The sequence below is a fragment of the Onychomys torridus genome, chromosome 17, assembly GCF_903995425.1.
Source record: "Onychomys torridus chromosome 17, mOncTor1.1, whole genome shotgun sequence".
Taxonomy (NCBI): Eukaryota; Metazoa; Chordata; class Mammalia; order Rodentia; family Cricetidae; genus Onychomys; species Onychomys torridus.
Genome location: NC_050459.1, coordinates 17,019,076 through 17,228,955, shown reverse-complemented (window position 1 = coordinate 17,228,955; position 209,880 = coordinate 17,019,076). Strand labels below are relative to the sequence as shown.

The following is a 209,880-nucleotide window of genomic DNA, read 5'->3' as shown; positions in this document are numbered from 1 at the left end:
TAATAATAATAATTAATAAAAGCATAACTTGGCACCTATACTTTCAGCACTTGGGAAGTGGGGAAAAGGGATCAAGAGTTCAAGTCAGTAATAATTTTTTGAGATTTTATGTTTAATTATGCACACACGGTGGGGGTGGGAATTGTGCATGTGAGTGTAGTACCTGAGGAGGTCAGAAGAGGGCGTAAGAGCCCACGCAGTTAGAGTTACAGGTGATAAGCTGCCTAATGGGGGTGTGGGTGTTCTTCATTACTTAGCCATCCTTCCAGGCTGCCCTCAAACTCCAGGCTGAAGCATCTCCCTGCCTCCACCTCTGAGTAGCAACCGCCAAAGCACTGCCTTGGGCTGGTAGAGCAGTGGAGGGAGTACCTGGGTGGCTGGTGTGCTTCTCAGGGTCTGGAATACTTTCAAGAGAAGACAGACCAGGTGTGGGAAGAAAAGGGCCTTTTAGTTCTCTTCCCACTTGTCATTCTTTCCCGTGGGGACTCAGCCCTGGACTGTCTAAAATTTAACAAAGCAGGGGCCTGGAGAGTTGCCATTAAGAGCAACTGGCCACTCTTGCAGAGGACCTGGGTTCTATTCCCAGCACCCACATGGAGGCTCACAACAGTCTGTAACCCCAGTACCAAGGAATTGGATGCCCTCTTCCGACCTCTTTAGGTAGCAAGCAGGCATATACGTGGTGCTCATACACAAACACAAGCAAAACATTTGTACATAAGATAATAAAATTTTTAAAAATGAAATAAAATCTAACAAGACCAATTTTCTGTTAGGTGGAGTGGGCCCCATGACTTCACTGGCTCTTCCTGCAGGACTCTGACACAGCCCAGGACTCTGGACATGCTATGTTAGTGAAGACATTCTCAGTTGGCACTTGCCCGGTGGGGCTCTGCTCTCAAGCTTCGGGATGGGTTGGGGGGCTCTCTCTGTACAACCCCCGTCCCGGCAGCTCAGTGATGCTCCTGGGAGCTCCTCCTCCATATTTTATACAAGTATCATTTGTACTGCTAATATCAAAACCCTCAGGTCGTTCAATAAGCGTGGGAGTAGGGGAGTTAGAGAATCCATTTTGAAGGTAGAAAATCAGGACCCAGGAAAGAACTCCAGCTGCCTCTGCATGCTGGTTCTGCTTCCTGCCCCCTGAAACTCCCACACACACACACACCTGAACTGCAGAGCATGTCAGGGAACCCAAGGCTTTAGGGTACACACAGATGAAAGATGGACAGATAGGCGATCCTGTGAGATGGACCGTCAAGTTCTTGTGACCAACTGTTGGAAATAAACTATATAACTGAGGATCTGGAGTCTAGAAGAGTCTAGGATGGACGGTGCATCCTTTTATTATGACAAGCACTGAAAAGTCTAATGCAGGCATAACTTCAGAGGGGGCACCATATACACCTTCTAGAGAAAAAGGTGTGTGGTCACAGGACAGCTAATATTTGAGCTGATTTTTGAGAGATGTAGGTTAAGAGGCAGGTGGCAACCAGGGAGTGGTGACATGTGCCTTTAATCTCGGCAAGCAGATCTCTGTGAGTTCAAGGCCAGCCAGGTCTATAGAGCAAGTTCCAGGACAGTCAGGGCTACACAGAGAAGCCCTTTCTCAAAAAAATCAAACAAGGCCGGGCGGTGGTGGTGCACACCTGTAATCCCAGCACTTGGGAGGCAGAGGCAGGCAGATCTCTGTGAGTTCGAGGCCAGCCTGGCCTACAGAGCTAGTCCAGGACAGGCTCCAAAGCTACAGAGAAACCCTGTCTCGGGGGGAAAAAAAAAATCATACAAACATACAAAGGCTCACAGTGGTGATGGTTGGTCAGGGTTCTTGTTCTGGATATAAGTATTCCAGGCTGGAAAGGAGATTCGAGGAGTCAGGAAAACAATTAGATTTGAGGAAAGCTCTCCAAATTATCACCTTGATTGGGTGTCTGATATCAAGATGTGAGATTAACCACTACGCTTTCCGTGATTAGCACTCTCCACTCTCCTGAGCTGAGTGGCTACAGTGCCAGAGCAGCATTGGAAAGTGCCTCTGTCTGTCTCTGTCTGTCTGTCTGTCTGTCTCTGTCTGTCTGTCTCTGTCTCTGTCTCTCTCTCTCTCTGTCTCTCTCTCTCTGTCTCTCTCTCTCTCTCTCTCACACACACACACACACACACACACACACACACACACACACACGTGCACACACACATTACTGAAGGAATGTGGACTTCAGAGTCCAGCAGATCCAGTTCGGTCACCAGCCTGGCTTCTTGGCTCTGCTTTCCGCTCCCCCGAACTCACATCACAGCACTCAGTAAACACTCCTCTGGTTGGCTCCTTACTTGGCAAGCTCTGGAACTTTTTAGGTGACAAGCAACTACAGAAATGAATTGGTTTGTGTGATCTTTCTGATGTGGGCAAGTTGCCAAGGCAACTGAGAGAAGAATGAGTTTATTCTGGTTTATGTCTCCTTGGAGTTCATATGGCAGGGACAGCAGGACAACAGGACAGCAGGATAGTAGGACAGCAGGACAGCGGGACAGCAGGACAGCAGGTATCAGACACAGCGGCAGGAGCAGGAAGCTTAGACCTCACATTTTCAGCCACAAGCATGACACACAGAGAGCAAACTGGAAGCAGGCCTTTGACTCTCCAAGCCTGCCCCGGTGACATCCTTCCTCCAGAAAGGCCACACAACTTACCTCCCGAAACAGCCACCCTGACTGAGAACCAAGAGTTCACATGTCTGGGGCCGTGGGGATATTTCTGACTCAAACCACCACACCCACACGCCTAAAGCTCTGAAATGTTTCTGACTTCTGTGGTTTGGATGTTGAATGTCTTCCATAGGCTTGTGTCTTTGAACACTTGGTCTCTAGTTGGTTGTGCTGTTCTGGAAGGTTGTGGAACCTGGAGGAGGTGGAGCCTTGCTGGAAGAAGTGAACCACTGGAGATGGATTTTTAGGATTGGTAACATGGCCGTTTCTTGCCCAGTCTCAGTTTCTTGGCTATGGACAGAATGTGACTAGCCACCTCACACTCTATCACTGGGCCTTCCCCACTGGGATGGACTCTATCTGTCCTTAAAGCACAAGCTAAGCAAACCCCCCTCCCTCTTTTAAGTTGCTTCTTGTTGAGTCAAGATTGGTCACAGAAGTAAGAAAAGCCCTGCTATCCGTCTCTCAGGCCAGTGCTTTATACCACCAAGTAAACACCAACAGCCAGCAATCATTACTTTGCTATGCTTAATGCAGTTCAGCAGAGCAAACTCTCCCCCAACCTCAGGCCTCATTTTACAACAAGGATACTGTCTCTGGCTCTGAAAAGTCAGGGTCGTTTTAAGGAGACCCTGGAAATATGAGGGCAGGGTCATTTGGAAAAAGGCTGGTGTATCTTCGAATCTGCCAAGGCCACTTGCCCATTAGTAACCAAGGTCTTCCTCATCTTGGAGACCATCTCCACTCAGGATTAGGGATAACGGAGCAGTGGGGGGGGGAAATCAATGGAGGGGGAGTGAGAGAACCTTTAAAAGGCGTCTGCTCTGTTATAGTTCAGATCTGAAATAACCTCCACAAGCTCATGTCTTTGGACACTTGATCAACAGATGGTGACGGCTGTGGGGCCTCCGCAGGGGGGACACTGTCACCAGCCAAGGGCTCCACACCGCACTAGTAGTGCATAAGGAGTTCATCTAGAGACCTCCACCCAAGCCAAGATTCACGGCTACAACAAAGAAATGGATCTCAGGGAGATCCAAATAGCAAGCAAGTTGGGTTTTTTTTTTTTTTTTTTTAGTTGTTGTTTGAGATATGGTCTCTCTATGTAGTCCTGGTTGTCCTGGAACTCTCCCTATAGACCAGGCTAGCCTCTAAATCACAGAGATCCTTCTGCTTCTGCCTTCCAAGTGTTAGAATTAAAGGTATGTGCCAACATATCTGAGCTTTTCAAAAAATTTTAAGTTATATTTGTGTGTGTGTTATATGTGTGTGGTGTGTGGTGTGTGTGTGTGTGTGTGTGTGTGTGTGTGGTATATGTGTGCTGTGTATGTGTGGTATATGTGTGTGTGATGTATGTGTGCTATGTATGTGTGGTGTATGTATGTATGTGTATGTGTGGGGGGCATGTGTGGTGTGGTGTGCATGTGTGTGTATGTGTGTGGAGGAGAGCATATGGTGCCACATACCAATAGCTGTATACAGAGGTCAGAGGACAACTTTCAGTGGGTGGGTTCTCTTCTTCCATGATGTAGCTCCCAAGTGCTGAGCTCAGGTCATCAGGCTTTGCAGTAAACCTTTTACCCTCTAAGCCACCTCAGCAGCCCAGAGGTTGAGTTCCTTTACAGTGGGTATTTCTGGCTCCCAGGTTGCATCTCTAACCGTTTCTGAGGAACACTCCTAGTCTTTGTTTTCTGACATTGGCCCATAGAATATAACTTGTAGTGATGTTGAAAGTTACAGAACTTTTCTGAGGAAACAAAATTGTAAGGTGGATTTAGGAGGGAACACTGTGTTTTAGGGGAAAGACTCAAATCCTAAAAACTCAAGGTTATACTTCATTTTGGCCATAAGTATGTGCAATCCAGTCACTGTCCTTGACAATCTAGGCTGAGGTGTCCTTGAGAATGAATCATCTGGCCCTAAGTGAGCATCATGTATTAATTATCTTTGGCAAGATGTCTTTGGAAAATGCATTGTCCTCGTGGGCCGTTCGGTGCTTTTATATATAGAGAGAGACTTACTTACATTTAGTTATTTATTGCGGTGGGGGCATGCATGTTGTGGAAGTCAGAGGACAACATGTAGGAATCAGTTTTCTCCTTCCACCTTTGTGGGTCCCGGGAAGTGTGGGTTCCAGGTTCACCAAGTGCCTGTGCCTGCAGAGCCATCTCAACAAGCTGTTCTTAGGCCCTTATCTGTGTAGTCCAAGGTCTCCTGACTATGTCAGCAGTGAACATACACCAGGTCTGGGGTATAGACTCCCTTCCTCTCCCAGCCTTTTCTCCCTCTGCCGATATCATTCCCCGTCTTTCCATTTGCCTTAACGTGACTTGCAAAGGCAGGTCACTTGGGGGCAGATCTTTGAGGGTTATAGCCCACCTCACTTGAAGTTTGAAGCACAATGTGACCAGGCAGTGTGAACTTCCAATGTCACAAACCACAGTGCACCATGGTGCCATCCTCCTGCCAAGATGTATTATGACCCCTGAAGCTGCAGGTGAAAATAAATCTTCCCCTTAAGTGGTTTTTTTTTGGCCTGGTGTTTTGTTGCAAGAACAAGAAAAAAATAACTAATGCGTGTTCAAAGGAGCCTTCCTGTCCTTGGTCAGTCCACTGAAGTTCACAGGAGGCCTACAGCAGTCAGATCCTTGTAGAACCCAGCTGGAACCCCTCGAACAGCAAGCAGCTCCCTAACGTAGCTGTCTTTTGAAGAGTCACCACATAGTTCCCACCAGCAGCAGAACAAAGCAAGCCTCTTGCGCAGCTGGGCCGAGATGCTGTCATTGAAACGCCCCAAGGCAAGGATTAGGGCTTAATTGAAAAGATCAAGCTATTCCTCTTATTTTGTAGTAAACACCTGGGCCCAAAGAACTCTACTGTTAAATGCTGTTGAATAAGATGAGGTGAGATGAAAATTCCCCAGAGAAACTTCCAAAGGTTCCTATCTTGGCATTTCAGATGACCCAGGTGAGAACTGCCAGTTTATGCTGACACCTGCATTCTCCCAAATTAGGGCCTCGGAAGTTCAAACCCATGGCAGCATGCAGATGGATGATTTATGTTCAGTTAGGAAAGAAGAGTTTTGTTATGGTTCCTGTGTCAAAGCCGGTTTGACTTCCATAAATTTTGCTTTTCTTTAAAAGAAAATCAAAGGAACCGAAGTGGGAAGTCTTTGGCAGACGCTCACAGGAAATGCTTGGTAAAATCAGAGATGAGAAAAGGCATGTGTGTGTGTGGGGGGGGGGGCGCGACAAGCAAGATTGATGTCAAAACATGAGTGGGTTCTAGTATCCCTGGTCTGCCGGCTGAGGAGAGAGGAAACCTGGCTCCAGAGCATGCTGAGGAGGAGGAGCTGGCTAGCCAGCGGCAGTGGCATGTGGGTGCAGCAGTCCAGATAGTGTGGACAGGGAGGCCCTGAATCCAAGGACAGCTCCTCCCTCCCGTTAAGTGGGAATAGGCAAGTCTTGCTACCTCTGAACCTCAGTTCCTCTCACACCGTCTTTGGTGGTATTATGGTATGTTTGCCCTGGCTCTCCAGTGGCCAGCTCCAGCAGTCACAGCTCAGTCCATGTTCTTGGTAAACAATGGTTTTGGACTTAGGAAGTAAAGGGGTGCTGACAAGGGCCCTCCTCTTCCAGAAGACAGTGCCAAGCTCTCTGCTCTCCACACAGAGGTCCATGGCCAGTAGCACCAGGTTCCCTGGACCTTCCTTCCTGTTGTCTTTTGCTCTGAAATAAAAGGTCTGATGTTTTTTCTTACCATTTCTAGATCCGCCCTCCCCCTGCACCCCCCCCCACCATGCCTCACCTGTTCTCCCTCACCATGGGTACTCTCCTTTCTTGCTCTTCTGGGCCACAACTGACACACACTGTACAAAATACCTTCACGGGCGACAGCAGAGCCTCTGAAAAGGCAAGAAAAGAGAAAAGTGAAACCGACCATATCTCAACAACTCTCTTTTGGTTGGCGAAGGACCCGACTTGAGATAGGGATCTCATGACTTGGAATGGATTGTTACCCGACTCCCACTGTAGTGGCCTGTGATCAATGCCACTTGCGTCCCAGGAAAAAATGATTATAGTTACGTCGCAAGAGTGAGCCATGATGACTTCTTTTTCTCGTCTGTCATCATCATCATCATCATTTTGAGGCAGCACCTCACAGTCTGGCCTTGAAGTCCAGGATGTCTCTAAGCTTGCATGTCACTGTCTCTGCCCCCACAAGTACTGGGGTTAGAGGCCTGTGCACCCCCCCCCCAACCCCGTGTGCTGCCTCATGCTTGGTTCCTTGAAGACCTCCCAGTCTTTTGAGATAGTCCTATGAGACATCTTCATGGTGTTCCCTTTGATTTCAGTTTAGGCTAGAGGCCAGTTAGGCCTCACCAGCCTGCAGTAGCCCCCTACACCTCCGTCACTGGCGAGACGAGACACTGAGCGCCTCTAACAGGCTCCCTGATCCTGGGAGTTCAGTAGGGGCCTGATAAATCCTGAGCAGACAGGTGCTCGGGTTACACCCATAGGCACCCCTCACCATGTCTGTCCTCATAGCTGACTCAGAGACCCCTGTTGCTTACAAAGAGAGAAAGACACACCACCAAGGGCCTGTCCAAGAGCCTGTAACTCTGACAGGCTCCGCAGGTGCCTGGATTCCGGGGGAGTGACCTAATTCCTCTGCAAAGGACATCGGAGGGACCTTAGATTACTAGACCCATGGACATGAGAGGGCCAAGGCACATTGTCCACCTGCAGAATGAATTCACTTTTAACTAAATGTGCCCCTCCTCCACAGCTCCCCTCTCATCCTCTAAGTCACACACACACAAGTTCCCTCCTCTCTACCATGCCAGAAGATGCCTCCTTCCCTTCCCCAAAGCCTCACAGTAGACTTCTTGGCTCATTTGGATGATCTGAAATCCCTTCCTTTCTCTTCAGTCCTGACTCTCTGGGGTCAAGTAAATCTGTGGCCTCAATGTGCCTTCCTTATACCCCTTCCCTCCTGTATGTTAAGAGCAAACACCATGCAGGAAGGGGAGGGGACTGGATGGACAGAAGTACACACAACCAAGAGTTCCTGCCCATTCTCAACCATTGTTTTCTGCTCATACCTTCATCCCAATATTCTTTTCATCATTTCAGCCTTTCTCTCTTATTTCTCTTTATTCTCTTATTTTTCTTCTTATATTCTCTTGAAATACATGTGTATGTATGTATTTATTTATTAAATTTATTTTGAGACAAGGTCTTATTTATGTAGCCCTGGCTAGCCTGTAACGTACTATGTAGATCAGGCTGGCCTCAAACTCACAGGTCTGCTCGCCTCTGCCTTCTGCGTGCTGGGACTCAAGGTGTGCTCCACCACGCCCAGCTTGCTCTCTAGAATGTGATGGTGCTCTTATTGAGGACAAAGAGACAGTGGTTTGGGGAAGGAGCTAAGAAGGAGTTAGCTGTTGTCGAAGGAGCTTTGTTAGGAGAGAGCAGGCATGTTTCACAAGCAGGAGAGCATGAGTGGTGTAGCCATCAGGCTGTGCCCTACCCTAAGTTACTTCGCATTGTATCAAGCAATAGTTTTTCAGACTGTCCCTTGCCCTAGGAGTCTCCGTTTTACAAGCAGCTTTTGACTCCATTTTGAGCGAGGTAGATGAGGACAGCTCTGGAGTGGACTCTTAAACTAGTACTCTCAAGTCTGTTGGGCATAGACCAGTAAAGGATTTATTCCTGGGAGTAGAGTGGGAGCCACCATATAGATCTACTGTATACTGAGACGGTAGGAGCACATGGGTGTGTTGAAAGGGAAATCGGGCCTCAGAACTTACCAGTGTGAACAAGAACCTGAAAAGAAGCTGATTCAAACATCAGTGACTGTGCAGAACTTGGAATGCCACAGTAGGTCTGGGAGTCTGATTACAATTTCTCTTGGGCTATCTTTGGCTCTGCAAAGAGCCATGGGCCAGATCTAACAACTTGATATACAGATAAAAACCTTTGGCATGTATTAACTTAACAAAACCTTGTCTTCCACCAATTGGAAGGGCTAAAAATACTATGAGGTAACATCTGAGGCCTATAGCTGAGTCCCCCCCACCTGCAGAACCCACCTCTCTGATGTTCCCACCAGAGTATTTTCAGAATGCCTTGACTACTACTTTTTGTTGTTGTTGTTGTTCTGTTATCATAAAAATTCCACCAAACTGCTCCATGTTGGAACATTGTATTCGGGTGAGACCTAATTCTGTTTCTGGGCCATGGTCACTCCATTTTTTTGGCTTCAGAATAAACTATTTCTTTTTTTTGTTTTTGTTTTTGTTTTCGAGACAGGGTTTCTCTGTGTAGTTTTGAGCCTTTTCTAGAACTCACTCTGTTGCCCAGGCTGGCCTTGAACTCACAGAGATCCGCCTGGCTCTGCCTCCCGAGTGCTGGGGTTAAAGGCGTGTGCCACCACCGCCCGTCGACCAGAATAAACTATTTCTTTATTCCCTTTGAGTTGGGAGCAGTGATTATGCATTGACACAGGACACACTGGACCAAGGGAAGCCTTACAGACCCTTGTATGGTCCCCTTAAAGTGATGGAGACTCAACATTGGCATGGCACGACCTCACGCCAATCTACCATCGGACACTGGGTTTGGATGAGAAGCAGTGAACACCCCACAGTCCCTGGAGTTTCAGCTTTCTGTGGCTCCCTGCAGTTGATGCAGCCTAATTGACTGTCTTCTCATCCACCTGTTCACTCGCAGATCCAAATATGCTGTTTCCTGTTGTGAGCTTGAGTTCAGCCCTCTCCATCATCCTGGACTCTACAGCTTTGCTCTCAAAGCCTGACTCCAGCAGCTCCCTCCTGGACTGGTCTGGTTCATGATCTTATCAGTAGAGGTTCTCTCTCCATCTACTTTTGAACCCTGCTACAGCCTCTTTGACTTGTGTTCATTCTGAAAACCACATCTATGCATATAGATCTATGGACATATTTACTGTGTGATGTGTGATACAAAAGTTAGCATTAATAGTTGAGATTAGCTGGGTGGTGGTGGCGCACGCCTTTAATCCCAGCACTCAGCAGGGCAGAGATAGGCAGATCTCTGTGAGTTTGAGGCCAGCCTGGTCTACAAAGTGAGTTCGAGGACAGCAAGGGCTGTTACACAGACAAACTCTGTCTCAAAAACAAAAAATGAGATTAGACAGCTGGTGTGGGCTAACCACTCCTAACTTAACCTAACCCTAAGCCTGACTGGCCTGGACTCGCTCTGTAGACCAGGGTCTCCATGACCCCCCTAGCCAAGAGGACAGGTGACTTTTCAGAGTTCTAGGACCTTTTGAGAGATATCCTCTAGTATAGAGAAAAGGGGTGCTTGGAAAGAAAGTAAGACACACCCCAGAGCACGTGTGCAGGCTTCTCAAAGAGCTGTGGTTTATTTTTTGACTATATTCCACTTTGGTGGGTTTTGCAGCTATTATCATCAAAGGGTTACAAAGGTACCACACTTGACAGGATTACAAGCGAGAAGTAAGAGGTGGGATCACTGAGATGAAAGACAGAAAATCTCCACTGTACAAAAAAAAAGTGAATAATCTTGTTTGCGAGATTACCAGAGAAGTATCTGGGAGAGGAGTGGGGCCGTGCCCAACATCGTCATACACAGACAGGCCTTCAGCCTGGTCCATTGCTGTTTTAACATAAAATATTGGCAGTTCAGTGGAATTCTTGTTTCTCAGCTGGAGAGAGGTTTCATCTGGGGGAGGGGCTCCTTCCCCTGCTGACATTCCATAACTTGTTCTCTCTTCCTACTGGTAAGTCTGGTCTGATCCCACACACACAGGGTAGGAGGGTTAAATAACAGACATCATGTAGTTAATACCAATACAACCCCTTAGAACCAATTTAAAGCAGCTAAGAGGCATAGAAGTGAGGCACTTAGGCTAGTCGTACCTGGAATCCTTTTCGAATTTCCTGTCTGTTCTGTGGGTTATGTCCTAGCATCTCAAAAATTTGTCTAGATTCATTGTTGTTGGTTGTGGTGGTGGTGGTGGTGTGTGTGTGCATGATATCTGTGTAGGGACACGTTGCAGAATATCTGCTCACACTGTGTGAAGATGTGTCTCTGTTTTTTACCTCATCAGCCTAAGGCACCTTCTGATTGGTTTGATAAAGAGCGGAACAGCCAATAGCTAGGCAGGAGATGACTGGCAGGAATTCTGGGGAGAGATAGGAATTCTGGGAAAGAATCTGAGGGGGGAGATTCACCAGTCAGACAGGGAAGAAGTGTATGGAGGAGAGATAATGAGCCACACAGCAGAATGTAGATTAATATAAAGGGGTTGATTTAAGTTATAAGAGCTAGTTGGGAACAAGCCCAAGCTAAAACCAAGCTTCATACTTAATAAGTCTCCGTGTCATTATTTGGGAACTGGTGGTCCAAAGGAAGTCCAGCTATAAAGACACACACAGAGAGATGAGAGGACAACTTTGCGAAGTTAATTCTCACCTTCCATCTTTACAGGTATTCCAGTTTGATTTCCATTGATGTGATAAAACACTGACCAACTTGGGAAGGAAAGGGTTTATTTGGCTTGCACATTCACGTCACAGTCCATCATTGAGGATAAGCCATGGGAGGAACTCAAGCAGGAACCTGGAGGCAGGAACCGGAGCGTAGAGGAGCATTGCTTACTGCTTATAGCTCACTCAGTCCTCTTATAATTCCCGGGACCATCTGCCCAGGAGTGACACCATCACAGTGGGTTAGAACCTCTTCCATCAATCAACAATCAAGAAATAATACACAGGCGTGACCCCAGTCCAATGGGATGGAGGCAATTCTTCAGTCGATGTTTCTTCCTCCCTAGTGATCCTAATTTGTGTCAAGTTGGCACAAACTAACCAGCACATGTAGGTTTTGGGGGTCGAGGGTAGATCACTAAACTTGTACAGCAAGCTTTATCCACTTTCCATCTCACCCACACTTTTAAAAACATTTAAAAATCAAAAGAGCCGCTGGGGTGGGGGTGGGGGGGGGGGTGGCAGCGGCGGCGGCGCATGCCTTTAATCCCAGCACTCAGGAGGCAGCGGCAGGTGGATCTCTGTGAGTTCCAGGCCAGCCTGGTATCCAAAGCAAGTTCCAGGAAAGGCGCAAAGCTACACAGAGAAACCCTGTCTTGAAAAACAAAACAAAACAAAACAACAACAAAAAAACAAAAGAGTGGTGCTCAGGGAAAGAAAACCCCCACACCCAAGAGCAGGGGTATGGGCTCCTCCCAGCTGTAGGTAAGTGTCTTGTCTTAGCCATGTATTTTGGTGGATCTTAAATCATCGCTAGGGCTAAATGATTTTCTCTTGGTAAATGAGATTATGAATTGGCTCTGGAGTGGCTTTGGGTGTGATTATAGGATTGCACGAGGGGGTTAGAACATGACATTACTGTAAAGGGAGTTTCTGTGAGACTCTAGAAAACTGCATGTTTGTAGGAGAGGGAGAAAAACTTAACCAGATGCTATTACGCTGAGTTCTTCATTCTCTGCTGGCGAAAGTGTTGTGGGAATCTTTCTGGAATAAGTACTCGACATCACCAAGAGTGGAAGGGGAGAGATGTCAGCAGTGGCCGAGCCAGGACAGCTCCTGGCAGGCCTCAGTATCTGGTTCAGTTTGCATTTGCCTTTTTCTACACAAAAACCACAATGTGGAGTGAAGAACCAAGGGAGCTTTTCCAGAAGTGTCTGTGGCAGTCAGCGGGTTGTTAAGGGCAATGGCCCATGGTTTCATTGGTTTCCCCAGGTCGTGCTGAGCCAGGTAGCAAGGGAAGTCATGCTTGGCAAACAGGCAGTACAAGCAGTGCTTAGGTAATTCATTAAATAAACCAACAAATCGGTATCTAGTAATTGACCTTTTCTACCTTATTTTACCTCAAAAGGCTTCAAGGATATTCTGGATTAAAGAGCTCCTTCCTATGTCCCCATACTTCCCTGTCTTCTACCCTATTTGCATTTTCTTTTCTGAACTGTGATACCATAATTTAAAGGATTTATTTATTTATTTTCCTTTTTTTTTTTTTTTTTTTTTTTTGAGACAGGGTTTCTCTGTGTAGCCCTGCCTGGCTGTCCTGGATCTCTGTACACCAGACTGGTCTCGAACTCACAGAGATCTGCCTGCCTCTGCCTCCTGGGTGCTTGGATCAAAGGCCTGCGCTACTACCATCTGGCTAAAGGGTTTATGAAAGCTGAAGATTGGCTGTCTATAACTCCTTCGGGATTAGAAGCACAGATGTTTGCCTATTCAGGAATTGAAAGTCTAAATCTGCCTGGTTTAAGATGGACATATGAATGTATGAAAACAGAGGATCATCATTTGATGGCAATCTTGTAAAAAAAAAAAAAAAGATGTCATTACTTGGGACATCAAACCATAGAGACAGTATTTAATAATACAGCATGGTGCTGTGCTCAATGGTAAAATTAGTGCCAAAATGAAGGGCCTTTCCCCACAACCATGCTGCTATTAAATCATTAATACTTAAGGCAGAAGCTGATATACATTTGACTTCATAGATCTTGGAAGGCCGAGGACATATCAACTGAGTTGTCAGGTATACACACACAGCACTGTCCTTTAAGCATGGGACATTATGGTGCTGCTGCCAGGTCACCAAGGCTCATCAGGTCTTGTGAGATAACTGTCCTAGTCATCTTAGTTTTGGAGTTTAGGAGTGAGAGCCCTTATCGCCTAAGAAGAGCCTGCTGATAGGTACCTAGTGGTATCAAGGCAAATACACTCAAGAGCTGGAATTAATTTAAAGGAAAACAGTATGAGGCTACAATCACTGAGTATGTATTATACCAATAATGCCTGCCTAAAAGAAACAGTCAAACAAATAAATCACAAGTTTCCAACTTTAAGAAAGCATTATTTTTTATTTGTTTGAGTACTTTTTAAAAAAGATTTATTTATTTATTATGTATACAGAAGAAGGCTCCAGATCTCATTACAGATGGTTGTGGGCCACCATGTGGATGCTGGGAATTGAACTCAGGACCTCTGGAAGAACAGTCGGTACTCTTAACGTCTGAGCCATCTCTCCAGCCCTTGTTTGAGAACTTTTAACTTTTTTCTTTTCCTCTTTTTTTTTTTTTTTTAAACCAGTCACAAATTTAAACAACTTTATCTTCAGGACATTAAGATTCAAAAGGCTTGATTTTAATAGTCAGCTTCTAGAGTTCTAGTCTGGTGGGGTCGGCCCTTATCGGGCTGAGGAGGTGACAGCATACCTCAGAAGGTATTTACACCCTTAACGGGGGAAGAAGCTGAGTAACAGTTAATTACCAGTCTTCTCATTGGAATGTGACTGTCCTGTGTAGTAGGTTCTGGAAAGGCAGTGGAGTGTGAGGCCGACTCCTGGTCCAAGGCTTCTGCCCAGGATGTGCTAGTCCATGCCTCCCCAAGACTTCAGCCAAAGAAAGCTTCAGTCCTTGGCTGAAGTCTCCCTGGGGAGCCATCTCCTTTTGGCAGGAGTTTACTTCTGGGCATCTTCGTTTCAGGAAATGAAATCAATGAGGCTTGGGAACATCAAGTAATTTACCCAAGATCAAACAGCGTATTAACTAAGTAAGATCTGAACATTAGTTTTCTGTTTTCAAAGTTTATTCTCTTCTGTTCACCCCCAGTCTTACTGAAGACCACAGGGCCACTGTTTCAGCTTACTCCAACTGGAGGGATATGTCTCTCTGTCCTCTGTGTAAATGGAATTACAGCGCCTCGTTACAGAGTGCTTAAGATGAAATAGCTTATAGGTTTGTGTCATCCAGGCTGTACTCTAACCTACATGTGATATATTGAAAGGTATTTTTGCCATTAAAAAAAAAATACCCTGCAGGGCTGTATAGATGGTTCAGCAGTTAAGGCATGAACTGCTGTCCGAGAGGACTCAAGTTTGGTCCCCAGCAGGACAGCTGGCTCACAACTGCCTGCAACTCTGGCTGCAGTGGGATCCAACTCCGGCTTCTGTACACCTGCTCTATATGCGTGCACACACAAACACACACACACACACACACACACACACACACACACACACACACACACACACAGAGAGAGAGAGAGAGAGAGAGAGAGAGAGAGAGAGAGAGAGAGAACAATTTAAATAAAAATAAATCGTAAAAAAATACCTCGCAAACATTTGCAAACATTTGATGCCCCTTTGGACATTCAGAATGGACTCTTTTGGTAGGAATTCCCCAGACACAGTGTCCAACCCTGACTCATAATGTGTTCACAACTGTATAAGGTCCTGGATGAGCCTTTGGGGAGTAGAGGGCAGGGTCCTTGTCCTGTTCCGAAATAACGGGCTGGGAGCCAACCTGCAGGATTAGCTCAACTTTTACCCTGTCTGTCTGCTCCATCTTTGGTTAGTAGCGGAAGCTCAGAGCCCATGTGATCCAGAAGTATTTCCCAATTTCTGGTGGGAAATTACTCATGGACTGTCTCTCCCCTCCTCATGAATCCAGGTACTTCCCCATCTTATGAAAGTGAAATTCACTTTCCTAGTTATTAAAGCATGTATTTCCAAGTTTGGGAAACTTTACAAAAGAAAGTGTGAAGAAGAAAATGAAATCATGCTCCTGTCAACATGTGGTAAGAATTTTCCATTTTCCCCTATGCAGATACACAAACAAACTACGCGCTGACCTATTCTATTTTCATACCTACCCAATCTATTACCAGTCCACAAGTAGCCACAATTTATGCCTTTTTGTGTACATTCTCTGTGTGACCAGAGTCATACACTGATGTTTACATTACCTGCTTCTTCTGGTGTCTCTCCCCCCGCCCCCTGTGTAGCCCTGTGTCCTGTAACTCACTCTGTAGACTAGACTGTCTTTGGGCTCACAGAATCCACCCGCCTCTGCCTCCCGAGTGCTGGGATTAAAGGTGTGCACCACCATCACTCAGCTATTTCTGCTACTTTCATAAAGTAAAATTACAAAACATACACACACTCTCTCACATACACAATTGGGATTACATTTATATATACTTCTGTTTTATTTTTTCTAGTAAGCTTCTCTCCAAGAGCATCCGGTATTACCAGAACACATGGCTGAACCATGACCCCAAACAGGATGTATTTTACTTAATGACTCTTATAAATGTCGGCCATTTAATTTGAGGCAGAGTTTCATGTAACCTCAGCTGGCCTGGAACTCATTATGCAGTCAAGGATAATCTTGAACTTCTGAACCTCTTGCTGAGTGCTGGGCTTACGTTACACTTATTGTATCACCACGACTGGTTTACAGGACTCAGGGGGTCAAACACACGGCTTTTTTTTTTTTTTTTTTTTTAATTTTCATTTTTGCAAACACTCTACTAACTGGATTACATCTTCGGCCCTGTCTTAAGTTTTTTTTCTACCTTAAGTCATTCAAGATAAATCTTGTTTCAAATTTATGACTATTTCTTTTTTAATTTTAATTTTACGTGTATGGGTGTTTTACCTGCATATATGTATGTGTAGTGCCTGTGGAGCCCAGAAGTGTGTGCTAAGGCTCTTGGAACTGAGTCTCCACGTGAGTGCTGGGAATCAAAGCTGGATCCTCTGAAAGAGCAGCCGGTGTTCTGAACCACTGAGCCATCTCTTCAAGCCCCAATGACCATTTCTTGAGATGAGTCCTCTGGTATCAAGTTTTAGGTTAAGAAACCAATCTTGGGTCACACACACTATGCCTGTTCTCTGGAAGCCATGCTCTTCTTGCCCACTTAACCACCTGGGAAATCTCTACTCCTGCCAGGCTTAGCTAGATGCTGTCACCACTGTATCCTTGTGTTCACCTTATACAAGGCCACCGGCCTACACTTGCGCCTCTTTCTCCTCAAAGATGTCATTGGCTGCTCAGTAAGTAGGGCATCCTTGGTCCTCATCAGAACTTTAGAGTTTCACAAGCCACTGGATCCTTTTATTTAAAGAAGCAGAATGTAAGCAGGTGTAAACCTGGGTTCGTGGCATACACTCCAAACCCCAGCACTTGGGAAGTTAAGGCAGGGGGATCCCAAGTTTAAGGTGCATGGTATCCATGGGCTATATAGTGGCTTGGGTTTGCACAGAGGACACTGTCTCAAAAAGAAAAGAAAAAAAAAAAAGGAAGCTGGCCAGCTAGACAGTCAGAAGGAACTAAGCACCACTGTTCACTTCAGCTTTGGGTCAGTGGGCTCCCAAGTATTCACAGCAGAGCCTCTATCCTCAGCGGCTGCTTACGTCCCAGATGAACCTATGCTAACTTTTTGAGATTTTCCTCTTGAAAAGAGAGAAACAAGACAGGCAGACTAGTGGGTTGACCTAACCTGAGCGGGTGAACTATGCTCTGATACCATTTTCATGTGCCCCCTGATCCACACCACTGTTTTTAGGGTGCTCCTCATCTGTAATTGAGTAGAGTGCCCTAGATACAGCAAGCACTTGGAAAATCTGTCTCAAAGAAGAGATCTAAACTCCCTTTACTAGTTACTTTTCTGTGGCTGTGATAAAACACCACTACTAAGCCAGACGTGGTGGTGCATGCTTTTAATCCCAGCACACTCTGAGTTCAAGGCCGGCCTGGTCTATATAGCATGTTCTAGGCTGATCAGGGCTCCATAATAAACAATCTTTATTCAAAAAGAAACAAACACATAAAACAAAAAAATCACACCATGTCTAAAGGTAACTTAAGAGAAATTATTTTGGTTTATGGTTCCAAGGGGTAAGAGTTCACGAGAGCAGCGTGGAGCATGGCGGCAAGCCACAGTTGTGGTGACCAGAGCATGGAGCCGAGAGTCCACATCCTCAAGCACAGATGTGAGCAGAAAAGGCAAACTGGAAGTAGGTGAGGGTTCTTGATGTCGAAGCCTGCCCACGGTGGCGTACATCCTCCAGCAAGGCTACACCATCTAAACCTCCCCAAACAGCCACCAACTGGGGGCCAAGATGACCCGGGCATTTCTCATTCAAACACCACAGTCTCTTTCCTGCTCAAAACGGGTACAATTTTATTAGTTCTATCATGATTCTGGGATCTGTGCTGCTAAAGTCCTTGAATGTTTCTCAAGAGTTTAGATCCCAGTGTGGTGACGGAGGAGGAAGAGGTACAGTTCTGGAATGGTGAAGGCTAGAGCATGACAGGGACAGAAGTGTTAATCTTGGTCTAGTGAACTTGACTGGGCCAGAGGACAGGGAGCTGTTGGGAGAGAGCAGCTCTCTGCATAGATCAGGATGGTGTTGTTGTTAGGTCCTTTCAAAAGGAAGACTATTGGAAATGGAGGAATGTTGTCACATTTCCATTCAAAGGGCTCTTCTTCCCCCCCCCCCCCCCCCCCCCCCGAGACAGGGTCTCTCTGTAGCTTTGGAGCCTGACCTGGATCTCACTCTGTAGACCAGGCTGGCCTTGAACTCACAGAGAGCCACCACCTGCCTCTGCCTCCCGAGTGCCGGGATTAAAGGTGTGCGTCACCACTGCAAAGGGCTCTTTTTTTTGAACTGAGGATTGAACCCAGGGCCTTATGCTTGCTGGGCAAGCGCTCTACAACTGAGCTAAATCCCCAATGCAAAGGGCTCTTTTAATGGCCGGCTATATTTGACAAAGTAGAGGGGTGGCCAAGCCATGAGCTGAAACAGGCACATAAACAAATATGGACTTATTGTGTCCCTTAAACTCCTATTGTGCATTAGCTTTCTCAAGAAATTATTTATTTACTATATATGGGTGTTTTATCTGCATGGATGTCTGTGCATTACATGTGTGCCTTGTGCCTGCAGAGGCCAGAAAAGGGTGTCAGTTTCTCTGGGATTGGGAACTGAACCCAAGTTCAGTTGGAAAAGCAGCCACTGTTAACCACTCTCCAAACGTGCATATTAACTTTTGTCTGTTATGAATATTTCCATATGCCAAGTGCTCTGAATGCATTATTTAATACCCATTATAGTCCTCTGAGGTAGATATTATTGAGTTCTGTTTCACAGATGTGGAAACAGAGACCCAAGAGATTGTCTCAGACTACAAAATTGGTGGAGCTAAGAAACAAAGCCAGCCTCTTTTGACTCCAAAGCTCACTTTATTAGGCCAGTGGTTATTCTGATTTATGCTGATCGTTCTGCCTATTTGCTTATGACATTTGCCATGATCTGCTTCATTTAGCAGATGTGTCCAAGTCTTTTTAGAAGTCCCTCAGGGGCAGTTAGCATTCTTTTTACTATTTTGAAATGATTCACAAATAACAACATATTCCCTATTTTGTGCCGATCATCACAGCTTTGTGAATATATATATATTTTTTTCTCCTGTGGTGGTCTGAATAAGAACAGGTCCCGTAGGCTCATATATTTGATGCTTAGTCACCAGGAGTGGCACTGTTTGAAAGGATTAGAAGGATTAGGAGGTGTGGCCTTCTTGGAGTGGGTGTGGCCTTGTTGCATGAAGTGTGTCACTGGAGGTGGGCTTTGAGGTTTCAAAAGTCCAAACCAGGCCCGGGCTTACTCTCTCTCTGCCTGTGGATCAGGATGTAGCTCTCAGCTACTGCTCTAGCACCATATCTGCAAGCATGCCTCCATGTTCTCTGCCATGACAATAATAGACTAAGCCTCTGAAACTGTAAACAAGCCCCCAAGTAAATGCTTTCTTTTATAAGATTGACTTGGTCATGGTGTCTCTTCACAGCAATAGAACAGTGATTAAGACACCTTCCTTAAAAAAAAAAAAAGACACCTTCCTAACTTATTGGAACATTTCAAGAATGGTTAATTAACACATACATTATCTCTAACCTGATCCACCAATTATTAACATTTTGTCATATTTGCTTTTATTTCTATCCCTTTTTAATTATTTATTTTACCATTTAAGAGTTAGTGGTAAGAGGCAGGCAGATCTCTGTGAGTTCGAGGCTAGCCTGGAAAGGCGCAAAGCTACACAGAGAAACCTTGTCTCAAAAAACCAAAAAAAAAAAAAAAAAAAAAGGGTTAGTGGCAGGTTGTCTCACCCCCAGCCTGCTGTTGGATGGTCTTTCTGTAAGCTGTGAATATGTGTTGCTATGATTGGTTAATAAAGAAGCTGCTCTGGCCTATGGGGAGTCAGGTTATAGCCAGGCAGGAAATCCAAGAGAGAGACAGGAAGAAGAAAGGCAGAGGTAGGAGAGATGCCAGCCTACCACCCAACGAGCAACATGCCAGCAGACTGGTAACGCCACAGCCACGTGGCAAAACATGGATTAATAGAAATGGGTTAATTTAAGATGACAGAGCTAGCTAACCGGAAACTTAAGCCATTGGCCATACAGTTTGTAATTAATATAAGCCTTTGAGTGGTTATTTTATAAGCGGTTGCTGACTGTGGGGCTGGAGAAACTTCTGGCTACACCAGCCCTGTGGCAGTCTGCTTGCAGATGTTTCCCCTCCTGCCCTACCTCCATTCGCTGGAGCCTGAGCTGAACCTAGGTGCTGACCCTCCTTTCCTCCTTCTGTGGACCCTCTCAGCCCTCCCTTCTACCACATCCCCATTCCTTTGAGTCACACCCTGATACCTAGAAACACTCTCTACCTGAGACCCAGAGTGTCCACATTGGGTTGGGACTCAGGTAGGCAAATTTTACAAAAAAAAAAAAAAAAAAAGAAAAAGAAAAGAAAAAAAAAAATTCAATAGAATAAGGAGTTGATTCTGTGAGAAAATAAATAAGATTGATAAACCCTTAGATAAATTAACTAAAAGATGGAGGATAAGTCCTAAATTAATAAAATTAGAGGCAAAAGGGGATATCACAATAGACACTGAGGAAATCCAGAGAATTATAGGGACATACTTTAAAAATTGGTACTCCAGCTGGGTGAGGTGGTACACCTCTTAATCCTAGCACTCCGGAGGCAGAGGCAGGCAAATCTCTATTAGTACAAAGCCAGCCTGGTCTACAGAATGAGATCCAGGACAGCTAGGGCTGATACATATAGAAACCCCGTCTCAAAAAACAAAACAAAACAAAAAATCGGTACTCCACCAAAGTAGAAAACCTCAGAGAAATAGATATGCAAAAATAAAAAGAACTAAAAAAACTGGATATCAAGAAAACAAATAGCCCAATTTTTAAAAATGGAATACCAGACTAAATGAAACACAAGTAAATGAATAACGTTTTAAAAATGTTCAGCATCTTTCATCATCAAGAAAATGCAAATCAAAACTATTTTGAGATTTCATCTTCAACCAGTGAGAAATTGTGAAGATCAATAAAACAGCATGACAGCTCATGCTGGCGAGGATGCAGAGAAAGGGGCACACTCATCTAGTGCTGGTGGGAGTGCAAACTTGCAGCCACTATGGAATTCAGTGAGTGTGGCAGTTCCTCATAAGTTGGGAATAGAGGTACCTCAATATCTAGTTATACTACTCTTAGGCATACACCCAAGGAACTCTGCACCCTACACAGAGACATTTACTTATTCGTGTTCATTGTTTCTCTACTCATAACAGCCAGAAATTGGAAACTGCCTAGATGTTCATCAATAGGTAAATGGATAATGAAAACATAGAACATTTATGCAATGGAATGTCATTCAGTTGTTTAAAAAGTGAAATTTTCAGGTAAATGGATAGAGCTAGAAAAAAATCATCCTGAGTGAGGTAACCCAGACCCAAAGAGACAAATATTATATGTATTCTCTTATATGTGGATGTTAGCTTTTAAGCCTTCAACAGGCATGTTACTATCAGTATAACCTGAGTAAGGTAGCCCAGACCCAAAAAGACAAATATTATATGTATTCCCTTATGTGTGGATGTTAGCTTTTAAGCCTTCAATAGGCATGCTATTATCAGCATAACCACACAGACTAGGTAGAGAGTAAGGAACTAGTGGGGGAGGGGGAAATCTCCCAAGGAAGAGGAAATAGAATATATAGTTAGAGACGACAGGAATAATAATATTAGGCAGAGAAGGGGAGGGAAAAGAGAAGTAAGGGAAGGAATGCATGGAGGGCCAGCTAACACTAAGGGCCATTTGAAGGGGCATATGGAAACCTACTACAGTAGAAGCTTCTTCAAATATACACCTATGAAAGAAATCTAAACAGAGTCACCAAATACCAGAGGAGACAAAGCCCAATTAGACATCTCTTACCATCAAGTAAAACCTCCTGTGCCAGGAATGGGTTACAACTAATTGAATTGTTGGCCAAAGGGCCCCATAGAAATCCCCAAACAACTCAGGTTATTGCCAAGGCTATTGGTTGCTCTCCACCAACTGATGGTAAGGTTCTGTTGCCAAAGACAACACTTACACATCTCACTGAACACAGAGAAGTTGAGATGATGCCTAACTAGAGCCTTCATACCTACTGATTATTGTTCATGGTACTGTAAAGTACAGAAGTAACCACCAACCCTGTTACAAACACTGTGACCTACAACTGTGACCTGTCTGCAAGATGTGCTGCTGGTGGACAAAAAGTTATATAATGGCACAAAAATTATGAGGCCACTCATGATATGGAATCCACGCCTGATACAGCTTTGGTGGTCAATAACCTGAGACTAGACAGGCCATGGACCTAGGAGAAAACCAAACACTACTGTTCTGATAAAGGAACTTAGCTATAAAATAAGTCCTAACAATCCTCTGCTAGACTCATAGATCAGTGCCTACCTCAGCTATCATCAGAGAAGTTTCCTCCTACAGTAGATGGGAGCTAATACAGAGACACACAAGTAGACAATATTCAGAGAGTGAGAGACCTTGGAATGCTCAGCCCTAAATGGGATGTCTTCATCAAATCCTTCCCTTCTGGGCTCAGGGAACTTTCTGGAAGAGGAGGTGGAAAGATCCTAAGAGCCAGAGGGGATGGATGATACCAAGGAAACAGTGTCTTCCAGACACCCCAGGACTGACATGTGTAAGCGACCACAGAGAAACTACCAAACTACAGAGCCTGTAGTTTCAAGTCAGATGGGGCCCCAGTTTTAAGAGGGTAAGTAGACAGGAACTCCCATCACTAACCAAAAAGCTATCTCTAATTGACATCCACCTGCAAAGGAAAAACTAGTTTTCTTCAATGGAGTCTCACACTGACAGGTAGGCTCCATGCCCAAGAGTAGATATACACACGAAATGAATAATGGTATTTTTGTGGACTTTCTTTCTCTTATCATTGTTTGGGCATTAAAAAAAATCTTGTCTTTTACTTGTATATCATGGTTCCCATGTTTATGTTTTTATGGGTCCCCCCCCCCCATGTGTATATGTTTCTTGTACTTTCTCTTATTTTTCTTTTTTAAAATTCTGGTTTGTTTGACTGTTTTCTTAAGAGATAAAGAAGGCATGGAGTTGAGCAGTTGGGAGAACCTGGGAGGGGATGGGAAAACCATGACCAAAACGTATTGTATGAAAAAAATATTTTCAATAAAAGTTAGTGGCAGACATACTTCTACACATGTCAACAAATACCTCCCAGAAGGCCACTTCTACATAACTTCTACCCTCAGAAGATTTTATGTTGCTGCAGTACTAGGTAGTCTATACTCAATTCTCCCCAGTTGCTTTGGTAGTGCTCCTTAACAACTATTTCGTTTTATCCACAGTCCAACTTAGAATCACAAAAACGTTTAGCATTAAATCTTTTTTTTTTCCTTCTTGCATCTAGAACCGTTTTCATCTCTCATGACAGTGACCTTCCCGAAGAGACTAAATATTTGATTAGCAGAATGCCTCTCAATTTTGGAATTGCTTCCTCATTAATAGACAGATTACAGGCTTTCTCAAGAACATTGTCTTGTGTCCCTTTCTGTGCACCAGAGGGCACAAGAAGTCAATCCATCACTCGCAGTGATGTTAGTTTTAATCACTGGGTTAAGGACATTTTCTTGCTGCGCAGAAAGGTCTCTTCCACTTCAGTTAAGTAATCCTTGGAGTGATTCTTAGGAATCACAGGAACATCCTTAACCATTTTCTAAGGAATCAATCGTTCCTATGGTGTCTCTAAAGTAGTGGTTTTCTGCTTGCATCATTTCTCCTCCATTGATTTCTTGGGCTCTCTCCCTCCTCTTGGAATTAACTTGCACGCTCTTGAATCTCCAGTCCCTGGTCCCCTGGGGGGGGGGGGGCGGCTAAGGCGTTCTCAGCCTTACGCCCGAGAAGACGCGGAGTCACACTTTAAAATTAGAATCGACCGGGACTGGCGTTCCCAGAAAGATCTGCCAGTCACCCAGCAGAGGTCGGCAGGGCCCGGGAGTGACAATGGCAGCTGGCAGCTCGCGTCCGTCCGCGCAGTCCCCTTCGGTCCTCCGCTCGCGCACGGCCCGCGCCCCTTCCAGGCAACAGTAGCCACGGCCGCGGCACGTTCTCGCGAGAACCCACGCCTCCGGGCCAGCGCTCGGGTCCTCCCAGGCGCTTTGTGTCCCTTTCCTCAACCCCCGCCGGCCACCCGCCTGCCGGGAGGGAGGGGTGGGGGTGGGCACGACGACACACGGCGGCTTCCTGCGCACGCGCGCGCGAAGCCGGACAGTTGGCGGAGGCGTCCCCCGCCGCCCCCTGCGCGCCGGGTCTCAGGCGCGGCACCGCGCGCACGCACTCGCGCTCTGGGGCGACGGGCGCGCAGGCGCGGCGGGGAGCGAGGTCGCGCAGGCGCAGACGGCGTTGGTGCGAGAAGACCTTCAGCGTTGCCTTGGTGGAGCGGGCCGGGCCCACCCTCGGGTTGTAGGTGAGGCGGCCGCTGCCACGGGCCGGGTGGGCGGAGGGCCGGCGGGCCTGACGAGCCGAGGCCGCGGAGGAGAAGCTGAGGGACGCCGGCCTAGGGCGAGGCGAGCCGGGGAAGACTCCCGCTGCCCGAACCTTGCTGGCCGCCGGAGGGCGGGAGTCGCCTCCCTGGGCCGCGACCTTCCGCCGCGCCCGGCGTGCGCACTGGCGTTCTGCCCGGGGCCAGGCTGGAAAGGAGGGCGGTTTCTAGAGAGGACGAGTCCTGGAACCCCAAACCTACACCCCAACCTTGCCCTCGCCTCCCTCTCTGACGTGCCCAGCATCTGTCAGGCGTGCCTTGCACTCCCGACGGCCGAAGTGAGGATGCTCTTCATGCATCTTAAAAAGCAGAAACAAGGAACAAAAGAGAAGCTGTTGTGTCTAGTTCGTGCCTTTTGTTTTCCACTCGGGGTCGAATGCAGCCTTGGGGCATGGTGCATATCTGTTTTGTGGAGCTAATAGAAATGCGAGGTGGTAGCTTCACTCTTTCGAGTAATATGGAGGCTCTGTGTTTTCTCCATTTTTGCTTGATCATACTAGCAGTGCATTTCCCATCAGAATCATGGGCCCGAATAAAGGACGGTTTCGGCATCCACGAGTTCAGCTGGCCACTTGACTTTTGCAAAGGGATGATTTTGAGAAACAATCAATCAAAATGCCGAAAGCTTGTAATTAGCACGTAGACATTTTGACCATTTTAGTGTATTTTCTCTCTGACCAGTATGAAGACCTAAAACTTTAAACGTTTCTGTCTGAATAGGTGAGACCTGAATTTCTATACCTCCCTCCCAGAATTATGGCAAACAATTTACATCACTACCGGAATTGTCACATTACCCTCATAGTAGACTTTCAACCCTGTAGCATAGAGTAATTTTATTATAGATTGATGCAGAACACCATCACTATCATGTGCCTTGACTCTTTAACTTTTCCTTTTGCTTGTGCCTCAGATAGAAGAACCCGTGGCCTTATCTATGTAAGACAAGTGCCTTACTCATATGCCACCCCCTTTTCTCTTTATAATTTTTTTGGGTGCGTGTGGACTTGTTTATGTGGTGTATGTACATGTTTGTGTGCACATGTGTGCATGTGGAGTCCAGTAAATATTGGGTACTTTCTTTAATTGCTCTCTTTTTTGAGAAGAGGTCTTTTCCCTGAACTGAGAGCTCATTTGGCTAGGCTGGCTAACCAGTGGACTCCAGGGTTCCTCCTGTCTCTGCCTTGCCCCTACTCCAATGCTGTGTGCGTCCCTGGCGATTCATACTCAGTTCCTCATGCTTGTGTGACACTTTGCCAATAGAGACATCTTTCCTGCCCTGACTTTATATATGATTTTTTGGCATGTTCTTTCCTCTTAATTTTATGTCACAGTGTGTGTATTTGACAGGTACAATTTTTACGTGAATTCCCGGTAAGGAAATGAGTCATGCTAAATATGGTGGCACACGGCTATAATCCCAGCCTGTGCTATAAACTAAGGCTTTGTTAGTTAAAGTAACAGCCTAGCAGAAATTCAGATTAATAGTTGGACTTAGGGGACTGGAGAGATGGCTCAGTGATGGCTCAGCGGTTAAGAGCACTGGCTGCTCTTCCAGAGGTCTTGAGTTCAATTCCCAGCAACCACGTGGTGGCTCACAACCATCTGTAATGGGGTCTGGCGCCCCCTTCTGGCGTGTAGGCTAACACTGTATACATAATACATAATAGATAAATTTAAAAAAAAAAAAGACACGAACCAGTATCTGATGGTAAAGACCTTGATTCATGTTAATGTGCAGGAAGATGTGTATCTTTGGATTCATTGTTGGGAGTTCAGATGAAATTAAACACCGTATTCTTTAAAAACAACAACAAAACAAACAAGAGTTGGACTTAGTATAAATACACAGGTTATTTAGTTGAAGGATTTGTGAAGTGCCCATAGTTCAGGCATAGTGACTTAGTATAAATACACAAGTTATTTAGTTGAAGGATTTGTGAAGTGCCCATAGTTCAGGCATAGTGACTTAGTATAAATACACAAGTTATTTAGTTGAAGGATTTGTGAAGTGCCCATAGTTCAGGCATAGTGATGTAATTTGCAGATGTCTTCAACCTGCTGACATTGTTACACAGCTTCATCTACAAAATTCATGCCCAACAACTTTGTCATCTAGAAAAGTCATGCTCAAGAACCATGCAGGCAACTTACAAATAAAAAACAAACAAACAAAACCGCCCCTCCCTTTTTTTGATACAGTGTTTCACTGTGTAGCGCTCCCTGCCTTGCTTCAAACTTACAGATTGTGTCTGTCTCTGATTCCAAGTACTGGGGTTGAAGTTGTGTGTCACCATGCCCAGCCTATGTTTTATTTTATATATATATATATATATATATATATATATATATATATATATATATATATATATATATATATATATGTTTATATGTTTATATATTTATATTTATATAGTGTGTGTGTGTTTCTGCATGCTTTTGCTTCCATGTGTGATGGTCAGAGGATGACTTGGGGAGTTCATTCTATCCACCATGTGTGTTCCTGCCGTCAGAATGAGATTGTTAGGTTTGGTGGCAAAGACCTTTACTTGTTCAGGCATCTTACCAGTCCCAAATTAGAGAACTAGTGGATTTGTATGTGTAGATGTGTTCACACCACTGCCTGATTGTGGAGATTGGAGGACAACGTGTGGAGTTGGTTCTTTCCTTCCACCATGTAAGTGTGAGGGACAGAACTCAGGTCATGAGTCTTGGCAGTTAGTGCCTTAACTCTGTCTTACCAGCCCCAAATCTCTTGTTTTAGTGTTTACTTTTTGTAGGTAGTTGGCCACATCCATGGCTGTCTTTGGCTGCATGTGTCCCCCAGGTGGAACATGCCTGGAAACTGACTGGTACTCTGGAATTTTCTGGGATCATAAAGTCTTGCTAATGGGCTTTTTTGAGGTAGTTCCATGGTTGCTTAAGCTCAGCTTCTGAGTCTTTAACAGGGAGACAGCAGAAACTGCTTCAGGGGTTTGCTGTGAAGAGGCTAGGGAGGGTATATTCACTGAGATTTCAGTATGAGGGTCTTAGTGGCTTTTTACAAAAGCTGGATGAATAATGAGTAGGCAAGATACAAAGTCAAAGCACCTTGGATTTTCAAAGGTTTTAATTTCAAAATTCACACCTAATTTTGCTAAGCAGGTTACATAACTCTTTCTGGTTAATGGTAAAATTACAATATTTTTAAAAAAGCTTTGGAAAAGGCTATGTTCTGGAAGAGTATATTTAATTTAGTAGGTTTAAAAATATTTTTATTTATAGTGTGTGTTTGTATGTGTGTATGTCAAGTGTGTGCAGATGCTTGCAGGGGCTAAAAGAAGGTGTCAGATCCCCTAGGACTGGAGTTGTAGGTGGCGGGCTGCCTGACCTGTGCTCTTAACTGCTGAGCCACTCCAGCCTTACTAGGTGGGGTTTTTTTTTTGGAGATAGGGTTTCTCCATGTAGTTTTGGGGCCTGTCCTGGATCTCACTCTGTAGACCAGGCTGGCCTTGAACTCACAGAGATCCGCCTGCCTCTGCCTCCCGAGTGCTGGGATTAAAGTGCGCACCCCCCCACCCCTCACCCAGTTAGTAGGAGTTTTTTTGTTTTTTTTGTTTTTTGTTTTTTTGAGATAGGATCTTATAGCCCAGACTGACTTTGGATTTGAAGTCCTCCTGTTCTAGTCTGTTGAGGCACCTGGTTCAATCTCTTGAAGCCTTCTTATTTTATTTTTAAATTTTGTTTTGAGACAGGATTTCACTATGTGGCTCTTATTGGACTGGAATCCTCTGTAGATAAGGCTGGCCTTGATCTCACTGCTTTTCTCTACCTCCTGAGAGCTGAGATTAAAGGCATGTACCACCACACCCAGCTTCAAAGGCATTTAAGAAATTACTTTCATTTTTAAATTTTTTTATGGTTTTATGTGTATGAATGTTTTGCCTACATGCATGTCTGTGCACCACATGTGTGCAGTGCATGTAGAAGCCATAAAAGGGCACCATGTCCCCTGGAACTGGCGTTAAAGATGATGTGAGATGCCATGTGGATGCTGGGAATTGAACCTCTGGTCTTTGGAAAAACAGCTAGTGTTCTTAACTGGTGAGCTATTTCTCCAGTCCTGGTGAAGCTTTTTTTAGTGTGGTTGTAGTTCTGGGATTGAACCTGGGTGCCTCTGTGCTAGGCAGATGTTCTACTGTTACTGATGTTCCCAGGTCTCTTTTTAATTTTCCTTCTTATCTTTGACTAAGTTGCCTAGGCCAGCTTGAACTCATTTTGTGGTTCAGGATGGGCTAACCCTGTGATCCTTCTGCTTCACTCTCCTCAGTATCTGGGATTGCAGGCTTCAGCCATCAGGGCTCTTTTAGGAACTGAATTTCGGAGCAGCAAAATATGAAAACCTTGAACGTTTCTAAACCTTTCTCTCCCCCACCTTTTTTTTTTGAGACAGAGTTTCCATAAGTTTCTTAGACTGTCCTTGAACTTGTTCTATTCTGCTTTAACAGCTGGGCTGAGATGAGAGGTGTGTGCCAGTATACTTTTTTTTTATTCCTGTGGGGTGTGGAATTGGGATTAAACCTAGGCCCTCACAGCTCAACCCTGATATTTAATCTAATGTTTTTACATTTCCTTAAAAATTTCCCTTTGTGGTCTGGGGAATATAGTTCAGTTGGTAAAGTACACAGTCATGAGGATCTGAGTTTGATTTCCAAAACCCATGTGAAAAGGCCAAGCATAGTGGTGTGTATTTGTAATGGCAGCCTTGGGGAGGTGGAGACAAGCAGAAGGACCTTGGGGCTCTGCCTAGCTAGGTAGCTCAGTTACAGACCAGTGATAGACCCTGTCCCAAAAAATCATGAATGTAGCTTGGTGGCAGTGGTGCATGCCTTTAATCCCAGCACTTGGGAGGCAGAGGCAGGTGGATCTTTGTGTGTTCAAGGCCAGCTTAGTCTACAGAGCGAGATCTAGGACAGGCTCCAAAACTACACAGAAACCCTGTCTTGAGAAAACAAAACAAAACAAAAAAACCCAAAACCAAAAATCATGAATGGCACCTGAGGAACAAGACACATGCATGTGTGCCTGCACAAATGCGTACCCCCAGTCAAATACATACATAGAAAAGATAAACCTGTAAGAACTTTGTTTCCTTTGAAATACAATTAAAAAGAAACTCTGAATCTCTGAGGAAGCTCTTATTTTCTAGTCTGAGGAGCCGAATACCTTCTTTGAATTTTGGTTACATTAGAGTATTAGTGTTAGTGATGCAAAGGAAGAAAAATGTCTTTTCAGGATGAAAGAAGAGTTAGAAGTGAAGGTACTAAATGGTTACTCTCTTGTCTTTATTTTTAAGATATGTGTAACACACCAACTTACTGTGACCTAGGAAAGGCTGCCAAGGATGTCTTTAACAAAGGGTATGGTAAGTATGCAATGGTAAATTTTTATGTTGGGTTAGGATTAGTGATGAGTTCTGAGGATTTAGTTGCATGTTTTTACAGATCCTTAAATTTTTTGCTTTGTAGGCTGGGGAATAGCTCAGTTGATAAAGTGTGTAAGATACTATGTTAGTAAAATAAGATTAAGTGACCATTAATCTACATCACAAATATTAAGAGCTATTAATAACCTCTTATCTTTCATTCATTAGGCTCCTTTACAAACAATAAGAGCAGTTATTGCCGGGCGGTGGTGGCGCACACCTTTAATCCCAGCACTTGGGAGGCAGAGCCAAGCAGATCTCTGTGAGTTCGAGGCCAGCCTGGTCTACAAAGTGAGTTCCAGGAAAGGCGCAAAGCTACACAGAGAAACCCTGTCTTGAAAAACCAAAAAAAAAAGAGAGCAGTTATTATACATATACACACACATGCATAAACATATCTAATATTTGTAATATGAAGTAGCATCCACCTGTAATATTTATGCCCATTTCACTAGTTCTTTGTATGATTAAAGTGCTTATTGCCTCTCTATAATTTTTTTTTTCTTGAGACAGGGTCTCCCTTCATAGTCCTAGCTGGTTTGGAACATGCTGTGTAGACCAGGCTGGCCTGGAATGCACAGAGATCCGCCTGCCTCTGCCTCCTGAGTGCTGGGATTAAAGACATGAGCCACCATCGCCTGACCCATAGAATGCTTTGTAATATACCAATTTTTAATGAAAGTGCACAGGTCATGTTTTTATTTCTTTGGTAACAATATATTATATTTTTTACAAGTAGAAAATGTTTTAAGTTTTGAAATTTTAAGTTTTTAATTTTTTCTGTGCTATACACATTGATTTTTTTCTTTCTAATGTTTATTATATTTTTACCTTGCATACACACACACACACACACACACACACACACACACATGCATAAATATACATGTGCATATACATATATGCACACAACAGCATAGATTTTTGAGTAATTTTAGTATGTAAAATAGTGCATTTTAAAAAAGGTATGGGTTTATTCATTTTTATACATTTTATACATACTTATACATTTATATATTTTAAAAGTATGAGCTTATTCATTTTTAGGGCCTTCTAAATTTATACTTCTTTTGTTATAATTAAGTTTCTTTTCAAATTCTTTATCAAGATTTTTTTTTTTTTTTGGTTTTTTTTTTTTTTTTTTTTTTGGTTTTTTGAGACAGAGTTTCTTCTGTGTAGCTTTGTGCCTTTCCTGGAGCTCACTTGGTAGTCCAGGCTGGCCTCGAACTCACAGAGATCCACCTGGTTCTGCCTCCCGAGTGCTGGGATTAAAGGCGTGCGCCACCACCGCCTGGCTTCTTTTCAAATTCTTATCTGATGAGAATACCATGTGTTTTCCATATGGGATGTATAATGTATTACTTTCATATTTTTTAAGTTAAAAACTGGAGCGAGAGTTCAGTTTTGTATATTGCTTTGTTTTTTAATGTTTTTAGGGTTTGGCATGGTCAAAATAGATCTGAGAACCAAGTCTTGTAGCGGAGTGGTGAGTACCTACTATATTTCTAATAGATAAAGCGTGCTAATTTAAGGGAACTGATTTTAGAATAACTGTTTACTGTTGTGTAAAAACAGCATCCTCTTGACACAGTTGTATGCCGTACAGCTTTACCCTTCTCTGAGTTCTTTGAACCTGTGAAGCCTATAGACAATTAGGTTAACTTTGGCAGGGGATTCCTTGTGTATCTTCATTAGAGTATCAGGTATCCTACCCTTAGGTGAAACACAGTGTGTATTTTTGACTTCTATCATATTTATACTATCATATTTGTACTTTCATAAATATGTATGAGTACCGAAACCAATGGGTCATACAAGTTTTATTTATTTTCTCAAAATAAATTAATTTTAATCTGTGTTTTCATTATGGATTTATGCAAAATATAGAAATATAATTTATTTTTATATGTGTGCATATATGAGATTATTTTATGTTTCTAGAAGTGAATTAATTTATTTTATGTGTGTGGGCATTTTGCCTGCATGTATGTCTGTACCACATGTGTGCCTGGTGCCCAAGGAAGCCAGAAGAAGGAGTCAGATCCCTTGGGACTGGAGTTACAGACAGTTGTGAGTCACCTTGTGGGTGCTAGGAATCAAACCATAGTCCATTGGAAGAACAGCCAGTGCTCTTAGCCACCGAGCCATCTTTCCAGCTCCTATTTTTTGTTTTTTAACTGTTTCTCTTCCAGTCTTTTTTGTTGTTGTTTTAGAGATAGGATTTCTTTGTGTAGCTTTGGAGCCTGTCCTGGAACTCACTCTGTAGACCAGTTTGGCCTTGAACTCACAGAGATCTGCCTGGTTCTGTCTCCCAAGTGCTGGGATTAAAGGCGTGCGCTGCCGCCACCACCACCCAGCCCAATCTTTTTTATTGGAAGTCAAGATGTTGACATATTTTTCAAAACGTCATTAACCAGACATTCAATAAATCTCAGCAAATAGATTAACTTTTTTTCTTCTGGTACTGCATATTGAACCTAGGGTCTCGTGCATGCAAGGAAAGTGCTCTACCAGTGAGTGAGTTACATCCCTAGACCCCCCACCCCCCACCCCGTCTTTTTTTTTTTTTGAGCAGGGTTTTACCAAGTACCCGTATTGTCCTTGAACATACCTTGTATCCCAGACAGGCCTTGAACTTTCAACCCTCCTCCCTCAGCCTTCTAGGTGACAGATGGCAAGCCTATGCCACTGAACCTAGTGGGTTAGCTTTTTCTTTTCTTCCTTCCTTCCTTTCTTTTTTTTTTTTTTTTTGGTACTGGGTACCCAGGGCCTTGTGCATGCTAGCCAAGCTCTACAACATTGACTATCACCCAGGTGAACTTTTAATTCACCTTATTCTCTGATTTAGTGTTACAGGCCACATCTTTAATTGGTGCTTGCTTATTCAAACCCATGCAAGTTTTATTTATGAATATAATTGTTTAATTAGAAGGTGTGTGAACTTATGATATTCTGCATTGAACTCTGCACAGCTGTGGTTTGTCCTGTCACTTTCCCTGGGTTTCTCGGTCATGAATGAATGAACGTATGTATGACCTGCCTTGCTAAGGAGGCTAGTGTGCATATGGCTCTGTTGAAATAGAATTTTCAGAAGTTCAGATTGTATTGGAAAAGTTAACTATACCTTTCTCTCCCTTCCATGCTGCTGCGGTGGCGATGTGCATCAGATGGTGAGAAAGAACCTTGTGTGCTTGTTCTGTGGCTGCTTTTGTCTCATTTAGGATACATTTCATCCTCTGTTGTGCATTTCTCAGGTTCTGTTTTACAGTGACCTTTCTCTGTGTTGCTTACTAGCATTAAATACATAGCTTAAGATGCCATTTTCATGTTGTAAATGGATTTTATACTCACTTGACTGAACTGTCAAATTAGGCCCAAACTGAGGCAGTATCTGGACTTCAGCTTAGAATGGTTGTAGCTTCCCTTTGAATTTGTGTTTCTGGTCCTTTAGATTCTCGTAGAGAGAGCTTCAGACTAAGAGATGGAAGGAAGACGTGGAATGACGCCAAAATATTTACATTGGCTGTATTTGTCATTTTTGAAAAGTAAATGTAAAAATTACAGGATGAGACAGTTAGATTTATTATTAAAAGCAACAGTTTTACATTAAGGAATTAACCTGAGCTGTTAAACACGGCTTGTGCTGTATTGTTTTTAAGGCCTTGCCCTAAGTGGACATAGCTTTCATTTTGGAAGCTTTCTCTGTAGTGTTAATAAACATCATAGCCTCCCAGTGGTTTCTTCTGTCTAGATCTTGAGTTAGGGCTAGAGGGAGGATTCCTGGTGCCGACAGTGAAACAGAACTGTTTACGAAGGGTAACCTTTCATTGCTGCTGGCCAGATTTCAGAAATACTCCTTGAAACAGGATCAGGCAGTAAGTTTCTTTCTTGACAGTCACAGATTGTCAGTGACAGCTTTTGACCATTTGCTTACCCCTAGAAGAAGGTCTTTTCCTAATTGCTTGCTAATGTGGTGGAAAGGACATTTAAGTTGGAAGGAGATATACTTACGGCATTCATAGTGATTATTTTGTACTTTAGCGGGTAGGCCGGGTGGAGAAGGAGGAAAGGGTATTTTAAATTCTGTTTTACTGTGAAAATGAGTAGATAATTTTGATGTTGTTTGAAAGAGTTTATGGTGAAAGTTTTACAGATATAGTTTTGTGGCTGAAGTATTCATGTTTCACAACATGTAAATATACATAATGCTGTGTCAGTATATAGTTGAAAATGATCAAGTTTATTTTAAATGTATTTTTTCTTTTGCAGTGCTGGAATGGAACCCAGGGCCTTGAGCACACTAGGCAAGCACTTTACCATTAAGCTACTTCACAAGACCATGAAAATACATTTCTAAAAAACAGTAGCTGGGGCTGGAGAGATGGCTTGGCAGTTAAAAGTACTTGCTGTCCTTGCAAAGGACCCAGGTTTGGATCCTCGTACCCACATGCAGTATACAACTGCCTATAACTTTAGTTCCAGTGAATCCAATCCCCTTTCTGGTCTTGATGAGCAGTAGGCGTGCACATAGAACACATACATACATGTAGGCACTCATATATACACATAAAGTAAAAATAAGTCATAGATAAAACAATAGATTGAGGTTTAGCAATAGAGATGTGGGCAGGGCCTTGGGTTCCATTTCCAGCACCCCCTCCCTACCCCCACCACGTACCCCATTCCCAGCACCCCCTCCTTACCTCCATACCTCCACATCCCAGTCACAAAGTACTAAACTGTTCACTATAAACAGAGAATGTGGGAGGTATTGTTTATAGATTTTTAAGCATCTTTAAATTTACTGTTTGACAAGTTTTATAGAGAATTGATAGTAATCTTAGGCCATGAAAGTGAAATTCTTCAAAAATCAGTATTTTTGCCTTTTTAATAAAGACATTTATTTCTAGCAGAGATATTTTTCTTTTAAAGTTAAGAATTTAATATGACCATTAAAAAAGGATGTATGGAATAGTAAATATCAATAAGAAGGGAGGAATAATCGAAAGTTCTAAACCTGGTTAGAAACAGAAAGAAAGCAGGAGGTGGTAAAAAGGAAATTATATTGGTTTCTAATGCACTGAACACGGTTTTCTGAAATGAATGGTTTCTATTTGGTAAGATAATCTTAAAATAATTATTTTCTCTTGTTTACCAGGAATTTTCTACTTCAGGTCATGCTTATACTGATACAGGGAAAGCATCAGGCAACCTAGAGACCAAGTATAAGGTCTGTGACTACGGACTCACCTTCACCCAAAAGTGGAATACAGACAATACTCTCGGGACAGAAATCTCTTGGGAGAATAAGGTAAAAAAAAAAAAAAAGGCAGTAGATGTTATCTGTAGGTTTAATATCTCTTTCACATCCAATAATGAGCATGACTGGGATGATGGGCTGGAGAGATGGCTTAGCTGCTAAGAGCACCTACTGGTCTTACAGAGGACATGAGTTCAGTTCCCAGAGTCTTGTCAGGTGGCTCATAGTCACCTGTAACTCCAGCTTCAGGGGATCTAATAGCTCTGGCCCCACAAGCCCTGACCCGTGTGTGTGTGTGTGTGTGTGTGTGTGTGTGTGTGTGTGTGTGTGTGTGTGTGTTTGTGTGTGTTTGTGTGTGCGTATACACTCCTACACAAGCACACACAAATACACATGATTAAAAATAATAAAATCTTTAAAAAATTGGACAAACTCCAAATATAATCTGAGTGGGATTTTTACAATGTCTTCTACCATATTTTCTCTTTTTTTATTTCTTTTCTTGGCTTGTTTTAACATTTCTGGAAATGCACACTGCGTCTTTGTTCTGATTAGTGAATTGTGTCACACAGTAATCCTCTCCTAAGTAGGACAGACTCTCTTGGAAATTCAGTTTACTTTTGTAATCTTTACAAAATTAGCTGCACAGAAATGTTACTAAATTTTTTAAATGTTTTCAAGGAGAAAACCAATTAGCTGATTTTTGTTAGATACCCACTGTGTACAGGGCACTACATTTTTCTTTGTAATCTAAGCTGGCCTCAAAACTCCCTTTGTAGCTGAGGTTGACCTTGAACTCCTGATTTTTCTGCCTGTGCAGGAATTACAAGAGTGTGCCCCATTCCCAGCTGAGTTCTCAAGGTACATCTATGTGTATTGGCACATATAAAGAGGTACAGCTAAAGAAGTTGGTTTATTAAGTGTCAGGTTATCTTATAGTTATTTCAAGAGAATAGCAAGATTATTTTGTTACATTGTTGTAGTAATTCTTTTTTGACAATAATTTATGTTTTTTAATGTATCAGGATTTGTCCTATACATTTTAACCTTTAAAAAAATTTTTTTTAAAGATTTTCTTTATTTATTATGTATACAGTGTTCTGTCTACATGTATGCCTGCAGGCCAGAAGAGGGCACCAGATCTCATTACAGATGGCTGTGAGCCACCATGTGGTTGCTGGGAATTGAACTCAGGACCTTTGGAAGAACATTCAGTGTTCTTAACCTCTGAGCCATCTCTCCAGCCCTTTTTTTTTTTTTTAATTTAATTTAATTTAATTTTTTTTTTTTTTTTGAGATAGGGTTTCTCTGCATAGCACTGGCTGTCCTGGAACTCGCTTTGTAGACCAGGCTGGTCTCAAACTCACAGAGATCCATCTGCCTCTGTCTCCCATATGCCACAATGCCTGGCACTTTTTTAAAATGTTTGAGATGGGGTCCTCATTATGTCACTCAGGCTGGTTGTAAACTTTTGGGCTTAAGGTTTTCTGTCTTGTCCTCCTGAGTAGCTTAGATTATAGGGACATGCTACCATAACCAGCTTAATTTATATTTTAAGAAGAGAACCAGGGAGGAGGGGAGGGCTTGAAGGGAGGAGTTAAGGGGATGAAGAAAGATAGAACATAAAAGCCGGAGAGTGGTAGTGCATGCCTTTAATCCCAGCACTGTGGGTGGGGAGGGGCAGGTGGATCTCTGAGTTCAAGACTGACCTAGTCTAATAGAGGGAGATCCAGGACAGCCAGGGCTACACAGAGAAACCCTGTCTTGGAAAAAGAAAAAAAAGATGGGGGGTAATTTATTATATAATTTGCTATCTAGTGTTCTCTAATGACTTCATTATTAAAGAGAAAGTGGGAGGAAGCTTAGAATTGGCTTTTTTAGCTAAAGAATAGAAAATTGTTAATTGACAACAAATTTTTGTTTTACAGTTGGCGGAAGGGTTGAAACTGACTCTTGATACCATATTTGTACCAAACACAGGGTAATTATCCAAACTCTTTTTTTTTTCTGATTTCCTTTTGAAGGCCTAGAGCTTTAGCATTGGAAATGTGAAATGGGAACTGTGGGGCCAGGGCAGGGCGAAACCAGGCACTTGTTTTAGCAATGCTAGAATACTTTTGCATGTCTTTAAAGAAAGAGCTCCCCAAGGCAGTGCAACATTGTCAGTAAAGAAGTTTAAACAGGCATAACTAGCTTAGGAATTGGAAGGTCTGAGACCATAGTTCTGTCTATTGAAAGACTAATGGGTATGGCACGTGTAATCTACTGATTGTAAGGGACCAGGGTGAGAGGTTGTGCTGCTCTCTTAATTTCTAAGCCTTGAAAGTCCTCTAGGCTTAGTCTGCTTCCCATCATGTCACTTACCTGCTCAACCTAGTTTCTGCTATCTGAAGGCAGAAGTGCAGATAAATGCAGAGGAATTTGTTCTTAGACATACAATGGGTCTGTCCCTTCTTCACATGCTTTAAATATTTTTAGAACAAATATTCTCTTAAAAGCCTTGTGAGGACTATTTGGAACTAATAGACAAAGGTTATTTAGAACTAATTCTGAATATTCAGCATTGTTATTAAAAATATATTTCTGCTGGATATGTTGGTACACACTTTTAGTCCCAGCATTCTGGAGACAGGCAGGTGGATCTCCTCAAGTTCCAGGATAACCGGGGCTACTTATTGAGACGTCTACAACAAACAACAAATAAGTGTATTTTATTAGAAATACTACTAATAGGTTAGTAATGTGTTTTGGTGTTACTTTTATAACTTGAAAATATTTAAAGATACTTTATTTCTCATGTGTCTCTGTGTATATTTATATATATATATAAATATGTATATATATTTATATGTATCTTCAGATCATTGTTTGGGCAGTGAAATATTTTACTACTTATGGACTTTATTTTTTGATAAAATTGTATATATCTGTGGGATAATATGTAATGTTTGAATATGTGTATACATTAATCAACTAGGGTAAGTCTATCTCATTAAGCATTTATCATTTCTTTGAGTGGAAAGCAAATTTAAAACCTTTGCATTGTTTTTGAAACATATAGTACTTTATGCATAGTGACCCTGCTGTGTAGCAGAACATCAAAACAATGTTCATATCTGTTAACTCTAGTGATTTATTCATGCCTTTATGAGATTAATCATAAAATATTTTTATTATTTCAACTCATGGTGAGGAATACATAATGGCATAAACATTTCCTATATCTATATCTATATCTATATCTATATCTATATCTATATTTTTTTAAACAGAGTTTCTTTGTGTAGCCCTGGCTCTCCTGGAACTCACAGAGATCTACCTGCCTCTATTTCGCAGATGCCAGTATTAAAGGAGTGTACCATCATAACTGTTGACATATAGTTTAATCCTAACAGAGTTGTATTTGTAGAGTTAAGTCATTTGAAACATTTTCCCATATATTATGTCATCTACCAAAACAGTATTTACCTTTAGAGAGGGTCTTACATTATAAATCACTGGAAATAGTAGACTCACATTGTTTAATTGTATTGTTTGTTTTTACAGAAAGAAGAGCGGGAAATTAAAGGCCTCATTTAAACGTGATTGTTTTAGTATTGGCAGTAACATTGATATAGATTTTTCTGGACCGACCATCTATGGCTGGGCTGTGTTGGCCTTTGAAGGTTGGCTTGCTGGCTATCAGATGAGTTTTGACACAGCCAAATCCAAATTGTCTCAGAATAATTTTGCTCTTGGTTACAAGGCTGCAGACTTCCAACTGCATACTCATGTGTGAGTGTTTATAATTATCTTTAGTGCAAGTGCTGTTCCCCTGAGAGGTAGTAGCTGTTACATGATAAGAAGGTTAAAAGTGATTAAAAGTTAAAATTGCTTGGTGGATACCAGTCCTGCTGTACATTTTCATAGTTAGCAGTGCATTCATTGTTAGGAAGTTCATGAACTGAGTACATCATGATATGCTGCTCTTAGTCGTTGCTGTCAGCTTTGACCTCAAACTTTGGGATGTTTTTGAATCTGTAAAAGAACAACTTAATGAAGACAGCCCAATGCATATGTACACTTCACTGTTACTTTTTTTTTTTTTTTGGTTTTTTGGTTTTTTGAGACAGGGTTTCTCTGTGTAGCTTTGCACCTTTCCTGGGACTCACTTGGTAGCCCAGGCTGGCCTTGAACTCACAGAGATCCACCTGGCTCTGCCTCCCGAGTGCTGGGGTTAAAGGCATGTGCCACCACCGCCCGGCCACTGTTACTTTTTACCTATTTTGACTGTATCTGGAAGCAGATGTTTGGAACACTTAAGAACAATCACCAAATAATTTGAATGTCCTGAAACTCCTTTGGTAATTCTTTGTGGAGATTTTCATGCATTTTTGGTTAGAACCTAGTTACTCCCTCTACTGCATTCAGAAATAATAGGGATCTCAAAATAATTCTGGATTTCAGTGTTGGCTGAATCAGCCTGAACTTTGACTTACAATATATTTAGTTTTTTGGTGTTTTAAGACAGGATCTCATGTAGATCAGCCTAGCCTCAAACTCACTGTATAGCATTGGCTGACCTTCTGCTAGTACCTTCCAGTGCTGGGATTTCAGGCTGGAATGAGCTGTGTGTTTCTGAGGTGTTGCTTTTCATGGGATACTCGAATAGAGACAATGGTATCAGAACACTGTTGTTAGGAAACCATGGTATGCTTCAAAGAGCCATGGGTTTCTTCTATCTGGAGCAGTGCTCCTGGGTATTGTGTGGAAAGTGTTTTCTCATTCTGTGGGTGTACAGATTGTAAAAGCTAGTATGTCTTTATTCCTGTAGTTTAACCTCTTTCCACAGTCTTTATGGACCTAAAACCTATAAAAGAGAGGTTATAGGTTACAGTTTCTAAATTCCATAAAAGATACCTATAGACTATATACTTACCTGAGGTGTATGCCTTTGAACATAGGTGAATTGTGTCTTAAGAAATTTATATTATGTAGAAGAGTTAAGTAAACGAATCAGCTGCTACTGTGCTTTAATTAGGCTCTGAGATATTTCATAGGTTGGTTTTATTTCTTGTTTAATAGTCATTTGTATTGTAGAATTTTGCTAGACTCCAAAGTTGCACGGTTGAATTTATGTTTAGATAGTTGTAGAATTTGTTTCCATGTCTTAACAGTCAATGATTCAAACTTTATGATTTTTTTTTTACATCGTGAAAACAGGAATGATAGTACTGAATTTGGAGGCTCTATCTATCAGAAAGTTAATGAGAAGATTGAAACGTCAATAAACCTGGCATGGACAGCTGGCAGTAACAACACTCGTTTTGGCATCGCTGCTAAATATAAGCTGGATTGTAAAACTTCTCTATCTGTAAGAATGTGCTTTTGGATTGGCTCCCAGCTGTAAATGCATGCTGTAGTGCCGTTACAGTTTGCATGCTCTTTACTAACCTCATGACCTCACTCACGTACTGGGAAGGTCATTATGTCTAAGGCAGGAAATGGGGGTTCTAGTCCTGATTTCTCCCCTGTTGGCTGTTGTCAGACCTTTGGCCTCAATATATTCTTAGTTGAGCTCTGCATATGAGGCTTTACGTGTATTACCCCATGTAATTCTCATAACTGTTCTGTGTGGTGAAGAGAGAGAGCCTCATTCCTGTTTACAGACAACCCTGGAAACTAGGTCAGTGTCACAGTAGGCAGTAGTGTCAAAATATGAATTCAGATCTGGTTTTATGACAGCAGAGTTCATGCTGTAATCACTGGCAGAGGTTGGGAATTGGCATCTTAAAGAATTCAGTACAGGCCAGGCATGGTGCTGCACACCTTTATTCCCAGCACTTGGGAGGCAGAGGCTGGCAGACCTCTGTGAGTTCAAAGATATTCTGGTATACATAGTTCCAGGATAGTCAGGGCTACTTAGACTCTCAAAATAACAAAATTCAGTATGTAGAGGTGCTGGGTCACAATGTGCTTGAAAATCTGTTTTAAGTCCTTCAAAGCATACATTTTCATATTACCTACAATTCCTATCAGTCCTATTGATTTCTTAAAAAATTTATCTTTATTTTTTTTTCCAGCTTTAGTAATTCTAGTTTAAGCTCCAGTATGCTTTTACTTTTAGAAACCTTGTGCATGAAGCAGTTTTTGCATTGGAATGATGTGAAGTTATTTTATAACTGCTTTTACTTTCTTCTCTTAATTGTAGGCCAAAGTAAATAATGCCAGTTTAATTGGACTGGGTTATACGCAGACCCTCCGACCAGGTATGTAAAAAAGAATGAATTAGTGGAGGGTCAGAGTAGAAAGTAACAACAACAAAATGAATACAAAAGGGGAAACTTAGACAATCCCTGTGGTTGATCAGGCCTCTGTAGTAGCTAGTCATGCAGGTGAAGGGAAGTGGGGCAAGGCTCTAGTGTATATTTCTAACTGTGCTTTCGTCACAGCCCTTGAAGTTGGCTTGTCCCCCCCTCTTTTTTTTTTTTTTTTTTTAAATTGGTGTTTTGTCTGCATGTATGTCTGTGTGAGGGTGTCGAATCCTGGAGTTATGGACAGTTGTGAGCTGCCATGTGGGTGCTGGGAATCAAACCCAGGTCCTCTGAAAGAGTAGCCAGTGCTCTTAACCACCGAGCCATCTCTCCAGGTTCTCCACGCCCCCCCCCCCCAACTCCCCATTATTATTATTATTTTTTTGAGCTGGGGATTGAACCCAGGGCCTTGCGCTTGCTCTACCACTGAGCTAAATCCCCAACCCTCTCCATTATTCTTAATCTCGAACTCCAGACTCCAGATAGTTTTTCTTCCCTGTGCTCTGCTCAGCACAGGTCAGCAGACTAGACGACCTGTGCCAGTGTAGTATAGCTTAGGCCTACCCATACTCCATGCCGTTGATTCAGATCCATTATTTCTAGACTATTTACGTCTGAGTACCATTCTGACTGCAAATAATGTGGTAATTTCTTCTTCCTAGGAGTCAAACTGACCCTGTCAGCTTTAATAGATGGGAAGAACTTCAATGCAGGAGGTCACAAGGTTGGATTGGGATTTGAACTGGAAGCTTAATGTGGTTTTGAGTAGAACATCATTTGTCCCTGGAAGTGAAGAGAAGTGAACCCACTATGTTTTGGCCTTAAAATTCTGTGAAATTTCAAAAGTGTGAACTTTTTATTCTTCCAAAGAATTGTAATCCTTCCCACACTGAAGTCTAGAGATTACAAATCCATCCTAAGAGAGGTCCTTGAAGGCATGCCTGGAGATTGTCATGTTTGTGCCACATTTCAGTTGAGTTCTGCAGTGTTAATTTAAATATGTTCCTCAGCAACAACATAGTGTCATGTTAAAGCAAAGGATCTGACTCCCCAGTTTGTACATCACGTCCTGCATGTCCCACTTTTCCATGACCTTTGGTTCTAGCGGTCTCTGCTGTAGTGAAGTCTTTGGTTTTGCATCAGAGTGAAATAAACCCATCACATTTGGAACATAGTTGCTCATCTGATTTATTAGTACTGGCCAATTGGTTTTCGAAAGTGGACTTGAGGCTGAAGTGGTGTGTCTAAAACATACGTGCTTTTGCCCCTCCTTCTGACTCCAGTTCTCACTCCACCCCAGGGATGTGTAGGGGCTTTGTTCTGCTGTGGAGGCGCACAGCCATCAGGGAACACAGAGTTTCCTGGTGTATCATGTCAAAGTGTCCTGAAGCTGCTGAGGTGAAGAGATGGGCAGAGGGAAGGAAATGGAGAGGAGGAAGACTGCAGTGGGAAGGGGATACCTGGTGCCTCCAGGGCTTCAGGAAAAATGGTTTGTGCTTCTAGGTCTGGTATCACAACTGAAGGAGTTAGCGGTTTAGGAAGATACGGATGGACATAATACTCCAGAGCAGACCCCCTTTCCTCTAGTACACAAGTAACGTATGCTGGTTACAACAGTTGTAGACACGTAGAATTAGGTTAGAGGTGGAAACCCACCCCACAGACTTCCTCTCAGTCCTGCTAGCAGTTTGATGTCTGTTCCTGCAGATGTGGTTAGCATTTTAAGAGATCTGTTGGTGTCCATTTATAGAACAACTTCATAAAGAGCTTATCTCCTTTTAGAATACACTTTTTAAATAATGATTTCTTTCTTTTTAAAAATTAAAATTTATTTACTGTTCTAGTCTATTGCTTTGACCAAACACCTTGACCAAGGCAACTGAGTCCTAAAAGAAAGCTTAGGTCTCAGAGGGCCAGAGGCCATGATGGTAAGCAAAGGCATGGTGGCAGGAACAGCCTAGAGCACATCTTGCAAGTAGGAGGCGGAGAGAGACATTTGAGAATTTGAAATCTCAAAGCCTACTCCCAGTGACACTTAATCCTTCCCAAACAGTTCAGCAGCTGGGGACCGAGTATTCAAACAGGAGCCATGGGGCCGTTCCCATTCAAACCGCCACATTCAGTGTGTGTGTGTGCACAAGTGTGCCATGGTGTGTATTTTGAGATCAGAGGACAGCTGGTGAGAGTTAGTTTTCTCTCCACCAAGTGGGTCTTGGAGGTCAAGCTCTGGTCATCAGGCTTGGTGGCAGGCACCTGTACCTGCTGGCCTTGGAGTAGACATCTAAATTTAACATGCTGTCCCTTTTCCTGTTTATTTGTATTTCTGCCAGTGTTTGAATGCCCACTTCTCTGCATCCTCAGAGACACTCCAGATTGCAGGTCTTACTTACTGGTCTAATTTTTATGTCCATGAGTTACTATGACTATGACTATGACTTATTTAACCCTGTCTGTGTTGCATTTGCTTTTGCATTATGTCCAGTGCAACATCGGATGCCATTCCTTTTTTTCCTGGATATTTCCACAGTAGCGTTGCCATGTAGAACCTTCCAAAACGGTGAATGTGATTTCTTTGTATACTAGCTACATGTGGCTGTTAAGTACTTTTAGTATAAGGACAACTAAACAACTGAATTTGAAATTTAATTTTAATTAATTTGTTTAAATGATTACATGTAGTTAGTGGCTATTGAGTTGAACAGCATAGTTCTGTAAGGTTTCTAGAAGTGACATGAGCTGCAGGGCCTAGGCATTTAATAGGTAGCACAGCCAGGTGGTAGTGGTGCATGCCAGCACGCAGGAGGCAGAGGCAGGTAGATCTCTGAGTTCGAGGCCAGCCTGCTCTACAGAGCAAGTTCTAGGACATCCAAGGATATACAGAGAAAGCCTGTCTCGAAAAACCAAAAACAAACATACATACATACATACATACATTAATTAATTTTAAAAAAGGGTAACACAAATTAACCCTTCAAATATTTAGTATCAGTTTATATTTCTATCAGTAGTGCTTGTCCACCCCTCTTACATCCACATTAACACTGTTGCCACTCTTTCAAAATGTGCCCGTTAGGAGTCCTTGCTGTTTCTAATTGATGTATCTTAAAACTACTAGACATATTTTGTGTGGTAGATTATTATTTTAAGGTGTTATTTTTGTTTATGTTGCATTTCTTGAACTCTGTGAAGCTGTGGTACTGAGCCTGTCTAAAACACCTGATGGTCTAATACAGAGCTGAATGGTCAATAGCGAGGCAGGAGAGAGGACAAGAAAAATAAAGGAATGAGAGAGGAAGGAAGAGAACATCAGGGGCCAGCCACTCAGCTACACATCAAGCCACGGAGTAATGTTAGGATTTACAGAAGGAAGAGAACGGGAAAAGCCTAGAGTCAAAAGGTAGATGAGGTACGGAAAGCTGGCAAGAAAACAAGCCAAGCTAAGGCCATGCATTGATAATTAAGAATAAGCCTCTGTGAGTGATTTATTTGGGAGCTGGGTGGCGGGTCCCCCAAAGAGACAAAGATTGAAAACAAACAGCATTTTTAAAAGTCCCAGTGTACGATAGTACTAACACTAACAAAGCCTGTCCTAAAGCTGCCAGACTTTACCACAGTTACGGGTAATTCGGTCCATAAAGCCCAGAAAATACCCACAGTAGCTGTCGTATGATAACATTTTATCTTCTTGCATATTGTCTTTGTAGATTGAACCACCATTACAAGAGATAAAGTAAAACAGTAAGGGAGACAAACTGTAGATAGTGGATGCCAGGGTATCTGATCCTGTATTGGAAAGTGTGAGTGGAGGCTGCTTGGGCCCACTGTATCACGGTGTGAGTGGAGTAAGAAGCCGCACATGTCAGGAGCAATCACAGTGTGCCTGAGGACTGTTGTTCAAGACGATTCTTCAGTCTGGTGTGGATAAGGGTGTAAGGGGGTAGAAACACAGGGCTGGAGCAGCATTCAGCCTGGCAGGAAGAACCAATGAGCTACACCTGCTTATTTCTTAGTTATTTTATCTGTTCAAGTTGGTTGCATTCATGCCTTCAATTTAAGTAGAGAAGGCAATTTCTACATAATTGTGTTTTTCCTTTATGTTTTTTTTTTAAATTATTGATAGTGCAGAGCCAAGGAGCCAGATTTTAGATATTGATAAGGTAATCCAAATACAGATGTGGGAAGTTTAATTTCAGCCTTTATTCAGTGATTTTGTGGCATTGTGGTTGGCTGGACTGTATGCTGAGTAGCAAAACCCTCATCACAGGTTGTGTAGACAGGGAGGGAGCACATGGGTTCACATACTAGTACCTTGCTGGTCAGTCCATATGACCCATTTAAACCTCACAGTGATAACTGTAATCATGTCGGATTCCTGTAGTCAGAAGAGCCAGGAGAGGCATCCCAGGTAAAGCAGTTGGTATGGTTTCTGTCTTTCCTGCTCTGGTGCAGCATAGGCTCAGGCCCTTGGGCACTGCTTCCGGTGCCACGTGACACCTTCTGTCCATGCCGTCACGGCACAGCCATACAAGCCCTGGGACCACTATTTATTTGACTTTGTGTCTACAGAGATTCATTCAGGACATGGCTAGGGTTGGCAGGCTTTACTTTTGTGTCTTCCTCTCAAGATGACTTATTTCTCGATTTTACCACAGCCTGTGAGTCTGGCGCCTGGGAGCAGAAAGTCCCCCCAGTCTAGTGTGCATGTTTTTATCTGCAGTGCCTCTTTGAGTTAGTGTTTCTGCTTTGAGGAATCACCAAGGATGCACAAAACTTCCACGTGAGGTTTCTCACTGGTGTTACCATTTTCAAAATATTTCATGTGTATGGATGTGTCTACACTACATGTGTGCCTTGGTGCCCACAGAGGTTGGAAGAGGGATTAGATCCCCTGGAACTGGAGTTGCAGATGGTTGTGAAGTGCCTTGTGGCTGCTTGTCCTCACCTAAGAACTCTGCTTGAACTCTCCAGACCTTTGTTTCAAAGTGTCTGGCAGAACTCTCTCCTTGGATATTGAGCAGGCACTAACAGTTACCATTTCCCAAACTGAATCCTTGCCTTCGATATCCATGTAGTGCTTGGAGTTTGGGTCACATTTCTGCCTTTTTGCAAACTTTTGCACACACTGGTCAGCTTCCTCCCAGAGCTCCTGCTCGGATGAAAACAGCCTTGCATTTTCTTTCTAAAGCCTCTTGGTCTCTAGAGGGCTTTGTCTTTCTGCCTTCAGTGGCAAGTCATTGACATGGTACTTGGTAGTCCTGGAGTTAGCTTAAAGGTAAACTAAAGCCGCTCTTCGGTTTGGCTTCTCAGTAGAGGGTTTCTAAAAGCAACCATAGTCCTCTGTGATCATCAAAGACACAAAGATAATTCCTGCCATTGTGTGCAACTCTGAACTATGACAGAATTCACATTTTGTTAAGTGACTTCCCTGATGCAGCTTGAAGGGTCTGAAAAGATGTTATAATTACAATTAGACTTGACCCCGCTAGGTGTCGCTGTGGTACCAACCAGGATAAACACCTGGTTTCCTAGTCCTTTCTGCTCTAGGTCATTCAATCCATTTTCTTGGACTTCCTCACCCCTTCCTCTACTCCTTGTAGTTTGAAATTTCCGAGTTCAAGGTTTGGTTAAAACATGGCAAATTGGGAAAGACGAGGGAGTTCTCCATCCTACCTTAGGCAAAATTCTTTTTGCTGTTTAAGTAGGTTTCAGTCCCCAACAAGAACTCCTGGTCACCTTCATTGTGTCTGAAACATACTACTTAGACTCATTTAATCTCACATGCTTCCTTTGTAGAGACTTACAGAATCAATCACCTTTTCTTTTGGCTTTCATTTCCAAGTTTTTAAATATCTGTAGTTTTATTCCCAGGTCTCCTGTGTATTCCTTTACCTTTCTGAGTTTAAATTCTTTTTCTTTTAAACCATCTTCCTATGTACCTTTGGCTGGCCTGGAGTGTCTATGTAGACCTGCCTGGTCTGTTGCTGCCTCCCAAGCATTGGTTAAAGGTGTGTGCTACCATGGCACCACCATAACCAACCCAATTTTATTTTTTTGTAAACAAGGTCCCTGCAGTGCTGGCTGTCCTGGAATTTTCTATTGTACACTAGGCTGGCGGCCACTTTGCCTGGCTCCAGCTAAATTTTTGTCTTTATTTTGTTATAAAGATCTTAAAATAGACTTAAAAAAAAAGATTTAATTATATTCATGTGTGTGTGTGTATGTGTGTGTGTGTGTGCACACGCGTGTGTGTGTGTGTGTGTGTGTGTGTGTGTATGTGTGCGCGTGCGCATGCCTGTATATATATCTGTGAAGGTGTGGGATTCCCTAGAGGTAAGGTAGTTGCAGGCTGCCATGTGGGTGCTGGGAAATGAACCCAGGTCTTCTGGAAGAACACCCAGGGCTCCCAACCACTGAACCATCTCTCCATCCCTGTGCTGTTATTTTCTTACCAATAAATTTGATAGGAGACTGAGTTTCCTGAGACTATCAAAAGCAGGAAACAAGGTGCCACTTTAAAAGTAGAGGATTTTGGATCTGGTAGTGAGATGAAAGCGTCACACCTGGATGGTGGTGCTCATCTGGTATCCATCCAGCTCCTAGGTGTCGGCATTGCTGCCACAGCGTGGAACATGAAAGGTTTCACTCCGAGCTTCCCAGCTTGAGAAGAGACCCTTGGGAGCCTACAGAAATGAAGAGCCGAGCAGGTGAGCTCGGCATGGGAATGTGATCTCCCTGTTACCACTGTCCTGATCAGACACATCTCTGGCCAGACAGTTTCATCATGGTGGGTGGGGTGGATAGGATGTTCACAGTGGGAATGCCTACAGACGGGGGTGGGGTCATTCTTTCCCTTTCTAGTTTTGTGTATCGGTTCTATACAAACACGGAAGAAGATAAGATATAGAGGAAGGTTCAACAAGCATTTGAAAGCTGCAAGTGGCCAGATTGTATAGTTTTGATTTTTGTAGAAACTGTGAAAGAAAAAGACTTCAGAAATAAACTTTTGAGGGGCACTTTTTTATTATAAATTTAATATGGTTGATTAATGAAAAAATTACAATGAAGTACCGTGAAAATGTATGTCAATATAAAAATATTAGCAGCATTTCCATGGTTTCAGGCTCTTAACATCTTAGTCATACTGTCTCTCTCACCATCAGAAGACAATAGTGGCTCTGCAGGAGGACCTCAGATGCTCTACATAGGAAAGGCCTCAAAGATCCCCAAGCCCAGCGTCCTCTCTAATATTTCCCGCTCGGCCCCAAGTTTCACAGCATCCAGACGCATCAAAAGCCTCGTTGGCTTTCATATCTGCGACAAGAATTCCGCGTTTCAGGCTACAGGGCAGAACAGGGAGCGACACTGGAATTGGACTTGATATGTATGTAGTGTTTAATTATACATCCCCTTGCTGTATGCTCTCCACGCTGGTGACGGTGAAAGGCCACTGAACAAGCTTCCCAGGACCTGGGATGGCAGCGGTGTGGCTGCTGCTGGTGGGCGGCTGGTGCTTCCAGCCACACACACTGCTCTGGCTGAGTTAAGAGCTTGCCTGGCTGATGGACCAGGTTCACTGCAGTGGCCAGTGGAAAGGGAAACACACAACATGAAGATATAATACTGGCAATTTATCCCCTATTTCTTTGGTACTTTCTAAAATTCTCCAATCAGTAAAGTTTAAGGGAAGCAGAGCATTAAAATTACAGTTTAAGTATTTACAAAAGCAATAGTGATCCATTACACAGTAACTCATACACAGCTTCTGAACACATTCTTCAGGGAAAGCACTTGTGAACACCTGTCCCAGCATATGCAATCACACAAGGGCCTGAGAACTTGCCCACGTTTTGTATTAAGTATACTGTATCTCACTCATAGTACAGTATATTTAAAAAAGGATTTCATAACCTACACTTTTAATAAAAGTTTTTAACACTTGCCAGCACTGAAATCATTATATACAGTTAGCAGAATATTGCATTCTGGGCAATACTCTTTACTTTCATTCTGAGTTTGTTTGAAATAAATGCTACATATTCTAGGTACACAATATAATATAAGTAACTGCACCACATCATGTCATCACAATATCAGCTTGATATATACTACTATGTACAGTAGTTAGGTTAATTCTGGAAGATGAACTTCTGTGGCGGGGTAAGCAGTGTGTGGATGAAACCGTTATCTGGAAGGTATGTGGGAGGGGTGTGTATGTGTCGAAAAGAGCAGGGGTGGAGATGTGTGAACACACATGCCCATGTTAGACTATCCCGACAGCCATTCACCGGCCGGAAGACACAAAGTCACACCTATGATAGGAGGATTCCGTACATGAAGATGGCCATGATAGCAGCGCTGAATAACCCAGCCACGGGGACAGTCACAAACCAGGCCACGAAGATGTTCCGGAAGAGGTGCCAGTCCACAGCCTTCCGAGAACGTATCCAGCCCACAGCTACCACAGAGCCCACCTGCAGCGGCAGAAATATCATTCAAAGGTGAGACAGAGGAGAGACCTTCACCAACACTGACCTTTTATCATTATGTGTATCATGTACCCCGAACACTTCCTCATTAGTTTTCTATATTTTTATAATTTATGCTATGAAATTAGTCTCATTCCGTGAGGTCCCAAGAACATTTCTGCTGGGCAGCACTCAAGAATATCACTATACTTTTTTTTTTTAATTTTTTGGTTTTTCAAGACAGGGTTTCTCTGTAGCTTTGGAGGCTGTCCTGGAACTCACTTTGTAAACTAGGCTGGCCTCGAACTCACAGAGATCCACCTGCCTCTGCTTCCTGAGTGCTGGGATTACAGGCATGAGCCACCACCGCCCAGCATCACTATACTCTTTACCATCAACAGCATGCCCTAACTTTCTTTCTACCTTTCAGTATATGTTTGGGTCTTCTCCATGTATGCTGCTTACATTTCCTTACGATTTTAAAATTATATTTATTTGTATTACATTTATGTGGGTGTGCACATGCCATAGCACGTGGTGGGGATCAGAGGCCCACACTGGGGACTCACTTCTCTTCTTCCACCATGTGGGTCTTAGGGTTAGCGCTCAGGCTGTCAGGCTTGGTGGCAAGTACCTTTCTGCACTGAGCCATTGCGACAGCCCTGTTTCTCACTCGAATTAGTGTAAAAACATTCTGCTCCCTTTTAACTATGTAGTTTCTGTGTGTGCGTCCCTGGTTTGTTATACTTTCTAACTGGCTATTGTTGATAACCAAGCTTGAGATTTTTGTATTTTCTTTTTTTTTTTAAATGATTTTTTAAAAAAAAAAAAGATTTATTTATTTATTATGTATACAGAAGAGGGTGCCAGATCTCATTACAGATGGTTGTGAGCCACCATGTGGGTGCTGGGAATTGAACTCAGGACCTCTGGAAGAACAGTCGGTGCTCTTAACCTCTGGGCCATCTCTCTAGTCCCGACTTTTGTATTTTCATCTTGGATGTGAGCAGTTTTACTCTATGAGCTTCATCTGGTCTTTCTGCACAGAACATCCCACTGTGGTCCCATGTGAAGGACCTACTCATGTCAACAACTTATCCTTATACTTCTTATTATTCCAGGGAAACAAAACCGATTGTGTGACTACTCTAGACACTTGGGTAACAATAACATCCATGTGTTTTTGTTAAGGTCTTGTGCAAATCAGATATAAAATGTCCTTATGGTCTAAATATTGGGCAAATTATACTTCACGATGAAAATGAAAGTTTCATTTTTATTTTAATTCATTAAGTAATTAATTTTTTGGGGACAGGGTCTCACTGTGTGCCCTGGTTGGCCTGAAACTTGCTATATCGACCAGGCTGGCCTCACACTCAAGCGATTCTGCCCATCTCTGCCTCCTGAACACTGGGATTGAAGGTGTGCACCACCACGCCTGACCTAAGAGCTTAGCTTTAAAACCAGTGTCCGTATATATGTGCACACGATGGGTTTCACTGTGACATTTTCATACACATGTATGTAAGGCACTTGGATAACCATGTTCTCTGTTGCTCTTACTGTCCTCCAGATCTCTAATCAAGCCCCCTTTAGAGAGGTTAGAATTTCGAGGTAGTAGTTTTCCACTGTGGCTGTAAGTTACATTATAGAGTTTGATGTTATTAGCAAAATCATACTGTCTGGTGTAGCACTTTCCATTAGTACGGAGGAGACGGTTAAGAGGTGAGTCTGAGCAGCTGGAAAAGTCAGGCAGGTGTGACTGTGTCTGCCTATGACACGGTGGAAAGTGGGCAGCTGAGATGCTTTGGTAGGGAAAGGTGCTTGCCTCTAAGGCTAACAAATTGAGTTCAATCCCTTGGCCCTACATGATGGAAGGAGAGCGCGGATCCTGAGAGTTGTCCTTTGATCTCCACACGAGTGTTGTGTATGTACGTGTATACACACACACACACACACACACACACACACACACACACACTAAATAAATAAATAAATACAATAGAAAAGTGAAAAGCTAAATGCCTTTCCTTGGGAGAGCACATATTTTAGGGTGCTTCCTCAGTAGTAGTCCCGAACAGCACGGAGAGCTAAAATGAGGTGATAAATGGGGAGATGGTCACTTTTTATAGTCTACACAGCTTTGTGTTGTTTGAAAGTACTTCAGTGAGCCCATGCTTCTTTGATAATTTTTATTTTATTTTTTTGTCGTACTATGGATTGAATTCAGGGCCTCGGTTGTGCCAAGTTCGCAGTCTAGTGTTAAGCTGCGTCACGAGACCCTTTCATTGTTTTAAAAACAGTCTCAGATGAATGGGGGTGCTAATCTTTCTTTACCTTCCTCCCTTGTACTAGGGATGGTAGAGCACCATGCTAGCTCCATGGCGGGAAATGCTTCTTAACCCTTCTGTGATTCAGTTCCCACATCTGCAAGACTGGGGAAATGCCAGGATTCTCCTCAAAAGGTTCTTGCAATGAGTGAAGGAGTCAACATTCACACTGCACTTCAACAGTGCCCAGGGGGCACCTGCCTCGTACAGCGGAGTCAAGTTGGTTGTTATGGTGATGTATGCTACCTGACCACAGTTGGGTGGGATGGGACACTCGCTGAAGAGCTGACCCTGGTCCTATCGTATGTAAGCTGTATGACCTTTGGGCAGTGGCTCGAGCCTGAGAGCCTGAATTTCCTCAGCTGTCAGCTGTGAACGACAGGACGGAGCACACAGCAGCACCAGGAACTACCTCCTGCCCCTCATTTGGAATCGACTCTCAACACCATGTAAGGGGAAACCAGAAGTCGCCACATATTCTCATTGCTCTGAAGAAATTACTGTCTACTTCTGTTTCGTCCCACTGCTAAGGTCGGTTCTGCGCAGTGGCAGGAACTGAATGGTATATCTCTGGTGAACCTACAGACATGCTTGGTGTGCATGACTTCAGAAGGAGATCTAGGTGGAATAGTGAAGGGCACAGGGCAAACGGAAGCTCTCCCACTGGTGCCCAGAAAGCAAAGCCTCAGCAACAGGTGCCATGCCGGGGATGCGGAAGGATTAGGAGAGGGGCATTCTGGGGGAACAGCCACCCCTGCTTCCTCCTCCTCGCTATCCAACAATGTCCTGGCAGGCAGTCCCACAACAACCACGCAGAGTCTAGCAGCTTTTTTCAGATCACTTGGTGCCGCTGGACTGATCTGCCACCCCTCGGAATGGCAGTCTCTGGCTGGCAGAGGCCTACCTTGCAGTGTGTGGTGCTGACGGGAAGTCCGATGTTGGAGGCGATCACCACGGTGAAGGCAGAGGCCAGCTCAATAGTGAAGCCACTGTGGGGGCAACAGGAAGACAACGTCACAGGAGCTCTTTGTGTGGCCTTGCCGACACCCTGTGGCTGCAGAAGTCTTGCCAGAACATTCTGTAAGCTGGTTATGGACTGCTGCCTGAGCCAGATGACCATTAGGAGAACAAGACACTGTTGCTCACAGCAGGGCACTGGGCTGTGCAGCTGACATCCAATGACCTTGTTTTCCTAGCATGTTTTCCAATCTGAAGTGTGGAACTGGGTCAGAAATTCCTGCTGAGCGGTAAGATGATAAATTGCTCGTTCCTAAAGGGGCACGGGAACAACTAGGTTCTCATCTTGAAAGTGTGAACTTATTACAAAAAAGGAACCTTCAGGTGACCGATTTTTCTTCAATTCAGTCTTCTAAAACAATCTCTTGTTAAAATGGATTTTAAGGATGGGGAACTGAAAACCAGAAACAAAAGGAAAGGGAAAGCCCTAATATGTTTTAAAAAGAAACAGAGAAAAAAGATTTCCTACAACTGAGAGTTCTGGATTTTAGTTGTCCTCTGTGAGCCGAGATGTTATTTACTCACAGCATAGCCAAGACTACACCACAGAGTGACCGTGGTACTTCAGACCCACCGAGGACGGCAGGGGGGCATGCCCCCAAATCCTGGGGACGGCTGAGGTCTCAGCTTGAAAATTTGGGGGACAGGTGCATGCCATGTTTTGGAGTTTCTGTCCCCCAAAGGCCCATGCCAAAGGCCTGGTCCCTAGGCTGCTGCTATTGAGAGTGACATAAGGGGTGTCTCGGTCACTGGGGCATATCCTTGAGGGGTGTACAACTGGCCTTTCTGATGGTTGCTTTTGCTTCCTGGCTACGAGGTGGGATTTTTGTTGTTTTTTGTTTTTGTTTTTGTTTTTTGTTTTGAGACAGCGTTTCTCTGTGTAGCTTTGTGCCTTTCCTGGAACTTGCTTTGGAGACCAGGCTGGCCTGGAACTCAGAGATCCGCCTGCCTCTGCTTCCCGAGTGCTGGGATTAAGGGTGTGCGCCACCATCGCCCCGTGTTTTTTGTTTTTTTCCTGTGACACAGGCTCCCACCATGATATGCACTTTTCTGTCCATCTGAAGAATGAGGACAAGACTGGACCAAGACCTGTAAAAGTGTGAGCCATAGCGAACCTTTTCTCTTTCTACATTGCTTACCTCGGGTGTTTTGTATCTGCAACAGAAAAGGAGAGTGGGTGTGGCTAGAGAGTTCTGGAGAAAAGCAGGCCTTGGGCTCCAGCTGGCACCTGTGTTTTGCGCTTGCTGTCTGGACCTCACACGGCATTAGAACACCTGGATAGATCAGGAACTACAGCAGTCTCCTAGTTCTCCCTGCTGCTCTGCTTCAGGGTCTTCCTGCCTCCATCCTGGGGCCAGTTTAGACGGCAGCAGGGGGGTTTGGTGAGGAAGGGGCTGACTGGTGGAGAGTGAGGTATGGAGGGGTCCCTCTGCCCTTTCTCACTGTGACTATCACTACAGAAGAGCAGTGCAAGACATGTGATAATCTGAGTGTAACTGGCCTCCATAAGCTCCTGGGGAATGGCACTATCAGGAGGTGTGGCTTTGTTGGAGTACGAATGGTCTTGTTGGCGGAAGTGTGTCACAGTCCACTTCCTGTTGCCTTTGGATCAAGGTGTAGCCAGCACATGTGTGCCTGCACGCTGCCATAATGATAATGGGATTAAGCCTCTGAAACTATAAGCCCCCTCCTCAGTGAAATGTTTTCCTTTATAAGAGTTACCATGGTCATGGTGTCTCTAAACAGCAATAGAAATGCTAAATAAAACAAGAAAGCTCTGATATGTTGACTCACTCTTTGCAGTGGGCCCCACCTCAAAGCCCTGTCTGCAGACCTAACCTGTATAAGTGTAGTGGTATTTGCTCCACCCATGATCTTGGGCTATATGGCCCAAAGGAGGCGGTGCTTCCTGCCATTGTACGTGACCTCTTATAAGGAGTTGGAGAAGGGTCACATGCCCCTTCTCCCTGCTCCTGCCTGTGAGGTGGATTCGCTCCCGGTCAGATCAGAGGACAACTTCTGCTGTCTATTCCGTTCTGTAATCGTGAGTGTATTTCCTCAATTTATATCTTAATACATTCTGTTACCATTTTAATAGGCTCGCGTGGATTGATCGTAATATACAGGCCTCACCTGGACGGTGTGATTGGAGTGAGGTCCTTCCCCATTGTCTGGATTACTCTTCTCCCCCAAACCCAGAGACCTGTGCAAATCCCAACTCCTCCGTAAAACAGCAGCCAGACTGGGGTTGCGGCTTCTTGCATAACTCCACCTTGTTCGTAGATCAGCCACAAAGCCACGAGGGGACCGATTGCATTACTGGTTAAAAAAAGTGGGGGGTGGGGAGGGAGGTTAGTTATACACAGGCATGGCTCTATACACACTACATAGTGACTTCTCATTTTGAAAATTAGCTAAATCTCACTGTACTTGTAGCTTACTCACAGAATCTAGGGTGATAACATGACTTATTGATATAAACAACATATCAGAAAATTTGCCACCTTAACCATTTTAGGTAGAGTTAAACAGAGTAAGTGTAACTCCATGGTTGTGAAAAGGCACTTAAAAACCATGTGGAGTAAATACAACGACCAAGTTGTTATTATGATTTTGATTTTTCGAGACAGGTTTTCTTTGTGTAGCCGTAGTTGTCTTGGACCAGGCTGGCCTTGAACTCACAGAGAGCCGCCTGCCTCTGTCTCCTGAGTGCTGGGATTAAAGACGTGCGTCACTGCACCACCCAGCCAACAACCAAGCTCTTTTCCTCTTTCCTTTTTTCTCAGATGCCATCTCCACTGCTTCCGACTCTAGCCCCAGCTTGACTGGATGAGTCGGTCCTCACATGGTGGGCACGGACACCACTGTGAACACAGATTCTTACACCTGGCCTGGAAGCCAAGCACTGTCCCTCCGTCACACGACAATGCCATGGCTGCCGTGCTGCAGGTGGAGGCTGCTGAGACACGCTTGTCCTCTCCCCTGGACTCTACTGTCCCCAGGTCCATGTCCCCCATGGACACAGCATGGTCAGAGTTTTGACATACGGGTTTTTAGTGGTCTCTCCAGATCTAGTCCCACCCTGGTTGGCACAGCTGTGTAGACAGAGTGTGGCTTGACGGTCAACATGGATAGGCTGCCAAGTCAGCTTTGCTCCAGCTTTGTGATTCTGGGCTGTAACTTGACATTTCTTAGCTCTGGGCCCACCTTTAAAAACACCACTCACCTAGCTCAGAGGCTGTCTAACTAGCATTACGGTAAACTGCCAAGGGTTTCGTACCGAGTCCTGGCAGGTCCTTCATAAACCTTTCCCCAGCTGACTCTGTTGTCAGATTATTATTTCTAGAATCTGGCTTTTTATCAGATGACACAGTTTAAAAGCCCCAGACAGTCCCCGAGTTGTACGCAATTGCTCTGGACTCTGTCATCTTAAGCAGTTACTGTGTTGTGGGAACAGTGCTTTCCACGCCTATGTTTTCTGAGCTATCTAGCGAGAGTTTGACCTCCTAAAGGCTCACACTGTTTTTACACTGGACGCTGCATGTGAGCATTATCAGACAAGCGCCAGATGAAAGCTAACAGGGCCTAGCCCTAGCCCTTCTCACAAGATACCAGTGGAGGGAAGTAGTTCCTCATTCTGTCCCCCGCCACGTGGCCCTTCTGGAAAGACCCTCTTCACTAGAGGCCCTCCACAGCAGTGGTCTCCCAGGGCAGGCCTCCCAAAAAGCAGCAGTCCCACAATACTCTTGTCCATGTCACAGGACACTCTGATCAGTCGTTGCATTAATATGGCGTCACTGGTGTTTCTGGGGACAGTGACAAGTAACAGATGGGGACCATGTGTCACCAGGCCATATCGTCTTCTAAGGGAGGCACTGTCTCGCCTATCTTATAGGGGATAAAAGCACAGCAGCAGGGTTGTTGTTAAATGCAATGTGTTGCTATAGAATGTTGTATAGAATGGCTCCCCACATTCTAGACAAGCAAGGTTCACTGAACTCCAGCCCCATCCCAAAGAGGTTACATATACAACATTTCCTCTCGGCAATATGCCGAACCTCTTATTCATTCATCTTTCTGGGTGTGGAAACTTATACACAGGTATAAGGTATACAATAGCAGGTACTCAGTCTTTTGTTTGACATTTTGAAACATCTTTGAAGTCAAACTTTTAAAAAATGAACAGAGAAAAGACTTAAGAGGCGTGGATATGATCCAGTGACTGCTAAATATCCACGGAGAGCTGCTGTCTCCCATCTCCATGAAGCTACAGGTCTCAGGGTGTCCATGCTGCTTCTTTCCTTTGCTTCCTTCACTCCCAGGATTTCTACCCAGCACCTCTGCCTTTTGGGCATAGGCCCTTACCTGAACCCAGCCTGATCATTCCTGAGTGCAGACACACCCAGCTGACTGCTAACTTGGCTGTCATTTAGTTGTTACAGGTATCTTCAGGTTTATATCTAATCTAAACTCTTCACTGCTTAGCCCCAAAGCAACCTTTTCTAGGTCATACTTCCCAGCACGGTGACTCATCCTTAGATTTGTTAGAGCCAAAATCATTGGGCTAGGTTTCCTTCCTTCATACCTGTGTCTAATTTAGCAGTTCTCAACCCATGAGTCTTTCACAAGCCTAAGACCATCTGCACATCAAATATCTACATTACAATTCATAACAGTAGCAAAAGTACAGTGATGAAGTAGCAACAAAACTATATGTTTGGAGGTCACCACAACATGAGGAACTGTATTAAAGGGCCACAGCCTTAGAAAGGTTGAGAACCACTGGTCTTAACTGGTTATCAATTCTACTGGTCCCACATTCAAAATAATATATCCAGACCCTGGCTACGGTACCATCTCTCTGCTCCAGGGCTTGCTGTTTCTTCTTGGATTATTGTTAGTAACATCTTAACTGTCTCCCATGCCCTCAGCACAGTCACAGATAAGCCAGAGGGATCCTGTTAAATGCATAGTCCACTGGCCTGTCAGCCCTTCTGGTGGCTCCCTCTTCTCAGAGTGAAAACTTCCTTCTTCCAAAAACTTACTTCCTTAAAGATTTAAAAGTATTTATTTATTTTAAGTGCATATTTTTCTTGACACGTATGTCTGTGTACCCTGTGCATGCCTGGTGCCCATGTAGGCCAGAAGAGGGCATTGGATCCCTGCAACTGGAATTCAGGATGGTTGTGAGCCACTACATAGGTGCTGGGAATTGAACTCAGGTCCTCTGCAAGAGTGTCAATTGCTCTTAACTGCTGGGCGATCTCCCCAGCCCCTGAACAACTATTTTTAAGACAGGGTCTGGCTGCATTGTCCAGGCTAGTCCTGAATTCCTGGGATCAAACAAACACCCTGCCTCAGCCTGCAGAGCAGTCAGGGCTCCAGCTGTACACTACCTTGCCTAGCAGAACACAATTCCTTCACGTTTCTCCATGATCTACCATGACTTGATTCACAGTCTCCACTTTCCCCTGTCCAAGGTCTCCAGCTCTTTGCAGAGTAGTCTAGGCAGGCTCCACTGCACCCTCTGCATCTCTGTTTGCTCTTCCTGCAATGGGTCACATGGCCGGTTCCCTCCCCTTCTTCAGACCCTGCTCAGTGAGCCTCCCCACGCAGCTAGCTCATTTATCACGGTGACCCCCTTTCTACTCTCTAGTGCATCCTGGGTACTTATAGCTTGTTTACTGTCTGTGCTCCAGTTTGCCCAGTGGCAGGGACTTCTGTATCCCAGCATGGAATAGACCCTTACTGTGTATATCTGCTAAATGAATAAAGAGACGCACCTCACATCATTGCCACCATGAGCAAAGGACCCAAAGCAGGCAGTGAGGACTTGCAGGAAGTGGAACAGCAGGTGGACCTCTGCGGTGTCCTTCTCCTCCTTCTCTTCCTCCGTGGGGTCCTCGTGAGGCTGGTCAGGATCGCCCAGCTCAGAGGCCAGCCTCATTTCCACGCCGCCCTCCTCGGCCTCGATCTCTGCCTCGGCGACTGCATTGCAGTAGCTGGAGTAGCTGTCGTAGCGGACCCTCTTCTTGGAGTAGGACACCGTGTCGCCCACCAGCTTCTCGCTGTCCTCGGGCGCAGAGGAGGCGTCGGTGGCTCTGAAGGTGGTGTGCACCGGCAGGCCGCAGATGGCCGCCGTGTAGCAGGTGTAGCTGTTGTTCCGCCGAAGCAGCCTGTAGTTGTTTTCCTGAGCGGGCTTCTCCTCGGAGCCTTTGTCTCCGTGGATTCTGTGCAGCAGGTCTTTGTAGAGGCCCGAGTCTTTGTGTACAGTGTGATAAACATGACCGTCGTTTCTCATGTGGCCTTCGAAGCCGAACGTGCCGTTGGAGATGGGTGACTTTGCGGAGCCGTGAGTCATGGAAAGTGCCCGACCTGAAAATAATTTAGGAGATGCTTATTTACGGTGGTGGTGGGGGGATGGCACTCCATGGAAAATCACATGCTCAGCATGCACACGGCTCTGGGTTAGGGCTCTGTCCATCAAAACAGTACAACATGAAACTTGGGGACACTTGCTGGGCCTGGCTGGTTACCTCCTGAGGTCTTCCCGTGTTGTACCCAAGCTCTCCAAGTTAGCCTTACCATAGGCTGTCCGGGGGTGGTTCCCTGTTGATGTGCCTTCCGAGGGCCCCACAGCCTCCCCTGCCGGGCTGGTGAGGGGCACAGAACTGCCATCGCTGGCGTTGGCACCAGGGAGCTCCTTAAAGGGAGACTCCACCTCCTGGGCTTTGCTCAGGCTTTCTTCGGAAGTGCGCGACAAAGCCCTCTCCTTTTCTAATTTGCCTAGAGAAAATAAGGAAGTAAGTACAGATTTTGGAAATGAACTCTTTTAAAAATAAATATTAAAAAGTGAACATATCTCTTTACACTTTGGTATTTACCTCAGAAACAAAACTATACATATATAGTTTTGTTTTTCAAGACAGGGTTTCTCTGTGTAGCCCTGGCTGTCCTGGAACTCACTCTGTAGACCAGGCTGGCCTCAAACTCAGTGATCTGCCTGCCTCTGCCTCCTGAGTGCTGGGATTAAAGTTGTGCACCACCACCACCAGCTCAATCAATGCTCTTGAAGACAGCTATTAAGTAAATAATGGGTACTTACGCCTGATTTACTACTACATACAAAACCGACAAAAGACAGTTAATTTTGACTGCCCAGGCCTCTCCCAAGGCTGACATTCTATAAATGTATAACCCTTCTAGACAGACTAGCCTTAGAGTTACTGAAATGTTTATTATCAATAAATATATTAGTTATATAACATTAATATAATAATAAATATATTAATCTAATACATTTGTTCCTTTTTTTCGGGTCAATAAATTATTGGTCTCAGATTTCTTTTATCAAATCAGATTCTATAAAACAAATAAGCCTTTTTTCCTCAGAAGGAACAAGGATCCCATTTACTTGAAAAGAAATGAGAAGCTGAGGTCATATACTCTGGATCTGTTTATAGACAGTTGTGAGCTGCCTTGTGGGTGCTGGGAACCAAATCTTTGTCTTCTGCAACAACACCAGTACTCTTAGCCTCTGAGCTCTCTCTCCAGCTCCTCCACTAATATTATATTACATTACATTACATTACATTATATTATATTACAGGGGAATGCAGTGTCTGCAGAGGCCAGAGGCACTGGATTCCCCTGGAACTGGAGTTATAGGCACTTGTAAGCTGCTCAATGTGGGTGCTGGGCCTCAAATACAAATTGAACGTGGGTCCTCTGGAAGAGCAGTACATGCTCTTAACTGCTGAGCCATCTCTCCAGCCCCATAAAATTTCTTAGTCTTAAAATTCATACACAGGGGTTGGGGATTTAGCTCAGTGGTAGAACGCCTGCCTAACAAGGGCAAAGCCCTGGGTTCGGTCCTCAGCTCTGGCAAAAAAAAATAAATAAATAAAAATAAAATAAATAAATAAATAAATAAAAAGAAAATAAAAATTCACACGTAGTAGGCTGCCTTTGGGTGTGTGTACGATTCTGAGTTTACGAAGTCCCCACATGCCCATCTACTCCTCTGGCTCAGCCCTGCTTGAGATAACCACTGGTCTTATCTTCCGACCTCCAGTTTTGCATTTTGAGAAGGCTTCTTTCACTCAGCACACTGCCCTCGCCACTTGTCCATGCTGGCACACAAGTGGCTGTCAGTTCCCTGTCACTGCTGAGCACTACATGTGGAGCCACACTTCATTGATCCTGTCAATCATCTGTGGGGGGAGGGCTTCGTTGTGAGTGACAGCATAAAGGTGCTATAAACACCCATGGGCAGTTTTGTGCGAGTCTATTCTTTTTATTTCTCTGGGGAAATACCTGGGAGTGGTTACAAAAATGTTTATGGCCCGTGCATATGTAATCTAAGAACTCTGTATTGCCAGCGCTGGAGACAACTGGAAGGTTCTAGCTGTTGTTTTTGGTGTGTTTTTTGTTTGTTTTTTTTCCTTTTCCCGGTTAGCATGGTCATGTGTTAAAAAGTCATTCAAGAGCCGGGTGGTGGTGGTGGCTTTGGCGGCTGCGCACGCATGTAATCCCAGCACTTGGGAGGCAGAGGCAGGCGGACTCTCTGAGTTCGAGGCCAGCCTGGTCTACAAAGCGAGATCCAGGAAAGGCGCAAAGCTACACAGAGAAACCCTGTCTCGAAAAACCAAAAAGAAAAAAAAAAAAGTCATTCAAATGGTATGAAGTGATATCTCATGCTCACTGTATTTTGTATTCCAGAAGACCCAAGTTTGGTTCCCAACACCTACTTGGGTTGATCACAAACAGCCTCTGACTTTAGCTACAGGGGTAGCCGTAAGAATTCAGGTTATTTCACTTGTACTGGCTGGCCTTTTAATTTCAGCCACTCTTGCCACAACATGCTATCTTTTATGGTAATTGTTTGCATTTCCCCAAAGCCAGATGTTTCCTTCCAAGCTGGCAGGACCTGGCTGTATTGGTTCACTTAGAGTTACGCTTGGGAACAAATAATGATGCTCACGTGGGTCACAAATGGTCAAGAAACTATACAAGCCGAAACCATGGAGAGCCAGAGGCCCGAGTCTGCATCCCCTCGCGGTTCTGGGAACTGTACCTCTAACTCCTTCAGCCTTAAGGAGACTTGTTTGTTTACACAGAAAGCCCCAGGTTTGTAATTTGGAAGAATAAAGACCTCTTACCTGCTATTTTCCTCCTCATCCACGGACACACGAAGAGCCACACGAAGAAGGCAAACAGCAGAGCGACGCCCAGGGAGATGAGTGCTATGGCCCATATGGGGAGCGACAGACCCAGCACTGGAAAGGAAGTGAGCAGCAGAGTTGGTGCTGGTAAAGCCGCCCACAGCAACTTACCCTCTACTCCTCCACGACCAGGCAAGCCACCCGGATTTTGTACGGAACACAAATCTCAAGGGCATGAAACCAAACACGTGGCACACCTGGGGGGCGGACAGCAGGACTGTTTCAGACATGTTATATCTGTGCTTGTTAGGAGTTAATTATTAAAATGCTACCACTTTGGCAAGGTCAGCACAGGAAATTTGGTATACCACTATTTACTGTATATCTTGCAGCAGTATCTAAGCTGACTGGCTAAACATGGCGTCTGCAGTCTTCTGTCCTAAAGACGGCCCCTCTCAATGGTGGGAAATGGTGGCTCTGTGGACGACGTGGACTTGTGCCACCTCTCTGGTTCTTTGCTCACTTGTCAGTATTAAATGGATGTTGTTACACTCTGGTCACATGCATGCACCTCTTTAAAAGTCAGCTTAGGAAAAAATAAAATTCTGGGTATGGTAGTGCATGCCTATAATCCCACAACCGGGGTAGCAAAGGTTGGAGGATCAGTCTCATAAAACAAAACACCCCAAACCTAAAAAAGGAAAGACCTTACAGAAGTAAAAGCTTGTTTAAAGGACATCCTCCTTCAAATGTAACTCTTCCTCAAAAATGTCAATTTAAGAAAACACAACACAGCAAACCTTCCCAGTGACCGCCTCAATGCAGTGAGCAGCAGTAAGGGCTGGGAGTGCGTGTGGTTCAGTAACAGCATTCTTTTTTTTTGTTTTGGTTTTTCGAGACAGGGTTTCTCTGTAGCTTTGGAGCCTGTCCTGGAACTCGCTCTGTAGACCAGGCTGGCCTCGAACTCACAGAGATCCGCCTGCCTCTGCCTCCCGAGTGCTGGGATTACAGGCGTACGCCACCACTGCCCAGCAGTAATAGCATTCTTGCTTAGCACCTTTGTCCCTGTAGTTCCCTGGAACTGTATCTGTTTTCTGTCCCTGGGGACAATAGGTACCTTTCAGAAATATCTACAGGTATAGAACATAAACATCCATGCTCACACATGAACACCTATGCATATATAGACAGGAATGAATAGCTTACCTCAGCTCTAATTTCTCCTAAGTCATGAGTGCGCATGCATGTGCATGTATGTGAGTCTGGGTGCCTGTAAAGGCCGGTGATGTTGGGTCCTCCTGGAGCTGGAGTTACAGGGTTGTCCTGGCCAATTTTATGTCAAGTTGACATAAAGCTAGAGTCATCTTAGAGGAGGGAACCTCAGCTGAGGAAATGCCTCCATAAGATCCAGCTGGAGGGCATTTTCTTAATTAGTGATGGATGGGGGAGGGCCCTGCCCATTGTGGGTGGTGCTGTCCCTGGGCTGGTGGTCCTGGGTTCTATAAGAAAGCAAGCTGGGCCAGGTAGTGATGGCACACATCTTTAATCCCAGCACTCGGGAGACAGAGCCAGGGGGAATCTCTGTGAGTTTGAGGCCAGCCTGGTCTACAGAGCAGATCCAGGACAGGCACCAAAACTACACAGAGAAACCTTGCCTCAAAAAAACCTAGATAGATAGATAGATAGATAGATAGATAGATAGGTAGGTAGATAGATAGGTAGGTAGGTAGATAAAATAAAATAAAATAAAGTAAAATAAAATAAAATAAGAAAGCAGGCTGAGCAGGCCATGATGAATAAGGCAGTAAGCGGCACCCTCCATTGCCTCTGCATCGGCTCCTGCCTCCAGGTCCCTGCCCTGTTTGAGGTCCTGTCTTGACTTGCTCCAAAGAAGAACAATATAGTGGAAGTGTAAGCCAAACAAATCCTTCCCTCCACAATTTGCCTTTTGGAAATTTTATCACAACAGTAGAAATCCTAAACTAAGACAGGGAGGTTGTGAGACACCTGACATGGTTGCTGAGGATTGAACTCAGGTCCTCTGGAAGAACCGCACAGGTCTTAACCTCTGAGCCGTCTCTCCACCTCCTTCCCCAGCCCTCTCTAATAGTGAGAATCTTTAGACCAGCCAATACATGCATCGTTATGGAGATGCGAACTAGCTATAGCACACAGTCGTGCATAGGAGGCAGCCATACTTGGTTAGAACAAGTTCTGGAGAGAGGAGACCCAGTGCTTTCCAGCAAGCTGGCTGAACTGTTCACTTCCTTATGCTCAGAAAGAAACAGTAGTAATGTTCACCTGGTCACAAGCTTCCAAGAAAATGTGTGAACCAGAAACAGTAGTGGAAAGCCAGAGGCCTGGGCATGTGCTCCAGCAGGGTTTCATTTCATATGTATATATTATACATTAACACATACAATGTATAGTGTAATTATATAATAATATATAGCATACATAAGTTACTGGCTTTAAATATGTATGTTTATATTTGATATAACAATATAATAAATATATATAAAGTAACTTAAAAATATATAGTTAAGAATGCCATTTGGGGTTGGGGATTTAGCTCAGTGGTAGAGCGCTTGCCTAGCAAGCGCAAGGCCCTGGGTTCGGTCCTCAGCTCTGAAAAAAAAAAAAAAAGAATGCCATTTGTGTAAATTGGAAGCACTTTTAATTCTGAAAGATTAGTTTTGCTGATGTTGCCCTAACTGTTTTGTACAGACAAATCAGCTCAAAGTTACTCCAAGTATTATTATGCATTTTTATAACTGTAAGAGCAACACCCACAGGAGGTCAGCATGAATGTTCACAAGTATTAAAAACAAAGCACAGACCTCCCTGGCTTGCTTATGGTTAGCAGGTGGCTGCTGGGGTTTAGACATTTAGATGGATCCACTCCCACAGTCCAGGGACGGCAGGGAGTCATGGACTCCAAACCTCCTCAGGCTATGCTGTGCTAACTAGCAGCCCAGCCCAGGTCCTCTTTAGCTCTGCCCATGGACTTGATCCGAGAGCAGCTCAATAAACCATGCAAGGCAACCCTATCGCTGGGCTATGTGTGCCCATTGAGACCCTGTCTCAAGAAAAAGAAAAAACAAAATGAGGACCACGCTCAAAGCAATGTCCACATGCAGCAAAATATTTCTTCTAAATACAATGCTTTGGGCTGCTTCATACACAACACAATTTCTGAGAAAATACTTTGCATTGGATTGTCTTCCTGGTGAGGCTCTCAAATTGTTTCAAATAATTACAACTTCAGGGGGCAACCAGGCACCACGGTTGTTTCCCACTGTGGACAGACAAAGTAGGACACAGCATGAATGGCTTGTGCTCACTCAGCCAAAAGCGGCTGCCAGGAACCAGCAATGTGAGCCTGGAACTGTTTTCAGCTCACACCACTAAATGGCTTTTCAGCTCATGCTCCTCTCATTTTGGAAACAACAAAGATATGATAAACAGTGATTTAGTGTTGACCTCAAACATTTTGGTTCTAACTCAAACCCCCCAAAGAAGAAGAAATGACAGAACATTTAACAATTTCATTGTCATTATTTTGTATTGCATCTCATTTTGTTTTGCACAGGGTAATCATTAACATAATCTACAAAATATATTAAACATATTAGAATTAGTAAGGCATAGCCCGGACCAATCTACTTCTATCTGCCCCTGCTTACTCACCTATAAGCTTCCTTATCAGTGACTCAATGCAGGTTTCACATTTGGTTTTAATTTTGCACATGATACATGCTTTTAAAAATAATATTATCATGACCACAGTGAACTGTATGATATACAGATATGAAATGTTCTTATCCCCCTTTCTCCACTGAGCACTTTCCTGGAGGAGGAGGGGCAGATGGTTTGGTGTGTATCTTTCTGGGCACTTTGTAGGTATGTGTAGAGTGTTACTAAGAGTTGGAAGAGGGGGGTAAGGGAGAGGATAAAGGAAGGAACAACTAACACTAAGGGCCATTGGAGGGGTTATATGGAAACCTACTACAGTGGAAGCTTCTTTAAATACATACACATATGAAAGAAATCTAAATGGAGTCATCAAATAATGGGGGAGACTAAGCCTCAACTAGACATCTCTCACCACCAAGTAAAACCTCCAGTGCCAAGGATGGGTTAGATCTAATTCAGCTGTTGGCCAAAGGGGCTTCATAGAAGCACCCCAAAACGCAGGCTATTATTGACAAGGTTATTGGTTGCACAAACCAATGGTCAGGTCCTATTGCTGAAGACAATACCTACATATCTCACTGAACACAAAGAAGTCGAGCTGGTGCCAAACTAGAACCTTTACCCCCTTACTAACTCGAGTTCATGGTATTGGAAAGTACTCAGCACACTACCAGAGGAGAAATGTAAACACCAACCCGACTACAAAACTTGTGATCTACGATGGTGACCTACCTGTATGATACCCTGGTGCAATAGTGGTACAGAGCTTGTGGGGGTAACCAACCACTCTCTGATTGGATCTAAAGCCTCATGAGATAGAACCCAGGCCTGACACTGTTCAGCTGGCCAAGAACCTGAGACTAGATAGGCCATGGTCCTAGGAGAAAACCAGATACCATATCTTGCTAAAGGAACAGAGCAATAAAATGACTTTAAATGACACTCTGCTACACTCATAGATCAGTGCCTCTCTCAGCCATCTCAGCCATCACTAGAGAAGTTTCCTCCTGCAGTAGATGGGAAGTAATACAGAGACACACAACTGAACACTGTGCAGAGAGTGAGAGACCTTGGAACACTCAATCCTAAATGTCTCCATCAAACTGCTCACCTCGGGGCTCAGGGATCTCTCTGGAAGAGGAGCTGTTAAGAGTGTAGGAGCCAGAGGGCATGGATGACACCAAGGACACAGTGTCTTCCAGACACGGTAGGACAGCCACACCTATAAACTCGATGACCAGTGACAGCATGCACAGAGCCTGCACAGGTTCAAGCCAGATGGGGTTCCAGCCCTGAGCAGGGGGAGTGGACACAAGCTCCCACCCCTAAGGATCTATCTGTAATTGACAATGGCCGGCAAAGGAAAACTTAGTTTTCTCCAATGCACTCCTCCCCCATCCCCCCCACCCCCCGCATACAAACCACACTTACGGGGGTGGGGGTGGGTGGGGGTGGGGCTCCACAGCCAGCAGGAGATGCCCAACTCAAAATGAACTCCATGGTACTTTTGCAATGTTTTGGATCTCATTGCTTGGTTTGGGCAGTCTTTTATCTTACTGTTTTTTTGTTTGTATGTTACGATTTCCTATTTTGTGCATATGTGTGATTTTGTTTGTGTGTGCATGTCTGTGTTTCTTGTGCTTTTTTGTTTGTTTTGTTTTATTCTGGTTTGTTGTTTGTTCATTCGTTTGCTGGTTTGTTCTCTGAAGAGAGAGAAAGAAGGCTTGGGGTTGGATGGGTGGGGAAGCGGGGAAGGTTTGGGAGGACAGGAGGGAAGGGAAACTGTGATCAGAATTCATTGTTTACAAAAATTTTCAACTTAGAAAAAAAATGAGTTCACTCTCACTGGGAGTGGAGATCGAATCTTTAATTTTAGCACTCAGGAGGCAGAAGTGGGTGGATCTCTGTGCATTAGAGGCCAACCTGGTCTACATAGTGAGTTCCAGGCCAGTCAGGGCTACACTTAAGAACCTGTCTCAAAAAAAAGATGTTCATTTAACAGAATGGTAATTATACTACATATTCTAGTCTGTGCTCCCCTGTCATTTAACAATGTCTTGTGGACACCGTCCCACAGTAACACACACATGTGCACACACAGGCTTGCCTGCTCTTTGTCATCCTTCCACAAAGGGAAAACGACGCTACTGAGTTTTGTTTCATTTTAGACCAACACTTTAAAGCATTAGCAGAAGCATGTACATGAAAAGGATGCTGGGAAACTCAGGAAAATGAGTCACGCTTTTGAAATAAATATGGCACTCCTTAAATTTGCTCTATAGTTAGAATTTTAAAAATATAGAGCAGCTTTCTCAGACCAGGCTGCATCTGTAAATATTTTTTTGGGGGGTGGTGAGGATAAAAGAAAATTTAAAGAACTTCGTTTTGAATCTAGCCCTTGATGGGAACTGGAGACGTCTCACCTCAGGGCTAGCTCACCACAGCAGCGTCTGCTTCTCCACAGCCTGGATACTGCAGTCAGCCATGGGACCCAGAGATCCCGGAAGAGAACCCTGCCTCCCTACAGAGGCTGTGGAGGTCTGACAGTTTCTAGTGACTTTCTTGGGCTTGGATAAGAAGCAGCTAGAGCTGGAAGAGATGGAGGGAAAAGGGGAGTAGAGAAAGCAGAGAAGGAAGAGATGCAGAGGGAGAAGACAGAGGATGCGGAGGAGCATAAAACAAAGATGGAGGAGGAGGAAGTGCAGAGGAGAAAAAGGATGCTTAGGAGGAGGCTGCTGTAGCAGCCATGCCTCAAGAACAGGTTTTCTCTAGAAAAACCAGAAACCACGCTGTGTCTGATAGAAATGAGTGAGCAGTGCCAGAGCAGGGGTGGGGTGTACCTGGAGTCCCATATTGGAACCCACATTAATACCAACAATAAAGAAACGCAGGATGCAGGGACAAGCACGTGTAATCCCACAGTGCTATAGCAGAGAGGTGGGCGTGGAGACAGGACAGCCACCAGAAGCTCCCAGCCAGCTAGCCTGGAGGAGCCATGCATCAGCAGAAAGGAGAGGCTCTGGAAGGTGACCCCTGAAAGCTGTCCTCTGACCTCCACATGTGTGCTGTGCCATGTGTGTCCTTGCACACACACACACACACACACACACACACACACACACACACACTTTTCACATATGGAGTGAAGCTTGTAAGTCAGAACTTTTTAAGAGCACTCATTACGTGAGAACCATAATAAAGAAGTAATGTTCATGGCAAAAGCGGTTGTTAATCAGGTGTGGTTCACATCTGTGGTCCCGGCTACTCAGGAGCATCATTTAATCTCAGAAATTCTGGAACAGTCTGGGCAACACAGAAAGATCCTGTCTCAAGAAAGAAAAAAACAAAAAAGTACCTAGTGTTATGGACCCTGGACTGTGTTGTGAGGCCCCTGTGGAAACAAAGATGGCCGAGCACTAGGCCCAGCGACAGACCAGACAATCTGCATTTTTGCTGTTACCACATGGGATGCTGATGCGGCTACCCTGTGGCCCTCTCACTGACTTAGGAGTTGAATGTCACTGTACTACATTCTCTTTCCTCCTAGTCTTGCTTTAGTTTTTCCAGACGTCAGGAGACAACTGTGATTTTATCATAAAGCTTTCAGTTGATTTACATTTGCCTGCCTTCTTGGCACCGCGTCTTGGTCTTTTATCTATCTTTTAAGTACATATTTATTGCATATTTGCTAAGAGAACCACCTTGCTGGTAGAGTGGATTACTCTAGGGAAATGAAGCTATATGGTGATGAGATGTTGAGGGAGATGTGATACTTCACCGGTTTGTTCTAAGGAATAGATCATATAAATCCATGGAGCTGATCTTTAGATGGATCTATTAGAACCAATGCCACTTTGAAGATTGGAAATAGACCCTCAGTATTATTTAATGTGGCCAGCAAAGCTAAGGAGCAGAATTTACACCAGGCACTCAGTCTAGGACCCAGTGTCTCAGTCATGACATTTTACCGATGTGTAAGACAGCTTAAGCAACCTGGACATATGGAATACAGCACATTCTTTCTCTAAATTCTCTTAAAAATATCTCCCAATGTGTTTTGTAGCCCATCTCTGTATTTACCATATACGTAGTGTTCAGAGTCACCTTTCTCATTAGGAATATTAAAAATCTACACAAGGATGCTGCAGTTATTATTCATTCAACAGTCCCAGGGCCAGAGTTGGTATCTGGGCAACAAGATATCTAAAGGCCAGCTGTAGTGGTGTACACCTTTAATCCCAGCACTTGGGAGGCAGAGGTGGGTGGATCTCTGTGTTTGAGGCCAGCCTGGTCTACAGAGTGAGTTCCAGGACAGCCAGGGCTATGTAGAGAGACCTTGCCTCAAAAAACAAAACAAAACAAAACAAAAACTAAAACCAAACAAAGCATCCATAGATAAGTAAGGAGAATCACAGTCTATTTCTTAAAAGGACACACAGTGGAGGCAGGACACTTCCCATAGTGCCTGGCACATGATAAACTCAGTATGTGTCAGGGGCTGTTTTATTACCAACAGCCTTTTTTTTTTTTTTTTTCTATAGCTGCAATGTGTATGAAAATATTCTCACTTCAGGTTTCTGTAGGACTCAAACAGAAGAGTGGTCGTGACTCTTAATGACCAGCACACACACAGACATTTTTCTTTTCTTTTCTGGTGAGGTATTGTATTGCCAGGCTCTCCTGAAACTGGTAACTCAGTCCACCTTTTGGCCTTGGCCACCCAAGTGCTGGGACAACAGGTATGTGCCACCATGCTCCCCACCCCAACCCCAAATCAGAATAGGAAAAAAGGAATAATTCTGAAGAGAAAATCACTGGGGTCCAGGCCTAACAGTTTGAGAATGCCCTGGGAATTTCTGTTCTCGTGGCTGGAGACCACTGCTGACCCATCTTCCCTTCCTTGACACCTGGACCACATGTGTGATGCACTCTCCTCCTGGCCCTGCATGGCTATTAGAACATGTTCTAAGTCGTAGAGTTTCAGTCTGCTGCTAGGGTAACATATCCGGGTAGTGGCAGAATGGGATTTCACTGTTTAACTCGAAAGCCTGTTGGTTTTGTATTTCATGTATCTTCTTGGTTTTTAAAACAAGGAAATACACTTACTATTTTTTTTTAACTACTCCACAATGACTGTGAACAATGCTTTTTTTTCTATTAGTCAACTCCAATGCTAGCTACAAAGCAAGTGAATGACATTAAATTATAACACACTCCTTATTTAAGATTCCATGGGGGGGCGGGTCTTACCTGGTGCTCCTGTGTACATGATGGAAAAGACATTTATTGCTATAGTAGCAGCATAAAACAGAGGAAGTGCCTGGAGACCATTTGGAACAGGGTCCTCCTGTATGACAATGAGTAAAGTGGGATGTCAGGACCGAGAACATCTGGTAGCAACATGAACAAAAAGACAGAGTCCTGATTACAGGAGAGTACTACCGTGTGGTGCTGACGCGCTCTGCTGCCTCGGCTGAGGCCATCTCTTCTACACAGAGGCAGGTCCAGCAGGCCACATCTGTGGCCTGCACACATTAGAGAGTGCTAGAGTCCCCTGAGCTGACATGAGTCTTAGAAACGGGAAGGGGAGGTCCATGCCCAGGCTCCCAAGCCCAGAGTTTGCCTTCAACTTCTTCCAAACCTCTACGGCACTCTCCTCTGACTAAGATCATCTTTGCACCTAAAAGTCTACTTTCTTTTTTTGGTTTTTCAAGACAGGGTTTCTCTGTGTAGCTTTGCACCTTTCCTGGATCTCACTCTGTAGACCAGGCTGCCCTCGAACTCACAGAGATCCATCTGGCTCTGCCTCCTGAGTGCTGGGATCAAAGGTGTGTGCCACCACCACCCGGCTAAAAGTCTACTTTCAACAACTGTTTGTGGACTCTCTCTGCCCTTGGAAGATTCTAGCAGTCAAGTGATAGGCATCATAGCATTGATGGCAGGTTTTAAATTACTCCATGGCTAGGCACATTTTTGCTATATTAAAATATATATAGCAGGGTTGAAGAGATGGGTCAGTGGTTCAGAGCACTGGCTGTTCTTCCAGAGGACCTGGGTTGGATCCCCAGCCCTCATATGGCAGCTCTGACCCTGTCTCTACTCCAGTTCTAGGGAATCCAATACCCTGTGTGGGCACCAGGCACTCATGTGCTACACTGACATACTTGTAGGCAAAACACTCTATACATTAAATTAAAAAAGAAAAAATATATTTATTTCAGGAACAGCAAGATGGCTCAGAAGGTAACACACTTGCTCTTTGATAATGATGACCTGAGTTCACTCTCTGAATCTCCTGTGACCCCTGAAAGCTGTCCTCTGACCTCCACATGCATGCTGTGGCATGTGTGCCCCCACACACAATAATAATATGTCAATCTATGTAGCTTTGGAACCTGTCCTAGAACTCACTCTGTAGCCCAGGCTGGCCTCGAACTCAGAGATCCGCCTGCCTCAAACATTCTTACATGTGCTATGGTTTTCAAACTCTTTTAATAAGGTATAGCGCTTAACCTTCAGCTACTAAAAGTTACTAAGAATTGTGGGTTCTTTGGGTCATGGAATGTTTGTAATTCTGGGCGTTGGCATGACATCCTCTTAGTACACCCACAAGAATGGCACTGCATGTATTTGAGATGAACTCACAGCTGAGACACTATTAGAATGCCATTTAAAAAAGATTTCTTTATTTTTACTTTAGTGTATGGGTGGATGTTCGGCTTGCGTCTATCTATGGGCAGCACAAGCATGCAGTGCCCACAGAGGCCAGAAGGGGGCGTTGGAACCCTGAGCCTGGAGTTGCAAAAGGTTGTGGACTGTCGTGGATGCTGGGAACTGAACCTGGATCCTCTGCAAGAACAGCAGGTGCTCCTACCTGCTGAGCCATCTCTCCAGCCCCTAAAAATGCTATTTTAAGCAGACTTATACAAGATTTTTGGAGGAATAATGTAGGCTAGAAACACATCAAAGCAGTACTAGTTTACAGTTGCTGCGTAAATATTGCAACAAGTGATTGAGCTCCAAGGTATACCTTGGTACACTTATGTGGATATGCCATCTGTCACAACCAAAGGACACTGAGTTGTAATCACTGAAGTGCACTGTGGTGGTACGAAAAGGAGACGCCTACTTCAGAGATAGGACTGTGAAATGCGGACATAACACACACGTGAGGGATGCTTGCCGAGCAGTGCAGCTCGAATATTCTGGAGTGCCTCACGTCACTGCTGGCACTGGTCCAGAGGCTTATGGTGAAAGGCAGTGAAGGATAAAGAATGTAAAGAGGGACAGAAAAGGTCCCGCCTGGGTGTGGGTGCTACTGGGACCGGGGGAGGAGGTGTGGGAGGGGCAAACACTGAAACACAAGCCTGGGTGACACACAGAGCTGGCATGCCACCTGAGTTGTGCCCCCAGGAAGAGCCCTGACTGGACTGAAAAGGACAGGCCGCGTGCCGCCACTGGCTTCCAAAGCTCTCTTGGGAACCGTCTGTTGGAGGACTCCACCTATAACTCTCAGGTGGATGGTCACAAGAGAAAGGTCTGCCTGAGACCTTTCTCCTCCTGTCCCCATTTCTCTTCCTCCTTCCTGTCCATCTGTTTGTCATCTGTCACTCATCCAAAAACCCAGCACATTCTCCACCCCCTCCCCCATTGTGGTCTTCTTAGGAAACAGTCCAGAGTGTCCATGCAAGTGAACAGGAAGGTTGATTAGGAATGGGGGTTTTCCAACACTGCAGTGAGCAAGGCAAGGTAGTTGTGACAACAGGTAGCTCAGGTTGGAGCTCCCCCCCCCTTTTTTAAATTAAGAGATTTCCTATTCGTTTTACATATCAACCACAGATTCCCCTGTCCTCCCTCCTCCCACCCCCCAGCCTTCCTACCCAGCCCACCCCACCCCCCATTCCCACCTCCTCCAAGGCAAGGTCTCTCATCCAATCAAAGAGAAAGAGGAGGGGTTCTATGAGCAAGAGACATCAGACCATGACTGGAAAGAGTACAGAGACAACTAGCCAAACTAGTGGAAACACATGAACTGTGGACCGATAGCTGGGGAGCCCCCATGGAACGGGACCAGGCCCTCTGGATAAGCAAGACAGTTAGTTGTTTGGCTTGAATTGTTTGGGGGGGGCAGCCAGGCAGTGGGACTGGGACCTGTCCCTGGTGCATGAGCCAACTTTTTGGAGCCTGGGGCCTATGGTGAGACACTTTGTGCAGCCTTGGTGCATGGAGGATGGGCTTGGACCTGTTTCAATGGAGTGTACCAGGTTGGAGTTTTTTGTTTTGTTTTGTTTTTTTAAATGAGCACTTTGCATTGAAATTGAGTTTTGGGTCAATCTGGAGGGGGGCCAGGGTGAGGGGAGGCAGAGCTGTCTTGGGTAGGGTGCAGTGGGGTTAGTGGGTGGGTGCTGGCTTGGGTACAGTGGCCTGGGCTGGGGTGAGCTGAGGTGAGGTTGTTTGGGGTCGGGTGGTAGGCTAGGGTTTATAGGGTAGTAGTGGCTGGGGTGGGGTGCACTTGAGTGGTGGTTGGGGTACTGAGTAGTATTGAGTGGGGTGGGGTGGGGTGGTGGGTGGGGTGGGGTGTCTCACGAGCAGGGAAGTGGTGATTTCAGAGTTCTTTTGCTGCATTATCTGTGGAAATCCTAAAAGGCCCAAGAAGAGATGATCATCTAAAAAAGTAATCTTTTAAGAAAGAATTCATTTGAATCTTACCTCTCTTCAGAAATTTTCCTGTTCTTTTCTTTCCCCTACCTTTAGAAACACACTGTTCAGGGCCAAGAGATCTCTTTCTGGTTTCTTCAAATGAATCCTTTTAATAGTAAGAATTACAGAGAGAATGGGAGAGAGGGAAGAGGAAGAGGGGCAAGGAGGGAGGGAGGGAGAGAAGGAGGGAGGGAGAGAGAACCAGGAGAGACTTGCCTCTCACCCACCTGAGACGCCAACGGTCTCCAGTGGAATCAGAATCTGGCTCCCTAAGAGATGTGCAGTGGCGTTATTGACTCCTAACCGACTGGGAACAAGTATCTCTAAGGGTGGTAAGCACACAGGAGGCCCTGGAATTCAAAGTGACTAAGATACGGTCATAGGGCAAGCAGGCAGGACCCAAGAGGCAACACAGCTCACACTACCAAGTGCTGTAACGAGAGCAGAGTGTCCTGGACTGGGAAGGTCCTGGAGTGGGAAGGAGGAAGTTTCCAGCTTGGGGACGGGAGAGGTGCCCTGGGGAATGTCATCACGAAGCACAGAGGAGTATTCTGGTTGAGGATGGCGTCTAGGCAGAGAACCAGGACGGGTGAAGGGCAGTAGCCAAGATGTAAACTAACCTTAATGTGGCCAGTCCTAGCCCAGAGGAAGAATGCTGAGACACAGTGATGAGCAAGTCTGTGCTTATTCAAGAGAATGACTCCTTCAATGGCTGACAGTCAATACTAAGAAAACAGAGTTATGTTTTCAAGCAACGCACAGAGGAAGGAAGGTATGTCCGTAGTGTACTGAATGAGCAAAAGCAGCTCTTCTGTCTGACCCCTGTCGAAGGCATGCCAAGGCTTCCAGGAGACGCTGTGAAACCCAACCTAATTTACGCGCGCGCGCGCGCGCGCGCGCGCGCGCACACACACACACACACACACACACACACACACACCCATGGCAGGTTGATGGTGAGGCACAGGAAGAGAGTAATAGTGTCACAGTTACAGAACAATTGTGACTATATATGTGTATAGTTATGTGAGTATCTTTTCTCTCTCAAAATATCTTATTTACCACACTTCCCCTTCTTCCTCTGGTGACGAAGTGAGACGATACAGCCCCTGTGTGATGAGATGGAGTGAGGCAAAGGAGGCATCATTGGGCTTCCTCATAAAAGTTTCTACAACACCAGTATTACCGTAATGGAGACAGCTAACAGGAGATCAACAGTGGGTCCTAGGTACAACACGGATGTGCTAGACAAAGGGAAAGATCACATCCTGTGCTGGGTGGCATTGGACGGGATGAGATTTCGCAGTCCTCATGTGGCATGCAATGTAAAACTTACACATTTTTTATTTGTGGAATTTTCCATTTAATATTTTCAGACCACATCTGGCCACGTTTCTAACTGAAAACAGCAAAAAGCGGAACTGTGAATAGATAGGACAAATGTGTAACACAACTATTGAACGTAGGCTTTCAGGGCTGGTGGGATGGCTCAGTGGGTGTAAGTGCTTTGTGTACACGCCTGACAACCAGAGTTCAAATCCTGGAAAGAACATACACATAGAGAGGGCCGAGTCCACAAAGTTGTTCTGTAACTTCCACACATGCTGTGCACATGAGCCCCCAAATCACACACACACACACACACACACACACACACACACACAAACACACAATTATTATGTGTATACATAATAATAATAAATAGTTAAAAGTGGTAGGCTGTATAGCTTATCAAGTATTTCAACAAGTCAACCAAGTGTCCAAGGATGAATCAAAGAGCTAAAAAAATGTGATACATATTATATAATACGGAATATTATTCACCCATAAAAGGATGATATCCTGTCACTTGCCAGTAACATGGATAGAACTAGATGACACTATGTAACATGAAATAAGCTAGGCAGGGAAAGAAAAGTTCTGCACATATTTATCTTCAGAATAGACACCGATCCCATCCAAGGACAGAACAGAATGAAGGTCACCACAGGTAGGAAGGGGACCAAGGAGAGAACAAAGAAGGCATATGGCTACAGAAATAGCCTGACAGGAAAGCAGTGTGCTGTAACTCGGATCCTGTATGTCCTCTAAGGTCCTAAGAGGAGCTGGGAGAACTTTCCAGAGATGGGGTATAGTGGGAGGAAGCCAGGCTATGGGGGGAGGGCCCCAAAACCAGACAGAGTGGAGACCTAAGCCGAGGACCACAAGCGACATCATCTCCTCTGCATGATGAACGGGCTATCGCTGGCACAAGGCAAGCCAGACAAAGAACCCCGCGGGGGGCTGAAACCTTTGATAGCCTGGGCCGGAATAACCCACTTCCTCCCAAGTTGTTTATTTTAGTATTTTCTCACAGTGACAGGAAGCCACACAGTGTCACTTCTAATGTGACACACACCACAGGGTCACTGCAGCTTGTGACAATTCATTATCTATTCAAAGTAACTAGAGTTAAAAGCTGGAATGTTCTCCTCCATAGGTAGAATCATAATCTCAGAGCTGATGGAAATGCTGCTTTGATCAGTGTACATTGTGTACAAGCATCAAATATAACACTGTACGTCACAAAGCACACGTTATATAAAAATTAAAGAATAAATTATGGTTATAAAAGAAACAAAGAAACTGCCACAGCCCTTTGATAGTCAAATAAGAAACAACAATCAATTTTTTTTTTTTGCCAGAATACTGATCTTAATAATTTCTCCTATTTTAAAATTTCATTTCATTTTAGTTTCCTTCAGACAGGATCTCACCATGTATCCTTGGCTGGCCTGGAACTCTTAGAAACCTGCCGGCTTCTGCGTTTCCAAGTGCTGGGATTAAAGGCCACCATGCCCAGCACATTCTAATTTCAATCTTTTTGGGTTTTTTGTTTTGTTTTGACAAAACGGATCTCTGTGTTTCCTTTTTTATCCTCTTAAACTAAGCCAGTGTTTCTCCATTAAAAAAAAACAACTGAGAAGCATCTGTGCTAGCAACTTTTACATCAACCGGACAACGCAAGCAAGCTACCGTGATCTGAGAGGAGGGAACCTCAGCAGAGAAGCTGAGAAACTACCTCAGTAAGGTCAGGCTGAAGGCAGGCCTGTAAGGCACTTTCTTAACTGGTGATTGATCGGAGGGGCACGCCCACTGTGGGTGGGGCTAACGCTGAGAAGGTGGATCTGTAAGAAAGCAGGCTGAGCAAGCCAGGAGGAGGAAGCCGGTCAGCAGCTCCCCTCCATGGCCCCTGCATCAGCTCCTGCCTCCAGGTTCCTGCCCTTTTGAGTTCCTGTCCTGACGGCTCAGTGATGAACTATGACCCGGAAGTGTAAGTGTAAAGACCCCTTCCTCCTCATGAGGCTATGGTTATGGTGTCCATCAGTGTCCATCACAGCTGTAGACTAGGACAGCACTTGTGTACTGGGTACGGAGATTATTGTTCAGGTGTTTTTAATTAATGATTCAATTTCAGAATCTTAACACTTTTGTTATCGTCTGTTTAACAACCAGGAAATAATCACCTTCCATTTTCGAGGCCTGAGCCCATGCTCTGGGAGTGTCAGCTAACGAACTACGTTATAGAGCCACAAAGTGCCATTTGGGCGCTCGGCTCTGGCAAGGCTTGGCCCTTCACTGTGGCTTCCGACCACTCGTGATAACCCTCTTACTCAAACTCCAGCGCACCCTGGCAAGGACAAACCAGTTCTCCCACCAACCCACTGGGGCGAGTTTCTCTTGAGCAGTACCAAAACTAGTTCTAAAATTTAGTTTAAAAAAAAAAAAAAAAAAAACTTTTAAAAGCAGCCTCACTTACCTTTGTTAAGATGAACATCCTGATTAGAACGAACAGCACCCCAGACATGAAGCCAGAAAGAAGTGGCGATATAAACCAGGAAGCAACTGAATGATCAAAAAGGATATCCAGTGAATGTTAAGATTTACCCACAAGCATATTTAAACAACACACCGAGTATGTGTGTGTGTGGTAACAATGAAACAATTTTAGGGTTGGGGGAGTCACCATAACATGAGGACCTATGTGTATTAAAGGGTCCCAATGGTAGAAAGGCTGAGAACCACTGAACTAAGCCACTTGCTTGCTTTTATCAATACATGTGGAGTCTTGTCCCAACGGCAAGGGTTACATATGTGGTGGGTCATGTTTTATTTTCTTTAGCCACATCCAGCTTGGTGCTATCACCAATGACTACAAATCTGGTCTTAGCCTCTACCAGGTGCTTCTAAGTTCTGGGTATACCCAGAAACTGCCTGGGAGTTTTCAAACAGCAGTGATGCTCTGGCCCCACCCCCAGACTTCAGGAGGTACATAATAAGATCGGGGTGTGGATACTTCTTCATTGCTCCTTCAGGAAGTTCTAATAGGCAAGAGTTAAGAGCTGTTATTCCAGAAGCTTTGGGACATAAGGTGATTTTCATGGTGGCCGGTGCCCCGGATTGGCAGGCCAGGGGTCCATTATGACCTATAGCTCCTAAGGCGAGGATGGTTCTAGGAAACCATGAACAACGTGCAGGCCTGAGATGGTACTTTCCATTCGGAGTGGGCCCTGAGGGGATTCTCACTAGCGAAGTGTAGCTGGACCCCTATGAGGAACACCACAGTGCTTCCTTCAGGGGCAGACCTGGGCAGCTTGTGACTTAGTGGAGTAAACAACACTAGCTTCATTCGGAGGCTTCCCTAGGACTGTAAACATGTAAACATTGACTCCTGGATTTAAGGCTTTTCCTCACTGGGGCCTAGCCCTCGTCTTTCTCTGACTGCCATGCTGATTTCAGTGAAATAAATTTCTCTTCTGCTTGGCGAGGAAAAATGAGATACTGATTCCATAAGCTAGATGATGCTCTAACGTCTTAAGAATGGCGTGAAACCTGACACGTGACCGTGAATTGGCTCCATTAACAGAAATTGTGAAGGAAAATGCATTATCTACCTATACAGTCCATGTCTTCTAAACCTGAACATCTGAAGGAAGAGCATTATGAAAGTAACTTCTAATAACTTTCTCTAGAGAGGGCGAACTTTACTCGCTAAAGGTAAAAGAAGATGCCAATTACCAATCTTCACTAGCTCCATCCACTGCACTCCTTTCGTGCCGATGGCCACCAGTGAGAAGCCTATAGTAGAGCCGACTATGCAGTGGGTTCCTGAGATTGGAAGTCTCAGGAAGGATGCAATCAACTGCCAAACAGCAGAACCTATAGACGGAAAGATGAGTTAAAACCCCAGGTACTCAATGTAGCGTCTTAAATACCTGGCAGGGAGAGGGTAGCTATAACATTATGCCCCTGTATGGCAGTCTGAATGCAAATGGCCCCCATAAGCTCATAGGGAGTGGCACTATTAGGAGGTGTGGCTTTGTCGGAGTGGGCGTGGCCTTTGAGGTCTTATATGTGCTCAAGTCAAGCCCAGTGTCTGAGTCCACTTCCTGTTGCCTGTGCAAGAGGTACAACTCTCAGGTACCTCTCCAGCACTGTGTCAGCCTGTATACTGCCATGCTGATAATGGACTAAACCTCTGAGACTGTAAGCAAACCCCAATGTTTTCCTTCGTAAGAGTTGCCATGGTCATGGTGTCTCTTCACAGCGATAGAAACCTTAACTAAGACACCCTGAGTTTAATTTTCTATGGATTGTTTTCTTACAAAGCACCAGCATCCTGACAGAAATCCCTCAGAGTGATTACCAGATATCACATGAGGATGAGGGTGTCAGTGATGAGTCAATCTTTCTTCTGTGAAGTCTGGCTACAATAAGCAAGAAGTTAGGACATTACATGTAATAAGATTTCTAAAAAGACAACATATAGGGAGGAAATTCTGTTCTGCTTTGTAGTCCATAATGAGACAAGCGAGAGACAAACTAACATGCCAGATTAGTCCATGTGTGAGAGAGGAACACACACTGCCCCGTGACTTTTGCCACACATGTGAGAAATAACTGAGCTAGTTAACCTGAAGTTGGGCATAACCCCAAGTTGGGCATCTCTCTCAGATCTTGCTTGCAATGTTGGGAGCTCTGAGTCTGGCCCTTGTGTTCTAGGCTTGATGTTTCTCTAGGCTGCAGGTCACTGAAGATACTTTCATAAGCAGATCCTCTAAGGGAGGGAGCACCAGGAGCACCAGCGAGGAGACAGCCCTTTCTCTATGGGAGGCAGCACTGGGAGCACCAGCCAGGAGACAGCCCTTTCTCTATGGGAGGGAGCATTGGGAGCACCAGCCAGGAGACAGCCCTTTCTCTACGGGAGGGAGCACCAGGAGCACTAGCCAGGAGACAGCCCTTTCTCTACGGGAGGGAGCACCGGGAGCACCAGCCAGGAGACAGCCCTTTCTCTATGGGAGGGAGCACCGGGAGCACCAGCCAGGAGACAGCCCTTTCTCTATGGGAGGGAGCACCGGGAGCACCAGCCAGGAGACAGCCCTTTCTCTACGGGAGGGAGCACCAGGAGCACCAGCCAGGAGACAGCCCTTTCTCTACGGGAGGGAGCACCGGGAGCACCAGCCAGGAGACAGCCCTTTCTCTATAGGAGGCAGCACCGGGAGCACCAGCGAGGAGACAGCCCTTTCTCTATGGGAGGGAGCACTAGCCAGGAGACAGCCCTTTCTCTATGGGAGGGAGCACCAGGAGCACTAGCCAGGAGACAGCCCTTTCTCTACGGGAGGGAGCACTAGCCAGGAGACAGCCCTTTCTCTACGGGAGGGAGCACCAGGAGCACTAGCCAGGAGACAGCCCTTTCTCTACGGGAGGGAGCACCAGGAGCACCAGCGAGGAGACAGCCCTTTCTCTATGGGAGGGAGCACTGGGAGCACCAGCCAGGAGACAGCCCTTTCTCTACGGGAGGGAGCACCAGGAGCACCAGTGAGGAGACAGCCCTTTCTCTACGGGAGGGAGCACTGGGAGCACCAGCCAGGAGACAGCCCTTTCAGCAGCAGCTGCTAAGAAGGGCAAACAGAGTGTGAGACTACAAAAGGACTGGGCTGATAAAGTGGACTGTTACTAATCCAGCCAGGTTGCCTGGCAGCAGTGGTGTCCTTACGCAGCCCCCGGCCTTTCCTTCAAAGATATCTGAGTGGCGAAGGTTCATCGAGGGCCACGTAGGTCCTAGTGTATGAGGCAAAGTGGACAGCTGCTCCAGCGAGGGCCAGGCATGCTGACCTTTGAGTTGAGGCCGGGTGTGGTGCCATATACATCTCTGAAGTGTGTGTTGAGTGAAGAAAGAACCAGCCCTGTGCTACCAGAAGGTGTCAAGTCTCCAGGGTGGCACCTGCCTTCTGCTGGACAGTTCCCTAGGCCCCACCTCTGTGACTTGAATCAGCAACAACTGGTTGCCTTACACGTAGAACCAGAGTTAGGATCATGTTTCCTAGCCCAGAACTGTAATGTGAAAGTATGAACTTCGTGGCTTTATAATATTCTCATAAAGTTAACCTAGCGATGTAGGAGGATGGTCTCAACTTGCCCTGTCTGCCGCACTTAGACTAAAATTCCCTTCCTGAGAGCTGCCAATCATTTTTCTTGCTGACTTTATAAATCACAATGAGAGGTGGGGATCATGGGAAGACAGAGTAAGGAGCAGCAGACGAAGCGTGTTTGCATGGGGGCCAGCCAGCGGACAGGAGCCACCTCACCCTTGGGTACTGATGAAGGGATGTAGAGCCATATGCACGTCAAGAAGAAAACTGAAGAAAGGCCCTCTAACCTAAGATAACGACGCCCTACAAACAGGAAAACAGATGAACCGTGGAACAAAGATAACCAAGAGAAACTCAGCGGGGAAATGGGAGACGGGCTCCTCTGAGGTACTCAGTGGTGTCTGGAAGATGAAGCAGAAGGCAAACCAAGTTTGGGGGTCACGTGAGGACGAGGGGTGGGCATGAGTAAGGGCAGGGTGCTGAGTGAGAGCAGGAAGGGAAGGGTGGGCCGGCTTGGCAGCTCTTAGCACGCTTCTGTGGCAGCTTGAAGAAATGGTTTGTCCTGTCTGTCAGGGTGGTAGTTCTGTGAGGAGACGCCCAGATTTGAATTCTCAGGTTTTTGGAAGCATTGGTGACCTCAGATGAAGTGGGTAGATTTTCCATGGGGCTAAGCAAAGGGTCTCAGGGATAATTTGTTCGGGAGGTTGAGGGGGCATTAACAGCAGCTTCTGCTCAATCCCCTGAACTCCGACCGACAGACACCAGGCCTTGGGCAGCACAGGGCGCTGGGTCTGGGGGAGTTAGCACAGGCCAGAGTGAATGGAGTGGACGGAATGAGGGGGAGCGGAGAGCTGAATGGAAAGACACAGCAAGCGAGGAAGGGCAGAAAAACGGAAGGGAGATGGGAGGATTCAGGATTCTCTACAGACTTAGCTCCGGGTTGGGTCCGTCACAGCGACATGGTCATCTTAAATTCACACAGCCCCCACTCGGAAGGCGTTCAGTTTTTAAAATCTAGGCAAGTCATACAAATTCCCAACCCTCGGAGCTTTGAAATCCATCTAACCACAAACCCCAAAGGAAACATCAGAAGCAACCACCACCCCCCGAACAAACCCGGAGAAGAGAGAAACCCAAGCAATCGTGTTATTCAGACAAACCCTCAAATTGCCTGGGTAAACCCAAATTCTAGTTGAGGTAAAAAAAAAAAAAAAAAAAAAAAAAAAAAAAAAAAAATCCTTTACTCTTTGAATACGGAGCCAAAGGCTGTGGGTGGCAGAAGTGGGATCTGGATAAGCTACGCTGCCCGTAAAACCAGCAGCAGGGACAAGACTGCCCGGCTCCTCCAGGGTCTGCTACAGGGGGTTCTCAGTGCGCAGGCGCACATGGCCACTTCCAGCCTCCAGACTCACCAGGGGAAGGTTCTGTGGGAGGAAGAGGGGCTCCGCCTGGGACTGAACCTGTCAGTGTTTCTCTTTATCCTCCGACTGTTTCAATAGCTCTTCCTCACAATACCTTAACGCATTAAACCAGCTTCCAAACAGTTAAAACACAGACCCCCCCCCCCACACACACACACACTTATGAAAATGGCAATGGAGCCAGGGAGATGAGTGGCCTCACTTCCATTGGTGCAGAGAGGAAGGCTACTCACCAACCATCGCACTCACTTCCCCGGCCATGAGGGTCTCCACAGAGTTATTGTAGAGGTTCACGTCAATGATGCCTTTCCGTATAGTCTCTCCCACTTTCGCTCCCAATAGCACAGAGCCAGTGGTTTCAAATATGGAAGCGAGAATGCATGCCTGTCTCAAGGTCACCACGCCAGAGCCCACGGCGGTTCCAAACGAGTTGGCAACGTCATTTGCACCAACAGAAAATGCCAGGATGAAAGCAATAATAAAACCCAAAATGACCATCCACAGATACCCATCCATGGCCATTTTGGAGAATGGGCTCTGGGGTACTTTTCTTTCGCAGAAATATTTTAAATCAACAAAGTTTGAGGTTGCTAACTTGGGGAGGCCAAGAGTTCTTGTAAACAGTGAGTCTGCTCTGGAAAGTGCTGGACAATGTTGACGTCTGAAGAAATTGTTAACTGCTGGTTTCTGAACTATGGTCAGTACAGTTCATTTGGTTGTGTTCAGTCAGTGGTACAGAGCATTCCATATTTTTTCTCCCAGTCTGGGAAAGCTGTGATCTTCCTTCCTATAGAAGGAAAACAAAAGAAATCAATCATTATTGAGTACCTGAAACAGCAACTTCAGAAGTGTTGAAAGCCCGCTAATGGGATCTGTCTTTTGCACATGACAGATCTGACCACAAAGCAACTCAAGGAAGATTATAATTAGTCTCCCCTCCAAACCAACCAAAAATAAAAGATAAAATACAAAGCTGGCTTCTAGATTGTTTAATACCTACAGATCGACAGGCTGCCATATTAGGTGAAGCGTTGTACGCAGTTTGAAAAAATATATCTGGTCATTGTTTTCAGAGAACAATTTCCTCAAATGAGTAACAGATAACAAAATAAGACATCAAAGTTGTATCATTTTTTAAAATGCTTGTAATGTGCCTGGCTGCTTGGAACAGCGGTTACATAATCTGACTTGTGACACTACAGGGCTCGTTTACATTCACGCATGGGAATGATGTGTCCTCAAACTCCAGAACAAGAGAATGCGGCCGGCAGGGGCCAGCTGGTTACTATCCGCCGCTTCTCATCTTTCCCAGGAAAGACCAGAGACCTCACTTGGCTACCACCCACCCCTGACCACTGTGGCCCCCAGCCACCCCTCGCTCTAGCTCTTCACTACTTGAAATCACAAAGCATAGTCTAACCCCAGGGCTTTGGTCTCTGTGGTGGTGTGAATGAGAACGGCCCCCATAGGCTCATGTCTGAAGACTTGGTCCCCGGTTGGGTGGCACTGTTTGGGAAGGACTAGGAGGTGTGGCCTTGTGGGAGGAGGTGTGCCACTGGGGGGCGGGGCTTTGAGGTTTCAAAAGACTGGCACCATCCCAGGCTTGCTCTGCTGTCTTGTGAATTCTCAGCTGTTCCTGCTGCCATGCCTTTGGGTCACCATCATGGACTCTAACCCTCTAATCAGCCCAATGAAATGCAATCGTGGTGTTCTGTCACAGCAAACTGGAAAGTAACTAATGCAGTACCTGATGACCTGCCTCCTCCCCAGCCTGGGAGCCCCACAGCTCCCTCCTCACTCCCTCCCTTTAGGAATCTGCTCCATTGTTACCACTCAGGATGCTATCTTGATCCCGGAGAAGAGCAGCCCTTCCTCTATGACCTCATTCATCCCTCTTGCTCCTAAAAAAAATCCAGCTTATCACTTCATTCCTTAATTCATTCATTCACACCTCCATCATTCATTCATCCTTTAGGAGGCGTGGCTTGTGTTCTCCCGCTAGAAGACAGAGACCTTCACTCACTGCTGCAGCTCCAGGACTCAAGTTACTGAATACACAAAGAACATAGTGAGGAAGTGGAGACAAGTTTTGCTTCTTTCTCCCGGAAGGAGGAGACACTACGAGAAAGACACCTGGGCAGTGCTGGGAGCTTTGTGACTGCGTTCTGTTCAAGTACTGTCATCCAGATGTGCTTTTGTTCTGATGGTGTGAGCTGCACACAGTGGCGCCCAACAGTGTGCTCGTTCCCCAGTGCTTACTGCACTGAGCAGAAGGAAGAAGGCTCATCCCCCTCATCACATGCAGCACAGTACTTCAATCAATCAACAGCCAGGCATTTGTAGGAGAAAGGAGAACACAAATTTTTATATAGTCTAATTATGGCAGTATAAAAAGTTAACGTGAAAAGAGCAAAAAGAGCCTGAGAATGTAGCTCATTGGTAGCGTGCTTGCTTAGCACAAATGGGACCTGGTAAAATCCCTAGCACTGAGGGGGTGGGGAGGCTAAAAGGTAACACGCTCTAATTGAGACTGGTAATATAATACATGAACTTTCCTTCCCAAAATGTATTTTTGTGGCGACATGCTTCCCAAATAAAAAATAATATATGATAACTAAGCCTATAAACATATTGGGCAGTGTATATGAAATGCAAGTTACAAAATTAAACAAAACACATACCAATAGATCCTACCATTTTTAAGACAATTATTCTATTTAAGCTCTATGTGAGACAAATGGAAGGCTTTCTTCAAGGCAGAAGGAGGGTTTATGAATATGATTAGTAGTAATATGTAGATGAAAATCTAAAAAGATTTTTTGGGGGGTACTGGAGTTATGGCTCAGTGGTTAAGGGCACTTGTTTCTCTTCCAGAGGACCGGAGTTCGGTTTCTAGCACCTACATAAGGTGGCTGTGAGCTACCTGTAACTTCAACTTCAGGCTATCTAATACCCTCTTCCGGCCTCTGTGGGAACCTGACCTGCAAAACACAGACACACAGACATACACACACACACACACACACACACACACACACACATCCAACAAAACTGGGACCACTGCTCTTTCTCTTAAAACATATTTTTAAATGAAATCATGTTTTCTAGGGCAGGCTGTACACAAGAATAATCAGCCAGCAAGTATTTACAGGGAATCTCCTTTGTTAGAATATAGTGTGAGTGAAATGGATGGTTATGACATATCTGGGCTTTACAGTACAGTGTCGGAAACAGACTACAATAAAAAAGTATTATAAATAAGTGATTCCTCACTGCTGACTAGTACCACATGAGAGCAGAGAATGGAGTATGACCTTATCTGAGGGCAGGGATGAGCGTATGGAGATGTCAGGGGGTACATGACCTCTGTGAGCATGGGAGGCACTTATTCCAGCCAGTTCTCATGCTGTGAAGGAAAGGAGATGGGGGCAGGCAGGGATGGAGGAAAACTGAGCTGGGCCACCTTGAAGACCAGCCACCACGGGAGTAGTCTCAGCGAAAGGGTTTAATCACAGGGAGCTGACATGATAAGGTGTGTCTGTGCATCTATGTGTGTGTTTACATATTTATTTATTTGTGATGTGTAAGTACACATGCCAGAGAAGGTCACGAGGGCGTCAGAGGACAACTAGCCAGAGTCTCTACTATGTGGATCCTAGGAATCACACGTAGGTCACCAGGTTTGGAGACAAGTAACTTTACCTGCTACTGAGCCATCTTGCCAGCCCACACAGGATTTTTTTTTTTTTTAAAGACCATTCTGGCCATGGCGTGGAGAACAAACTTCTCAGGAGACAAGTGTGAATGTGAGCAAACTAATCACATGCCACTGTGTGCTGAAGCGTACCACGGGGATCCTGGGTTACAGCGGAGGCAGATAAAGGGAAAGAATGTGGTTTCCTTTCACAGCTGTGGGCTGAGGGACTGGACTGAAAAACAGCTAAGTGGCCTTTTCTTCTGCCTTGTTGGGCTGTTCCTTTTCAGTGACTGGAGAGGGGCTGGTGATAGGCTCTCTTGGACAGGCTGCACACAGAAGTACATTAGAAGGGGCAGCTGGTGGCAGGCTTAACTGCTGTGTCTTTTGCTTGGGTGGCAGGTTAGTCATTTTTTATGTTATCTTTGGCACCAATTCCAGCCCAGAGATCCCCTTTCCTACTCAGGTTTCTTATGCCCACTACAGACAATGCCTTGAACACGACTTTTCGGCTTTGTGTTCAGCCCTAACCACTGTACTCATGGCCAGTAAGTGCTGGGCTCGGGAGAAAGAACTGAGCCCACTCTTGTAATCTAAATTTCTCTCTTTATCTTCAAAGCACTTTGCATCTGTAAGGACAAACAAATAAGCCCTTTGGATTTTTTTCCCCTTTCCTATTATTTATTTTTATTAATCTCAGGTGAAACACAACAAAATATACAAACAAACACGCAATGGACTGGAGAGGCTGCTCAGAGGTTAAGTGTCTGTATTGCTCTTGCAGAGTACACAAGTTGCCCGCCCCCCCTCAGGTCAAGTGACCTGTAGCGCCAGCTCTAGAAGATCTAATGCCCTCTTCTGGACCCCACAGGTACTACACTCAACTACACAAACCTACATGCAGATACATACACAACAAAATTAAAAATAAACTCCACGGGGCTGGGGATTTAGCTCAGTGGTAGAGCACTTGCCTAGCAAGCACAAGGCCCTGGATTTGGTCCTCAGCTCTGAAAAAAAAAAAAAAAAAAAAAAAAAAAAACTCCACAATCTGAAGCGCAGGAGAAGATGGTGATGCTTCTTAACTGAGGCCTTGACAAGCCAGATGATGCCATGCAGAAAGCCAAATGTTAACTTCCAAGAACTATAGATGCACAAGTTCAGAGCAGTTGGGGTCTGATGGGCTATTATAAATGAGGGTATTGATGATATGAAAGCAGAATTTTGGAGACGAGAAAACACTGACTCCTTCAATAAATGACGTGGAGACAACCCAACACTGGCTCTCTGGAAGGGGGAAAAGCTAGACTCTGGGGCTGGAATGACGGCTCAGCAAGCAAGAGCACTGTCTGCTCTTCCAGAGAACTCAGGTCAACCCTTAACATCCACACGTTGCCTCACAATTGAACTCCGGTCCCAAGGGGGAGAGAGGGAGAGAGAGAGAGAGAGAGAGAGGGAGGGAGAGAGAGAGAGAGAGAGAGAGAGAGAGAGAGAGAGAGAGAGAGAGAGAGAGAGCTAGATCCCCTACCTCCCACTGAAACAAATGCGTTGTAAAAGTAAAGACTGAACCCTGAAGGGAAGGAAAAGACACAAGTAAATGTTTATTTAATACTGGAATGGGGAGGCTTAGCAATGCTATAAAGGCAATTAATAAAAAGAGCCAACAGTGGGTTTATAAAAATGATAGATGGAGGAAGAGGTATCTTTCTGAAAATGACTTTTATATGTATGAGTGTTTTGCCTGCATGTATGTAAGTGAAAACAAACATTCTCAGGCTATTTTCGGACAGCCTTACAACTATTTTAAACCAGGAATGTGGAGGAATTGTGACCCAAACATAGTTATGGAAAATGAAGTCTGGGTAAGAAGGTCCCTGCTGTGGAGTAATACTAGAGGTTTCTGTAGTTTATATGTGTGTATATATATTTTACATATATATTTATTTTATGTTTTGAGGCAGGATCTTACTATATAGCTCTGGTTGGTCTGGAATTCACTAGGTAGATCAGAATGGTCTTGAATGCTGGGATTAAGGAATGAGCCACCATACCCAGATTTTATTTTATATTATTATTATTATCACCATCATCATTTGGTTTTTCCGAGACAGAGTTTCTTGTGCAGCCCTGGATGGCTTGGAATGTCCTCTGTAGACTAAGCTGGCCCCAAACTCACAGAGATCCATCTGCCTCTGCCTCCTGAGTGCTCAGATTAAAGGCATGTGCCACCACTGCTGGGCTAGCTTTTATTTTTTTAATATATATATATATATACATGTATATATAGTATTTTTTAAACAGTTCTTTTTTTAGTCTTTTTTTAAAAAAAAGATTTTATTTATTTCTTATGTATATGGTGTTCTGCCTGTGTGCCAGATCTCATTATAGATGGTTATGAGCCACCATGTGGTTGCTCGGAATTGAACTCAGGACCTCTGGAAGAGCAGCTGTTGCTCTTAACCACTGAGCCATCTCTCCAGCCTTAGTTATGGTCTTATGCTTCCTAAGTTGGCCTCAGACTCACTATGTAGCCAAAGATGACCTTGATCCTCTTGCTTCCACCTCTCAAGTCTTGGGGTCACAGGTGTGCACCATCATGTGGTATTTGTAGTGACAAAAGACTGGCCCACTGCCACCTACTTTCCATCGAGTTTACTATGGACTCTGACCATTTCTCCACGGAGGTCATGGGCTTCACTTAGGACCCTTAATCCATTCTCCAATTTCCTTTCTATGAAGCCCAAGACACATCTTAAAAATGTAAGACCTACTCCCTCTGAAAGCCGAGACGGGACCTTGTGTTTCAACACTTCAGATGAAGAGAGGGTCCCACCTCTTCACTGGTGGGTTGTGCTGTCTAGTGACTACCACAAATGGTGACTTAGACTCCCCAAACACAGGAATGACTAGCTTTCCCTAATAAATGAAATACAATGAGACATTCATGTTTGGCATCCTAGTCTTCACAGAACAGCCCAGCAGAAGAAAGTGTCTTTTTAACATTCCATATGCAGATCTTGTCATAAGGCGTTTCTCGATACATCATTCTTGAATGACACATGCAAACATTCCCATTACACTTCAGAATGCCTGGCAGTAACAGGCAGGGGAAGGTGGCACATGTAACCCAGTACTTGGGGGTCTGAGGTGGGAGGGCAATGAATTTGAGACCATCTTGGGCTACTTAGTAAGTTCAAGATTTGTGTAGGCTACATAGCCAACCTGTCTTGAAAAGCCAAACCCAGGGGATGGAGAGATGGCGTGGTGGTTAACAGTACTTCTTGGGCTTGTGTGGGTCAATTCCCAGCACCCACATGGTGGCTTGCCACCATCCAAAACTCCAGTTCCAGGGGATCTGAGGACCATTTTTGACTTTCATGGGCACCAGGCACACACATGATGCATATATATACATGCAGGCAAGACACTCACATACATACAATAAATAAATCTAAAATAAACATTTAAAAAGTCTAAACCAAACCAAACCAAAATGCCCTTAAAATGTAATGGTATAATTGTGAAAGTATTTTTATATGTTCACACTCATGGTAAGAATGGAATGCTACTGGAACAGCTCTGATATAGCTTTGGTGTGTGTGTGTGTGTGTGTGTGTGTGTGTGTGTGTGTGTGTGTACACAAGTCTGTATGTGTGCCTGTAGAGGTCAAAGGTTGACATGAGGTGTCTTCTTTAATGGCTTTCTGCAATATTAAAAAGCTCTTCATTATAATTATCTATTTTATGGGTACGAGTGTTTTGTCTGTGCACCATTTGTGTGCCTGGTACCCAGAGAGGCCAGAAGAGGGTGTTGGACACACTGGGATAGGAGTTACAGAGGTTGTGAGCTACTACATGGGTATTGGGAATCGAACCCAGGACCTCTAAAAGAGTAGTCCATGCTATTAACCATGGGGCCCCTCCAGCCCCTCCACCATTTTTTTTTTTTTTTTTTTTTTTGAGACAGGGTCACTCACTGAACCTGGAGCTAGACTGGCCGGCTAGAAAGCCCATGGGGATCTTCTTTCGCATCCTCTACACCCCCCCCCCCCAGTGTTGGGGTGACAGATGTGTGCCTTCTTGCCCAGCTTTTCACATGAGTGCTGGGGACTGGACTTACATTCTCACATTTGTACAGCTAGTGCCTTACAAACTCCATCCCCTGATCCCCTGAAACCATCGTTAAAACAGCATATTTACAGACATGCAATGCAGTCTGGGGGGGGACAAAGGAGCCTAAGGAAGATTTTGATAAAAGCAGAACTCAGGAAGAAAGCAAGAACTGGAAGCAGAGAGGGGAAAGAAGGGAGAAAAGGCAGGATCATCAAACCAAATGCAAGACCAGACTCGGGGTACAGGGAACAGAGACAAAAGGACACAGCAGAAACAGGAAGATGGAATGTTTCCTCAGCGGGAGCCAAGAAATTGAATAGCCCGGGGATGAAGATGAAAGATGGCACCTGGCACCAAAGGTTGAAATCTGCAAAGGAGGGGAGAGGCAGTTCATTGACATCTTGCCACTTCTTTTCTCTCCCAGGCTGTAAAAGGGAACATTTGTCTCTCTGTGTGGAGATGGGAAAGAACACAGGACTGCATCCCCATTCCTGTCTAGTTAGCTACTGGTTACACCATTCTGACAAGTCATCTCCGTGACTAGCTGGGAAACAGGGAAGACTGTGCATAGCCACTGATTACCGGCGAAGCAGAAGCCACAGCATGGCAACTGTTAGCAAGTACGGAAACCTAGACCCAATCCCGCTTCCATTAGTAATGCAGTGGACCTTGGCTGACTCACATGCATAGTCTAAGCCAGTTTGGTCTTCTATAAAATATGCATGATGATAATATTCGTGTCTCTCACAAAATTAGTGTGGAGCTAAATCTAACAATATAAAGTATTTTGAAAGTAATATGAAGGAACAGCCTTCATTAAAGACAAGGGAAAAAGTATCAGGACATATCAAACCCTTCTTTCTCATTCAGTGCCTCTCCATACCCTGCCCCAGCCCTGTGGGAGTCATGTGATTATATGAGGATTCCATATCCTTCTAGAAAACCCCTCCTTTTATAGTTCCGAACCATGGCCTCTTCTTTGGCAAACATGTGACACACACACTGTAAGGGGTGGGACTTCCTGGGGTTGGAGTGGGATGAAAGGAAGTAAAGAGAGAGACTAAAAAACACCGGGGGCTGGAGAGATGACTCAGGAGTTAAGAGCACTAGCTGCTCTTCCAGAGGTCCTGAGTTCAATTCCCAGGACCCACATGAGGGCTCACAACCATCTATAATGAGATCTGGTGCCTTCTTCTGGTGTACAGGCATACTATATACATAGTAAATAAATAAATCTTAAAACAAACGAACAAACAAACAAAATCCATTTAATTTTGCCAGGTGGTGGTGGCGCATGCCTGTAATCCCAGCACTCGGGAGGCAGGAGGCAGAAGCAGGTGGATCTCTGTGAGTTCGAGGCCAGCCTGGTCTACAAAGCGAGTTCCAGGACAGCCTCCAAAATACAAAGAAACCCTGTCTCAAAAAACAAAAATAAATAAATAAATAAACAAACAAACAAACAAATAAATAAAAACCAATGAAAAGCTAAAGGGCCCTAAGGGGGGAAAATTTACTTAAAATGGTAAAGCCATAGCTGGGGCATGGTTCCAGGCCAACCAGGCAGGGATACACCGAGACCCTGTCTCAAAAACAGGGGAGAAAAAAAAAAAAAAAAACGCCACACAGGTAGACAGTTCGGCAGTGCATTACAGAGCAGAGCATGTGCTGACCAGACAACCCAGTCGACTCATCTTACGAGGTGTTTAGTGAAGGGCAAGATGCCACTTGTCTGCACAGGAAACATTTGGTTTACATTTTAAGTCTGGTAGCAGTTACACACTGTACATTTTTCAGAACTGAATGTATACACTTAAAAGTGATGAGCTTTATTGTCTATAAATTAAAACTAATCCAGCACAATGCTGGTCACACAGAGTCGAATGCACTTTGTCTAGTCCTTCCTTCTCACACTGTAGATTACCCACTCCCAAGTCCTCTACGTTAAACAAAACAGGATGTAAAGGGGCTACTTCCGTGGAGACAGCCGGCCAGTTAGGGATGGGGAGATGGCGCACGAGGGCCTACGTTTTGATTCCCAGCACCTGTGTGAAGAGCAGGACGTGATGGCACATGCTTATAACCTCAGCACTGGGGGTGGAGACAGGAGGCTTCCAGAGGCTAGCCAGCCATGTCTGATTGGCGAGCTCAGGTTCCAGTGAGAGACCCTGTCTCAGAAACCAAGGTACGTGGGGCGTGGTGGCACACACCTTTAATCTTAGCACTCAGGAGGCAGAGGCTAAGTATCTTTGTGAGATCAAGGACAGCCTGGTCTACATAGCAAGTTCTAGGGTAGCCAGACCTACCTGTCTAAACACACACACACACACACACACACACACACACACACACACACACACACCAAATCAAAACAAAACAACAAAAAAACAAGACTGAAGGGCAAGTCATCTGAGCTGACTTCTGGCTTCCATATGCACAGACATACATAGATACATACATTATGCATACATACATACCGCCACAATAACAAAAAATAAAAGCAGCTAGTTTAACCACTAAGGACCATGTGAAGCAATGGCATCAAGAGGCAAAGAGAAAACAAACTGTTGAGAGGAAGTGTTAACACAGTACTGAATGAACCCCATTCCCAGGAGAGCGAGGGGACAGCTGCCGGGTCAGGCCTTGACTTCCCCCGGTCAATGGCTCTATCCTGCATCAGTGGCTCTGCTGTGATAAAACACCATGACCAAAAGTGACTTATGAAGGAGGAGTTTATTTGGACTTAGGATTCCAGAGGGGTGAGAGTCTAATTTGGTGTTGGGGGTGGAGATCACGGTGCGGCTGAGGAGCGGGGAAACTGAGAAATCACATCTATTATCATAAATATGCAGCAGCCAGTGCGGACTGGAAACATGAACTCTGACAGCCCATCACCATGACTGACTTCTTCCCCAGACAGCATCATCAACTGGGGACCAAGTGTTCAAACACCTGGAGCTATGTATATTACTCAGACCACTACGTCCTCCACGGGGGAAGAGATGGGCCTGTCTACGAAGGAAAGTCTTCAGTGCTGCTCGTAAGAATCCTAAAGATGCGGTCCCAATTCATTAGCATTTCCATTTAGCAGGAAAGCATTCCCACAGCACCACAAATGGAAGCTATTTTAAACCTGTGAATCCTAATACCAAGAGCTATACGGAAGTCACCTAAGAGTTTGAGAATGAGCATGCTGCACTCGGACTGGCAACTCCAACATCAATTCTACAGTCGGTTCTGGGAAGTCCTCACTGCATCTATGGTCCAGCACAAAGTTCTGAGAGGTCCAAGAAATGGCACTATTTTTATTTTTTTTATTTTTTGGATTGAGGTGGTCAGACCAAGAGCTTTAAAAAAAAAAAAAGTACTGCATTTTTATTAATCTTTCAAGAAATTCACATGTGTACAGTGCATTTTGATCATGCTCACCCTCTGCTCCTCTCTATAGCTCTTCCCAGATCTACCACTGACAACCATTCCCTTTCAAGTTTGCATCTTTTTGTTTTTATAACTCACTGCGTCCTAGCTGTGCTGGGGGGTGGGGAGTGGGGGGGGGGGGGCGGCTTCCCACTACGTGATGGAATTCCTCCTCACTCCATGATGGACTTGATTTTGTGCAGGCAGCCACTGCTACTGCTGGTTAGTGAGGACGGTATCCTGCCCTGTTCAGAAGACACTGTGGCCCTGGTCCTCCCCAACCTCTGGCTCTGACGGTCCCTTTGTCCCCTCTTCCTCCATATCCCCTGAGCCCTGAGGGGAAGCAATGTGATGTGATGGCCCATTTATGGGTAAGCACTCCATAGGGACTCACTCCCTGCATTCTGACTGGCTGCAAATGTCTGTGTTAACTACCATCTGACATACAGAGGAACTTTTCTGATTAAGAGAGAAAGACATACTAGTCTATGGGTATGGAGATAAGTAAGCACTTAGAAGGTAGCTTGATACTAGGTCCATATAACAAAAGATATAAAACACATCTTGATTCCTTCCTGCACTTGTGTCTTACGTCTTACTTTTAAGGGTGCCTGTCATTCTGCCCCCCCCCCCAGTCTTGGGAGTCTTCCTAGGTGCCACTTTACAGGATTTGCCTACACTGTTACGTGGGTTCCTTCTCTCAAATCCCTCCTGTGTCTTCTTCCTTGTGCTGCTTCTGAGCTTGGGCCATCCAGGCTTGGCTGCATAAAAACTTTCTCTCTGTGCCAAGTACTCAGCAGGTGTTTTTCACTGAAGTATTTGAGGTTAATGTTTACACAAAATAGCTTCTAACTCCTCATTTCTTCCTGTCCCGGCTCCAAGAGCTGGAGAATGTCAGGACTCTGGAGTCTGCGAGGATTTCAGAAGGTACCTAGTCCAGCTTCTGCCGACTTGAGAGAAAGTGACTTTAAATGACGTGTCCCCGAACACACTAGCTACCTAGTACTGAGTCAACGTTACAGCAGGGAAACTCAAACGAAATAATACAAACAGCCTATGGAGCGGAGTTCCTGGTGGGCGCTCAGCAGGCCTTCTTGGTGACAGTATTTCCATCTGGGGCACTGATGGCCCCTGAGGTCTAAGAAGGGGGTAGAGCTGGGGGTGAGGAGAGCACAGGGAAGAATATGGACCACAGTGAATGCTGCCAAGGCTTTGTCCTTGGAAGTTATCAAGTTACTTGATCCCTTCAAGGCTTGTTCAACTCTATAATTCTACATCAACCAGAGACCACAGGATTGGAAAGAGGCAGTTTGGCCTAGAACTGAGGACCACAAGATGGTTTTGTGGGATGAGGTGGGTGGAGATTTCTGACCCTTTCCCAAGCAGGGCAAGGCAGGGTCTCTGATTTTACAGGATGTGAACCAACTTACTTTTGCTCCATCTAAAGTTCCCACTTAAGAGCCTGAGGTCTCCTCTCTCTCTCTCTCTCTCTCTCTCTCTCTGTCTCTCACAGAATTCTCTATTGACATTTTAATTTTTTTCCAGCTCATAAATTTTGTTGTTGTTGTTGTTATTTAGATGTTTCCTACATGGACTTTTCCTCTCTGGGAAAGCATTATATAAATCTAACCTAATCTCTCTCTCTCTCTGAATATATACATCTATATATACTTGTATTTTGACACAAGATCTCACTATGTAGACGTAGACCAGGGTGGTTCTGAACTCAGATCCACTGGTGGTCTCTGTCCTCCTTGGTGCTGGGATTAAAGGCACAAGCCATCATGCCCAGCCAAGTAGTTTTTAACAGATAAAAAAAAAAAATAGCAATGATAATTAAAATGGGATAAAAGTCAAGGAGCTAAGGTGAGATGGTTGGAGAAGACAGAATTTAGCAGGCACTGTGTAAGTCCCATGGAGACTAGTTTTAAAAAGGGAAAAGAGCCGGGTGGTGGTGTTGGCGCATGCCTGTAATCCCAGCACTCAGGAGGCAGAGCCAGGCGGATTTCTGTGAGTTTGAGGTTAGCCTGGTCTAAAGAGCTAGTCCAGGACAGGCTCCAAAGCTACAGAGAAACCCTGTCTTGAAAAACCAAAACAACAACAACAAACAAAACAAAACAAAACAAAAAAAAAAGGAAAAGAAAGGGTAGCAGGCATTTTTTTTTAAAAAACAGATATCAGGAATTGGAATGACCGTTATTATAAATAAGCTTTTATTTTATATTTTCACTTTGAATGAATAACTCAGTGAATCTATATAAGAGTTATTACAAGGGAAGATATATCATCAATTCAAATCTGATGATACTGAAGCAGCCATCTTACACGTGTTGGGCAGGTGGTAAAATTCTAACTGAATGAACACTGTGGATGCCGAAACCAGCTCCTACTGAAAATGTGGAATTATGTGTAGTGGAGGTTTACAAACTGATTGCCATGGTGGCAGAGTATTTTAGGTACAGCATTGTTTGAAAGCAAAGGCCAAGAATGGCAGAGCTTTAAGTATTCACTCCCGTTTGAAGATAGAAAAGGGTCCTAAGCATTTCCCCCATTTCACATTTTCTGTATGTACCAGAGATGGACTTCCCGGGTCTGGGCTGTTTTATATAAAAAATATTTTCATAAGTCACTTATGAAACTTTTATCAAGTGTCAGGCCTAGGATGGCTTGTTCTAATTCTGTGCCTGAAGTGTTGGACTACTGGCCAGGGACCAAGAGCTATATTAAGGAAATACTATCCTCCCAGCTACGGTTTAAAATGGAAGCCTGTATATAAATAGATATCTTGGCTCTCACATATTTGTTTGCAAATTCTGTTCTGATGGGCTGGGGGGCTCGATAAAACCACTCATGGTACGTACAGTTTTGATTCTGGGGCTGTTGCGGGGGAAGGATCAGTGGGTAAGAGAGCTTCCTACTTTATCAGGAAACTGATGTTGGATCCCAGCACCCATGCTGGAGAGCTCATGGGTACCTGTGATTTCAGCTTCAGCTCTAGCCTCTGTGTACCCTCACAGACACACAGACACAGGGACACACACACACACACACACACACACACACACACACACACACACACACACGACACTTTTGATTCTTTAGACAACCACAAATTTTTTCTACTAATTCAACATAAATAGAGTTGACAAATATTTATCTCTATTTCATGTTCAATTTATAGCTCCCTGTTTCTTACTCTCACTCCTGAGATTTTTTCCCCCTTTATAAATGGTTTATTATTATTTTTTACATGCATGGGCATTTCATCTGCAGTATAATTGTGTACCATATGCATCCAGTGCCTACAGAGGCCAGAAGAGGGTGCTGGATCTGGAGTTACATGGTTGTGAGCCATCACCTGGGCACTGGGAATTGAACCTGAGTCCTCTAGAAGAGCAGCCAGTGTTCTTAACCACTGAGCCATCTCTCCAGCCCATTCCTGAGATTCTTGAGCACAGTCTGCTAGGTAGCAGAACAAGTAAGAGAGGACAAACAATTAGGGTAAGGACTCAGGCAGTGTCTTCCTCATTAGTATGGAAAAAGAGTCTGGCCAAGTTTCAGAAGAACTTCATTAGAAGTCTGGAATTTTCATCAAATGTTACTAATAATGTGCCAAATTATCAGTGCAAACAGCTTAAGCAAGACAGTAATTTTGTAATACTGCTCATTTGATGGAGGAGTCATTTCTTCCACAGAGAGTGCCCCAAACAGAAATCTTCTTACTAAATTAAGAGCTGTAAGAACTTGATAGCACCTTCAAAGAAACATGGACCTAACACAAGAGCTGAGAACATACAAGGGGTCAGACAATTTGTCAGAGTTCTTTGAAGACCATTTCTTCACTTTTCAAGGATGCTGGCACTTGACATATGATTAAGAACTAGCTCCCTGGCTTCCCCTTCCCCTTGGCTGACTTGAGCCAAGGGAGGATGCTCTGATAAAAATATAAGTAGAAAGTAACCAGATACAAGCAATGTTTTCACAACATCTTATCTAAGTTCACAAAGGGAAGGAATATATAATTATTTTGGGTTTTATCATCGTCTATATCAGAGCATTTGTACAAGCACAAGCAGGGAGATATCACTGTTTAGGATCACTTTCTTGGCCTGAAATACTTCATTGTTTCTTGGAAGGCAAGCCTGCCAGTGATGAATTCTCTCCGTTTGTACTGTTTAGACACCTTACTTTTGCCATTATCAATTCTGAAGGACAGTTTTGTTGGCTATGGATCCTCTCCGTCACCTCAGTGCCTGCCTTCTGGCTTCAGTGTTTTTGAAAACACGACCAGGGAGCCTCACTGAAGCTCTACAGTATGCAATGGTTACTTTTCTCTCTAGTCTTTTAGTCTTTTGACTATCACATGCCTGGATGTAGGTCTCTTTGTGTTACCCAAACTGGAGTCTGTCAAGCTTCTTGGATGTATGGGTCAGCATTTTTCATCAAATGTGAAAAGTTAAACTATTTTAAATGATTATTACTTACTTTTGAAAATGTTTGAGTTTTTGGCCCCTCTGCTCTGTGTCTGTATGCAGGTGTGCACATGCTGTGCACGTATGTACCAGGGGACAAGGTCAAGCGCTGCTCCAGGGTACTGCCCACCTTGGGGTTCAGACAGCGTCTCTCTCTCTCATGGCTCTAGCACTCGGCCAGGCAGGCAATGCTAGCTGGCCAGTGAGTGAATTCTAGGGATCTGCCCGTCTGCCCCTCCCAATGTGCCATCTCTGGGATTCAAGCACATGTTACCACTCCTGGCTTTTTATATGAGATCTGAATTAGAGGTGTGATGTTTGCAAGGCATGTGCTTTAATAACTGGGTTCCTTTTCTTCTACTTTTGATGCTACTCTTGCTGTATTTCATGGTGGCCGGGATTTCTCAATGGCTCTGCTAATTTTTCTTCATTCTTTCCTTTTACTCAGCATAATTTCTATTGCTCTATTGTTAAATTCACTGAATATTCTGCCAACTTAAGCTCACCATGGAATCCCTCTAATTAAATTGTCCTTTTGATTACTGTGCTTTTCAGTGCCTGAATTACAGCTGATTGCATATCACCTCGAACCCACTGATTTAATAATGCTTAAGTGTACAGTTCAACAGAATGTGCGGCTGTCCTCACCGATCACTACGTCTTTATTTGTAAAACTAAAACCCTATACCCATCCCACAACTTCCAACCCTCTTCTCCCTTCAGACCCTCACCATCAACACTTCACACGCCGCCTCTGTGACTCTCACCACCCAAGTGTTTCAGGGGGCAGTCACAGGGTGAGCAGAGAGACTGGCTGCTGAGCTGCGCACTCGGAGTAAGGCCAACACTAGTCACCTGCCATTATGCCATGTTACTCACCAGGTCTTCGGAGCTCATCCACGTTGTACAGCATGTGGCAGAGTTCCCTTCCTAAGACTGAATACTATCTCACTGGATGTGTATAACAATTTTATTTATCTAGTCACCTACCAAGAAACATGTGGGTTGCTTTGCCTTTGGGCTATTATCACTACTACTGCTATTAAAATGGGTGGACAAATACTTCTTTGGTACCAGGCTTTCTTATACCTAGGGATGAACTGCTGGGTTATCTAATAGTTCTATTTTTAAAATTTGGGGAAACTGCCATACTGTTTTCTAGCAGCCTCACACTTCAATATTCCCATCAACTACGTCTCAGCTCTGCATTTGGTTCATATATCTGTATATACACTGGATATTCCCATACTCCATGCTAGTATTTGCTTTCTTCTATCAGTTATTATTTTTACATATACACATAGCCATCCTAATAAGCTGAGGAGACCCAGCACTGTGATTTTAATTTTCATCTCCTCAATGATCAGTGACATTGAACAGTTTTCCACATTTTTGTTGGCCATTTGTTTACTTGGAGAGACGTCTAGTCAAGTCTTTTGCCCATTTTAAAATCAAGTCATTTGCTGTTTAATTGTTGAATTATATTCTAAAAACAACATGTTCTGAATATTAACCCCATTATCAGATACATGACTGACAATATTCTCTTCCATTCTGTAGGGTATCTTTTTACTCTACTGTGTCCTTTGAACTATAGAAGTTTTAGATACTTATGTAGTCTAATAATTAATGTTGCCTGTGCCTTTGGTCTCAGATCTCCATTTGGTTCATACTGGATATATAAATATTTAGTACTGTGGTTTGAATGAGAACCCCCCCCCCCCCAGGGTCCCTGCAAGAACAGATGTTTGAACCTTGGTCCCCGGTTGGTGGCACTGTTTGGGTAAGTTTAAGAGGTTTGGCCTTGCTGGACAAGTATGGCACTGGGGGTGGGCTTTGAGGCCAGGAGTTACTCTTAGTCCATTCTCTCTACTTCCTGGTGAGGTTTAAGACGAAAGCCCTCAGGCTGCAGCTCTAGCCATCATGCTTTGGCTCTGCCGTCATGGACTCTTACTGTTCTGGAACTGTAAGCCCAAACAGAAATCTCCCTACTGTAAGTTGCTTTTGGTCATGGTGTTTTATCACAGTAATAGAAAAATACCTAACCAATGCAGGTATATAATCTGTGTGTGCACACACGGCAAGTCCTTGTCACCCCATCTTTAAAAGAGCTCCTTATATATAATTTTATTTTGTTTTTAAAAACATACTTATACTAGTTAATTTTAAAGTCTTGTTCAGTTTTGGAGCCCCCTCAAAAACAGCTGAAAAGTGGCCCTTTCAGATAATATATATCTTAACTCTGGGTACCAAGGCCCCCCACTACACCTTAGCCTACTGTTGTTTTGGTGCTTTTGTGTGTGTATTTGACTACTCTGTGAAATCTATCTCCCATTAATATCTCTAATCAATTTCTGTCCTTTATTATTCTATCACTTGTGGGGCATCAGAATGTACTTAATTGGTCAAAGATTTGCTTAGACCTGTTCTGAGGCTGTTTCCTCTGAGACTGAAACACTCCACCCTTCAGGGAAGCTTCTTAAGCAGGAAGGCAAACAACTCCAAATAGCTTCAGGAAGTCCCTGAAACCTATCAGATTCACTAGGTCCCTCCCTCCAAGAATAAGCGGAAAAGATGCCTGAGGGGTCCCTCTCAGACAAGCCCAAGCACCACAGAAGACTCTTGAGGCCAGACCAGATGCCTGGAAGAGGTTTAGACCAATCCAGTCACTTGGAAAGGACACTCTCCATGTTGAGCTGCCTGAAGATCTGTGCAGCGTGTTCTAGGTCCTCAGCTTTGTGAGTGGTCACCCATGCTGGGCTGGGCTTTGGTCATGCAGCTGTCTTGGAGTCATTTCTGATCCTATAAGTGACCTCTCATCCTTATTCTTCTAAGGAACCCCGATAAAACTCACTGGTTCACCAAACTGGTCTTCAATGGATTCTGTACTTTGGTCTGTTGTATCTGGGGTGAGTTGAGTAGACTGCATGCAGTACCTTCCCAGGAAACGTCCAGCCACACAACACTACCCTCTTAACCAGTTAAACTGTCAGCCTTCACCATGGTATATGTGACTTAGAGATGACTCTCAAGGCTTAGCTTAGGGACTCCAGAGTGCAGGGGAGGCCTGACTCCAAAGGGCAGCACAGAGCTGGAGAGTTGGCTCAGTGGTTAAGAGCACTGTTGCTGTTTCTGAGGACCCATGTTTGCTTCCCAGCACCCACATGGCAGCTAGCAACCATCTGTAACTCCAGTTCTGGCCTCCGTGGGCACCAGGCATGCATGCAGTACACAGAAGCACATGTAGGCAAAACACTGAAACACATAAAATAGAAATAAATACATCTGAAAAATCTAAGGGCAGCACGATGATGTTCTTTGGGGGATAGATTATCGTCCATCTATGGTAGTGGCCCTAAAAGTCTGCATGTGTCGAAGTTTACAGATATAGATCAGAAAAGGAGAATTTTCTGTGTGCAAATTAAAAAGAAAAAGTGATCAGTATTCGTGTGTAGAAAGGGACTTCTGAACCTGTACTGCTCATAAGAGTTAGATTCAGTTCCTTCCCGATTCTCAGAAGATGACTATTTAATATTCCCTGGGGAAGTAGACAATACAATCTCTCTTGTTATTATACGATTGCCTTCTTGGAAGACAATAAAAGTTAGCTTAAGAAATGAGTCTAATGCTTAGCAGCGAATACTGTAAGGTCAAACTCTCATACTTGACTGTAGGTTAGGCTTTGGGTCCTTTTTCTGGAAGTAAAATTCTAGGATTATTTGTTACTTGCAAGTCTAGCCGATTCCTAAGACTTAAAGAACAAGGAAAACCCAAAGCTCTGGGATGAACAGAGGAGATGGCCGAGATAGGCCGGCAGCAAGGCGTTTGGCTGGATGTTCTTCCCTCGCAGACCCCAGCTCTGCCCGGCAGCCGGGTGCACAAAGCAACAGAGCATTCAAGGGACTCCTTGAATCCCGTTGCCACTTTAATTTCAGGTCAGCTCTACAGTGAAAATTTTTGTGTTAGACGGACTCAGCGGGAACTCCTAACCAGATGTGTGTATGTTTAGCACATTCATAGCTCTGGCTTCTGCTTTGGGTCTTCAGAGTAAGGCAAAAACAAACTCAAATGAACAAATAAACAAGAAACAAATAACAGATCCATTCTCCTCCTCCATTTCCTACAAAGGCTATCCTTTTTCACTTGACAGCTCCCAGGCATGCTTGGCTGCTCCATCCACTTTGAAGTGGTAAAATCTTTTCTTTTCTCTCTCTCTCTCTCTCTCTCTCTCTCTCTCTGTGTCTCTCTCTTTCCCTCCCTCCCTCCCTTCTTTCTTTCTTTCTTTCTTTCTTTCTTTCTTTCTTTCTTCCTTCCTTCCTTCCTTCCTTCCCTCCCTCTCTCCCTCCCTCCCTCCCTCCCTCCCTCCCTCCCTCCTTCCTTCCTTATTTTTATTTTTATTTTTGCTTTGACTACTGAACTTGCAAATAATCCTCTTATCAAATTTCAGACACCTATCCATTGCATCTCAAAGTGTCATTTCACCCAGCTGTGTTTACAGATACAGGAGAACTCCGGCATTCGTGGCTGAGAGTGCCTGGTAGGACACGCCCTGTCCTAGGAACTGCCCATGAGGATGCTCTTAGCGGCATAAGGCAGAAATCATTTTGGGGAAGAAGTAGTACTCTCTGAAAGTGTTATTACCGTTGGTGAGCAGTATATGGCGACACGCCCTGGTGAGATACGCCGCTACAGGATCAACACTTTGGAAATAGTGTCTGGGTGACTTGATTCTACGTTTACCCTTTAGCATTGCCACTTGGCATATCTCCTGAGGGCCACTGCACACGGTTCCGTCACTTCTGACTCTAACCCTCACCCTCATCTACGGTTCTTTGCCAAATGTAACTGGATAATCTAATAACAGAACCACTAATGAACTGGTTGAAAAGTATGCTGCGTCCTCACCTTCTTTCTTTAGCTCTCCGAACGCCCTGGTCCATGTGAGATGGGGCTGGAGCTCACGTGATATCCACAGCAGCAATGAGTTTAGAGTCCTGCTGATTCCCCCTCATCTACAGAAGCAGCAGGACCACACTTGGTCGGTCACTGTCACATACCCATTAGCGCGGGGTAGGCCTCTTCCTGGGGGGTCAGCACCTCAAGTCTGCCTTCCAAAGTAGGTTGAGAATTTGAAGGAGAGTGAGGAAGGGTATGTGGGAGGATTTGGAGGGAGGGAAGGGCAGGGAGAAATACTGTAATTAAATTATAACCTCAAATATAAGTTTTTTTTAAGTAGGTCAAATTTTCCATTATGAAAATACATGTATTTATAGAAAAGAAAACAACAAAAAATGTTTCCAACCATCATTAAAGTTTGTTCCATGTACTGGGTTTGTCAGCTGGATGAGGCACATACTTACATAAGGTCCTAAGAGGCCACTGCCAACTCAAATCAAACAATCAAAAGTTGTCTAGACATGCTACGATCTGTATAACCAGAGGTTAGGTATAGAGTAAAGGACTGGGGGGCGGGGATCATCCAAGGAAGGGTGAATGGAGTACATAGTTAGGGAAAGACGGGGGTTGGGGACTGAAAGCAGGGAGAGACAGCCCTAAGGGTCATGGGGGGGGGGGTCATATGGAAACCTACTACAGTAGAAGCTTCTTAAAATATACACAATATATGAAGAAAACATAAATGGAGTCACCAAATTATAGGGGAGACAAAGCCCCAACTAGATTATCTCTCTCCCCCAAGTGAAACCTCAGATGCCATGGAAACTGTCAAACAACTCAAGCTATTGCCGAGGTTCCTGGTTGCTCCCCACAAACTGACGGTCAGGCCCTACTGCTGAAGAGAACACTTACGTATCTCAGTGAACACAAAGAAGTTAAGTTGGTGCCTAACTAGAACCTCTCCCACTCCACTACTGACGGATGTTCATGGTACTAGAAAGTACTGTGCACACCACCAGAGGAGAAAGGTGAACACTAACCCAGCTACACACTCCTCAGTCTATAACAGTGATCTGATTGCATGATACACTGGTGCAATAGTGCCCCCAATGTTTCGGGGGTAACCAACCACTCTCTGCTGGGATGTAAGGCCCACCGCATGCCTGACACTGCTCAGGTGGCCAAGACTAGATAGGCCATGGACTTAGAGGAAAACCAAATACTATTGTTCTGCTAAAGTGATATAGCAATTAAATGACTCCTAATGACATTCGGCTGCACCCATAGATCAATGTCTCACTCACAATCAGCACAGAAGCTTCCTCCAGCAGTAGGTGGGAACTAACACAGAGACCAACAACTGGACAATGTGCAGAGAGTGAGAGACCTTGGAACATGCGATCCTACATGGGATGTCTTACTGGATATGTAAACCACGTGTAAGGGCAGGCTCTATGCCTCAATGTAAAAGCCCAATACAAAAAGAACTCAGTGGTATTTTTGTAGATTTTTGTCTTATTGTGCTTTGTTTAGACATATTATAAATCTTACTAGTTTTGCTTGAATGTTATTGTTTCCTATTTTTTGTTTTTAATGGGTTTGTGTGTATGTGTTTCTTACGTTTTTTTCTTTTTTTTTTTTTTAAATAAAAAACTTTGTTTTCTAAAAAGAAAGAGAAAGAAGGCATGGGCCTAGGTGGATGGGGAGGTAGGGAGGATCTTGGAGGAGATGGGAAGGGGAAACTGTGATCAGAATATATTGTATGAAAGACATTATTTTCAATTAAAACATTGACTAGAGATAATAACTGCTTATATTTGGTACACAGCCTCCTTTTTCCATATAAATATACAGAAGTGTTTTCTAGACACAACAGGACTGATGCCCATGTGAACTCACAGAGACTGTGGCAGCATGCACAGGGCCTGCACAGGTTCCAGCCAGCCAGCGGTTCCCCAGTGCTAAGAGATGGAAGTGGATACAAGCTCCCGTCCCTAACCAAGAAGCTTTCTCCAATATATTTTGGGCGTGCCCTCACAGAGCCTTTTTTCATTCTAATCATGAAAAGTTTGGGTTGGACTAAAGGCAAAGTATCACAGATAATCTCAAAAGTCTGTGTTTTCAACCTAAGATGATTCCTTCAAGGAAAAGAAAAACGCTGTAAAGCGGGATGTGAGGAAGGGCAAAGGTATCACTAAATTAAGAGGCATTTACATGACCTGAAAAATAAAAGGTCAGCGGGTCAGTGAGGAGTACTGTTAGGAGTCACCTTTACAGGAACAGGGTCATAAATACACGGTATTTGTACCTTGCTAGTTTTACTCACTATACACAGAACATAATTATTTCATATGCTATATGGTTTCACACTATTGGGTATTATCATCGATTAACCATTACATTATTGTTTTTGTATTCTATTTAATTAATAGGTAATCCTTACATTTTCTAATAATGAGTAAAAAGCTTTCTCCCCCTGGGCGTGGTGGAACACACCTTTAATCCCAGAATTTGGGAGGCAGAGGCAGGTAGATCTCTGAGTTCAAGGTCAGCCTGGTCTACAGAGTTCTAGGACAGCCAGGGCCACACAGAGAAACCCAGTCCAGAAAGCTTTCCCCACGCCTCTTCCTTCAAGTTTAAGTCTTTTTGTGAACAACTCTGAGAAGATGGGGTTTATTCAAACCACACAGCTACTTTTATGTTTAATGGCACATACATGCACTGGCTTTAAACTGGTTTTTGAAACAACTTTATTTTTCTAAGAAAGAAATATTAAAGAAGAGAAGGCTATTTATTTAGTAACTCCTCTTTGTACAGAAATGAAAATAGCCTTGTTTTGAGGGAGATGGGCATGACTGGACCAGACCCAGAGACACACTTGGTAATCATACACTGTACTGTGAACTGCTCCCTAGGTCAATAACAGCCCTTTGACTTGGGTCATTAAGAGCATAATGACACATTGGGTGTTTTTGACCTATTGGGTGGGCAGTTATTGAGATGTAGTGGGTTTTAAGGAGACTATTAGGACTCACTCAGAATGCTGCACTGGTGAACTACTTCTTAGTGCTCGGCCACTGTGCTCCCAGAGCTCCATACATTCTGAAACTGACACAGATGTGCAAAACCAAACCAAACAAAACAACTTCTGCAGCTTGATGTCTGAGGCTTTTCCAACTATAACAAGAGCCCAAACCAGAGTAATTGTATCAATATACACACTCCCTGCCTCTATCCCGCCATGTCCTCTCACAGGGAAAAGTGGAGTTAAAATGTCTTTATCCTTTTCACTTTAAGGACATTGTAATGTTCTGAAAACATGTGATTAATTATATATATAAAAGCCAAAGATTCTGCCTATCCTCTCTCAAGTGCTAAAATTCTAAAGCCTGGCTAAGGGAGGGGATGTTCTTTTGGCTACAGCAGTGTTGCTCACCTGATACTTTTAAAACAGATCTGAAAACTCATGCCCTCACTTTTAAAACAGATCTGAAAACTCATGCCCTCACAGAGCTCTGTCTTCATCAGAATCACAAAAAGCTTTGTACTAAAGGCTAGACAAGGTGTAACAGACAATCTCAGAAGTTTGTTTTCAACCAAAGACAATTCCCTCAAGCAAAAACTGCAAAGGAGGATGTAAGAAGGCAAAGAAATCACTAAATCAAGATGCATTTACATGACCCATAAAAAAGAAAGTCAGGGGAGCAGCGCAGGGGACTGTTAGGAGACAATAATTGACCTGGGCAGGGTATAAATTGCTATTTGCTTGAGTCTACAGAACTCAAGAATTTCAGGAGGGCGGAGCTGAGGCGGCTTTGCACATGTCAACTGGATAACTCAACTCTGAGTGGCTCCTATGTATACCACTGGGTTATTTGCTATATAAAGGAGTGTCAAGCTGAAGCAAGTCCCTATCCTGTGCCTCCAGGGAGAGGCACAGTGCGTTCTGCTGGGCTTGTGTCCTCCTCAGGTCTTTCTGTGGGGCCATCTGCGTCTGCCGCTGGACTCCTCACAGCATACGACCCATCAACTTTTCTCTTCCAGTGGAGGTGGGAGAATAGCTAACGTCACGCTTTGCCCACAGCCACCTCTCTTCTGATAGGCTTCACGACAGAGACTGATGTAGCCGGCAGTCTGTGACATGGTGACCATGGGCTAGCATTCAGGTGGCTGTGAGGAGGACACCTGGGAGAGGAAAAAATCTATCTAGCAGCACTGCTAAAACCTACTACAACACATCTGATAGTAGGTATCGGCTCCCTCATCTTATTTCTTTGTATCCTCAGTTAAAACTGGTGCCTGGGACTGCAGAGATGGATCAGCAGCTACACTTGCTGCTCTTCTAGAGAACCTGAATTCTGTTCCTAGCACCCACATCAGGCTGCTCAAACCTACTTGTAACTCCAGCTCTGGGCGATCTGATACCCTCTTCTAGACTCCATGGGCACCTGCATAGATGTGACACACACACACACACACACACACACACACACACACACACACACACAAATAAAATCTTTAAACAACAACAACAACAACAACCCGGTACTATCATGGTTAGGACACTTCATTGGAAGAGCACTTGCTTTTAGCATGGTGTGAAGCCCTGGGTTCCATTTCTAGTACAGAAACCAAAACCCCTAACAAACAAAAGACAAAGACAGGCATTGACTTAATTACTGAATTCAGAAAAATCAATGCAGTATTTCCCAGGTTAAATATTAATGACCAAAAGCAATCCAGAGCCAAGTCAGGATTAGAAAGGACTTTCAGAGGTCATTTATCTCCTGACTTCAGAGACTATAACTAAAAAATTGCAGATAAATATAAATCCAGGTTTATATGACTCCAGGGAGAAAAGTTTACATTTTCCAGCATCCCTGTTCCCCCTTTTTGTGGTACTTTTCTTCCTAATAGCTCATGCAGTGGACATCAGAATTGCTTCAGAGGGTTGTTAAAACAGAGCCCTGGACTTCAGCCTCACCACTTTCGGATCAATAGGTCTGAGTGGGCCTGAGAACCTGTGTTCCCCACCACTTCCGGATCGATAGGTCTGGGGGGGTCTGAGAACCTGTGTTCCCCACCACTTCCGGATCGATAGGTCTGGGGGGGCCTGAGAACCTGTGTTCCTCACCACTTCCGGATCGATAGGTCTGGGGGGGTCTGAGAACCTGTGTTCCCCACCACTTCCGGGTCGATAGGTCTGGGGGGGGCTGTCACCACTTCCGGATCGATAGGTCTGAGGGGGCCTGAGAACCTGTGTTCCCCACCACTTCCGGATCCATAGGTCTGGGGGGGGGGCTGAGAACCTGTGTTCCCCACCACTTCCGGATCCATAGGTCTGGGTGGGGGCCTGAGAACCTGTGTTCCCCACCACTTCCGGATTCATAGGTCTGGGTGGGGGCCTGAGAACCTGTGTTCCCCACCACTTCCGGATCCATAGGTCTGGGGGGGTCTGAGAACCTGTGTTCCCCACCACTTCCGGATCCATAGGTCTGGGTGGGGGCCTGAGAACCTGTGTTCCCCACCACTTCCGGATCCATAGGTCTGGGGGGGTCTGAGAACCTGTGTTCCCCACCACTTCCGGATCGATAGGTCTGGGGGGGTCTGAGAACCTGTGTTCCTCACCACTTCCGGATCCATAGGTCTGGGTGGGGGCCTGAGACCCTGTGTTCCCCACCACTTCCGGATCCATAGGTCTGGGGGCCTGAGAACCTGTGCTCCGCACACGTTTCCAGGGAGCACTGAAGTTGACAGGTCGCAGCCACACTGTGGCATCGCTGTACCTGAACTTTACCTTCCAAAGGGCAGCAGACACCAGCTCTTCTTCCTTATCCTTTGGATCAACACACTTCTGTACGGAACAAAAATGTAAGAGTCCCTCAGGCGTTTTTTCTCCCTTCCAGGCTAAATACTAGAAGTCCTCACACCTCTCATTGTCGCTATCATTTCCAACCCTTGGTTCTTTTTTCTGTTCTCCTGAGGTTCTTGGTTGAATGTCTCCAAGTTTCTTTCTGACACAGAGCCATAAACAAGACCCAGAACTGAGTCAGAGACCTGCTAGAAGTGGATGACTCAGACCCAATCCAGCGCACATTCATCAGTCTTTTGTGTCCAAGGCTGCCCGCTTAGCGCTCCTTTGTCATGTGTTTCTGACTCTCTGTGGGCCGCAGGAGGGTTTCACAGACCTTAGGAAGGCTTATCTTCTGAGAAACCAGATAGGTGACCCAGCGTTCTAAGGCAGAAAGGGGGGGGGGGCGGTGACAAAGAGTAGAGAAAAGTATAGCCTGGAAGTCAAGGTCAGATTTCCAAGTCTGAACAGTTTAACTGAGGAGACCGCTTTTTACTCGTCAGACTAGATCTGAGGCCACCACCCAACAACAGCTTCAGGTGACGCGAAACTTCAATACCTCCTTTGGTGGCAGTGAGTAGGACTGGCGGGGGACAACTGGGCTCTGGGCTGCCTTACTTAACCCCAGCCGCCGCCCAGGGCAAAGCTGCACCAGGACACAAAAGCCCGTCCCAATCCTATGCTGCAAATGCCCAGAGAAACTGAACGCTGCTGTGCTCTCAATACACCCAGGCTCTCATTTCCCACTTCTCTCTTTTCGTATTGTCTTTGTGCCAATTTGTTTACTGCATGTCAGGGCCCCCGGTTTTGGCGCGGCTGAGGGTTAGCACGTGAGCTCTTGCACTGTGCTCCCTTTGTGTATTGTATGTGCTGTGGAGGTGCTTAGCACACAACAGCAGCGCCAGTGCTTCCCAGAAACATCAGCATTCTTCCCGGCAGTCGCCTATTGGCTGCAGTCAACACAGGCCCAACTGAAGGCTCCACTCGCTTGGTCCTCTTTCATTTTAGATCACATAGCTGAAACTAGGTACGCCACAACAGTTTTTCTGCCAAACTGCCTTTTCAAAGAGAATCTTCCAGGGATGTCATCACTGAGCAACGGCAACCTGCTACAGAAGAAATGCAGCTGCCTATATCCACGCAGACAAGCTACTGCCTGATTAAAGCCCTCACGTGGGGTCTGGAGACGTAACTCAGAGGCTGAGTGCTTGGGAGTATTTGAGGCCCTGGATTCTGTTCCCATCCCCACATGAACCAACCAACCAACCGGCTACACAAACAGAGAGCACGTGACTGGAGGGGCGCCAGACAAAAGGCGGCCTGCTAAGCTCCTCAAAGCTGATGGCTACAGACTCTGTAATTAAAGGAACTGCCGAGTAAACCCACAGCCTCAGCGGCGGTCTCAGCAAAACCTCTGTGCAGCAAGATTTTTAAAGAGTGAAGATAGGCCGGCAGGAGGCTAGTGAGAGCAGCATCCCAGGACCTGTGGGCAGACCCGGAGTGGGGAGGCAGTGACTAGGGAGATTCTAGTGCGGCTCTTCCTGTAGTATGGAGGAGGCAGCCTGCGTTTCTTAGCCTGCAACCTCCCATTTGTGGCCAGAGTTGAGCTCACTGTGCTCATTCAAAGTCACAACTAATCAACACAGCTTACACTCAGGAGGGAGAGATCTCTGACAAGCACCCCTTCATGGGACCCAGGGGATACAGCAAGCACTGAAAAGAATCAGAAACGCCACGTGCACAGTCCCACGATGAAGAACCTAGAGCACTCTCAACACACACAAATCACTCGTGCATGCTCTGGAAGTGTCTATGAGCATTTCAACAATTTACCCCAGAACACATGCTTCCCACTAACAGATAAACCTCTTTCTGTTACACATTAAAAATGGATAAGTACTAATCAGCTTTTCTTTGGGGCAGATTAAAAACTACAACGATCAAATTAATTTTAGCTTGAAAACTCGCACAACTAGAGGACACCATTATAAACACTTCGCAGGGGTCCCAGCGGCTTCTTAGGAAGGGCAAATGTAAGGTCAAGGGCTGGGGCGTTCTTGTGATGACATGTACATCATGAAGCGTCTGCCGGAACAGAGCCCGTTCTGCTCAAGATGACATCAGTGACTTTTCTATTATAATTACAGATTTCTCTCTTGCCCCGAAAGCTAAGCTTCAAAAAAATGTTTCTATCTAAAAATAGCCTGGGAATTCAGTGCTATTTTCAATCTTACATTCTTTTCCTACAAATGCGCCGCTGAAACATTTCCCTTCATTGTTGACACCTTCTGTCATTTGGGTTGAAAAGCAGACAACCCAGAGCAACAAAGCAACCTTGAAGGAATGCTCTGCGAACTGGGAAAATGACATTCTCCGTTAATCCTGGGTTTGTCTCCCTCTTTGCTTATAGATAGAGACGTGGGAGCCCAAATGTTTCATTAAAAAAAAAAAAAATCCACATTCCTAAAGCGGGTGTCATTTACATGTGAGCCCAGAGGGAAATCTTTCTCTGGTTTTGTGACAGAAACAAGTGTCTTGACTTGAAGTCATTCTTCTTGAAGTGTAAACATAGTCAAAGCAGGCAAGGTGATGTGAGTTTAATTGAAAGGAACACTGAATCCTCCATTTGCTTCAGTCTAGACTTAAGTTGGGACTGACTAAACCGAGAGCTTTAGATGCTATTGATAACTAAGTCACCCAGAACATGCTCTAAAGCACCCTCTAAAACAGTGGTTCTCAGCCTGTGGGTCGCAACCCCTTTGACAAATCCCTAGTTCCAAAAATATTTACATTACAATTCATAACAGTAGCAAAAATTAGTTATGAATTAGCAACAAAAATAATTGTATGGTTGGGGGTCAGAACAGCACAAGAGACTTTATCAAAGGGTCACAGCATCAGAAGCCTGAGAACCCACTGCTCTCGAACCTTCCTAAATGAGTTTTTATAGTTATTTTCCCTAGGAGTAGAAAGGTCTGTTTTTTAAGCATAAGCTTTTCCTTTAAAAAGATGCCTTCCATCTATACATTTGGCAAGGCAACACTTGCTAGTCACATTCATTCACTTGAGAGGGGTATAACAGGAATTAACTTTTAACATGTTTCTCCCAACAGTTACTCCCAGAGAAAAGAAAGCTTAGAGACACACTGCGACATTTCTGTGTATAGGAAACATTTCTATCAATCTAACATTTTAACATTCAAAATAAGGGCTAATCCACAATTAAAAAAAATAAAAGTAAGTGAGAACCAAATGCTCTCTCCAGGAAGAGCTGCTTAAGTGCTCACAGCAGACCACATGTAAAGAAAACGCTGTGCCACTGTCCTGCCACGGACCGGTTGCAGCATTCACATTAGATTTCCCAAGGCATATACAATTACCATGATAGTCACTTGAGGAAGATTTAAGGTACAAAGAACAAAGAGAAATGTTAAAAATTCCCCAGAGTACTCACGAGTAGTTTGAAAGGAAATCTGAGCCACAATTCTTCAGAAGACTTCTCTCTGGGTCATAAACACAATCTGAACTCTAAAATAGATACCTATCGCATTAGGCCCACAAGTCACATTTCAGCTCACTAACTCCTACTTGGGTACAGTTTTACAACTCATAGAACAAACGCTGGCTAAAATTAACTGCAGCCGAGCAGCAGGCAGGAACACGCTGGTTTGCATCATGTGGGCCGGGATTTATTCACTAGGACAACACTGGTGTCCTCTTTAATGGGACTCTGGCCAAGGGGTGTGCCCTGCTGAACAATGCACAGCATCATGATTACACTAATTATTGAATTCAGTTGGCTACTACTGACTTCAAGTCAGTTCTGCAAGTACGGACGGAGAAAGAGTAATAAGGTCTTTTCCATAACAGGCAAGCAATGGGAGTTCAAGACATTCTGATCACACAGTTTAGGAACAAGGTGGCAGTGCTCCTCCGGGGACATCTGGTAAGATTACCCACTTGCTTTCTGCTTTTCTTCCGTACTTCCCAAGGAGGTGCTGTGAGGACACATGGTCACTTACAAAACAAAACCCACAACTGAGAGCAAACGTCTCTGAAAGTGCATGTCACCGTGTGCCTGGCTACAACTAGGAAAACTGTCCTCTGCTGGAACAAATGATTGTTCTCTAAGCACACTGAAACCCAAGCAAACAGTTCAAGACGCCAAGAACACAACCAATATTTAAAAGAAAAGTACAACACAATGCATTGTTTAAAATAAAACACAAATGCTCTTACCAACTACAACTTAGAACAAAGGCATAGACTGACTGTGTAGCGTCTACCATGGGTGATTCAGACTGGTGAGCTTCAGGCATTTTAGTTCCCATGGCATACTTAGCCCTGAATGGATACTTCATCAATCAAACCTCCAGTCACCTCCCCTTCCAACAGATACAAAGTAACTCACCTCCCTTTCCAATAGATACAAAGTAACTGACTGGAAGGCAACTGGATTACATCACCTTCCTCCAAAACCCTCTATGATCCGAAGCCATGTTAACAACATGCCTAAAATCCCACATATCTAAAAGGATCTATTGGTTTTCCTAATTAAAAAAAAAAAAAAGTCATGTTAGCTTAGACTTCAGGGGATTTATTGTATTCAACACTCCAAACCCAGGTCTAGTTTAGAGACGTCTCTAAAACAATGGTTCTCAACCTTCCTAATGCTACGACCCTTTCCTTTAATACAGTTCCTCATGTTCTGGTGACTGCCAACCATAAAATTATTTCGTTGCTACTTCATAAATGTCATTTTGCTACTGTTATGAACTGTAATGTAAATATCTGATACGCAGGATATCTATTATGTGATCTTTGAAGGGGTTGCAATCCACAGGTTGAGAACCACTGCTCTATAGCATTATGTCTATAGCATGGATTGTCAAAACACAACCAGACTCTTAAAGAGCACAGCCCATCTGTGACAAGCATGCCTAAGGCTGCCAATGGTTAGCTTTCGTTGGCATAAACTGCTAACTGCTAATATAATCTTCCTCATGTTGTTTATGAAAATTGCTGGCTGCGTACCTGACATTCTATCCCTGCACCCAACCTAGGCTGCTGCATGGAGGACACATCTAGCCCTCCGTAACGGCAGCTGGTGTGTGCTCTATGTCATTTCACCCAAAGCTCCTAGAGGTGGACATTGCCATCCGTAATGAAAGAAAATATGTTCTACTAACCAGAGGGCTAACCCCTGTAATATGATTCTTTTCCGCAAACTTACTCTAGAAGTTTCAATGCCCAAAGAGGACACTGTGAGGCTAATTTTGAGAAAATCACTATTATTAAAAAATGCCTGTGTTCAGTAGCAAGATCTCTTAGCAAAATTTTTTTTCTACTCTAATCTAATAAAGAAAAAAAAGGAAAAAGCAAAAGCTGAATTGACCTGCACATCAGACTTTGCACTGTAAGTTCTATTTGAATCAAGAAATACTTCGAAATTTTCTGGTTCCTTTTATGTCACATACAGCGAGTCTGTTGTCTCCCTTAACAGCAACCACACCTGTTTGAAAACACAAGAACCTGCTGGGTGGTAGTGGCCCGTGCCTCTGATCCCAGCACTTGGGAGGCAGAGCCAGGTGAGTTCGAAGCCAGCCTGGTCTACAGAGTGACTTCTACGATTGCCAAAGCTACACAGAGAAACCCTGTCTTGAAAAACAAACGAACAAACAAACGATCCCCCCCCCCCAAACAAGCAAACCTATGAAGAAGACAGTGCATCCTCTAATTCTCTCTAGACACTCATATACCTCCTCTTTATTAGTGAAAAAAAACCCCAAAAAACTGTGTTTCTTGTAGGTCTCAAATAGGTGTACTGAACCCTTGACACTGACATACAACATTGTTATCTACCAAGTTCATGCTAGAGAATGTGCAATCAAGGTACAATTTTTTTTCATAAAAAAACTCATATTTTAAATAAGTTTACAATTTTGTATTGGGCCCTACTCATCATCTCCATATTCATAGAGCATCCTACACTGCATCAAAGAGTAAAGGTTTTGAATTCTGAACCTCTAAAATAAACAAAATGTCCTGTGTTCATTGTGTACTTTTCTGGAGCGCTAACTTTTTTTTCTGTCATTTTATGAAAAAGGGGTCTGTGACCCCAAAGAATGAAGGGCACTAAGGCTAGCCTGGTGGTACTGAGGGAGAGAGTGAAGGCTGAGGAAAACCAAGGAACTAGACATGCAGAAGACAGAGGGGACCACTGAGAAAGGGTAAAAAATGAAACAAGCCAAAAGAAGGGACTCCTTCCTAGGTGTGGTATCTGGGTACAATACTGGGGGGCAATGTTGGTGGGCGCCAGTTCTGGTGCTGTGTGGGAGACAGGGATAGCGGACAAAATCTAGGCGATCAAGGAGTTCCCATTTTAGCATCCTGTGATGTCGCAGGGAGCCAGGAACACACAAAGGACACAACACAGCCCAGTTCTTAAACGAAGATTATTTTTTCTGATGAAATTTAAAATGTAAGATCCAGAATAAATGTACATGCTGTATTGTATTGTGGAGCCCTCCAAGAGTCATGGATTGTGGAAAGATGAAATATTCCCAAATATCTAAAAGTGATATCTAGACAAAGCGAAAAGGTTTTAATTCTGAACTCTTTACATCTGGTCTAAATATTGAAAGTGGTAGAACAGGGGAAGTTTTCAGGGCTTTCATCGTGGTTCCCAGATTTTCAGAGGATTATACAAATCATCCAAAGCCTTAACAAAGCAAATGCTTAAGAAAAAAAAAAAAAAAAAAAGTACCGACCCATTAGGAAGAAATTCATTGGATGGAAGCTCTGGGTTAAGATGTGAGTAAGGTGCCACCTCTGGGCTGTGTGAGCACAGGGACTTGGCTGACCTCTGTGTCTGCATCCTCACCTGTTAAGTGGTGGCAATGATGCTGATATCAAAGGACACAGGTTGAGAGCTCCCCGAGAGGACCGCACACTGGTCCACGGGTGCTTTCAATAAGGGGCTGCGGCGTCCTGACCATGTCCCATCACTGGAGCACCTGGGAAAGAGCAACTGGGAACTTAATGAGTGAAGATCAAAGGCTCCACTTCTCAAGCTCCAAGCTGCACAACAGGAAAAGTTGAAAGGAATTTCGAGTGATTGCTAAGCATTCAGAGGGAACCTGTTGTGTGCGAACGCTCTTTAAACCCTGTCGCTGCAATAGACTCTTTAATTTCCCTCTATTATATCACCCGCGTGCCCAGCCTCGGGTGGAATGTGAATCTGGGATACTGCCTAGACACCGCGCTGCACACTGTTGTCATGGCGTCTCTGCTCACTCCAGCCTCACCACTGGGCAGTCCCTTCCCATGCTGACTCGGCCACCAGGACACTAGCAAACAGTGCCCAGAGCCTTGTTTTTGAGATGACATATCACTCTTTAGTCCAGGCTGGCCTTGAACTCACAATCATAGTGTTTTAGCCTCCCTAGAGGTGGGATCACCAGTACTTGCCACCAGAACCAGTGTATTGTCTCATCTTTCAGCAAAACTCATTAACACATACATTTCTATCCTAGCCTTCCAAATGATTATGTTAGTATTATCCATAGAACACTTTGGCAATGAGTGAAGAGTATCATTTATATACACACACAGAACTCTAAAAGATTAAACAGCCTTTCTTCACCATTCTTTTTCTGTCAGTTAAAAAAAGGAATGTAAAAATCTAAGTAAGTCAAGACAGTTAAAAAAAAAAAAGCAACCTCTGATAACTAGCGACTTCATCGCAAGGCTGTGACGTATTTGCATTGGGTCTTTGAAAGTGAACGCAGCGTCATAACTGCTGGTACCCGACCACTTATTTCATCAGTTGTCCTTAAAGCTTTTTATAGGCCGAGCGGTGGTGGCGCACGCCTTTAACCCCAGCACTCAGGAGGCAGAGCCAGGGGGATCTCTGTGAGTTCAAGGCCAGCCTGGGCTACAGAGCGAAATCCAGGACAGGCACCAAAACTACAGAGAGACTGTTTTGAAAAAAACAAAAACCATCTGAACAAACAAACAAACAAACAAACCTTTTTAAAGCAATTGATTAAAAGTTTTATTCAATCTCTTTTCCCTACAAAAATTTATGCAATGAAAATATTTTCATTATAATACCTATATATTTCATATTTAAAATTTTTTTCTATTCCTTGAGAATTTCATATATGTATACAATGAAATATGCTCATGTAGAGGTTAATTTGTTAAAAGTTTGGTTCTTTTTTTTTGTTTATTTGTTTGTTTTTGTTTTTTAAGACAGGGTTTCTCTGTGTAGCCCTAGCTGACCTGGAACTCACTGTGTAGTCCAGGGTGATCTCAGACTCAGAGATTGGCCTGCCTCTGCTTTCAGAGTGCTGGGATCAAAGGTGTGTGCAACCACAGTCTGTTATTTTTTTAAAAGTATACTAGAATTCAGTTGGGACATTTATACCACAGACAGTCACGCACTGAACATTTTTAAGCCATTGATTCTTGCTACTTTGAAACTTCCTAGAATTTTCAAGAAGCATATGAACAGCAAGATGCCCATGACAATTTTTACCTTTAAGAATCATGTAAGAAAAAGGTGGTGGCCCATGCCTTTAATCCCAGCAGAGGCAGGCAGATCTCTGAGTTGGAGGCCAGCCTGGTCTACAGAGTAAGTTCCAGGATGGCCAGGACTACACAGAGAAAAACTGTCTTGTGGGAGGGGGAACGGGAAGAAAAGAATCGTATAATCTGAGTCAGGGCCGTGTACATAAACTTTCACCATATAAAGGAGGAAGCATCCCAATGGGTAACTCCTATAGGAATGTAAGAAAAGAAGCTTCCAAGTATGTTAATTAGAAAAGGCATTTTGGAGGAAATGACATTTGAATTGAGGCTTCTACAAATAGATCAAGTTTTTGCAGCAAAATAATAAGGAACATTATGCAGAAGCTAGAAGCAAAGAGACAACAGAGAGGGTGCAGTGACAGCCTGGGCTCAGATTTCAGCCCTTCCAACTAATGTTATTTCGACCTCTGGTAAGTTACTGGTGTTCTCCAAATCTACGCCATGGAGTAGCCAATGAGAGGATGGGGTCTATGGCAAGTGCCTCAGTCTCTTCGTCTCTAAATGAGGATAATAATTAGAGATGCCTACAGTGCGACTATGAAGGTGAAATGAGCTGTCTCTGTAAAGCATGCATGTAAAGAGAGCCTGGCATAAGCATTTTGTTAAAGACATGCTTACACATGCACAATGAGACAGAGAGGCAATCAATGAACACACGGACTAGACAGACTCTCTCTCTCTCTCTCTCTCTCTCTCTCTCTCTCTCTCTCTCTGTGTGTGTGTGTGTGTGTGTGTGTGTGTGTGTGTGTGTGTGTAGTATCTAGGAGGGAACTCAGGGCCTTGTACATGGTAGGCAAAGGTTCTACCACTGAGTTACATCTTCAGTCCTAAATAGATAGAGAGGTATATGGATCTAGATGTGCAGACATGATTTAAAAAAAAATATTTATTTTCTGTGTATGTGTATATGTGTGCAACTAAGGGTATGATGTAGATGAACCACATATGTGCAGGAGCCCACAGAGGCATTAGATCCCTGGAACTGGAATCACAGGCCGTTGTGAGCCTCCATATAATGGTGCAAGGAATGGAACCTGGGTCCCCTGAGAAAGCAGCAAGGCTCTTAACCACTGAGCCATCTCTCCAGCCTCATGTTGACACAGTTTGATCAGAAAACTACCTTGGAGTAGAATGTGCTAAATATACTTTAATGTTCCCTTCTTCTCCTTTTTCTTGCGCTCAGATTATTTATATTTGAGTACAAGGCTCAAATATGTTTTCCTATTTCCCAACACCAACTTCAGTTGGGACAAACATGGCTGTGCCTGTACTGTTCTCAGATGGGTGGCTTCCTCCTTTCTCTTCAAGGCAATAGTTCTGTACTTGATAGTACATGATGCTGTGCTTGACACTGCCACACAGACACAGCATGGCCACCAGCTTCAAAGAGGGTGCATTAACGAATGGAAAAACAAACAAAGGCTTATTAAGTGCAATCTCAGTGCTATAATTTATTGTTGTTTGGGCTAATGTAAAACAAGACATCTTAAATGGACTATAACTTGAGCTCCAGAAGCAAAGTCAGACAGAGTTAAAGTCACAGTCATTCAAAAAGTAGATTAACAAAGGCTTAGTAGTTTCAGACTAATTTTACTTGGATTAGATACAGCTTTTAACTAACATTACTCTGTGTGTGTGTGTGTGTGTGTGTGTGTGTGTGTGTGTGTGTGTGTGTGAAAGAGGGGGGGTGTATATAGTTCTGGAAATTGAATCTATGATATCATGCATGCTAGTTAAGTGCCCTACCACCACACTACATCCCCAGTACTGAGAATACTTTATTCCCCTGCCCTGAACATAATTTTGAATGCATATCATCACCTGAATCGATCTTTGTTTTGAAGATGAATATACTAAAGTTGGTTACCAAGTTCTACTAAAAAAAAAAAAAAAAATCTGCTAAAAGTACTTGCAACTATCCCTATCCCACGATACTGAAACAAATACTATTTTCTTGCAATCATTTTGTATCACTTATTTGCTTAGAAGCTTCTTTACACAAACATTGCAAAAGTAAACTTTACTGTTCACAAATCAGACTTTATTGCTTATTTTCTGCTGGATACAAATCTGAATTTTAGCCAGACTGCTAATCGTGTGTCCATTTCTCAGTTTATCTTATCTAACTACAGGGAAACTTAAGAACCAGACAACAAACCACTGATTTCCCAAATATTCTGGTACTTAATGTACCTAGAAGTGCTAGATACTAATCATTCCATCTCTCCTTCCTTATTCTTTCTGGTAATACAGACTGACTCTAAGGCCACCCCATCACTGTTACACAAGTGTTCTACTACTGAGTTATATCTCAGACCGTTTAGTATTTGCAATTTTTTTTTTTTTTTTTTTGAGATAGGGTCTCACTGTGTAGCCCAGGCTATCCTGAAATTCAGTCTGTAGACCAGGCTGGTCTGAAGCTCACAGAGATCCACCTGCCTCTGACTCGCAAATGCTGGGATTAAAGGAATGTGCCACTATGCCTACCTAAGCATTTAATTTCTAATTTTCCCCTTCTTTTTGCCATGATCAGATATGATCTGTTTTCCAACCAGATAACCTGTGAAATGGAGGGAAAGTAGTTTAAAATCAACGTGAAATTCGGAGATGGAATGTTCTAGTTATATCTGGCTATCATCCAACAGATGGCTAATGCCAGCAATGTACGTGAGTGTATCCTTAGACATGAAGTACTTCATTTCAAAAGTACCCTGGTGGGCTCTCATTTCTTAAAGCAAGAACAAAAAACAAAAACAAAACAATAAAAACCCAGAGTCAGAAGGATAAGCAACTTAGCTCTAAGAACCATAATAACTCAGTGATTATAATAATCCAGGAGGTGGTTGTCATAAACACAGAATGGGTTCTTCCACAGGCACTGGTTCTCAGGAATAGTGGACAAAGAGGCCTGGGACAGGCTTGGCTGCTGTATGCTACAAAATAATAGACAATTATCTAATTTAGACCTTAATGCTTTCATTGTAAGAGCTGCTTTTCATTTATCTTTGACATCATCTTCCTCAAATTGCCAGGAGAGGACATATTTCCCAGTTCTCTGATTCTACCATCAGAGAGTTCTTAGACAATGACTGAAAGTTATCCTTTTTGATTTCCTCAGTTGAGAACTTTTCATGTGACCTGCACTGAAAAAAAAAAAAAAAAGGAGCTCTTTAAAAAAGTCAGATTCCTTCAAAGCTAAAAACCATCTCTTTTTAAATGATAGATGAAAATGCAAGAGGAACATTCATACATGCCAACCATTATTTTGATTTTTAAAAAGAAAAAGCCTGTCCTTATCCATGATGAGTACAGGAATAAGCAGCTACTTAGATGGCATCTCTACTTCCTGATGAGCACCATCAGGGCTGTGGGTGTGGAGGTCACATCAGACTAGATCTCACCAATGCATCAGTTCTGAAACGCTATTGTCTCTCCTAAGTACTTTGTGGTGGTTCATGTTCCTGACAAAGAATGAAGATAAAGGGCAAATAACAACTCCAGACATCCCACGCCAATATCCAAGAGTCTTTCTGAGATGATTTACAAAATAAGGCAGTTTCTTTCAAAATCAACTTAAAGTAATCCTGGGTAGTGGGGGGGGGGGGGGGGAGGAAGAACAAACAAAATCACATATATAGAAAAAAAAAGGGCATTTAAGATAGCCGAGAGAAAGGTTAGTCAGCAGCTACAACATTAAAGGCCAGCATGAGCTCAAAATTGCGAACACACATCTACAGGAGTCTCTATATTTGAGTGCCTCAGTAACTAATCTGCCAAGCCAGAGAAACAGCTGGTCCTGGCCTCATGCTGACTCCTGATCACAGAACCCCCTGGAGAGTCTCAGAGGCATGACTCTGCTTTTAGATTCACAAATACACAACGCTTGGAACATTGTAAGAGCCTAGGCTTAACTTTTTAGTCCTAGATGGTCAAACTTCATACTTTGATCCTTCCTGATTAAAATATTTTTATTATTTATTTGCATGTGTGTGTGTGTGTGTGTGTGTGTGTGTGTGTGTGTGTGTGAGCGCGCGCGTGCGTGTGCGCGCGCGCTCAGAAGACAACTAGGAGCTAGTTGTGGAGGTCAACCTCAGGTCATAAGGCTGGCACAGGGGCCCCTAACACTCTCACCTGCTGGGCCATCTTAAGCGCCCTGGTCTTTCCTTTTTGCAGAAGGATGAAAACCCACAGAAGACCACTACAAGCCTGCTACACTTCCTAGCCAACTCAGGGTTGTATCTGCTTCCATTTCCCACTGCTATACGTTTTTCTAACCCTCCCCCACTCCAGGCAGGGTGCTGCTTGTTCGTGCTTATTTATATAGCCACTAGGGGAATAAAATCAACGGGATCGCATCTTCTAGGACTTCAGGGTATTCTGGGAAAGAGGTCTATAAATAATTATTAATACAGAGCCAAAGAAAGGGATGCAAGTCTCCTGGAGTGTGAATTAATTCCTGAATCAGAAATGCCCACGTAGGGAAAAAGTAAAAATTATTCTAGAAGAGGTATCAATACAGGTAAAGGCTGAGGCAGGAGCCAGTTCTGGGAATAGAAGATGGAATAGGAATGGGAGAAGAGGTATATTAGGGTCATCATGCAAGACTGCTGTGGTGTATACATACCTGGCTACCAAGCCAGTCTATTATGTGGCTCTGAGGCTCTCCACTCTGGATACACGTTAAAAATCTCCTGGGAAACTTTAAGGCAGAATACTGACGCTGATTATATATTAGTATTGATGAACTGTTCTGGGTTGGGGCCTCAGTACCAACACTTAAAAACTTCCCATATAATTCTAGTATGTGTCGGGGTGAAACCCATAAGCAGCTGGAATCAACACAACTATCTACGCAGGATAGCATTAGAACTTGTTTTAAAGTTGACAGTAACAGTGTGAAAGCATACTGAAGGGAGAGGAACTTGGGATGGCATGTGTTAGTGTACAGGCTCCTGAACACGGGCAAGGGAAGGGGGACAGCTAGCCATATTACTAACCCTTCATAGGTGACTAGAAGGTTATGGCTCAGGAGACACGTGGTGGCGGGGGACTTTTAAGTTCTTTCAATAGTGGACACCGTTTAATTAAGACCCTGGAGAGACTCCCGAGGTAGAATCAGAGGTACTGTGACTCTGGGTGATTTGCAATGAGGAACTAGAGAAGACACCACCACTTCCGGCTCTGCAGTGGCCAAGGGCAAGCATGTACTGTGCACACAGCATCAACAGTCACACTAAGCTCAAAGTATGTACGAGCTCACTGGTTTCCCCGATGCTGAGAGCTGGATGGCGGCTCTCACACATCCTTTTCCTAGCTGAGGACAGGGAAATTTCAAGATGGTAGTTAACTTGTCCGAAGTCATTTGGAGATAAACAGGAGACAGGGAACTTAATCTCAAGGGCATTTTAGCTCCTGTACATGTGGTGTCAGCTCTTTCTCGATTGGTCCTTTGACAAATGTACTGTTAATTAAACAGAAGAGATGGAGAGGACAGCAGGAAAGGGCTGAGGGGCACAGGCTTCAAAGAGTTTGCTTTAGACATGATGTGTTCAAGACATTAAAAGACAGAAAGACAACAGAGACTATTAAATTGGAAAAAGTCAGACAAGAGGCCCTCACCCCAAAGGTGAGGGTAGGAAGGCACAGTTCTGAGGCATGCCAACATAGGGAATGATTTAGTAGTCAGGGACTTTGCATGCCTTATGGACACTCCTCCTTGCTTCTATAATGTGCTTGGCAGCCTAGATCCTTTGCCACACATGCTGTACACACAGCCTCTCTCTCTGAGCAATGTACGGAGCAGCTGTGAACTGCATCAGGAGCCGGCCTGCATCAGGCTGCACACACATCCCTCTCTGGACAACACAGTAGGCTCTTTCCCCCTAACAACACACAAACTAAATATATTCCCGGTGTATCTGGGTATGACGAATGGAAAGGCTGGTCCTTCCCAAATGGTTTTGGGTCTATGTAGTAAGGCAAAACCATCTCCTCAAGTGAATTTATGGGGGGGGGGGGATTCCTATCCTGTAATTTTTCATCTTATGCCTGTGCACAATTGCAGGTATATATGAATAAAATCTGATGCACTATGGGAAGGGACATATATTCACAGTAGAAAAATGATTATATGACCCATTCTACCAAAACTGAGAACCACCCTCACTACGCTCCTACTAACAAAACCCCTCCTTCTTTTGAACTCTATAAAGAAAACCCTAAACAATAACAGGGGCCTTGAGTGTGTTCACTCATGTGGCCTGCTGCTCTTACAGCAGGTTCTGATTTTTTTTCCTGTTGTTTCGCTTTATTAAACGTTCTTTGTGACTTCTGCAAATCTGTGTGGGCTTTTATTCCAGTACCTCGATCAAAGGCCCAGAATTTGGAAACAGCTGGCCCCAACCTCAACTAGCAGTGACACTTCCACCTGACTGACTGGGTCTGCTCTGGCCAGTCTGCACAGGGAGCTTCCTCCCGGACAGCCTGGATGCTGGTGTGATATCTCCTTTACATCAAGGACCACACAGTCCGCCACTAAATGCGGGAGATGAATTCTGAACCCACCAGCTCAGCCTCTTACCCTCTCACCCCTATCCTTCGGAAACTATGAAAAGGACTAGAAAATGTGACATCCTCGGTGGCATCAGCCCCTACCCTGCTGTAAGGCTGTAAATGGGAAACACAGGGGTTCTAAAAAAGCTTACATATAAATCTGAGAAAGTGAAGCCGGGCGGGTGGTGGCACATGCCTGTAATCCCAACACTCGGGAGGCAGAGCCAGGCGGATCTCTGTGAGTTCGAGGCCAGCCTGGTCTCCAAAGTGAGATCCAGGAAAGGTGCAAAGCTACAGAGAAACCCTGTCTCAAAAAACCACCACCACCAACAACAACAACAACAAAAATCTGAGAAAGTGTTTGGCCATTTCCATAATTTAAAAGATTTCTCCATTGCTTTAACTATTTGATTCAACAGGATAGATGTTATCTTAATCAAATCAATGAGTACTAGCAGCCTGTTTGTACTGGTCAGTATACAAACCTGGTACAAACCTCTGTATAAGGGCTGAAGCCTGGTACAAACTTTGTGATGGTGTTATTATTCAATCAGAATCCGGAATAACTGATCGCATGGAGACAAGCATACCTGCTCAGGCTTCCAACAGCCACAACAAAGATAACATTTCACAACGGTGATATTTCCTTCTTCACTCAGTCGTATAGCTGAAACGATTGTGGGTATTCCTCTCTCCACAGAAACAAAAATAAAATCATAAAACCACAGCATACAAATTTCAACTAATTGTTTCAATTTTCCAGCACCTTTGAAATATTGGTGTTGACAATCAAGGAACCTTTGAGTCAAAAGCATTCCTTCTATACATATTTGTCCATTTGCATTTTGTGTGTGTGTGTGTGTGTGTGTGTGTGTGTGTGTGTGTGTGTGAGAGAGAGAGAGAGAGAGAGAGAGAGAGTGTGTGTGTGTGTGTGTGTGTGTGTGTGTGTGTGTGTAGTGTAGTGTAATGTATGAGGATTGTGAGAGCATTTTGAGGACAGAGGCTGGCAGTGAGGTGTCTTCCTTTCTCTATTTTTTTGAGACAGGGTTTCTTATTGAACCTGGACCTTACCAATTGGCCATTGAGCTCCAGGGCTCCTCCTGTTCCTGCCTTTTCAGTGCTAGGAAAACAAGCATGCACTGCTGGATCTGTTGTTTTACATGTGTGCTGTAGACCCAAACTCAGGTCCTTATGCTTAAATATCAACCTGTCTAAACCAGTGGTTCTCAACCTTCCTAAGGCTACAGCCCTTTAACATAGTTCCTCATGTTGTAGTGACCCCCAACCATAACATTATTTCATTGCTCTTCATAACTGTAGTTTTGCTACTGTTATGCATCATAATGTAAAGATCTGATATGCAGGATATCTGATGCATGCCCCCCAGGTTGAGAACCACTGAATTAAACCATCTTCTCTGCAACTGTCAGTGTGCTTTTTAAGACATGGTCCCACTACTTAGCCCATGTTGGTCTCAAACTCCTGATCCTGGCTCAGCTGACTGTCAATTTGACAAGCTCTAGAATCAAGCTCTGGGCATGTTCATGAGGGATTATCTAGATTAAGTTTAAAAATGGGGTGGGAAGACCTGCCCAGGCTGTGGGTGGTAGCACTCTGCAGGGTGGGACCCTACATTTCATAAATGGAGTCAGCTGCACACCACACTCATGTTTCTTACCTGGATGTGATGTCAGCTGGAAGCTCTTGCCATCCTAACTTCCTGCCTTGAGAGGCTGTACCTCTGAAGTCTGAGCCATAGCCCTTTCTCTATTAGGTGCTTCGGTCAGGTTTTTATCAGCAATGAGAAGACACTAGCTCAGTACTGGAGAGAAATAATACAAAATATGAACCGAAAGCGTCTCCAGTCACTCCTGTTACAGCCTTTCACTCAGAAAGGACACTGTCCAGAGTCCCCACCCTTGTCATATACTGCTAGGTCTGAAGTTCTCATCATATGGGAAGTTATTACCTCCCAGACCAAGCCTCCATGTGGTCAGAAAGCTCTCACACCATGATGTTCTGTCTTAGACTAAGAATCTTTTGCTCTGTAATTTCCACGTTTTCAAACACTGACTGAGCACTTGGGTGTCCAGCCTGGGCTTCCTTCTCCACGGCCTACAGGGGAGGCCATAACTGTTCTTTACACTTGTCGTTCAGGCCCATCAGCCAAACTCCTTTAGCACTATTCTATGACTATCTGTCTTTCTGCTTTGCCCATATCTTGTCTAAAATGTGGCTAACAGACCTATGCATAACTCATCAAACATAAACACCCAAACAATGTAGACATGTACTAAAGATCTGAGATCATTCCATTTTCAACAGCCTCACCAGAGAGATGGCTCACAGAAGCCCAGACTCCAACATATCCATAGGTATTTTCCATGACAACTGCTTGAGATTATGTCTCCTCTAAGCATGTCTCAACCTCTGCAGATGGTTTGACTTTAATATATTTTTTTCTCATGGGCTGGAGAGATGCCTCAATGGTTAGGAGCACGTATTCTTTTTTGTTTGTTTTTGTTTTTCAAGACAGGGTTTCACTGTGTAGCTCTGGCTGTCTTGGAACTCGCTCTGTAGACCAGGCTGGCCTCAAACTCAGAGATTCACCTGCCTCTGCCTCCCGAGTGCTGGGATTAAAGGCGTGTGCCACCACCGCCCGGCAAGGGGACTTATCCTTGTATTTTCTGTCCCTGGCACCCACATAGCAGCTCACAACTGTCTGTGACCCCAGTTCCTAGGACTTTAACCCTTACTTCAATTCCGATGCACATATGTACATGCAGGCAAAAAAGTCATACACATAAAGACATTTACGAAGACACCACAGGTTGAAAGATTGCTCCCACAGGTTGAAAGATTGCCCATGCTCACAGATCAGGAGTATTGATGTTGTGAAAATGGCCACTCTACCTGGAGCAATCTACAGACTCAAGGCAAACCCCATCAAAAGCCCAACGCTGTTCTTTACAGATAGTTAAAATGAACATCCAATCTTCAGCTTCACATGGAAACACAAAAAACACAGGCTGGCTAAAATAATCTTAAATAATAAAAGATCCGCTAGAGGTATCACCACCCCAGATTTCAGGTTGTACTACAGTAATAAAAGCAGCATGGTATTGCCATAAAAACAGACATGCTGGTCAATAGGACAGAATTGAAGACCCAGACATAAGTCCATACACCTAGAGACTCCTGATTTTTGACAAAGAAGCCAAAAATCCAACTGCAGAAAAGATGGCATCTTCAACAAACGGCACTGGTCAAAGTGGGAGGTTCCATGATGAAGAAGAGTGCAAATAGATCTGTATCCATCAGCTTGTATAAACTCAACTCCAATGGATCGAGGACCGTAACGTAAGGCCAGACACCCTAAAGAGTGGGGAATAGCTTGAACTCACTGGCACACAAAAGGACTTTCTGGATAGGACACGGAGAGCACAGGCACCAAGACTAACAATTAATAAATGTGACTTCAGGAAGCCGAAAAGCTTCTGGATAGCAACGGACACTATTATCCAGGCAAAAGAGCAAGCACACAAAACAGAGTGTGAAAAGATCTTACCAATTATACATCTGATATGTGTTTGTGCCTAGAATAAAGAACTAAAGAAAAAAAATCAAGAAAACAAATAACCCAGGTAAAAATGGGGGTACTGACCTAAACAGAGAATTTTCAAAAGATCAAACACAAACAGCTGAGAAACACTTTAAAGAAATGTTCAACATCCTAAGCCATCAGGGAATTGCAAATTATACTACTTTGAGATTTCATTTTGCCCCAGTCAGAATGGCCTAGATCAATAAAACAAATGACAGGAGGTGCTGGTGAGGATGCAGTGAAAGGGGGACACTTATCCACCCCTGGTGTGAGTGCAAACTGGTACGGTCACCATGGAAACCAGTGTGGAGCTTCCTCAAAAAGCTGAGAACCGATCTATCTCAAGATCTAACTACATCATGCTTTGGGAATGGCCCCCACAGGCTCATTCATATATTTGAATGCTTGGTCACCAGGGACTGGAACTGTTTGAAAAGATTAGAAGGATTAAGAGGTGTGGCTGTGTTGGAGTAGGTGTGGTTTTATTGGAGGAAGTGTCACTGGGGGTGGGCTTTAAGGTTTCAAAAGCCCATGTCACGCCTAGGATCTCTACCCCCACCCCACACTCCCACCTGTGGATCAGGGTGGAAAGATCTCAGGTACTACTCCAATACCTATCTCTGTGCCGTCACACTTTCTGTCATAATGATAATGGACTACGTCTCTCAAACTGTAAGCGAGCCCCCAATTAAATGCTTCCTTTTGTAAGAGTTGCCTTGATCATGGTGTCTCTTCACAGCAACAGAACACTGACTCATGAAGGGATATGCCAAAAGGATTCTACATCCTCCTACAGAAATACTTTCGCATCCATGCTCATTGCTAATCATAATAGCCAGAAACTGGAAACAGTCTAGATGTCTGCCCATCAATAGATGAATGGATAATAACAATGGGGTACATCTACATGATAGAATATTGTTCAGCTGTTAAGAAAAATGAAATTATGAAATTTGCAGGTAAAGAGATGGAACTAGAAATAATTTTCTTGAGTGAGGTAACATAGACCCAATAAGACAAATATATTTTTTTCTCTTATAGGTGGACATTAGTTTTAAAGCTTTCAATTATGCTACAATCCAAATAGCCACAGAGGCTGGGTACCTAGTAAAGGGACTGGGGCGGGGAGGATCTACCCAGGAAGAGAAATAGAGTACACTGCTTTGGAGCCACAGAGGCTAGGTACCTAGTAAAGGGACTGGGGCAGCGGAGGATCTACCCAGGAAGAGAAATAGAGTACACTACTTTGGAGAAATAAAGAGGGGACTAGAGCAGGGGGTTACATAGGGAGTGGGATGAAGAGAAGGAATGTGGTGAGGGACTAAGGGCTTTTTGCAAAACCACAGGGAAACTTTACTGAGACTGTTTGGCCTCAGTTAATGTTATGTATTCTAAGTCTATCCATTTTACGACAAACTTCTAAACTCCACTTTTTCTTAGAGCTGAGCTGTGCTCATATACACACTAACATTTCATTTTCAAATAGGTTGATCTCAACTCTTTGCTACCGTGAATACAGCAGCAAACAGAAGTCCAAGTATCTCTATGGTAGGATATGGAGATCTCGGGGTACATGTCCAGGAAGGAAACAGTTGGGTCATACAGTAGCTCTATTTTGAATTTTTGAGGAATCTCCAAACTGATGCTGACACTGGCTGTATTAATTTGCACCCCCACCGACAGTGTGTATACGGTTCCTTTCTCTTTCTACCTTCTCCAACACTGATGGCAGATTTCTTGATGATAGCCATTCAGAATGGGGGGTGGGGGTTAAGGGGGATAACATAGGTAGATGAGGTAGGGGTGAAGTAGGGGTGAGGTAGGGCAAGGTAGAGGTGAAGTTGGGTGAGCTAGGGTTTAAGGTAGTATCTTGAAGTAGCTTTAATTTGCATTTCCCTGATGGTTAGAGATAAAGAAGACTTTCAAAACAATTATTAGCCATTTGTATTATATATGTATACAGACATATTTGAAAACTGCCTATTTCAGTACAATTGCCCATTTGCTGATTAGTGGTTTTACTCCCTTGGTATTTAATTCCACCAATTCTTTGTAAATCCTAGTTAGCCCTTGTCTGAAGTGACACCTTTTGAGATGAATTAACACCAATATCTCTAAAACAATTCTATAAAACAGAAGAGGAGGAATGTTACCAAACTCCTTTTATGAAGGTAGTATTGCTCTGATATTCAATCCAGAAAAAGAAAACACTAAAAGAAAGTTATAATCCAATCTCTCTGATGAACATAAATATACACACACCACCACCACCATCAATAACAACAAAGACAAAAAATTCAATGAAACGCTTTCCAACTTCACCACTATCAAGTTGGCTTTATTCTAGAGATGCAAGGATAGTTTAACATACACAAGTCAGTAAATGTAACAATACATCAGATAAATGGACTCAACGTAAATCAGATGATCACCTTAATAGATGTGACAAGGCTTTTGACAAAGACCCCTGAAGACACTGGAAAAAAGGAAGAACACAAGGTTATACATCACAAACCTGTAGCCAATATCATACCAACAAGGGGAAAACTCAAAGCTGAAAGGAAAGTCTTAGCTGGAGCAGTAAAACATAGGAGCAAATGGAATACAACTTGGAAAAGATGTCAAAGCATCCTTATTTGTAGATGGGATGGATGTACAGACAAGAGACCATAAAGATTGAACCAGAAAACTCTGAAGTCTGACAAACACCCTTACCAAAGGTCAAAGCTACACAGTTAACACAAAAATCAGTGTCAGTCTCCAGAGAGTACCGTGGTACAGGCTCTCACTCTGGCTCCGGCAGGACCAGCATTTTATACTCCAGTGTTCCCACAGGCCACCTGAATTTTGACCACAGCCCCAGCCAGTTCTCAGACTTCAGTGGGTCTGGCATTCTCCAGTTCCTGGCTCCAGCAGAGTCACATAATTCAAAATGTGACCAAGTTTTGGCTCCATCTGGTTACCTTCATGCTCAGTTGGCTGCCCTACCCTTGGTGCTAGCCAGATGGGATCATATGATAGCTATTCTTAGTTGTCAACTTGACCACATCTGGAATTAACTAAAACCCAAATTGCTAGGGACACCTGTGAGGGTTTTCTTAATTAAATACTATTAACTGGGAAAACCAATTTTTACTCTGGTTCTTCTGGATTTTCTAAGGTGGTAAGATATACTTTTAATATAGATCTTTTGAACCTATAAGCCATTTTAATAAATAAATCACATGGGATTTATATATAATATTCATTTATATAATATAAAATATATACACTCATTCATTCTCTGAGTTCTGTTTCTCTATAGAAGTCTGACTAACACAGATTTTTGATACCAGAAGTGGTCCTAGAGCAACAGAAGTATAAGAATATCTACTCTCCAGTCCTCTGTCATAACTTAGTTCAATGGGATTTTGATCATCTATTTCTTCTACAAAATATCACATTGGTTCACTATACTGATAACATTATGCTGATTGGGCCAAGTGAGCAGGAGGTAGCAACCGCTTTGGATTTGTTGGTAACACACATGTGCATCAGAGGATGGGAAATAAATACAACCAAAACTCAAGCCACCTCAGTAAAATTCTTAGGAGTCCACTGGTGTGAGACATGCATTGATAGTCCTTCTAAGGTGAAGGGTAAGTTATTGCACCCGGTCCCTCCTGCCACCAAGAAAGCAGCACAATGTTTAGTGGACCTATTTAGATTATGGAGACAGCACATTCCTCAGTTAGGTGTGTTACTCCAGCCCATATATCAAGCTGTTAGCTTTAAGTGGGACCTGGAACCAGAGATGGCTCTTCTGGGCTGTTGGACCATATGACCCAGCAGACCTGAGGTATACTTGAGGTGGCAGTGGCAGATAGGATGCTGTTTGGAGCCATTGGCAGGCCCCTATAGTTGAATCACAGAAGAGATCTTTGGGATTTGGAATAAGGCTCCACCGTCATCTGCAGACAAATATTCTCCCTTTCAGAGACAGCTATTAGGCCTCAGTGGGAACTGAATGTTTGCCAATGGGCCACCAAGTTACCATGTGGCGTGAGCCGCCCATCCTGAGCTGAGTGTTCCTGACTCACCGAGTCATCAAATAGGATGTGCACAGAAGCAATCCACTCTAAAATGGAAGTGGTGTGTGTGTGTGTGTGTGTGTGTGTGTATGTGTGTGTGTGTGTGTGTATGAATATGATCGGGCCCAAGTAGGTCCTGAAGGCACAAGCAAGTTGCATGAAGAAGTTGCCCAAGTGTCTATGGTTTCTACTCCTGTTATAATGCTCTCTGCTGCCAAGCATTCACCTGTGCCTCATTGGGGTATTCCCTATGATTGGCTGACTGAGGAAGAGAAGACTAGGGCCTGGTTTACTAATGGCTCTGTACATTACAAAGGCACCACCCAGGAGTGGACAGCTGTAGCATCACAATCCCTTTCTGGGACAACCCTGAGAGATACCAGCAAAGGGAAATTTTCACAGTAGTCAGAACTTTGGGCAGTTCACATGGACATGCATTTTTGTTCAGAAACATAAATGGCCAGATATGGAGTTGCTCACTGGTTCATGGACTGTAGCCAATGGACTGGCTGGATGGTCAGGCTGTGGGATGAACATGAATGGAAACTTGGGGAAAAAGATATCTGGGGAAGAAGTATGTGGCTAGATCTCTCCAAATGGACAAATGATGTGAAGATATGTGTGTCCCACGTAAATGCTCACAAAAGGTGACTTCAGCTGAGCAGTTCAATAAGTAGATGGATGACCCATTCTGTGGACAGTCTTTCTCCAGCCATCCCTGTCACTACCCATGAACAAAGTGGCCATGGTGGCAGAGATGGGGGTTATTCATGGTTTTGACAACATGTAATGTCACTCACCAAAGCTGACCTGGCTACAGCTGCTACTGAGTACCAGGTCTGCCAAAAGTGGAGACCGACACTGAGCCCCAGATAAGGCACCATTCTATGGGGTGACCAGCCAACAACCTGGTGGCAGGTTAACTACATTGGACCACTTCCTCTATGGAAAGGAAAACACTTTGTCTTTACTAGGGAATTTGCCTTTCTTGAACATAATGCTTCTGCAAAACTACCACCCGTGGACTTACAAAATGCCATATCCACTGTCATGGCATTCCACAACACAGCATTACTTCTTACCAAAGAACTCACTTCACAGCCAGAGAAGTATGACGCTGGGCCCACATTCACGGAATCCACTGGTCTTACTATGTTCCCTACCATCCTGAGGCATCTGGCCTGACAGGAAAATAGAATGGCCCTTTGAAGACACAGTAACAGCACCAATTAGGTGGCAGCATCATGGAGGGCCGGGACAGGGTTCTCCAGAAGGTGGTATATGCTTTGAATCAGTGTCCAATATATGGTACTGTTTCTCCAATAGCCAAGATCCACAAGAGGTAGAAAAGGGAACAGTTCCACCCACTTCACCCCTAGTGACCCATAGGAAAGTTTTTGCTTCCTATGCCTGTGATCTTAAGATCTGCTGGTCTAGAAGTTTTCCAGTTGGTTCCAGAGGGGACATGCTCCTGCTAGGAGACACAGCATTCCTCTGAACTGGCAGTGCAGACTTCTCCCTAGCCACTTTGGGCTTCTGATGTCCTTAAGCCAACAGGTTAAGAAAGGAGTAAGTGTTAGGAGGGGTGATTGATCCAGATGACCAGGGGAAACTGGATTGCTTCTCCACAATGGAGGTTAAGAAAGATTCTGTCTGGTGTGCAGGAGGACCTTTAGGGCGTCTCCTGGTGCTACCACGTCCTGTGATTAAAGTTAACAGGAAAACTACAACACTCTGATCCAGGCAGGATGGCAAAGGGCACAGACCCTTCAGGAATGAAGGCGTGGGTCATTCCTCCAAGGAAAAGAACCAGGACCTGCTGAAGTGCTGGCTGAGGCTGGAGGAAATCCAGGAGGAGGAGTAGAGGAAGGTAGTTATAAATACCAGGCCATGTAACCAATTATAGAACTGAGGATTACAACTGACATGAGGGTTTCATATTTTGGTAAAAATGTATTTGTACAGATATTTGTGTTTCCTTTGATTTCTTTATTATGCAATGTGGTATCAGTTAAGATAATATCGGTGGTTATCATATTTCAGTATGAGATACTAAAAGAATGTCCCTTGAGGGACATTGCCACCTAAATTTTATAATGCATCTGTGGTTGTATGAGGGTTCTATCATGTTAGGTATAATTATGACTTGGTAAAATATATAATGTGCATGTAATTGTACATGGGATAGTTATAAGTTAGGTGTAATTATAACCTGGATATTGTTTTCATTTGGGAATTAAGCATGGCATAAGGAGATATGATTGTATGTCAAGGCAACAAGGGGGTCCTTGTGATGACTATTCTTGGTTGCCAACTTGGCTATATCTGGAATTAACTAAAACACCACAAGCAAGTAAGTATACCTATGAGGGATTTTTCTTTTTTCTTTTTTCTTGGTGGGGGGCCGGGGGAGTTTGACATAGAGTTTCTCTGTGTAGTCCTGGCTGTTCTAGAACTCCCTCTGTAGACCAGGCTGGCCTCGAACTCAGAGTTCCGTGTGCCTCTGCCTCCCAAGTGCTGGGATTAAAGGCGTGTGCCACCACCACCTGGTAGATTTTTTCTTAACTACACCATTTGAAGTAGAAGAGCCACTTTTAATCCATATTTTTTGAGGTGGGTCACACCTTTTGGTGGCAGCCTAGAACAGACACCAAAGAACAGCTGTGATACTGAGTCTCAGGGAATTACTGGATTCTTGGACCTTCCGTTGTTAGATAGTCACTGTTGGACTAGCTGGTCCACAGCCTGTAAGCCACTCTAATAAATCCCATGTGTGTATGCATATGTATATGTACATGTGTATGTATATGTGTATGTGTATGTATATGTATGTGTTTATATATGTGCATGAATATGTATATGTGTATGTATATGTACATGTGTTTATATATGTGCATGAATATGTATATGTGTATGTATATGTACATGTGTATGTACATGTGTATGTGTATGTATATGTATGTATATATATGTGCATGTATATGTGTATGTATATGTACATGTGTATGTATGTGTGTGTATGTATATGTACACGTGTATGCATATGTATATGATATTATACATTGACTCTTCAACTTCTGTCCCTCTTGAGAATCCTGACTAATAGAGATCACCTTAATGGTTCTCCTTTACAACCAACACCAATTTTCACAAGTGCCCAAAGCTGCGCTTCACACAGACACCCCTCTAAAAAAGTTAAGAAAACAAGACAGCCAGGGAGCATCAGAAGGGGAATTCCAAACTGAAAAACAAGTCCATTTCAACAGATGTGCAAAACATGACAAGGCAGCTAAAGAATGACATAACTATCCACTATGACCCACTCATCAACTCCCTACAACAGAATCCAAAATCACAGGGCTGAAAGGTCTGAGAAAGAATTGAAAGCCTCATTTTTTAAAATAATTAATGATCAGGGTTGGAGAGATAGCTCAGTGGTTAAGAACACTGACTATTCTTCAAGAGAATCCAGGTTCGAAAGATAAGTCTGCTCCTATAGAAAACTGGAATTCAGTTCCCAGTTTCCACACGGCAGCTCATAACCATCTATAGCTCCAATTGTAGGGGATTCAATACTCTCTTCTAACTTCCATGGCATCAGGGATGCACATTGTGCACACATATACACATGTAGGCAAAACATTCATATACAAAAATCTAAAAAATTTAAATAAAGAAATTAATGATTATACAGAAGGTTCAACAAACAGATACATAAATTAAAGAAACCTATATAAGATCTTGACAAGACAGACAAAAGTTCAAAATATGGAGGGAAAATTCAGCCAGGAGATTGAAACACTGAAAAAGAACCAAACAAAATACTTGAAAGAAGAGAAACGGTCAATCAAATAGAACCGACATCAGAAAGCATCAACAGGTAAAAACATGTAGAGGGACAAGCACTTCAGATACGGTAGACAAAATGGAGACAATAACATAAACAGGCATAGAAGAGGAAAAGGAAGTAGCAGGTATGGTATTTCCAAGAAGTCTGGGCTATATTCAAATAGCCAAACCAGAGAATTAAAGGTACAGAAGAAGCAGAGGTAAAAATCAATGGAATAGAATTATCTAACAAAACTATAGCTACAAACATCCTAACCCAGAGACTAAAGCAGATATCTAGACACCAGAGGCATACAGAACTCCAAAATAGTCATGACCAGAGAAGAACCTTCATGATACATCACAGTCAAGATGTTAAAAATACAAAGTAAAGACCAATCCTAGAAGGGGCATGAGAAAATGTCAACTCACATGCAAAGCCAGAAATATTCAAAATAACCAGACTTTCATCAGCAACCAGAAAAGTCACAAAAGCATGGAATGAAATACTTTAAACCCTGAAAGTAAATAACCACGAACCAAGAATACTAGACTTATCAAAGTTGTCTTTCAAAATGGAAAATGTCAGTTCCACAATAAGGGACTGACTGTAGCCTGAGATTGTAATCTAAATAAACTTTCCTACTGAGTAAGAAGATATACTGGGTTGTGGGAGATGAGACCTCTTGTGAGTTCAGGGCTAGCATGTCTTAGAAACAAAAAGCAAAGGCATATAGGCATCTCATATAATAATACATTTTAATCTATATAAACAGATATTACGACCATTTCACAGATAAAGAAATCAAGGTTAAATGTCTTATAACTTGCCCAGTTCAAGACAGGGTAGATACAATACAAATTACTGTAGTTAGAATTTACACACACACTGAACACATATGTATCATATAGGTCTAACCTTGTAAGGTTTAGTCTCTTTATGAGCTATATGGTAGTTTGAATGAAAATGGCCCCCAAGGTCTCACATATTTGAACACTTGATCCTCAGTGGGTGGAACTTGGGAAGGATTAGGAGGTGTGGCCTTGGAAGAGATGTGTTGTTGGGGTGCACTCTGAGGTTTCAACAACCCATGCTCTTTCTGCCTCTTGCTTGTATTTCGGCATTTGCCACAATGTACTGTAATCCTTTACTTACTAATATAACCCGCTCAACTATGATAGAGTTTATATAAGTAACATTTATGTAAATTCCTTTTTACCATTCCAATTATAGCTTTGAGACCACCTTTTATTAGCAGCTATTAAAACTCCTTCAGCTCCAAGACACCCAACAACCACTGGTATGGTCAGAGAGGGCTCAAGCAGAAGGATATTCAGTGAGGTGAATCCAGCTTTGTAGGGTTGTTCATGTTTCAAAACCACCATATGTGATACGTGAGCTTCTCCTGTACACTCTATGCATGTATAAAAACATCACAATGAAACCCATTATCTTCTACAACTAATAACAGCAAATCATATACACAAGAAAAAGGAGAAACAGAAGAGATAAATCTACAAATAATGTAAGACAAAGTCTTCTTTCTTTCTCTTCCTTCTCTCTCTCTCTCTCTCTCTCTCTCTCTCTCTCTCTCTCTCTCTGTGTGTGTGTGTGTGTGTGTGTGTGTGTGTGTGTGAGGCAGGGTCTCATCTTGTTCCTGGTTGACTTGGAACTCACTATGTAGACCAGGCTGGCCTGGAAGTCACAGACATCTGCCTGCCTCTGCTTCCTGAATGCTGGGATTAAACACGTGTGCTACCATGTCTGGCATTTAAGCTAAAGTCTTGTTATAAGCCCTGTTTTTGTTACAACTGGAGTCTGGAGATACAGACCATACAATTTATAAATTTTCTTGTGTAAGAAAGCAATGAGTCAGCTGTTCAAAGCATTTGCAGAATGTTACAATGTAATTACAAAATAACATAGGTTAATTATAATGAAGTCTTTCAAAATAAAAGGTCTGAGCCTGGCGGTGGTAGTGCATGCCTTTAATCCCAGCACTCGGGAGGCAGAGGCAGGCGGATCTCTGTGAGTTTGAGGCCAGCCTGGTCTCCAAAGTGAGTTCCAGGAAAGGTGCAAAGCTACACAGAGAAACCCTGTCTCGAAAAACCAAAAAAATAAGAATAATAAATAAATAAAAGGTCTGTTGTCAGTTTTTTAAAACATAGCTTTCAGACTTAAAAGGAAATGCAAAAATACCCATAATCCACCAGTAAAGCTAGTTACTAGAGTTACGGATACTTTTGTGTAGGGGACCTTTTATCTAATAAATGTTAAAGCTGTTGTGTTCACTATTTCCATTTCTAGAAATTGATTACTAATGCAAGTTCCTTTCTCACAGTATTTACCCTCTCTTCCTGTCCCGTCCTGTCCCCCAACCCCCAGGTGTTGACTTCAATTATGTTTTTGCTGTAAAACTTTTGAGGTCATGCTGTGCTCTATCTAAACTGACTCCAGAGTGTGAACCAGCGAATTTTTAGACTGGCCCTGCCATGAGAGACTCTTACATTGACTGGAGAGTAACAACTGGAAAAAGATACATCAAGAACAACATGAAAGAAGCCCTCCCGTCTCCAGGGGTCATCTGATGAACAGGACGCACAAAGCACAACCTGTGAAGCAGGACTTATAACAGACCGGAGCAAAGACAAGAGCTGGAGGGTGGGGGAGCAGGCTAGAAAACGCCATGTAACTGGGACTCACTAGTCCTCAGCTCACTAGTCCACTTCCATTTTTTAAAAAATAAGCTTTATTCTTCTTCCGTTCTCAAGAATGTTTTCTCCTTTCTTAACGAGTTGCCTCAATTTCTATTCAACGATGAACTTAACAGGAATGGCTTTTTCTTCATCTCTCCTCCCTGTGGTTACCCGGGTTTTCACCTACCTTGGGCCATGCTTTTCAACTCTAATAAAGCTGTTCTCAAAATACTTTGTTTCTAATTTATTATTACTATTACCATTATAATAAGAGCCCCAAAAGGAAAAATACCGTTTCCTTGGCAGTACCTGGTTGGCCCCACAAACGTCACAATGGGTACAGTACCACTCCAGTTGCCCAGACCAATGAAAGGAACAATTCCTGAAAATAGAGTTGAGGCAAACAGGTGTATTAAAATCCTACCAGGGAGAGCAGGTCCAAGAACTTACTGTATACCAGCCTGAGGAAACGGTCTAGCTCTTTCATCTGGACCACAGGAGAGACCAGCATGCACAAGGATGGCGGCCATGGCCTCCGCGCATCACCTGACACCTGGTGCGTGCATCGAGGCTGACAGGGCTGACTGTCCTAGGTCTTGCACTTAGCTTAGTCCCTCCTGTTCAAACAACCTACTCAACTGCTGACTCCCCTCATCTGTCTGACTGTTCCTTTCCCGGACTCAACTCTGCAGTGTCTCCCAATCCTGGGAGCCAGAGGCCTTACTCTGCAGCAGCAGCATCCTCCCTGCAGTGGGGCTGGGTCCACTAGCTCATCAATGCACACCACATGCACGTCTATCAGTGTTTTCGAAACCACTAGGAACTCTGCAGCAGCCTTTCTTCCCTTTTCTTTTTCTTGGTTTTTCGAGACACGGTTTCTCTGTGTAGCTTGGCGCCTTTCCTGGAACTCACTCTGTAGCCCAGGCTGGCCTCGAACTCACAGAGATCCGCCTGGCTCTGCCTCCCAAGTGCTGGGATTAAAGGCGTGTGCCACCACCTCCCAGCTTGTCATCTGTACATGCACAGATGTATCACTGTGTGATGTGTTAGATCACAGACCCTCTCTACCTGCCTCTTTGTCTTCCAGACTATCAGGCCACACCTCTTGCCCTATAGCTGGCCAAAAGAGCTGACATGGCCCTGACATGGCTAGAGCCCCTGGCCCTTGCAACTGTGAATGATCCTACTGAGTGTTTAACGCCCTGCCAAGAGGCTAAGCTATACAGTCAGGTGGTGGGGAACTCCCCCATCACCCCCAAAAAGCTGTAAGTCACAAACTTCATTTTGAGGCAGCTGAGTGGGTTTCAAGGCTTTCCTTCACACTACAGATGGCAGCCACCTCTCCTACTGACCTTTCCCCCAACTCCTTTCCAGACCTGAAGGCTTGCACTCCCCACTCAGATCCCCCCACTCCCTTCAAGGGCGATCACGGTTCTGATAGGAAGCTCTATGTCTTCTAATGGCGGTTTCACGCCAAGGCCTGATATGCATCCCTAACGCGGTTATGAAGTACTTACTCATTCACACTCCTCCCTCCCTCCCTCCTAATGATGCTCTTTCTGAAGAACAATTTCATGTCACATAACCCTGCATTTTTTGTTCTAGCTGTGACCTGTAATAATGAGAAGAATATTAGTAAAGACTGGATTAAAGAACCCATGTTAGGAGATGGGAGGTGGTAGAGACGGTCAGAGGTTAGGAACATGTATTGCTCTTGCAGAGAACCTGGGTTTGGTTCCCAGCACCCACACTGAGAGGCTTACAACAGCCTGTACTAGGAATTCCAGGCATTTTGACTGGTCATCATATCTCTATAAGAATATAAGGGATCAGATGCCCTCCTGGTTCTGAAGACACCTACACACATGGTGCCCATGAATTCATTTTTATTTACATATAAACCAATCAATCTTTAAAAAGAAGAATCTATGTTCATTTTAGTCAGATTACCAAGAAAAGTGGGCTTATCTGGAAATTGCTGCCAATGAAGTGGCAGTACCTTGGAAATTTATTTATGCAATAAATTATGCCATTGTGGAAAGATAAACACGTTTGTCTATGATTCTGACATGGTGTGCTTATGACAAAATCTTGAGGACAAAGGAGTAATAAATGTCAATAACTCTTGAGTAGTTAGAATGATAGTGCCATAAGACTAGCTTGACTAATTCTGAAGTAGCATTAGTTGTCTAGAGTGCCAATCTTAATTCCTAGAATCAGAAAACACAAGAACCCCAATGGTCCAAGGCCAAGTTGCTAACAACTGATTTATCTTAGATACTCAGAAAACACACAAAGAAGCTGTGTTCTGTGCAAGGACTGATAATAAATCCATCTAATAATGCCTGTCTCCTGAGAACAAAGGAAACAGGAACCCGTGGAGCAAATGCACAAGGACTAAACACTGTCAAGGAAACATTAGTTTATACCTAAAAAACAGACCAAACACCAAAATACCAGAGACTGGACAAGTACGCATAAGAGATGAAGTTAGCCGGAGGTGCAGCCTAGGAAGAAGGCTAGAGAGAACAGAAAAAAGGGCTGGAGAGACGGTACAACAGATATGTGCATAGACTGCTCTGATAGAGAACCTGTTTCATTCCTAGAATTACCTGGGACTCCAGCTCCAGGGGATCTGGTGCCCTCTGCTGGCCTTCTAGGGCACTGTACTCACATGCACATACACACAGATACATATACACATATAATTACATATAAATATAAAAATTAAAAACAGGGGCTGGAGAGATGGCTCAGAGGTTAAGAACACTGGTTGTTCTTCCAGAGGTCCTGAGTTCAATTCCCAGCAACCACACGGTGGCTCACAGCCATCTGTAATGAGATCTGGCACCCTCTTCTGACCTACAGGCATATGTGCAGGCAGAACACTGTATACATAATAAAATAAATCTTTAAAAAAAAATTAAAAACAAATTCTTAAAAAAAACATAAGGATTTAAAACAGAGGTTAACAAAACACAAAGAAATTAAATTCCTGACAGATACTTAAAAAAAAAAAAACGTACAACTGAGAACAAATGATTGACGTAGATTAGGCAGAAAGGAAGAGAGGAAAATAGAGCAGACTCCTAGGGGGGGAAATATTAAAACTAACCTAATGCTTTATGGAATTCTGCCTCGCTACATTAAAAAACCTATTCTTTTTCGTGTATTTATCCCCATTGAGTAAAACATGAATCCTAAGAACAAAAGTGCTCCTTAAATTACAGAAATGTATTGAGAAAGTCAACTCATCTTCAATTAGGGTAAGGTCATAATAGGAAGAGCTGAAAATACAGTTTACAACATCATGTATCTTAAATCTGACCAACAAAGCATTTTCTCTTTGAATGTATGTGTACAGGCATAAGAACTTAAGGGCTTTCATTTTTGTTTGTTTTGATATTTTCAAGACAAGGTTTCTCTGTGTAGCCCTGGCTGTCCTAGAACTCATAAAGCTCCACCTGCCTCTGCCTCCCAAGTGCTAGGATAAAGGTGTGTGCCACCACTGCCTGGCTGACTCTCATTTGCTAACTACACCACCACTGCCTGGCTGACTCTCATTTGCTAACTACACCACCACTGCCTGGCTGTGACTCTCATTTGCTAACTACACCACCACTGCCTGGCTGTGACTTTCATTTGTTAACTACACCACCACTGCCTGGCTGTGACTTTCATTTGTTAACTACACCACCACTGCCTGGCTGTGACTTTCATTTGCTAACTACACCACCACTGCCTGGCTGACTTTCATTTGTTAACTACACAAATGGGTTTTCTTTTTCTTTTGCACTGCCTCCCTCAATACACTAAATGGGAAAGGTAAGAAGGTAATGTCCTATCAACAGACAAAAAACTAGTTTGAAATTGAACGTGAGGTTTAAAAGATTAGGAAGTTCTACTATCCATATCTTCTGGGATGCTCAGGATACTGGAGGGAAAGCAGAGAGATCACCAACAAATGAGCAACTAAATACTGGACAAGAAAAATGAGCAACACTGAAAAGAGAATTATCCTTTTTTCCCTTCCTAATTTGATGAGGCGGTGTCTTATTTAGCCTAGACTGGCCTCCAGCTATTGTAGACTATTAAGGTGTGCTACTTTTGTTTATGTTGCATTTGTTGAACTCTGTGAAGCTGTGTTACTGTGCCTGTCTAAAACACCTGATGGTCTAATAAAGAGCTAAATGGCCAATAGCAAGGCAGGAGGGAGAGGGAGAGGGAGAGGGAGAGGGAGAGGGAGAGGGAGAGGGAGAGGGAGAGGGAGAGGGAGAGGGAGAGGGAGAGGGAGAGGGAGAGGGAGGCAGGTCTGGCAGGAGAGAGAAGATATAGAAGGAGAAATCTGGGAGGGAAGAAGGAGGACTCCAGGGGCCAGCCACGCAGCAAGCCACGCAGCCACACAGCCAGATTTACAGAAGTAAGAGAATGGGAAAAGCCCAGAGGCAAAAAGTAGACAGGATAATTTAAAGTTAGGAAAAGCTAGCAGGAAACTAAGCCAAGCTAAGGCAGGACATTCACAAATAATAATAAGCCTCCGTGTGTGTGTGTGTGTGTGTGTGTGTGTGTGTGTGTGTGTGTGTGAGAGAGATTTATTTAGGAGCTGGGTGGCAGGGATCCCCAAAAGAGCTAAGAGCAAAAGAGTAAGAAAACAACCAAAAACATTCTGTTGTACCCACTTGGGGCGCTCAAATTTCCACAGGGCCTGAGAAGGTTTGAAAAGTGAAAAAGACAAAGGACAGGACACGGTTCCTTTAGAAGGTGCTGCAGAACAGCCGCTAAATAAAAATGTCAAGCTAAAAGGAAAAAATAAAAAAAATAATAATAAAAACACCCGTGGCAGCTCGGGTACTGGCTTCTATAGGTAGGAAGGTTTTAATGCAGGTTTTGGTCACCTATATCTGATGGGGACATGGGTTTTAGGCTTGGCTTTCATGACCCGAGAAGCGGACAGAGTCGGCCAAGAGAGCCACGTGGGGAATCCAGGAGTACCTTAGCAGTCTAAAGTTTGCTCAAGCGGTCAAAAGAGACTAGAGATACGCACTAAGAGATCCAAACGGGAAAACCCTCTAAACAGGTTACAGTGTGTTTAGCAACTTAAGGAAAGGAGAAGGCTATAGTCATAGGGAAAAAAAATCAATAGTTTATGAAAAAAAGTCTTTAAGAGCGAATAAAAGAAAACAGCCACATAAGGTAAGAAACACAGAGGTAGTCGGGATCCTATATTTTGTGTTGATTTTGTTATTTATTTTTGATTGTTGAAAAGCAAAGGACAGCTGCTAAGAGACTTGGAATTGAAAGAGACTGTTCAAATAAATCAGCCTATATACCTTAGGAATGCCTTAACTTTTAAAAAGTCAAAAAATGTATTTATCAAATGGAAATAAAAAATGCTTTGGAGTTCTGTTCCCACAGGAGATGAGAGGCTGTGGATTCCTTCAGGGTTAATATGGAGCAGGTTTGATCAGGAGAGACCTCCTGAAACTTGACAGGTGATGTATCTATCAGCAAAGGTCTTCCCAGGATTTGGTCATTATCTTAAAATTTTCTCTCTGGAACCCTAAAGATACTTCACCCACAGATACCAGGAAACAGTTTGGAGAACACAAATCCACATTCCCAAGAGGGGTTTGAGAGGCTTTTGGTTATTTGATGGGTTATGGAAGTTTGTTATCATTTAGGGGAATATAGCATATTGATACAAATTTAAAGTTATTTTTGCTACACTATATATTTTCTACTCTTGTTTAAAAGATTTTTGTATACTGAAAAATATAAGGTTATTTTTGTTAAACATATTGTATGAATGTTTCTATTTTTGTTTGAGGTATTGTGCCTATGCAGTTCATGTAAAAATGTAAGGTAAAATTCTAGTTTTTGAAAGCTATTATTATAAACTACATAAGATAATCAGGAAACATGGTTAGTAGTTAGTCATTTATAACAATCAAATTTGTAGATATGTTAGGTATGCTTTCCAGATTATATAGATATATTTTAGATAGATAGATAGTCTTCAAACCTTTCAAAGACATACAGAATATGCCATTTAAAATGTTTTGTTAACTTAGGGCTTTTCACGACAATGAGACATGTCTGCTCCTGGCAGCACTGATTTACTTCAAAGAAAATAATGAGCATTGAAGAAACTCCTTATGGAGTTTGCTTTTTTTTTTCCTTCTTTTTTGGTTTTTCTGTGTAGCTTTGGAGCCTGTCCTGGAACTCACTCTGTAGCCCAGGCTGGCCTCGAACTCACAGAGATTTGCCTGCCTCTGCCTCCCGAGTGCTGGGATTAAAGGCGTGCGCCACCCCTGCATGGCGGAGTTTGCTTTCACTGTGGCAAAGTTAGCCACTGGGCAAAGAAACTGTTCTTGCCTTTGACCGCTGACAATGTACTGTGCAGACTGGACATGCAGGACACACAGAAAAAAGACTGTTGAACTTTGCCAAAACAAGGCAGGGCAGTCCTTCAAAATTCCTGCTTCCCAGAAGAGTCTGCCAGACATTGTGCAGGACACAGTGGAAAATGACTAACAAATTTTGCCAAAACAAGGCATGACAGTCCAAAATCCCTGTTTCATAGAAAAGTTTGCTAGATACTCTATGCCGGTAGGCTGAAGATAGATGCTCCAATGTTGCAAAGGAATTTTGGGTGACTGCCTAGGGAACCAAATGTCTCTGTTAGATATTACATCCTTTTGGGTGCTTTGCTGGAGTTGAAGACTAGTTATAATTAGTATTTCTCTTAATTGTGATAGAAAATAAGTTAGATGTAAAACTTTTGATTCCCTAAGATAGGATAGATAATGCCTTATTTTCTTTGAATATGCTAACTACAAATGGACTGAATAGTATAAATTAATTCTTACTTGGTAACTGGTTTTGTTGTATGCAGTTAGACTATGTTAAAACTATTCATTTTCATTTAGACAAAGGAGGAAATGTTGTAGAATATTAAGGTGTGTTACTTTTGTCTATGTTGCATTTGTTTAACTCTGTGAAGCTGTTACTGTGCCTGTCTAAAACACCTGATGGGCTAATACAGAGCTGAACAGTCAGTAGTGAGGCAGGAGAGAGAGATTAGTGGGGCTGGCAGGAGAGAGAAGACATAGAGAAAGAAATCTAGGCGGAGAGAAGGGGCGAGAGAAGGTGGAGGACTCCAGGGGCCAGCCACCCAGGCACCCACGCACCCCAGGCACCCAGGCACCCAGGCACCCAGCTACACAGCAAGCCAGCGTAAGAGTAAGATTTACAGAAGTAAGAGAACAGGAAAAGCCCAAATGCAAAAGGTAGTAGATAGGATAATTTAAAGTTAGGAAAAGCTGACAAGAAACTAAGCCAAGTTAAGGCTGGGCATTCATAAGTAATAATGAGCCTCCGTGTGTGATTCATTTGGGAGCTGGGTGGCAGGCCCCCAAAAGAGTAAGAACAACCAACAACATCCAGCTAACTACAAAGCTGAAGATGACTTTAAATTCCTGATTCCCCTGCCTCTGAGTCCCAAGTGCTAAGATTATTGGCATGTGTTACCATACCTACCTTTAGAAATTGTAGATTCTGGAAAATATAAGGTAGAATATCAAGCACATTAAAGTTCTATTTACAAAGATGCAAATTTTTTTTCCCCTCTTCAAGACAGGGTTTCTCTGTGAGTCTTGGCTGTCCTGGAATTCACTCTGTAGACCAGGTTGGCCTTGAACTTGGAGATCCAACTGCCTCTGCCTCCCAAGTGCTGGAATTAAAGCTGTGCCCCACCACAAATGGCTCAATTCTTATTTTTAAAACCCCAAATATGATTATCAGATCTTCAGTGCTAAGAACTTGTTCAAAAGAATGCCTTGAGTAGATAAAATCAGAACTTCCAATGAAAGAGTGCATCATTATTAGGAAACAATTCACACTCTTTAGTGATTATTCAATGAAAGTCAATTTCTGTGGGGTGGGGGCATCAATATCCCAATGAATGGTTCCTGCTTCACCTCTTAGTCATGTGATTTCTGTACCCACAGATAAAACTGATCAGAAGCAGATCACCAGCTACTACAGTCATGGAAAGTAACTCAAATGTCATGCACCAAGTGGATGGGTTAGTAAAGATAATGAATGTCTAGAAACAAACATAGAAATGACTGCAATCTTCTCACTCATCTCTACAATTATCTTCTTTCAAGCGGCTCAGAGCCATAAGTTGGCTGGAGTTGCTTCCTCAAACCCCCCTTTCTTCAGCTGTTTAACATCTTTCAAATATTTTTATCAGTCAATGGGCAATCCAGTCCATGTGCAGACATCCAACACACTACTTCCGGCGTTGAGAAACTTCCTGAAAGAATAACCCTGGTCTGTTGGTCTCTATGAGGATATGCTGAAACTAGGAATATCACTCATATTCAAAGATGATATGGGAGCCACTCATGCTGTTTTCAAGGTAAGGTCCCTTAAAAAAAGAAGAGTTAAAAATCAACCAGATTAAAACCCCCAAATTCTTAACACAGCACAAATTCTCACATAAAATGGTATTTGAGCTAAAACTGAATAGTAAGTAGTATCAGTAAGAAATTTTAACTTTTCACTCCAACTTTAAAATATACTCTTTTTTTTTTTTTTTTTTTTTTTTGGTTTTTTGAGACAGGGTTTCTCTGTAGCTTTGGAGTCTGTCCTGGACTAGCTCTGTAGACCAGGCTGGCCTCGAACTCACAGGGATCCACCCTCCTCTGCCTCCCAAGTGCTGGGATTACAGGCATGCGCCACCACCGCCCGGCCAAAAATACACTCTTTTAAAAAGGTATCATAACAATATTGCAAATAATCTTGAAATTAATAAAAAGTACCAGATAAAGCTACATGGATATTCTAATGACTAACTTTTTTTTTTTTTTTTTGGCCTATCCTAGGTTCACTCAATGACTCAGTGCATCAGAACCTTTGATTAAAGGCCATTCAGGGAGGAGCCTGACATTAAGTCTAACATGCCAATTGGATAGACATTTTTTTCTATTTTATGAGTGTTTGCCTGTGTATCACGAGTGTGCCTGGCACCCGTGTAGATCATTACAGGGCATTGTGCATCAGAGCCACTGGAAATGGAGTTAACCATTGTGAGCTGCTACGTGGGTGCTGGGAATTGATCCTGGGTTCTCTGAACATCTGCCTCATCTCACCAGCCCCTTCATAAGCATTTCAATACAGATTTCAACTCAAACTTTCCAAGTTAGTTTCTACAATATTTAAATAGGACACGAGCTGGGAAGCAAAATGTATGTCACTTCCATATAGGACTTCTCAAAATGAATGACGTTATAATAGCAGCAGCTCATGCCACTTCTTCACTGGGGTATGATAAAGCAATCCTTGGATAAATGACACATGTCACCGAGAAGATGATCTCTAACACAGAACTCTATACCTTTATAGGGTATGTCCAGCCTGGCGGCTAACCAGGCTAGTGGCCCATGCTTCATTTAAAGGGATGTCTTCTCTGTTCTTGGACAGCAGTCAGGTCATGTGCAATCCCCTATCTGTGCAGTGTTAACATTCAAAGGCTGTTGATCAAGGGCTGACAAGAAGGGTATGTATCTAGGCTTGGGAGACTATAATTTTCCTTTACTGTGCTGGACTTTGTTTGTTAGGCCCTCATTTAATCCCGCACTTCTGATTTTATTCCAGGCTTACACCAAATCAACCTAAAATTTTATATCTTGTTCCACCATTAAAAAGAGAAAGAAAGATAGCACTTGGTCAGAAAGGACTCCTGACCTTTTGTATTGAGTGTTGTCTATTGCTTAATACAAGCTGGCAAAGTGGGGTCAGAATTCCACTCGAGGGCAGACAACCTGAGGATAATTTCCGTAGATTACCACAATGATTTAAATGTAGTAGGTGCTGAAGAGGCCAGTAAACCGTAATGTGTCACTCAGTGTTAGTCTATTTGGCAGAAGTATTCTAACACTAAAGTAGGAACTTACAAGTCATTGTCCTGGTAAATCATTATCCTAGAACCCAACAGCCCCCAGACCGAAATCTTTACTCTGCTGTGAGTCAAAATTCCGTTTCTCATCCCTCATCTTCAGTCCCTGCGATGAAATGTCTTTCGGCACTTCATCATCGCCCTCTTCTTCCTGGAAAACTGTGAAGTGCTTCTGCAGGGAGTCATGGCAATTTTTTACGACCTTGAACTGTTTAAGGATTTAAAAAAATTACATTTTTGTGTTCGTGTATGGGTCAGAAGACAGGTTTTGGGAGTTGGTACTCTCCTTCCTCTGTGAGTCTCAGGAATCGAACTCAGGTCAACAGGCTTGCTGACAAGCACCTGTTAACCTGTTGAGCCATCTTGCTAGCCCCTCTTTGAAACTTTTTAAAAGAACATCTTTAGGGTTGGAATGGAGATCTGACCGATCGCTCTTTTAGCATGCACGAGGCTCTGATCACTAGCACCACAATCAGTCAATAACTAATTTAAAAGAACACAGATTTTTCTTTATTTAATGTGCATGTAAACATGTAAACAACCATGCACCACATACATGTTGTTTGCATGCCTGGTGCCATGAAGGACTGAAAAGGACATTGGCTCTCCTGGAACTGGAGTTACTATGGAGGGGCATAAGCTGCCAACTGGGTGCTCAGAACCAGATTCAGGTCTTCTGCCAGAGCAGCAGGTGCTTATTCACTGAGCCTTCTCCACCGCCCCCCCAACCCTAGTCAAGAACACCTTTTATAACTGCAAAACTAGCATGAATTTTTAGATTGTTCACATTATAAAATAAAACTCCTAGGCTGGAGAGATGGGCTCAGTGTTACACAAACATGAGTTCTGGTCCCCAGCACCTGTTGTAAGGGATCACTGGGGCTGGCTTGCTCGTCACCAACACAGCTCCAGGTTCAGGGAGAGACCCTGTCTCCAGGGAACAAGGCTGACAGTGACAGAGCAGGTCACCTGACATATTCCTTTGGCCTCTGTGCACTGGTGCACTGACACACACACACACACACACACCCCCACCGCACAGATAAGCAAACTCCAAAGAGCAGCTTGGCTGACCCGGAAGCCAGACTCCCTATTCTATTTATTATGCACATCATAATCTTGGGTAAGAAAGCTTTGCATCCACTTCCTCCTTTCAAAAATAGGATAATAACTACCTTCAGCAAAAGATTGTTGAGACACAAATATAAATGAATATGTACAGGGGACAGGGTCAGTGCACTGGCTGGCACACTTTAAGCACTACATGAATATTACTATTATTTTTTGGAACTGAGTTTTTACATTGTTTCCTAAGTGTATACAAAGTTTGCCCAATTAATACATTACCTATGGTTCAAGATATAGTCGATGTTTTCCCATGATAACTAGTACTTACTCAATAGGTACATACAAGCCAACTCTGGATTGACATACCAGGTGCTAAGGCAATTCTTTAAAAAAGTGATGTATTAATAGGTTACAGCCTTAAAGAACATTGAATTTGAAGTGAGGAAACAAGCTAATGAAACACTAATGTAGCAGCATACGGCCATTAAGATTAAACAGCAAACAGAACCTTGTAAACACTTGACACACAAAGGGTAGTTGTGGGATTCAATTACAGAGGTGAGGCTGGAGTAACCCTACACACAAGGGCAGAAAGACCTAAACACATGGAAATCGATGCATTTGGTGTGATGTTTATCCTACAAATGCTTTTCCTGGCCAGGCTCTGTTCTTGGCCCTGGGGATAAACAACAACCAACTCAGGACAGAAACTGGCTTGTCTGTGGACTAAAGGGCACCCATACCAGAGACAAGCTTTCCACTGAGTTTTGGCAACGTTGGGGAGAGGACCCAGCGCTCCAAGCATTCTAGGCAGAGTTTACATTGAGCTGCATCCCCAGCCTAGAAGCCAAATTTTGAAGTGAAGAATGAGACAGGCCTGACTTCCTGTCATATCTTGGGTGACTTAGTGACAGGAACTGAGACTGTGCTACAATCACTGTGACAACGTATAGAAATGGCTGACGTGAATAATTCAGTAATTGTTCAGGTATTGCGATATATATCTTTTCAATTGTGTATAGATAGTAAGGGAACAGTCTACATATTTTTTGACACAAATGACATGAGAGATTTACAAATTCATTGTCACTATTACTAGGAAAGCTTTTGTTCATCGTTCCAAAACTTTGCCCAAAGGAAAGCCTAATAAGGCCTTGCCTGTATGGCTGTCTGTTTTGGGGATTCCTTATCATGACTCTCTCCCCTTTTTCTTTCTGTCATCTACCAATGACTGGCCCCCAAATCTCAAAGCTTGCAAAGTGTTTGAAGAGGCACCTATGTGGCAGCAAGAACTATTCACAGGAAAGTATTCACTCCAAAGACAACTTGTATCCTTCTCTTTTCTACTTACCTCCCTCCCCCAGAGACAACGTCCGCAAGGCAAGAGAGAAACCCTTTGGTAAATACCAACCAACCAAGAGCTCCCCATGACACACCATCCATCGGCATTTTCTGGTAAGTTCCAATAAGCTATGTGACCCACAAGCACAAGCTACCAACTACTTCCCGAAGAAGTCTGTCTAATCTTCCCAGCCAGTTCTACTCTCCTGATCCAAGACTCTACCATTACCCTCTCGAACCAATTTTAGAACTGTTCCAGCTACATAAATCATTAAATTGTATCTTTATAAATAAATTCTAATCTTATAGTGGACACAATACTGAATATGTGTTTGGTTTTTTTTTTTTGAGCTGAGGATCGAAATCCCCAACCCTCTGCATATGTGTTTTAAGATACTTTAACCCAAATTAAAAAGTTAGGCATATAAAACTTTTTGTCTTGGAACTCACTCTGTAGACCAGGCTGGCCTGGAACTCAGAGATCTGCCTGCATCTGCTTTCCCAGTGCTGGTATTAAAGGTGTGTACCACCACCACCCAACGAGGCACATAAAACTTTTACAACTACCTACAATACAGAAAATCTAACATTCTTAATATTCAAATGCTCAGTGAAACCCTGACATTCCTAGCTGAGTGTAGCAGTGCACATTTCTTACTCCAGAACAAAGGAGGGCGGCAGAGGCTAGTAGATCTCTTGAGTTCAGGGCTATCCTGGTCTACATAGATCCACTCAAGCCAGGGATACATAGTGTGACATCCCCTCGACCCCCCTCCCGGTCTAAAAACAAAAAGAGACAGAGACACTCCAGCAAAATCTAACAGCCTCCTCACTGTTGTTCATTTGTTTTCTTAGTTTGGTGTTGAAAAAAGATGTCACACGGTTGCCCTTAGGAACTGTACTAAGAAATACAAAGAAGGACCCTATAGTAAAGGTCACCATGGCTCTCAGTACCTTTGCCTGATGCGCACCTTAGCTTGTTCAATTTTTGGCCATATTATGTAATAGGCACTTGGATAAGTAAGAACTACAAGTCTTTGAAAACTATTTAATACCCAACGGGATTAACTGCAATTCTATGAACTTTTAAAGCCACACTAACTCGTTTTTTAAATGTGATCAACACCCTTATTTTAACAAAAGAAACAATTATTTAATGTAGACATTTTGCATAGTGATGCATTCAAATCAAACTCATGTGTTGAAAAACTGTGAACATTCTATGCTTATGCAAAAAGTCACCCATGAAAACGAACTGATACAAAACATCTATGAACATCTGGCACTGTCCTGGCTAACACGCAGCAAATATCACGGTTACCACTGTTTCTAATTTTCTAACTTTAATGTCAAACTAAATGGCTAAAAATTATATACATGATTGTATAATGTATGTAAATGCACATGTACTGATCCTACAAAAAAAAAATGCTGGTATGTTACTGTATCTAGAGGAAGGCGAGTCTGAAACAGGCAAGACAACTTGCTGAAAGTTACAGCATTAATTATTTACTCTTTCTCTGCATACCAATTCAACAGAACCGCTACAGTTCGTGCTCGAACTGTATGTAACTCCAAGTCAGTTGATTCTGGAGAACTTGCCCCGCTGGAATAGCTAAGCCCTTAAGCACGTGGACAATGGGCCGCTTTATTTGCATGGGCATGGCCAGGACGAACCTGGGGACTGATCGGTTTAATGGCGAAGCTGCCATCCCACAAACACTCATCACCTGCCTCACGCTGGAAAACGCAGCCTTCAAGTCGCTACGCAGGAGTTCTTTTTATTTTTTACTTTTCCCCTCCCCTCCCTTCTTAAAAATACCCTAGCCATTCAAGCAGAGAACGAGAGAGCACCCGGGCCACGTCCGGTTTAAAAAACACTTGGATCGCCTTGGCCTCGCAGCGGGGGACGATGAGGGGGACCGAGACCCAGCCAGCCAGCTTCGTCTGCGGAGCACGCGCAGACACCCCGAGACCGCCCCACCGCGGAGGAGCCTGGACGCCCTCGGGCCTGTGCCCGCCGCTTCCCGCCCGCGCCGACCCGGGGCCGCGGCACCGCTCCGCTCTCGCCGGAGGCGGCACCCGGGCCGCCGCCGCCGCCGCCGCTGCGTCGGGCTCCCATTCCGAGAGAGGGAAGGAAGAAAAACCAATAACAAAACCTGGCTTCTCGTTCCCTCCGGAAACCGCGGGCCGGCAGGAAGTGACGAAGGAGAGGTCGTCCGGTCCGCCGGGGCTCGGCCCGCGCTCCCCGCCCGACTCCCGGAACAGCCGGAGCGGAGCGGCACGGCGGCCTCCGCACCTCCGGAGCCGCTGAGCGCTCGCCCGCTCGCCCGCGCGCGCGGCCGCGTCACCGCCCCGCCCCGGCCGGCCCCGCCCCGCCCCGGCCGCGGTCTGCGGGACAGACCCGGGGATTGGGGCTCGGCGGTCCGCTCGACCGGACGGCTGCGGCGTGCTGACGGTCCCGCCGCCCGCAAAGTCGCCGGCCGACCAAGGCGGGAACGTGGACGGCCTGTCGGGGGAGGATCCGTCCTGGATGCCACCAGGAGCAGATTGCACAGGCTCGGGGACGCGGCTGGAGGAGGCCAGGTTTGGGCGTCGGATCTGTGTACCCGCCTTCTGCCCCTCCGTTCCCGGGGCCCGCGTGGCCTTGGGATTACAGAACCACCACTGTGACCTGTTACAGAGTTGCAGTGCTTCAAAGCAGGATGGTTGGAAAAAAAGAAAGAAAGAAAAAATAATAATTCGAATGTGGACTGCCCAGTCCACAGGTCTCAAATGTCCTTCTTCCTCTGGGAAAGGGTGAAGGCCTGTGAGCGTGTCCCCGTCTGCTTTAGGACTTCAAGCCCCTTAGTGCTTTAGAGAATCAGGAGAATCTGACCCTCACAGTGCTTGGATTTTGTTGCTAGAAATGGTGTTTAAGCTGCATTTCTGTGAGGAAATAGCAAAGTTCCAGATGAGAGACCAGAATAACATTCTAGGGCATGGTAGCCAGTGATGCTCACTTGTAGGACGGTGTAGACAAATTTAAAAACTTAAGACAGTGTGTCCCATGATTATCCAGAAAAGAATTCTTCACCTAAAAGTAGGTCAGCCTTGAACTAAATCCTGATGGATGCATTTTGACAGCATTAGCTCTGAATACTCATGTTGACTTGGGCCTTCATTCTCTCATTCATCCTCCTACTTCAGTGATAGTTCAACACAAGACAACTGAGGGAACGGATCTGTTTTCCCAAGAGAGCCCTGACTGTCACCCCCAGCATATATCTTACCAGACGGTTAACTTGACCGAAGTGAACCCCTGGACATTTTACTTTAGCCCAAGGACGGAGGGTGCATGCATATGCACACCCTTGGTTAGTCTACACCAAGTGCGCGGGAGGGCTGGTACAAAGGACCCCGTCTGCCCTGTGACTCTGAGCTCTCTCTCCATTCCTGGTTGTCTTACAAAGCATGCTCTTGGTTGTGTCAGGACTAGCAGGAGAGGCCTAGCTTCAGTGCCAATCCTTCACAACTGCGGGTCTAAGATAAGTCATACATCCCAGGACCCGCGGAGTGGCCGTGTTATTGCCTACTACTGATGTTTTATATTACTCGCCATATATCTCAGGTTAACATTTTGCCACTCTGGACCAGCAGTAGTCAGAAAACCTTTTTTCTAAATACAGCGATAGAGTGGCGTCCTAGGAAGAAATCATACTCTGGATAGGAGTACATCATTCACTCAGCGGCACACGGACAAAGTTTAGTCAAAAGTTGTAGCGAGAAATTAATCTGATTGAGATCCACCTGGGCATTGGGAAACACTTTGTTAATGTGTCAGGTAAATAGATGGCACTCACTCCGTGTCCTGGTGGCCGTTAGCTTTATTCCCTGTTTCTTCCCTAATGTATGAACTCCCAGTTCTGAGTACTGTTGCTTCATTATCGGCTGTGCTCTCCGGAGCGCACAGTCAGGCACTTAAAACTTAGCTCCTCCCAAATGTGATCATGGCTATTGCCATTTTAGCAGCTTGGCATTTACGATGGTCAAAATACCACAAATTAAAGGCAGTTGTCATGTTTGGTCTTCCAGAAGCCTCTGCATCTAAAATAGACTGATTATTTACTATAAAAAAAAAAATCAGAGAACCCCCTGGAATTGAATTTTAAAAAATAAAAATTGATCACGTGAATGTGTTACCTACTCCTGTTCCTTCCACTCAACCATTAATATTTAGAAGTTAGGTCTGCTGTCATATTTAGATCTTAAAGTTTTAAATCTTTTATAGTAAAGTTCTGCTTATTGTTCCTTGACCAAAATATGTTTACAAGACAGGTGTTTGTGTACATCAGACACCAATACGTGAAGTTTCTCTTGTCTTCATCTCAAGAGTTCAAACTAAAGGTCTGTTCCTGTTGTCTGCTCTACTCTAAATGAGCGCAATAGGTCTCCAAACATCTGGCAAAGACTCCAGATGTGAGAAAGGTGAAAGCATGCCCCCTGGCTTAGAGCAACCCTTTCCTGGAATTTCATTCTGTATTTTATATGGACAAGTGGGAAGAAAACACATGCTAATTAACTGGCCAAGGGAAATGACATTGCTAATATTTGCATAGCGTGCAGAATAGACCGCAAGGTATATTTGTAGAAGAATTTCTGCATGGCCTTCATTGTTGAAGGCAGAAACGAAAACCACAAAAGCTCTGTAAATAACTATGCCTTGTTGTTAAATACTACGGTACTCTTTACCTGCCATTTGTTCATTCACCCTTTTTTTAGAATATCTAAAACACTTCTGAACTGCTTTTCTAGTTTATGTCATTTAACTGAGACTTTCCTTGTATGTTCAACACAAGGGAGGAACTTTGTCCTTAAGGAAAAATTCAGTTCTCAAACACAAATTAAAAAAACCCTTTATTCTTTTACTTGCTGTTTGATACTCTTGTGATTATCAGTGCGACTTTCCATGGGAATGTCCAGAGAATGTATGATTATGAATAAGTAGCCATGTAACTTCTTATCTCATGGCTTCTTCAAGCCCAGTTTGGCAAACAGGCAAAGTCTGGTCCAGCTCCAAATGTGCAGGCATATTGGGAGGCACCTGAGGAGCAGTTAGTGTGGCCGTGTACTTTCTGCGTTTCTGTCGTGGGAGTGACTGGCCTTCTGGGACTCCTCCCTATGATCTGGGTCTGTGTTCTGAAGGGCTCCCTCGTCATCTGAGTGACAGCTACAGTCTGGAGACTGAAGTAGCATTTCACAGTCAACTGTTAGCAATATTATTTTTCACCCTACATTTTAACGTTTAAGTAAGAGTTGTACTATTTCAAAATTAAAAATGGGGAAAATATGTGTTCTGTACCTTTATGACCTCTATCTGGGGTCAGTATTCCCATTCCTAAAAGAGCCAAACTGAAAATATTTTTTTAGACTCCATAAGTACTGAGGAAAATGGAGGCACATAGGTATTTAGGATCATAATGTAGCTACTTAGGAACTTCAGCGCAGCATAACTTCAGGGTAGAGAACATACTTAGTATGTATGTGACCTGGGTTTGATCCCCAGCACCCCAAAAACAAATGCAAAGAATGAATGCCATGTACCTATTTCACAATGTAAAGTCGTTTTTAGATGTGGGCCATACACTAGCAGTCAGTGGCCATGTCTCAGCCACTGCACCTTTTTCTCACAGATCTTTGTTCTTTCTTACAGATCCCATGGCTGGACGTTATGGCGTGATGGGAGATGACGGCTCCATTGACTACACTGTCCACGAAGCCTGGAATGAAGCCACCAATGTGTACTTGGTGGTGATCCTTGTTAGCTTTGGCCTCTTCGTGTATGCCAAGAGGTAAATAGGGCAGAGAAGATGCTGGGCACTTTGAGGTTTAAAGGGTTAGGATGTGGGTTGTTGTTTTGTTTTGTTTTAGTTGGATTAAATGCATAAATCTATTTCTTCAGAAAGTGTGTTCCTGGACTGGAAGGTGTTATCTATGCAGGCATTGGCGGCTGAGGTTTGATCTGGAAATCCCATATTCATCAGGGTAACAGGACCTGCTGTTCTAAAGTGTGGTTGCTGTTACTTCTAAAGTAGCCCGACTTTGTCACCAGCTTTGGTACATTGTCCCCTTGCAGTCAGCACACTGTAAAGTATTTTTGGTCCAAGTGTCTGAAATGCAAAAACACTTGATGCCTATGTAGTCAGCAAACCTCTGTCCACCCATTGGACCTTCTCCTTGATTCTTATGCATGGCACTGTATCAGTTTGTTTCCTATTGCTATGATAAAGACCATGACCAAGAGTGGCTCACAAAGGAAAGCATCTGTTTCAGTGTACAGGCCATAGTCCTTGAGAGAAGTCAGTACAGGAGCTCAAGAGAGGAGCCTAGAGGCAGAAACTGAAGCAGAGACCGTGGAGGAACATTGCTTATAGCTTGTTCTCCATGTTTGCCCTGTTTGCTTGCTTATATGACCTGAGACCACACACCCTCAGTGAACCGGGCCCTGCCACAAGAGTCATAAATGGAGAAAATGCCTTATACACCTACCTTTGGGCCAGTCTGATAGAGGGAATTCCACAACCAAGGTCTGTCTTCCCAGGTGAGTCCAGCTATACGAGTGGACAAGAAACCAGCACATTACATCTCTGTTCTTTATAAAAAATGTTGGTTCCTTGTAAACAAGAAACTTGTCTTTTATCTTTGTGTCACTGATATACCACATAGTCCAATTTCTTTTTTTTCGAGACAGGGTTTCTCTGTGTAATTTTGGTGCCTGTCCTGGACTAGCTCTGTAGACCAGGCTGGCCTCGAACTCACAGAGATCCACCTGCCTCTGCCTCCTGAGTCCTGGGATTACAGGCATGCACTACCACCGCCCGGCCCAAATTCTTAATAGACACTTTTCTGCCTTCATTTCTAGGGAAGCTTGACTTAAATGTCCTTTTCAACTCTTCCTGGTTTCTCTTCCTGAAATCCAGCAAACAGTAATAGAATTGTTGATGGTGATGATTGCTGCAGGCACAGGAATACATCATAAGAACTCAGCTGGCTATGGCAAAGTCACTACCTGGAGAGATCAAGGATTTCCTCCAGAGGAAGCTAAATTCCGAGGAGTTTTTGGTGTTACTTGGCTTGTTATATATCAGCTGTCTTCTGTTATGAAAATCACGTGTGCCTTCATAGTTTTCCCAATTGACTTTTCCCTAAGAAGGGCTAACAGTGTGGACTGATCACTCTCTGGACATATACATTCCAGGTATTTGGAGAACAGCCTCAGGGAAGGCTTCCTCTGGAATCAGATATCTCCCTTAGCCACTTTCAAGGACTACAGTCCTAACAGTCTACATGCTAGTCTCCAGATTTAAGGTAAATTCTACATGGAGACACCACCTAGGACAGGTGGATGTTAAGTAATAGCTTTACACAATTCAGTTCAGACCCTCCTTTCTTACAGCCTTACTAACTTTATAGACCTTTAACTCCTTACCTAACCACTTCTAGGAATAGATAACCTTCTGTGCTGACAGCCATGCTCAGTCAGAACCCCAGTTCAAGCCTCCCTGTAATTATCATCATTGTCAGCATCCGGCCAGGTCCATCCCCAGATGGAGGAAAGTACCGTATCAGAGATACCTCTGTACTCTCTAAGAACAGACTTAAGCGTCCAGGCTACCTGTTTGAGAAGGCCTGGCGGATGTGCCAATTAAGCTTAACTTCCTCCTTTCCCAAATCTTACCTCTAGTTCCAGATCTCCCTTTAACTATCACCAGAGGCATCTAGTTGTACACAGGTTGCCTAGCGACTGAGCACACTTTCCCCCACCCTGCAGAAAAAAATGGCAGATAGTTTGGACAGATATGAGCCATAGGAAAAAAAGAAGGCAGTTTTATTTTCTCCTATTGACCTAGCAACTTATAGATTCTTAACATTTTCTACCAATCACGTTTGAGGTTATAGTTGAATACATAAGATCCCACTTCTTAGATATTACCCAAATTTAGCCTTTAGTTAATTCATTTCACCATTAGTCACTTCCCTTTTGGGTTGCAAATGATAATTAATGGTTACTGCCTCTCTGTGATTCTTATCACCCCCTCCATTTGACCCTAGAAGCCTGGCTTTTGCACTGCCAAGGAATTACTGCTTGTAAGTGTATATATACCGGGACTCTCAGGGTAAGGGAGGACTGAGAAGAGAAAAGAGAATGGAAGAACTAGATGGGTAAGAACTTGAGAGGAACAAACTGAGATGGAGAAGAACTAGATTGAAGGACTAGAAGAGAGTACTAGAGGAATGAGATGGGAGATGAGGAAGAGCCAGATGGGGAAGCACTAGCTGGGTAAGAACATACTGAAAAGGCCCTAGATGAGGCAGAATCAAGAGGAGAGAATTAAGATAGAACTTAGAGGGAGCAATAGATAAGTATAGAGGGAAATCAGGCAAGAAAGGAGCTAGGCACGAGAATAGAACTGAAGCTATGTAAATAGGATGCTATGCCAGAGGAATTAAAGCAAGTGGACTATAGAGCTCGGTGTGCTGAGATTCTATTTCCCGAAAATAGTCCTCAAGGTTAGTAGTTCTCTCTCCTGAGCCCTTGGGATGTATAATATTAAGGATGATTGTGATGATGACGATGATGGTGTTGGTGATGATGGTGGTGGTGGTGGTGGTGATGATGATGATGGTGGTGGTGGTGGTGGTGGTGGTGATGGTGTTGATAGTGGTGATGATGATGATTGTGGTGGTGATGGTGGTGGTGGTGGTGGTGGTGGTGGTGATGGTGTTGATAGTGGTGATGATGATGATTGTGGTGGTGGTGGTGGTGATGATGATAATGGTGGTGATGGTGGTGGTGGTGGTGGTGATGATGATGGTGGTGGTGGTGGTGGTGATGATGATGGTGTTGATAGTGGTGATGATGATGATTGTGGTGGTGGTGGTGGTGATGGTGATGGTGTTGGTAGTGGTGATGATGATGATTGTGGTGGTGGTGGTGGTGGTGATGATGATGATGGTGGTGGTGGTGGTGGTGGTGATGATGATGGTGGTGGTGGTGGTGGTGATGATGATGGTGTTGGTGGTGGTGATGATGATGATTGTGGTGGTGGTGGTGGTGATGGTGATGGTGTTGGTAGTGGTGATGATGATGATTGTGGTGGTGGTGGTGGTGATGATGATGGTGTTGGTAGTGGTGATGATGATGATTGTGGTGGTGGTGGTGGTGGTGATGATGATGGTAATGGTGGTGATGGTGGTGGTGGTGGTGATGATGATGGTAATGGTGGTGATGGTGGTGGTGGTGGTGATGATGATTGTAGTGGTGGTGATGATGGTGATGATGACTAGGGTATATTTTAAAGAGGAAAATCAGTATTCTGCTTATAGGTATATACTTTAGGATATTCTCTACTGAGGTTTTAAAAAATCATTAGTTTATTAATAGTCCAGAAATAATTTCTGTTTGGATTTGGATATACCTCATTTATTTATACTTGCCCTCACATGCCATGTAGCTCCCTCTCAGTGGCTGGACTGCTGGGTATGGGTGTAAGAAGGTGCCACATGTCACCACAGATCCCTGTGACAACTTCTCTCTCAAAAGAGCTACCACCTCCTTCCCACTTTTCTTTTAAAAGCAGAGATGCACTGTTCTTGTTTCTAAAAAGGCATCCCACTGAAACTGTGTCATTAAAGAACATTTTTACTCATGAATTTCCCAAACTAAGGAAGATCTGTTCACATCCGGCATACTCCCCACTCCAATGATTTCCCTTTAGTTGGATGTTCTGAAAGGGAGGGAAAATGACATGCTTTCTTGTTTGTATACTGCTGTTTTTAATATGCCATTTTCCCTAGGAGTTAAGGGGAATCACAACAAAAGGGCCTCGTTTTGATATATTATTTAGCAATATAGTATTATGTAGATTATAATGCATTAAACATCTTTTTTTCATTGTGATGCCATAGCTCTACATAGAGAGCTTATATGTTAGCAGAAAATAGAGCACTTCACAAAAAGAATTTGCTTCATATTTTTAATAGATCGTGAGACAACTATCTAAGTATTGAAACAAATCTGCATTGGTTTTGTGTTCTAGGAATAAAAGGAAAATTATGAGAATATTTAGTGTGCCACCTTCAGAAGAAACCTTGTCAGAACCCAATTTTTATGACACAATGAGCAAAATTCGCTTAAGACAACAAGTGGAAATGCATTCTGTTTGTAAGTATGTTCTTTGCCGAGCTACATGCATAACATGTTTAAAATAGATCTTCTGTTGCGCTCAGTTAGCAAAAGGTTATAAAACATGGTTGCTTATAAAAACATAAGCCTTTTCAGACACAGCTAGGCAGATTTATCCCAAAGTTATTGCTGTTAAATCTTTGGCTTTTCTGTTGCCTGAGGACTTCTGTTCAGCTTTGCAGAAATTGAGATGGTCATCATCGTTTGACACTTCTGTTTCTTCCTCTTCTGATTTCTCCTCCTTTGTACTTCTCCTCTGTGATGAGACAGAAACAGTCAAACAACAGGACACCCAAGCAGTGTCAGAGTGACTTTCAGGACTTGCAGAATTCAGGAACAAGGCCCAGAAGTTCTATTTGAACAATGTTAATACATCCTGTGCTACCGGCCACTGCAAGCATGTACACAGGAAAGAAGAAACACATTTTAAAATGTATAGAATCAACTGTACATTGAAGCCTTTTATGCCATTATTTAAAATATGAAGGTGTGGCTTGCATGATGTATTAGGTAGGAGAAGCAAGATGGTACTTGTATTAGAATGCCAGGTTCTTCTCAACTGTCAACTTACTGGAATGTAGAATCACAAAGGAGACAGCTGAGTAGGTGTAGAATAGGTTCATTGAGGGGGAGATTTACTCTAAATGTAGCATGGCTCAGCATGGGCCGAAGTAAAGGACAAAGTCAAAAAGGAGAAAGCTGGCTGGGTAGGAGCATCCTCTCTCTGTTTCAGACTGAGGATGCAGTGCACCTAGCTGCTTGCCGGTCTTCCTACCATGTCTTCCCTACCAGGATGGACTGTGTCCTAAAACCAGAAGCCAAAATAAATCCTGCTTTTCTTAAGTTGCTTGTGTTGCTAGGTTTGCCATAGCATCAAGGAAGTAATCCACTGTTGTAAAATCAAGCAAACGAAGGGGTCCTTTTATTATCTCTCTATAAAGTATATACATAGTGTATCATATGAGTACTCCACGTGGTGAGACAGACAAGGGACCAGCTTATTGAGCTCACGTGCGTGTTGAGTGCTGTTTGGAGCTGAGTGCAGGAAGACTGCACAGACCCGTTTATTCTTTTGCTTTGAGATGGCAAGTGCCTGGTTTTTATTCTCTTCTTTTTGATTTTGGATTTTAAAAAATTCTTTGAGATTTTTATTCATATATATAATGAAATGTGATCACATGAGAAACAGTAATCCTCACTTCATACTAAGAATGCTGGAGTCTCTAGTGAAGGTGAGACAGGTTTGTTTTGGGTTTTATAGAAGCAAGGTGTTAGCCTCAACAAAAGGCGAAACGCGGCTGGCACACTGATTTGGCACAAAAACAGGGATTTTTATGTCTCCAATTGTATTTTTCTGTCCCCTTTAGTCTTTCTTAGGTGAATTCTTTAGGAAGGTACAATTTTCACAGTGGCTAGTGTTTCCCCCCTCACCAAATTCCCCATCCTGGTAGTTCAGGACATAGAATGCTATCTACTCAATATTGGGGCTCAGGGTTCCCCCTCTTTTGATACATGGGCTGAGTTGTGTACCAGGCCACTGGATGTTTCAGCTCCTGTATGAGCCTAGAGCTCCTAGACAAGCAGGCACCTGCTGCTGGATGGGGAAGGTAGGCCTGTGCCTCTGCTTATCTGTTGTTCCCTGATGGGTTCTAAATGCACCTCATGCTGAAAATGGACCATAATTATTTATTTCCCAGTCTCTAAATTCTAGTCTCCCTTTTATTCAAAGCTTATTGGTCTTATTTTTAGATGTACTTTAACTTTTTTAATTAATTTAAAATTTTTTACTCTATCACAGGGCTAATGGTCTGGTCTACTATCTAAAAGCATTAGATTATGTGGATGTGTTTTGGGCATTTGTTTGTTAATTTTGTCTTAATGGGTTTTTGTTAAAACTTTATAGGGAATAATGTATCACTCTACTATAGTTAATACTTCCACTACAGCAAAGGAAGTTGGGAATGAAGCCATGAACCCCTTCTCTTGTTTAAATTCGCCACTCTGTCAAGGGATCATCCCTTTCTGAGCTTTTTGTTACTTCACTGGCAAGGGTCTCTGCTTCAGTTGCTGCCTCCAGGTTCCTGCCTTGACTTTCTTCTATGACAGACTATCAAGTGTAAGCTGAAATGCACCCTTTCCTTCCCGAGTTGCTTTTGGTCATGGTGTCCATCCCACCAACAGAAAAGCACACCAAGATGCATACAGACCCCTCCTGTCTGCTGCCTCCCCGGGTCTCCATTTTGTAGAACATGAGGAGGTTGTAAGCAAGACAGGCAATCCTGGACTTCTAACCTGGATCATCCCTGTTTCTTTCTGAGGGGAACGTAGGCATTACCTCTTAGCCTCACTTCTCTTAAAAGTCCCCTTAGGTCTTATTTGACGTGTTGGGGAGAGACCAAGGTCTGGCAGAGCAGGACACACGAAGATGGGATGGGATGCATCTCCTACACATGGAGATCAAAGGCTTCTCTCCAAATATGGCAATCCTGGAAGATGTCCATCTCCCAGATTGTGAGAAACAATCACCCTCACTTCAGAATAAGAACGGTGGAGTGTCAGAGGAGCAAAAGCAAGACAGATCTATTTTCAGCTGACTGAAGTCAGCCTATACAGAAGGGGGAAAAATGGCCATTGCTCCTATTTGGCACAGAACAGTGGCTTTTATATCCCAAGCTGCAGTTCTTTGCCCTTTCTAATTCTCATCGGTTGAGTTCTCTAGAGAGATACAATCTTCCCAGTTTCTCAGCTTTGCTCCGGCTGTGGGGTGCTCTGTATGTCAAATGTGTTGATCTGATTGGTTAAAGTAAATAAAGTGCTGATTGGCCAGTAGCCAGGCAGGAAGGATAGGGTAGGCAGGACAAGGAGAAGAGAATTCTGGGAAGTGAAGGCTGGAGCAGGAGACACTACCAGCCGCAGCCATGACAAGCAACATGTAAAGACACTGGTAAACCACAAGCCATGTGGCAAAGTATAGATTAATAAAAATGGGTTAATTTAAGATAAAAGAAGTAGATAACAAAAAGCCTGCCACGGCCATACAGTTTATAAGTAATATAAGTCTCTGTGTGCTTACTTGGTTGGATCTGAGCAACTGTGGGACTAGTGGGTGAGAGAGATTTGTCCTGACTGTGGACCAGGCAGGAAAACTCTAACTACATGCTCCCTACCCCAATTCCCCATCCTGTAGGCTCCAGATCCAGCTGTATCTAGTGAGTATCTGGGAGCATTTTTAATCACCTCCTCCCTTTGTAGATGGGCTCAGTCAAATAGCAGGCTGCCTGTAGCTTTTTACCCCAGACACGCAGGTGCCAGCTAGGGAAGGTAGATACCGGTGCCTCCTGCTTATCTGGGTTCTCTGGTGAGATCTGAACACACCACACTCTGAAAGTGGACCATAACTAATTTCTCACAACATGTTCCTCCCATTCCTCTCCAACTCCCACAGAGCTCCTACAACCTCAAGTTGTTCTAAAACACAAAACCAAACCCATACATTCGGTAGTATGTGCCTGGGTGTAGGGCTATCCACTAGAGCTTAGAGCTTAGGTAATGTGACCACACCCTCAAAGAATGATTCTCCCTTCCTCAAGTAGCTGTTAACTGCTAATTGCTCCAAAGTGAAGTGTAGGGCCTTGATGTATGCTCCCCCATGTGTAGGGCCTTGATGTATGCTCCCCCATGAGTAGGGCCTTGATGTATGCTCCCCCATGAGTAGGGCCTTGATGTATGCTCCCCCATGTATAGGGCCTTGATGTATGCTCCCCCATGTGTAGGGCCTTGATGTATGCTCCCCCATGTGTAGGGCCTTGATGTATGCTCCCCCATGTATGCTCCAATTTTAATTGGCTTGATCTTGTGCGCCTCTTGGGCAGGTATTCACTGCTTCTATGGGCTCTTGGGTACCAGAGTCATGTTATTTCCAGAAAACAGTATTGTGTAGTACTTCTCCCCAGCCTCTGCCTCTTATGATCTTTCTGTCTTCTCTACTGCAATGTTCTCTGAGCCTTGGCAGTGATGGGAGGTGTGCTGTTCAATAAAGATGTCCCATGTAGGGACCAGAGAGACAACTCAGTGGTTACAAGCACTGGCTGCTCTTTCCAGGAGATGCAGGTTTGATTCCCAGAACCCGTGTTGTGGTTCACAACCATCTTTAACTCCAGTTTCAGAAGATCCATTTCCCTTTTTTTTCCTCCCCAGGCACCACACACACACACAGTGCACACATATACATGCAGACGGAATACCCATACACATTAAATAAAGGACATTTAAAGATGTCCTGTTTAAGCACTAGGTACTTACTCTTAGTACTTTGAGCAGTTATGAGTTTCTTCATTGACTGCTGCCAACTGCCAAAGATAGTCTATAAGCAAGGTTGAGAGCAGCCCCAGTCTATGAGTGTAAATATAAATTGTTGCTGCAGGCCGCAGGAATACATCATAAGAACTCAGCTGGTTATGGCAAAGTCACTTCCTGGAGGTAGTGAAGAAGCCAAATTCCAAGGAGTTTTTGGTGTTATTTGGCTTGTTATATATCAGCTGTCTTCTGTTATGAAAATCATGTGTGCCTTCATAGTTTTCCCAATTGACTTTTCCCTAAGAAGGGCTAACAGTGGGCACTGATCACTCTCTGGACATACACCTTCCAGGAATTTGGAGAACAGCCTCGGGAAAGGCTTCCTCTGGAATCAGATATCTCCCTTAGCCAGTTTCAAGAACTAACGGTGATAATGCTAACCAGTCATTAGCACTCAGTTGACCTTCTCTTTTCCCACTCCCATTTTGGATTGTTAAAGCCTGGTGGTCACTGCCAGAGGAAAAATTCTTACCTGCCTTTATGACCCGGTAGAATTCAAGCCTGGTGGCCTTGCTCAACCAGGGGCTTGATAAAACTGGATTCCGGGGAGACTTAGGTAGAATGTGGAGAATGGAGGACGGAGAAGAGAAAAGAGAGTGGAAGAACTAGATGGGTAAGAACTTGAGAGGAACAAACTGAGATGGGGAAGAACTAGATTGAAGGACTAGAAGAGAGTACTAGAGAAATGAGATGGAAGATGAGGAAGAGCCAGATGGAGAAGTACTAGCTGGGTAAGAACAAGGTGTAAAGGACCTAGATGAGGCAGAATTAAGATGAGAGAATTAAGATAGAACTTAGAGGGAGCAATAGATAAGTATAGAGGGAAATCAGGCAAGAAAGGAGCTAGGTACAAGAACAGAACTGAAGCTGTGTAAATAGGATGTTATGCCAGAGGAATTAAAGCAAGTGGACTATGGAGCTTGGTGTGCTGAGATTCTGTTTCCCGAAAATAGTCCTCGAGGTTAGTAGTTCTCTCTCCTGAGCCCCTGGGATATATAATATCAAGGCTGGTCCCTCTAATATTATACAAGAAATTGTTAGAAGGCAATATGACAACCTGACCGTTTAGCAAAAACAGTATCAGGTTCCCTCTTAGAACCTACGATCTCCTCAGCCATGGGCTTTTGTCCAGGTTTACTGTACCAGACATGAAATATCAAGCTGTGGAGTAGACCTCACATCCAACCAGAAAGTGGTTGGTTACTACATAACAGTGATGCCACTGTCACACCAATGGATATGTCCTGTCTGGCAGGTCAGTATTGTAGCGTGTAGGATCCAGCGTGGGGTAAGACTATCATGTCTTTCTTTTCTCCTCCAGCAGCAGGCACGGTATCTTCAAGCATTATGAAAGCTAGCTGGTAGGGCGGAAGTTTTCCAGTCTGAGATTTCTTTCTCTGTGTCCTGAAGCTTGAGGGTGGTGTTTTAGCAGTAGGGTCTTAATGTGCATTACATTGAGTAACCAAGGGCAACACCAGCAGCCTGGGTTGTGGGGAGGCCTCTGGGGCCAATGACTCATAGGGAGGTATCCCGTGCCCTGTGCTGCTCTTTCTGTTCAGTAACCCATGGCTTCTGGGAGCAGCATTGTCCACCCATACAGGCACCTCCATTCAAACTTTTTCCTTTTTTTTTTTTTTTTAAGATTTTATTTACTATGTATATAGTGTTCTGCCTGCATGTATTCCTGCAGGCCAAAAGAGGGCACCAGATCTCACTACAGATGGTTGTGAGCCACCATGTGGTTGCTGGGAATTGAACTCAGGACCTCTGGAAGACTAGTCAGTACTCTTATCCTCTGAGCCATCTCTCCAGCCCCAAACTTTTTCCTTTTTACAATTGTATTCTAAATTATCTTACTAACTAGGGGGCTTTTATAAGACGATTTCATATAGCCTTAGTTTGGTCCACCCACCCCTTCTCTCCTCCATTGCTCTGCCCCCTTACCCTGCCTTTTTTCACATGTGTTCTACATTCCTTCCCATTGTAGTTGTAATTGGGTTGTGAGATACGAGGTGTCCATGTAGCTTTTTCAGATTCTGTTCCTCTATGTTAACCATTCTCCCCTCCTCTCGGTCCCTCCTTGCAGAAGCCTTTCTGCCCCACCCCCATATCCCATCGCTCCCCTTTGGGTTCCCTAGAATTTACTCCCACCCCGTAATGCATCGTCCCGTCAAGGCCTTCTGGTTCATTGACATCCCGTGTGCTCCAAGCTAAACACACACAACAAAACATTTGAAACTAGGTGCACACATGAGGAAACATACGGCATGTGTCTTCCTGGGCCCGAGTTACCACATTTAATGTATTTTTTTTCCAGTCCCACCCGTAGCCCTGAAGGTTTCATGATTTTATTTTCCTTTACAATCGAGCAGCATTCCACTGTGAAAATGTGCCACATTTCCCCTATCTGTTGATGGACATGTAGGTTGATTTTGTCTCATAACTGTTGTGAATAGAGTGGCAGTGAACTTGGATGGGCAGATGTGCCTGTAGTAGGTTATAAATTCCTTTAGAAGAAAAAGTTGTTTAATTCTAAACTAATTTCTTACCAAGCATCCAAGCATCATGATTTAATGATATTAGTAATAATTGTATGCTTTATCTTTCTTGTCACTGTTTTTTCATAGCAAGAAAGTATGAGTATCAACAGCCGCAAAGCCAAGCCGACAGTGTGCAGCTTTCGCTGGAATAACACTTGAGACTGAGCAACGCAAGTGATGGAGATGCAGTGTGGCAACACGTGGCAACTCGGTCCTGCGCCCCTCTCCTCAATCAGGACCGGCATTCAGAACCCTGTCAGATAACGTCATCCCACCTCACCCCCACCTCCATCCCATAATCCCTGCCTCTTGTTGCTTCTAGGACTTGCTTCATAAGCACAAAAACATTTAGAAGGAAGATGCCTTGTGACTAGGGATGAGGGCTTTCCCTTTTGAGGATGTTTGATGTCTTCAGGACACAGCAGAAAATACAAACGTGTCTTCAGAAACAGGAATCCTGGAGTTAATGTCACTTTGATTAGAATATTTTTTACAGAGTTAAAACATGAAATTCTAGCTCTTGAGGGGGTTTGCTCTTAGGCTGTGGCCTGTGATGATGAGTTGAACATCAGCAACAGACCAATGTATGTTGCTGTCGCTATGGTGACTGGCTCTGAGTCGGGGATCTTTGCTTCCCGACTGGTAGGACACACCACTGAACTTGTAGTGGCTTCTCCATCACAAAGCACGTCCCATCTGCTGGTCGGGATGCTTTCTGGAGCTGGATTTGCCTCCCTTTGACTGTACTCCCCACACTTGTTATTTTGTTTCTGATCCCATGTTTTCCTTGCCTCCATAGGGCTCCTTGAGGCCGTTAGACAAAGAGACATCTGTCTTGCTGTTGGCACTTCCTTCCCCATGTTTCTGTCACGGTTGAAAGTTACTGTCTGGTGTCTTCAGCTTTGTAAAGCTTGGTTGAACACGCAGCTGTCTTGACTTGTTCTGTTCTGTACAATGGGATGGTTTTTTAGCCTAACTTTTCATGTTTGTTCATGTAAAAGCTGCTTAGAGCTAATGGTGGAAGCAAGACAGACCCCAAACCAAAAGCTACAGGCCTGCTGCCGTGATGAGTGTGAGGGCCTCTAGAGAAACGGGAACAGAGGGATAGCACAGTAGGAAATGAACCACACAGGAGACATGCCACAATCTGCTTTAGTTACTGAGTTAGTGGGTGATCCCTGAACCAGGAGTCTATAACGCAGACTACCTGAAGCCTGGAAGAGAGCAGACAGCAAAAAGACAAGAAAGATCTGAGCAGCCTTCAGCTAGGTCCCTCCACAAACATTTGATTCCTGCCAATGGATTGCCTGATCGAACAAAAATCAATACTTCAGCAGAAGTGAACAGAGCCAAGGGACTCTGCACCACATTGTTCTTCATCCAGTATAAACCAGAGGCAAGGATGGGAAGAACAGGACTGAGACCCATAGTCAAGAGGAAAGTGGTTCATAATCAAGAGAAAAAACAGCTAGTACAAATGAGATTTCAAAATGTCCCCATATGTTAAATCAACAGACAAGGACTTGAAAGCAGCTGTTGTTCCTTGCATCCTTAGACCCTGATGCCATGACTTCAGGGGTTCTCAACAAATTAGATGAGCCCCTTGCCTCAGACATCAGATGAAAAAAGGAATGGTGAATGGCAGGAAAGGAATTTTTAAAATATAGTGGTATTAGAAGGTAAGGGGAATTTAAGCATCCCATCCAATCTTCAGGCTACTAGCATGAACTTCAGGTTTAAATAGAGGAAGATGTTGGACAGGAGCAGTCTCAACCCTGCACACACATGTACATACATCCTGTGTGTGTGTGTGTGTGTGTGTGTGTGTGTGTGTGTGTGTGTGTGTGTGTGTGTGTGTTTGCATATAAACACACAATTAGAAGAGCAGTTCCTTTAAAAAAAAAAAAAAAAAAAGTCCAAGTTACTTTTTGAGGTTGAGGTGTACTTGGTCCCAGAGGCCTCTAGGTGCATGGAAGATTCAGGAGCATGATTTCTGACCAGAGATAGGCTTGGGTTTAAATATCACCCATCTCTGGCCAGGTATGCTCTGCCTCATGGTTCACCTTGAGAAGCTATACCAAGTATGAAGTGCTCAGGGAGGGATGACAGGATGCGTGTCCCACCACAGTGGTTTCTGTTGTTTTTACACATTCTTTAAGGTAGTTACATGTCTATAAATCACACCGTCACTCTCACCAACCATCTCGGCCTTCCTTTCTAGCCTGTCTCCATTTCTTGTCAGCCACGGATTCACGGAAACACCTTCACCAGGGACTCCCAGTGGGACACTGGGCTGGTACTCAGGCGATGTCCGCTCTCCTTCCTGTCCTCTGTTAGGATCTCTCCAGTCTCTCAGTCCTGTAGCAGCCTGCTTGGTGAAGCTCCTCCTCCTACCCAAACTCCATTCACTGGGGTCTGTGGTGATATTGTGTCCCCCAATATATTGTGCACCCTAATAAACTTATCTGGGGTCAGAGAACAGAACAGCCACTAGAAAGACATAGAGTCCGGAAAATGGTGGCACACACACCTTTAATCCTAGCATTCCAGAGTCAGATCAATCTGGATCTCTGTGATCAGGCATCATGACGCACGTCTTTAATCCCAGGAAGTGATGGCAGGAAGCAGTAAGGCGTGAGGACCAGGAACTAGAGTCTTGCTAAGCTTTTAGACTTTTGAGCAGCAGTTCAGCTGAGATCTATTTGAAAAAGGACACAGAGGCTTCCCGTTTGAGGAAACGAGATCAGCTGAGGAATTGGCGATGTGAGATTAGCCGTGGCTGGTTCTGTTTCTCTGATCTTTCAGCATTCACCCCAATACCTGGCTCTGGGGTTTTTTGTTTGTTTTTTATTAATAAAACCTTTTAAGATTCGTGTTACAGGGGTCTCCACCTCTTGGTGCAGATTCAGGGTATCCCAATCCCTTTCATCCCTGTCCATCCAGACTTACCTTTGTCCTACTTAAGCCTGCTTGTAGGGGTCTGTCCTCCCACCACACTTCACTGCCTTGGGACTGTAGTTCTTGGTGCAAATACAACCCCTCTAACATATTCCCACAGCCCCTCACAGCCTTCCCTCCTCGCTCACCTCCATTTCTTTCTGCCACCCAGCAGCCTGCAGAAGATTTCTGTCCCCTCAGCCACCACACTTTCCTAGGATCCAGAGAGGGCAACAGCAACCGAAGACCAGAACAGCCACCCAGAAAAGACCAGATAGCAACGTCAAGAAACACCTCAACCATTGTAACTTCAGATGCTTAGTCTCTGCAAAAACAAACATGAACAGCCAAGACCGTTCACTTCCATCAGAACCCAGTAATCCTATTACAGAGAGACGCACTACAGCTGAAGCCCAAGATAGGGATTTCAAAATAACAATTATGAATATGGTCAAGGACCTTAAAGAGGATGTGAATAAATCCCTCAATGCAGACTGTGACAACACAAAGAAACAGTTGAATGAAATAATGAAAACAGTTCAAGACATGAAAGTGGAAATAGAATCACTTTCTACTGCTACAATGAAGCACCATGACCAAAGCAACTTGGAGAGAAGGGAAACCAAGTCAGGAACTCAAATAGGGCAGGAACCTGGAGGCAGAAGCTGGTGCAGAAGCCCTGGAGGGGTGCTGCTTACTGGCTTGTTTCTCATGGCTTGTTCAGCTTGCTTTCTTATAGAACCCAGGACCACCAACTGAGGGATGGCACCACCCACAATGGGCTTTGAACCTCCACATTCAATTACTAATCAAGAAAAGGCCCTAGAGGGTTGCTTACAGCCCATTCTTATGGAAACTTTTTTTAAACTGAGGCTCCCTCCTCTCCAATAACTCTAGCTTGTGTTAAGTTGACATAAAACTAGCTAGCACAACCAGTCACTAAAGAAAAACAAACTGACATAAAACTAGAGATGAAAAATTTAGGATATCAAAGAAAAACAACAGAGGTATGAAGACTCATGAACAGATTACAAAACATGGAAGAAAGAATCAAGTATTGAAGAACTGGATAGCTTGGTCAAAGAGAATTTTAAATCTAAAATAATTCAGACACAAAACATACAGGAAATCTGGGATACTATGAAAAGACCAAATCTACAGATAATAGGAATCAAGGAAGGAGGAAAAAAAAAAAAAAACAGGACAAAGACACATCATATTTTCAACAAAATCATAGAAGAAAAAATTTCAATCCAAAGGTGTCTTGTAGAATATTATTTTAAGGTGTGTTACTTTTGTTTATGTTGCATTTGTTTAACTCTGTGAAGCTGTGTTACTGTACCTGTCTAAAATACCTATGGTCTAATAAAGAACTAAATGGCCAATGGCAAGGCAGGAGAAAGGATAGGTGGGGCTGTCAGGCAGAATATATAGAAGGAGAAATCTGGGAGAAGGTTAAAAAAAAAAAAGTAGCCAGAGAAGGAGGAGGACTCCAGGGTCAGCCACCCAGCTACATGGCAAGCCATGGAATAAGAGTAAGATTTACAGAAGTAGGAGAATGGGAAAAGCCCAGAGGCAAAAGGTAGATGAGATAATTAAAGTTAAGAAAAGCTGGCTGGAAACAAGCCAAGCTAAGGTAGGTGTTCATAAGTAAAAAAATAAGCCTCTCTGTGTGATTTATTTGGGAGTTGGGTGAAAGGCCCCCCAAAAGGGCCAAGAAACAAACAATAGTGCTTATAAAGGTACAAGAAGCATGCAGACACACAAGGTCAGAGAAGCAATTTCCCACAACACATAATCAAAACAGAACAAATGTACAGAACAAATGAACAGAACAAAGAGTGAATATTAAAAGCTGTAAGGAAATAAGACCAAGTAACATATAAGGGTAGGCCCATTAGGATAACACCTAACCTCTATAATAGAGACTCTGGAAACCAGAAGGTCTTGGGGCAATATTCTACAAACTGAAAGACATAGATGCCCACCCAGATTATTATACCCAGCAAAACTATCAATCACGATAGATGCATAAAGAGAAACATTCCACAATAAACCAAATTTAAGCAGTAGCTATACCAGTCAAGCTCCATATAAGGCACTAAAAGGAAAACTTCAGCCTGAAGAACCACACCCAAGAAAACAAAAGGAGTAAATAATCTCAGACCAATAAATCAAGAGGGGGGAACCCACATTATAACAAAACACAAAAATCAAACACTGTTCATTGATAACTTTCAATATTAATGGTCTCAACTGCCCCAATAGCATATTGGATTAGAAAGCAGGATCCATCTTTCTGCTGCATTCATGAAACACACATCAACATCAAGAATAGACATCACCTCATGTCAAAAGGATAGAAAAGGGTATTCCAAACAAATGGACCCATCTTAGTTACTTTTCTATTACTGTGAAGAGACACCATGACCAAGGCAATTTATGAAATAAAGCTAATTGGGGACTAGCTGAGAGTTTCAGAAAGTAAGTCCTTGATCATCATGGTTGGGAGTATGGCAACAAAGAGGCTTGGTGCTGGAGAAGTAGCTGAATGTTTACATCTGATCCACAATCAGGAGACAGAGAGAAAGAGACACTGGATCATGCCTGGACTTTTGAAAGTGTAAAGCCCACCCCCAGTGACACACTTTTTCCAACAAGGCCACACTTTGTAATTCTTCCTAGACAATCCACCAACTGGGACCAAATATCAAATATATGTGCTTATGGGTCCATTCTTATTCAAACCACCATATTCCACTCCCTACACTGCATGGGCCTGTAACCACATCATAATGTCAAGTGCATTTAGTCTAACTTCAGAAGTTCCCTTAGTCCTACAGTCTCCACATTGCTTAAAAGAGTAAGGTCCAGTCTTCTCTGACTCAAGGCAATCTCTTACCTATAGCCGTCTGTAAAAGCAAAAGCAAATCACATGCTTCCAATGTATTATGAAGTTTAATGCATTAAAGTAATAAATGAATGATAACGTATGAATAACCGAAATGGACTTGATGCAGTCGGTGAGCTCAGAAGAAGTAATGTGTAGGGGAAAGTATGAAGAAATCTTAAATAATTAAGTCTTAGAATGAATTCTACTGCTTTTAATAATGAAATGATACTGTTGGGTACCACTGCTGGGATGAAACACCATGACCAAAGCAACCTGGGGAGGAAAGGGTTCATTTGGCTTACATTTCCACATCACTCTTCATTATCAAAGAAAGTCAGGACCAGAACACAAGCAGAGCAAGAACCTGGAGGCAGGAGCTAATGTAGAGGCCATGGAGAAGTGCTTCTTATCAGCTTGCTCCCCATGGCTTGCTCAGCCTGCTTTCTTATAGAACCCAGGACCACTGGCCCAGAGATGGCACCACCCACAGTGGGCTGGTCCTTCCCACATCAATCACTAATTAAGAAAATGTTCCACAGGCTTACCTACAGCCTGATCTTATGGACATGGTTTCTCACCTGAAGCTCCCCGTTCTCTGATGACTCTAGCTTGTATCAGGTTGACATAAAGCCAGCCAGCAGAGATGCTCTGCTCAATAAGGAGGCAGCATGATAAAAGAGAACACTGGGATTCGAGTTAAGGAGAAGTACGGCTCAGTTACAACATTGCAAAACACGATCTGTATTATAGCAACAACCACGGGTGCAGTTTTACTTTGGAAAGCAGACCTTTTTTTCAGCATTCTTGCACTTACTAAATTATAAGCTACTGAAAGAGTGTGAACTGTTGTCATGATTGTAGTTTTTTATTTTTAGTACCAGGAATCAAACCCAGAGCCTTGAACACACTAGGCGAGAACTCTACCACTGAGCTGCAGCTGAACCCCAAGACTTTTTAGAAAAGGAATTTTAAATTTTATTTTAATTTTATGTACACACACACACACACACACACACACACACACACACGTATGTGTGTGTGTGTACATGTGGGTACATGTGTCCATGGATTCAGAGCTCCCTGTAGCTGGAGTTACCTGACATGGGTGTTAGAATCTGAACTCATGTCCTTTACAAGAGCAATGTTCTTAACCACTGAGCAACCTTTCAGCACCCCCACAGAATGTCTTGACATACACATCCTTGTATGATCTTCCTGCAATCCTGTGAATGAGACAGCCCATTTCATTATGATAAGAAGACTTAGGTGAGAAAGTTTAGTAATTAATATAACATCACCAAAGATGGCAGACACAAAACCCAAATCCCAGTTCTTGGACCCAGACTTGGCACATGCTATGCTTTGGATGTGGCTCAAGTGTGTTCCCTCAAGGTTCACATGCTGAAGTGCTGGTCTCTACTTCCTATTTGAAGACATAAGATCTTTCTCCTCACTGTTCCTGCCATTCACTATTAGGCCTCACCAGAGTTCATGATGTTTGGACAGTCGGCCTCCACAATTGTGAACTAGATAAACTGTCTTTCTTTATAAAGTTAGCCTGAGTCTGCTAGTCATGGTAGTAATGCAGTATACACACACACACACACACACACACACACACACACACACACACACAGGGGCTGGGAAGACGTAAGAGTCTTTGCTCTGCAAAAGTGAGGTATGGAGTCTAATCCCTTGCACCCATGTTAAAAGCTGGGTGTGGCATTGTTTACTGTAACCCTATTGCTGTGTGGGGGTAGGCACAAGAGAATTGCTGTGGTTTGCTGGCTGCCAGCCTAATTTCAGGTTCAGTAAGAGACCCTGTCTCGAGGGAATAAAGTGGAGAGTGACAGACAGGCCACCGAACATCTTCCTCTACCCCCTCCCCCCCCCCCCCCCCCATCCCCGCCTGTAAGCTCACAGACATGTGTGCCTGCACACACTTGTGCACACACAACCATTCACACACACGTACAAGGGATAAATATGGCACATTTTCTGCTATTTATAGTTGGAGAAGATGGGAGAGGAAGAGAAGATGAGTGTATGGACACAGCTCTCTCCATCACAGAGGACGGGAGTGAGACGTCAGTGGAAACTGTCTTCGTCTTTGTTAAAATCCCTGCTTTAGCATTTCCTGGCTTGGAGGTTAGACCCAACTTCACAGAATCTGCTGTAGTTTGGATCTAAAGTGTCTCCCAAAGGCCCATATGTTAAACAGTGCGTTGTCCCAGCCTCCCACTGTTAGAAGATGGTGGGAACTTCAAGGGGTGGGTTTGGCGGGAGGTTTTATATCGTACTGAGTGTGCCCATAAAAATATTGTGGGACCCTGCTCTCTTTCTTACTCTCATTTGTGTGCTAGCCAGAAAGTGACTGCTTTGCTCTATCCCAGGCAAAATTACAGGATCAAATGGTCAGGGCCCCAAACCTCCAAACCACGAGTTAAATAAGAATTATAGTTTTTAATTTCAGGCATTTTGTTATAGTACCAGAAAGTTGAAATAGTCTCCACTTAGTCATATACGAAATGATAATAATATCTACATGGAAGGTGATTAGAATTCAAGTGCTGTGTATGATAAACATTCAATATGAAATATGAGTCACAGTGCTTACAAGTCTAGCACATACAAGACCATGTTTCAAAGGTCAGCGATGAAAAAATGTTCAAGTTCCAAAGTTGGGGTTGTGGGCACGTGAGAGAGAAATAGCCAGATACCAAATACATGTGAGATAGCTTAGATCCTTCCCTGATTGTAACTTTGACAACAACAACCCCTTTACTTGTTCATTCAACTTTCAAATGTGATGAAAAGCCTACTAATCAGATTATCCCTTCACTCATGTAAGGAGAAAAACTCCAACTCTGCCCCAAATAGCATGTATGCGGCAGGAGGGATGTCTTCCAGTGCCAGGCTCTGCCATGGTTTCCTGAGCATGATGGTGCAGCGCTCAGTGCACACTGCTATACTGCTCCTTTCTTCATCCTATCCTTGGTGTAGATGACCTCAACATTGACAGGCACCCAGTCCTCCTGGAAGCATTCATCCTCTGATGCCAGAGTGTTGACCGTTGACCTTGTCAGATCTTTGAACCTTGAGATATATTGATTTCATAATGCAAAATGTCTATTGCCTGTTGGAAGTGTCATATTTTCCAAGCTGGTGAGTTTTAATTTTGAAGTCTTTAAAATTGTTGTATTGGTGATGGGAAAAAAAAAAATGTCTTAAGAAAAATCCAAATTTGGTGGTGCATACCTTTAATCCCAGTACTTGGGAGGCAGAGGCAGGCGAATCTCTGTGAGTTCGAGGCCAGCCTGGTCTACAGAGTGAGTTCCAGGAAAGGCGCAAAGCTACACAGAGAAACCCTGTCTCGGGGAAAAAAAGAAAAAGAAAAGAAAAGAAAAATCCAAATTCTAAAGGCATGTTTGTGCAGTGAATTTCTAACGTGATGTCATTGCTGGTGGCGGTGCTATACTTTAGAGGCACAAGGTTGCAGTCAGAAGCCAGTGGTTTTCTTCAAGTTAAGTTGCTGCTATTGCTTTCCCAGGGGTGATACAATGTCTGTAATCCACTGTGGAAATGGGGGTGACCCAAAATACTGATGCAGTTTAAACTAGTTACTCAAATCTGCTTTTTAATTTTTAAAAGAATGTGCTTTGAGGAGCCTCTTGCTGGCTAAAGAGACGGGTCCGTGGCCAAGAACACTTCTGCTCTTGCAGAAGCTCCCGAGGCAGTTCCCAGGACCTATATGGTTACTCTCAATTTTCTGTAACTCCAATTCCAGGGGACCCAACACTGTCTTCTGGCCCCCACAGGCACCAGGCACACATGGGGTGCACAGACATACATGCAGGCAAAACACTCATGTGCACAATAAATAAATCTTTGGAAAAAAAGAGAAAAGCCTGTTGGTCTTGACAGTGCTTTGGTTAAATGGACCCCAGATCCCTTCCCTTCTGTGAAAGGAGTAACATGTTTCTGTAGGGTAAAGATTTGGAATGACAAAGGCAAAATTACAAATAACTCTTAAAAGATTTTCATTTTCTTTTAATATATACTCTTAAAATAAAATCTTAGGGGAATTTTATCATGCACTTGTACAATCTTTTTTTTTAAATAAGCACACACACATATAATCAGAAAACAGACTTTAAACTCACAATCCTATAAATTGAGTGTATATTCCCATATTCTGGAAAATAAAATTCTCAGAAATAATGTCTCATAAAATATGCTTAGTTATTACTAAAATATAATTTTTGAAATTTAAAATTAGATTTAAGTAGTGCATTTTAAATGGCAGAATCGTTTGATTACGAAAGTCAGATGAGTCAACCATAAATTCCATTTAGCCTTGCCTGTTGTATTGATTCTGGAGTTTTGTGTGCATGACTTTTAAAACTGTTAAGTCACAAAGTGTCAAATGTTTTAAAATTAAATAGCAGACAACTTAACTTACTTCTAAAACTTGACTTATAGTGCTTTTAAAAGTTTAAATTTAAAGTATGTAGTAAAGAGTGAACATTAGTTAAAAAAAAAAGGTAATAAAGACTCAAACATTTTGAGGACAAACTTAAACTAACTGCTAAAGAGTTGTCCATTGACTTGCTTAGTCATATGCCCCAGGATTCATGAAGCACCCTTTATTGTAGAAGTCCATGTTTAAGATGATAAAATAAACAAGGTGGTTTAGAGCCAGCCAGTTAGCTTTGCCTTCTTTCATGCTCTAAGATTTATCTTCTTTTCCATGAAGATGTGATTATCCAACACAATTCCAGGAGAGACATGAAGAAATGTCTACTCATCTCAGATAGGGAACCAATAACAGACCAAAGGAAGGATGCTACCAAAGTCCATCATGGTGGACCAGTTAGTTTTAGTGGGGACACTAATGGAATCTGGGTGGGGGGGGGGGGTCACTTAAAGGAGCCAAGTGACTGCAAGACAGCTATATCACCAAATGCATGCTAGCATGGATGGCAGTTCACAAGAGCTGGAACCTGCAGTGCACTGTAGGTCGCTCAATAGGTTCCTGGTAGCTCAATAGGTTCCAGGTAGCACAATAGGTTCCAGGTAACTCAGTAGGTTCCAGGTAGCTCAATAGGTTCCGGGTAGCTCAGTAGGTTCCAGGTAGCTCAGTAGGTTCTAGGTAACTCAATGGGTTCCAGGTAGCTCAGTAGGTTCCAGGTAGCTCAGTAGGTTCTAGGTAGCTCAATAGGTTCCAGGTAGCTCAGTAGGTTCCAGGTAGCTCAGTAGGTTCTAGGTAACTCAATGGGTTCCAGGTAGCTCAATAGGTTCCAGGTGGCTCAGCTGTCTGAGCCTCTTCCAGGCAGCTCAACTACTCTCTGCTTCTTCTAGGCAGGTCAGCTTCTCTCAGAGTGTGTCCTGAAGCTTATGCATGCTTGGTGCTTACTTACTTTTCTGGTGTTGTGAAGAGACACAATGTGATGTGAAAGAAGAGGGGAAATACTAGACATGAAAAAGTTTAAATGGAGAGAGGGCAGAGAGATGGGTATTTTAGATAGAGTTACTGTTGCTTTGATGAAACACCATGATCAAAAGCAACTTGGAGAGGAAAGGGTTAGTTTCGCTTACCCTTCCACAACACAAATTATCACTGAAGGAAGTAAGGGCAGGAACTCAAGCAGGGCAGGGATCTGGAGGCAGGAGCTAGTGCAGACCATGGAGGAGTACTGCTTATTGGCTTGCTCTGCCTGCTTTCTTATAGAACCAGGACCGCCAGCCCAATGGTGTCCCCAACCACAGTGTGTCGGGCCCTCCTCCATCAATCACTAATTAAGAAAAATGTCTAACATCCTTGCCTTCGGCCTCATCTTATGGAGACATTTTCTAAATCAAGGCTCCCTCTTTTCAGATGAATCTAACTAGTGTCAACTCAACATAAAAAGTAGCTGACACATTGGGTGAAAGGTGGGGACTGGGGAGAGGATAAAACAAGCCTAAGGATGTATGCAAAAGTCATAGAGCAATGTGCTGTTTTATAAGCTAAGTGAAAATACAATAATAATAAAAAGAGTTTGAACAGAGGTAGCCTGCATGAGTGGACAATGCTCCTCCCAGGAGCCAAAGGATTTTAAGTGAAAACTCCCATGTTTCCCTATGAATTGTTGGCCCGGGAGACCACAGAGGCTCCCAAATACCAACTATTATCGTTGCACTTGGTTTCCCACTGGAACTGGATGATAAGACTCTACATTTTGACCACGGGACATAGAAAACAAGATGTAACTATGCTGGCAGCTTCCTCCTTGCTCTGCTCACTAATGATTATAGTGCCAGGAACATTGTGATCTATGTAGGAGCTGGAGGAGAAAAGGCATCATAGGTCTTACCCAGATGTGGACCCGGTTGCAGATGTTGCAATCGCTACCTGCCAGGCAAGGTGAAACCACTGGTGCAAGTATTTGGGGGATAAATAATTAATTGTTTTCTGATTGCAGTTGAGGACCGCCCCATAGCAAAGAATGTACGCCTAGTACTGTAAACCTGGTCAAAAGCCCACAGTGGAGGATGTAAGGGGCCGTAGCCGGGTATCCTGCTATTGATGCTTTGTCAAATGAACATGTAGTCCAGCTACCTTCTAAGTATTTATGCTTTTATCCATAGACAGTGTTGCTTTTAGCTCTGGTTAGGGCAGACTCTTTCTGCATTAGGCAACAGTTAGTGCACAGACTCATAACTGGCCAATGTGTGGAGAATGTGTGACTGTTGAGTACTCAGCCCTAAACAGAATGCTATCACCAAGGTCTAAGGGGGGTTTGGAAGAGGCTGTGGGAAGATTATAAACTCTGGAGGAGTGCTTGGAAATACGGTCTTCTGGATATGTCCTGGAGGTTGCAATCATGAATGCACAGCAGCTATAGCTACTGTACGAGAATGACATGTGCACATGCATGTACACACACAAGACATGAAAGTAGGAGCGAGAGTAGTTGGGAAAAAGAAAGAGTTCATCAGCAATAGGAAAGAGGGAAGGCAATAAAGAGTAAATATAAAATAAATAAATATGAAATTATTTTTGAAAGTTGTAGAAAAAGAAATTCTCAGAGAGGACTCATAGCTTCCAAGTCCTTGTCTACACACTCACTATGGGAAATGTTAATTTCCTTCCATCTTTATTTTATAGATGAGAGGACAGAAATACAATTGTGGTGGTGAAGCATGATTAAAATTTCTGTGTCCTTGTCTAGACCTTTCTCCATATTTTACTGTGGTTAACATACAGTTATGAATTGTGCAATTTCACGCGCTCAAATTTCTCACAGGATTTGATTTTGTTATAAGAAAGGGCAGAAGGTTTCATGGTGGACTCATATTTCTAGAGAACTGCCAACATGATCTTTGAGAAGATATTAGCTGACATATCCCAGACACAAGAAAGAGAGTCCAACATGGATGCAGGACATGAGGCCTCTGTCTACTGTGAAGCACTTCTTTCCTTCACATAAAAACAGAGTGACGGTCAGAACTTCTTTGCTGTTATACTCTACTTACCACCAGTCAGTAATAGCTGAGGCTGGATACAAAGGGGCATGACCTGAAGCTGTGCTTGCCTGACCCACATGAAAGCTTCCTTAGGCTTTTGGTCCCATCTCCAGACATATGTTTTAATTTCTCATTGGTAAAAGTAGATAATAGAAAGCATGGGAGAACTGTAAAATTATTATACATAAAAGAGATTTAAAAAATGAAGAGTATCCAGGAAAAGCTCCCAGGAAATGCTAATCGTTGAAGCTATCATTTTCCCCAGGGGACAAGAATTTTTTTTCAGGGATAAATAACTCAGTAGCTGAAAGATGTGATTACTGTCAAAAGGTCAAAAATATTTGAGGATTTGAAAAGAATCCATGAAAGATGTGAGAGAATGCCATTGTCTCCATCCAATTGAAAAGGCCAAGTTCATGGGAAAGCCAAGTGAAAAAGTCAAACCGTGTTTTATGTGAAACATAGACCTTGTAGGTACTCATCAGAGGAAATTACACACCAAGAGGGTAGTTCAAAGAAAAACTCATTACTCCTTCTACAAATGCGCAGAACTGCAAATACATGGCAATGCTAACTGTCTTCGGGTTTTCAATGAGCAGTCAACAGCTTTTGCAAGCTATAATTGAGTTCTTAAGGGCCTACACTCACAATTACCCGGTGGATGAGGCCATCTGACCACAAACTGTCGAAATTGTGTAATGTTTTCCACAAAATGTTAGGTTCACAGTTCATTAAAAAGATGGTGAAGTCCGTGCCAGGCTTCCTTCCCATGTGCTGTTGTTCCACGGCAGTGTTAGCTCTCTGAAGTCATCCCAGTGCCCATACTGCCCTGTGTGACACCACCTGATTTCGTGCCCCGTTGCTCTGCTCTCTGTGCACTTTTCCCAGATTGGGTCACTAACCTGGCTCTGGTCTCCCCACCACATGAACATTTTTGGGTAGCCCCACTGGCATCCTCTTACAGGCATCTCAGGTTCAACAGCCCTCAGCTCCTTGCTTCCTGTTCGCTGACTTCTTCCAAGGCAGCATTGGCTACCTGCGGGTAGCTCTTCCTGGCATTCTCGCGAATCTAGATTCATTCTCTTCTTCCTTCTCCCCGAGGACATTTCTTTGCTTCCTCCCATGTAGTTCATTATCTTTGGTTCTCTTGCCTGGACCTTGTTCAGCGCAACTCCATCCATCAATCGTTCCTCTTTGTCCACAGGAAGAAATTCAAGCTCTTTCGGGCAGCAGTGAAGGCCTTTGAATCTTGGTTCTCCATCTCTCGACCTAACTCTTCTCTTCCACCGAGGTGGGATGTTAGGGTGGAGCTTTGTCACACAGTCCTCAGACTCTTAGTCCCACAGAACCAATACCCTCCTCCAGCCTCCCTTCCTTTATTTGACTAGCTGCTAAACCAGCCCTCAGTGGCCCAGGGCAGGCATGCATCCTTCCTAGGAGTGTCCAGTGCTTTCCCTTATTGGGTTAGGTGCATCCCCTCTACACAGCCTTAGCATGGTGATGCGCTCTATGGCTGCACACTTGTCCTTGTCTTGGTGAACACCAGTTGCCAGAAGGAAGCTGCAGTGAACATTCTGCAAGGTTGATTGACTGACTAAAAGTTTCATTGATGTTTGGACTGTTGTAAATCCAGAGAAAAATTTCCTGGGGACAACCATATCTCTTTTAATGACCACTTATTGCCCCTTTCTGTACCTGCCCTAACATCTTTGAGACCATTAAGTGAATCCTTTGGAATATACAGAGAACTAGTTTCCAACCAACCAAATAGATAAGTGTCATCAGATCACCTGAGTCCTAAAGCAGAGGATTCTCCACCTTCCCTTAACCCGACTACGTAATATTTCCACCAGTGTAGTTGAAAAGTGTCTTGATTCATGACTTTCTTTGTTCTGTTACTATAACAGTTTTGTGAAACTGCTCCCACATAGAACACAATCTGGAGTAACACGAATTTGTGTTCCCTGGCCATGGTCACTCTTAATTGACTCCAGAAAAACTGTGTTAACCCCTTTGAGATGAGAGTTGTGGGAGGTGTCCCCCAGAGGCTCAGGGAACTGAACCCTCAGTCCCCAGCTGGTGCTTCTATTAGGGGGAGGTTGTGGAATCTTTTGTAGGTACAGCCTTGCTGGAGAAAGTATGTCACCGGAGATAGGCTTGGAGGGCTGATAGCTTAACCCACGGGCTGCTCAGTGTCTGCTTCCTGTCTGTGACTAGAAAAGGAACCACCCACTTCCCTTCCCCTCCCTCCTGGTTCCGTGATTCTCTCCTGTTACAGACTCTCCCTCTGGAACCCTGTGCCACCACCAACCCCCCCCCCCCCCAAGTTTGTCTTTGGCCATGGTATTTTATTACAGTAACAGAAAAGTGGCTAATATACTAGGTAACTATTTCCAAGACAAATAACCATTATGTGCCACACCTACCCCAACAAGGAATTCCTGGCATTTCCCTTAAGGCATGATGACCTGGGAGCTGTATTTGCAACCTGGTAAACAACAGTTATGTTAAGGAACAGAGGCAAGGAATAAAAATGTAATGAAAGTCAAGAAATGGACTGTATTTGTGGTTTAAAACTTGTTTCAGCCCTAATGTCCAAACGATAGTGTTGATACTTGAATTTTTCTCTTCATATTTCATAATATGTTTTATATTTTATAAATGTCATTAGCTTAATATAAGGCTTTGTTCAGGGATAAAAAATAAGGAATGGTAATGAATAAATAACGAATAATGAATGAGGCCACCATACAGTGACATCTTAGGTGTGGTATCGCACGCCTCAAAACAGTACGGATGTTTCTCATTGCTAGACCATTGGTGACACATTGGAAACACAAAAACTCTAGGATAACCAAAACAATCCTGAATAATCTAAAAACTATGGAAGGTATCACTATCCCATATTTCAAGCTGCACTACAGAGCTATAGTAATAAAAACAGCATGGTATTGGTACAAAAACAGACACGTTGATCAATGGAGAAGAGCTGAAGATCTAAACATAAATCCACACACCTACGGACACCTAATTTTTGATAAAGAAGGCAGAAACACACATTGGAAAAAAGACAGCATCTTCAACAAATGGCACTGATTGAACCGGATGTCTTCATGTAGAAGACTCCAAATAGATCCATATCCTGCACAAAACTCAACTCCAAATGGATCAAGTGCTTCAACATAAAACCAGATGCACTGAACCTGATGGAGAAAGTGGGGACAAGCCTTGTGAGGGAACAGTGGGGAATTGTTGGACCAGATCCTGGGAGGAGGGACAGAGTGAATGTGACTCTTCCTATCACCTTTTATACCCATCCTAATTTTGTTAATTTTTAATCTGAATCTTTGGTCCCTGGTTGTTCTATTCTAATATTTCAGTTCACTTTGTGTCTTTCTGCCCAAAATCTCTTAAACTCTAGATGGTCCTAACCATGCAGAGATGAACACTGAACCTGCCCTCTACCATGAACCAATATATCAAACTGCCCTCTAAATGTGTATTTCTATCCATAGTGCAGCTCTCTAAGATCTTATCAGAGAAGTGTCTCTGTGCAGTAACAGAGGTTAATGGAGAAAATGAGAGTTGGTAAAAGTGCAGAGAGTAAGTGTCTGTGGAGCACTTAGCCACAAATGGGAATCTGCAACACACACTTCACCCCAAGGCTCAGGGACTTGCAGAAGAGGGGGAAGAAATATTGTAAGAGCCAGAGGACAGGAGGGAACCAGTGTCTTTGGACAAAACATGACCTCTGCACTCAGGAACTCAAAGCCTTTGCCTGCACAATATCAAATCATTTCACTTGTAGCTGAGGAGCCATTGACAGTCGATGGCTTCTGGGGCAGAAATAGTCAATTTTCTTGAAAAGTCTGGCTCCAGTAGGCTGACCATGTTCCAGTGGACGGCCCCACCCCCTTGAATATGTAAATGGTAAAACTGGAATTAGTGGCTTATCAAAGTGTGGAGACATGAAGATGTGAGGGGTTGGGCTGGGCAGTGGGTGTTAGTGGAGTTAAGTGAAGGGGAAATGGAGGTAATATGATCCAAAAACATTGTATGCATGTATGAAATTCTCAAAAGTAATAAAATATTTAAAAGAATATACTTGTACATATATGCACATCTATTAAGCAGAATTTATGTTTTCTTTTCTCTGTTTCTTTGTCATGTAACATCAGTGTAGATGTTTTCAGGGGTAAGTGTTGTAAATATACATTGTTGTATTTAAAAGGTAGATTTGACGTAAGTCAATGTTTATGGCAGTTTCCTTTAAATCATCGTGGATTCTTTTTCTAGGCTGAGTAGGTGTGTGTGTGTGTGTGTGTGTGTGTGTGTGTGTGTGTGTGTGTGTCCATCCATCCAGTAATTTTCTGGAAAATTCAGGTTTCCACCTTTGTAAATGTTTAGGACAACCAACACCCAACTAAACATGTCTCCGTTTCCATGCTGAGTGGGGCAAAAGGAACGTCCCAGTCCATGTCAAGCAAGGCAGAACAGCCGCACATCCTGGAGTTCCCAATGACCAGTAGTTTGTACTAAATACCTGCAGATTACAGCAAACTGAAACAAGAAGACTGTGAGTTCTAAACTAGGAGTTTCTTTATTTTCTTCCTGCAGTGCTAAAGATCGAAAACAAGGCCTCCCGTGAGCTAGGGAAGGTCTCTACTACTGAGCTACACCCTCTATCTTTTTTATTATTTTTAAATTATTTTTAAATTTTGAGACAGGTCTCACTAAGTTGCTCAGGGTGGCCTTGCTGCTGCAAGCAAAGCAAACCTCAGACTTGTAATCCTCCTGCCTCACAGCCCCTCAAGCAGCTGGGATTACAGGCCTGTGCCATGAGATTCAACATGTTTCCTTTTTGTAATTTCCCTTTTATTCTTTGAGAATTCCATACATTTATGTAATAAAATATGATCAGATGCACCTCTCTTTTCCCTTTGAAGTCCCCCACCCCATGAACCCCACCACACTTCCTTCTCTTCCCTCCATGTCTTTTTATTAGCTCACTAAGCACAGTTGGCTGTGTTCAGCAGTGCAGGTGTAGTACCATCCTCCACAGCACAGGACATTGACCAGTGGCCACACCCGTAAAGAAAAATCTTTCCCAGCAGCTACCAATTAGCAATAACACCTCCCTCAACCAGTGTCAGAGCCTGGAGATCACTTACTATACTTATGCTGGAATTTTGGCTGGCTTGATTTTGTGCAAGATAACCATGACTTCTGTGAACCCTGTCATGTTCAGAGGAAAATGTTTCACAATGCTCCTCCCCACCCTCCACCTATTTACATTCTTTATTTATGATGATGATGATGATGTGTATGAGTGTTTGCCTGCACATATTTATGTGTGCCATATGCATGCCTGGTGTATGTGGAGGCCAGAAGAGGACATTGGCTCCCCTGGAACTTCTGGAGTTACCGTTGTTAGCGAACCAAACCCAGGCCCTCCATAAGAACAGCAACTGCTGTTAACCACTGAGCCATCTCTCCAGCCTCCTGCTCTTACATGTTTTCAGTATTCTCTTCTAAGATGTTTCCTGAGCTCTGTCATGGGTCACATGGGATAAATGGGTTCTACCTATGGCAGAGCACTGACTGCAATCCTCTTAAAAAAGAAGTGTCGGTACTGGAGAGATGGCTCAGTGGTTAAGAACACTGACTGCTCTTCCAGAGGACCTGGGTTCAATTCCCAGCACCCACATGGCAGCTCACAACTGTCTATAATTCCAGTTCCAGGGGACCAGACACCCATGGCAAAACACCAATGCACATAAAATACAAAAAGAAGTGTCATGGACCCACATTGAGAGCAGCTCAGGTCATGAACAGAAACAAAAGTATTCAGAAGACAATTTGATAATATGAACATTCATGAGACTCTTCAACAGCGCTGTAAGGTGTTAGGAAGGCTGTTGGTGGAGAAAAACATCAATCATTTTACCCAGCATCAGTTCTTGCATGCTCCAAGGCTGACCTCTAGGCAAGATGTAGTCGTCAGTGCGGTAGTGGCAGGGCTGTTAAAGCGTAGCTGACCCTGCTTCCCGATTGGATCTGAGGCCTGCCCCACAGAAGGAATTTCATTCCTGGAACGGCAACTCCCATTGAAAGCCAAGAGTTTCTTTTTTAGAAGTTGCTTATGAAGAAGATTTTAGAAATAACTCACACATCTGTCTACTCAGTGTTCCCCTTAACTGTTCCAAATCACTTCACATCCTTAGGAGTATCCCATAGGGGCTGGAGAGATGACCTAGCAGTTAAGAGCATCCCCAGAGGATCCAAGTTCAATTCTCAGCACCGACACCAGGCAGCTCACAACCGCCTATAACTCCAGCTCCCGGGGATCTAATGCCATTTTCCAGACACACACACACACACACACACAAACACACACATATATATAATAAAAATTAATACTTTTAAAAAACAAATAAGCACTTGAATGTTCATGTTATAACTGGTATTAAAATCAAGACTAAGAAGGGAGCAGAGAGAAAACAAGAAATTAATTTTACAGTCAGGTTTTCTATAGAAAAGAAAGTATTATAAACAGAAATATACCCAAAGATCTCATCAAGATTCATACAGAGAGACAAAGAGGTGAAAAATATGGAAAAGAAAACAGACGTGATAAAGGATAAAATGAGAAAATTACAAAGCACAGGGACCGAGAAGAAAAAGTAATTATCAAGTATTCAGTGGCATGAAATGTTCAGGAGTTGGTAAAAGATACAAATGCCCAGGTCTAGGAATTAAATAAACCCTGAGCTGAATAACCAGAAATGCAGAAACAAGCTCACTACAAGCCGCGTTGTTCTGAAACGTGTTCAGGGCCAGGGGATGGTTCAGTGGGCAAAGGGCTAACTATGGAAACATGAAAACCCGAGCTCAGATTCCCCAGCACCCACATTAAAGGGAGTCAGAGGCAGGATGCTCCCAGGAACTCAGTCACCATCCAGTCCAGCTGCATTGGTGAGCTCCTGGCTCAGTAAGAGACCTTGCCCCCCAAAAATAAGGTTAGAGAAGTGATAGAGGAAATCACCCAACTTTGACCTCTGACCTCCACATGCATGTATAGATACACATGCTCACACACATACACATGCATACGCAGGGAGAGAGGGGGTGGGGGAGAAGAAAGACTAGGAAGAAGGAAAAGCTACACAAAGAGCTTCTGGGCAGACTAGGAGAGAGGCTGAGCACATGTGATATGAGCAGTTCGCTTTCAATAAAGAAAGAGCTCACAGTTACATGATCATTTTCCAGCACCAAGGCCATCTTGGTATGTTCTAATCGTTCACTTAAGCATCCTAAATATTAAGTTTGGCTCCTAAAGTAGCAGCTCTGTACTCTGTCATAATCACGGTATTGGTGAGACCCAGACCCTCAATTTGAAAGGGTGGTTTTTGTTGTTGGTGAAAAGCAGAGGGCTCCTTACAGTGGTTGGGTGTCAAAGCATTTGAGCTAACTAGCTGGATTTGCTGTCGCCTTTCTGTGATGTGGAAATAAGGATGGGCTCTCTGGAGGTTGGATGTGGACTGATGGAGGAAAACTGTTGAGGGGTCAGTAGGAGGGCAAGATGGATGACTCATGAGAATGTCTCTGGCATGGGACTCCAGTGAAATCTGAACAAAGAAGAAAAGGCTAACAGAATCAGATACCTACTCTTAGAGCTGACAGAGTGAGGCGGGGGACGGGACGGGGATTATTCCAGAGCTATAATTTACTAAAGAACTTTTCTGGGATTCCAGTGGTGTTGAAATCAGTTATGGCTTGGTAGCAAGTTCGTGGGAAAGAGACAGGGGGAAAATTAACTTACACTTGATATGAAGTGCATACTCCGTGGTATTCATAAGAGTAAATTACATGCAAGTGGGGACATTTCAAAGAACTTCCTTTTCTCCCCTAATGAATATGTACTGTTAGATAACCAACTGTTCTCTTTGTTTTTAGTAAATAATCAACAACTTCTGATGCCTATAATCTAGTGTTTAGCTGTCCATACTTGTGATTTAAGTTGAGGGTAGATAAACATTACCACAATCCCTAGGAATTGCATAATATTTTCCTCCAACACTTAGTTCCTTGTCTTCAGTATAATACAGGTTCCAAGACATACCATGGGAAAGCCTGGGACTAGGAGAAAGCTTCAGCTTTAGGGAGAGCCCTGCTCATGTGAGCCAATAAGAATGCCAGCTGAGGACCAAAAGGAATGGCTGACTGGGAAAGCACATGGCTGGTGATGGGAATCAAGGTAGGTCTAGCTATGTGTCTTGGCTTTGCTGCTCCCTGACCCCCGGAGAACTCAGGATACTGACTGACAGACCGTAGCTGTGAAATGCTAAGTCTCCAGCCTTCCACGCGGCACCTGGTGGAGTCTTGGTGAGAACAGGAAGCCAGCAGAAGGAAGAACAGTGGTCCATCAGGAATGCGCAGCCTACTGTTGATTTTCTTCTTTTCTTGTTTAGCCCATTTTGGTACTTTTCTCCAGGCATTCTCGTTAAAACAGTGAGAGTATGTTAGGTGAACATTCCAGTTACACAATGAAATGAGGGCAGTGGATGCAAGAGGCCTTATAGAGGGGAATGAAATACGACCATATACTCCATCCTTCAAAGCAGACCTGGAGGTCAGTCAAGTTCAGTTATTTTCATTTAAATAATGAAGGACTAAAGAGGTGCAGGCAGGGCCAGTAGCAAAACAGAGGTCAGTTCCTAAGTCTCACATATCCGCCGCTTACTTAGGGACTTGAAGGTTTGTATCCCATTAAGCTTTGAAATTATAAGAGTATTAATTAACAGGTATGATTTAATAAAGATTTGAAGGTAAGGCTCTATGGATTGCCTCCTCTTTAATCACACTTGGATAAGCTGGTATCCATGAGTGACTACTCAATACAAGAAGCCGTAAGAAATGGTCACGCCATGCCCATGCTTCAACCAATGCGGTTAAAGTCTACCAGCTAGGCGTTTTGAAAGCAATTCCAATCCTTTTTTTAAAAAATATAGTTCTGGAGGCTATAAGTAGTCCTGAAAGTTTCATGTCCTGCTGAAGCAAGAAGGTTTGATGCTTCAAGTATCTTCACAAATGGTTCTAACCACAAAAATCCCACTTGTCACGCAAGGTCTTATCCCAAGCGGACTATGCAATGTCTTAAACATCAGTTTAAAAAGTAAGACTGTAGAGGCATGACATGGGGAGGAAAGAGAGAACAAAATTATTCTCTCAACAGTTGGCTCTGCCTACACTTCTTCTTACCCACAGATGTGGTGATGTATTGTGTACCCCAATAAAGCTTACTGGGGATCAGAGGATAGAGCCAGCCACTAAATCAGACATAGAGAACAGGCAGTGGTGGCACACACCTTTAATCCTATCACTCGGGAGGCAGAGATCCATCTGGATCTCTGTGAGTTCAAGGCCACACTGGGCTACATGAGAGAAACAGAACCAGGCAGTGTTGAAACATGCCTTTAATCTCAGGAAGTAATGTGGCAGGACACAGAAAGGTATACAAGGCATGAGGAAACAGGAACTCGCTCTCTTGAGGCTGAGGATTCTGTAGAGGTATGCTAGTGACTGGCTGTTTTGCTTCTCTGGTCTTTCAGCTTTCACCCCAATATCTGGCTCCATTTTTTTTTTTTTTTAAATTTTAAGACCTGTTAAGATTCGTGTTAGACACAGACACTTTTGGCTCTTAGCCCCATTGTTTTGGAGGTATGTGGTGAAGCAATGCATGGTGAAATAAACGACTCACCTCATGGCTGGGAAGCAAGACACAAGCATCTCACTATCTACTCTGAGATATACATTCCTAGTGACCCAAAGACATCTTGCTATAGCAGAATACAAGAAGAGCAAAGAGCTAGCTGGTTCTTGTGGGTCTGTAGATGGAGCCTATGAAAACGACCCTATGTCAATCTTCCATCCATGCCTGATTTAAAAGGGGGAAAGAGTGGTCCAAATTTTGACAACCTGTGACATCTTCTACTTACAGTAATGCATTCTCTTCCAAACTTATCTGAAATGCCACCTATCAGAGTTAATGAATACAAGAAGAGCGCAAGAAGGTAGATGTGCAGAGAAAAGAAATCATTAAGAACAAACTAGAGGCCAGGCAGGCAAACCCTATGGCACAACCCAGCCTAGTGAGTGAGTATACCCTCTTATCCATAAGCCTCTACACTTGCCCCAATTCTCCCATGAAGCTGGGTCACACACTAGTGATCAGGCTCTGTCTGAGTGGCTCAACCCCTGATTAGCCAATTATTTATTTATTTGAAAGGGAGAAAAACATTTAAAAACATTTTAATGAATTTTCTGTACAAATTAAGTGGTAGAGTTGGCTTTGGGAGCTATGAAAACTGCCAGAAGCATTTGCAAGCCTGGTAGAGATGTGCTGTGCTCAGCAATGCATCTATCCGTAGGCTGTGGCAGAAAGCACACGGGATTAAGACGGAGGTGTGGTGGGTATTGTGTTCCCTGAAATATTGTGTGTTCCCCGAAATAAACATATCTGGGGGCAGAGAACAGACAGCCACTAGAACAGAGCCAGAAATGGTGGCTAGAAAATGGGAAGAGTAAGCCATAACAGAAGTTGGGCGGTGGTGGTACACACCTTTAATCCCAGCACTTGGGAGACAGAGCTAGCCAGATCTCTGAGTTCAAGGACACTTTAGAAACAGCTAAGCATGGTGACCCACGCCTTTAATCCCAGGGAGTGGGGGCAGAAAGAAAAAGGTATATAAGGCGTTAGGACCAGGAACTAAAGAAAAAAAAAGCATGTGGTTAATTTAAGCTTTGGAGCAACACAGTTCAGCTGAGATTCATGTGGAGGAGGACTCAGAAGCTTCCAGCCTGAGGAAACAAGATCACCTGAGGAACTAGCAAGGTGAGATAGCTGTGGCTTGTTCTGCTTCTCTGATCTTCCAGCATTCACCCCAATAACTGGCCTCGGGTTTGAGTTTTATTAATAAGACTCTTTATGTTTCCTGTTATACGGAGGTGTCAACAAGGGCTTCTGAATACACTGGAAGATCATGAAAACATTGCAACAGGAGAGGTGTTTCTAAGGCTGCATCTTCCTCCAAGCCAGTGGTTCTCAGTGGGCTGCAACCCCTCTGGGAGTCGAGTGACCCTTTCATAGGGTTCCCCCCAAGACTAACAGGAAACGCAGATATTTACATTACGATTCATAATAGTAGCAAAATTATAGTTATGCAGTAGTAATGAAATAATTTCATGGTTGGGGTTCACCACAGCACAAGGAACTGGATTAAAGGGTCGCAGCATTAGGAAGGTTGAGAACCACTGCTCTAAGCTAATTCCCATGGGTAGGAACCAATTTGATAAGTGGGACTTTATAGATTTGACTATAGCAAAATTCTATTTGGAATTAACCTTGCTAACATCCATCTAATACATTAGGATCCTAGAATGTGATAACATCCAAGTTTTCTAGGTGAATCTTGAGCAAGGGAGTACCCTGAACATTCTGCTTTACACACGCACACACACACACACACACACACACACACACACACACACACCCCAAACTCTCTTAGGTGATTGCATTAGTTGTGCTCTTGAGAGGAAAAGCACAGATAGGATGAATATATACAAAAAGAGGGACCATTAGATTTGCTTGCACAGTATAGCTTGGGTGGTACAACAATGGATGTCTTCACAGAGGCCAAGAGCTCTGGACCTGCTCAGTCTACAAGGCTGGATGCCTTCGATGTTCTATCCTAGCCCTGAAGGTTTGGAGGATTCCCAGAAAGCCACTGCCCTTTAATCTGTACTGGAAGCCTGCTAAGGCTGGGTTCTGAAATCAGGGGATTAGTGTAGCAGTATCAGTGGTAGCAACAGAATAGATGAACTCAGCAAAAATGAAAGCAAGCAGGCAAAAAACAAGCAACAAAAAGTTTCTTTTTTCTTTACCTCCAGAAGGTACCATCCATATTTCTGGTATGTCTTCCCACTTCCAATAACCTGATCAAGGCTCACAAGTGTGCCCCGTGGTTTTCCTTTAGTAGATTCCGGATTTTGTCTAGTGGACAAGTAAGACTTTCATCACAGGTCTACCCCTCGTCACCTTGACACCCAGCCTCATCTTCTTCACCCACATTCAATGCAAATGCATCATTTTCTCAGCACAGTAGCCAAGCCTTTTGAGGCTTGCTTAGTCTTTTCATGTCCTATAACTTAACCTAGCCCTTAGACTCACTCACTGACTTTTAATTTCTATCATTATTATTTTTGGTAGTAACTTATTGTTTGCTCCAGTTAATTCATTTAACAGCCTTTATTTGTGGAATCTCATTTAAACGTGTGATTCTCCCAAAAGATCACTCTAAGTTGTAATTCCCAACTCTGGGAATTCTGACCAGTCCAGTAGTTTAACTTCACCCCTAAACCCACAAGGAACAGCCACAAATAACATTTCCATATTTTCCCTATTGCACCCAGAGCCAAGGGCAATGTAAGCAAATTTTCTTCCTTTTTAAAGATTTATCTATTTTTATGTGCATTGGTGTTTGGCCTGCATGTATGTCTCTATGACAGTGCCAGATCCCCTGGAACTGGAGTTACCAGTCGTGAGCTGCCATGTGAGTGCTGGAAATTGAACCCGGGTCCTGGTTGGAAGAGCAGCCTGTGCTCTCAACTACTGGAGAGTCATCTCTCAGCCCCAGCAAGTACATTTTCTTGTTGTGGATTTTCTGGTGTAAAGTCTTTTCTGTTCGTATTTATTGGGGTGTCATTTCCAGCTTCCAAACTGTGTGTACTCTGTTTGCCTCTCGAGGCCACCAAGAAACAGTGCTCACGGAAACTGCTGAGGCCAGCTCTTCTGTGGCTGATGGAGCAGGTTGCCAGAGCCTGCATATGGCTACAATTTCATGGCTACTCTTCATTGTTTTTACTCTTGAGAATTTTCCATTTCCTCAAAATACAATTTCGTATTCAAAAGAAAAAACTTTAAAATGTATCATATCCAGTATTTTCATGCATTGTTTCACTGGGATGTCTACAGCAGTAGAAAAATTACTCATACAAGTACTCACTAAAATGAGGTGGCACATTGAGCTCATTTCTTGGCAAAGGAGAAGTACTCAAGGTAAGAGAAAATGTCACAGGTTCTGGTTCACTTGACCTACTTCTCTCTCATTTCCTCCCTTCCAATTAACTTGTTGCCAGAGCACAGGAAGCGAAACTCTCCTGTAATCCTGTTTGAATCAGTCTTTCCCTTGACACTTACTAGTTAAGTGAACTTAGAGCAGGCCAGAAAAAAAAAAAAGACACATATCTTGGCTCGACACACAAAGGTTTGTAGTTCACCCCTGCAAGTTGGCTGCGGGAGCAAAGAAGCCATCATCTCCACAGTAGCAAAAACCACATTGGCTGCTCATGTTCCCTGATTCCACATGACATCTCCACAGATTCCCTGCAAAAGAAGAGCCAGGAAGCTGGGACAGATAGGCAAGGTGGCATTGTCGCTGAAGAAAATCCTGGTTTGGCCATAACAAATTTCTTAGTCACTTCATGCCTCATTTTCTTTATCTATAAAATGTCAATAATGCCTCTGAAGGCTGTGGTGAGGATTAGTAACATTATTAGAGGACTAATAATGCATTTGTTAGGGTCCGGGAAGGAAACATGACACACTGAAAAGAATTCATTGTCCTCAGGAAAAATTAATAAATGGAACCAGGTATATGAGATTTCAGAGAACCGATACATGCTTTCAGTGTTCCCAGAAGTTTAGTGGATTGTATTTTCATTTTTATTGAGTTTCAGGACATTTTTCTTATTTTTTTCTTGATTTCTTCTTTAGCTCACTCATCATTCAGTAATGAGTTTTTGTATTTACTAGATATTTGTTTGCTGGTCTTCAAGTTTTATTTCATTGTGGTCATATAGTATACACAGAATCATTTCAATCTTTTAGAATTTGTAAAGATTCATTCTGTGTTCCAGGATGTGGTCTATTTGGAAAAGCTCCCATGTGTTGCTGAGTAGAATGTGCATTGTTTGGTGTTTGGGTAGAATGTTCTGTGGATATCTGCTAAGTCCATTTGATGTATAATGACAATTAACTCTGATGTTTCAGTTTTTGTGCAGATGAAATGTGTATTGGGAAAAGTGGGGTATTGAAATCACCTAGTGTTAATAGATTGATGTTACTCTATGTTTTTAAATCTATGTCTATCTAGTAGAACAGTTTTTAAAAATGAAATTGGGTGCACCAGAGTGTGGTGTATATGTTTATGATAATAATGTCTTCTTGATTAACTGTTCCTTTGATGAGAATGAAGTGTCTTTCTTTGTCTATTCTGATGAGTTTTAGTTTGAAGTCTATTTTGTCAGGTATTAGGATGGTGAGACCTGTTTGCTTCATGGTCTCATTTAATTGGATGTCCATCCTTTCTCTCTCTCTCTCTCTCTCTCTCTCTCTCTCTCTCTCTCTCTCTCTTCGGTTTTTCAAGACAGGGTTTCTCTGTGTAGCTTTGCGCCTTTCCTGGAACTCACTCTGTAGACCAGGCAGGCTCCCAACTCACAGAGATCCGCCTGCCTCTGCCTCAAACATTCTTACATGTGCCTTGTTTTGTCTTTATACTTTGTTATAAAGTACATCATTTTAGAAATATAACCTAGAGGGCCATACACTCTCTCTATATACATACATATGTATACATGCATATGTATGTATTATGAAGACACACAAGGATCTCTTTTTCTCTTTTTCTATATGCCTGCCCTTAAATTTGAACTGTGTACTATCTCTATTTTGTACTCAATAAACTGCTAAGTGTCCTTTATTCTCACTTGTCTTGAAATTATTTTCTGTAGCATAGGCAAGCATCTGATTTAATATGAGTAGACATTATTGATGTGGGACCCCCCTGTGCCTCCTCTCCAGCACTTATAATGATGCTCATGCGGTTTACTTTCTCTCCCCTCCCTTCCTTCCTTCCTTCCTTCCTTCCTTCCTTCCTTCCTTCCTTCCTTCCTCCCTCCCTCCCTTCCTTCTTCCCTTCCCCCATTTTTCTTGTGTTATTTTCTTTCCCTTCAATGTTTTTTTTCAATCCCCATTTCTGCTGGTGAACAGCAGAAATTTGACCAGGTAGTCAAGTTTCCAGCACCCAACCAATAGATTAATTGGTATTACAAAATTATAGGATGTTAGATCTGAAGCAACCATCTTTAGCCCCACTCATTAAGATAAAGAAACCAAGCCCAGAAAGGGATTTGCACAAAAAGAGGCAGGGCAATCATAAGACTCCAGTCTTCTTAGTTCTTGGCTGAGACATCCCTGTCCTTATTGGTCATGAGGTGACCTTTCCAAACCCCTTTGTTTTCCCGTGTGCCCCAGTTATCCGACAACGTGTCCAAGTTGCAGCACGCTTCAGTTTGTCTTTTCCTGGGACTCCCACAGAGGAATGATTGACAGGAATGGTCTTTAGGATCTGAAGCTCTGGGCTCACACAAGCTGCTGCCTTCCTTTCTAAAGCTGTATGGAAATCTCGAAAACTCTACTTCTGAAACTCATCAGCCTGCTTATCTAGAAACTTCTAGATGTCAGCTGGTAGTAACTTTCCATTGCTAATCAGTCTTCAGACTCCAAGTCCTTTTCCTATTACTTAATATTACCAACAAAGATAAAGATGAACTTGAATATTTGAGGGCATTGGAAGGTCAATAATTCTTAAAGAGTTATTTGGACCATGATTAAACATGACCAAAACACTTGTAGAACACGGTTTGATGTAGATGATACATGCTTGGACTAAACCATCCTTAGCTTGCAAGCGGCCCTCAGTGACATGCATTGGAAATTACTCACAGACATCTGGTCTACAGAGCATCCTAGGGTCTGAACACTCCTCTGCAGGAGGCTCTTCTCTTCTCCAGGTGAGAAAATGGGAGACTCACTATTTGTTACGTGCTTGCTGCACACCTTACATTGGTGATGTCATAGAATTTAATCCTCTCAATTACCCCATGGTAGTATATCCTCATTTTAAAAATGAAAAAAGAACTTAAGCATATATATGTAAAAACAAAACAGAAAACAAAAAACCATGGCCAGGCAGTGGTGGCACACGCCTTTAATCCCAGCATTACCGAGGCAGAGCCAGGTGGGTCTCTGTGAGTTCAAGGCCAGCCTGGTCTACAGAACAAGATCCAGGACAGGCACCAAAACTACACAGAGAAAACCTCTCTCAAAAAAACCAAACCAAACCAAACAAACAAACAAACAAAAACCACATTCACTTAATCCTGGAAGATGATAACTAGAAGCAGAGCCCGGCTGCAAATCCATTTCTGTCTGACTCCAAAGACTGACCTTTTACTATTTCACTGCCCTCCCTCCCGCCCTCCCTCCCTTCTTCTGTCCCTCCCTCCCTCCCTCCCTCCTTCCCTTCCTCTCTCCCTCCCTCCCTCCCTCCCTTCTTCCCTCCCTCCCTCCCTCCCTCCCTTCTTCCCTCCCTCCTGCCTTCCCTCCCTCCCTCCCTCTCTTTGAGAAGCCAGATCATTTTTTTTTCATCTAAAATGATCTGCAATGATACACACACACACACTACAAGTACGGAGCTGTTTTGTTTTATTCTTAATCACTAAACATGGAACTATTCCAAATGTCGCCATACAATGGAGTACAATTGCAATAGAAAGCAGTGAAACGGTAAAGTCCATGCAGACCATGATGAAGCTTAAAATAAATATGCTGAGTTGAATACTCTAGAGGTAACAGAATATGAACTGCATAGATCCACTTACATCAAAGTTGAGAAAAGATAACACCAGTTTTTGGTGGCAAACAGCAGATTGATCGGTGTACACCAAAGCAGAAGTGTGTGTTACAATATCCCTGAGAGAATGTTTTGCTGGCAATGAGAATATTCTGTGTGTGGTCTGCGGTGGTGGCATGAGGCAAGTCCAAATAACAGAAAACAGACGAATTCTTGATGTCATTTACCCAAGAGTGAGCCTGATTTTTGTTCGTTTGTTTTGGGGTTTTGGAGACAGGGTTTCTGTGTGTAGTTTTTGGTGCCTGTCCTGGATCTCGCTGTGTAGACCAGGCTGGCCTCAAACTCAGAGATCTGCCTGGCTCTGCTTCCCAAGTGCTGGGATTAAAGGCGTGTGCCACCACTGCCCAGCGAGTGAGCCTGATTTGTTCCTGGGGCCCAGCTCAGGAATTGAAGGAGAGCCACAGAGTCAGTAGACTAATTGCTGAACTTGACTTTTCTATCTGAGGGAATAAAACTTAATTCTCTGGAGCCAGAAAAAAAAAAAAAGGGAAAAAACACACCCACCCTCTTAGGGTCTTTCTATCATCTTTTTTTCTCTGTTCTCCTTTGTCTTTATTTTTCTTTACAGCTTCTATATCCCAACAAAATATTTCAGCTAATATAAAAATTGCAATGTGGTTACATTCAATTTTTCAAGTGAATGATTATGATGAATACAGGTTAAAAAAAGTGCTTTCTATTTCCCTTACATAATTGAACATCCCACGTACTATAGATGGAAAACAAATTATTTCAAGAATCCACATACATTCATATCCAAGCAACTTGTTATAGATTAACAGAGTGTGTGCAAGCAAGGTATTTTTCTCAGCTATATTTTTTACTTGTGGTTACAAAGAAAGGATCAATCACTTTATTACTTATCTCAAAAGGTAATCTTACAAGGAATTTTCAAAGAATCACAAATTTAAATTTTTATATATGGAAAACAATCAATCTGCTCAGGTGCTCAATTTTAAATCCTCAGGTACATACCCACTCATCAACAGGTTTTTTCTTTTTATATCAGGAAGCTAAGGGCAGAAATGGGTACAAGGAATTAATCATCAACTTGGATCACCAAGCCATCCCAACAAGAAAGGCATGTCAGCTAATAATACCCAGGCTGCTTTGTTCTTGTCCTCTGACCTCAATGAGTCCCTCTATGAAGAAACTCTGTGCCTTCCTAAACTTCAGATTGTTTCCCAGGGTTTTTCACCTCAAAGCTATTAACAAAACATCTTAAGCTAAACTTAAGTCACATTTAAAGCGTTGTTTTAGCTGTGATGCACACCCAAACCCACAAACACATCTCTCAACATTAAGATTAAAAGAACTTGAGAGCTAATTTAGCTTCTGGGACTCAATTGTTTTTTCCTAATCATTAACCTAAGCCACAGTCTATGCGGCTCCTCAAGAGAAACTAGCTGTGTGACACTTCCTTGTTCTTATTTTCTATCCTCTGCAGCCTCTGCTTTATCAAGGGCAGGGGCAACACTATATCTTCCTTTTGCCTCTATTAGTTTTCCCACAAAACCAACCACTATCATAATCCCTTACTATACTAAAGACCGTCGATCATCAAAACCCTATTTAAACTAACACTATGATTGTACAAAATCATTGCTTCAGTTAAAGAGTACAGCTTAAGAGGAAGTCATCTTCATAATAATCCATGGGTAAAAATGCCCAGTAGAATGGGATATTTCCATGAGATAATCATACTTCATTCAAGGCAGTGGGGAGCTCCCCATGCCTATTCACACCATGCCAGATACCAGAGAAAAATGGCAGCAGTGAACATGTAAAGGCACAGCAGTGGCAAGAGACATTCTGGGGCTGAAGTCCTCGGGGCCTTGCCTGACCGAGATTCACCCATCAGTGCCTTGATTCCTGGTGGGCTGATCTCCCAAAGTCATTCACTACCTGCTGCTCCTCTGACATGGCCACCGGCAATCTAATCTCGTTAGAAAGGCCACCCTCTGTATTTGTTGAAGAGCACAGCAAATACAGCAGTGAAAGGAATGAGGAACTTTTGTCTTAATCTTTTCCTTAATCTCACGAGGAAGGAAATCATTTTTTCTGGTCTTACAGGCTTGGAAGAACACAGGAAGTCATAGTTAGATGTAATCGATCTATGCCCATGTGTTGTTTTCAATATTTTGTGTGTGTGTCCACATCTTACATACACATTCATTTTTCTGATTAAGGGGTATGAATGGATTATGAAGGAGAAATGAATAACCTGGTAAAACCAAACTGTGCAGTCAGCTCAGCTTGTAGGGGTTAATTATATCGGGAGTCCAAAGTATACTAAGATTGATTACACTGCTTTTTCTTAAAGGTCAGTTAATTTTAAGTAGACTGCATGTATAGTATGGAAGCAGAATGAATGAACAATGTCAAACCACATTATTAACTTGGTTACAGGTTGGATTAATGTTTAATTTGTGAAAGCAAGCTTCAAATATCATTTCTCAGAAAACTCATTCCCAAAATGATGTATACATTTGTCACAACCCACTGAATCACAATTTTTCTTTTTCTTCAATTTTATCTTTAAAATCAAAATATAATTACATTTCCCCTTTTCCCTTTCCTCCTCTTAACCACTCCCATGTCCTTCTCCAACTTACTCCTTCTCAAATTCATGACCTCTTTTTCTTTGTTACTGTTACTTATATAAATGTGCATGTGCCAGGCTCACTCCTTTAATCCCAGCACTCAGCAGGCAGAGGAAGGCAGAGGTGGGCAGATCTCTGTGAGTTCAAGGCCAGCCTGGTCTACAGAGCAAGTTCCAGGACAGGCTCCAAAGCTACACAGAGAAACCTTGTCTTGAAAAACCAAAGGAAAAAAAATGTGCATGCACGCACACCCACACACCCCACCACCACACACATACACATGCACGTATATCCTTACATACATCCACACACCATAGAGTCTATCTAGTGTTGCTTGTACGTATATGATTTCAGGGATGACCACTAGGTATTGGATAGTCTATTAGGGGATCATCCACATAAGATTACGGGGAAACCCAATTCTCCTACTCTCAGCATTCCTTAGCTGCATTAGTTCTTTGTCTAGAGGTGAGGCTACCTGAGATTTACCCCTTCCACATTAGCATGATTATTGGTGTTGTCCTTGTTCAGGTCTTGTTAAGGTAGCCATATGGTTGGCATATCATGGATATAGCTTCCCTGTCGTTTCTAAGACACACACGATCTCACAGCATATTTCCTTCTCCTCTGGCTTCTATGATCTTCCCACCCCATCATCTCCAGTGTTCATGAGCCTCAGGTGCAAGGGTTGTGTTTTAAATTTATCCCCTGGGACTGGGCACCCCACAATCAGTTGTACTCTGTGTTTTGGCCAGTTGTGGTTTTCTGTAATGGTCTCTGTTGCAAAGAAACAATTTTTGGTGGATGAGAACTACAGTTATCTGTAGGCACAAGGATCGGTATTTTAAATGTAGTTAGGAAAATCCATGACCTCATGAGCCCTGGGTAGTTGACTGGGTTTCCAGTACCAGGCATGAGTTCTCTTCTGTTGATTGGACCTTAATCCCAATTAAAGAACAAATGATTACCAACAAGATATGAGTGCCACTATTTGACCGTTAGGCATATCTTTTTGTTTTGGTCATTTCCTAAATATATCATAGTTAGTATATATGTACAGGTTCAACCACACATACATACCCTAGAAATCTCATGGGTAGATACATGTGGGACAATCACACACATGCATTTCTGTCTGTAATAGATGTGTATGTGCAGGTTCACACACATGTATTTCCTAGCTCTGTCACAGGTAGGTCTGTATGTGCAGGCTCACACATGTATCTATATCTTAACCCTGTCATAAGTAGGCACATATTTCTTAGCTCTGTCACAGGTAGGTCTGTATGTGCAGGTTTCCACATGTATTTGCTGGCTTGTTCACAGGAAGGAGTTGTATACCACTTTCCTCCAAGATTGAGAGATTGAGTATCCCATCTTACAGGGCCTTCTTAAGACAGAAGATAAACAAGCTTCAGGAAGTCCCTGAAACTGACCAGATTCACTAGGTCCTTTGCTCCCAAGAGCAAACAATAAAGACTTCTGGGAATCCCTCTCAGAAAACCAACAAAGCAGCATGGAAGAAGCAGGGAGTAACCAGACTGCCTAGAAGTAACGAAGACCAGCTGAGCTGCTGGAAGAGGTCCAGACCAACTGAGCTAACTGGAAGGACACTCTCCAACCTGTTGAGCTGCCTGCAGGCTGTGCAGTGGGCTCTAGGTTCCCAGCTTTGGTGAGCTGTCGCCATACTGGGATGGGCTTTGGTGATGCAGCTGTCTTTGAGTCATTTCTGCTCCTGTAATTTCCCCTCACCCATATTCTTGTAAATAACCTAAATAAACCTCTTAACTTCCCTAAATTGGACTTTGATGATATCTGTACTTTGGTCTGTCATGGGCTCCCATTCTGGGGTGAATAGATGTGTGTGTGTGTGTGTGTGTGTGTGTGTGTGTGTTGTATCTCCCCAGGAAAACACTCTTGCCACATAAGTGACATATATATGCAAGTTCACATGCATGCATTTCCTATTTCTGCCATTGCTGGGCAAATATGTGTAAGTTCACACATATATTTCAGAGCTCTATTATAGGCAGGTGTTTATGTAGAGATTCACACACATGTATTTCCTAGCTCCATCATAGGTAGTCCTGTATGTGGAGGTTCACACACATGTATTTCCTAGCTCCATCATAGGTAGTCCTGTATGTGGAAGTTCACACATGTGTTTCCTATCTCTATCATAATTAGAACTCTATGTGCAGCTTTTCTCATATACATATTTCATGCTCTGTCATAATTAGGATTATATGTGTAGGATCACACACACATATTTCATAGCCCTGTCATATTTAAGTATGTCTATTTGAATGAAATCAGATTCCATAGGCTCTTTTCATTTTTGAATATTTGGTTCCCAAATAGTGGAACTATTTGGGAAGGATTAGGAGGTGTCGACTTGTTGGAGGAGGTGTGTCACTGGGGTGCCTTTGAGGTTTCAAAATCCTGTGTCAGGTCCAGTTTCCCTCTTTTTTATAAAATCCATCATACCTAGGCCTATATATATACATATACACATACACTCAGATATATACATACAGATATATATTTTTTTCCCTAGGTGGGCCCAGCTCATATGTATAGATTGACACACATGGCTTTCCAAGTTCTGGTATTGGTAGGTACATATATGCAAGTTAAAAAAATCCTGTGTTTCCTAGCTCTGTCATAAATAGGCCCATATGTGCATATTTATACACACAAGTTCATCCTAGGTCTATTATAGGTAGGTATATCCATGTATTTTCATGTGTAAATGTATTCACTAGCTCTGTCATAGGTAAGTGTATATGTGCAGTTTCATATACTTCTTTATAGGTTCTGTCTCCAGTTACTCTATATGTTCAGGTTTACACACTCTGTCTTGGTAGGAGTATATGCAGCTTCACAAATATGTATTTCCTAATCTTTGCAATAGATAGGCATATATGTGAATGTTTACATCCATGTATGTCCTACCTCTCCCACAGGTAGTTGTATACATGCAGTTTCACATACAATTGTAATATCCTATCTCTGACATAGTTAGGTGTACTTGTGCAAGTTCACTTACAAGTATTTCCTACCCCTGTTGTTGCTAGGTGTGTATGTGCAGATTGACACACTCAAATTTCCAGGATATGTCTTTGGTTGGTGTGTATGTGCTGGTTTACAATCATAGTTCCTAGCTCTATCTTAAGTAGGTACAAATGTACAGGCTCATGCACACACACATTATGATGGCTAGTATTGCACTCATACACTATGATGGCTAGTATTGCTAGTATGGCTAGTCAGCCTGACTACATCCGGAATCAGCTAAAAATACACAGCCATGAACCACGTGAAGACCTTTCTTGATGAATCATTTGAGGTAGGAAACACCCCAAATCTGAATTATTTTAGGTCAAAGACTCACCCTAAATCCGACTACACCTTCTGGTGACAGCCTACACAAAATGATGTGAAAGGAGAAAGCTTTTACTTTTTTTTTTTTTTTTTGCTTGCTTGTCCTTGCCGTCACTGGCAAGTTCATCTATACTGCTCTGAGGCTTTCAGTACCTAGCACTGAAACCTACCTCTTTGGGATTCCGATGTAGACTGAAAGCCAATCTTGTGGACTGAAAACTACTGGATCCTTGAACCTTCTATCAGGAGATGTCATTGTTGAACTACATGGCCTGCAGCCTGTAAGGCACTCTAATAAATTCCAACTCTGGCGGTGCTGGAACACAGGAGTCATGTAAACATATGGGTTGGCGCTGCCACGTGTGCTACTGGGACATGGCAGGAGTGAAAACAGGCAGGTCCGTGCAACCACACAGTGGCTCTGGGACATGGCAGCTGTGTGAGCAGGCATATTGAGGCTGCTAAATGGCAGTGCATGATACATGGCAGGTATGCAAACACTTATGTTCATACTGCTATGAGATGGCCCTGGAATATGGTGGACATGAAAGCAGATGTGCCCAGGCCACCAGTTGGACACAGCTGGAGTACAAACAGGTGAGCTCCATACTGTCACTCAGTGGCATTAGACACAGAAGAGCTCCAGCCACCGCGTGGTGGCTCTGGGACACAGAAGATTTGTGAATTGGTGTGGCCCAGGCACCCCTTGGCAGTTCTGAGACATGGCAAGCATATGAACAGACATGTCTGCTGTGGAACAATCCTTCCTACACTATGAATATGTATTACTCTCGTTGGTTAATAAAAAGCTGACAGGCTGGTAGCTGGGCAGTAAGTTAGGCAGGAAAGCCAAACTGAGAATGATGGGAAGAAGGAGGGCAGAGTCAGGAGAGGCACCAGCCAGCCACTGAGCAAGTAGGACGTGTGAAAAAACGAGGTAACAAGCCATGAGCCACGCGCAAAGCATAGAAATGCAGGTTAATTTAAGTCTAAGAGTTATCTAGTAACAAGCCTGAGCTATCAGCTGATCATTTATAATTCATATTCAGCCTCTGAGTCAGTTATATGGGACCAGGCAGTTGGGACAGGAAATGTCTGTTTATACATGTCCAGGCCACCATAGGTTATTGCCCAGACATGAGAAATATGCAAACAGGCATGCCCAGGCCCCTATGTCCATGGTGCTGAGACTTGTTAAGTGTGTAAGCAGGTGCCCAGGCCAGGAGATGGTGGTACTGTAACACGGCAGGCATGCCAGCAGGTGTGAACAGATGCTACCAAGCAAATAAAGCAAAAAGGCATGGCTAGGCTGGTAAGTGCTGGTGCTGGGACAGGCTCCCAGGACAATAGGCAACACTGCACCACCGTGTGGCAAACCTGGGACATAGCAGGCATGTAAAGGGGTCGGACAATGCCTGCCCTGGAATGTGATAGGTATGCAAAAGGAGTGTTTAGGCTGCCATTTGACAGCCCTGGGGCAGTGGGGAGGAGAGCGAACAGGTGTAACCAGGCCACCAGCTAGCAATGCTGTGTATGTGCACATGTGCCACGCCCCAGCATTACTACCTCATACCTGCTGTGTCCCAGCCCTGCCATGTGTTTCCTCATGTGCTATGGCCCCACTTCCCACAACACAATGTGGTTGGTGGTCTGGGCTCACCTCTTCACACAGGGGCCCCGGAGGCTTGATAGGATGGCATGTGCTAGTCTATTCACATGTCGGCTGTGTCTCAGCACCACCCTGTGGCAGCATGGGTTCACTGTTCACACCCACGCTGTGTCCCTGGTTACTCAGGTTCATCAGTCCTGAAAACACACATACACGTAGCATACGGTCTCAATGGTTGTTTAGGAATACACACACACACACACACACACACACACACACACACACACACACATATACACATACACACACACAAATACATATATATGCATATATATGTGCACACATTAAAAACCAGTGAAAAAAGAAGCCATGAATTTGAATGAGAGCAGGGCTGGGCATATGGGAAGGTTTGGAGGGAGGAAAAGAGGGAAATATTTTTAGTAAATGATAATCTCCACCGGGTGGTGGTGACACACACTTTTATCTCTGCACTTGGGAGGTGGGTCTCTGAGTTTGAGGCCAGCCTGGCCTAGAGAGTTCCAGGACAGCCAAGGTGTTTTAGGTAGGAGCCCTACCAGCGCCATAGACCCAAGGAGTCTGGGATGTTTAAGTGGAAGCCCAGATCTCTCTCCCCAGACCCCGTCCTTGAGAAAGCTGGCCAAGCAGCAGCTCCACACCCTCACACCCCTCCAAGGGTATTTGAGATGAAGCTGTACACTTCCCCTCGTGGTTTCTGCTCTTCACCTGGGGCCAACTGGGAATGCTCTGTTCAGATTACACCTGGACTGATTACTTTGGAGGAGTTACTCATTACTGGGGAATTTTTTACTTATCACCAGGGATACACAGAAAAACCCCATCTTGAAAAACAAAAACAAACGTGTGTGTGTGTGTGTGTGTGTGTGTGTGTGTGTGTGTATGTGTGTGTACACATACATATAGATGTAAAATATCTCAAAAACACCAACAAAATAGACTTCTCTTTCTAGCATTACCAGAGAATCAAGAGATGGGGTCTGAAATCTACAAGGAAGGAGCCCATCTCCACTGGAGTCTGAGGCTACTGCGACAGCATGTTGAACCCATGTAATGGTTACCTCCTCTCCTGTAACTCCCCACCCACGCTCTGTAAGTAACCCTAATAAATTCCTTGGTTTACCAAGCTGGCCTTGAGTAGAAACCTGACTTCCCTCTGTTACTGGTGTCCTATGAGGGGTGAGTAGGTGTGTGTTCTCATCTCCCCAGGAAGAGTGAATACAACAGCCTGAGACACCCATCCTCCTGCTTCACCAGTTCTAGATTAAATCTTTGTAGTTTGACAGAATAAAGGACGAGGAACTTGACAGATCCCTGGCAGGTAGACCAATAGGGAGAGAGGCTATAGAGAGATAAGAAGATGCCCAACTTCCAGCTCTTTTCTCACCCTCCTGGCCTGGAACTCCTCCATCAGCCTTCTCCCCTTTCTGGATGACCAGTCCAGACTGCTGAGACATGCAGCAAGGCTGGTCCTGAACATGTTTCCCCAAGGCTATGGGTGTCAGATCAAAATTGATGGAGGATCCATGGGAATAAGAGAGCAGAGACCAACCATGGGTGATGTATTATTCTCTCATCGGTGGCTTCCTGCTAGAGGGGAAGTGTGGGACTAGACTCTCCCCAGGATCTAAGGGGACATGGGTCAGGTTCACAGAGGAGAGTTCGAATTTGTCTGCAGTGTATTGTGTGATTGCCCACCTCGAGCTCTTGGAGAAACTGTGAGAGCAATTAACAAGGAGGGGCCTGTACTGAGCTAGATGAGACCACAGATCAGGGGCCCAGTTGGGGACCTAGCTAGGATACCCACTGTCCTAATGTGGACCCACTGATGACAATGATTTGATCCAGGAAGAACTTCTTGGTAAAACACTTAAAAGACAAAGTAAGATGGGCATGATGGTGCACACCTTTAATCCCAGTACAGCCCAGGGAGGCAGAGGCACGCGGATTTCTGTGAGTTCAAGGCCAGCCTGGTCTAAAAAGTGAGTTCCAGGGCAGCCAGGGCTACAGAGAGAAACCGTGTCTTGAAAAACCAAACCAAAACAACAACAACAACAAAACAAAACAAAACAAAACAAAAAACAAGGTAAAAATGAAGAGGCTAAGGATGACCAGGGGGAGGAGCTAGAGTAGGAGGGAGCCAAAAGCCCACCAAAAAGAGGAGGCTTGTCATTGAATTATCTTTGAGCTCTACATTGAACCATGTTGAATTTGCTAGTGCAGAAGCAGTATTGTTCCAGGAGGAAGGCACAAATCCCATTTGTGACAGCTAATTTTATGCCAACTTGACACAATCTACAGTCATTTGAGAGGAAGGAACCTCGATTGAGAACATGCCTCCAAGAAAGAGGAAGCCTATAGAGCATTTTTTAATTAGTGATTGACAGGGAGGGCCAGTGGTCATGGGTTCTATAACAGGCTGAGCAAGGCATGGAGAGCAAGCCAGTAAGCAGCACCCCTCCATGGCCCCTGCATGAGCTCCTGCCCTGTTTGAGTTCCTGTCCTAAATTTCCTACAGTGACAAACAGTGATATGGAAGTGTGAGCCAAATACACCCTTCCCTCCTCTGCTTGCTTTGGTCATGGTGTTTCACCACAGCAATAGCAACCCTAACTAGGACAAGTTGGTACCAGGAGAGAGGGGTACTGCTGTGACAGACCTCACCATGTGTTTTCGGGAGGACTGTGGAAGGACCTTGGACCTTTGGGCTAAAAAGCCACTGAGTGTTGAAAGTTCAGTGAGCTGTTCTGTAGGAGCTAGGGAGGTAAGACTGTTGAGAACAATGCTGATGATGGAGGGCTGACTTGTGACATTTCAGAGGGAAGCAAAAACTCCTCGGGCCATTAGAGATAAGATTCTGTGGTTCTCGTTAGTTGGGGCTAAAGAATCTGCCGTGATTAACAAGATACTAGAAAAACTAACATGAAACCTTTGCTTTGCTGGGATAACGGATGCTGGTCAGCTGGGGCTGAAGAACCAGCTGTCTACTTCCTGCATTCTACTGTGTAGATCCTATTTAGTGCAGGAGGCATGGATCCTAACGTGGGGCTGGTATTCACCTGCAGCCAGCACTATCTGGACTCAGGGAGTCATAAAAAAGAAAAGGAGGACCTACAGGAGG

The 209,880-nt window shown here is 43.7% G+C and overlaps 4 protein-coding genes across 8 annotated transcripts; 3 read left to right on the top strand and 1 right to left on the bottom strand.

The window, feature by feature from the left end:
* The first annotated feature begins 24,265 nt into the window (after positions 1 to 24,265).
* On the top strand, positions 24,266 to 42,664 carry Vdac3 (voltage dependent anion channel 3). 2 transcript variants are annotated; one of them, XM_036166803.1, is made up of 10 exons: positions 24,267 to 24,398; positions 29,809 to 29,877; positions 31,374 to 31,423; positions 33,105 to 33,107; positions 35,096 to 35,248; positions 37,126 to 37,178; positions 38,744 to 38,971; positions 40,400 to 40,550; positions 41,388 to 41,445; positions 42,153 to 42,664. In XM_036166803.1, exons 2-10 carry the CDS (start codon positions 29,811 to 29,813, stop codon positions 42,242 to 42,244), a joined length of 855 nt encoding a protein of 284 aa, XP_036022696.1. In that variant the 5' UTR covers positions 24,267 to 24,398; positions 29,809 to 29,810; the 3' UTR covers positions 42,245 to 42,664. The 2 variants fall into 2 exon arrangements, with proteins under 2 accessions (XP_036022697.1, XP_036022696.1); XM_036166804.1 differs by lacking the exon at positions 33,105 to 33,107 and having other exon boundaries at positions 24,266 to 24,398.
* Positions 42,665 to 48,486: 5,822 nt separating this feature from the next.
* Slc20a2 (solute carrier family 20 member 2) lies at positions 48,487 to 154,421 on the bottom strand. 3 transcript variants are annotated; one of them, XM_036209220.1, is made up of 11 exons: positions 154,013 to 154,421; positions 83,929 to 84,482; positions 79,921 to 80,061; positions 78,662 to 78,747; positions 71,413 to 71,509; positions 62,464 to 62,580; positions 59,888 to 60,088; positions 59,086 to 59,677; positions 55,436 to 55,621; positions 53,190 to 53,274; positions 48,487 to 49,961 (listed from the first exon to the last, which is right to left on the bottom strand). In XM_036209220.1, the coding sequence occupies exons 2-11, from the start codon at positions 84,215 to 84,217 to the stop codon at positions 49,800 to 49,802; spliced, it is 1,956 nt and encodes a 651-aa protein (XP_036065113.1). In that variant the 5' UTR covers positions 84,218 to 84,482; positions 154,013 to 154,421; the 3' UTR covers positions 48,487 to 49,799. The 3 variants fall into 3 exon arrangements, with proteins under 3 accessions (XP_036065113.1, XP_036065114.1, XP_036065115.1); XM_036209221.1 differs by lacking the exon at positions 154,013 to 154,421 and adding an exon at positions 113,589 to 113,834; XM_036209222.1 differs by lacking the exon at positions 154,013 to 154,421 and adding an exon at positions 104,293 to 104,469.
* LOC118569178 (translation initiation factor IF-2-like) lies at positions 151,468 to 156,228 on the top strand. The gene is made up of 3 exons (XM_036166904.1): positions 151,468 to 151,500; positions 153,681 to 154,458; positions 156,167 to 156,228. Exons 1-3 carry the CDS (start codon positions 151,468 to 151,470, stop codon positions 156,199 to 156,201), a joined length of 846 nt encoding a protein of 281 aa, XP_036022797.1. The 3' UTR covers positions 156,202 to 156,228.
* On the top strand, positions 154,382 to 169,900 carry Smim19 (small integral membrane protein 19). Of its 2 annotated transcripts, none has more exons than XM_036209224.1 (4): positions 154,382 to 154,439; positions 157,546 to 157,684; positions 161,933 to 162,057; positions 169,062 to 169,900. In XM_036209224.1, exons 2-4 carry the CDS (start codon positions 157,551 to 157,553, stop codon positions 169,124 to 169,126), a joined length of 324 nt encoding a protein of 107 aa, XP_036065117.1. In that variant the 5' UTR covers positions 154,382 to 154,439; positions 157,546 to 157,550; the 3' UTR covers positions 169,127 to 169,900. The 2 variants fall into 2 exon arrangements, with proteins under 2 accessions (XP_036065117.1, XP_036065116.1); XM_036209223.1 differs by lacking the exon at positions 154,382 to 154,439 and adding an exon at positions 156,189 to 156,320.
* Positions 169,901 to 209,880: the final 39,980 nt, after the last annotated feature.

Bases quoted from the DNA above. Each gene is read 5' to 3' on its own strand.
- Vdac3 (XM_036166803.1), top strand. From the start codon at position 29,811: ATGTGTAACACACCAACTTACTGTGACCTAGGAAAGGCTGCCAAGGAT. The intron at 29,878-31,373 runs GTAAGTATGCAA...TAATGTTTTTAG, and splicing joins TGTCTTTAACAAAGGGTATG to GGTTTGGCATGGTCAAAATA. The intron at 41,446-42,152 runs GTATGTAAAAAA...TCTTCTTCCTAG, and splicing joins TACGCAGACCCTCCGACCAG to GAGTCAAACTGACCCTGTCA.
- Slc20a2 (XM_036209220.1), bottom strand. From the start codon at position 84,217: ATGGCCATGGATGGGTATCTGTGGATGGTCATTTTGGGTTTTATTATT. The intron at 78,748-79,920 runs GTAATTGGCATC...TTGATCATTCAG, and splicing joins GATGGAGCTAGTGAAGATTG to TTGCTTCCTGGTTTATATCG. The intron at 71,510-78,661 runs GTAAGTGAGGCT...ATTGTCATACAG, and splicing joins GGATGTTCATCTTAACAAAG to GAGGACCCTGTTCCAAATGG.
- LOC118569178 (XM_036166904.1), top strand. From the start codon at position 151,468: ATGGCTGACGTGAATAATTCAGTAATTGTTCAG. The intron at 151,501-153,680 runs GTATTGCGATAT...AAAATACCCTAG, and splicing joins ATAATTCAGTAATTGTTCAG to CCATTCAAGCAGAGAACGAG. The intron at 154,459-156,166 runs GTACCCGCCTTC...TATGTTTACAAG, and splicing joins GGTTTGGGCGTCGGATCTGT to ACAGGTGTTTGTGTACATCA.
- Smim19 (XM_036209223.1), top strand. From the start codon at position 156,269: ATGAGCGCAATAGGTCTCCAAACATCTGGCAAAGACTCCAGATGTGAG. The intron at 156,321-157,545 runs GTGAAAGCATGC...TCTTTCTTACAG, and splicing joins AGACTCCAGATGTGAGAAAG to ATCCCATGGCTGGACGTTAT. The intron at 162,058-169,061 runs GTAAGTATGTTC...GTTTTTTCATAG, and splicing joins AGTGGAAATGCATTCTGTTT to CAAGAAAGTATGAGTATCAA.